General features: G+C 39.1%; 5 protein-coding genes and 2 non-coding genes across 8 annotated transcripts; 4 read left to right on the top strand and 3 right to left on the bottom strand.

The window, feature by feature from the left end:
* Nucleotides 1-23,724: 23,724 nt before the first annotated feature.
* On the bottom strand, nucleotides 23,725-89,209 carry LOC119791367 (CD209 antigen-like protein C). The gene is made up of 6 exons (XM_038297437.1): nucleotides 89,084-89,209; nucleotides 88,887-88,988; nucleotides 32,725-32,877; nucleotides 32,179-32,321; nucleotides 31,107-31,210; nucleotides 23,725-25,015 (listed from the first exon to the last, which is right to left on the bottom strand). The coding sequence occupies exons 1-6, from the start codon at nucleotides 89,151-89,153 to the stop codon at nucleotides 24,877-24,879; spliced, it is 711 nt and encodes a 236-aa protein (XP_038153365.1). The 5' UTR covers nucleotides 89,154-89,209; the 3' UTR covers nucleotides 23,725-24,876.
* Nucleotides 89,210-112,350: 23,141 nt separating this feature from the next.
* plekhm3 (pleckstrin homology domain containing, family M, member 3) lies at nucleotides 112,351-163,685 on the top strand. 2 transcript variants are annotated; one of them, XM_038297474.1, is made up of 8 exons: nucleotides 112,351-112,427; nucleotides 119,642-120,585; nucleotides 128,324-129,421; nucleotides 142,600-142,745; nucleotides 142,990-143,183; nucleotides 149,481-149,544; nucleotides 160,133-160,290; nucleotides 161,688-163,685. In XM_038297474.1, exons 2-8 carry the CDS (start codon nucleotides 120,060-120,062, stop codon nucleotides 161,848-161,850), a joined length of 2,349 nt encoding a protein of 782 aa, XP_038153402.1. In that variant the 5' UTR covers nucleotides 112,351-112,427; nucleotides 119,642-120,059; the 3' UTR covers nucleotides 161,851-163,685. The 2 variants fall into 2 exon arrangements, with proteins under 2 accessions (XP_038153402.1, XP_038153403.1); XM_038297475.1 differs by lacking the exon at nucleotides 112,351-112,427 and adding an exon at nucleotides 118,762-119,436.
* A 14,261-nt stretch (nucleotides 163,686-177,946) lies between these two features.
* On the top strand, nucleotides 177,947-180,941 carry fzd5 (frizzled class receptor 5). The gene has a single exon (XM_038297439.1). It carries the CDS (start codon nucleotides 178,611-178,613, stop codon nucleotides 180,342-180,344), a length of 1,734 nt encoding a protein of 577 aa, XP_038153367.1. The 5' UTR covers nucleotides 177,947-178,610; the 3' UTR covers nucleotides 180,345-180,941.
* A 3,501-nt stretch (nucleotides 180,942-184,442) lies between these two features.
* ccnyl1 (cyclin Y-like 1) lies at nucleotides 184,443-209,189 on the bottom strand. Its single transcript, XM_038297440.1, has 10 exons — nucleotides 208,215-209,189; nucleotides 205,395-205,469; nucleotides 201,751-201,794; nucleotides 198,563-198,663; nucleotides 198,202-198,237; nucleotides 198,070-198,121; nucleotides 192,639-192,758; nucleotides 192,071-192,237; nucleotides 189,510-189,672; nucleotides 184,443-185,921 (listed from the first exon to the last, which is right to left on the bottom strand). The coding sequence occupies exons 1-10, from the start codon at nucleotides 208,375-208,377 to the stop codon at nucleotides 185,805-185,807; spliced, it is 1,038 nt and encodes a 345-aa protein (XP_038153368.1). The 5' UTR covers nucleotides 208,378-209,189; the 3' UTR covers nucleotides 184,443-185,804.
* Nucleotides 209,190-212,241: 3,052 nt separating this feature from the next.
* creb1b (cAMP responsive element binding protein 1b) lies at nucleotides 212,242-221,567 on the bottom strand. The gene is made up of 8 exons (XM_038297453.1): nucleotides 221,403-221,567; nucleotides 217,581-217,693; nucleotides 217,308-217,454; nucleotides 217,113-217,213; nucleotides 216,734-216,888; nucleotides 216,126-216,314; nucleotides 215,848-216,001; nucleotides 212,242-215,104 (listed from the first exon to the last, which is right to left on the bottom strand). Exons 2-8 carry the CDS (start codon nucleotides 217,683-217,685, stop codon nucleotides 214,960-214,962), a joined length of 996 nt encoding a protein of 331 aa, XP_038153381.1. The 5' UTR covers nucleotides 217,686-217,693; nucleotides 221,403-221,567; the 3' UTR covers nucleotides 212,242-214,959.
* A 35,375-nt stretch (nucleotides 221,568-256,942) lies between these two features.
* On the top strand, nucleotides 256,943-257,025 carry trnal-cag. Its single transcript has one exon. It is a non-coding gene; the product is annotated as a tRNA-Leu (tRNA).
* Nucleotides 257,026-258,387: 1,362 nt separating this feature from the next.
* trnal-cag lies at nucleotides 258,388-258,470 on the top strand. Its single transcript has one exon. It is a non-coding gene; the product is annotated as a tRNA-Leu (tRNA).
* The last annotated feature ends 29,888 nt before the right edge of the window (nucleotides 258,471-288,358 follow it).

Genomic DNA, 288,358 nt, shown 5'->3' with positions numbered 1-288,358 from the left:
CTCGAGATGGAAAAATTTAAGTTTTGCTGCTGGACGCGCCGCATCAACCAATCAGAGAAGCTGATCTGGGAGCTGACAGCGAGACAGACACAGCTCTCTGATGACATATGATATTAACGCAAATGAAAAAGGCTGGATGGATGAGGAGATGATGAAAGCGTGGCTGAGGCAGGTGTATGTGAGGAGACCAGGTGCTTTTTTCACGCATCACCATCGCTGCGTGCCCATCTCACAGCCGATGTGAAAAAAAAGGTGAATCAAATGAACGCTGTGCTCGCCGTTATCCCGGGGGGTCTGACAAAGGAACTTCAACCGCTTGACATCGGTGTGAAGCGGCCGTTCAAAGTAAGGCTGCGAGCGGCGTGGGAGCGATGGATGACAGACGGAGACCACAGTTTCAGGATAAGTGGAAGGCAGCGCCGGGCAATTAACGCCACAGTTTGCGGATGGATTGTAGATGCTTGGACTAACGTGTCTGCTGGCTCTGTTGTTCAAGCTTTCGCAAAAGCCGGCATTATTTCTGAGGAGCCGCACGGCACGGAAAGTGACTCTGACAGCGAAGAAGGGGAAATTGGCATGTCTGATTTAGCGCAGCTGTTTAATTCAGAAACAGAGGATGATGACTTTGATGGGTTTAAATAATACTTTGTAATAAATACATGAATAAAGCACAATCATACTCAGTTTTGCTCCCGCTCTATTTTTCTACCTGAAAACTTAATTCAACAGCAGCCTCTGGGCGGGTCTCCTCTGGTTTCACCGCGGTGGCTGGCAGGTGTTTTTTCATCTAAATAATCTAAATCTTGCAGCTATATTTGCTGTGATCAGTGGGAATAAAGTAGTTTTAATATGTTTTTAAGTGAGAAAGGCCACCTGAAAACTTAATAATTGCAGTCAGTTCATCCAGATTATTATCGTGCCTATACTATTCCTGTCGGAGGCGCTCAGACCCCCACATACCAGCGGTGCACCGACAGTAGAAATCCCTTCAACAGCAGCCTCAACAGCAGCCTCACCGCGGCGGCTGGCAGGTGTTTTTCATCTAAATAATTTAAACTGCAGGCACCAGGATACCGGCAATAAAAGCGAACATATTCCGTCGGCAGGTTTCAGGATTTTCAGTTAATTTAGGAGTAATCACAGCGCTGTGTCATCTGCGATGTGTCTGTCTCATGGCCAGCTCCCAGGTTTGATTAATACTTTGTAATAAATACATGAATAAAGCACAGTCATACTCAGTTTTGCCCCCGCTGTATTTTTAAATACACAGTAGAGCTATTTAAAGGTAGTAGAGGACATGTACCTGTATATAAAAAACGCGCCCTGAAAGTCTGGTGCGCCTTATGTGTGTGTTAAATACAGAAATGGCACACATAACTGAGACTGCGCCTTTTAGTACGGTGCGCCTTATGGTCGTGAAAATACGGTACCAAAACGTTACAGTTTCACATTATCTTGAAAAATCTTTGCAAGAAACGAACAAGCAAGTGAATATGTACATTCCCTGAGTAAATATTCTGACAACAAACTATACATTTCTCACTAGAAATGTAATCAAAACTCATTTTAATGCAAAACAAACTCAAGTTATTAATCTTTCCACAAAAAAATGAGCGAATGTCGGCCATATATATAAATTTTTTTCTTCTCCCAGCTGGAATCTTGAAAGTCACGTGACTAGGACGTAAAACAATAGAAAGTGTATAGGCAGAAGAAATGTAACAGTACCACAAAAAAATGGCCATTAATGTACCTCCACTACGTTTTGCAGTGTGGACCAACGTAGTGGAGGTACATTTTCCCATGAGACTGGGTTGCGGAGACGGACACTCCAGTGCCAGAGTGTTTGCCAGTAATGGTTAGCAAAGCCTGAGCCAGCCTGCTTTTCTGAACCAAGATTTTGTGAACCTGTCTGATCCAGTCTTTTTTCTGTCTCTTAGATATTCCTGCCTGACAATCCGAAAACTTGGAGTGAAGACTCTTTCTGGAGTCCGCCTGTCTGTTCTCAGTAAAACCCTGGAGGGTTATTTCTGCCTGAAATCTGCCTGCCCGCTCTCAGAGAAAACTGAGAAGGAACTCTGTCATGAATCCGTATGCCTGCACTCAGTAAGCCTCCGCCCTCAGGCCTCTGCCTGCCGACTAGCCTCTGGACCCTCAAGGTTCCCCCCCTCTACTGCTCCGCTCAACTTCAGAACAGGTACTCCCTTGTACACCAGAAAAACCAGCAGTGCTTGGATCAATACTAACCTCTCTGTCCCCCCTCAGTGGTGAACCCCTGCGTGACCAGTCAACCTACCAAGGACCAGTTCATGATATATATTTTGCTTCTTGTAAATAAACCTTTGAACTTTTTCCCTGCCTCTTGAGTGATTTCTGCATGTGGGTTAGGAACCTTAAACCCATCATGACATGCTCGTGATTAAGTTATGTTTATTTTAATAGTGGCCACACTAACTCTTACGAATCAGCCATTCAAACAGACAGCTTACAAAATGAACTGCTAACTCATTAAGGGAGAGAATAGGTGTCATCCATGTGGATGGACTCAGAAATAAGGAATAGTTCAATCACAATCCATAATTGTCTCTAACTAGTCTGTGGGCCAGCGTTGAGTTATTTCATAATCCTTCCTCCATTAGAGATCAAATAGCAGAAATGAGATGACTTTAAGTTAATACTACAAAGGAATTTTTGAGTAAACTACATAGAACGGTCTTACATGTCAATAGCCCCATTTACACTACCCTTTTGAAACCATGCTGAGATAGGTCTAGGCTTGGTAACCGAGAAAACTGTTCAGTGTAAATGGCTGAACTGAACAGGAAGCGCCAGACACAACCAAACTGCGCTCACATGGTACTAGTTCAGCAGTAGGGCTAGGTGCGGTTCAGTTCTGGCTCGGTTCTTGGATAACAAAGAGCGCATAAGCAGACCCCATCATCTCCTTTCAGTCAGCATCCATAATCATGAAACTTCAGACATCATTAAAATAAAAAAACGTCCCTACCTTGCCACATGATTTCCAGTGATGATTCTGCTAAGCTGTGTGATAAACCTCAACTCCTGTCATTGTTTCCTGTGTCTGTAAGCTCTGTTTAGACTATCATTTGTCATATCTGCTTCTGAAAAGGAGACTGTCAAGTAAATTCACCAAAGCTGCCTTCTTCACCTGACTCTCCGCAAACTTCCTGAATATTACCGGCGCTCCCATGTTTGTTTGCTTGTTTCCCTCTAGAGAGCAGTAGTACCGTAGATCGTCACTAGAAGGCGAGGAACCATGCTAACATGGTGTGTAAATGGTCATAAGAAACCGAGCTCGGCACTGTTGACTGATCCAAGCTTGGCACGGATCGGTTTTCAGGGGGTAGTGTAAATGGGGCTGTTGTTTCTGGGCTGCATTAAAAGAAGGGGCAAGTATACCTAATTCTCCAGGGACCACTACATTACTGGCTAAAGCATTTATATTTAGAGGGGTGCCAATGATCCTTTCTTTACTAGAATAATTCAAGGGAGAGTGGATATTCCACAGAGCTATGGCTCTGAGTGAGTTTCGCAACCATATTGAAAAGAAATCTATGATTATTCTTATTCTCCTCTATTCCTGAAGAGAAATATGCTGGTCTTAAAGTAATCTTTACGGTTCCTAAAAGGTTGTTAGATAAGACAGGGTTGTGAGGAGATACTGTTATTTCTTCACAGTCAATGATCAATAGATTTCAGCACAAGGTCAAAGTATGAAGATAAGAAGGTTTGTGTCATGATGGGTTAACAAGTGAGATCCAGTTATGCAGAACACCACGGAGACGGAAACAGAAGTAAAAGGTTTAACAATGTTTATTGTTACAAGCACAGAGTTAACCACTGGTTCTGGTTCAGGCCTGGGGAACTGGTTCACTGGAGTCTGCGTGGGAGACAGTTCAGTTAGCGTTTGCTCAGAGGAGTTTGATTCAGACAGTTTCAGATTTGTACCTTGAGGGTTCTTGGTTAAAGCCTTGAGAGGGAAACTGTTGGGTCCGGAGATAGTTTGTTCAGCAGAGTCCGTTAGCTGCTTCAGCGTCTTACTTCTTGAGAATGAGCTGACCTTGGCTTTTGAGTTTCCAGCTCTTAGTCCAGAGCTGCATGGGTATCCAGAGAGAGACTTCAGGTTTGGCTCAGAGGGCAGGCTCGGCAGGTTAAGCTCTTCCTGAGCTTCACAGGAGAAAAACAGGTTTCCAACTGGATCAACACTGCGGCGTTGAGGCAAGGTCTGAAGACAGCTTAAATACTGTGGATCCTCTGATGATGGAATGAGCTCCAGCTGTGCAGGAGGCTCGACTCAGGAGGATGTACGGCGGACTCTGCTGGAGGAAGGTGGTACTACTCCAGCTCCCAACAGTACCCCCCCTCAACGACCGCCCCTTGGCGGTCCGGAAGAGGTCGATGGACAGGAACCCTCGTACTCCTCAATCAGGGACGGATCGAGGATGTAAGAGCCAGGAACCCACTGGCGATCCTCCGGGCCGTAGCCCTCCCAGTCGATGAGGTACTGCCAGCCGCGACCTCGCCGACGGGAGTCCACGATTCGACGGACGGTGAAGGCGGGATGACCATCGACTTCCAGGGCGGGTGGAGGGGAGTCGGATGGTGGGCACAGAGGACTTGAGACTACTGATTTCACTTGAGAGACGTGGAAAGTGGGATGAATACGCAGAGACGGGGGCAGTTGAAGGCGTATGGCTGATGGATTGATGACCTGGGAAATCTTATACGGACCAATGAATTTTGGAGAGAGTTTACGAGACATTCCCTTGAGGGGAATATCTCGAGTAGATAGCCATACCTCTTGGCCCACAGAGTACTCAGGGGCGGGACGTCTTCTGGAGTCGGCGAAACGCTTGGTAGTCTCGGAGGAACGATTGAGGGTTGTGATGGTTTCTCTCCAAATGCGTTGGCAGCGTCTGATGTGCTGGTTGACTGACTGGACCGAAATCTCTCTCTCGTCTGCGGGAAAAAGTGGAGGTTGGTAACCGAGACTGACCTGAAACGGTGACTGGCCGGTGGAAGCAGATTTGAGAGAATTATGTGCGTATTCTATGCAAGTTAGGTACTGGCTCCAGTCGATCCTCTCAGTTTGGCCGTTGGACTGTGGGTGATAACCGGATGTTAGAGAGGACTTACAGTCGAGAGCGGAACAGAATGCCTTCCAAACTTGGGATATGAACTGGGGGCCACGGTCTGAGAGGATCTTCTGGGGAATGCCATGAAGACGGAAGACGTGTTTCACCAGGAGCTGAGCGGTTTGAAAAGCCGTGGGAAGTTTCCTGAGAGGGATGAGATGACAGGATTTCGAGAATCGATCAACGATGGTGAAGATAGTGCACATACCTCGGGAGATAGGGAGACCAGTGACGAAGTCGATAGCTATGTTGGACCATGGACGCGAGGGAACTGGAAGAGGTTGTAACAGGCCTGAGGGAGGTTGGTGTGAGGCTTTATTTCTTGCACAGGTGGAACAGGCCAACACATATTCCTTGACATCTCTGTGAAGAGTTGGCCACCAGAAACGTCTTGAAATTAAAGCGACGGTTCTACTGACCCCTGGATGGGCGGAGAACTTAGCAGCATGCATCCACTGTATTAGGCAAGATCTGACAGATGATGGTACATAAGTTCGGTTAGCTGGACCGTTACCTGGGTCGGGTTCTGAAGCCAGGGCGGTGTTAATTAGGTCGGTGATCTCCCAGGTAACCACTCCAACAGTACATGATGCGGGGAGGACAGGTTCAGGCGTCTCGGGTTGATCAACGGAGTATAGACGAGAGAGAGAATCGGGTTTGACTTTCTTGGATCCGGGTCTGTAGGAGATAATGAGATTGAATCGTGAGAAGAAAATGGACCACCTAGATTGATGGGGATTCGCTTGTTTAGCTGACTGGATGTAAGCAAGGTTCTTGTGATCTGTCCAAACGAGAACCGGGTGCTCAGCTCCCTCCAGCCAGTGTCTCCATTCCTCCAGCGCCAACTTGATGGCCAGTAGCTCACGGTCTCCAACATCGTAGTTTTGCTCTGCGGAGGAAAGTCTTCGAGAGAAAAAGGCACAAGGATGAATCTTTTGATCAGTGTCAAGTCTCTGAGATAAGACAGCTCCAACACCAGAATCGGAAGCGTCCACTTCGAGGATGAATTGTTTGAATGGGTCAGGCTGGATTAACACGGGTGCTCTGGAAAACAAAAATTTCAGTTTCTGAAATGCGGTTTGTGCCTCAGGGGTCCATTGAAAGGTTCGTTTGACTGAGGATAAAGAGGTAAGGGGAAGAGCTGTCTGGCTATAGTTCCTGATGAATCGGCGATAAAAATTGGCGAAACCCAGGAATCTCTGCAGCTGCTTGCGGTTTTCAGGGACCGGCCATTCCAAAACAGCCTTTATTTTGTCCTCTGAAGGCTTAACCTGCCCGCCCTCGAGCACAAACCCCAAAAAGGTGACTGAAGGCTGATGAAACTCACATTTCTCGGCTTTGACAAACAGTTTGTTCTCCAGCAATCTTTGCAACACAAGGCGGACATGTTTCTTATGCTCTTAAAGATTCTTTGAGTAAATGAGTATGTCATCGATGTAGACGAACACGAACACATTTAAAAAGTCTCTGAGAACGTCATTCACAAGGGCTTGAAAACAGGCAGGAGCATTTGTTAAACCAAAGGGCATGACCAAATATTCAAACTGGCCCAAGGGGGTTTTAAAGGCAGTTTTCCAATCATCTCCATCACGGATCCTAAGAAGATGATAAGCGTTCCTCAAATCTAGTTTGGTGAAAACAGTTGCCCCTTGTACAGGTTCAAAAGCTGAGGCGAGTAGTGGAAGAGGGTACTTGTTTTTAATAGTTATTTGGTTCAGGCCTCTGTAATCAATACATGGTCTTAAAGAACCGTCCTTCTTGCCTACGAAAAAGAACCCTGCACCCAACGGAGAAGAAGATGGGCAAATTATCCCAGCAGCTAAAGACTCGTTTATGTATTTTTCCATGGTTTCTCGTTCTGGTTTGGAAATATTGTATAGTCGGCTGCTGGGTAGAGGTGCTCCAGGTAATAGCTCGATCGCACAGTCATATGTTCTGTGTGGTGGAAGGGACGTAGCACTGACCTTACTGAAGACAGGAGCTAAATCATGGTACTCAGAAGGGACAGAAGAAAGGTCAGGAGAGTCCATCTCCCCCCCACCTCTAGGAGGCCCCACCACAGGGGCTGCCGAATGGAGGCATGTTTCGTGACATAACATTGACCACGATTCCACATGACGATCAGTCCAATTAATATGTGGATTATGTTTCTCCAACCATTCGAATCCAAGCACCAGGGGAGAACATGCGGAGGGAAAAACAAAAAATGTTATGGTTTCAAGATGATTACCTGAGAGTAGTAGCTCGAGAGGTTGAGTTTGATGGGTAACCTGGTGGAGTTTTTTCCCATCAATAGCTGAGACACTAAGAGGCTGGGTCAGGGGAATAGTTTCGATTTGAAGCTGCTGGACAAGGTTTGAATCAATTAAATTTCGTTCACAGCCTGAATCGATGAAGGCAGAAAAAGAGAGGCTTTGATTAGAACAAAACAAAGTGGCAGGGAGCATCAGTCGAGGAGATTTTTTAGAGTTATCATGGCCCACCAGACTCCTCAGAACCTCTGGCGGGCCCAGGCTTTTGATTTAGCTGGGCAAGAAGCGATGAAGTGACCACTCTCACCACAGTAGGTGGATAGTTTGCTCAAAAAACGTCTTTGTCTTTCCTCTGGAGTGAGCCTGGTATGTCCCACCTGCATGGGTTCTGCATCCATTTCTCCGGAATGAGAGGCCTGAACCGGCAAAGGGAGAGACTGGGCTTTAGATCCCGGTTTAAACAACTGTTCTGTGGGAGCAGAAAAAATAGTCACATTATTAGACGCAGGGGCAGAGGAAAAAGAACCCAGACTTTTAGACCTGGAACTGTTTCTAGCTCGGATTCTGTTGTCCAACTTTATCGTCAGACGGATTAATTCTTCGAGTGTAGCAGGTTCGTCGAGGGTTGCTAGTTCATCCTTGATGCTTTCATTCAAAGCCATAAAATAAGCCCCCTTCAGAGCGCTTTGATTCCATCCGGAAGCTGCCGCTTTAACCCGGAAGTTGATGGAGAACTCCGCCACTGAGGAATTTCCCTGTTTAATGTTGAAAAGAGCACGAGAGTCAATGGTTTGATCAGTCTCTTGATTGAATACCTGAGAAAATTCGGAAATAAACTCAGAGTATCGGCAATCGAGGCTTTCGTCGGAGGCAAACCTTGCCTGAGCCCACTCCAGGGCTCTTCCTGTCAATTGGGAAAGAATGAAAGTTATCTTTTTATAATCCGTAGGAAAACTGCCAGGAGAGTTCTGAAAGATTAAACAGCATTGAAACAAAAATCCCTTGCAGTCTTTCATATTACCAGAGAATTTTTCAGGTAGACTTGGGCGGAACTCGGATGACGTCACTGCCGGTGACCTCGGAGGTGGAACTGGACCCGGAAATGGTTATGCTGCCGGCGTGGCATTAGCGCTGTTCATGTAGTTAGCATAGCCTTGGAGCACTTGGTTTTGCATTTCAATGTGGGTATTTAACTCACGAAGAGCCAGGGCGTGTCCATGGAGTTGGGCCTCCTGCTCTTCCAATCGACGAGTGAAGTGAATTGCTGGGCCTTGTGTTTGGCCGCAGTGTTCTGTCATGATGGGTTCACAAGTGAGACCCAGTTATGCAGAACACCACGGAGACGGAAACAGAAGTAAAAGGTTTAACAATGTTTATTGTTACAAGCACAGAGTTAACTACTGGTTCTGGTTCAGGCCTGGGGAACTGGTTCACTGGAGTCTGCGTGGGAGACAGTTCAGTTAGCGTTTGCTCAGAGCAGTTTGATTCAGACAGTTTCAGATTTGTACCTTGAGGGTTCTTGGTTAAAGCCTTGAGAGGGAAACTGTTGGGTCCGGAGATAGTTTGTTCAGCAGAGTCCGTTAGCTGCTTCAGCGTCTTAATTCTTGAGAATGAGCTGACCTTGGCTTTTGAGTTTCCAGCTCTTAGTCCAGAGCTGCATGGGTATCCAGAGAGAGACTTCAGGTTTGGCTCAGAGGGCAGGCTCGGCAGGTTAAGCTCTTCCTGAGCTTCACAGGAGAAAACAGGTTTCCAACTGGAGCAACACTGCGGCGTTGAGGCAAGGTCTGAAGACAGCTTAAATACTGTGGATCCTCTGATGATGGAATGAGCTCCAGCTGTGCAGGAGGCTCGACTCAGGAGGATCTACGGCGGACTCTGCTGGAGGAAGGTGGTACTTCTCCAGCTCCCAACAGTTTGGGATTATTTTGAATAAAGCCCCTTAAGTCTAAGCATTTAAGGCTGCATTTGTTGTATCATCCTCAATGTCAGGATGAATGTTAAATTCTTCCACTATAATAAACTTTTGAGTATTTAACACTACATCACATAGGAACAGAAAATTTACCTAAATGTTAAGAGCAAAGGTCTGGTGGACAATACAAAGTTACAAACAAAACAGGTTTTGTTGCTTTACAGTTTTGATGGTGAAAAACTAAAGGTAAATGTTAAAAAGAATTGTAATTATTAATTGGCTTTGGGGGCTGCTCAGTGGCGTATTGGGTAGCACTGCTGCCTTGCAGCAAGAATGTTCGATTGCCGGACCGGGATCTTTCTGCATGGAGTTTGCATGTTCTCCCTGAGCATGCGTGGGTTCTCCTTGGGTACCCCGGCTTCCTCCCACAGTCCAAAAGCATGACTGTTAGGTTAATTAGCTTCTCTAAATTCTCCTTAGGTGTGAGTGTGTGTGTGTGAATGGTTTGTCCTGTTTGTGTTGCCCTGCAAAGGATGAGCAACCTGTCCAGGGTGTACCCCGCCTCTCGTTGACAGCTGAAGATAGTCACCAGCACCACTTGCACTTGGGATAAAAGTGTGACGGAAACTGGATGGATGGAATTGGCTTTGGGCTAATCAAAAAAATAAGATTGCAAGATTGTTGCTAGGATTACCCCTCTTTACACAGGGTGCTTTTCTACAGTTTGTGAAAGAGTTAGGCCTAGTGTGTTTTCAAGGTTACAAGCGTTTGGCTGCTTGGTCTCTGACCATCCAACAGAACTTAATCATCGGTCTTCATGATCCTTTGGGGCTACCTTCAAGAATATTTTTACCAGTCCACCCCTCTTCCTTGTTTTATTTCACTTTATTTCCCCTTTATCAGCCTCAGCTAGATCCAGACTTCAAGAGCCTTCTTACAAAATTACACACAATTGCTTTCTGAAGAGATGTGTCTGGCCTCTTGGCTACCTTCCATTGTTTCTTTATTATTCATAGTTAAACAAGAATATAATTTAGTCAAACTTGTAAAGTTGTCAATTTGATCAGAAACTAGTCAATACAATTGTGCCTGTATTTGTATTTTCATTGTTTTGGTTTTGTGTGATAGACTATAAATAAGGTACATTAGAGGTAAACTATTGTGGATTATTGATGTTAAAATGAACACAGCACCTGTTCATCTTTATCGTTTATCACCACCAGATCTGCTCCTCTTGATATGCAATCCTGTCTTCCTTCATCCCACGAACCCTTATTTGTAGAGCAGAAGTAACAGGAGCAGCTGAAATATGTCCATCCTGTAGGACATCTTTTCCCTAAAAAAAATATATACATATATTTTACATTTTAAGTCATTGTTTCTCTTTTTTTAAGAAAATAATGGAATATTTAATACAGTTAGAAAACATTTTTATACAAAATGTATTCATCTATTTAAAAAGGGAGTTATGTTCATATTTTGTTCTTTATTCTGATTCTTCTATCCAAAACTAAATCTGGGGTTGCAGCACAACCATTTTTTTTACATATTTACATTTTCCTTTGAAAAAAAAAAAAAAAAAAGACACAGGAACTTAAGCTGACCTGCAACTCTTAAAATCTATGGATTTCATGGATCTTTTTCAGTATTTGTTGTCTTTTTTGACAAACCTCGAGGCCTGTTCAGCTTTTTCATCATTTCAGTGAGGTTAGCATGCAGCAGGTTTCGTTCTTCAGTCATGGAGTAAAGCTTGCTGTTGCTGTCCTGGAGACGGTCATTGATGTTAGAAAGACCTGCTTCCAAGTCCCAAGCTGAAATAAATCAATTATATGTTGTTGTTTTTTTTTAAATAACATGTATTTTCTTGTTACTAACTCAGGTCATCTTAATGTCTCAGAATTTAAAATGATTTCACAATGAAAAGGGAATCTATAAATATTTTTGATGGTGAGGACATTAATATGATTTCGATAATAAATAGTATGAAAGCTCCTTGAATTGTAACCAAGGAAGTATTGTTTCTCTTATCAAAAATATGCCAGACAGGCTTAGACCGAACATCAGTCAAATCATGCAACATACAGCATATTTAACTATGACCAACTTCTCCAAGACCCTGCAGACCCTCTTTGAGCCACAAAGATTTGTTCATTTATATCATGCAACCCGTGGCTCTTGGGTTCGTCTACAGTGGCTCTGTAGTGGCTGAAAATGAGCCAACTAGTCTTTTTAAATAGTTTATTAACAAATGCCATACTTTAGAAGTTTAGTAGGTTTTTAAAGAGCATTTGAATATTTTTTCTTATAATTATATAATTACATAAAAATCACCAAGATTTGTTCTTTTATACCCAGTCAGTCAGTTTGATTATAGAATGGGCTGTTGCCATTTATCTTACAGTGAAAGAGGCTTTACTCTTTTCATATCTAAGCCGACTAGAACAAGACTCACAGTGGAGACCAAGGACGATGAGTCCAACCAGCAGTAAAACACTCAGGATTCCCAGAAATATAATAACAACCAGGAAGGGCCTCTTCTTGGAGCTAATTGAACCTGAACAAACAAATAAATTAAATATTATCTGAATGCATTCTGTTCTAAAACGATCATAAAATGCATCATACATTTCTCTGTCCAATCATTCTTACCTTCGGTCTGAGACGTAGGAATTTGGCAAACAGGTTTCCCATGTTCCACATTGGCATACATTTCCTCCATCGCTTCACACCAATAATTGGCTGGCTCTTTTTATTACTAACATCAACATCTGCTGTGGTATTTATTCTCACCGAAACCTATGAGACAGACTTTTCTGGAGGTGTAAAAGAGGAAGCAAAACCTATTAAACATGAGAGTGAACAAAAGAACTGTCTATAGTTAATTTTAACTTGTTTTTCCTTGTCTTTTTTTATTTCATTTGCTTAATTTACATATATCACTACATTTTTTTCAGTGCTTATAGGAAAAATCTGGAAAGTCTTTTGACTATTATGTACAATTTATCTTCAGCTTCCTGAATAATTTTGCTTATGCAAGATGCTCCTTTTGTTGAAACTGTAAGACACTGCAAGCCTCTTCTTACATTAGAAAACAATCTTTTTTTTCTAAATGTTTTTCTCAACTACTTAGAGGTTTACAACAAAAAGTTTCCACATACGGCATGTTGTGTTTTGGTGTTATATATATCTTTGCAGGCCACTTTACTACAGTTGTTGCTTCATTGGTTTGGCTCATTTCTTGGAACGGAAATTACGTTCTAAAAATAGCATGGACAAACCTTCAAATCTCTTATCAAATAGTCACAACAGAATTGAACTGAACTGCATTGAATGGAGAAAGAATGTATAAATAAATAAATGTGGAAATGCATTCATATAGAAATAAATGTGGGAATAAATAAATAAAAGTACAATAAATAATTGTAGAAATAGATAAATATATCAATAAATAAATGAATGAAAACAAATGTTTACATACACAACCTGGAAAGAAATACACAAATAAATACAAAAATATAAGAAAAAAAAAACAAAGAAACAACCTCTTCCCAGACAAAAACATTTACTTATTTATTAATTTAATAATACTTTTTTATTTGTATGTATTTATTTCAATATTACTTTATCTATTCCTTTATATAATCGTATGTGTATCTCCTTATTTACACGTCTATTCATTCATTTTTACATTTATGTTTATGTCTTCTTTTCTATCCCTCATAAAAAGGTGGATAACAGGATTATAAAAAAAAAATTATATTTATTTTTTTTAATATTAGAAATCTTCAGTAAATAATAAATGGAATGAAACCTTGAACAGGTAGAGTATGAACTTGTTTAGGATCAATTGGGTTCTCTTCTGTTTTAAGTAACTGTTCATTTCTATATCTGTTCACTGTTCCGTGTGGGTCAGCCAAAATAGACGTTCTCATGCTGACATATGGTGGCATGAGTGGCTGCAGCATCACCTTATATGGTGATGTTTTAGGCTGTGTGAGAAGGTATCGATGTTGGATGTTTTGGTGCGACACTTCTTGGCTGACTTTCAGTGGGTTTTCCCCTGAATTAGTCGAGACACAAAAGTGAGACCACAGTTTGACAGCTCAGCTTTACAGCTTTTCTGAATTAGCGCTTCCTGGTGAATGGTACAACATTTGATTTTTTTACAGTTTGTAAGTATGACTGCTCTACCTTTTCTAAACTAACCTCTATTTAGTTAAAGAAATAGGAAAGAAAGAAAACCTCTGTCTCACTAAGCTGATCAATTTAACAAAAGACACATTTTATAGTTGATGTATCATAATTTTGACAATATATATATGTATAAAAAAATAAAGAGGACATAACCCTTGTGTCCTCAGTGGTAGTTATGGCCCTGGCCTCTGGCCAGTTGTGGCTGATGGCCGTTCAAACCTGGTTCTGCACAATGCTACCAATACTTCACTGTCTCTACATGCTTATGCAGAGGGAGTTAATTCTGCAAGGGCAATCACTCAATGTTATGTGCTGTGAGTCTTTTAGGACAATAGGTTGGACTAGAGATGAGACACCGAAACTGTCTACAGAATGGGACATAGCATCTTGTACTTCTCAAGATGCTTAAATCCTTAAGGTCTATTAGTCTGCTATGGAAAGTGAAATCTCTTCTGTTAATGTCCTTTGGGATAGCAGCATCAAAGCTAGTGACTCAAAAACAAACCAACAAGCTAAGAAAAAGGCTGACACTGCCCTGAGGACTCCCAGTTAAACAACTGAATAAGCACAAGTAGAAATACAAAAATACATCTGGGAATAAATAAATAAGAGTAAAAAAAAATGAATGTATCATAAATATATAAATAAATAAAAGTAGAAATAAATGAATGAATACATAAATTACGTTTAAATCCATAAAAAGGAAAGAAATACACAAATACATACAAAAAACTACAGAAATACAAGAAAAAATCTTTTCATGACAAAAAACATTTATTTATTTATTCATTTATTTTTATACATGTAATTTTTTATTCATTTACCTATTAATTTATGCAATCATATGTGCATTTTTGTATATATGTGTCGTGATTTTGTGTTCAATGCCCATCCAGGTAGGATGTCACATTAATGTTGAGATTTAATATTCCATTCTTTTCTCAGCCAGCTGGGAGTTTATATTTCTGATACTTTAAGATGTTTATTGCCCTCCCCGGTAGGGGTGGTAAAATATCTGTTAGGGTTCCAGTTTGTGTGGGTTGTTTTTCTGTGTTTTTCCTCTCCCCACCACCAGACGGTGCCCTGTTCTCGTTGGGTCTTCCTGCACACCTGCGGCTCGTTGGGTCATTACTAGAGGAGTTCTTGAGCTGCGGACTGTCACCCCCTCAACGCCAGAGTGTTTGCCAGATGCCCTCCTGATCCACTGGATAAGCCTGGTCTTTCTACCCCCCTTGGAAGGAATTATTTTAGTCACACTGAGCAAGGGGAAACCTTCACCAGATCTGTTCAAGCCCACTTCAGGAAAACCCGGTGACAGTCCATTCCATTGCTCTTCTGGACCCAACGCAAGTCTGCCTGTCCGGCCTCCAACGAGTTCATCCATCTCTGGATTAAACCCCCCCACAAACTGGACCCAAGGGAAACCAAGAATCTCCATAATGTGTGTCTTCTCCAGCTATTCACCAGTCTCAGTCATTTACCTTACAGACCTCGAGCTGATCTTTGTGATCTCTCCTAACAGTTTCCGGTTCCAGTTCACCAGACCACTGAAGTCCCACTGCGATAACCCTGCATATAATCTCTCTCTCTTTTTTTTTTGTCAACCTCTCAATAAACCTGTTAGCTTTTCCCCTGGCTCTCTGAGTGAATCTTTGCATGTGGGTGAGATCTTTAAAACCCATCATGACAATTTCATATTTAATCAGATATTATTTTGGTTGTTATATACTACACACGCCCTACAAGCTGTGTGTTAGAACAATAAATGAAAGAGTGATTTGAGCACTAATCATGGTTCATACAGCTAATTCTGCACATACATGGAATAAATTCACCACAACTTCTGGTCAAAATATAAGAGTTTATTAACAAAAATCATTCAGCTCCAAGTCAAACATGTTGTTGTTCCAGTTTGTGTGGTTGGTGTCATCTGGTTACTTCTGTCTTTTAGGGCTTGCCTACACATCTCAACCCACACCTGCAACAAAACTCTCATCACCTCAGAGGAGTATATGAGCAGCTGACTGTCATCACCTCTTTGCCAGAGTGTGTTCCTGTTTTGGGAAACCTTAAGTCCTTCCTCCCTGGAAGAAAGCCTCTCGAGAATCTGAGAGTCCCTCAACTTCCCTCATCTGAGCTTCAACCTCATCAAGATTTGAGTTTACAGTCTGCTCCTCTGCTCCTCTGTGCCCCCTTAAACGTACCTGTCCGCCCTCCAACGACTCATCCACCTTCCACCAGCCAAGGCCTCCACAAACTGGAACCTATGACCACCCTCCAACTCCCACCTAGTTCAAGTAAGAACAGTGCAGCAGTTTTCTGCATTTTTTCCTCACCAACTGTGAACTCACCTTATCACTCTCTCCTTATGTGCAGTCGCACCTGGATTCCTGGCCACAGGACCCACCAAGCCGAGATAACCCGGTTTCTGTTTTTTGTTCAAGTGAAAAAATAAACATTAAAACTATTATTACCTCCATGTGAGTGTTTCTGCATGTGGGCAAGAAGTATTAGACCCATGATGACAAAACATATTTCAGTTTAAAACACTCAACTAAGACTAGTGAAATTCAAATAAACTAAACTACAATGTACAAAGAGGAAGGGGAAACATGGTTGAAAACCATATTACAGTTTAAGATGGATTTTGTGTTCTAAAACCAAAGTTTGTCTGGAAGAATCGGGATAAGATCAAATTAGCTTTTCACTAATTTAGAGAAATTGTCATGTCGAATATATAAAGAAAGTGTGGAAGGACACTTTTTGTCGTATGTCGGTCCCGCCCTCTCCACTTAAAAAAAAAGACAAATGCACAGCCCTGTACCTGCTCCTGAGAGGAAACACCTTTTAAATGCGTGTGAGACCATGCACGGGCCCATTTCTCCTTGTGCAGGCTCTATTTAAAAGTTGCTGTTCTCATAGCTCATACAAGCTTATTGTGCCCAAATGTCCGCCATAACCTCTAAAGCACTACATAGAGTGGGGACTATATAGTGGACTTTATAGCGAACTCGGTTAACTTACCATTTGGGAAGATGATCACTACGTTTTGCTCCCCTTTGGGAATGTAGCTCCTCTTCCTCTGAGGGGTGCTTGCGCCATCTTTGTAGCCTAGTAAACTTGCCCCACCCACCAGCGGCCAAAATAATTTTTACCTCCGAGGTAGTCTAGCCTTGATCAATGCCCCAGGCCCTAAATCTGGCGGGCCAATCACAACACAGAGATGTGTTTTAAATTTCTCGATGCAAAGTGGGCGGGGTTTTGAGGGTGTGACGACAAATCTCCACGACACAGTAGCATGTACTGCGGCAGGAGCAGCTTCTAATGCAGCATTCCAATGAAAGTTACAAGTTCTCTTTCTGTTGCTGTTGTTCAATGAAAGTACGTTTTAAGATAATTTGAGGCGAGAATATTATACTTTAAAGCGTCACTATATGGTCCATTTACTGATTTAATGCGTAATAAAAAAAATAATTTCCGAAGTTGAGAGGAACGCAGCAACCAGTGGAGTTAGTGGAATAGTGACAGCCTAGAGCAGGGGTCACGGATCAGCGGACCCCGGTTCGAATCTGACCCACCTACTGGCTAATACGGACCAACTCTGATTTAAATCATTAATAAATTATTGCATGTTGTCCGACGACAGTGTCTAATTTTACTTGCGCCACTTCTCCTGTTTAAATGGTACATTGTTCGGCACATGGCTGCACGTGATACAAACTAGCCAATGAGCTTTGTCGGTTTGGGTCACTGCTGCAAGCCACTTTCAGACACAGCAGGCAAATCTTTTGCAAGCCGGGCAATGGGAAAGAAGAAGAAAATGGTGAGAAAAAGAAAGCAGAGAAATTATGGACTTTTGGAAGAACTGTGGTGAACTAGTGACAGTAAAGTGAAATGGTGTGCTCAAAGATGACCCTGCACATTTTGAGTACCGTATGTTTGGCTCAACCTGCTGCTGTGAAGCAGGATTCTCCACCATGAACAGAACCAAAAATAAATATGGATCCAGGCTCAAAATGAGCACCTTGATATGAGCTTGAGAATGGCTTTGTCGCCAATTAAACCCAGTTTTAAAAGCCTTGCAGGTCAGCATAAAGCCCACTGCTCTCATTAAGACAGAAAAAAGAAAAAAATAAGAAACGGTCAGTTCAGGTGTTTTATAAAATATGTGAATCAGGAACTTGTCTAAATACCAAACTGAACGATTGTTGTTCTCTACTTCAAAATTCAATGTATAATATGAATGCATAAAAACCTCATTTTATTTCAGTGATAATTTCTGTTTACAGTAAAAGATTATAATTTAAATTGTCTCCGGACCTTTACTGGTTGATGATTTTCTTTATTCGGACTCCAGTGATTTTTAATTGGTTACCCCTGGCCTATGGCAACAGCGGGCGGCTGTGAAAGCAAATCCCATAATGCTTTGTGAGGAGAGCTCTCCACGCAAAGCATTCTGGGATATATCTGCCTCCTCTGAATCCTTTCTTTTCATCTCGTACACTTTGTAGACACTTTTTCTCTCACAACCCTCTGCCATTTTCAACGAACCACGGTGAGAAAGGTGAACTTCAAATACTGGCTGAAACCGTAGCTCACCACACAGATACGCCTGAAAGTGTGCATGCATACAAAAAGATCGCTAAGGGATAGGATAGTTTTATGCGAACATACACTGGAAATAAGTACAAATGTGTTAAATTAAGTGTATTTACCCTAAATTTCAATAGGTAAATAAGATAGTAAGAATAAAAATATATAACTGCAGAAATAAATAAATATATCAATAAATACATAAATGAATGAATGAATAAACAAATGTTTAAATACACAAAGAGGAAAGAAAAACACTGATAAAAAAATACAACAAAAACATTAACTTATTTATTCATGTATTAAGACATTTTTATATATATGTATTTACAGTATTTTCATATTACAGTTGTTCTGCCAAGGTTATAGGTTGGAGGTATGTATTAATAATTTAGTTTGAGAAGAAGAACCTTTACAGTATTGTTTATCTGTATTTTATTTTGAAGGCGAATCTTGAGGAAGCATTGCATTGTGGGTAGCAGAGGCAGCGATAGTAAGGAAGTGGTGTTTGCACAGAGATAAAACCTGCCTATTACAGTACAAACTTCGCCTCCTGTGTTGTCAATCTTTTCCAAAACCTCAGAAAGCAATGGCTTTTCACTCAAAGCTTTCATCGAGCTTCCCACAAAATTGTACAAAATTGTAAGAAGACCGTAATAAAGGAGCAAGACGCTCAGCCTTCTGGCTCATGAAAATTGAGTTTGGCTTGCTGTTAATCTGCGTTAACATACACAGTGTATCCAACACATAGTGATAACAGTACAACAGTAATTTAGTATCTATTAATTTAGACAATCATATGTCTATTTCCTTAGTTATAGGTCTATTAATTCATTTTCATATTTAGGTTTTATTTTGTCATTTTCTGTCCCTCATAAAAAGGTGGATAACAGGATTTTAAAAACATTATTTTTTTGTCGTCTTTCTTTAGAAATCTTTAATAAACATAACTGGAATGAAACCTCAAATAGATGAAGTATGAATGCAGAGATCAACACTACAGTATATTCTGATTTCCAGGGATGTTAAAAGAACAGCAGAAACATTACAAAGAATAATTAATTAAATAACAAAAAAATTATTAATACCAATAATTAATTAATTAAATAACTAAAAATGGCAGGTTTATTCAAAAATAACATTTGAAGTCCTTTCTATACCAATTAAATAGAGGTTATATCTGCTTTGAAATATTTATTTCACCTTTTTTAGAACTACATTTTTGTGAGAGATTCTCCATCTTTTCTTGTGGAAAACAATGGAGACATCGTTTCTGGATTGAAAACTAATGAGAATGATCTCTGTTTAGCCTCTGCTGAGGTCGACAGCATTAAGAGCCAGAATCCTGGGTAGTTATGACGAGATGGGTGTCGTCCACACAGTGGTGTCAAAAGTATTATTGTTTATTACTCTAGTAGAAGTATAAAACCTACTGCTTTAAGAACAATTTTGTAGAAGTTAGAGTATCAGCTTAAGATTTTTACTCAAGTAAATGTAACATTTAGAAAACCATAATATATAAGAGTAAAAGTAATGCAGGAAAAAATTTAAGTGCGGATGCTTTAGTGCACTACCCTACAATTCCGGATGCCTTTTTCCTTATACTTAATTTTCTTAGTTTTATAACTAAGCGCAACAGCATGAAATTTAACTTTGCATCATCTTGAAAAACTATTAATTTTGGTATGTGCTAAATAACAAGATGGTGAGGTACCGAGTCCAATCACAAAGAAATAATTGTCTAGATGAAAAAAAACTATTTTGAAAGTTTTCTTTTTTTTATATATATCATTTTATACCAACAGGCCATAAAGAAAAATAGCTTAAATGAAACAAAACGAACAAGTTCATTTTTAAAATCTAAGGAGGAGAAGTAAAAAGTTGTCTAAAAAATTATTACTCCAGTAAAGTATAGATAGTTAAAATTTCTACTTAACTAAGGTAATGAGGTATTTGTACCTTTTTACTTGACACCTCTGCATCCACATAACACTGGAAATGAATGTTATATTTACCAAAAGCAGTAGAAAGAAAAGAAGAAGATAATTAAAAGAAAAGCTCCAGAGATAGAACCTTAAGATCAGAAGGTGGGTGGATGCGTTGTGAGAATTCTAATGTTTAAATTACATTCAATTCAATTTTAATTCAGTTTATTTATATAAAACTAAAATATCCAATTCACAACACATGTGATTCCAAGGCACATTACAGTTCACTAGATCATACAGTCAAAGTGGTTCAAAGTTTTCTGTCTAAGGACACCAATTGATTGCATCGACTCATTGACTTGAATGCAATCCCTCACACGAAGCATGCTTTTAGCCACAGTCGAGAGGAAAAACTCCCTTTTAACAGAAAGAACTTACAGTAGAACCAGGCTCATTGGGAGCGGCAATCTGTTTAGGCCGACTGGGGTTTAAAGAGACAGAAGCCGAGATACAAAAGTGAGCTGTAAAAGGCGGCCACGTCCAGGAAACACACAGCCAAGGCAGACAAACTCTGAGCCAGCTCCCATGTCAGAGGATGAAGAGAGCATGTCCAGCCAGTTACAGTCAGAGAAACAGGACTACACTGGAAAACTGGCTGATCTCCAACATCTATAAACAAAGGTGTTAATGGCTGTAGCACAGCTGATATTTATCTCCAGGATGATGTCACAGCCAAACAGGAAAAGATGAGGTGTAGCTACTATGAGAAAAGGCAGAGAACGCATAATGTTAGAGATTAAACTAACATTCTGCAGAGTGTAAGAATAGAGATAGAATGAAGCAAAATGATGAAATAGGGGTCCCTATGTCTTCCAGAAGTCTAAGCCTAAAGCAGCATAACTATAGATATAGCTCAGGATAACCTCAGGCCCAAGGTCAGTATATCCTAAGCGCATTAAAAAACCAAACCTGATGTAAATGTGTGACCCCATCCCCCAGACAAATTTATAAAAAAGTGCCACTAAAGTGGTTGGTACCAAGACACACTAAGGGACAGGGCTAAATGTGAGGATGAGCAATGTAGGTCAAGACGGGCTGTGGTCAGGACAAAGGAAGGTAGCAGTTAGCTGACCTTGTGACAGTGAAGCGTGAGAATTAGCAGAGGGAAACTAGTTGTTATGTCAAAACTAATTCTTTTTGAGGTGCAGGTGTTTTCACCTACCCTCCTCACCACAGGTTGATAGAGGCTTTGCGGATCCCAATGGACCAGACCTGCTGGCTTTAGGCACTTACTAAGTGATGTCCTAAGCCAGGGATATTTAGGCTGTGAAGGACAGCAAGCTACAGTAAATTACTCTCCTTCACTCTATGCCACAGTCATATTCTCATCCAGTCTCTGAATTCTAAACCGTATTCCTTTATAGATAAGTCAGTCACTTGAAATGAGCAGTTTCCCTTTTTTATTATTTGTTTAGATGATGCACTTCCAACTAAAAAGCAAACTAGTGAAGAATTATTCACTGCTGGCTAAATAAAATTTCAGTTGACTAAACATAACAAACAAAAAAACATTCTATTCAGCATAATCATAGTTGTAAAAGATTTTTGAAAATCATTAGTCAGACAGACAACATAAAGATCGAAATTTGTCGAATTTGTACTGATGGTTCAGCAGTGGACTATAGTAGACATGGCTGGACTGGGAGATTTTTTCAGGCATGATATGACTGATTTCTTAGGTAGTGAAATAAAATGGGGCTGGGATCTGTTTTTCTATATGAGGACCCAATTGAAAAATTAAACAAGCTTAACCAAGCAGAGGAACAGCATGGATGGTAGAGAACTGACTGGGATCTGCTGTTTTTCACAATGAGCTATCGGAGTTAAAGGAATAGTACACCCAAAACATGATTAGGCTTAATTTTCTACTCACCCCCATGCTGAACAACACTCTGGAGTACTTTTTTGATATCTCAAATGCATCTGGAGATCTGGGAGGCTTCTTGCTGTCTGCTGACATTCAAATAATGGAGGTCTATTGTGCCCGAGACAGAAAGGTCGATAAAAGTCCACAAAAACGTGTCAATATTCCTCCATACTGCTCGTCCAATGTATTCCAAGTTTCCTGAGTGGGTAGCATCCAGAATTTACTCGAAACGAAGTCATTTAGAATGTTTTTAGAGCATAAACAGTAGTGTATAGTATTTCCTGAAAGCGCGCGCCAGCGCGTTCACGAGCCTACGGCAGCCGGCAGACCAAACCAGCGCATTCAGCTCGGCAAAGAACTCATGCTCTTCCTCAACACTGAAGTCCTCAGACATTTTTCTTTCGTTGTTTCTTTCTTTGCACAGGTAAACAGCACATTTCTTCTTCTACGCTTGCATTATCGGCAGAGCAGACGCTGAATGCGCACTTTCATCTGGTTTGGTCTGCCGGCTTCCGTAGCGTCCTGAACGCGCTGGCGCGCGCTTTTAGGAAATACTATACACTACTGTTTATGCTCTAAAAACATTCTAAATGACTTCGTTTCGAGTAAATTCTGGATGCTACCCACTCAGGACACTTGGAATACATTGGACGAGCAGTATGGAGGAATATTGACACGTTTTTGTGGACTTTTATGGACCTTTCTGTCTCGGGCACCGTAGACCTCCATTATTTCAATGTCAGCAGACAGCAAGAAGCCTCCCAGATCTCCAGATGCATTTGAGATATCAAAAAAGTACTCCAGGGTGTTGTTCAGCATGGGGGTGAGTAGAAAATGAAGGCTAATCATGTTTTGGGTGTACTATTCCTTTAATCAAAGCAGCTCAGGTGTCTGGATGAAAACATAACTAATTAAGTCTGAAAATATTTTTTGTTCCCTATTCATCAAGTTTAAATGTGATTATAGTTCTGTTAAATTTTTATAAATCCAGGTTTAGATTATGATTTTATTTTGTATTTATTTCAATTCTTTACTGACTTCCAGGCACTAATTTATGTTGTTTTTTTATTTGAGAAGGAAAGCATGTTAGAAAATCTTCATGCTGATACTCTCTTTATTATCCTGTAATCCGATTTCTGAGACCAATATCCACATGGTGTCGGCTTCTATTCTTAGGGTTAACTGTATTAAACACTGAGCTGGTGAGACTCTTTTTACAATGTTAGTAGAAATAGTTTGCTGGGACTTGATTTCCTATACCCTTGGAATTGAATTGGTTTGCATTCTCTCTTTTTTTACATCTCAACCAACATTTGAGGGGAAATGGAGCAATCCTCAATTTCAAGGCTTTTGTTTAAAAAAATAGAATATTCTTTCATCTATTCATTTATACAATTTTATGAATATTGTTTTTATTTATATGTCTTTATTCATTTTCAAATTAATTTTTCTTTTGTCATTGTTTGTCCCTTATAGAAAAGTCAGCATGATTTAAAAAAACAATAGTAGTATAGTATAATAGTACAATATTTTTGTTTTTATAGAAATCTTCGATAAACAATAACTTGAAAGAAACCTTGAACAGAGGAAGTACTGTATAAACGCAGAGAGCAAAACTATATTTCGATATTAGCTTAAGGGTATAGCGATGCTGTTCTTTTTTCTGGGTGGATCATCAAAATAAGTGTCATGAAATGGGACACATGTATCCAGTATTCAAGGCCAGTTAGAACTGTGGGAAATTACAAAAACAGAACGCAGGCTGCCGTGGATCAGTTGACCAGCAACGGCTGTGATGGGGGCGGGGTACAAGCCATTACTGGCACTCTGGTGAAACAGTTCTTTAAATCCTCTCATGAAAGGCAGGATCAGCTGATGCTCTGCCAACGAGATGCGATGTTGAGCCATCCAGAGAGTTCCCTGTGCAGCAGCACCAGTGAGTGGGCAGAGGACTGATCCAGTTCAGGGAAACAGTTCAGAACAGGACTGTTCTGAGATCCAGGAGTCCGTAGTCCAACCAGGGGTACAGAAACAGACAGATCCAGGGTTCCAGGAATCTACCGAGCATTCAGGCAGGTTCAGAGTTCCAATGAGTCCTGCAGCGAGCTCAGATAGACACGCTCAGATATAGACAGGCAGGTTCATTGGTAGAAAGGAACTCAGACAAGACATGGTACCAGAATAACTGCCAAAATTTAAACTATACTCAACCTCTCAGCCAGGATTACAGGAAAAAACTGACCTCCCCCGCTTGCCGAGCCAAAACCCTAAGGGTTCAGCGGAGAAGAGCCGGGATACAATCAGAAGACACGAGACAAATAACAAACCATCTCAATCCACTGGCCTCCGGGGACGGGAACATGAACCGAGGACTAAACAAAACTTGAATAACACAAAAATCTAGGAACAATGATCTGGCCCCGATAGCTGGGCTGAACCATATATAAAGCAGGGGGAGCAGGTGAATAAGATGGATGATAATTAGAGCGCAGGGATGGAACAGTAGGTGAATGAAGTGAGTAATCAGACCAGCTACCAGGGCTGCAATCCTGATAAGTGGTCCTCCTAACTGTAAATCACTCTGGTGATATGTCTTTATGTAAAGCCATCCTACGTGCTCGTCCTCATTTTCACTTAAAGGTTGTGAGTCTGACATAGTGGAAAAATTGCTAATCTTCTTTTTGAACGTAAGTTTGTATGGGCAATGTAAACAGCAACTTTAAACAGTGTGCACTAGGAGAAATTATGGACTCATGCATGCTCTTGCACAGGTTTAGAGCGGTACAGGGTTGTGCATGTGCATTTTTTTTTTAAGTAAAGAGGCTGGGTCTTTTCAAATATTTGCGGAAATCCTCCACTATACCTATAATTCAGACAATTATAATGTTTCGATTACATTAACAGCAGATATTTTTCAGGCACTCCATGGCGGTAGTTTTTCACAGATCCATTTGAGAGATGCTGCACAGGGATAGTCATTCCACTGTTTGTTTATATATTGTCCACAGTCTTCATCACCATTCCAGTTATCAGGTTGATTGTCTCTCCAAAATCTGAAATATTTAAATAAAAGTGAGTCATTCCACAGTGTAAATATTATTACATAACAAGCATAATCAAATAGGATTTTTTATTTGCCCCTTATTGTAGGTTAATTTTAGAGCATTACAATTTACAAGAGACATAAAAATAAAGGTTCATGGTCAGGGTATCCTAAGTGCATTAACGTATAACTCAACCTGATGTAAATGTTTGACCCCACCACCCAGACAAATTTATAAAAAGTGTCACTAAAGTGGTTGGTACCAAGGCGTGAGGATGAGCAATGGAGGTTAAGATAGGATGTGGTCAGGACCAGTGGCGGCTGATGGAGTTTACTCCAGGGGGGGCTATAAATTCAAAATAGATGTATCCCAAAAACCAATCAAATGTATACTAAGTTATCACACCAGTGTATTTATATGAATGCCAACAAAAAAAAAAATTAAAAAAAATTTTAAAAACAAAAACATAATTTCATGAACAGGTTTACTTTTTGTACATAAATCTTGTGCTTCTGAGGCTTTGTGAAGGTAAATCTGTGTTTTGCATGGTCCAATATTGTGTCAAAAACCTAAAAAAAGTAATGAACCAGTTTGATAATGGAGAAGCTATTAGTACTTTTAGCTATTATTAGTTTTATATTTTGTATATAAAGTATTTATTTTCTGACAATGTGTTTATTTAAAAGCAACTATGCAAATTAAGAAACATCTAGAAAAGAGTACACTATATTATATTATTTTCATGTGAATCCCAGATTGTTCATGCTTCTTTGCCTTTAGTAAAAAGTGCTTTAAATGAGTCCTATCTGTATTTATCTATGCTGGTTCAGCTGGGGGGGGGGGGGGGGGGGGGGGATCTCTGTTCCCCTGCATAGAGATGTCTGTGGCATGCACTCACTTAAAATAGACCTACGCAATCCTACAATAACATGATATTTACAGTTGATTTATTAAAAATGCTTTTCAGTAAAAGTCAACAGCAATAGCTCCAATAACAAACAATAATTTCATTCAAAATGTATTAATTAAAAATGCTTAACAATTCCTGTAACGAATGAATAGCACAATGAAAGAAATAATCTCATCTAAACATCCCTCACTTAACAATAAAAGTTAACAATAACTCTCAACTCCCAATAACAGATGATACTCAGCCTCAGCAATAAACAAAATAATGTCTGTTCTGTAGGCTATTGGAAAAAATAAATAATAAAAGAGCTAATTAACAAAAAATACCTCTTGTGTAGCAAAACGTATTCAAAATGTACCAAAAACGAACAAACATATCAATAGGCTTTCTTTACTTTCGGAGTCCAGGTAGCTTTTCAGATCCCTTGCACCTCCATTGGACATGGAGACATATGTGCCTGCTTTGCACACTGTGCACAAGGCCTCCCATTTGTCTCGATCCGGTCTGAAAGCGGGGAAACTCTTTTGTAAATCGTCAGTAAACATACATTTGCGCTTTTGCATGTTGTTGGCGTACTGACAGCCACGCAATCTATATTCTGATTAAGAACAGGGCTGCCCGCACTGACGCGGCTCAGGGATTACGTCACAAGCAGCGTCGTGCACAGTGCCCTAGTGCCTGTAAATGTAATGGTCCAACTAAGGTAATTTAAAAAATCCGGACATTTCCTCACTTTCTGAAAAAAACCCAGGACGCCCGGGACAGGACATGAAATACGGATATGTCCCGGGAAATAGGGACGTTTGGTCACCCTAGTTCAGCATAAAGATTAAAGCATTAGCCTTGTTGCAGGCAGTTAGCCAAGCATTGTAGCTAAACCAGGTCCTGGAAAACGACCGCCTCTACCGTCTTCATCTGTCTTTAGACTGCTGATTAATTTTGACGTTTAGCTAATCAGGTCCAAACGGTTTATCCTCCAGCTTCCCTTGGTAAGTTTGCTTTAAGGGACTTCACTGAATTAAATTTTTCTTGCGCCATTTCTCACACTCTCCCTCTCTTTCTCTCTTGTATTGCTTCACCCTCAGGGACTTAACCTGTCAGTTAGCCGCACTACTACCGTGATGACAGTTCCTGTCTGCTCGGACTGCACCCCAAGCTCTCAAATCCTTTTGCATTGCAGAGGAGCTACTGCTCTTGTAGAACTTTTAACGAGAGTCTGTAGCTGAAGTTTTTTGCGCCCCAGGGCGAAAATACATTACCAATCCCACGATGAATGAAACAGCTTTACTTGTCATTAGAGAATTAATATTTATCTTGCACATCTAAAAAAATATATTAATATATTTCAAAATATTTAACATTTATAAATACGTTTTTATTTGTTTTTTTATGCCTTAATTAAGGTAATTGAGTCGGTAGGGCAGCGCCCTAACCCCCTCTATTGGCCAGCCACCACTAGCGAGGACAAAGGAAAGTAGTATCATGCTAAACTTGAAATAGTGAAGCATGAGTATAAGTGGAGTTAAATTGGTCCTTACATCATGGCTAAATCTTTTGAGGTGGAGGTGTTTTCATGTTTTCACTCAGGTTGATTAAGGCTTTGCGGATCCCAGTGGGCAAGAGCGGCTATCTTTAGGCACTGACTCAGTGATGTCCTAAGCGAGGGATGCTTAGGCAGTGAAGGGCAGCAAGGCAAATTGCTGTCCTTCATCCTATACCACAGACATATTCTCTGATTGGTTTTTGCAACACATTGTAACAGAAATTTTCAGATTCCTCAATTCTAGTGAAATTCACTTTACATTTATTGCAGGTGTGGCTTTGCTCTTACTTTGTTGTATTCGGTCTGAATGCACCACCTGCATAAGTTTGAAATTTCGCATTATTTCACCCTTGAAAGCAACTCTGCATGGGGATAATATGCAAGTGACATCCTTATATATATATATATATATATATATATATATATATATATATATATATATATATATATATATATATATATATATATATATATACACTATATTGCCAAAAGTATTTGCTCACCCATCCAAATTATTGGAATCAGGTGTTCCAATCACTTCCATGGCCACAGGTGTATAAATTCAAGCACCTAGGCATGCAGACTGTTTTTACAAACATTTGTGAAAGAATGGGTCGCTCTCAGGAGCTCAGTGAATTCCAGCGTGGAACTGTGATAGGATGCCACCTGTGCAACAAATCCAGTCGTGAAATTTCCTCGCTCCTAAATATTCCACAGTCAACTGTCAGCTGTATTATAAGAAAATGGAAGTGTTTGGGAACGACAGCAACTCAGCCACGAAGTGGTAGGCCACGTAAACTGACGGAGCGGGGTCAGCGGATGCTGACGCGCATAGTGCGAAGAGGTCGCCAACTTTCTGCAGAGTCAATCACTACAGACCTCCAAACTTCATGTGGCCTTCAGATTAGCTCAAGAACAGTGCGCAGAGAGCTTCATGGAATGGGTTTCCATGGTCGAGCAGCTGCATCCAAGCCATACATCACCAAGTGCAATGCAAAGCGTCGGATGCGGTGGTGTAAAGCACGCCGCCACTGGACTCTAGAGCAGTGGAGACGCGTTCTCTGGAGTGACGAATCGCGCTTCTCCATCTGGCAATCTGATGGACGGGTCTGGGTTTGGCGGTTGCCAGGAGAACGGTACTTGTCTGACTGCATTGTGCCAAGTGTAAAGTTTGGTGGAGGGGGGATTATGGTGTGAGGTTGTTTTTCAGGAGCTGGGCTTGGCCCCTTAGTTCCAGTGAAAGGAACTCTGAATGCTTCAGCATACCAAGACATTTTGGACAATTCCATGCTCCCAACTTTGTGGGAACAGTTTGGAGCTGGCCCCTTCCTCTTCCAACATGACTGTGCACCAGTGCACAAAGCAAGGTCCATAAAGACATGGATGACAGAGTCTGGTGTGGATGAACTTGACTGGCCTGCACAGAGTCCTGACCTCAACCCGATAGAACACCTTTGGGATGAATTAGAGCGGAGACTGAGAGCCAGGCCTTCTCGTCCAACATCAGTGTGCGACCTCACAAATGCGCTTCTGGAAGAATGGTCAAAAATTCCCATAAACACACTCCTAAACCTTGTGGACAGCCTTCCCAGAAGAGCTGAAGCTGTTCTAGCTGCAAAGGGTGGACCGACGTCATATTGAACCCTATGGATTAGGAACGGGATGTCACTTAAGCTCATATGTGAGTCAAGGCAGGTGAGCAAATACTTTTGGCAATATAGTGTATATATATACATTTTTTTTTTGTCTGAAATGTTGCCTTGGGAGCCAATGGTCTGACCGGGGAGACACACTGGTTCTCAGCTGAAACTATGTTATGTGGCTACCACCCCCCTTGGTGAACAGTCTGAACAAAGCCAGACTACATCCTGCCTACTGTTCAGAAAGACCTAAATATAGCGTTTTGTTTCCTGCTGTTCAAACCAAGATGAAGTGTTTTGTGAATCTGCCTGCTAAAGCAAATGAGAATCTACCCAGTCTCTGGTTACACTGGCGGTGCTCTATCCCTGGAAATCCAGTTCAACAGCAGCCTCTTCGCTTATTCTCAGTTTTCCGCTAATATTCGCGGAAGCTGGAGGGCGCTTTTCATGTATGTAATCCAAACTGCAGGCACCAGAATAATGAAATCGAACATATTTTGCTGGCAGGTTTCGACATTTTGACTTAATTTAGCTCGTCAGACGTGCTGCTCCTGCTGCTCAAAACGTGCTGCAGGACCTTTTGCTGCACCCTGATGTGTGTCAACCATTGACTTTGCATGTAAACTAACTGCTTCTGAGCATCTGCATTCAGTTCAGAAGTCTTACTTTAAAAACATCAGCAGTTAAACCAGAGAGCTTCTTTCAGATTAAACAAAGATAACATATGGAAGAATATATATTATACCTTTTGTCACCCAAGCAGAGTACTTATTAGGCATCAGATGAAAAAAGGGGGAAAAGGGGTTAACTATGTTGGCCCGGTGGAATGGGGGGGACCTGGCAGCGGAGGGTATTCGAGTTGCAGCGGCCCAGAACAGCTACCCAGGGGATGGTGGTTGGGCTAGTTTGTATTGGCACCTCAGTGAACAGCATGTGCTGTTACATGGGCACCAAATGCGGGTCAACGGCTCAGATAGCTAAATAATATTTGAATTCAGGGTTGTTATCTTGATTAACTGCCTGCACAGATGAGGTTTTCTGGTGGACCTTCTCGCTTAAAAATATGTATTTAAACTACTTTTTACCCACTTATCAAAGCAAATATAGCAAAGCTACTCTCTGCCGTTGAACACAGGAGCAGCAGAAGAATCAGACTAATCTGGACAGACTTTACTGTACACGCTTCAGGGGCATCAAAGCTGCTCTTGAAGCCCGTCTAACCTTAATGTGTACAAGCATCGATGCCGATACCATCTGTTTGAAATTGATGTCTGTGTGTAAATAATTGCAAAACTGCATACTACTTGGATATAAAATAATTGTCATTGTGGCTTTGTCAAGCTGCTGCCTACCTTTGTTAAGCAGGAAAAAGACTAATACAAAGTGAATCCAGTAGAACTTTGTATTGCCTACCTGGATCGGGTGACAATAGTTGAATACACTTTTGGCTCTCAAAATGGTTTCGGTGCTCTATTTGTTGGTACTCGCCGATACCACCAATTTACTGCAGTATTGGTATCGGTGCAACACTAATTATTAGCTAATAAAGGTAATAATGTTTCAACCCGTGGTCTCTTGTGGTTATTTATGTCGTGAACAATTAACAGCTGGTCCAGGAGTCCAACCTTGATCAATAGACTAAAGAACCTTGGTGAATAATTGGTTACCGTTATAATCCTTTAACTACTAATAATAATTGGGTTTACCCTTGATTTGAGTGGCCTATTAATCAGCTATAACCACCAGTTCTAGTTCTTTAATATATTACCTTCTGGTTAAAGTCCACAACAGTAAGTATGAATCGTCTTCTTTTCTAAACCAACCTCTATCTAGTTAAAGAAATTGGCACAAAAAAGAAAAACTATGTCTTACTAAGGTGATGCATTCAACAAAATACACCTTTTCCCATCATTTTCTCAGAAGTTTCATGACCCACTAACACGTTCACAGGAACTTCAATATTGTTGGTATCACTGTTGCTCATAACCTCAAAAAGTAAACACTTACGAAAGAGTCATAGAGGTCCCATCCACCCACTTCCAAGAACCTTCAGTTTCTTTGTCGATCAAACCAATCCAAGCTGCTTCATTAGCAAAACTGGAAATAAAGTCCTGTCAAATATCAGCATACAAAAGTTGTATTAGTGGGTAGTAGGTAGAAGATGGTCATACCATGTTAATGTGCATGAACCATACACTACTGAATATACAGATCACTGTATATCACTGTATTCTCTACTGCAGATCTATCTATCTAGTTGTGTACGTTCATGGTTTGCATCTGCATTTAAGCTGTGGGAGGAAGCTTAGAGTATCCAAAGAAATCTCTCACATCACTGTGGATTCAAACCCAAAAGAAGACTGAGACAATATGATTGTTTTACTACAAGATGGCTTGGGATCCACGCCACAATGCTAACAACTAGCATCTCGAATACTTAAGTCACTACTGCTGAGTAGCCTAAAGCTCCATGCACTACAGGCATAGTATCATCTGATCAGCAATCCCCTGCTTCACTCACTACTGAATACCCATTCAGGATCCCTGGATTATACATTATAATCACCTAAACACCTACTTGAGAGTTCATTGGCTCCCTCATCATCAAGTCAATCATTTATAATCCACAGCTTCTGTTTGTTGTCAAAATATCACATTTAAAGTCTCATGTCTTATCACCAAAATCATAGTGTTGGAAGCAAGAGCCAAAACTCTGCCTTAGGCCTCTGCACAAAAAGGCACAACTATAAGTCATCCACAGCATTCATCTGTTCCAGCAACAGACATCATGATGACCCATAAGGGTAAAGGGCGAATTATTCTTCTGCTTCTGATTATACTTCTGATTATACTTCCCTTCAGGATGCACCCTATATTCGTTCTTTATTAGTAAGAGTTGGCAAAGTAAGAAGTAAATTTAGTCAAACCTGTAAACTTGCCATTTTTATCAGGGATATCACAACAATTGTGCATATAGCCTATTTGTGTTTTCTATATTTAGGGTTAATGTGAAACATTTTTAATGAGGTACATAGTGGGAAATTATAGTGGATTTTTAATGTAAAAATGACCACATCACCTGTTCTTCTTTATCATTTACTACCACCAGATCTGCTCCTCTTGTTATGCAATCCTGCCTTCCTTCATCCCAGGAACCGCTCTTTGTAGAGACAAAGTAACAAGTGCAACTGAACTTAGTCCATCCTGTAGGACATGTTTTCGCTAAAGAAAAAAAGAAGGAAAAAAGTTTTTTATTTTTTTTTTTATTTTAACATGTTGCTCTTTTTTGCAAGAAAACAATGGAATATTTATCTTTTGAAATACCATTTTTTGGACTTTGATAAAAAATATATTAATCTATTTACAAAAGGAGCTATATTGAAATGTTCTGTCTTCAAAGGCTTCTATCTAAAACTTTGGAGGAAATAAACACAGAGATTGAAATGGGATTATGAAATTTAAGGGTGCAGCACAATGATTTGTCCTTTACATTTTGTTTCCAAAAAAACAAACAAATAATAATAAATAAAAAAAAACTGAAGAATTTAAGCTGATCAAAAACCCAAAATATCAATACATTTCATGCAGATTTTACATGATAATTTTTTGTCTTTTTTTAACAAACCTCGAGGCCTGTTCAGCTTTTTCATTATTTCAGTGAGGTTAGCATGCAGCATGTTTCGTTCTTCAGTCATAGAGTAAAGCTTGCTGTTGCTGTCCTGGAGACGGTCAGTAAGATTGTCATTGATGTTAGAGAGATCAGCTGCCAAGTCCCACGCTGAAATAAATCAATAACATGTTTGTTAAAAGACAATAAAAACATCATTATGTTAATGACTCAGGTCATCTTAATGTCTTATAATTTAAAATTAATTCACACTGAAAGAGAAAGTATAAATGCTTTAAGTAGTGAGGACATTATTACGATTTTATCTAAAAATGCTGGAAGGTACATTTGGATTGAAAATGAGGAAGTATTGTTTCTGTAATCTAAAAAAAATGCAAGACAGGCTTAGACTGAACATCAACAATGGAATATTTAGTTTTTTAAATACCATTGTTTGGACTTTGATAAAAAAAAATTTTTATTAATCTATTTACAAAAGGAGCTAAGTTTAAATGTTGTCCTGTCTTCAAAGGCTTCTATCTAAAACTTTGGAGGAAATAGACACGGAGATTAAAATGGGATTATGAAATTTAGGGTTGCAGCACAATGAGTTCTCCTTTACATTTTGTTTCAAATAAAAAAAAGTGAAGAATTTAAGCTGACCAACAACCCAAAATACCTATACATTTCATGCAGATTTTACATGATAAATTTTTGTTTGTTTCTTTAACAAACCTTGAGGCCTGTTGAGCTTTTTCATCATTTCAGTGAGATTAGCATACAGCAGGTTTCTTTCTTCAGTCATAGAGTAAAGCTTGCTGTTGCTGTCCTGGAGACGGTCAGTAAGATTTCCATTGATGTTAGAAAGACCTGCTGCCAAGTCCCAAGCTGAAATAAATCAATAACGTTTGTTAAAAGAAAATAGAAACATAATTATGTTAATGATTAAGGTCATCTTAATGTCTTATCATTTAAAATTAATTCACATTAAAAGAGAAAGTATAAATACTTAAAGTAGTGAGGATATCATTACAATTTTATCTAAAAATGCAGGAAAGTACATTTGGATTGAAAATGAGGAAGTATTGTTTCTTTAATCTAAAAAGAAATGCAAGACAGGCTTAGATTGAACATCAGTGAAAGTTATGTAGCATACAGTGTACTTTATGGCCAACTCCTTGAAGGCACTGCAAAACTTTGAATCACAAAATTCTGTTCTTCTATACCCAGTCAGGTTGTTTTAGAAGGAGCTTCTGCTATTTTTTTAGCAAAATATATTTTACTCTGTCCATATTTAAGCTGACTAGAACAAGACTTACAATGGAGACCAAGGACGATGAGGCCAACCAGCAGTAAAACATTTAGGATTCCCAAAAATATAATAGCAAGCAGGAAGGGCCTCTTCTTGGAGCTACTTGAACCTTAACAAACAAAATTAATATTATCTGAATTCATTCTGGTCTTAAATTATTGTAAAATACATCATACATTTCTCTATCTGATCATTCTTACCTTCGATCTGAGATGTAGTAATTTGGAAAACAGCTTTCCCGTGTTCCACATTGGTATAAATTTCCTCCATCACTTAATGCGGAAAATGCCTTGCTCTTTGAATACTGACAATAAAAATCTGCAGTAGTAGGTTATATAAGTGAAAGATGTGGGACAGCCCTTTCTTGGGCTGTGAAACGGGAAGCTCACATGTTAAAGATATCAATGAAAAAAAGGGATTCCTGTTTAACACAGTTGTGTTATGTTTTTTTTTTTTTGTTTTTTTTACCAATTACTGTGTTTAGTTAGCCTCAATCTGTTTATCTGTTTGTATTATGTTTTTAGGGAAAACTCAAAGGGGCAGAATTGATTTTCAAAGTTTTATTGGAAAACAATGAGGAATGTGAATTGGATCTACTGCTAATTAACCCAAGAACAGAGCTGTTACCGCAGGTGATTTTGAAAGGGGAAATGAGCTGTAATATTTGCTTATTTCCCTTTTTTCCTTGCTGTTGATGATGAAGCCTGCCTGGGGTGGGGGGACCAAAAGGATCCAATTTCCTGTTGCGGGTGGCCTGCAGCCGATTAAGACTAGACAGTACGTCAGCTTTAAGTTGGGAAGCTACGTTTAGTAGCAGCCAAATCCCTCTGGAGAGGTCTGTGGTTGTTGGACTGAGTCAGACTGCCTCTCCTTTAATTTTTCATTCTGAGACATAGTAATTTGGAAAGCAGGTTTTCCATGTTCCACATTGGTATAAATTTCTTCCATCGCTTAATGCAGAAATTGTCTGGATCTTTTGAATACTGACAAAAAAAATCTGCTGTAGTAGGTTATATAAGTGAAAGCTGGGGGACAGCCCTTTCTTGGGCTGTAAAACGGGAAGCTCACACGTTAAAGATATCAATGAAAACATTGGATACCTGTTTAACACAGTTGTGTTTTGCTTTTTTACCAATTACTGTATTCAGTTAGCCTCAATCTGTTTTCATTCTGTTTGCGCCATGTTTTTAGGGAAAACTTTAGGGGTGGTGGGAGATCAAAGATCAAATTTCCTGTTGCCGGTAGCCTGCAGCCGATTAAGACTAGATAGTACGCCAGCTTTAAGTTGAGAAGCTACGTTTAGTAGCAGCCAAATCCCTCTGGAGAGGTCTGTGGTTGCTGGACTGAGTCAGACTGCATCTCCTTTGATTGAGAAGGAGCTGATTGATTTTCATGCGATTCAACTCTAGTTGTACACAGTGTTTTGTGATCTCCAGTAAGAGAAAACTTTGCCCAATAAACATCAAAAGTTTGGACGAAACTGTCTAGCAGTATAGCTCATCTCCCTTTTGTCTTGATGTTTTACACACAGGTTTTATTAAAAAGATTTTTCCCTGTTTTAGACTCTGATTTGATTCAAATCATAAACACATCCCTCATGTAGGGTGTTTTTTCCCCAAGCCTTAAAAATAGTAATTATCAAACTATTGTTGAAGAAGAGAATGTTGGGAGCTGGAGAAATCCCATCTTTCTCCAGCAGAGTCCGCCGTGGATCCTCTGAGGGAGCCTCCTGCACAGCTGCAGCTCGTCAAAGATCATCAGAGGATCCACTATATAAGCTGTCTTCAGACCTTGCCTCAACGCCGCAGTGTTGTTCCAGTTGGTCAGCGCAAAAGCCTAGATCCTCAGTGTATCTCCATGACTTTGAATCCAGTCTGGATTCTAACTACTGTCTCTGTTTTCCAGGAAACCCGTGCCTCCTCTGTGAGATCTCTGGAAGAGCTAACCTGCCGAGCCGACCCTCTGAGCCAAACCCTGAAGATTCAAAGAGAACCCCCAAGCAGCTCAGGACTAGAGCTGGGAAATCTAAGCCAAGGTCTGTTCAAGCTAAGACGTGAGACACTGAAGCAGCAAACGGACTCTGCTGACAAACCCTTCTCCAGAACCAACAGTGACTCTCCCAAGGTTAACCTGAAGAACCCTCAAGGTACAATCAGTGAACCAGTGGAAATCAAACCCTGTCAGCAGTCACTAACTGTGCTGTCTCTCACGCAGACTCCGGTGAACCAGTTCCCAGGCCCGAACCAGAATCAGTACATTCTGTGTGTTCTGTGCTTTAATAAACTGTTCAACTTTTCATCCTTGTGTCCGTCAGTGGTGTTCTGCATAACTGGGTCTCCTTCAGTGAACCCATCATGACAGAACACTGCGGCCAAACTCAAGGCCCAGCAGAACATCTCCGTCAACTATTGGAGGAACGGGATGCCCAAATCCACAGACAAGTTCAAGCTCTGAGTGAGTTAAACTCCCGTATAGAATTCCAAGACCATGTTGTCCGAAACTTCACCAGTCGTTTAAACAATGCTAACGCTACACCAGTTCCACAACCATTTCCGGGTCCCATTCCACCTCCGAGGTCACCGGCAGTGACGTCATCTGAGTTCCGCCCTAGTCTTCCAGAAAGATTTTCTGGTAACATGAAAGAATGCAAAGGATTTTTATTTCAATGTCGGTTGATCTTTCAGAACTCCCCTGGCTGTTTTTCCACGGATCACAAGAAGATAACTTTCATTCTCTCTCAGTTAACAGGAAGAGCCTTGGAATGGGCTCAGGCAAGATGTGCCGCTGACGACAGTTTAAATTGCTATTACTCTGATTTCATTGCTGAATTTACCCAGGTCTTCAACCAAGAAACTGACCAAACAATTGATTCTAGAGCTCTTTTCAACCTTAAACAGGGAAATTCTTCGGTGGCTGAATTTTCAATTAACTTCCGGGTTAAGGCGGCAGCTTATGGAACCAAAAGCGCCTTGAAAGGAGCCTTTTTCATGGCATTGAACGAGCAGATTAAAGATGAACTCGCAACCCTCGATGAACCTGCCACCCTCGAAGATCTAATTCGCCTCTCCATCAGATTAGATAATAGAATTCGAGCCAGAAACAGTTCTAAGAAGCAGAATACATTTTCTTCTGCCTCACATAACGTGACTGTTTGTTCTCCCTCTACAGAGCAGTTGCCCACTCAGAGGTCTAAGCCCCAGTCTCTACCGTTGCCTGTTCAGGCCTCTCATTCGGGTGAAAGGGATGTCGAACCCATGCAGGTGGGACACACCAGGCTCACTCCAGAGGAGAGACAGAGGCGTTTTCTTAGCAAACTATGTATCTACTGTGGTGAGAGTGGACACTTCATCGCCTCCTGCCCGGCTAAATCAAAAGCCGGGGCCCGCCAGAGGATCTGAGGAGTCTGGCGGGCCAAATAAACACGAAGAAATCTCCTCGACTGTTACTGCCTGCCATGCTTTTTTGTGATAGTCAAAGCCTCTCCTTCTCTGCTTTCGTCGACTCAGGCTGTGAACGTAACCTAATCGACTCTAACCTCGTCCAGCAACTCCAGATTAAAACCATTCCTCTCTCTCAGCCTCTCTGTGTATCCGCTATTGACGGGAAAAGACTCCATCAAGTTACCCACCAAACCCAGCCCCTCGAGCTACTTCTGTCAGGTAACCATCGAGAGACAATAACATCTTTTGTTTTTCCCTCTGCATGTTCCCCGCTGGTTCTCGGGTTCGAATGGTTGGAGAAGCATAACCCTCACATTAACTGGACTAAACGTCATCTGGAATCATGGTCCACTACGTGCCACGAAACATGCCTTCGTTCTGCTGCCCCCGTGTTGGGGTCTCCTAGAGGTGGGGGGGAGATGGACTCTCCTGACCTTTCTTCAGTCCCCTCTGAGTACCATGACTTAGCCCCTGTCTTCAGTAAGGTCAGTGCGACGTCCCTACCTCCACACAGACCATACGATTGTGCCATAGAACTTTTACCTGGTGCTCCTCTTCCTAGCAGCAGACTGTATAACATTTCCAAGCCCGAAAGAGAAACTATGGAAAAATACATCAACGAATCATTAGCTGCTGGAATAATTCGTCCTTCATCCTCTCCATTGGGCGCCGGGTTCTTCTTCGTGGGGAAGAAGGATGGTTCCCTGAGGCCTTGTATAGACTATCGAGGTTTGAACCAGATTACAATCAAAAACAAATACCCACTTCCTCTTCTCGCCTCTGCCTTTGAACCAGTACAGGGTGCAACAGTGTTTTCCAAACTGGATTTACGAAACGCTTATCATCTCCTCAGGATCCGTGAGGGCGATGAATGGAAAACTGCCTTCAAGACACCCTTGGGCCAATTCGAATACCTAGTGATGCCCCATCGGCGTCGCCAGACCCCATTTACTGGGGCACGTGCCCCAGTATAAATGAGCTGTGCCCCAGTATAAATCTCATGAATATTTGCAACAGTGATACATTTTTTAATGCATCAATTTAGATAATTCCAACGGGAGGAGACGTATATTTCTACTCCAATTCGCAGCAAGTGTGTTTGTAACTCCAAATTGAGGATGTATTAGCGCCCCCACGTCAGCGCATGTCACTGCATGAATTGCAGGTAAACTAACGCGCTGCTCTCAACTGAGTTGGATGGGACACTGTGCGGCCGCGACGCATTTTTAGTTCTGGTAACGTTTCTTACCTGTCAATTTTATTATTTTCCCAGTTAACCACATGATTTATAGGCTACTAACTGAAAATTACGGCATTGGTTTGTAGATGGATATCAGGAAATTCCTCACACGAAGCAGAGACAGGGAAGCAGTAAAACAAGATGAGAGGGAGGGAGGTAAGGTACCGTAATGAATTAGTGATTTAAGCTAAGCAGTTACATTAGGGACGTTATAAGCAATATGATAGATATTTACATAATTATAAATTTACGTTTTTTGCTGTAGAGGATGAGAATGAAGGTGCTGGAGTAGGAAAGGGAGGAGGAGGCGAGACTGACAGGCAAGAGACAGGTGAGAGACGGGACCATGAAGGTGATGAGGGAGCAACAACCAGCGTCCACAAATAAGAAGGGGACATTAGTGATTTAGGGGGAAAGCATGATGGTCCTAAACAAGTGAAGTTGTCCCACTCTCCCCAGCACAAATTTGGAGTTAAAAAAACTTTCATTTAATTCAAAATGATTTGAAAGCTTTTGGTTGAAAAATAAAGCCTTGTCATCAAGGATATGCAGTGTGTTTTCAACTTGCTTGATAACACCATGTTCCCCACACTAACGCAAGTCATCCAGATCTCCCTCACAATCCCAGTCAAAAGCTGTAGTTATGAAAGGTCATTCAGTGTGTTGAGAAGGATCCACACTTGGCTGAGGTGCACAATGGGACAAGACAGGCTCCATCATCTTGCTATTTTATCAGTTGAAAAGGAAGAACTTTCTAAGCTGAGTCACAGTCAAGTGATTGACCGCTTTGCAAAAATGAAAAATAGGAGGTACACTTTAATGCTCAAAAAATAAAAGAAAAACTTAGTTCATGTTGAGTTAAACTTTCCCCTGAACTAAAACTCTGAAACCTATAGGAATTAATGATTACTTTGGAATGTGTATAAGAAAACGTTTTATTTTTTATAGCTGCAATGTTGAAAATGCTCATGTATGTTAAAACAAATATGCTCTTACACTCATTAATATCTCAACTGGTAATATTGGTAGGAATGTATCAGGGTGGGGCAGTGTGCTTGTCTGTATTTGTGTATGGCAGGAGGGGCATATGCGGTAGGGGGCCAGTGCCCCAGCTGCTTTGTGCCTAGCAACGCCCCTGTGATGCCCTTTGGTTTAACTAATGCTCCAGCCTGCTTCCAGGCTCTAGTAAATGATGTTCTCAGAGACTTTCTCAACGTGTTTGTTTTCGTGTACATTGATGACATTCTCATTTACTCCAAGAACCTCGATGAACACAAGAAACATGTCCGTCTTGTCTTACAGAGACTTCTGGAGAATAAGCTGTTCGTGAAAGCCGAGAAGTGCGAATTTCATCAACCTTCTGTCACCTTTTTGGGGTTTGTGCTAGAGGGCGGCCAGGTAAAACCTTCAGAGGACAAGATCAAGGCGGTCTTAGACTGGCCAGTTCCTGAGAACCGAAAACAACTTCAGAGGTTTTTAGGATTCGCAAACTTCTATCGTCGGTTCATTAGAAACTACAGCCAGACCGCCCTTCCTCTAACCTCCCTGACCTCTGTTAAACGCACATTTCAGTGGACTCCCGAGGCTCAAGCAGCATTTGAAAAATTAAAATCCTTGTTTTCCAGAGCACCTGTCCTTATTCAACCTGATCCTGCGAAGCAGTTTATCCTAGAGGTGGATGCTTCAGATTCCGGTGTTGGAGCTGTCCTATCCCAAAGGCTCGACTCAGACCAGAAAATACACCCTTGTGCTTTCTTCTCCCGTAGGCTCTCTTCCGCTGAACAAAACTATGATGTGGGTGACCGAGAGCTCCTGGCTATCAAACTGGCGTTGGAAGAATGGAGGCATTGGCTGGAGGGAGCTGAGCACCCGGTTCTTGTGTGGACCGACCATAAGAACCTGGCTTACATCCATTCAACAAAACAAGCTAATCCTCGCCAATCCAGGTGGTCAATCTTCTTCTCTCGTTTCAACCTAATCATCTCCTACAGACCCGGATCCAAGAACGTGAAGCCCGATTCTCTCTCTCGTCTCTTCTCCGATGATCATCCCGAGACTCCTGAACCTGTTCTTCCGGCTTCCTGTACCGTAGGGGTGGTCAACTGGGAAATAACTGACCTCATCAACTCAGCTCTGGCCACTGAACCTGATCCAGGTAACGGTCCCTCTAATCGTACCTATGTCCCATCTTCCGTCAGGTCCCGTCTCATCCAGTGGATGCATGCCGCCAAATTATCTGCTCATCCAGGAGTCAGTAGAACCATAGCTCTCATCTCCAGACGCTTCTGGTGGCCCACTCTCCACAGGGACGTAAAGGAGTATGTGTTGGCTTGCCCCTCATGTGCCCGTAACAAAGCCTCACACCAACCTCCTTCTGGCCTGCTTCAACCATTTCCTGTTCCCTGGCGTTCATGGTCCCATATCGCCATTGATTTTGTCACCGGTCTCCCTGTCTCCCGAGGTATGTCCACTATACTCACCATTGTTGAGCGCTTCTCGAAGTCCTGCCACCTTGTTCCCCTCAGAAAGCTTCACAAGGCCTTCCAGACTGCTCAACTTCTAATTAAACATGTTTTCCGGCTTCATGGCATCCCCCAAGAGATCCTCTCGGACAGAGGTCCTCAATTCATCTCCCAGGTTTGGAAGACTTTTTGCTCTGCTCTCGGCTGCAAACCCTCTCTAACCTCAGGTTACCACCCCCAATCGAATGGTCAGACAGAACGCATGAACCAACAGTTGGAATCCAACCTCCGCTGCCTCACGTCAAATAACCCCGTGGACTGGAGCCAATTTCTTCCATGGATTGAATATGCCCACAACTCCCTCCGTTCTGCATCCACTGGACAATCCCCATTCCAGGTCAGTCTCGGGTATCAACCGCCTCTTTTCCCCGCAGATGAGAGAGAGATATCGGTGCTGTCCGTCAATCATCACATCCGTCGTTGTCAGAGGATCTGGAGGGAAACCATCGCCACACTTAACCAGTCTTCAGCATCTGCAAAACGTTTCGCCGACGCCAAGAGACGTCCCGCCCCTGAGTACTCTGAGGGCCAGGAGGTATGGCTCTCCACTCGAGACATCCCCCTCAAGGGGAGTTATCAACCCCTCAGCTGTCCGTCTCCAGTTACCTCAGTCCCTCCGGATCCACCCCACTTTCCAAGTGTCCCAGATCAAGCCTATTTCCTCGAGCCCTCTGTGCCCACCGTCCAACTCCCCACCACCCGCCCTGGAGGTCGATGGCCATCCGGCCTTCACAGTGCGCCGCATTGTGGACTCCCGTCGACGTGGTCGCGGATGGCAGTACCTCGTCGACTGGGAGGGCTACGGACCGGAGGATCGCCAGTGGGTCCCAGGCTCGTACATCCTCGATCCTGCACTCATCGAGGAGTACGAGCGTTCCTGCCCATCTACCTCTTCCGGACCGCCAAGGGGCGGTCGTTGAGGGGGGGGTACTGTTGGGAGCTGGAGAAATCCCATCTTTCTCCAGCAGAGTCCGCCGTGGATCCTCTGAGGGAGCCTCCTGCACAGCTGCAGCTCGTCAAAGATCATCAGAGGATCCACTATATAAGCTGTCTTCAGACCTTGCCTCAACGCCGCAGTGTTGTTCCAGTTGGTCAGCGCAAAAGCCTAGATCCTCAGTGTATCTCCATGACTTTGAATCCAGTCTGGATTCTAACTACTGTCTCTGTTTTCCAGGAAACCCGTGCCTCCTCTGTGAGATCTCTGGAAGAGCTAACCTGCCGAGCCGACCCTCTGAGCCAAACCCTGAAGATTCACAGAGAACCCCCAAGCAGCTCAGGACTAGAGCTGGGAAATCTAAGCCAAGGTCTGTTCAAGCTAAGACGTGAGACGCTGAAGCAGCAAACGGACTCTGCTGACAAACCCTTCTCCAGAACCAACAGTGACTCTCCCAAGGTTAACCTGAAGAACCCTCAAGGTACAATCAGTGAACCAGTGGAAATCAAACCCTGTCAGCAGTCACTAACTGTGCTGTCTCTCACGCAGACTCCGGTGAACCAGTTCCCAGGCCCGAACCAGAATCAGTACATTCTGTGTGTTCTGTGCTTTAATAAACTGTTCAACTTTTCATCCTTGTGTCCGTCAGTGGTGTTCTGCATAACTGGGTCTCCTTCAGTGAACCCATCATGACAGAGAAGCCTGGACAAATTGGTCCTTCAGAACTACAGCCCCATCTCAAACATCCCACTCATGATTAAGATTATTGAAAATAGTTGGGCATGCCTTAATGGTTAGCGCACGCGATCCATGTATCGAGGCCTTAGTCCTCGACGTGAGAGACCTGGGTTCGAATCCAACCTGTAGCCTTTTCCCGCATGTCTCTTCCTCTCTCTCATGCCCCCTTTCCTGTCAGCCTACTGTCCATAAAAGCCAGCCACTAGTGCCATAAAAACTCACAAAACACACAAGAAAAATTCATTTAAAAATTTGTGTTTCAGCTAATACCTTCTTAACAATGACCAGCTGCTTGATGTCTTCCATTCAGGATTCTGTGCCAACAACAGAACAAGGACTGCACTGATTAAGGTGTAAGAACCACAGTGTTGGTATTATTGCACCTCAGTGCAGCGCTTGATACTGTTGATCACTGGATTTTATTAGAGCATGTGGAAAACTGGGTCGGCCTTTCTGGTACAACACTGCATTGGTTTAACTCCTACCTGAAGGACAGGGGCTTCTATATATCAGAAAAAGCACATGTGAGGTTGAACAAGCCTCTATTCTGAGGCCCCACCTATTCAACTTGTACATGCTCCCATTGGATTAGATTATAGCTAACAAGCAGATCAGTTACCATAACTATGCAGACGACACACATCTTTACATCACAATGTCATCAGGTGACTATGAACCAATTATGTTATAATATGTCATATTCAGGAGATCAGTAAGGACATTCATCGTGTAGCTACGCTACATGAAACATTAACAATGAGTGTGTTGTTGGATTTAATATGCTTTTGTTTCATTTTAGGTATGTGACACTGGGAAATACTGATGCTTATAACATGTGGGTGCAATATAATTTACTTCAGCTGAATAAAAACAAAACTGAGGTAATAATCTTTGGACCAAAGAAGGAGAGATCCAGATTTACCTCACAGCTTCAGCTAGTACAGATAGAAAGCACTGATTGCGGCTGAAATCTTGGTGTCATGATGGTTTCAGACCTGGACCCTCAGAGGCACATAAAGGCAGTTAATAAGTCAGCCTTTTATAACCTAAAGAACATCTCAAGGATTAAATGTCCAAGCATGATGTAGAAAAAGTCATTCATGCATTTATCTTTTGTAGAATTGACTACTGCAACAGTCTTCACAAATTTGCCAAAAAAGTCCATCAGACAGCTGCAGCTGGTCTAAAATGCTGCTGTCCATATTCTCACTATTCAATTTTCAATTCAATTCAGTTTATTTATATAGCGCCAAATTCACAACACATGTCATCTCAAGGCACTTTACAGTTCAACCAGCTCATACAGTCAAATTGATACAAAGTTTTCTATCTAAGGAAAACCAGTTGATTGCATCGACTCAAATACAATCCCTCACACTAAGCATGCTTGTAGCGACAGTGGAGAGGAAAAACTCCCTTTTAACAGGAAGAAACCTCCAGCAGAACCAGGCTCAGTGTGAGCGGCCATCTGCCGAGGCCGACTGGGGTTCAAGGAGACAGAAGCAGAGATACAAAAAGCAGCTGTAAAAGGCGGCCCCGTCCAGGAAACACACAGCCAGGCAGACGAGCTCCAAGGCAGCTCCCATGCCAGAGGACGAAGAGAGCACATCCATCCAGTCACGGTCAGAGAAACAGGACCACTCTGGAAAACAGGCCGATCTCCAACATCTATAAACAAGGGTGTTGATGGAAGCAGCACAGCTGATGTTTCTTTCCAGGATGACGTCACAGCCAAACAGGAACAGACGAGGCAAAGCTACTCTGAAGAAAAGCAGAGAGAGCAGAAGGTTAGAGATTGAACTAACAGATTCTGCAGAATAGGAGAACAGAGAGAGAATGAAGCAGAATGATGAAATGGGGGTCCCTATGTCCTCCAAAAGTCTAAGCCTATAGCAGCATAACTATAGAGATATCTCAGGATAACCTGAGCCACTCTAACTAGAAGCTTTATCAAAAAGGAAAGTTTTAAGCCTAGCCTTAAAAGTAGACAGGGTGTCTGCCTCACGGACTAAAACTGGTAGTTGGTTCCACAGGAGAGGAGCCTGATAACTAAAAGACCTGCCTCCCATTCTACTTTTAGAAATTCTAGGAACCACTAGTAAACCTGCAGATTGAGAGCGAAGTGCTCTGTTAGGAACATAAGGAACAATCAGATCTCTGATATAAGATGGAGCTTGGCCATTTAAGGCTTTATATGTGAGAAGGAGGATTTTAAATTCTATTCTTGATTTAACAGGAAGCCAATGAAGAGAAGCCAGGATAGGCGAGATATGATCTCTCTTTTTCATTTTCATTAGAACTCTGGCTGCAGCATTTTGGATCAGCTGAAGGCTTTTAACTACAGTTTGTGGACTTCCTGATAGTAAAGAATTACAATAGTCCAGCCTTGAAGTAACAAATGCATGGACTAGTTTCTCAGCATCACCCCTGGACAGGATATTTCTAATTTTTGCAATGTTCCTCAGATGAAAGAAGGAAATTCTAGAAACCTCTTTGATATGGGATTTAAATGACAAGTCCTGATCAAAAATAACACCAAGATTTTTTACTTTATTATCTGAAATCAGTTTAATCCCATCCAAATGAAGTGACTGGCTAATCAGTTTCTTTTTCAGAGACTCTGGTCCAAAGACTATAACTTCTGTTTTATCTGCATTCAGAAGCAGAAAGTTAAGAGTCATCCAGGTTTTTATGTCTTCAAGACATGCCTGTAATCTATGTAATGGGTTAGCTTCATCTGGATTTATAGCCAGATATAGCTGGGTATCATCAGCATAACAGTGGAAATTAATCCCATGCTGTCTAATAACTCTACCAATTGGGAGCATGTATAAAGTAAAGAGAATTGGTCCTAGCACTGATCCCTGTGGTACTCCACAGGTAACCTTTGAGCGTGTTGAAGATCTATCATTAACATGAACAAACTGAATTCGATCAGATAGATAAGATTTAAACCAGTCTAGTGCGGTCCTTTTAATTCCAACAAAATATTCAAGTCTTTCTAAAAGAATATTATGGTCAACTGTATCAAATGCAGCACTAAGATATAACTATAACTAAATACATAACAGATTTTTTGTCAGTGTATCAACCTGCCAGATAGGGCTGGCCCTAACCAATTTAGTGCCATAGGCAAGATTTTAGGTGGCGCCCCCTTGCCTCGCTGCACAGTATCTGCATTGTCTGCTAATGAACTTAAATTCACAAGAAACTAAATAGATTTATCTTGGACATGTTTTTTTTTTTTTTTCATAAAACAATATATTCAAAATACTTAGAACTACTAAAAAAAATACAAAAAAGAACTCAACATATGAAATTTAATATAGATAGCTTATATAAAGCATTACATTTAAATACTCCCCCCAAAAAAGCGTGAACAAGTGACATTAACTTTAATACAACATAGATATATGACTTCAAAGTAAGAAATCAAAGAAACGAGTAGGCGCAAAAATAAAAGCACGTATATAAAACAAAAAAAACATCAAAACATGATCTTATGATCAAACCCAAAGGCAGTTTAATGATATAATGGATTTTGCAGAAAAAGTCATACAGTATTGCTGTACTGTACAAAGGCAAAAGGATCCAATCTCCTGAGCAAAGACTGGGCTTCCACTCGCACCACAGGGTCTGTAGATCTCCCCCTCACCTCCAGAAGAGCCTCTCATAATTACTCAGCCTGGTACCTTACTGCCTCAACAATATTTATCCTGCTTTCCAATCTGGTCTCAGTCCATGATTTCAGAGTAATTTTCACATATTTTAAGAGGAAATCCCACCTTTGGCTGGAGCAGTGTTGTAGTACTCGAGATCGGTCTTGGTCTCGAGACCATTTTTTGATGGTCTCGGTCTCGTCTCGGACTTGACCGCATTTGGTCTCGGTCTTGTCTCGGTCTCGGGCGCTGAGGACTCTGCATTTTATTTCAAGACCGCTCAAGACCACAACTGTGGAAATAACGCTAATCATCCCGTAAAAATTCAATTGAATCACATTTGAATTGAGAAAGCTTCCTGGAGAGGTGGCGAAACGTCTTCAAATCTTGAAAACTTGAAACTTGAAACTTGAACTTGAAATCTTGAAAACTTGAAAACCAAGTCCAGTGGATATTTTTTGAATTTTTACGGAATGACTATGACCTGGATGACTGACAACCTTCATCAGCATAACGCTAATCATCTGAATATTATCAGTTTCTTTAAGATCCTTCTTTTTATTGAATGCTTGGATTCAAATCCAAGCAATAACCTGTCTCATTGGTAAATGCATGTTTTTTTGTTTTTTGTTTTTTACTGCTTTTTACCGCTAATCATCTGAATATTATCAGTTTCTTTAAGATCCTTCTTTTTATTGAATGCTTGGATTAAAATCCAAGCAATAACCTGTCTCATTGGTAAATGCATGTTTTTTTGTTTTTTGTTTTTTACCGCTGTCACGCCCACCCCCTTTCACCTGCGCGCGGGCTGCAGCACTTTGATTGAAAGTCACAAGTGGTTGTCTGAGAACGGCATAAGATGTCGGCCAAATCATCGGTTATAAAATTCGACTAATTAAATCACATAGAATATATTTGTAAAGCAACATTGAGAGAAAAGTATACAGCGCAATGTAAGTTCTGCAGTGCTTCACTATCAGAGACGGTAGGGACTACGTCCAACTTTTATCGACACCTTGAAAGAAAGCACAAAGAAAGGTAAGCTACGTACATATTTAAGTCATTATGTTGTGACAGTATGTTATGAAACCGACAAGCTGTGAAAATATTTAGCACTTCTGCCTTTTCTCCATGTTCCCAGTACTTACTAGAGAAATACATGGCTTGGTCAAAAACAAACCATCTGATTCAGCAACAGGGTCTTAGAACTGAAAAAAGTCAGTCAGGCTTTTGTGCACGTATTTCAGTGGGGTTTGTATTTCTGCAGATGTCAGTAGTAGCTCAGGGAGGAAGTGAAGGAGATCAATTAATTTTTTCAACAAATTATCTGTCTCATAACATATTTTTACAACTTGGTGACAGATATGGATTTATTTAAGAAAAGTTATATAATATAGCTTTAATCTGTACTGTATATGAGAAACAAGAGAAATGATTGCCATTTTTTCAGTTTTACACATTTGCATATTGTTTTGAAATAGCACATTTAAAAACAACATAAATGTATGTACTGTTCATGAAAGGCAGAGAAAATACTATTTTGATCGACTTTGATTAATTGTTTGAGATTCTGTGATTACGACACAGAAGTACTAAATAAAGATGTTTATGTTTATTCCAGTTCTGTGTGTTAAATATCTAGGTGTTTTTATGTGAATGTGGGTCTTTTACATCAATTTTAGTGATTTTGATCATGTTTCACATTTTATTGTCACATACTGGCGCTGGACTTGGTTTTGACTTGGTCTCTGACCCTAAAAGTCTTGGTCTTGACTTGGTCTCGGACCCTAAAAGTCTTGGTCTTGTCTTGGTCTCGGTACACTCTGGTCTTGGTCTTGTCTTGGTCTCAGGTTAGGTGGTCTTGACCACAACACTGGGCTGGAGGCTATCAGGTTCAAACACCTAAAACACTGTAAAACAAGGAAAGAAAGGTACAGAGTCAGAATTCTTTTTTACCCACGAGGAAAGTAGGAAGAGATCGTGCAGTTACAATCTCAAACCCACTCTGCTCGTCTCAGCTTTCTCCTCACAATTTAATAAAATCAGGGAGTTCCCTAGTTACATAGTTGCGTGCTGTACTAAAGGAAGGGATAACTGTCATGATTTAACTAAGGTCTGATCCCAAGATGCAGAAGACCAAACAGAGAGACCAGGGAAAAGTTTAAACAGGTTTATATAGTAATGATGTGATGAATCCAGTGCTGCTCTGAGCACTGATCAACAGGGACTGAAAGGTGAGGGGAAGACACTGCGGTTAATTCAGGCTCAGTGGGAAATTTAAATCTTAGGTTTAGAATTGGAGGAAAAGGTTGCAGACTCACTTCTCCAGGGAAAGGTGTCCTTTATGGAATCCAGACTGTGAGGGTTGTACCAGAGATTGTCTTGTTTGGTGATGGGTGGACTGGGTTATTCAGACTGCGGTTGTTCCCTGGTGAATGGAGAAGCTTACTGCCACTCAGATTTCCTGCAGTACTTGAAAGGGCTGCAGTGCTGAAGAAACCTTTGCTTGATGTGAAGCTCAAACGACCTCTTGGGGAAAGTGGGTCCAAACTTCCTGTTTTGAACCCCAGCTCAGATAGAAGCTCAGTTGAACCTTCCAGAGAGAGAAGGACCGAACAAATCCAGTTTGCAGGATGACTTCCTACCGAGAGGCAAAGACAAAAACAAAGTTAAGACTCAGGTTGACAAAAACTAAGTTTCACTCAGAAAGACTCAGCTTGACTAGAGAATCCAAAACTGGCAAACAAAAACTCAAGTTAGACTCTGCTAAACTAAGCATGGCTAGAGTGCTCAGTATTGGCAAAACAAAGCCTTAGGTTAGACTCTACTAAACTAAGCATGGCTAGAGTGCCCAGTATTGGCAAAACAAAGACTTAGGTTAGACTCTGCTAAACTAAACATGGCTAGAGTACCCTGTATTAGCGAACACTCTGGTGTCGAGGTAGTGGCAGTCAGCAGCTTAAGAACACTCCACAGGTAATGAGGCAATGAGCTGCAGGTGTGCAGGGAGACCCAATGAGGATGGGGCACTACCTGTTGGAGGAGGAAAGGAAACACAAAAACAGACCGCACAAACTGGATTCCTGACAGAAACAAGATAGACAATTCAATTTACAGCCTCAGTGAACAGGAGCATTTAAATGTCTTGTGGTAAAATGGTCCGAGAACGGCTGGTTTCGTTAAGCTTGAGCAATACTTCCTAAGAGTTAACCTATACTGCTTGTGCAACACCTTTCTGGAACAGTAATATGTCACACATTATACATCATAAGAACAAACATTTAGTATCTTATACATAATTATTCTGACAAGGCTTAGAAGAGCTTAAATAATTTTGTCAAATGGCCAAAGTTGTCATGATTTGCTCTGATAGCTGGCTTTAATTGCTCATTTCACTCACCTGCCTAGTTCTGCCCAGTTCCTGATCATCTCTGATCTCATCCATTTGTAGGTTCTGCTTTATATTTAGTCCAGCCCAGCTCTCAGGGCCAGATCATTGTTTGATTTTCGTTTGTTCTCTGTTTGCCTTCTTTTAGTGTCCTGTGCGTCAGTTTTAGATTTATTTCTAAGGTTCATGTCCCTGTTCCAGTGAGGAGTTTATTCTTAAGGCAGTGCCCTCAGGCGAGTTATTTCCCTAACCAGTGGTGAGAGTGTTTCAGCGTTTCCCTAGTGATTCTGTTTTCCTGATTCTGTTCCCTCTCACCCACTCGCCCTGTCTGTCCCTGCCCGATCTGTTCGCCTGAACCACGGTTGGACTCCTGCTGGATTCTGCCTCTCAGGTGCATTTCTGTCTGAACTGGTTGCTCGATGCACGGGACTCTAAACCTGCTATCATGCTTTGATGGATCCCTGGAGCCTGGATCTTTCCGTTCCTGAGTGGATCGGAACCCCTGAGTGGACTGTAGACTTCTGGATTCCAGTACTACTCAGTCCTGATCTAAATCCCTGTCCTGGATCGGATTCCTGCCTGCTCACTGGGGTCGTTGCACAGGGAGGCTCTGGATGGCTCAGGGCTTCCTCTTGTCTGCAGTGCATCGCCCTATCCTGCCTATGATTGAGAGGATGGACTGAACTGCTAAATCAGGTAAGTAACTCACTCTGATAATCATCTTCTGTTCAGAAGATCGTGATCATTTACCTGTGCTTTAATACTGAGATCCTGATCTCAATATTATGAGATCTTATCTCGTATTTACGAGATAAGATGTCCCTGGATCTAGGAATTTTAGGCAAAAAGCCCACTCTAATCTGACTTGCTGGAAGTCGCACTGTTCCTGCAGGAATAGTGTGACCATATTGTTGGCACAACAATATGATTGATGGGATGGTAATGTTTAAACTTTTGAGGAAGACTTGTTATAAGTAATGATATTCCTCTGGTACTGATGATAAATCATTTTGATTCATGTCTGGGGATGGTGTCATGGTTGGCCCTCGAGGAACAGCAGACTGTAGTTTTAAAGATGTCTGTGTCAGATGCCTGAAAAGGTGCTTGTTGCTTTTTAAACACTGTAATTGCAGGTTATTGGAACCTGGCACAGAATTCTTATTTTCATTCAGAGGTTTTAGTTGTAGGTGTTGCAAAAAACAAAGAACAAAAAAAATCATCAAAACATCTTCTATGCTATCTGTATTTTCCAACTACTTACAGATTTACACTAAAACTCTGCACAAACAGCATAGTGTGGTTCAGTGGAATATGATGTCTGTTCTACTTTGTTTTACTCATATCTGCAAAAAACAAATCTGTATAAAGACTACTTTTCAATCTGTGGTATGTTAAGGTCTATTTTTTTTTAAGGTAGAGGATTAGGGCCAGCGGTAAAACAAAGTTATGACTACTTGTAATATTCTTACTTTATCCTGTTTTTTCATGATCTTCATGAAGTTTTTTTTTTTGCATTTTACTGCAAGTATGTTGTTTCTGGTATCCCTTTGATTTGATTTAATTTTTTCTGCTTGTACTAGTTGTTGCTGTTCTGGTTCTGCTATCTGGTTCTGGTATTATGATTAGTTTAAAACAACAGCAAACCTTGATAATCCCAGTTATTGAAAGTTGAGAGTTCAATTTAAATAGTCAGACTTAGGCCTAGTTTCTGTCTGACCTGTACAATTAAGGTATCTCTAAAATAGTGCCTGTCTGGCAACATGAAGTAGAATAGAATAGAAAATAGCTTTATTGTCCCGCAATGGGGAAATTTTGGACTGAAACCTTATCTCAATTAATCCATTTACTGGTAAGCAACAACTGAACACATTTGAACTGTATAGAACATTTTAAACATAATTTGATAACACCTTGAAATCAGTAAAGGCGCTTTCATTAATAAAGATCCAGTAGTAATTGGGAAAACAATGGACAGTGGGAAGCTGTGTCATTTACCATTCAGATAAGAAAATAAATTATTTTGATGCATTTTGCAATTACTTTTCCCTTTCCATTCTCCTAAACTAACCTTCTTTTGGCTCAAATGCAAAAAACAAAAGAGGAATTAGAGAATCTTTTTTAGCAGCAGTATATGTGACATTCAGTTGTCATTTAGACATCAGGGATTTTTTTTATATCTGATGGGAAACCATATGAGTTAAGAACATGAAATAGAAAAGATGATGATGTAAGAAAAAAAAAGAGGAAATAAAACTTAAAGGGAAGAATATCCTCAATTGATTAAGCAAATTAAACATTTTATTTTCATCTATGATATAATTTTAAAAAAGTGTAAAATTTATGTAAAAATATATAAACAACTTTATGCAAAGCTATTTACTAACAACATGAATAACTTCCCGTTTCCCTTGTATGGCCAGCAGGGGGCCCTCAAGGATGAATAATAGGTTCTTATAGGTTTGTAAGTTAAATATGGAAGGAATATGAAGAAACAGGCAGATAGTCTCACTAATAGACTGTAATGAAATCTAAACAGTAATCTAGTCTCCGAAATTGACAAAGAGACTGCACTTCAGACTTATTGCAAATGCAAAGATATTACAATAACTGGCCTAAAGAACAATTATGCATTATTTTTAATCAAACACATAACTAAGCTATATAAATAAAACTGAGGCCTGTAACAGTTGTTTAGGCCAACTCTGACTTTTTCTTTTAATTATATTTTTGCTTCTTGTTTTGAAGTAAGCAGATCAGTCACTAACCCGTAATGGTTTTTAATCACATATATCCAAAAGTTAAAAAAAATGTATTATAAAAAAAACAACTTGTTTTACCAGCCTTTGAGAGACAAACTAAAATGCAGAGATGAACAATGTGAAAGTTTAGCAGATTTAATTTGAAATAAAAAGATATGCATGTATTTATGAATACAAAAAACTGCTCAGGTAATCTGTTCCTGTCCTGTTCAGTTGTTCAATTTTATTCTGATATATATACTTTGGATGATTACCACTTGTTTGTAGACATTTTCTCCTCTTGAGTTTTATCAAACACAAACATCTGTGTTGTCCAATGCATTTTGGATTTGTTTTTTACATTCATCCATATATGAAGGACTAATTTAACATTTGTAACATGAAATAGTGAATATGTGGAAATGTGTTTTTAAAGGCATTTTTGAAAATCATGTTGAAATCCCTATTGACCCTATACTGGATTTTTGTGTCCCCCTTCTAATATGTGAATATGCTTTGCAATGAACATCCATTTGTTGCTCTAACAGATTAGGGTCATTTGTGAGGTTGAAGGTTGAAGCCTCTAACAGATTTTCCTCCGTGTAGTTCCATTCATCACTGAGCAGAAGGCAAGGAAAACAACGAGGACACAACTTTTTGTTTTCAGTTTTGAGCCAGACTTATTTTTCAGAAAATGGGATGAAAAGCAGAATTTGAGCTGTTCAAGACTTGAAGTATTTTTAAGTGACTAATAATATAAGATTAGATTAAATTCAACATTATTGTGATTACACAGGTACAGGTAAAAGGCAATATAACCACTTTATCTTAAAAAATCTCTGTGCTGATGGATTCTTACTACTGTTCTCCAACGAAAATCTGAGGGCTTCATAGAACAGCTGTATTTACACTGCAGGTTAAAATATACGGAAGTGTTTTGCATTCGCCAAATAAAAAAAAAATTGGACAGCTTATCTCATGATTACGAGATCTTTATCTCATAGTTATGAGATACTGATCACGTAATTACAAGATCTTATTTCGTAATTATGAGATCCTATCTATATATTTGGTTATGCTTACTTGAGCCCATAATGTAGAATTTCTCACAAAACTGGTCTTCATGATTACTTATTAAAAATATCTGCATCTGTACCAAGGGCTAACATGATATGCGTTAGAGTTCCGCTCCTGTTTTTCACTTCATCTATAACCCTGGGATTACTACTTGTGGAGTAATGGTCATATCGCATATCCGTGAAAATCCATCAACAGCTCCATTAATACAGATTCTGTTTGATTTTAGTTTTTCATATGAATCGACTTGCTGCATGAAGTTCGGCACCATTGGCACTGATGGTTCCGTTTTTCCCTTTCCTCCTTGCTCCCCTGTCTAATTGGTCCTGCAGCTGATTAACCCCGATCATTTCCACCTGGTTATTCAGCTATTTATGTTGCATGCTTGCCTTCTGTCAGCGCCAGGTTATTCAAACAGTTTGGTGAGATTAACTAGCGATCTGTATCTTGTTCTGTTTTCCTGATTGTAACCTGTTTCTGCCCTTTGGATATGGAGTGATTTTTCTGCCATAAAAGCTTTGAACTTTCCCACTGCCTGTCTCGCCTCGAATTATGGATCCAACGTTCTGAGGTCATTACAGAAGTCTCAGCTCTCCTTGCGGATTTAGGATTTTGAGAAGGTATCGATGGAAAGTTCTATGTGACACCACCAAGCCAGCTTTAATGCTTTTCAGACGCATTCATTTACAACCATAAAGCAGCCCGTGCTGGTTTAATTGCTCCTACTGGAAAAGTGTGAAGTAAGAGTGGGCTTCTTCACCTAAACAAATTCTAAGGACTTACTTTACAATGATGACAAATTCAAATTATTTCAGTCCACATTAAGGAAACTCTGTATTTTCCAGTGTTGCATACCTAAAAGGAAATAAAAGCAGATTATATCTAACAACCCACTCATTGTTCACGTTTCATGTAGTGGAGAGATCAGCAATGACTGCCCTTCCAGATCTCCTAAATATGACATATTATCTCATAATATTGAGATCAGGATCTCATAATTATGACATAAAGATCTCGTAATTATGAGAAAAGATCCCATAATTACAAGATATTATCTCGTAATTATGAGATAAGCTGTCAGATTTTTTTTTCCTTCGGTGAATGCAAAATGCTTCCGTAAAAATATACAGGTTGACTGCGTCTACTAATTTTATTCCATTAATTATATATTTGATGAATACTTTATATAAACATATATATAGAAAATAAATCTATATATATATATATATATATACACTACCGTTCAAAAGTTTGGGGTCACATTGAAATGTCCTTATTTTTGAAGGAAAAGCACTGTACCTTTCAATGAAGATAACTTTAAACTAGTCTTAACTTTAAAGATATACACACTATACATTGCTAATGTGGTAAAAGACTATTCTAGCTGCAAATGTCTGGTTTTTGGTGCAATATCTACATAGGTATATAGAGGCCCATTTCCAGCAACTATCACTCCAGTGTTCTAATGGTACGATGTGTTTGCTCATTGGCTCAGAAGGCTAATTGATGATTAGAAAACCCTTGTGCAATCATGTTCACCCATCTGAAAACAGTTTAGCTTGTTACAGAAGCTACAAAACTGACCTTCCTTTGAGCAGATTGAGCTTCTGGAGCATCACATTTGTGGGGTCAATTAAACGCTCAAAATGGCCAGAAAAAGAGAACTTTCATCTGAAAATCGACAGTCTATTTTTGTTCTTAGAAATGAAGGCTATTCCATGCGAGAAATTGCTAAGAACAGGAAGATTTCCTACAACGGTGTGTAATACTACCTTCAGAGGACAGCACAAACAGGCTCTAACCAGAGTAGAAAAAGAAGTGGGAGGCCGCATTGCACAACTGAGCAAGAAGATAAGTACATTAGAGTCTCTAGTTTGAGAAACTGACGCCTCACAGGTCCCCAACCGGCATCTTCATTAAATAGTACCCGCAAAACACCAGTGTCAACATCTACAGTGAAGAGGCGGCGGCGGGATTCTGGGCTTCAGGGCAGAGTGGCAAAGAAAAAGCCATATCTGAGACTAGCCAATAAAAGAAAAAGATTAAGATGGGCAAAAGAACACAGACTTTGGACAGAGGAAGACTGGAAAAAAGTGTTGTGGACGGATGAAACCAAGTTTGAGGTCTTTGGATCACAAAGAAGAACGTTTGTGAGACGCAGAACAAATGAAAAGATGCTGGAAGAATGCCTGACGCCATCTGTTAAGCATGGTGGAAGTAATGTGATGGTCTGGGGTTGCTTTGGTGCTGGTAAGGTGGGAGATTTGTACAGGGTAAAAGGGAATCTGAATATAGAAGGCTATCACTCCATTTTGCAACGCCATGCCATACCCAGTGGACAGCACTTGATTGGAGATAATTTCATCCTACAACAGGACAATGACCCTAAACACACCTCCAAATTGTGCAAAAACTATTTAGAGCAGAAGCAGGCAGCTGGTATTCTATCGGTAATGGAGTGGCCAGCGCAGTCACCAGATCTGAACCCCATTGAGGTGTTGTGGGAGCAGCTTGACCGTATGGTACGCAAGAAGTGCCCATCCAACCAATCCAACTTGTTGGAGCTTCTTCTGGAAGCGTGGGGTGCAATTTCTCCAGATTACCTCAACAAATTAACAGCTAGAATGCCAAAGGTCTGCAATGCTGTAATTGCTGCAAATGGAGGATTCTTTGACGAAAGCAAAGTTTGATGTAAAAAAAAAAATCTTATTTCAAATACAAATCATTATTTCTAACCTTGTCAATGTCTTGACTGTATTTTCTATTCATTTCACAACGTATAGTGGTGAATAAGTGTGACTTTTAAGGAAAACACAAAATTGTTTGGATGACCCCAAACTTTTGAACGGTAGTGTATCTTATAGTTTTTCTCCGTTGATTTTGCACCTTTCTTGAAACAGAAATGACATTCCCAGACTAATATCGAAGGCAGCGAACATTAAAGATGTGAAAAAAAAAACTTTTATTTACAGGCCACTCACAAATATTGTTTTTTTTTTTCACAAGCAGCCTATGCTGTTGGAATTTCCTTTCATATTGGTTAAATAAAATGTGTTTCAATTTCCTTGGAATGTGTGATAAGTTGTCAAATCCTGCCTTTCACCCCTATAGATAAATTAACTAGTTTTTTATACTTATATGCTGTTGAATAGACAAAAGACATGAGAACAGTAACCATATCAACAGAGAACTGGGCTTAGATGAGGGAGCCAGACAGGAGGTCAGATATGAAAAGAGTAAATGTTATGGTTCTTATTTGTTGACTCTGAGTTTTCTGTTATCAGTTGTTTTGTTATTTTCCATGATCTTCAAGCATTCTTTAGTTACTCTCTGTTGCCCCCTTGTGATTGTTTTCTTTTCCCTTGGATTCCCTCTTGCCAGTTGCACCCACACCTGCTCCCCATTCGACTCGTTAGTCCATCCTTTGTTTGGTTGTCCTTAAATACTCCACCTCTGCAGTCACTCAGTGCTGGTTCCCTCTTGTTGCTGTGTTGTCTACTCTGCTTGTCTCTCCCCGGCTCCTCAGACTCGTCTTTACCCTGGTGTCTCCATGATTTTGGTTTGTTTCATATTTTGAGTTGGATTTCTGGATTTCTGCCTCTGCTGCTTTTTGGTCTACAATTAAACCTTTCAGAACACATCCCTGCTTCACTTGTCTCTGCATCTGGGTCCTCAAGCAACCTCACCACCCATTGTTGACAGAAGGAACCAGCCAACATGGACCCAGCAGAGTCAAACTTGGCAGGAAGCATGACACACTTCCTGGAGAACTGTCGGTTCACACTGGACAGGATTGCCACTCTCAGCCCTCCCTGGAGACGGGTATGTGCTGCAGCTGACCTAAAAAAGATTTTAACCCCCCAAACAACTCTCCTGTCATCCCTAGGGTTTCTGGACATTTTAGAAGAGGTGGAGTGGAACCACAAGGCGGCTTTAGCCCAGCTATTAAATAAACCTCCTCCACCTCAACCACAATCACCTGCAGCAGCTGCCTGTTCAACCTCTGTTTCTCCCCTGCCAACTGCTCCCTCCAGGCGTAAGCGTCGCCGGGGGAAGAAGTCCACTCCCTCTCCGGCGGGTCAGCCTGACGCCTCCACTCCCTCTCCGGGGGGTCAGCCTGACGCCTCCTCTCCCTCTCCGGCGGGTCAGCCTGACGCCTCCTCTCCCTCTCCGGCGGGTCAGCCTGACGCCTCCACTCCCTCTGCGGCGGGTCAGCCTGACGCCTCCACTCCCTCTGCTGCGGGTCAGCCTGACGCCTCTACTCCCTCTCCGGCGGGTCAGCCTGACGCCTCCACTCCCTCTCCGGTGGGTCAGCCTGACGCCTCCACTTCCTCTCCGGCGGGTCAGCCTGACGCCTCCACTCCCTTTGGTCAGCCAGCTGCTAGCCTTAGCTTCCCCTATAACCAGGTCAGTGTCTCCCATAGTCTCAGTCGTCACCTCTATGACAAACAGCTAGTCCCATCTTCTAAAAAAGTCAAACCAGGTCCACGTATTACACCCCCTGCAGTTAGAGCTCCCCATATTGAGGAGTCTCAGTTAAGGCACTACTTTTATGGGGAGAGGGAAGATCTTTTTCCTTTCCTGCCATCTCCATCAGCTCCTAGCCAGCCAGATCCCCTAGCTCCAGAACCCATTAGCGGTCCAGTTTTCCTAGCTCCAGAACCCATTAGTGGTCCGGTTTCCCTAGCTCCAGAACCCATTAGCGGTCCGGTTTCCCTAGCTCCAGAACCCATTAGCGGTCCAGTTTCCCTAGCTCCAGAACCCATTAGCGGTCCAGTTTCCCTAGCTCCAGAACCCATTAGCGGTCCTGTTTCCCTAACTCCAGTCCCCATTAGCGGTCCTGTCTCCCTAGCTCCAGTCCCCATTAGCGGTCCTGTCTCCCTAGCTCCAGTCCCCATTAGCGGTCCTGTTTCCCTAGCTCCAGTCCCCATTAGCGGTCCTGTTTCCCTAGCTCCAGTCCACATTAGCGGGTCAGCTTCCCCTGTGCCTGAGCCCATTAGCGGGGCAGCTTCCCCTGTGCCTGAGCCCATTAGCGGGACAGCTTCCCCTGTGCCTGAGCCCATTAGCGGGTTGTTTTGCTTAGCGCCAGAGACTCCTGAGCCCATTAGCGGGCCGTTTAGCCTAGCGCCAGAGACTCCTGAGCCCATTAGCGGTCCGTTTAGTCTAGCGCCAGAGACTCCTGAGCCCATTAGCGGGCCGTTTAGCCTAGCGCCAGAGACTCCTGAGCCCATTAGCGGGCCGTTTAGCCTAGCACCAGACACTCCTGAGCCCATTAGCGGGCCGTTTAGCCTAGCGCCTGGGACTCCTGAGCCCGCTCAGAGTCATCCTGATATCCCTGAGCACACTAGTAAAAGGCTCTCTAAAATAAGGCTCAGCGGGCGCTCCAAGCCTCCACGGCCCCTCAGCGGGCGCTCCAAGCCTCCTCTGAGGCTGTTCCAGTGCCGCAGTCGGCGGCCCCCTCTGAGGCTGTTCCAGTGTCGCAGTCGGCGGCCCCCTCTGAGGCTGTTCCAGTGCCGCAGTCGGCGGCCCCCTCTGAGGCTGTTCCTGTGCCACACTCGGCGGCCCCCTCTGAGGCTGTTCCTGTGCCGCACTCGGCGGCCCCCTCTGAGGCTGTTCCTGTGCCGCAGTCGGCGGCCCCCTCTGAGGCTGTTCCTGTGCCGCAGTCGGCGGCCCCCTCTGAGGCTGTTCCTGTGCCGCAGTCGGCGGCCCCCTCTGAGGCTGTTCCTGTGCCGCAGTCGGCGGCCCCCTCTGAGGCGGTTCCTGTGCCGCAGTCGGCGGCCCCCTCTGAGGCGGTTCCTGCAGCTGCGTCTGAGACGGCGTCCCCCAAGGTCCCTGCAGCTGCGTCTGAGACGGCGTCCCTCTCCAAAGGTTCCCCTTCTTCAGAGACAGCGTCCCTCTCCAAAGGTTCCCCTTCTTCAGAGACGGCGTCCCTCTCCAAAGGTTCCCCTTTTTCAGAGACGGCGTCCCTCTCCAATGGTTCCCCTTCTTCAGAGACGGCGTAGCCGGTGTCCTCCAGAGGCCCTCCTCCGTCCTCAGGAGGCCCTCCTCCGTCCACAAGAGGCCCTCCTCCGGCCCCACGGCCGTCCTCCAGAGGCCCACCTTCGTCCTCACCTCCGGCCCCACGGCCGTCCTCCAGAGACCCACCTTCGCCCTCACCTCCGGCCCCACGGCCGTCCTCCAGAGGCCCACCTTCGCCCTCGCCTCCGGCCCCACGGCCGTCCTCCAGAGGCCCACCTTCGTCCTCGCCTCCGGCCCCACGGCCGGCCTCCAGAGGCCCACCTTCGTCCTCGCCTCCGGCCCCATGGCCGGCCTCCAGAGACTCTGTCACCTCGCCTCCGGCCCCACGGCTGAATTCTAGAGACTTTAGGTTGCCCTCGCCCACCTTTTGTGGGTTGTTTTGTTTTTGGTTTCTTGCCCTCCTTCCTGGTTTCCCCCTCCGCCCACCCTGGGTGGGTTGTTTTGTGTTTGGGCTCCAAGAGCGTCTGGTATCCGCCCTTGAGGGGGGGGTACTGTTATGGTTCTTATTTGTTGACTCTGAGTTTTCTGTTATCAGTTGTTTTGTTATTTTCCATGATCTTCAAGCATTCTTTAGTTACTCTCTGTTGCCCCCTTGTGATTGTTTTCTTTTCCCTTGGATTCCCTCTTGCCAGTTCCACCCACACCTGCTCCCCATTCAGCTCGTTAGTCCATCCTTTGTTTGGTTGTCCTTAAATACTCCACCTCTGCAGTCACTCAGTGCTGGTTTCTTCTTGTTGCTGTGTTGTCTACTCTGCTCGTCTCTCCCCGGCTCCTCAGACTCGTCTTTACCCTGGTGTCTCCATGATTTTGGTTTGTTTTATATTTTGAGTTGGATTTCTGGATTTCTGCCTCTGCCGCTTTTTGGTCTACAATTAAACCTTTCAGAACACATCCCTGCTTCACTTGTCTGCATCTGGGTCGTCAAGCAACCTCACCACCCATTGTTGACAGTAAAGCAGTATGGCAGAATTAAAAATAACAAGGACACTGTCTGGAGGGACTAATCTCACATACATCTGGTCACTTTAACCACTCTGTTACTTTCTATTCTACAGTTTTGCATTGTTGGTTATTTCAGCTTGTAACTTAATGTTCTCCTGTTTTTTTCTCTTCATAGTAGCTAAACCTAGCCTGGTTCTCTGTTCGGCTGTGACATCGTCCTGAAAAGAGGCATCAGCTGGGCCATTGCTGTCAACAACTTTATGTTATGGATGATGGAGTAAGAAACTATGACGTCGGAGACCGGGAGCTGTTAGCCATAAAGCTCGCTTTGGAGGAGTGGCGTCACTGGCTAGAGGGGTCTGAGCAACCAGTTCTTATTTGGACCGACCATAAGAACTTGGCCTACATCCAGACAGCTAAGCGGCTAAACCCCCGGCAGGCCCCGGCAGGCCCGCTGGTCCCTCTTCTTCTCCCGGTTCAACCTGACAATCTCCTACCGCCCTGGTTCTAAGAACCTGAAGCCCGACGCCTTGTCCCGTTTCTACTCTCCCCCCGACTCCGTGAAGGAACCGGTCGCTATCCTGCCGCCCTCCTGTGTGCTCGGCGCTCTCCAGTGGGAGGTACAGGACCTCATTACCCAAGCACTCCCATCCGACCCTGACCCCGGAACCGGTCCTCCAAATCGCACCTATGTGCCCTCCTCAGTCAGATCCCGTGTTATCCAATGGGCTCATGCCGAGAAGTTTTCCGCACACCCTGGCATCCATCGCACCCGAACGCTCCTCGCCCGCAGTTTCTGGTGGCCCACTATGTCCCAGGACATCAAACAGTTTGTTCTCTCTTGTCCTGTTTGTGCTCAAAATAAACCCTCCAACAGACCACCATCTGGCCTCCTCCAGCCCCTGCCCATCCCTGAACGTCCCTGGTCCCATATAGCCCTGGATTTCATCACTGGTCTCCCTTCCTCACAAGGTATGACAGTAATCCTCACAGTTGTCGATCGGTTCTCCAAGGCCTGCCACCTCATTCCCCTCCGGAAACTCCCCTCTGCTTTCCTCACGGCCCAGCTCCTGGTGAAACATGTTTTCCGCCTCCATGGAATCCCACAAGAGATTCTGTCTGACCGTGGTCCCCAATTCATCTCGCGGGTGTGGAAGGAGTTTGCTGTGGCCCTTGGTGCCCGGTACACTCTGACCTCCGGCTACCACCCGCAGACCAACGGTCAGACAGAGCGGATGAACCAGGAGCTGGAGACCGCCCTCCGTTGCCTCACCTCCAAGAACCCCACGGACTGGAACAAGTACCTCCCCTGGATTGAGTATGCCCATAACAGTCACGTCTCCACTGCTACCGGTCACTCCCCCTTTGAGATCTCTCTGGGTTATCAGCCCCCACTTCTACCCGACAACAATAGGCTGATCGCTGTGCCTTCCGTCCAGGACCACATCAACCGTTGCAAACACTTTTGGACCCAGACCATACAAGCTCTCCAAGACACTGCTGAACAGAATCGCAGGTTCGCTGACCGGAGGCGGGTCCCAGCCCCCACTTACCTCCCCGGTCAGCGAGTCTGGTTATCCACCCGAGACCTTCCCTCCCAAGCTACCTCCCGCAAGTTGTCCCCACGTTTCACTGGCCCCTATGAAATTATCTCCATTGTCAGTCCCACCTCAGTCCGTCTTCGTCTCCCGTCTCACTCCCGTGTGCACCCCACCTTCCACGTGTCTCAGATTAAGCCTGTCTCCTCCAGTCCCTTGTGCCCCCCGGCCGACCCTCCTCCGCCCACCCTGGACCACCATGGACGCCAGATCCAACGTATCGTGGCCTCCCATCCACGAGGTAGGGGTTTCCAATACCTCGTGGATTGGGTTGGTCGCGGTCCCGAGGATCGGTCCTGGCTCCCTGGTTCCTCCATCCCTGACCAGTCCCTTATTGACTCTTTCCTCTCCTCCCGTCCCTCGACATCCTCCTTTGTGTCGCCTGGAGGCGACCCTTGAGGGGGGGGTGGTGTCAGGACTCTGCTGCCTCTGCCTTCTCCACAGGTGTTCCTGGTTGACTGATTGGTGCTCGCACACCAGCGGGTTGTTTCTGCAGCACTGGGGTGCTCTATAAGAACTGCGTTCAGACAGCAGAAGGACGCCTGAGTGCTACCGTAGTGGTATGCTAAAACTACCACGGTCTCTAGCCTTCTCAAGCTTTTTGTAACCTGTCTTACCTCTGTGTCTCCCAGGTGCCCCCTCGTGTTCTGATCCCTCTCATGGTGGACTCCTCTGAGTGGTTCCCCCGGTTCCTTCCGAGTCGGTTCCCCTCACTGGTCCCCCCACCCTCACGGACCTCCTTCAGGTTTCCCCCGCTGTTCTGGTTGCCTGGATCTCCCCGGTGCTGCTCGGACCCTCTCTGGCTTCAGCTCTCTGGTCACCTGGGCGATCGCCTTCTCCTCCACCTGGCCAGCTTTAAGTCCAACCCGCCTCCTCCCCGGTTCGGCTCTCCCCGCTCTGAGGTAAGCGTTCGTCCAGCTGAACATTCCTCTCTGTCCCGTCCCTGGTTAACCGCCCTTCTCATTCCCCTAGACGTTCCTTGGTTCCGGCTCCCTGTGCTGAGCTTCGGTCTGCGGTTGCAGAACCCCCTTTCGTTCTGTTTTTTCCAATAAAAACCCTCAAAGATCTGCCTGTTTCCGAGTGTGTTCAGCATGTGGGCCAAACACGTCAAGCCAAACATGACACACTTTAAGTTTGTTTTTGTTTTTTTCATTATGGTTTAAAATATTTTACTAATGGTTTATGTACAGTTATATTGATGTCGAAATAAACCTTTGGCTTATTTTCACTGTTTGACTGCTCATCTTTACAGCTACTCTGTATTAGCTGTTAATAAAATCTTGGTGAATGATAAGACTTTTTACATATATTTTTTTTTTTTGCTTAAAAGCCTGATTGCTATACTTGTTTCTAAACTGAACTAATACAAAAAACATTTCCATCAGTTTCAAAGAAGTAACCTTACACAGTAACACCCTAAAATATTGTTTGTGTCACTGTTGCGAGTAACATCAAAAAGTTAACACTTACGAAAGATTCATAGAGGTTCCATCCACCCACTTCCAAGAACCCTCGGTTTCTTTGTCATTCAGACCAATCCATGTTCTTTCCTTTGCAAAACTGGAAATAAAGTCCTGTTAAATATAAACAACGTTATTTTAGGTGGTAGTAGAAGTTGGTCATACCATGTTGATATACATGAACAGTGCAATACAGAATAAGCAGATCACTGGTATTCAATATTGCAGATCTCTCTATTTCCTACGACTTCTTTTGAAAACCTGAGCTGACACAGACAGTTGCCAAAGCAAAAGGAGGGCACAATGAGGAAGAGTGTCCCAGCAAAAATAATTATCAATATGTCCTGGGACCTTAGAATCCTGCAGCCAAATTGAAACCATAAATATGTAACTAGGAACCAAGGCAAAGCCTAATATGATGAATAAGTCCCTCAAGTACCCACTTATCAGTAGCCCAAAGCTCCATGCACAGAATCATGTGATCAGCAATCCCTTGCTTAACCCACTACTGAATGGATCCCTGGAGCTCCTTGGCACCTCAGCACAGAGTCAACCCATCCTTATGCTCCCACAGCTTCTGTTTATAGTAAAAATGTCAGAGTTAAAGACACTAGATCTACAGAGTTGTAAGCGGCCTTCTGCCAAGGCGTTGGGTTCAAGGAGATAGAAGACGTCATAAATAAGTAAGCTGATATGCTAGGGGTAGCTGTTGACCAGCTCCATGAAAGTTTTAACAAATTTGTTGCAATTGGTAAAGTTGTTCTTAGGTGTCAATTAGTAAGGGTGACATTACATCCAGACATGTTTATGAGCATAATAGGAAAATCCAGGAAAACGGAGACATCAAAAGGCAAGTATACCCAATTCTTCAGGAACCACTACATTACTGGCTAAAGCATTTATATTTAGAGGGATGCCAATGATCTTTTCTTTACTAGAATCAATCAAGGGAAAATGCATATTCCACAGAGCTATGGCTCTGAGTGAGTTTCTATATCTATGATTATTCTTATTCTCCTCTATTACTCTTAAAGTAATCTTAAAGGTTCATAAAAGGTTGTTAGATAAGACAGGGTTGTGAGGAGATACTTTTATTTCTTCACAGTCAATGCCATCTGTCAGCACAAGGTCAAAGTATGAAGATAAGAATGTTTGGGATAATTTTGAATAAAGCCCCCTAAGTCTAAGCATTTAAGGCTACATTTATTGCATTATCCTCAATGTCATGATGAATGTTAAAATCTCCCACTATAATAAACTTTTGAGTATTTAACACTACATCACACAGGAACAAAAAATGGACCTAAACATTCAGAGCAAAGATCTGGTGGAAAATACAAAGTTACAAAAAAAGAGGTTATTTGCTTTACAGTTTTGATGGTGGAAAACTAAAGGTCAACAGTGACGTGCGGTCAGGGGAGGCAGGTGAGGCAGTGCCTCACCAGCCATCATGGAAAGAAAGAAAATATATAATCATAAAGTAATTTAAATTGTTATATTCATCCGGTGGTTTGTACTAAAAAATATTCATTTTTCATGTAGCTTCACCAATTTCGATTTTTATTTGTTCAAAATCGCTGAATTTTCTTATTTTCCCATTCAAATGCTTGGAAGCGATGCCGGTGAGGCAGCAGCGAGCTCTGCCTCACCTTGGATTGTGCAACCCCTGGCTCTGCGCTGGCTGCAAAGCGGAGAGAGCATGTTGCTGTACGGCGTCAATAAAATAGTTTAAACAAATGTAATATGTGAACTTATTTCTAATAATTTGGCTTATGTATATAATGTACAGAGCTTTTTGTCACCAACTGTGTTTGTGTAACGTGTTTCGTGTAATGAGCGATTATAAACGGCAGAGAACAAGTTCGAGGTGAGGCAGGCAGTTCTCTTGCCTCATGGCAGGGGGTGCTCAAGAGACTGAAAACATAAGGCAGGAACAGGACGGATCAAGGAAGGCTTTCTTCCCTGGCAGTGATCTCCATTGAGACAGAGAGACTTTTAAAACTGAAGGAAGATAAGGAGGACTTCTATTCATTTATAAGTAAAGGTAAGACAGTAATAACATTTATTTTGTTTTGTTTTTTAAGGAAATGTGTGTTTTGTGAGCTACAGTTTGTATGTGTAAGGATGCAGAAGTGAAACATAACCTGTAAACTGCTGTCAATCTATGCATCTATTTGCAAATCTGATTCTGATGACGTCAGTGCCTCACCAGCTATGAACCTCACCGCACGTCACTGAAGGTCAATGTTCAAAAGAATTGGCTTTGAGGGCTGCTCAGTGGCAAATTGGGTAGCACTGCTGCCTGGCAGCAAGAATGTTCGATTGCCGGCCGGGGTCTTTATGCATAGAGTTTGCATATTCTCCCTGAGCATTCATGGGTTCACCCTGGGCACACCGGCTTCCTCCCACAGTCCAAAAGCATAACTGTTAGGGTAATTGGCTTCTCTAAATTCTCCTTAGGTTTGAGTGTGTGCCTGAATGGTTGTTTGTCCTGTTTGTCTCTTTTACCTCATCTACACTACCCTTGAAAAACCAATCCATGCCGAGACCGGTCCGAGCTCGGATCAGTTAACCAGGTCGAGCTCGGTTCTGACGACCGTTTACACATCACGCTATCTCGGTTCTTCGACTCCTCGTCTCCTAGTGACGATCTGCGGTATTACTGCAAGTATTGAAGGAGGAAATCAAGCAGTTGGTGGCAGTAATGCACCAAAAGTTGTTTGCCAACCGCCTTAAAACACAAGAGGAAGAAGGCGAAGAAGGAGGGAATCAAGCAAATCAAAATGGCAGCGCCCGTCACATTCAGAAAGTTATGCTTGATTATTATTGCTGTACTTCGGTGTTATTTTTTAAAATGTCATTATTTAAAATGTTGCGTGGAGAAGATCTTGAGTGTTGTTTTTATTTATAGTTGTTCTTCTTCTATTTTGTGTTGGTTGGCAAGCAACTTCCGGAAGGGCAGTACCGCCAACTACTGGAATGGAGTGTGAATTGGGATGTGCAGCCAGACGGAGATGACGCGTTCAGCTCATGCACTCTTGTTATCAGAGAACCAAGCCAGGGAAAAACCGAGCCGAGCCCACCTCTGGAACTGGCCTGCAGTTAGCTCGATTCTGTTGTGTCTAGCTCGGTTCAGTTCAGTTTGCTTTCCATTTAGACACAATAGGTTATGTCAGTTACTGAGCCCGGACCGGTCTCAGCACGGTTTTTCAAGGGTAGTGTAAATGGGGTATTTGTTGCCCTGCAATGAATGAGCAACCTTTCCAGGGTGTACCCCACCTCTCGTTGACAGCTGAAGATAGTCACCAGCACCCCTTGCACCTGGGATAAAAGTGTGATGGAAACTGGATGGATGGAATTGGCTTTGGACTAATCAAAAAATAAGATTGCAAGATTGTTGCTAGGAATACCTGCCCCTCTTTGCACAGGGTGCTTTTCTACGGTTTGTGAAAGAGTTAGGCCTAGTATGTTTTAAATTTTACAACCTTTTGGCTGCTGTTCTTTGCCAAAAATGGTCTCTGACCATCCAACAGAACTTAATCATCGGTCTTCATGATCCTTTGGGGCTACCTTCAAGAAAATTATTACCAGTCCACACCTCTCCCTTGATTTGTTTCACAGCCCCTTTATCAGCCTCAGCTAGATCCAGACTTAAAGAGCCTTCTTACAAAATTACACACAATTGCTTTCTGAAGAGATGTGTCCGGCCTCTTGGTTACCTTCCATTGTTTCTTTATTATTTATAGTTAAACAAGAATATAATTTAGTCAAACTTGTAAAGTTGTCAATTTCATTAGAAACAAGTCAATACAATGATGCCTGTATTTGTATTTTCATTATTTCAGTTTTGTGTGATAGACTATAAATAAGGTACATTAGAGGTAAACTATTGTGGATTATTGATGTTAAAATGAACACAGCACCTGTTCATCTTTATCGTTTATCACGACCAGATCTGCTCCTCTTGATATGTAATCCTGTCTTCCTTCATCCCACGAACCCTTAATTGTAGAGTGGAAGTAACAGGAGCAGCTGAAATATGTCCATCCTGTAGGACATCTTTTCCCTAAAAAAAAAATTATATATATATATATATATATATATATATATATATATATATATATATATATATATATATATATATATATATATATATATTACATTTTAATTGGTTGTTGCTCTTTTTTGTAAGAAAATAGTGTAATATTTAATACATTTTAATAAATTTTTTTATACAAAATTAATTTATCTATTTACAAAAGGAGTTATGTTAACATTTTGTTCTGTCTTCTAATGCTTCTACCCAGAACTTTGGAGGAAATAGTCACAAAGATTGATCTTAGATTATAAAACCTGGGATTGCAGCACAATGTTTTTTTGTTTTTTTTACATCTTTACATTTTCCTTTAAAAAAAAAAAAACAAGACACAGGAACTTAAGCTGACCTGAAACTCTAAATATCTATGGATTTCATGGATCTTTTTCAGTATTTGTTGCCTGTTTTGACAAACCTCGAGGCCTGTTCAGCTTTTTCAGCTCAGTGAGGTTAGCATGAAGCAGGTTTCGTTCTTCAGTCATGGAATAAAGCTTGCTGTTGCTGTCCTGGAGACGGTCAGTAAGATTGTCATTGATGTTAGAAAGTCCTGCTGCCAAGTCCCAAGCTGAAATAAATCAATTACATGTTTTTAAAAAGAAAAATATCATTTATTTTCATGTTACTAACTCAGGTCATCTTAATGTCTCAGAATTTAACATTATTTCACAAGAAAAAGAGAATATATAAATATTTTTGATGGTGAGGGAATTAATATGATTTTGACATAAATAGTGTGAAAGCTTTTTGAATTGTGAATTGTATTGGTTCTGTAATCTAAAACATGCCAGACAGGCTTAGGCCGAACATCAGTCAAATCATGCAACATACAGCATATTTAACTATGACCAATGTCTCCAAGACCCTGTGAATCTTTGAGCCACAAAGATTTGTTTATTTATACAATTTTTACCAGGGCTATGCAACCTGTGGCTTTTTGGGTCGTCTACAGTTTTAGCAGGTTTTTAAAGAACATATGAATAATTTTTCTTACAATTACATAATTACATAAAAAGATCTATATTATGCTTTTAGATCTATATTTCTTGTCATTAGCTTGGAAACCTTGTTTTATGTTTTGCATGTCAGTAAGATTGTCATTGATGTTAGAGAAATCTTAAGCAAAGTTCAAAGCTACAATTAATCAAAAAAATTTTTTTGATTTATTTGATGATTAGATGTTAAAGATAAAATTTTAGAATTTAAAATTATTTCACACTGAAAAGAGAATGTATATATACTGTGAATAGTGAGGACATTATTACGATTTTAATTAAAATGGTAGGAAAGTACAGTTTGCTTCAAAATGAGGAAGATTTGTTTCTGTGATCTAAAAAAATACCAAACAGGCTTAGAGTGAACATCGTACTTTATGACCAACTTCTTCAAAGCACAGCAAATCTTTGAATCACCAACATTTGTTCTTTTATACCCAGTCAGTCAGTTTGATTATAGAATGGGCTGTTGCCATTTATCTTACAGTGATAGAGGCTTTACTCTGTTCATATTTAAGCCGACTAGAACAAGACTCACAGTGGAGACCAAGGACGATGAGTCCAACCAGCAGTAAAACACTCAGGATTCCAAGAAATATAGTAACAACCAGGAAGGGCCTCTTCTCTCTCGAGCTGCTTGAACCTGAACAAACAAAATATATACAGGTGCTGGTCATAAAATTAGAATATCATGAAAAAGTAGATTGATTTCAGTAATTCCATTTAAAAAGTGAAACTTGTATATTATATTCATACATTACATACAAACTCATATATTTCAGATGTTTATTTTGTTTAATTTTGATGATTACAAATGACAACAAATGAAAATCTCAAATTCATCATATCAGAAAATTAGAATATTACTGAAGACCAATAAAAACAAAGGATTTATAGAAATGTTGGCCAACTGAAAAGTATGAACATGAAAAGTATGAGCATGTACAGCACTCAGTATTTAGTTGGGCCTCCTTTGGCCTGTATTACTGCAGCAATGCGGCGTGGCATGGAGTCGATCAGTCTGTGGCACTGCTCAGGTGTTTTGATAGCCCAGGTTGCTCTAATAGTGGCTTTTAGCTCTTCTGAATTGTTGGGTCTGGTGTATTGCATCTTCTTCTTCACAATACCCCATAGATTTTCTATGGGGTTAAGGTCAGGAGAGTTTGCTGGCCAATTAAGAACAGGGATACCATGGTCCTTCAACCAGGTACTGGTAGCTTTGGCACTGTGTGCAGGTGCCAAGTCCTGTTGGAAAATGAAATCTGCATCTCCAAAAAGTTGGTCAGCTGCAGGAAGCATGAAGTGCTCTAAAACTTCCTGGTATGTGGCTGCGTTGACCCTGGACCTCAGAAAACACAATGGACCAACACCAGCAGATGACATGGCACCCCAAACCATCACTGACTGTGGAAACTTTACACTGGACTTCAAGCAACGTGGATGAAGTGCCTCTCTTCTTTTCCTCCAGACTCTGGGACCTTGATTTCCAAAGGAAATGCAAAATTTACTTTCATCAGAGAACATGACTTTGGACCACTCACCAGCAGTCCAGTCCTGTTTCTCTTTAGCCCAGGCAAGACGCTTCTGACGCTGTCTGTGGTTCAAGAGTGGCTTGACACAAGGAATGCGACAGCAGAAACCCATGTCTTTCATACGTCTGTGTGTGGTGGTTCTTGAAGCACTCACTCCAGCTGCAGTCCACTCTTTGTGAATCTCCCCCACATTTTTGAATGGGTTTTGTTTCACAATCCTCTCCAGGGTGCGGTTATCTCTCTTGCTTGTACACTTTTTTCGACCACATCTTTTCCTTCCCTTCGCCTCTCTATTAATGTGCTTGGACACTGAGCTCTGTGAACAGCCAGCCTCTTTAGCGATGACCTTTTGTGTCTTGCCCTCCTTGTGCAAGGTGTCGATGGTCGTCTTTTGGACAACTGTCAAGTCAGCAGTCTTCCCCATGATTGTGTAGCCTATAGAACTCGACTGAAAGACCATTTAAAGGCTTTTGCAGGTGGTTTGAGTTAATTAGCTGATTAGAGTGTGGCACCAGGGGCCATCAATTTTGAACCTTTTCACAATATTCTAATTTTCTGATATGATGAATTTGAGATTTTCATTTGTTGTCATTTGTAATCATCAAAATTAAACAAAATAAACATCTGAAATATATGAGTTTGTATGTAATGTATGAATATAATATACAAGTTTCACTTTTTAAATGGAATTACTGAAATCAATCTACTTTTTCATGATATTCTAATTTTATGACCAGCACCTGTATTATCTGGATGAATTCTGTTCTAAAATCAGAGTGCGAAATATTGGGGGGTCCGGGGGGGCTCGACCCCCCTGATTAACCCATGAGACCACCTGAAAGCCTAAAAAGCAAAATTTAAAGGGGGTCTTAAATTGTGTCAAAAAAATTTTAAATAAAATATTTTTTGTCAGTATTGGGCACTTAATTGTTTTTAAGCTCAACATGTCCAGTATTTAACATTCAAAACATTTATTCACAAATATGTTCTGTTTTTTGCCAAGTGGAGCCAAACAGAAGAAAGACGTAACGTTGACAACAATTAATACTAAAAATGGGGGAGGCTGTGGAGCAGTTTCGAGACTGGAAACTACAGAGCACTGCACCGGGGAAAACTTTGGAAAGACTGTGCATAGCAAGTTGCTCGTATCTCCACACTTCAGCTGAGTGCGAATGAGGCTTTTACGCCGTTAAACACGGGCAACCAGACGTGGAACGTGGAGTGAAGAGAGCAGGTCTTCACTCCTGTTTGTGCACCTTAACGGACCTTCTCTGGACAAATTCAACCCAGTTTCATTCGAAACTGGATTAAAGCAGGACATCGCCTCTCTTCTTCCTGGAAACCAGGACGGCAACCACAAGAAGTCTAGCCAAGGCATCTTTGGTCGATTCTAATTTAACCCATTTAGGCCGGGAAAGCATTACCGCATTTCTACCATTCAAGCCGGGGGCGCTGTTGCGTAATTCTACCATTGACGCCTGGAGAGCATATAAGTCAAGCAAGAAGAAAGAAGTTTTTTTCAAGCAAACATGGAGGAGTTTGACAGAGAAGAGTTGTCGGAAGGCAGTGATTTTGAGGAGTGTGTCGGCTTTGATGACGGTATAGATGAAAATGATGACTTTGAACGCGCTGAACCAATCGAACTACCACCGCAATGCACGGAGTGTTTTCAACCGCACACCTGGAGTGAAAGTTGATTTGCCTGCAGACGCAACACCGCTGCAGGCATTTGAGCATATTTTTAATGAAGAACTTTGGATGCATCTTGTTGCCGAGACGAAGAGGTACAGTGACCAAACAAACCAAACTCCAACAAGAGCAAAGATGGCAAAGTGGTCACCCGTGACTGTGACGGAGATGAAGACATTTATTGGGCTGTGTATGGGCATGGGACTTCTTGTGTTGCCAGTACGAAGAGATTATTGGCGACAGAGTAAACCTCTCTTCAGGACGCAGTTCCCCCAAAATATGTCCCGGGACAGATTTGTGGCCATCTGGAGGTAAGTTGTATGCAATTTATAACACAGACATATGCATTATTATGCATAATAATACTGTTAATAAGTAATCATCAGATAGTTATTTATGTAATGTTTGTTCTTTATTTTAAAAACGTTTTATATTGCACATTCTCAATGAAGACATGATCACATATGGAAAAAATAAAAGGTTGAATTTTTTATTATTATTTTTTTTTTTATTACTGCTTTTCACTTTTTTTTTTTTTTTTGGAAGAATTTCAAAGATAAAATATATTTTGAGTTCTATCTGCTACAGAAGCTGAGATATCAATAATTTACTAGGCGTTGACACAGTTGCTGAATTTACAGAAAAACTTCAGGTTTTAGGGGTATTTTTTAAAATCGGCCATAGGTTTTTAGGTGTTTTTTCCAGGCGTTTTAGGCCTAAATGGGTTAAGGTAAGAGGCTATTTTATAAATTGTCCTGTATGTAGGCCTTGTGTTTGGTTGTGGTCTTAGTGAAGCAGCCTAGCCTTGGAGTTAGACAGTGATTGTTTATGTGCTGCATGCATGTGTGTGAAAGAGAGACAGGCAGAGAGACCCAGACAGACAGACAGTGTTTGTGCGTGTGTGTGTTTTCATAGACTGACTGTCTGTTCAGGCTGTTGCCCGCTCCACCAGATTCACAACAAGCTTCATCCACCAAGCTGTCAGGAAGCTGCACCCCCCCAAAAAATAAAAAAATCACTGGCTTTTATTTATTTATTTACTCTTTTTTGCAGGTTTATTGTTACAAATATTAATAATTTTTCTGTTGCCATTACCATCTGCCTTTTTGCACTAGCTAAGCATTGTATATTTTACATTATTGTACATTAAATATTTCATTGTGAAATTGAATGTTTAAATTTTAATATTAGGAACTGATCTTATCTGTTGTGCCTGTGCACTTTATCTGTTTCACTGTTGGTGAATGAGAAATGTCCACTCCAGTCCTTGTATGTCTGGTGGATCTGAAGAATTGACATTAAAGCTGACTTTGACATTTTAATGTTATAGGCCTACTGCATATTGAGAAAATTTTGATCGGTATTGCGCAAAAATCAGGAGATGGGGACCCCCCCAAATATTGACAGGTATTTCGCACACTGTCTAAAATAATCATAATATACATCATACATTTCTCTGTCCAATCATTCTTACCTTCGATCTGAGACATAGGAATTTGGCAAACAGGCTTCCCATATTTTACATTGGCATATATTTCCTCCATCGCTTAAAACTATTAATTGGCTGGCTCTTTTGAATACTAACATCAAAATCTGCTGTGGTATTTATTCTCACCGAAAGCTATGAGACTGCCTTTTCTTGAGGAGGAAAAAAAGGAAGCAACACAAATTTAACATGAACCTGAACAAAAGAACTGTCTATAGTTAATTTTAACTGGTTTTTCTTCTCTGTTTTTATTTTGTTTGCTTCATTTACATGTATTACTAGCATTTTTTTTTTCAGCGCTTACAAGCAAAACCTGGAAAGTCTTTTGAATATTATGTACAATTTATCTTTAGCTTCCTGAATAATTTTGCTTATGCAAGATGCTAGACACTGTAAGCCTCTTCTTACATTACAAAACAATCTTTTTTTCTAAATGTTTTTCTCAACTACTTACAGATTTACAACAAAAAGATTCCACATACGGCACATTGTGTTTTGGTGTTTTAGATATATATATATATATATATATATCTTTGCAGGCCAGTTTAACTTGGTTTTACTACAGCTGTTGCTTCATTGGTTTGGCTCATTCTTGGAACAGAAATTCCGTTCTAAAAATAGCATGGACAAACCTTCAAATCTCTTAACAAATAGTCACAACAGAATTGAACTGCTTTGAATGGAGAAAGAATGTAGAAAGAAATAAATGTGGAAATGCATTCATATAAAAATAAATGTAGGAATAAATAAATAAGAGAAAAAATAAATGATTGTAGAAATAAATAAATATATAGCAATAAATAAATGAATGAAAACAAATGTTTAATACACGAGTCCATACATACACAAATAAAAACAAAAATGTAAGAAAAACAGAAAGAATCAACCTCTTCCATGACAAAAACATTAACTTATTTATTCATTTATTAATACTTTTTTTATGTATGTATTTATTTCTCTATTAATTTATCCCTTTATATAATCGTATGTGTATCTCCTTCTTTACATGTCTATTCATTTATTTTCATATTAATATTTATTACTTGTTTTCTATCCCTCATAAAAAGGTGGACAACAGGATTATAAATATATATATATATATATATATATATATATATATATATATATATATATATATATATATATATATATATATATATATATATATATATATATATATATATATATATATATATATATACATACATATATACAGAGATGGCAAAAGTACTCACTTTCCGTACTTGAGTAAAAGTACAGATACTTGTGTTAAAAAATACTCTGGTAAAAGTGGAAGTACTGATTAAACTTCTTTACTCAAGTAAAAGTAACAAATTACAGGCTTGTAAATTTACTTAAAGTATAAAAGTAAAAGTAGAAACCACTTTTTTCATGCCGTTGCCTACATTTTAAATGGATGTCTGCCAATAGGACTAGATCTTCGTTGTGTTCATTTTCAATCATCTCGTCGTCCATACTACTATGCTAACGCAACCGCCACCAAGCTGCAAGGATTTGCCGGGAATGAATACCGCCGAATCTGTCGATTCATCTTGTAGTGGTGCGTCAAAAGCAACGCAGATTCCCATCCAATTAGATTGAATTTGGTATTGATGACGTGAAAAATAACGGTAACTCCATTGAAATGATTCAAAACTAAAGTAACGAGCCAATTTCTTAAAATGTAAGGAGTAGAAAGTACAGATATTTGTGTAAAAATGTAAGGAGTAGAAGTAAAAAGTCGCCATAAAAATAAGTAGTAAAGTAAAGTAAAAATATCAGAAAAATCTACTTGAGTACAGTAACGAAGTATTTGTACTTCATTACTTCCCATCTCTGCATATATATATATATATATATATATATATTTTCAAAATCCTCAATAAAAAATAACTGGAATGAAACCTCGAACAGGTAGAGTATGAACTTGTTGAAAATCATTTTCTTTTTCTCTTCTGTTTTAAATAACTTTTCATTTCTATATCTGTTTACTGTTCTTTGTGGTTCAGCCAAAATGGACGTTCTCATGCTGACATATGGTGGCCAGTGCAGCTGCAGCATCACCTTATATAGTAATGCTTTAGGCTGTGTGAGAAGGTATCGATGTTGGATGTTTTGGTGCGACACTTCTTGGCTGACCTTCAGTCGGTTTTCCCCTGAATTAGTCGAGACATAAAAGACTAATAGAAAGTGAGACCTTCCTCTGTAATTTGTGCTTGTATCAATGATGTTGTTAAACGTTACTGGAATAAATATGTTAATGCTTAAATATGTCTCCTCCTTTGTGTACACCATCTGAAAAACAATAAATCCACGGATCTGGACTGGGTAATAAAAGGGTCAAATAACAGCCTGATAATTTTTTACGTGCAGATTTAATAACATGGAAATTAACCTCAGGGTAATTGTCACAGTTTGACAGCTCAGCTTTATAGCTTTTCTGAATTAGTGCTTCCAGGTGAATGGTACAACATTTGATTTTTTTTTACAGTTTGTAAGCATGATTGTTTTACCTTTTCTAAACTAACCTCTATTTAGTTAAAAAATGGGGAAAGAAAGAAAACCTCTGCCTCACTAAGCTGATGAATTTATCAAAAGATACATTTTTTAGTTGATGTATCATAATTTTGACAAAATATATGTATAAAAAAATACAGAGGACATAACCCTTGTGTCCTCAGTGGTAGTTATGGCCCTGGCCAGTTGTGGCTGATGGCCGTTCAAACCTTGTTCTGCACAATGCTACCAATACTTCACTGTCTCTACATGCTTATGCAGAGGGAGTTAATTCTGCAAGGGCAATCACTCAGTGTTATGTGCTGTGAGTCTTTTAGGACAACAGGTTGGACTAGAGATGAGACACCGAAACTGTCTCCAGAATGGGACACAGCATCCTGTACTTCTCAAGAAGCTTAAGTCCTTAAGGTCTTTTAGTCTGCTATGGAAAGTGAAATCTCTTCTGCCAATGTCTGTTGGGATAGCAGCATCAAAGCTAGTGACTCAAAAAAAAACCAACAAACTAAGAAAAAAGGCTGACACTGCCCTAAGGTCTCCCAGTTAAACAACCATGCTATAGACAAATGTTAGAACCACCTACCTTATTAACATATGGAGACAGAAATGTAGAAAAAAATAAACGCAAAAGTAGAAATACAAAAATAAATCTGGGAATAAATAAATAAGAGTAAAAAAAATGAATGTATAAATAAATGTATAAATAAATAAAAGTAGAAATAAATGACTGAATACATAAATAACGTTTAAATCCATAAAAAGGAAAGAAATACACAAATACATACAAAAAACTACAAAAATACAAGAAAAAAATATTTTCATGATAAAGAATATTCACTCATTTATTTTTATACATGTATTTTTGTATTCATTTACCTATTGTCATGATTTTACTAAAGTTCAGACCCAAATGCTGAAGACCAAACAGAGAGACCAGGAGAAAAGGCTTAACAGGTTTTATTGAAGAGATAATGCAGAGAGAAGTGTTGCTCTGAACTGCTCAACCGGAACTGAAAAGTGAGGGGAAGACACAGCAATTAGTTCAGGCTCAGTGGAAAATTTGATTTGTGAAATTGGAGAAGAGGCTCCAGTCTGTATGCTGTTGTTCCAGTGTTTGTCTGATTCAGTGGAGGGCGGAACAGGGTTTACCCAGAATGCAGTTGTTTGTAGGTGAACGGAGAAGCTGACTGCCACTCAGATTTCCTGTGGTACTTGAACGGGTCGTAGTGGAGATGAATCCCTTTCTCAGTGTGAAGCTCAAACGATCTCTTGGGGAAAGTGGATCCAAACCTCCTGTTTGTAATCCCAGCTCAGCTTGAAGCTCTGTTGATCCTTCCAGGGAGAGAAGGTCAGAAAAAATTCAGTTTGCAGGAAGGCTTCCTGCCGAAGGGCAAAGAAAAAACAATGTTAAAACTCAGGTAGACAAGAACTCAGTTTGACTCAGCAAAGCTCAGCTTGGCTAGAGTACCCAAAACTAGCAAACACTCTGGCGTCGAGGGAGTGGCAATCAGCAGCTTAAGAACCCTCCATTAACGAGGAAACCATCAGCAGGTGTGTGAGGAGGCGGACCAGAACCAGGCGCCTCCTGGTGGAGGAAGGGAGACAAACACAGAACACAAACTGTCATGGTCCTGGTCTGATTGTTCCTGTTTTCCTTAGTTATCCATTTGTTGTCCTCTGCTGCCCTCTTGTGTCCTCCCTTCCTGTTTCTCTGTCCTGCCAAGCACCTGTTGCCAATTTCCTCGTCAGCTCTCTCTCTGTTTCTGTCCCCTTTAAAAACCCTCCCTGTTCAGTTCCTGTTTGCTGGATCCTCGTCAAACATCCCATCTAACTTCTGTCTGTGTACCTCGTCTCTCCCTGGCTTCTGGCTTGGTTATTCCCTGATGTCTCCTTGGTTCTGGTACGTTTGTAATTTTCAGTTGGACTTTGATTCCTACCTCTGGACCTGTGAACCTGAATAAACAGACTTTTATTCACCTCTGCCTACTGGTCTCTGCGTCTGGGTCCTCCACACAAACAGTGATTCATGACAGAAGGATCCAGCCACAACATGGACCCAGCAGAGAACCAGGCATGTGAACTCCTCAGCCCTCCCCATATACAGGAATCTGACCTTTGGAGCTTTTTTTATAAGGAGAGAGAAGATTTTTTTTTGTTCCTGCCACCGCCATCAGCTCCAAGAGTCCCTCAACGGGGGCTCCAAGCCTTCAAGGCCCCCTCCATAGTGGTTCCTGTGCCGCAGTGGGTAGCCCCTTCGGAGGCTGTTCCTGAGCCAAAGTGGGCGACCCCAGCCTCGTCTGAACCTGTTCCTGAGCCGCAGTGGGCGGCCCCGGCCTCGTCTGATCCTGTTCCAGAGCCGCAGTGGGCGGCCTCATCTGAACCTGTTCCTGAGCCGCAGTGGGCGGACTCGTCTGAACCTGTTCCTGAGCCGCAGTGGGCGGCCTCGTCTGATCCTGTTCCTGAGCCGCAGTGAGCGGCCTCGTCTGATCCTGTTCCTGAGCCCCAGTGGGCGGCCTCGTCTGATCCTGTTCCTGAGCCGCAGTGGGCGGCCTCGTCTGATCCTGTTCCTGAGCCCCAGTGGGCGGCCTCGTCTGATCCTGTTCCTGAGCCGCAGTGGGCGGCCCAGTCTGATCCTGTTCCTGAGCTGCAGTGGGCGGCCCAGTCTGATCCTGTTCCAGAGCCACAGTGGGCGGCCCAGTCTGATCCTGTTCCAGAGCCGCAGTGGGCGGCCTCGTCTGATCCTGTTCCTGAGCCGCACTGGGCGGCCCAATCTGATCCTGTTCCAGAGCCGCAGTCGACGGCCCCCTCCGAGCCTGTTCCAGAGCCGCAGTCGACGGCTCCCTCCGAGCCTGTTCCAGAGCCGCAGTCGACGGCTCCCTCCGAGCCTGTTCCAGAGCCGCAGTCGACGGCTCCCTCCGAGCCTGTTCCAGAGCCGCAGTCGACGGCTCCCTCCGAGCCTGTTCCAGAGCCGCAGTCGACAACTCCCTCTGAGGCTGTTCCAGAGCCGCAGTCGACGGCTCCCTCTGAGCCTGTTGCAGAGCAACAGAAGCGGAGGCGGCGTCCTCCTCGGCGCATCCTGCTGAAGCGGAGGCGGCGTCCTCCTCCTAGGTTCCTACTGAAGCGGAGGCAGCGTCCTCCTCCTAGGTTCCTGCAGCATTGGAGACGCCGGCCTCCAGAGCGTCTCTCTCAGCTCCGGCCCCACGGCCGGCCTCCAGAGCGTCTCTCTCAGCTCCGGCCCCACGGCTGGCCTCCAGAGCGTCTCTCTCAGTTCCGGCCCCACGGCCGGCCTCCAGAGACTTTTTGTTGCCCTCGCCCACCCTGGGTGGGCTGTTTTGATTTTCAGACTCTGTTCTGTTTTTGTGCCTGGTTCCCCCTCCGCCCACCCTGGGTGGGTTGTTTTCAGTTTCTGGACATTTTAGGATCCGCCCTTAAGTGGGGGGTACTGTCATGGTCCTGGTCTGATTGTTCCTGTTTTCCTTAGTTATCCATTTGTTGTCCTCTGCTGCCCTCTTGTGTCCTCCCTTCCTGTTTCTCTGTCCTGCCAAGCACCTGTTGCCAATTTCCTCGTCAGCTCTCTCTCTGTTTCTGTCCCCTTTAAAAGCCCTCCCTGTTCAGTTCCCGTTGGCTGGATCCTCGTCAAACATCCCATCTAACTTCTGTCTGTGTACCTCGCTCTCCCTGGCTTCTGGTTTGGTTAATCCCTGATGTCTCCTTGGTTCTGGTACGTTTGTAATTTTCAGTTGGACTCTGATTCCTGCCTCTGGACCTGTGAACCTGAATAAACAGACTTTTATTCACCTCTGCCTACTGTTTTCTGCGTCTGGGTCCTCCACACAAACAGTGATTCATGACACAAACACACAGACAGGAGTCCTGACACCTATTAATTTATGCAATTATATGTGCATTTATGTATATGTGTGTTATTATTTTGTGTTCAATGCCCATCTAGGTAGGATGTCACACTAATGTTGAGATTTAATATTCCATTCTTTTCCCAGACAGCTGGGAGTTTATATTTCTGATACTTTAAGATGTTTATTGCCCTCCCCAGGAGGGGTGGTTAAATATCTGTTAGGGTTCCAGTTTGTGTGGGATGTTTTCCTGTGTTTTTTTTCTCTCCCCACCACCAAACGGTGCCCTGTTCCCGTTGGGTCTCCCTGCACACCTGCAGCTCGTTGGGTCATTACCAGAGGAGTACTTAAGCTGCGGACTGTCACCCCCTCGACGCCAGAGTGTTTGCCAGATGCCCACCTGATCCACTGGATAAGCCTGGTCCTTCTACCTCCCTTGGAAGGAAGTATTTGAGTCACACTGAGCAAGGGGAAACCTTCACCAGATCTGTTCAAGCCCACTTCAGGAAAACCCGGTGACAGTCCGTTCTATTGCTCCTCTGGACCCAACGCAAGTCTGCCTGTCCGCCCTCCAGTTCATTCATCTCTGGATTAAACCCCCCACAAACTGCACCCAAGGGAAACCAAGAATCTCCTTAACATGAGTCTTCTCCAGCTATTCACCAGTCTCAGTCATTTTCCCTACAGACCTTAAACTGATCTTTGTGATCTCCCCTAACAGGTTCCGGCTCACCAGACCGCTGAAGTCCCACTGCGATAACCCTGCATATAATTTCTCTCTCTCTCTGTTTTTTGTCAACCTCTCAATAAACCTGTTAACTTGTCCCCTGGCTCTCTGAGTAAATCTCTGCATGTGGGTGAGATCTTTAAAACCCACCATGACAATATCACAGTCATATTTAATCAGATATTATTTGGGTTGTTATATACTACACACGCCCTACAAGCTGTGTGTAAGAACAATAAATGAAAGAGTGATTCGAGCACTAATCATCGTTCAAACAGTTAATTCTGCACATACATGGAAGAGTTTATTAACAAAAATCATTTAGCTCCAAGTCAAACATGTCGTTCAAGTTTGTGGGGTTGGTGCCATCTGGTTACTTCTGTCTTTGAGGGCTTGCCTACATGTCTCAACCCAAACCTGTAAAGAAACTCTCATCACATCAGAGGAGTATATGAGCAGCTGACTGTCATCACCTCTTTGCCAGAGTGTGTGCCTGTTTTGGGAAACCTTCAGATGTTCTGCGATTCAAGTCCTTCCAGCCCTGGAAGAAAGCCCCTCGAGAATCTGAGAGTCCCATAACTCCCCTCATCTGAGCTTCAACCTCATCAAGATTTGAGTTGACAGGCTGCTCTGCTTCTCCTCTGTGCCCCCTTAAACGTACCTGGCCGCCCTCCAATGACTCATCCATCTTCCACCAGCCAAGGCCTCCACAAACTGGAACCTCTGACCACCCTCGAACTCGCAGCTAGTTCAAGTAAGAACAGTGCAGCAGTCTTCTGCAATTTATTCCTCACCAAATCTGAACTCACCTTATCAGTCTCTCCTTATGTGCAGTCGCACCTGGATTCCTGGCCGCAGGACCCACCAAGCTAAGATAACCCAGTTTCTGTTTTTTGTTCAAGTGAAAAAAATAAACATTCAAACTATTATTACCTCTTTGTGAGTGTTTCTGCATGTGGGCAGGAAATATTAGACCCATCATGACAAAACATATTTCAGTTTAAAACTCTAAACTAAGACTAGTGAAATTCAAATAAACTAAACTACTATGTAAAAAGAGGAAGGGGAAGCATGGTTGAAAACCATATTACAGTTTTAGATGGATTTTGTGTTTGAAAACCAAAGTTTATCAGAAAGAATTTTGGATAAGATCAAATTAGCTTTTCACTAATTTAGAGAAATTGGAATGTTTTCAGACCACTTCACAATGCAAATCCATGAGGTGAATAAAACATTATTTGGTCAAATGTTTTATTAAATGATTTGCTTAATCAAGAAACAATAACCTTTAGTTAATGATTCTTTATTATTGTATACTTTGTCTATTCTTTGAAATAGCTAGCAGCAAATGGACATCAGGATTCTACTAAATGACTTGTTCATACTTGGTAATCAAAATCTAATGAGAGTATGAGTAAAACACACGAACGCTAATGTTATATCACTGTTTAGACTCTTTTTTGAAATAAAGCTTGAACAACAGTAGCATGCAGTGCATCCTGTTACCATTGTTCTTAATGTCATCAAAAGACATATTGCTTGTTCTGTCCCTATTCATTCCAGACCTGCAAACACTTTTGTCCATTTCCATTGGGAAGGTTGAGTTCCCATCCAGCTGGAGTCCACAGCAAGGCAGTCTCTCTCTTTGTCCCAGTGGCTCACAGCAGGGGTCCTCTTTGTCTCAGTGGCTGATCAAGGCATGCTTCTCATCCAGTCTGGCTCTATAAGTTCTGAAACTTAAGAGAAATGTTTTGCAAAAGGTCTGTTTTGCAGCAGTTTGGTTCTGAAAGGTCCATGATGACTTATCTTTGAGGACTCTTGGCCCCAGAAGGCCTGGATGTCCATTGTGCCGGAGACGGACACCCGCTTCATGGGCAAGGGAGAGGAAACACAAAAAGAGAAAATAATCTGGTTTTCTCTGTGATTTTGTCAGTCCTCACACAGAGGGGAGTGGTTGGTCACACTTCTGTGAGAGTTCCTGTGACTGGCCTTGGCTGAAAAACGGGGGGACGCAGAAATCCCCCAGCAGTTATTTACCAAAGCTGCGTGTTCTCCTTTGGTCATCATATCAAGATGAACTATGGACACTGGTTCACAATGTCCAAAAACCATGATCATAGCATATGGTACAACATGTGTATTTATTCATTTTAATATTTTTTTCATTTTTTGTCCTTTTTCATTCCTCATAGAAAAGTAGATTGCAGGACTTTTAAATAATAGTTTATTTTTGTTTGTTTTTTAGAAATCTTTAATCAGCAATAACGGAAAGGAAACCTTGAACAGGGGGAGTTTAAACACAGAGAGCAAAACTACATTCTGATTTCCAGGAATTTTAAAAGTACAGCAGAAGCAAATACAAAGATTCACATATGTGAATGGTTCTGAAAGCACATTTGCTTAATAAATAACACTTTAGCTTAAAAATTGCAGGTTTAGTTAGAAAAAATATTTGCCATCCATTTGAGTATACCAAATAAACAAAAGTTATGTCTGCTTAGAAACAACATTTCTTTCACCTTATTTAGAAAACATGTTTGTGAGGGATTGTCCACCTTTTCCTGTTGAAAACAATGGAGACATTGATTCTAGATTGGATACAAATTAGAGGGACCTCTGTTTAGCCTTTGTTGAGGTTGAGAGCGTTCAGAGCCAGGATCTTGGGTGGATATCAAGAGATGGGTGTCATCCATATAACACTGGAAACGAATGTTGTATTTACAAAAAGCAGTGGACAGAAAGGGGGGTAGGTAATTAACAGAAAAACTCCAAATATAGAACCTTAAAATACACCAGAGCAGAGGAGGGGTGGATCAGGCACTCCATGTTGGTAGTTTTTCACAGATCCATTGGCGCGATTTTGAACAGGAAATGTCGTTCCACTCTTTCTTTATATTTTGTACACAGTCTTCATCACCATTCCAATTATCAGGTTGACCGTCTATCCAGAACCTGGAGTATTTGAATAAAAGTCAGTCATTCCACAGTTTATCCAACATCAAACAGATAATTACATAACAAGCAGTCATAACCAAAACCTAAATAGGATTTTCTATTTGCCCCTAATTGTCAGTTCATAATAGAACTTTATAAAACACTGTTTCACAGAGTCTTTGAAAAAGAAGCTGATTAGTCAGTCATGTATTTGGATGGGCTTAAACTGATTTATAATAAAGTAAAAAATCTTGGTACTATTCTTGGTCAGGACCTGTCATTTAAATCCCATGTCAAAGAGGTTTCTAGAATTTCCTTCTTTCATCTGAGGAATATTGCAAAAATTAGAAATCTCCTGTCCAGGGGTGATACTGAGAAACTATAGTCCATGCATTTGTTACTTCAAGACTGGACTATTGTAATTCTTTACTATCAGGAAGTCCACAAACTGTAGTTAAAAAGCCTTCAGTTGATCCAATATGCTGCAGCCAGAGTTCTGATGAAAATTAAAAATTGAGATCATATCTCTCCTATCCTAGCTTCTCTTCATTGACTTCCTGTTAAATCAAGAATAGAATTTAAAATTCTCCTTCTCACATATAAAGCCTCAAATGGCCGAGCTCTGATATCAGAGATATGAACATTCCTTATGTTCCAAACAGAGCACTTCGCTCTAATTTTTGCAGGTTTACTAGTGGTTCCTAGAATTTCTAAAAGTAGAATGGGAGGCAGATCTTTTAGTTATCAGGTTCCTCTCCAGTTTTAGTCTGTGAGGCAGACACCCTGTCTACTTTTAAAGGTAGGCTTAAAACTTTCCTTTTTGATAAAGCTTACAGTTAGAGGGGCTCAGGATATTCTAAGCTATCTCTGTAGTTATGCTGCTATAGGCCTAGACTTCTGGAGGACAAAGGGACCCCTTTTTCATCATTCTGCTTCATTCTATCTCTATTCTCCCACTTTGCAGAATCTGTTAATTCAATCTCTAATTCTCTGTTCCTGTTTGGCTGTGACGCCATCCTGGAGAGAAATATCAGCTGTGCTGCTGCCCTCAACACCTTTGTTTACAGATGTTGGTGATCGGCCTGTTTTTCAGTATAGTCCTGTTTCTCTGACTGTGACTGGCTGGATGTGCTCCCTTCATCTTCTGAAATGGGAGTGGGCTCGGAGCTCGTCTGCCTGGCTGCGTGTTTCCTGGACGGGGCCACCTTTTACAGTTACCTTTTCTATCTCTGCTCCTGTCTCCCTGAACCCCAGTAGGCCTCTGGAGATGGCCACTCACACTGAGCCTGGTTCTGCTCAAAGTTTCTTCCTGTTAAAAGGGAGTTTTGCCTCTCCATTGTCGCTTCAAACATGCTTAGTGTGAGGGATTGCGAGTCAAAGAGTGCAATCCACTGGTTTTCCTTAGATAGAAAATTTTTAATCAGTTTGACTGTATGATCTGGTGAACTGTAAAGTGCCTTGACATGACCTGTGTTGTGAATTGGCGCTATATTAATAAACTGAATTTAATTGAATTGAACTGCGTAATGTAAAACACAGAGGTAAAAATAAAGGTTTATGATTAGGATATCCTAAGTGCATAAAAGTCTTTGTGGTTCCCAGTGGGCCAGAGCGGCTGGCTTTAGGTATTGACTCAGTTATGTTCACTTTGCATTCATTGCAGTGAATATGATAAATTGTTGTATTTGGTTGTATTGCACCACCCACATAAGTATGTCTTTCACATTGTTTCACTCTTAAAAGCTATGCTACATATAGCGTAAAATAAAACACACAGTAAAAGTAACATTAAAATAACACCCTTGGCCAAGTTCATATAGTTAATCTAAAAAAGGTTAAAAAATGTTAAGGACAGATGCTATAAACTTATACTGGTTAATAGTCTACTCTATTAAAGGAAGATTTACCTGCAAATCTAGATGATAACTTCCTTATACTTAATTTCCTTTGTTTTCTAACCAATGGCAGAAGTGTCAAATTTAACTTTGCTTCATCTTGAAAAACTATTTATTTTGGTATTTGGGGAACTACAAGTACCAAGTAACACTCATAAAAAAATGTGTTACTGTTGCTGGGGACAGCAAACAGTAAACACTTACGAAAGAGTCATAGAGGTCCCATCCACCCACTTCCAAGAACCTTCAGTTTCCTTGTCGTTCAAACCAATCCAAGGTTCTTGGTTTGCAAGACTGGAAATAAACTCCTGTCAAATATCAGCATACAAAAGTTGCATTAGTAGATAACTAAGTTGAAAATAGTTACCATGTTAATGTGCATGAACAGTACACTACTGAATATACAGATCACTGGTATTTTCTACTATCTGGTTGCATACATTCATGGATTTTCATCTGTATTTAAGCTGAGGGACGAAGCTGGAGTACCCAGAGAAATTCTGTGCATACATGGTGATTCCAACCCCAAAGAAGAAAGAAGATTGAGGCAAGAGGATTGTTTTACTGCAAGAAGGTTTGGGATCCACACCACAATGCTAACTACCAGCATCTCAAATGCTTAACTCCCTACTGATGAGTAGCCTAAAGCTCCATGCACTACAGGCATAGAATTATCTGATCAGCAATCCCCTGCTTAATTCACTACTGAATACCCATTCAGGATCCCTGGATTCTACATCACAATCACCAAAACAACTACTTGAGAGTTCATTGGCTCCCTCAGCATCAAGTCAATCATTTAAGGACCAGAGCTTCTGTTTGTAGTCAAGATGTAACAATTAAAGCCTCATGTCATATCACCAACATTACAGTGTTGGCAGCAGCAGTTAAACTCTGCCTTAGGCCTCCGCAGAAAAAGGCAAAACCATAAGTCATAAGTCCTCCACAGCTTTAATCTGTTCCAGCAACAGAGCCATAAGGGTAAGCCTGTGCCTTGTCTTGCTCATGTACTAAAGAGTTTGAATCTAGTTGGTGATGCTAGATCCAGACTCAAAGAGCCTTCTTACAAATGACACAAAATTGCTTTCTGAAGAGATGTGTCAGGCCGCTTGGCCAGCCTCCACTGTTTCTTTATTATTCATAGTTGAACAAATAAGAATACAATTTAGTCAAACTTGTAAAGTTGTCAATTTGATCAGGAACAAGTCAATATACTTGTGCCTGTATTTGTATTTTCATCATTTCCGGTTTTGTGGGATACACTATAAATAAAGGACATACAGTAAGAGGTAAATTATTGGGTATTATTAATGGAACAATGAACACAGCACCTGTTCATCTTTATCGTTTATCACCACCAGATCTGCTCCTCTTGATATGCAATCCTGTCTTCCTTCATCCCACAAGCCGCTCTTTGTAGAGACAAAGTAACAGGAGAAACTGAACTTTGTCCATCCTGTAGGACATGTTTTCTCTAAAGGAAAAATATATAGTTTTACATTTTAAGTACATTTAAATTTTAGATAACCTTTTTGTACCATATGTATATATGAATTTACAAAGGAGTTATGTTAACATTTTGTTCTGTGATCGGATCCTTCTACCTAAAACTTTGGAAGAATCAGAAACACAGATTGAACTGCGATTATAGAACCTGGGGTTGCAGCCCAATTATTTTTTTTTCCTAAAATCTTTACACATTTCCTTTAAAAAAAAAAAAAAAAAAACAAGACACAGGAAGTTGAGCTTACCAGCAACCCTAAATATCTATGAATTTCATGGACCTTTATCAGTATTTGTTGCATTTTTTGACAAACCTCGAGGCCTGTTCAGCTTTTTCATCATTTCAGTGAGGTTAGCATGCAGCAGGTTTCGTTCTTCAGTCATGGAGTAAAGCTTGCTGTTGCTGTCCTGGAGACGGTCAGTAAGATTGTCATTGATGTTAGAGAGACCTGCTCCCAACTCCCAAGCTGAAATAAATCAATTACATGTTTTTAAAAAGAAAAATAACATATATTTTCATGTTGCTAATTCAGGTCTCAGAATTTAAAAATTATTTCACAATGAAGGAGAATATATAAATATTTTTGAAAGTGAGGACATTAATACAATTTTGACGAAAACCGCAAGAAAGCTCCTTGAATTGTCAACAAAGAAGAATTGTTTCTGTAATGTAAAACATGCCAGACAGGCTTAGACCGAACATCAGCGAAATTATGCAACATACACCATATTTAACTATGACCAACATCTCCAAGACCTTGCAAATCTTGGAGCCACAAAGATTTGTTTATTTATACCATTTATACCAGGGCTATGCAACCTGTCGCTCTAGAACCGCAAGTGGCTCTTTTGATTGTGTACACTGTCTCATAATAGTGGCTGAAAATGAGCCAACAAATTGTTCTTATATAGTTTATTTACAAATACCATATGGTTAAAGTTTTTAAAAAAAGTCACTGGACTTGGTTTCCAAGATTTGAAGACGTTTCGCCACCTCTCTAGGAAGCTTTCTCAATTCAAATGTCTGGATCCACAGTGAGTTTGAGTTTATATATAGACAAGGCCTTGAATTGCTTGGAAACATGCAAATGGAAACCGATGAGTGGGTCGTTTGGTTCCATTGTTAGCCTGTAATATCTTAAACCTGTCTATGATTCTGAAGGTCGGTCCAGACATTTGAATTGAGAAAGCTTCCTGGAGAGGTGGCGAAATGTCTTCAAATCTTGGAAACCAAGTCCAGTGGATTTGTTTTTACTTTTACAGAATGACTATGACCTGGATGACTGGGAATCTTCATCAGTACAAATACCATACTTTAGAAGTTTAGCAGGTTTTTAAAGAACATTTCAACAATTTTTTCTTGTAACTGCATAAAAAAAGATCTAAATTATACTTTCAGATCTATATTTTTTGTCATTTGCCATCAGCTTGGAAACCATGTTTAATGTTTTGCATAAAACATGGAGATGGTCAGTAAGATTGTCACTGATGTTAGAGACATCGGCCGCTAAGTCCCAAGCTGAAATAAATCAATAAAGATGTCAAAGATAAAACATCTTAATATTTTAGAATTTTAAATAATTTCACACTGAACAGAGAATGTATAAATACTTTGAATAGTGAGGACATTCCGATTTTAACTAAAATGGTAGGAAAGTACAGTTTGCTTCAAAATGAGGGAGATTTGTTTCTGTAATATAAAAAAATGGCTTAGAGTGAACATCATACTTTATGACCAACTTCTTCAAGGCACTGCAAACCTTTGAATCACCAAGATTTGTTCTTTTATACCCAGTCAGTCAGTTTGATTATAGAATGGGCTGTTGCCATTTATCTTTCAGTGAAAGAGGCTTTACTCTGTTCCTAATTAAGCTGACAAGAACAAGACTCACAGTGGAGACCAAGGACGATGAGTCCAACCAGTAGTATAACATTCAGGATTCCCAGAAATATAATAACAATGAGGAAGGGCCTCTTCTTGGAGCTGCTTGAACCTTATCAAACAAATAAATTAAATATTATCTGAATGCATTCTGTTCTAAAACAATCATAAAATGCATCATACATTTCTCTGTCCAATCATTCTTACCTTCGGTCTGAGACGTAGGAATTTGGCAAACAGGTTTCACATGTTCCACATTGGCATAAATTTCCTCCATCGCTTAATGCTACAAATTGTCTGGCTCTTTGAATCCTAACATCAAAATCTGCTGTGGTATTTAATCTCACCAATAGCTATGAGACTGCCTTTTCTTGAGGTTTGAAACAGGAAGCAACACATATCAAACATAAGACTGAAAAAAGAACTGTCACCTCTTAGCTTTAACATGTTTGCTTAATTTACATAAATTAATAGCGTTTTTTTCAGTGCTTACTAGCAAAACCTGGAAACTCTTTTGACTATTATGTACAATTCATTTTCAGCTTCCTGAATAATTTTGCTTGTGCAGGATGCCCCTTGTTATCTCCGAACTAATTTTATCAGTGGTCTGTGTCAAATGCATGAAAAAGTAGATTTTCGTTGTGTAACTGCAGTTTAGTACAAAAAGGCACAGAATTACGATTATCTTCTGCTCTTGTTTCCTTTCTGAGGTTGTGGTTGCACTTTTTGCACTTTTTTTTTATGAATGTATTTTCCAACTACTTACAGATTTACAACAAAAAGGTTGCATATATGGCACTGTGTTTTTGTGTTACATATTGGGCCAGTTTAAAGATACGTATGTTGGAAGATTTTTGTGATTTTTTTTTTTTTAAAAGACCCACCCTCTCCACTTATAAAAAAAAGACAAATGCACAGCGCTGTACCTGCTCCCAGAGGAAACACCTATTAAATACATGTGAGAGCGTGAACGGGCCCATTTCTCCTTGTGCACGCTCTATTTAAAAGTTGCTGTTCTCATAGCTCATTCAAGCTTACTGTGTCCAAATGTCCGCTATAACCTCTAAAGCACTACATAGAGCGGGGACTATATAGTGGACTCCGTTAACTTACCGTTTGGAAAGATGATCACTACGTTTCGCTCCTCTTTGGGAACATAGCTCCTCTTCCACTGCGGGGTGCCTGCGCCATCTTTCTAGCCTAGTAAACTAGACCCACCCGCCAGCAGCCAAAATCATTTTTGCCTTTGAGTTGGTCTTGCCTCAATCAATGCCCCAGGCCCTAAATCTGTCGGACCAATCACAACACAAAGATGTGTTTTGAATGTCTGGACGCAAAGTGGGCTGGATTTTGAGGGCGTAACAACAAATCTCTATGACAAAGTAGCATGCACTGTGGCAGCAGTAGCTTTTAATGGAGCATTCCATTGAAAGTTACAAGTTTTCTTTCTGTTGCATTGTGACTCTAATAATTCCTTCCAAGGGGGGTAGAAGGACCAGGCTTATCCAGTGGATCAGGAGGGCATCCTACCGAAGAACAAAAGACAAAGGCAAGGCTTAGACTCAGAGAGACAAGGCAAAGGTTAGACTCTGCTAATCTCAGTATGGCTAGAGTACCCAATACTGGCAAACACTCTGGCGTCGAGGTGGTGACAGCCTGCTGCTCAAATACTCCTCTGGTAATGACCCAATGAGCCGCAGGTGTGCAGGGAGGCCCAACGAGGACAGGGCACCACCTGGTGGTGGAGAGAGGAAAACACAAAAAACAACCCACACAAACTTGAACCCTAACAACGGCTTGTTCTCAACGGCTTGTTCTCATCAACAATCTCATTTATCGGGGCCAGACTAAATATTCAATTCAATTCAATTCAATTCAGTTTATTTATATAGCGCCAAATTCACAACACATGTCATCTCAAGGCACTTTACAGTTCAACCAGATCATACAGTCAAATTGATACAAAGTTTTCTATCTAAGGAAAACCAGTTGATTGCATTGACTCATTGACTCAAATACAATCCCCCACACTAAGCATGCTTGTAGCGACAGTGGAGAGGAAAAACTCCCTTTTAACAGGAAGAAACCTCCAGCAGAACCAGGCTCAGTGTGAGCGGCCATCTGCCGAGGCCGACTGGGGTTCAAGGAGACAGAAGCAGAGATACAAAAAGCAGCTGTAAAAGGCGGCCCCGTCCAGGAAACACACAGCCAGGCAGACGAGCTCCAAGGCAGCTCCCATGCCAGAGGACGAAGAGAGCACATCCACTCAGTCACGGTCAGAGAAACAGGACCACACTGGAAAACAGGCCGATCTCCAACATCTATTAACAAGGGTGTTGATAGAAGCAGCACAGCTGATGTTTTTTCCAGGATGACGTCACAGCCAAACAGGAACAGACGAGGCAAAGCTACTCTGAGGAAAAGCAGAGAGAGCAGAAGGTTAGAGATTGAACTAACAGATTCTGCAGAATAGGAGAACAGAGAGAGAATGAAGCAGAATGATGAAATGGGGGGTCCCTATGTCCTCCAAAAGTCTAAGCCTATAGCAGCATAACTATAGAGATAGCTCAGGATAACCTGAGCCACCCTAACTATAAGCTTTATCAAAAATGAAAGTTTTAAGCCTAGCCTTAAAAGTAGACAGGGTGTCTGCCTCACGGACTAAAACTGGTAGTTGGTTCCACAGGAGAGGAGCCTGATAACTAAAAGATCTGCCTCCCATTCTACTTTTAGAAATTCTAGGAACCACTAGTAAACCTGCAGATTGAGAGCGAAGTGCTCTGTTAGGAACATAAGGAACAATCAGATCTCTGATATAAGATGGAGCTTGGCCATTTAAGGCTTTATATGTGAGAAGGAGGATTTTAAATTCTATTCTTGATTTAACAGGAAGCCAATGAAGAGAAGCCAGGATAGGAGAGATATGATCTCTCTTTTTCATTTTCATTAGAACTCTGGCTGCAGCATTTTGGATCAGCTGAAGGCTTTTAACTACAGTTTGTGGACTTCCTGATAGTAAAGAATTACAATAGTCCAGCCTTGAAGTAACAAATGCATGGACTAGTTTCTCAGCATCACCCCTGGACAGGATATTTCTAATTTTTGCAATGTTCCTCAGATGAAAGAAGGAAATTCTAGAAACCTCTTTGATATGGGATTTAAATGACAGGTCCTGATCAAAAATAACACCAAGATTTTTTACTTTATTATCTGAAATCAGTTTAATCCCATCCAAATGAAGTGACTGGCTAATCAGTTTCTTTTTCAGAGACTCTGGTCCAAAGACTATAACTTCTGTTTTGTCTGCATTCAGAAGCAGAAAATTAAGAGTCATCCAGGTTTTTATGTCTTCAAGACATGCCTGTAATCTATGTAATGGGTTAGCTTCATCTGGATTTATAGACAGATATAGCTGGGTATCATCAGCATAACAGTGGAAATTAATCCCATGCTGTCTAATAATTCTACCAATTGGGAGCATGTATAAAGTAAAGAGTGGTCCTAGCACTGATCCCTGTGGTACTCCACAGGTAACCTTTGAGCGTGTTGAAGATCTATCATTAACATGAACAAACTGAATTCGATCAGATAGATAAGATTTAAACCAGTCTAGTGCTGTTCCTTTAATTCCAACAAAATATTCAAGTCTTTCTAAAAGAATATTATGGTCAACTGTTTCAAATGCAGCACTAAGATCCAACAGGACGAGCACAGATACAAGTCCATTATCTGAGGCCATGAGAATATCATTAGTGACTTTCACCAGAGCTGTTTCAGTGCTATGATGAGCTCTAAAGCCAGACTGAAACTCTTCAAAAAGTTCATTATGGTGGAAGTGATCGCAAACTTGTTTGGCAACTACTTTCTCAAGAATTTTGGATAAGAAAGGAAGATTGGATATAGGTCTATAATTGACCAAGTCATCTGGGTCAAGAGACGGTTTCTTAAGCAGAGGTTTAATTACAGCAATCTTAAAAGCTTTAGGTACATATCCCTGTAACAGAGATAGATTAATCACATCTAAAATGGAGGAGGAGATCAAAGGGAATACCTCCTTAAATAACCTGGTTGGAACTGGATCTAACATACAAGTTGAAGGCTTAGATGAAGACAATAATTTTGCTAATTCAGAGAGTTCAACTGGATCAAAGCAGTCTAAACCCGGTTCAGATTCCATGACTACCTCAGGTACAATCGCGGATAGAGGAGTGCTTATGATCTTATTTTTAATAAGATCAATCTTATTTATAAAGAATCCCATAAAATCATTGCTGCTAAGAGCAGGTGGAATGGACGGTTCAACAGAGCTATGGCTCTGGGTGAGTTTGGCAACTGTATTAAAAAGAAATCTAGGATTATTCTTATTCTCCTCTATTAATGAGGAGAAGTATGCTGCTCTTGCTTTACAAAGGGTCCTCTTATACAGCAGTAAACCATTTTTCCAGACTAGGAAGGACTCTCGCAGGCCTGTGGAGCGATATTTTCTCTCCAGTTTCCTAGCATTTTGCTTCAAAGTACGCAGCTCTGCATTAAACCAAGGAGCAAGCTTTCTATTTTTAACGGTTTTCATTTTCAAAGGAGCTGCGTTGTCTAAGGCAATACGCAGAGAACTAGCAACCCCCTCAACAAAATCATCAACCTGTGAAGGGGAATAAGCTAAGCTTTTGCACTCTGCAGCACTGCTCAGTGACACAGAGCAGAGAGAAAGTGAAGCAGATTCTTTAAAATTTATAACTGCACTATCTGATAAAGATCTACTAAAATTGAACCTTCTTTTGGGGGAGGAGAACTCTGTTAAAGTAATCCTGAAGGTTATTAGAAAGTGGTCAGAGAGGACAGGGTTGTGAGGAAATACTGTTATTTCTTCACATTCTATGCCGTATGTCAGCACAAGATCCAAAGTATGAAGATGAGAATGCGTGGGACTATTCACATTTTGAACAAAGCCAATAGTGTCTAAGATAGCATTAAAGGCTGCTCTTAAGCTATCGCCTTCAATGTCAGCATGGATGTTAAAATCTCCCACTATGATGACCCTGTCAGTATTTAATACCAAATCAGAAAGGAACTCTGAAAACTCATCTAAAAATTCAGAGTAAGGACCTGGTGGACGATACAAAGTTACAAAAAGAAGAGGTTTTCTTGCCTTGAAATTTGGATCAGGGAAATTAAGGGTTAAATGTTCAAAAGAGTTGTAGGAATTAATTGTTTTGGGAGTAATCAGTAAGTCAGACTCGAAGATTGTTGCTACTCCTCCTCCTCGCCCAGAACTTCTGGGGATGTGAAAATTTAAATAGCTTGAAGGAGTTGCCTCATTTATGCTCACATAATCCTCTTGCTGCAGCCAGGTTTCTGTAAGGCAAAACAAGTCAATGTGATTATCACAAATCAAGTCATTAACTAGTAGACTTTTAGAGGAAAGCGATCTTATGTTAAACAGACCGCATTTAATTGTTTTAACTTTTTCCCCAATTGGAGTTATTTTGATTTTAATTAGATTATCATGATTTACTCCTTTGGGAATCTTTGCTAATTTATTAGATTTTGGTCGTGGGCAAGACACTGTCTGGATGGAGTAAAGAGTGGGTAACAGTAGAGAAGCTGCAGAGATGTGTGTTAAACTACAACTCTGCTTCCTGGTCTGCACCCTGGGTGGTCAGGGTTTTGGAGGACTAATAAATGTGGCCAGATTCCTAGAAAGAAGAGCTGCACCATCCAAAGTGGGATGGATGCCGTCTCTCCGAATCAGACCAGGCTTTCCCCAAAAGGATTGCCAATTATTAATGTAGCCCACGTTGTTTTCAGGGCACCACCTAGACAACCAGCGATTGAATGACGACATGCGGCTAAACATGTCATCACTGGTCAGATCAGGGAGGGGACCAGAGAAAATTACGGAGTCCGACATTTTTTTGGCAAACTTACACACCGAAGCAACACTAATTTTAGTGACCTCCGATCGGCGTAACCGGGTGTCATTACCACCAGCGTGAATAACAATCTTACTGTATTTAACCTTATCCTTAGCCAGTAGTTTCAGGTAGGATTTGATGTCGCCCGTTCTGGCCCCCGGCAAACATTTGACTATGGTCCCTGGTGTCTCTAATGCCACGTTTCTGACTATGGAGCTGCCAATCACCAGAGTGGGCTTCTCAGTGGGTGTGTCACTGAGTGGGGAAAACCGGTTAGAAACGTGAACGGGTTGGTGGTGACCAGTGGGCAGAGATCCACGACTACGCTTTCTGCGTACAGTTACCCAATCGCCTGGCTGCTCAGGCACTTTTGGAGGACAGCTACGTGGGGGGCCTACTTCAACAGCCTGAAGCCTGGATTCTAACTCTGACACCCTCGCCTCCAAAGCTACAAAAATACTACACTTATTACACATCCCATTATCACTAAAGGAGGCAGAGGAATAACTGAACATCTGACACAGAGAGCAGGAGAGAGGAGAGGAAGAAGGAAGAGTTGGAAAAGAGTCAAGGGAGGGAGAGAGAGAAGCCATAGCAATGCTAAGCTAGCGCTAGCCTAGGCTAGCTACTTCTTGCTATCAGAAATAAAACCGTGTGAAACTGACAAGTGCTCAGTAGAAAAGTGCAGCAGAAGGTGCTATGTTTTAAAGTAGTCAGTTAGAGTTACTTAGATACAGAGATATCACAGAGAAAATAACTTAACTTCAGATGGAGATCCTCTGAACAGCTGCACACTCAGTTGCACACTCAGTTAATCCAAACAGGAAGTGTCCATCCAAACAGGGATGTTCAACCAAATAACACCTTTCATCTCCCATTTAGTCTGGTTTACCAGGCTACCGTCTTTGTTATTATGCACTGCTGTTGGGTAAGGACAGCCTAGAGCAGAGGTCACAGATTAGCGGACCCCGGTCCAGATCTGACCCACCTGCTGGCTAATACGGACCAAACCTGATTTAAATTAGCATTAATAAATTATCGCATTTTGTCCGACGAGAGTGTCTAATTTTACTTGCGCCGCTTCTCCTGTTAATATGGTAAAGCCCTCCAGACTGTCCGGCACCAGGCTGCATGTGATACAAATTAGCCAATGAGCTGTGTCAGTGTGGGTCACTGCTGTGAGCCATTTTTAGACACAGCAGGCAAACCTGTTGCAAGGTGATCGGAAAGAAGGAGAAGACAGTGAGAAAAAGAAAGCAGAGAAAGTATGGACTGTTGGAAAAACTGTTATGAACTGGTGACAGAAAAGTGAAATGGCGTGCTCAAAGATGACACTGCACATTTTGAGTATGTTTGGCTCAACCTGCTGCTGTGAAGCAGTATTCTCCACCATGACCATATTCAAAAATAAAAGAAATAAAGAAAATAAAGAAATTCTAGGAACCACTAGTAAACCTGCAGATTGAGAGTGAAGTGGTCTGTTAGGGACATAAGGAACAATCAGATCTCGGATATGAGATGGAATTTGGCCATTTAAGGCTTTATATGTGAGAAGGAGGATTTTAAATTCTATTCTGGATTTAACAGGAGGCCAAAGAAGAGAAGCTAAGATAGGAGAGATATAATATGTGGCTGTAGCATATTGGATCAGTGGAAGACTTTTAACTACAGTTTGTGGACTTTCTGATAGTAAAGAATTACAATAGTCCAGCCTTGAAGTAACAGATGCATTGACTAGTTTCTCAGCATCACCCCTGGACAGGAGATTTCTATTTTTTGCAATATTCCGCAGATGAAGGAAGGAAATTCTAGAAACCTCTTTGATATGGGTTTTAAATGACAGGTCCTGATCAAAACGAATACCAAGATTTTTTTATGTTATTATCATGAAATCAGTTAATCCAATCCAAATGGAGTGACTGACTAATCAGCTTTTTTTTTTTTTACTTTTCGACTTTCACCAGAGCGGTTTCAGTGCTATGATGAGCTCTAAAGCCAAACTGAAACTCTTCAAAAAGTTCATTATGGTGTAAGTGATCGCAAACTTGTTTGGCAACTACTTTCTCAAAATTTTTAGATTAGAAAGGAAGACTGGATATAGGTTTATAATTGATCAAGTTGCCTGGATCAAGAGACAGTTTATTAAAAAAAGGTGTAATTACAGGAATCTTAAAAAACTTTGGTGCATATCCCTTTAACAGGGATAGATTAATCACATCTAAAATGGAGGAGGAGATCAAAGGGAATACCTCCCTAAATAACTTGGTTAGAACTGGATCTAACATACAAGTTGAAGGCTTAGATTAAGACAATAGTTTTGCTAACTTTGAAAGTTCAACTGGATCAAAGCATTCTCAACCCAGTTCAGATTCTATGGCAACCTCATGCTGCCTCACCTTTCAGAGATAAACTAATCGTAGATAGAGGAGTGCTAATTATCTTATTTAATAAGATCAATCTTATTTATAAAGAATCCCATATATTATTTTATGGGATTTGAACTGTCCAATGGGATATATTTTTTCAGGCACCCCATGGTGGTAGTTTTTCACAGATCCATTGGAGAGAAGCTGCACAGGAAATGTCTTTTTATTGTGTACACAGGCTTCATCACCCCACTTGAGGTCTCCAAGCCATCAGGCTGATCTTCTATCCAGATCTTGGAATATTTGAATGAAAGTGAGTTATTACTACATCTAACAAATCATTACATAACAAGCAGTCATAACCAAAACCTAAATAGGATTTTCTAAGCTGACCTTGAAATGGTGGGAATGAGATGAGTGAAACTGGTCGTTATGTCAAAGCTAATTCTTTTTGAGGAGGAGGTGTTTTCACCCACCCTCCTCACCATAGGTTGATTGAGGCTTTGCGGATCCCAATGAACCAGACCTGCTGGCTTTAGGCGCTAACTGAGTGATGTCATAAGCCAGGGATATTTAGGCTGTGAAGGACAGCAAGCCAAATGACTTACCTTTACCCTGTGCCACAGTCATATTCTCATCCAGTCTCTGATTGGTTGCTGCCTTCCATTTTAACAGAAAAGTTCAGGTTTTTCAATTCTAGTGATATTCACTTTGCATTTATTGCAGGTGTGGCTTCACTCTCACTTTGTTGTATTTGGTCTAATCACACTACCTGCATAAGTATGAAATTTTGTAATTTTTTTCAAATTTTGTCAATTTTGTCAATCATTATTTCACCCTTGAAAGAAACTCTACATGGGGATAAGATGTAATTCACATCGTTCGCGGTCAGTGCAAATACCCCTTAAGAGGGCAACATTAGAACGATATTGAGACATGCATTTCAGAATAAAATAATTTGAAAAAAAAGCAAAAGTAACATTAAAATATCACCCTTATTTATTTATACAGTTTATTTGAAAAAAGGCTAAATTTTGGGTTGAATTACACTGTAAGTTTTTTGTCAAATTTAATATAAAATGTTTTCATTATCATTGCAGTTCAAAATCTGCCGTTGCCTTGTTAAAGATCAATTTATTTTTGTTTTATTTTCTGTTTTAAATAACTGTTCATTTTTATATCTGTTCACTGTTCTGTGTGGGTCAGCCAAAATGGACGTTCTCATGCTGACATATACAGTAGGTGGCCAGAGCAGCTGCAGCATCACTTTATATGGTAATGCTTTAGGCTGTGCGAGAAGGTATTGATGTTGGATGTTTTGGTGCAACACTTTTTGAATGATTTTTAGATAAAATGGGAAAGCTGGCAGAGGCTCTCTGCCTTTCAGTGGTCAAGACGTAAGAGTCTAACAGAAAGTGAGATCTTCCTCTGTAATCTGTTCTTGTGTCAATGATGCTGTTAAACATGACTGGAATAAATGTTAATGCTGAAACATGTTTCCTCCTTTGTGTACACTATCTGAAAAACAATACCTACATGGATCTGGACCGGGTAATAATAGGGTCAAATAACAGCCCGATAAATTATCGGGCACTCACAGAGAGATGGTAAAAGTTAGAAAGATAGTTTTTCACTTAAACAAAACAGAAAGCGGGTTATCTCAGCTTGGTGGGTCCTGCGGCCAGGAATCCAGGTGCGACTGCACAAAAGGAGAGGAAAATGCTGAAGACAGATGCACTGTTTTTACTTGAACTAGCATCCTGAGTTGGAGGGTGGTCAGAGGCTCTAGGTTCTGGAGGCCCTGGCTGGTAGAAGGTGGATGAGACGTTGGAAGGCAGACAGGTAAGTTTAAGGTGACACAGAGGAGAAAGCCTTGGCTCCTACAGTATCTCTTAGGTTGGATGTACTTTATTCTACTTCTTTTAGCTGTTCCTGTTCAGTTCCTGTCTGTTTACACCAGTGTATTTCAACCCTGATTCTCAAGGCACACTGTCCTGCATGTCTTTGATGTTTCCAGGCTGTCACACACCTCATATCAATTGATAGCAGATTAACCCCTGGAACCCTACGGACCCACCGGTGGGTCCAGCTGCTACGTGACCTCGTAATTTTAACAAACCCCCAGTATTGATGTAGAAAACACATTTGGCACAGTTTGGTGACATTTTTGGATAAATGTGCCAAAATGGCCCCTCCGCCTAAGAAATTTCTCACTAATACCATTCTAAAATAAATATGATTCATCTGATTGAGTCCGAATTTGGTATATATTTACACAACATTTAGATTTAAAAGTCTGTACTACTTTTTTGTGCAATAAATAATATTTTGGTAGTGTTTTGCAATGTTTATTTCAAAGAAAATTTTGGCGAGGTTCAAAAAATGCAAAATATTTTGTATTTTGTCTCTAATATTTCAGGCAGGGTCAAAGCTACAATGGTGCTGACACCAGAAAACCATTCTATGACATCTTACCTTTACAGAGGTACCAAAAGTTTCTTCTTAAATCTAATAGCTGTGAGGCTATAAGTGATTTACTTTTGTGTGTTTTTGTCAGGCAGAAATTTATTTATACCCCCTTAGGGTGTAAGAGGTTAACAGGGTTCTTGTTTTAACTCCAATTATCTGAATCAGGGTTGTTGAAGCGGGGAAACGTCTAAAACATGCAGGGCAGTGTGCTGTGAGGACCAGGGTTAAAGAACACTGTTACACACAATGAGTCCTTTTTATAACCTCTCAAAACCCAGTTTTAAAGCATTTAAAAATAATCACTTAAAATGCGTGAAATGTATACTGGTAAAACGTTTACCAATATAGACATGTTAGATGTCGTTGGAAAGCTTAGATTCTCCACAATTCAACCACCTGTTCATTTTACGGACACAGCGAGCACCAAAGCACAATTAACACAGATATAGCAGCATGTCAAAATGTACCATGACAAAGCAGCCACAACAAGCATGTCTTTGTAACTGTTGTTCAAAAAAGACTTATTATTTTCGAATAATAATTGTTTGAACTGATGCAACTTGGGTGTTTTGCTCACCCAGTTTTCATGTATATATTCAGAAACTAAAGGTGTTAGCTTTCAAATAATGTATCACACATGTAATTTGGGCTTACAGTTCATAAGTTATTTTCTTTTCCATTTGGGTATGCTAAATAAAGTTGAGTTACATGTAAATAGCCACACACAAGCCTAAATTCTGTGGGATCTACAGTACAGGTATATTTAAAATAGAGCCTGTCCTGCTGCATGAAGTAGGCTGAAACCTTATCTTAATAAATCAATTTACAAATAAGTAACAACTGCTGACATTTAACAGCCTAGAAAATGTTAAGAATAATTTAGTAACACATTGAAATCAGTACAGGTACTTTTACTGATCTGCAAGACCTAATAAAGATTCTTCAAGAAAACTATGGACAGAGGGAAGCCGTGTTCACGCTTTAGTTACTGTGCACATAAGAGAAGAAAATCTTCAAATGCACAAGAAGATAAAAAAAATGTATTTTCAACCAAAAATAATTATAAAGTAACATGAAAAAGCATTTATATTAATCAAAAATACATAAACAAATTTATGCAAAGCCATTTATAGACGTATGGATAGAAACACCCTGTTTCAGTTCAGTTGGCCAGCAGGGGGCACTCAACAACGGATAATAATAATAATAAAGGTAAATACAAGGGAAATCTTTAATTGCCTTTCATTAATTATCATTTAGAAAACCTCATACAAGACCTAATTAGATCAAAACAATAATCAAATCTTCTGAGTCATTTTACTGATATAACCAAGATTGCACACCAGACTTTTTTTTAGGTGTTGACTAAAGGAGCCATTTAACACAGGATTAAGCTTGGCCAAATAAAAAAAAACAGATTTTTCACATCTCTAATTCCTTTCTTAAATGTCTGTGAAATATCAGTTTAGCTGGTTAATTTGCTGTCGACATAATGTTTGTTCATTTTTAAGACAGACTGCTTTCAAAGCTCAAAACAAATATATATATATATATATATATATATATATATATATATATATATATATATATATATATATATATATATATATATATATATATATATATATATATATATATATATATATATATATATATTTAGTTGGATATATATATACTGTATTCATGATATTCATGTCAATTTATTGTTACCCTAAAACTCTCAAATGCAATGTAACTTTCCTGTGGACCCCGTATCTGTTTAAGCAAGCTGAGACTATATATTTCTTTGAAGATCAATTACTAACCTGATTAATATTAACAGTTAAATTTTCAAGGTACCTTTTACATCCAAAGGTAAAACATTTTTAATATAATAATTGTTTTCACCAGCCTTTGAAAACTAAAATACAGAGCTGACTTTATCTGACCAGTTTAGCAGATTTAAGTTCTCTCCTTGGGGAAGCCTGAAGTGCTCCAGGGCCAGCTGAAAGACATAGTCCCTCCATGGTGTCCTGGGTCGTCCCCACCCTCCCGGTAGGACATGTCTGGAACACCTCCCATGGGAAGTGTCAAGGGGGCATCTGATGCCCACGGCACCTCAGCTGACTCCTCTTGATGTGGCGAAGCAGCTCTACTCTAAGCCTCTCCTGAATGACCGAGCTCCTCGCCCTCTCTAAAGGTGAGCCCAACCACCATGTGGAGAATGTTCTACTCGTCTTTTCATTCATCACCCAGATGTCATGACCATAACAATAACTTCCTTTCCCAATCCTCTCTACTGATGATCATCTAAAACTGTTCTATAACAAACATCTGAAGGCTTCATAGAATTGCTCATTATGCTTTAGGTTATAATATTCACTTTTTACTCTATTTACTAAACATACTTTTAAGACTTTTTAAAAATATATAGTTTTAAAGTCACAAATGTTTATAAAACAGCCTACTATCTTACTTTTCAGCACCTGTGTGCATAGAGTAGCATAGGGTTTTGTCGCTCTTTAAGTTTCTAAATAGAGATGATGTTGTCGCTATCATCTGGTTGCATCTTACATCAACAGATTAAATAATCTGTTATAGAACATAGATTAAAGAATCATATAGAACAATTGTGTAGGTGAGGCCGAAATTGTTTTGTTTCCTATTAGCAAAGGACAAACATTTACAAAATTTAAAAATAAAAAAACGTTTCCATGGGGACCAAGGGACCACTCTGCTGGTCAATTGTCTGTGAGTGAGTTGATGTAGACATCTATTGTCTAATGTGTGTGTGTAAGTGGGGGTTCAGGGAGCTGGGTTGAGGAGGGTTAGAGGGGAGCAGCACTGAACAACCCAGTAGACAGATGAAAGCACTGCATATCCTTAAATCTAATCATAATTTAGTCCTCAGCAGCAGAAGATGGTTTGATCAGAATAAAGAGGGAAACAGGCAAGACTGAGGCCAGAGAGAGGCTTGAATGCGCTAGTCAAGGGAAGGGAGATGTCAGATCGCTCTCAGATGGAGAATGACAGACCAGACAGCCTGATTCCTAACGCTGATGCTTATTTGTTGCATCGGTCTTGATTTCCAGGCGCAAGCATTTACCCTTTAAAGCATTTCTAAGGCTCAGACGGAGCACCACTTTACGGATGTCTGGACTTCATTCAGACGATGCAGACTTATAACAGATGACACGACAAAGGCTGAACAGAAACTGCAGGCCAAAAAAATTTGAGAGATTTAAAGTTTTCAACAATTTACAAAGCTGTATTTGGGGTCACAGAAAAAAGAAGTTAATGATGTGTGCATAAAAGACATTAATAAAAATAAGTTATTGTTTTTATTTTAATCATTGTTTTTAATAACAGAAAAGGGTATAAAAATGTGAGCTTGTGCTGCAGATAGTATTACATTTAGTGATATATAGATAAGTGAATGGACAGAGATGTACTGATGGATGGATGGATGGATGGATGGATGGATGGATGGATGGATGGATGGATGGATGGATGGATGGATGGATGGATGGATGGATGGATGGATGGATGGATGGATGGATAGATGGATAGATAGATAGATAGATAGATAGATAGATAGATAGATAGATAGATAGATAGATAGATAGATAGATAGATAGATAGATAGATAGATAGATAGATAGATAGATAGATAGATAGATAGATAGATAGATAGATAGATAGATAGATAGATAGATAGATAGATAGATAGATAGATAGATAGATAGATAGATAGATAGATACAGCATAACTGTACAATTTAGAGATAATTTCGGAAACAAACACTTTTTTTGCAAGTGACAGAAATGTGTTTTTGGTCAGATGAAGGTGCGTTTAATGGGTTGTTGAAAAAATGTCTGATCTGATCTAAAATATCTTTAGAGCTCAAGCTTGTGTTTGCCTGAGAATATCAAATGTTTGGAGAGCCCTCTTGTGGACAAATGATGAAAGTTGTCTAACCTTTTGGAAATCCATGATTCCTCTTTTTAACTACACAGTTAATTTTTTTAAACCCAGGCTGTTGTTGTTATATATGATATGCACTTTGTTGAAATGTGGATTTTTGATTACAATTTAGTGATTCCAAAGATGTTGTCGATCCACTTGTTGTCTGTTCAATTAATACATTTGTTCAATTTTATTACTACATTGATATCATTTTATCATATTCTACAAATTATTTTTAGGAAATGACAAATATTAAAATAAGTATAATGTTTGTGAAAGGAAGTTCACACAGTCAGTCTAAAAGTATTGTATTGTACTGTATTCCACTTCTCCACATCAGATTATTTGCATTTAGAGGTCAATGATTAATTATAGACCTAATTATAAATTATGATTAACATAGTAACAACTTTGCGACGTCCCTAAGAAGTAAAATTCCTGGATATTTAATAGATTCTACATCCCACTTCCACTTATAATGGTCTCTAACGGTTTGGGGATGGTCATCAAGGTTAATATTAGAGTTATATTTACTTTAATTGTGTAACCTGAAAGAGTGACAAAATCCTGAAATGTGTATATATCTTTTGTCAAATTTGAGTAGCTTTGGGTCAATAATCAGTGGATAAAACCAATTTCTCCATAAGAGTTACCACTGAAATATCAAAAACAAGTGCATCTAAATGGCCCCCTTTTCTCACTCTTTCTTCTAGTTCTCTGGGCTCAGTTTGGTCTCCATTAATGTTGTAATTCTTTTTCCAGTTGCTGAGTCTTTAATCCTGCAATTGCTTCAAATGTAGAATTATGAAAGCCAAATTTACTGAGCATTTTTAATATGAGGGACATTACTGTGTTAAATGCCTTTTCTGCATTTAAACTCATCACAAAGATCTCTTATTGCACTTCATGAAGCACTGATGGGTCTGTCTTTATTTAATGAATCCATTTTGGTCAGTCTGTATCACAGAAACTAAGACAATTTCAAATCTCCTTGAACTGATAGACGCAAACAGTCTGTATTCAAGACACCAACTGTAACTTCTAAATTCTTATCTGTTGTTTCCTTCCTCTGATATGACAGGAGTTATTGCTTCATTTCATAAAGGAGGGACTTTTATTATGCTTCACCCAGTTAAATGTTTCAGTTAGGTTGCAGTTAGGTAACCCTCCATTATCTTCCACCACATTTAGGGCCTAATCCAACTGTTCCTGCCATCTTTTGGTTTTTCACTTCCTTTATCGCCAGCTGGATTTCCTCTTTGGTCAGTCAATCTTTATGCTCTTCTATCAATGTTGGGACATCTAGTTGCCAAAAGCATTATTATCTTCATTATTATCTACTACGTTTTGGAAATAAAGCTTTGGATTGTAATTCTGAAGGCACAATTTAATTTGTTCTTATTTTATTTCACTTCTATTATTCAATGGGTTTCTATTTTTTTTCTTTTGACTGGTTTTTTCAGCCTGTTGTTTCTTTTAAGAGTTTTAAGGATATCCTGCCTTACTCATAATACTGTTGTTTAGCCACAATGTGCGTTTTTTTTTTAAACCTGCACTGTTGTAATGTCAGCTATTTTTTCAGTTGCTTTATTCAATCTTTTCATAAATATTTTCCAAACGTTCCTGTTGAAGTTTCAGCAGTTTTCATTTAATACTGACAATAATGTGATGATAGTTTTTCTTTTTTTTCTTTTGGTAAAAAGATTATAACTATATCAATTTATTAACTGCCTTATAAGCATCCCAAATTAGTCCTGGATGAATCTCTATTGTATAATAATCTATTGTTATAATTTAGTTTAAAATATTTCCCAAATGCCATGTCAACCTTTCTTTTTGAATAACTTGTAATTGTTTATCCTTGACTTCCAAGAGTAAATATTTTATTCTTTATGATGTAAACTTGAAAATGATCATTAACTTGGCAAGGCTCAATTTCATGTTTTGTTTTACACTGAAAAGTCATTTTTAGACATAAAAACATAATCTAAACAGGGGGTTTAAAAAAAAAGTATCTTCTCTTTTAGTTGGATAAATGTATCTAAACACATCAAAAACACTGCTCTAAGAAATTATCAATTTTGTTTCATATGCTTCTAGTTTCGCCTTTTCAATTCAAAGAATCAAATTTTGAGTTCAGTGTGATATCGAAATCCCTTGTCCTTAACTTTAATATGTATTTATAAAAGGGTTAGCAGCCTTCAATTGTTATTTATTGACCTTTTTCATCTTTATATTCCGACAGATGTTTGTAATTTAGTGCCCCAGTTATCAGAATTGCAACTGCCATACTCCACCCTGTATTGTGATAAGAATAAAATATCCTCTTAAAATTTTCAATGTTTTTCATCTGAGAGATGTGTTTCTTGCATCAGAGCAGTTAATGCATTAACTCCTTAGGTCTTTCCATCCGTTCAGATGTACTCATCTCCCTCCTTCTCTGTTTTCATTTATTTCAGCTTATCTTCATATTGTAATCTGGGTTAAATCAGAATTGTTCTGTTTATTTCAGGAACTCTCTCACAGCACAGCAAGTCATGATGATGGACCGACCTGATGTAAGCAACTCTTTATTTTAAAGCAAATACAGAACTCAGAAAGGATTTATTTAGGCGATTTCTTCATTCAGCATCCAGACAGTAATTAGACATGCGAGTAGTTGGTAAAGTTAGCATTAAATAAATGTTAAATATTATCCATCCATCCATCTTCCTCCGCTTATCCAGGGTTGGGTCGCGGGGGCAGCAGCTTAAAAAGGGAGGCCCAGACTTCCCTCTCCCCAGCCACTTCTTCTAGCCCCTCAGGAGGAACCCCAAGGCGTTCCCAGGCCAGCTGAGAAATATAGTCTCTCCAGCGTGTCCTGGGTCTTCCCCGGGGCCTCCCCCCTCTCCTTGGGCTGCCACCTTATCGTGGTGGAGAGCTTTGAGTGTCACAATGATCCTGGAAGCTATGCTGTCTGGGGCTTCATGCCCCTGGTAGGGTCACCCAAGGCAGACAGGTCCTAGGTGAGGAACCAGACAAAGCGCAGCCCGAAGCCCCTATGATGAGTACGACCTTTGGATTCGACAGATTCCCACTCTGGAGGGGGGGCAAGATGGCGGGCAAGATGGGGGCAAGATGGCGAGCGCCTGGTGGCCGGGCTTTTACCCATGGGGCCCAGCCGGGTTCAGGCCAAAGAGGAAACATGGGTCCCCCCTTACATAAGCCCACCACCCCTGAGAGGGGCCATAGGGGTCGGGTGCAATGTGTGTTGGGTGGCGGCCGAGGGAGGGGACCCTGGCGGGTGTGTGTGTGTGTGTGTGTGTGTGTAGAGTATATACAATTTTTTTTTTTTTTTTTTATTACAGATTTTCAGACAGTCAATGAACATTTCCATTTCATAAAGTGCAGCAGTGATTAAATGTAAACAGTGTGGGAGAAAAAATGGTGCAAAAAATGCATTGATAAGGAAGTTCAAAGCATTATGGTGCAAATATGCAGTATTAGATTGCATTACATAAAAGCTAAAAAAAAAAATAAAAAAAAACACAAATTCTGCAGGTATCCTTTTTATTTCACTGTGCATACACATAACATATTTTAGTGTCATCTCACTCAAGAATTTCAAATGATCATGTTGAATAAAGAAACTGTATTAAAATGTCTTAAATTGAATTAAGAAAATGACAATCTCATTTTTTTTAAACGACATGTCAACCAACAGCTTTTAAAAAAGCCTTTATGTAATATAACTGGTGCTTTTGTTGTTTTTCTTTCCTTATGCGCAGAAAAATATCAAATTACTCTAACTCTACATTCTACTACTAAGGAGAGGGGAAAAAAAGAAGAATCCAGTTAAAGAACTTTAATGTTTAATTGTACTTTTTTATTGGAGCATTGTCAGGATACAATGTCCGAACATGTCCGACTCACTGACACTTCAAATATTTCTAGCAATGGGAAGTACTTCATGTGTGCCTAAAATTGTTTCAGCCCTCATAAGCACACTGTTTGGAGGAGAATAATGTGTTCTATCACGTTAGACAGATACTTTGGGTGGCAGGTCAGCTTTAAGGAGCCCATTAGCAGAAACCCATTCTCAACCTCTGCTGTGCCCTCCTTTCTTCTGCTTTTTTCCCCCATTTTGGTCAGATTTGTCTGTGCAGACGTATTTCATGACCTTTCTTTGTGAGACAAAATAAATGTACTCTATCCTGCTGCTTTTCTTGGTATCGATCATGCTTTTTAGAGATTTTTATCCCATTTCATGGTAATGATAATAATGGAAATGCACCGTGTTTCAGAATTGGTTTTGATGCAAAACACATCAGAGTACAGTTCTTCAAAAATCTGAAAGGTTTATCAGATTTCTGTAGAAATATCTTTGATCCTTGCTCATAGAGTGCAGAATGGAAACAGGCAATAGTACCATTATATGTTCTTCTAATCATATTTTAACAGGAAAAAAATGCAATTAAGGCTTTAACTAATATTATTTAGAATGAAAAACTGTCTTAACAATGAAATAAAAATAAAACCACAAAGGGCCAGTAGAAAGGATGATGGGTGATTTTTCTTTCTGTTATTTCAGCAAAAATATTTAGCACATAAAGTACATCTAAGTATTCATTTTACTGTACATAAGAGTTATTTTTCCAAAAGGTAAATTGTTTTGTGTTTTTATTGTGTCTATAATAAAGTAAACCATATTTTTTTCCTCTATATAATAGAAGGACTGTGAGAAATGAATAGTTACCTATCCTCTTTGAATTTAATGTGCATTACATACATGCACTTTTATTTTTTTCTAGTTTATGACGGCTCTGTTTCTGTATTAAGCATCTTTTTCTGCACATAGTTTTTGTTAGAGTTTCTCTGAGCGCCTTACATGGCTCATTGTACCAGCTCTGTTGTATTGTTTCAAGTTATAGGTAGAAGAAAATAAAGATTCATCTAATCATATTTTATTGGGGGGGGTTTTTCTTCCTTCGATGCATTCTGCCTTTGTGTCCCTCATAGTGTACTTAATAAGCATATGATAACTTTTTAAGCTCTACATTTTTGTGTACATTAGCAAATACACTCACCGGCCACTTTATTAGGTACCCCATGCTAGTAACGGGTTGGACCCCCTTTTGCCTTCAGAACTGCCTCAATTCTTCGTCGCATAGATTCAACAAGGTGCTGGAAGCATTCCTCAGGGAGTTTGGTCCATATTGACATGATGGCATCACACAGTTGCCGCAGATTTGTTGGCTGCACATCCATGATGCGAATCTCCCGTTCCACCACATCCCAAAGATGCTCTATTGGATTGAGATCTGGTGACTGTGGAGGCCATTTGACTACAGTGAACTCATTGTCATGTTCAAGAAACCAGTCTGAGATGATTCCAGCTTTATGACATGGCGCATTATCCTGCTGAAAGTAGCCATCAGAAGTTGGGTACATTGTGGTCATAAAGGGATGGACATGATCAGCAACAATACTCAGGTAGGCTGTGGCGTTGCAACGATGCTCAATTGGTACCAAGGGGCCCAAAGAGTGCCAAGAAAATATTCCCCACACCATGACACCACCACCACCAGCCTGAACCGTTGATACAAGGCAGGATGGATCCATGCTTTCATGTTGTAGACGTCAAATTCTGACCCTACCATCCGAATGTCGCAGCAGAAATCGAGACTCATCAGACCAGGCAACGTTTTTCCAATCTTCTATTGTCCAATTTCGATGAGCTTGTGCAAATTGTAGCCTCAGTTTCCTATTCTTAGCTGAAAGGAGTGGCACCCGGTGTGGTCTTCTGCTGCTGTAGCCCATCTGCCTCAAAGTTCGACGTACTGATGCTCTTCTGCCCACCTTGGTTGTAACGGGTGGTTATTTGAGTCACTGTTGCCCTTCTATCAGCTTGAACCAGTCTGGCCATTCTCCTCTGTCCTCTGGCATCAACAAGGCATTTCCGCCCACAGAACTGCCGCTCACTGGATGTTTTTTCTTTTTCGGACCATTCTCTGTAAACCCTAGAGTTGGTTGTGCGTGAAAATCCCAGTAGATCAGCAGTTTCTGAAATACTCAGACCAGCCCTTCTGGCACCAACAATCATGCCACGTTCAAAGTCACTCAAATCACCTTTCTTCCCCATACTGATGCTCGGTTTGAACTGCAGGAGATTGTCTTGACCATGTCTACACGCCTAAATGCACTGAGTTGCCGCCATGTGATTGGCTGCTTAGAAATTAAGTGTTAACGAGCAGTTGGACAGGTGTACCTAATAAAGTGACCGGTGAGTGTACATTTTCATTTAACATTTGTTAAAAAAAAATACTAAAAAGAATTCAATTCAGGGATCTATGTGAAAATATGTTGTATTAACTAATCCTTATATTTGAAAAACTTTTCACATTTAACATCTAAGTGTTTAAGATTTTTTATTAAGTTGACCATTTCTGCAACTAAAATCTGTAAATTCTGGTCAGCAACATTTGAGCTTTCTTTACTCCAACAGCCCTAAATACAATATCCAAATGAAACCAAGAGTGTTCAGAGTTCCCTTTAGCAAGTAGAGTGCATCTCTGTGTAATTTGATCCTAGAATAAATCCATCTGTTCAGTCAAGGCCTCAGCAGTTTGTTAGAGAACATTAGTGTAGAAACAGCCCTGTGAAGACCAAGGAGCATAGCTGACAGGTAAGGGAAGAATTTTTTTGAGAAACATACAGTAGGGTTAAGGGTTAAAACAAGCTTTACAAGAACCTTACTGAGCATTTTCTAATCCATTATCCAAAAACAGGAAATAATCCACTAAGATTGACCGTCCACCTAAACTAAAACGGAATGGAAGCAGAGCATTGATCAGATAAGTGTACAATAATGACTTCTGGAGGTTTGTCAGAGTTTAGCTCTGGGGAGGATCACCATATTGTTAATATGAAAAATAGTTGATTTAATTTTATTTAGAAAAACCTGAGATGAAGCAATGATATCATACAACTATAGAATAACATTATTTGGGGAATATTAATGTTTATGTTTAATGTTTATGCATTTATCAGATGCTTTTATCAAAAGCAACTTACAACATAGACACAATTTTAGTTTTTAATATCAAAAGTTTCTTTTGATATTATGATACATTCAATAAATTATGATATTATAATATTACGAATCATTGTGTTTTTGCTGCTTGTTTTAATTTAAATACACATGTTGCGTCAACTGTTATTTGTAATATCTAATCCTGTTTTAGTTTCAACTGAGTTGAAATTTGTTATTTACTGCTAAATGTATATCTATATGAAATTTATAGAATTAAATTAAATTACCTATACTCCCTTTTTTGATGAACATTTAATTATTTTAAAAAATTATTGATGACTTTTAAAATATGGAGCACAAATGTATCCCCACTTCATTTGTTAAAATTATATCTTTCTTACTAGAACTAAGAAAGTAGAGGATATCAGCCCTGTTTATAAGTCCTTACACTGGCTCCCTGTAGCTAAGAGAATAGACTTTAAAATCCTTCTGTTAGTCTATAAATCACTGAATGGATCAGAACTTTAAAGGAAAAGTCCAGTCTTAATTAGAATTCAAACTTCTGAAAGTACTTTAAATATAAAAGCATTGCATACTGTTCAATAAATGATAGGTGTTTTAATTAAGAGTAGTTTTCATTTGAATGTGCTTTACTGGAGGCATCCATGTTTGTCAAAGAACACTACTGCCACCCACAGGTTTGTTATGTCACAGTGTGGTATCGGCTGTTGAGCAAGTCTTAATCCTGTATCTAGTGTTTGCCACAACGTGTTATTATCCAAGCCCTCTTGAAAACATTCTTCTTCGAAATGTTGGCTATGTTTTTTTTTTCTCTGCCAGAAGTTCAGTTGCAAATCCTCCCTCTGCAAGTTGGCAATCCAACAACGAACCTTCCGTTGTGGATCATGAATGGGAAAAGTAACATAATGATTTTTTTCACTTTTACCTGATGTATTACAACATCCAACTGCCATGCACATGGGCATTGTCACTTTAACCATAGACCTTGCACATTTCAATGGTGAAGTCATCTCGGAATCTAAAATAACTGTTGTTGATTGCAGGTGTATATAATAGTTGCCATAGATTTTGCTTGTAAAGCGGAGAGAATGGCCATAGGCTTAGGTATAGATAATGATCCATTGATTATTCATGCTGTCTGGACTTTTCCTTTAATAAATAACAGATTTGTTGTCAATGTGTCAACCTCACAGACCACACAGGTCTTCTAGTTCAAGTCTACTCAGTCCACCCAAAACTAGAACCATGATGCAGCATATAGTTTCTATGCTCAACTTATCTGAAACATACTTTAAAAAATTATGTATATGTCCTGAAAGCCTGAGCTATTAAATCCATTTTTTTAGAGCTGGCTTTGACTGATGAATTTAAATTTTAACTGAGGTACAATTAGTTTAAACTTGTGGCCCAGCAGTTTTATTTGTTGTACTTCCTTCTTCTATCATGTTTTTATCTTTACTTGCTTTTATTCTACAATTTGAATCGTTTTTGTTTTTGTTCTTAATTTTGCTATATACGGTACATAAACTTACCTCAAGTTCCCTCATATTTTCCTAATTAAAACCAGTAGTAAATAGAAATTCTAAAGATAAATAAATATATATACTTGGCACAATTTAATTTAAAACAGAAAGGTTCACAAAGTGAAATTCTAATCTGTATTTTTATTATTTTATTTCTGTGCATTTCATCTTTTTAATTTATTTGGGTTATGATTCGCATCAAAAATGTTAAACATCACTTGGAACCTTATTTTCCAGCCTGAGTTGCCCATCGGCGACTTTCAAGCCGACGGACTAGAATGACATAATGGTAAACAGAGTAAGGTGAGTCTGATATATCTTTACCGGTTGGAGCATGAAGACAGTTTTACTAGTAGACACTGCAGCAGCAGTACAGTAAAGCCTTTTGATTGTATTCCGAGTTACTAAAACATTTGATGCTAAAGCCACATCGATCTGTGATGGAGAGCGTTAGCCATTAGCGCCCATTAGCAAAGGATAAATGGGCCGAATTCTCCCAAGTTTTCCTATCAAATATGAAATTATAAAAACTATTTGTTTTGTTTACATAGAAACGCGTGTCTGTGGTACATTATAATTTACTAAAGCTGTACAGAAAGTCAAAGGGGGTTTCTATTCGGTTTCTGCAGAGATGCTGAATCCTGATGGATTCGGAAAATAACGGTGGGGTTGAAGTGGCTGGTTAAAGGGGCCGTTTAGTGATTTGTGACAGCTACTACTTCTTTGAACTGCTTTTTAAATTTTTTATTTCATTTCTTACGAAAACGTGATAATAAGCGCAAAGGAACAATCCAGTGTATTTTATATCAGATGTTCCTCTTTTTGGGATGTAATTTGGTTCACGTTCAATATGAATTCTTAGAATTACAATTGAAGAAAGTATTAACATAACAACTTTTACCTGTTATTACGTTTCGCTCGTGTTAGATGCAGGGGCGGAGCTAGATGGGGGGCCATGGCCACCCTTATCTAATCATTGGCCACCCCTAACATTTATTTCCCCTATAATACAGACGGTGGCAGTATTAATACTTTTAAGTGAAATATAAAAAAAAAAAAATGTTTTCAAATATTAACAATTACTTGACAACAAAAGCACTGTGGTTGATTATGCACATTATAATACTAACATTAAAGAGAATAATCCATGCTCTTTTCAGAACTAGATTTATGTGTTAAATGGGGTAAAGAGAAAATTATGCGTCTCTGAAAGCCATCTAGGAGTTTTCAGTGAAATCATAGATAAATAACTATTTTAATAAAAACTTGATAATTAATTTATGTAGATATTAGTATTTGTAAATATCAATTAATTAATTGTTGATAAAAGTAAGTAAATAATAACAAAGGAAGACATGTTTGCCCCAGAACTCAAAGCTGAAAGAATTTAATTCACTTTACCTTTTATCTAGAAAGCATGGAAGTTTTATATATATGCGTATATTTGATAGCATAGATTGTATGAAAGTATAATTTGCCTTTATTTAGAAAATGCAGCTGTTAATTTTAATGTGCTCGTTAATTTTCCTGTAGGAACAGTGTAGATTGACCCTGAGGTTCTGGCGCGTATCTACTTTCAGCCACCCCTCAGTGTACATTGGTCATTGCCTGGCCACCCTTATTAAATTTTTCTGGCTACGCCTCTGGTTAAGATGGTAAATTGTTCTAGTTAGAGGAATGAAAATGCAAGATCTACGTTATCAGAAAAGATAACTCACCTAATATATAATTTATTTTGTTGAGAATAAACAGTTTGCGGAGATATATATAATGCAGTACATATTTCAAGAGTATGAATGGTTCTGAGTTCTTACAAATATGTATGGTAAATTGAGCTTTATTCTGATCAAACAATATTTAAAGGAATAGTACACCCAAAACATGATTAGCCTTCATTTTCTACTCACCTCCATGCTGAACAACACTCTGGAGTACTTTTTTGATATCTCAAATGCATCTGGAGATCTGGGAGGCTTCTTGCTGTCTGCTGACATTCAAATAATGGAGGTCTATGGTGCCCGAGGCAGAAAGGTCCATAAAAGTCCACAAAAACGTGTCAATATTCCTCCATACTGCTCGTCCAATGTATTACAAGTGTCCTGAGTGGGTAGCATCCAGAATTTACTCGAAACGAAGTCATTTAGAATGTTTTTAGAGCATAAACAGTAGTGTATAGGATTTCCTGAAAGCGCGCACATGCGCGTTCACGACGCTACGGAAGCCGGCAGACCAAACCAGCGCATTCAGCTCGGCAAAGAACTCATGCTCTTCCTCAACACTGAAGTCCTCAGACATTTTTCTCTAGTTGTTTCTTTCTTTGCACAGGTAAACAGCACATTTGTTCTTCTACGCTTGCATTATCGGCAAAGCAGACGCTGAATGCGCACTTTCATCTGGTTTGGTCTGCCGGCTTCCATAGCGTCGTGAACGCGCATGTGCGCGCTTTCAGGAAATCCTATACACTACTGTTTATGCTCTAAAAACATTCTAAATGACTTCGTTTCGAGTAAATTATGGATGCTACCCACTCAGGACACTTGGAATACATTGGACGAGAAGTATGGAGGAATATTGAAACGTTTTTTGGTGACTTTTATGGACCTTTCTGTCTCGGGCGCTGGGCACCTCCATTATTTGAATGTCAGCAGACAGCAAGAAGCCTCCCAGATCTCCAGATGCATTTGAGATATCAAAAAAGTACTCCAGAGTGTTGTTCAGCATGGGGGTGAGTAGAAAATGAAGGCTAATCATGTTTTGGGTGTACTATTCCTTTAAAAACAAACAAGCAAAATGGTAAATGTATGTCTAATGTAGTGGTTCTGGTTAGGACCATATATTGGGATGTAATCACTGTAAAATCGATACTGCTCTAAAGAATGCCAAACTTGTTATTGTAAATTCGAGCCCCATTTGTCAATAATCCATTCTGCCTGTTGGACTCCAGTAGATGCCCTCATTTAAAACAGATTATAGTGTCCAAGATGCTGAAAGTCGGATGGGCTTTTAGTGTCTCAATGGCAGCTTAATTTATCAGATACCACAAGTAGAATAATATGGTCGTCTTTAATTTTTATGATGTTTTTTTATTATTCTATCAGCTCCTGCATTGGTTTACAGAATTTGTATGAAGCTGACATGAATTAGCAGGTTGATCCTGTAAGAATGAGCCCAGGGAATACCTGACGAAGGTTAAGATGCTGTGTAGAAAGTACCTTGCATAATCTGCTGAGTGTGCTTTCCATCACATTATGGATTCCAGCTGGAGGCTCGCATCCATGTGTAATAAACTTCCCTCCTATTGGTATTAAGACCTTGAATGTATTTGCAATATTTATCAGGAAGTGGAAAGCAGAATCCAGCCAATCTCATCAAATTGAATATTGACTGAATTGCACATAGCCCTGACCCCTCCAACTTAGCCCTAGTCGGGAGAGCTCCATCAGCAGTCTGTTTAAACTCATTTTTGTATGTTGGTCAGCATTCGCACTGCTGCTCTTCAAAGCCTAAACCTAGGACTGTACTGCAGGAATGACATCAAATTGAATGTGCAAAGTTTCGATTGCTTTGATGCAGTGAACCATGAAGGACTTTTTTTCATTTGCCTGACAACAGGCGGTCCCATAAACAATAAACGAGATTCCACCTTTATCTAATCGCTTATATTGTAGGACTTTACATACCAAGTAGATTTAGAAAAAAAAAGGTGTTGAAAAACCAGTGGGATGCAAACCATTTGTGTGCATAGAACAGAAATATTAAGGTAAACAGAGGTGGCTGGCAATGCTAAAGTTAGCAACTTACTTTTAGCTTCCTAAATGGACTAAAATAAAGGACTGTTTCACTTTTTTGTGGTTTTCTAAGGATTGCACACTCTATTTCACCACCTCCTTAAAAATCTTAAATACTTTGTTACTCCTGTAGCTGATAGTAACTGAACATAGATGCTTTAAATAGTTAGTTCTTGCAAAAGCAAACATTAATTTTAAATGCTTAGGTCATGTGCAGACCACTTTAAATTGAGGTAAACATGGTGCTATGTTGTCATGTGAAAGAACGACAGCACTCTGAGGCAGATTGTGGTTCTTTCTAACATATTTGAGCTATAGAGAGGAGTCTCTATTTCTGTGGATTATAAATAATCTACAGCAGTAGAGATTTAAGCCAACTGTCCTTGTTGATGTTTTGACCTGAAAGCAGACTGCATGATGCTAAAATACTGTAGGTATAATTCTACCAAATTCTTCTAACTGTTGATATCAAATCATGTGATTTTACAATCAGAAACAGACCAAACATGTTCTATTTTCTGGGGAGTCATGTAAATAGAAAGCATTTTATTATTCAGCAAGAATGTAGAAAAAAAACAGGACTTATGGAACAACCATCTTTGGAAAGATAAAGGTTTATTTCCCAACAGAAGAGCCTCATAGAAAGTTTGACAAAATAGAGATTGTGGTTTGTATTGGTTTATTTTCTGCAGTTTGTCAGTTATGAAACCTTCTATAAGAGGGGGAAAAAGTCGCCATGCTGGTTAAATGCTCTTTATATGTCCCCACATGACTCAAATCTTTGGTGACAAATGCTAACCCACTTGTGGGAATCTGTTTATCATTTTCATCAAAAGGTGCAACAAAAGACACAACTGCACCCTGGAGTAGTTTTGTCCAAACTTTGAATTTCTAACAATAAAGTACCTGGAAATAATCTATACATTCAGTAGGAGAGGTACTTATGTTATTGGTTTTCTCAGACGTGGTATTTTTCCATCTTCCCTGTTACAGTGAGTAGGCAGCATGGTTCTGGCTGCTCTTTGGGTTTCTTGTGATTCATCTAGAATTCAGAAAATAAGTCAGTGAGTAACTGATGGACTCAGAGCCCGTCTGCAGGGACGATGATGTCATTCTATAAAGGGTGGGTGTATGTGGTAAAATGTTAATTATTACAAACTGGACAATACTAATCTTTTGGTTCAAATTCAAAATCTTTTGGATTTAACAAATTTTACTCAAAAAAATAAAAAATTTGGGACATTTTTTGAAGAACTGGCCACCAAAAGAAGGGGTGTTGAAATTAAGCACCAACAATAAAAAAAAAAACTACACAATTATTTTAAAAACACTAACATATGTCACTCTTTTTGTGCTTCGAATCTAAAATGATTTACAGATCTCTCTTTTTTTCCAAATTACCCTAGTTTGTGTGTTGCATTTAAACATGACATTTTTTTTTATTTGTGAGGAGGATAAAATAAATATAATCTAAATGAAAAGGAAATTAGGTTTCAATTTTAGATTTTTTTTGTCCTCAGATAGGATGTTGCTTACCTAAAGAGATAAATAAATGAATGAATAATTCCCTAAGAAGCACTTAAATAATCATAGACACATTATTTCTCTCTTATGGGCAAGATTAAGGTAGTTTTTGACTCAATAAGTATGAAGACGCTGCTTTAAAACAAAAAAAAACTATGATAGGACTAATTTTCACAAATGGGCTAACTGGAGTTCTCTGTTGATTTTGTAGACATCAGTAGCTGTCAGGTGGGCCATGGTAGAAAGGGACATGGGCCAGATTACATGTTGGCATAGAAGAGCGAGACTTTTTATGCTTTCTTTGGTAGAAAGATAGTGATACTGACTGACAGCTTAACAAATATCTTATAAAATTCCACTTGTTTATATCATCTTTATCTTCAGACTGTGCCAACCGAACCTAACTTACCTATGGCGGCAGGATTCTGCAGAAACTCAACCATGAGCTCATACTATGTATAGCTATCTCCAGTCAGAAATTAGGGTGAAGTGTACTGATGTTTCATAAAGTTCCTTTATTTAAGGCCAACTGACCGTTCGGACAGCTGATCACTGCTTTTCGCTCTCCGTTGGTCATATAACTCCGCCTCCCCGCAGGATGCATGCTCCATCTTTGTTATTTTTCGTTGCTGTCACTACCCGACAGCAGGTAGCTGTCTCAGCAGATCCCATGATGCTGTATCTGCTCGTCTAGTGACCATGGATGATCTCTATTTTTCAAGGTGCATTGTGGGAGATTACAAGTTCACTACTTTTTCATCCATCATTTAAAATGCTGTATTCACTATATAGTGCCCTATGGTGATTTGGGCAGACATTCAGACATGGCCCAAGATTAAGAAAAAATATCCTGGTGAACCATAGTCGAGCAGTAAGCTAGTAGAAAATGTTAGCAAACTTCCTCTAAAGCCTTTCAAAATAAAGCAAAAAAAAAAGGAACTTTCCTATCCATCTGTTTACTTTATATTTGTGTTGGTTTGGATTTATGAGGTTAGTTACAATAGTTGATCATCGGTTTTACAATCAGTCTAAATATCAAGCCCTTAAAAACACAGTAAAGTTTTTACTTTGGGTTTGTTACACTATGATCCACAAGCGCATTCTCATTCACCACAAGCTTATATAATGCTAAACAAGCATATTTTACTAAACTTAGGTGAATATCTGCCGCATTGATGCTTATTATAAAAGGCTTGCAGATATTTCAGTATTAGTTAAGCAATTTATCTGTATATTTTCCATATTTGTAACCCTGTATCAACAGGATTTAAGGCTGGTTAGTTCCCTTTTATCTCCAGCTGATTCCCTTAAATTATTGTTATAACGTAATATTATATAATCATCAATTATACATGATGTCTGCATGTGTCAAATTTGTAATTTTGTTGGATTGTCTGTAATAAAGCTGGACATTCAAGACTCAAAGGTGCCCCAATGCTAAAAGCTGATTGGTCAGTCAGCTATCTGTGTCCATAAATACATTTGCAGAACTACATGTCCAGCAAACATAGGTTGTTGCAAGCAGCTCTTATTGAGTCTGTGGATGGAAGTTGTTTTATCTAAAACTGAGCAGAATTATGTGTTTGCCCCTTTTTGTGGCTATAGCTTGGGGGGGCTAAAATGATAGGGCTTTATATCATCGCATCTAAAGAAAACATTAAAAACTCCCTATTTGTAGTTCTGAGTAATATTCCTGACCATGTGCTCATATGGGAAGCACCAGATGTTACCTTCTAGTGATGTAATGTTCATTTAATAATTAATAGATGTAGAAGGAAGATCAATAGGAGCACAAATGACAAAGCGTATGTAACAATTGTATGGAGGGAGGAGGATGAAAAAGGATGAGCACGTCTGGCAGACTGATGGAAACCCCACCCAGACCTGATTCCTTGCCGCTCCGTCCGCTGATAAGCAGCTGATGAGGAAGTGGAGCAGTATTTCACAAGGACGTATAGGGCAGGATGATCAACTCTATTGAGCTAATCAAGATACTGTTGGTATGTTTGAAGCTGATTTCTCTTTTATTCTTATCTCATGTTTGCCTTGACAGAGTCTCTGTTTAAATAAGCAAAACCAACTTTGAAAACAAGCGCTTTTGTTCCTTTCTTTCCAGAAATTAGATTTCTCACTGCTAGTAATGTTTTTGTTCTTGTTGCGTTTGTACATGTTGTCTTGACTTCCTCTTTCTCTCTTTTGTTGCAGCTAAGACCCAGAGAGCCTCTGTCAGTTGACCTCATAAGAACCAAAAGAGCATTGATTTGTCCATGTCTGAGTCTGGCAACATATTATTTTTTCAAAGGACAGTAATCATGTGGGCCCCTGGTATTATTTTTACAAAAGCTCCTTTTCTAGTGGGAAACAAACCAGACTTTTAGAGCTGGAAAAGGGAAACTACAAGACTTAAAAAGTGGAAGACGCCTTCTGTTGGAAAATCTTTAGACAACCATTTTAAAAAAATTCAGACATCCTGAAAATGGTTCGCTTGACCAGAAAACTCAGATATGTTGGTGTAAATGCTAGTTTGGCTTTTTGGTCATGATTGCAAGAGTTCTGCATCGTTACTGGAAAACTGTCTTCTTGTCAGATCGTATCTCAGGGGTAAGTCTGTGATTTTAAAGCCATGGAGGGTCTTGAGCAACTTGATGTGGTGGGTGATATCAGCCCAGCCCTGGAGGCAACAGAGGACTTCATCCACTGCATGGATAGGAGGATCCAGAGTCAAGGCCCAAGCCTGGCTCAGACCAGCCACCATCAGCCTGCCAGGCAGCCTAAGCAGCTGCAGGATGTGTCCAGTGCTGCTCTGGGGAAGCTTAGTTCCAGCGGTGTGTGGAATCTTCTGGCCGGAGAGCAGCCCGAGGTTGGGCCCCTCGGCCTAGCCTGGGCCGACAACTTCAGCCTGCTGGGTCTGGGCATGGGTTTGAGGCATGGCAAGAGAAACCGAGCACGCTCCACCAATGACCTGGTGGCCCATATGCAGGAGTGCAACAACAGCACGGGAAGTTCCTCATCCAAGTCTGTTTTTAAGAAAGGACACAATCGGTCCAGGTCCGACGTCAACTATCGTCCGTCTGCGTACACGGACAATGGACTGCCCACAGTGGACTGCAACACTCTGAAGAACATGATCCTCAACCAGCAGCAGGACGGTGAGCGAACATTAATTTCTAGAAGAAAAGCGTGAAAAGATAGATTAGGCTTTGAATTCATGATGCTTCAAATAATTCCCTATTCTGTGATCTGTTTATATCTCAGAAATTGTGTACTAGATTTTATTGAGGCAGTTCTTTATCTAATTTCTCTTTGGACCCTAGCTTCTGGGAAGTGTCCATGGTCTGTACATGCTTTGTACTTTAACACCAATTGTACCAGGCAACTTGAAACCAACCAGAATCAAAATGTTTGATTTCACTGCTTACTGCACATATAAAAGTATTCCTTTAAAACTTCCTTATTTGTCAGAAATTGACATTAAAGTAAGCTCCACTTTAATTCAACGCTATCTCAGGCATTTATTAGCTAATATTTGTCCAGTCTTGGTCAAAGCACAACTCAAAGATCTGTTGTGTAAACAAAATATCTATTGACAAACGGATACGATTTGACCCAAAGAGAGAGAACTACAGAAGAAGAAGAAATCTTTCCATGGATGAAAAAGCAAGTAGTCAAATTTTTAGCCCATAAAAGCATTTTTAGTTCCTTTATTGTATTAATAGAAAGTCTTTTGTTCCTTGCAGGTGTTTTGTTTTAACTACTTTTGGTTCCACAATGACTCAAAGTTAACAACCTTCAGTTTTGTGTCATACTATGGTAGTGTACTAAAACTCTATCTCCATTCATCTTTTTTGTTTGTCGAGAAATACGATCATCTTCATGATGTCAGGGCTAAACAAAAAACAACTGACGAAGGGTTTAGCAGTTAAACTGTAATGTAAACTGGACCTCAGTAAAGCTGCATCACTGATCATTTTGACATACTCCATGACAAACTAAGGCTATGTTCACACTGCAGGCCTTGATGCTCAATTTCAATTTCAATTTTCAATATGGTTAAACATAAATACTGCTCTCCACATCATCATCTGCCATGGTTGTTGTTTTTCTTGATGCTTCTGTGTACAAGACGCATAATAGTGACATTTGTTGGGTATTAATGACGTTCAGGTCGGATGAATCCGACCTGGCCATTCAGACACAGGTCGCATTTGAAAAGATCGGATTTGTATTGGATTCAGGACCACATAGCCAAGTGGCCTGGGTCAGATTGGAAAAAATCGTATCTCTGTTTTTCAGACTGCCATGAAAAGATCAGATTCAGGTCGCATGTGGGCCAAAAAATCGGATTTGGGTCACTTCAGGATGCGGTGTGAACGTAGCCTTAGCGAACCTCTACCTCCCTCCTGTAATTTCATAAAATTCTTTGATAATCATTTTAGGTAAATAATCTAGATGTGGGGCCAAACTAACACCAAAGTTCAAGTCAAGGACATTTTGGTAATTTATTAGAATATTCAGAGAAGTGTTATACTTCTGTCCACCTATCCATTTGTATTTAAAACCAACATTATGTAGAAATCTGGCTTATTTGGAGTATTTCAAAGGGTGTCCACCTTGGAGTATCACATCTTTAGGCTGTGAGCGGGGTAGGGGGATCCAGGGGGATCCTCCCTTCTACTTTTTTCCTTATTATGGGAAGTATGTGTGCTTGACTAGAGGTGGGAATTTAATAAGGATGGCATTAGATAATTTTTAGGTACATTATTAAGTTTCATACCTTAATTCAAACAATCAAAGTGTAATGCTACGTTCACACCGCAATATGAGCTGCAAAAAAAGCCCTTAGTGCATAATTTTTTATGCTTGCACACAGGTCAGATGTGTACAGATGCATCTGATGCTTCTGCTGCTCTTGTGTTTAATGGCAGACAGTGGCTTTGCTATATTAACTGTGATCAGCGGGTAAAAGGTAGTTTTAAATATATTTTTATGCAAGAAAGTTCACCAGTCAGCTCATCAAGATTACAATCCTGCCATAAAATATTAACTCGCTGTCAGAGCAGCGCAGAAGACCCCAAGATACCTGTGGTGCGCTGACACTGAAAATCCCCAGCAGCAACTGCCTCAGACTTGATCTCCTCTTGGGGGATTTCCCCTACTGTTCATGGCATTCATGGAAGTATATGTTGGCGTTTTTTAAGGTATACGCTACAAACTGCAGCGAGCAGAATAATAAAAGCAAACATATTTTTCTGGCAGGTTTCAACATTTGAAGTTAATTTAGGCGTAAATAAACAGTTTTAGTGAAGTGAGCTCTGCCAGCTTGCAGATCAGCTTCTCTGATTGGTTGATGTGGTGCGTCGAGCAGCAAAAAAATAAAATTTTCAAGCTCCAGTATCTACTGCTTGTGAAGTTTAAAACATATATGTTTCCAGAGGGTAAATTAAGGCGTATCAAAGCCGTACATCCCGAAAACTTTTTTAGTAAAGGGCGTACAATGTACCTCTTTATGCATTGCTAGCTAAAAGCCTGGTAAGATCTGAAAGAGAACGGAGTGCAATAAACATTAATAAAACAGAGTTACCTTGGGTTTGATACCTTTCCTTTTGATTCCAAATAAACTTAACTAATATACGGTAATCCTTTTCCAGCTCCTGAACTGTGACCTGGCTGAGATTTATAAGGTAATCAGCATTACTTAGTCCATGTGTCTGTGCTTTCAGGGTTCGGCCCCCTGGTGTAATCTTTCTCATTTAGGTGAACTGGCCCTATAATGACATGGTATTTACCTAATTGGACATTTACGCTGCAAATTGTTGCTTTGCCTCTTTGAAGATGATGTCAAGCCCTCTGTTGACCAAATCATTGAACTTGAAGTATTCCTGATTCTCAGCAGACGGCTGCCCCTTACCTGAGAGAGGCATCCACACCGCCTCCCCCTCCTCCTTTCTGATCGGCAGTCCATTGAGTGAAAAGCTTTCTCATCTTTTGAGAGGCTTATGGAGGACAGAAGTCCCCGACTATTTGTGCTGCAGATCGGGGCGTGTGCCGTACTTAGGTTGAAGCATCCCCAGACAAAGCAATAATGATAGAAGATGATGATATCTTAAAATGACACAGCTGTGGCTTGACCGTCCATATTCAGGCTGAGAGCCCAACACACTCACACACACTCAGAGAGAGCCTATTTGTTTGTGTGTTTTGGCTATCCGAAGACCTAAGGAGATCCGAAGGGATCCTGGGGGATAATAGCCCGTAATCCTGTCAGCAAATGGACTCAAATGAGGCGAGAGAAGAGGCAATCCAATTACCAGGCTGCTGATACTGGCAGGATTATTTAGTATTAGCATATGTGTGAAAAGGTATCAGGCTGTTTGGACTGGCGAGATGTGAAGTGAAAGACGAGAAGTAGGAAAAAGACGGTAATAAGCAGAAAGCAAAGTGATTTAGCTGGGCCTCGCTGTGCCTCTTTATTCACATAAATAACAATAAGGAAGCCTGTTTTGTTGCCTTTCCATTAGTGACAGCTGGGGATGCTTAGACGCTAAATGGAAAGGATTAGCACAGTTTTATGGAAGCAGTATGTATACTTTATGTGTATTTGGATAAACAAAGCCAAAATAAAGCTTACTTTTGGTTCCTTTGTACTTTATTAGAGAAGTTCTTTCTCGGTTTACAAAATTAAGATAAAACACAACTGTTATTGCTTAGTTTATGAGTTATTTAACCAATGCCTGGTGAGACACAGGGAAGACGTCAGGTGCATAAGTCTTATTAAGAGAAAGGGTGCAACTCGCACTCGTTACTGCTTTTATTATAGTAAATGACAAATTAAATATGTCATTTAAATACTGCTGCTGAAAACTGTGATGATGGTTTTTTCCTCCTATCCGCTCACATATTATTTCTTTGCTATAACAAAGCAGCCCAGCCACACTACAGTATAAATTAGGTGTGGACTTTAAGGGTAGTTGCCATTAGCGCTAGGGGTGTGCAAAATAATCGTAATGATGATGCATCGTGATTCTAATTTTCGTGATCTACTGCATCGATTCTTGACGCCAACTATCGATTATTAATAAAAAAAAATAATAAATATAATTGCATGAATGTTTGGCGAACATCAGCCAAAAACAAGTGTAGTACAACTTCCAGTCCAGTAGATGTCGCTGCAGATGTGTTGACGCACACTGCCTTGTGTTACAAGCATTTCCGGCCGCGGGATACTGCGCCGAGTCATTAAAAACCAAAACATGGAGGAGAAAATATTGCAATGCATCGCAATAATTCAAGTATTGTGATACATCGTGATAGAATCGCATCGTGGCCTGTGAATCGTGATACGAATCGAATCGTGACTTCTTTGGCAATACCCACCCCTAATTAGCGCTGGGTAATTAATTGCAAAATAATTGCAATTTAATAAGATGCATATTCGAATCGCAGAGGCGCTTGATTTTCGTTGACCACATTTAACAAGAGAACAAGACATAACATTTCTCACTGCAGCGCTTCAGGGGGCAAAAATATATTTAAAGAGGGTTTCCTGCCACACAGAATAGAAAGATTTATCCAGCATGCAGATCCATGAAAGTAAATAAGCACTTTATCACATAAAGGTTACAATACAATCCTGCAACAATAGACCGAATGAGCAAGCTTTGAAGGCAATGTAAAAAACGGAAACCCTGAAATTAAACATTTACAAGTTTGTGATAAGTGCTAAGGAAAATCCAGATAAAATTGTAATCTCAATATTGGTGAAAAATAAACGCAATTTTGATTTTTGGCATAATCCTTCAGCCATATTCTACATTAAACCAATTGGCCATATTTTATCATCAATATGAAAAGTACATGAAAGTAGGACACTTAAAATATATCATCCTTTTGAAAATTCTATCCAAATTGCTTTGCGATTGCCATAATCCACACACTGATATTATGACAACATTCAGGATGTTGTGCCGTTTAACTATTTCATATCCGCCTTTTTTTTACTGCACTTAAGCCAGGGAGCTGAAGTTTTTTATTCACACGATGAAAGATGGGTGCCCTCAGTGGCCATATTTACTGCACAAGAACAGCTAAGATTACTTATCTTATTATATTATTACGTATCACATTTCCTATAATTATTATTGAATCTCATGCGACGCTATCCTATAAAGATGCTTTACTCACCTTGGCTTGAAAGTAAAACTTGGAGCATCAAATACTGTCTTGACTATTTCTTTAATTATCTGGCGGCAGTACTGACATTTATACCTTGGAGAAACAGCAGAACTCGAAATCCCCTTTATTTCCTTTCCGCTCCAGCGTTCATACCAAGATAATTAACAGTTTGACTGTAGCTTAACACTGGTGGCTCCACTTGATGTATGTTCTGATGGAAGCCTGTGTTAGCTCATTTATTACCAAAAAAATATGCAGTCACTTAAGCAAACGAGAAGACATTGATATAGAGAATAGATTGAAGTGATAACATGTAGCAGCCAGGATAGCCGTCTGACTGGAATTAGCTTGTTTAATAAATTATAGTTTCGCAGCATGATTGAGTGGAATACTGAAGAGTTATTTAGTGGTATTGAGTGTGACGTATGATTTATTATTGAGGATTTGTGTGTGTTTACGTTGGACTATTATTGTGTAATGTAAAACCCGAGCAGGTGGATGCGAAGGCTAATTTAATAAAGCAGTTTTCCTCTCCGCATTTCTTAATTCTCATCTTGACTCTCCCAAGCGTGAAGTCTGCCAATCAGTTTGGCCTGGTTTGAGTTGAACCTATTTGCATATTTATTTATTCCTCTTAGCAAAAGCTTTGTTAACATGCAAAGTCTGTGATCTAGAGCGACTCCATGTCTGCCGCTGGTTTGATAAGATTGATGAGAGCCTGCTCTCGCCGGCCGTAAGTTAACCAGGGCTGTGAATTATTTCCTTTTCAATGTTTTCTAGCTGAGTGACCCAGCGCATTAAAGAAACGAAATGTTTTTTTATTTATTTTTTTTGCCCATTAGGTTGAATTGTGCTACTCAATGAGATTGTCAGACTGGTTTAGAAGCGGACCGTAAGTGATTGCTGTTATTTAAATTATAAAACTCCACCTAATAGTACAATCAGATGGGAGTCTTCAAGGTCCTGCATGAGGTACTATATGGGGGTCGTGAAAGTTTTGGTTGATTAGACTTTTTTTTTTTTTTTTTCTTTTTTTATATCCCCCCCCCTGCAATTTTTTCAGCTAATTGAAATGTCTTTAAATCCACATCAACATGAATTCAACACACTGTAGTAAACAGATAAATGGAGGCAGTAGATGTCTTTCAGTCATCAATGCACACATTCAGAGACACACAGCAGCTCTTTGAAGCTGGGCACCGTTTCATTCACAACACCTGTCCCATCAACCAGGAATCAGAATCAGGAACAGAAATACTTCCGTTACATGACTCCATCTGTAATAGAGTATAGGACCAGTTTGATATAACACAATTTCATAGAATATATATAACCAGGGGGTCCCCGCTCTATCTCCCCATCAGTTTGGGGATCCTTGGCCTGGAAAATGTTGACATTTTTTCTTTCCTTAAAAAATCTTCTTTTTTGTTTAAAGCATCCTACTTTAGTATTTCTACTATATATATATCGGGAAATATTTACGGTAATTTTTAGGGATTTCCTTGTGTTGCATTTATAGAAGCATTCGATGCTATATTAAATTTCTCAAAACCAATGCTGTACGTACGGTGGACTACTTGATATTTCTAAAGTACCCTAATAAAACACTCCATATCTTTTTAGCCCTAATATACTGCTCCAACAGCAGTAAACGGCTCTAAAAGCAACATCACCTCAATCATGGATTGGTCAACATTTCTTTCGCAGTCGCCATCTGGCTAAAGTGCGGCATCTACTCGCACTACTGCCGTTCACTGTAGAGCTAGGCTAACACTAGCATGTATGCTCTCTGTTTTGATAAGTATTATTGATGATTTAGTTTGCAACAGATTTCAAACAAATCACAAAATTTGGGGAAAAAGTAGAACATTTGAATGTTTAATGACTTGTATTTCACTCTCCTGGGTTGCCGTTCAGCATAGAACCCAGAGCAGAACCCATGACATGGAGGCAGGAAAACCATGGCAACCAGTTATCCTTGTTTGATTGTCGACATTATGGTAAAGGGTGACAAAAGAATAGTTTGGGATACGCTGTCTAACAATAATATATTGTACATTTTTTAATAAAATTTTTTAAAGCAGGCAGGGATTTAAGAAAAAATCTTTTTATAATCATAATATATTTATAAAAAAATAGAATAAAGAAGCCTCATAGCTTTCATTTTGGTGTTATAAGGGCTGCTACGCTTTGCTCACTTCCGGGTCCAAAAAAATAATAGGAATAGATAAAAAAAAAAATGAACCATGGTGAAGTGTGTCTAATTTGCTTTCCTTATTTCAAGCATGTTTGTATAATTTTAGCCATTTTTGTGATTGTAGTAAGTCATTTATGACTATTCTGCAGGTGGTTCTCTCTGTTCCTCTTTTTACTGGGGAAATGGCTCTCATCCTTTTCTTGCATGAATTTATTAAATTTGCCATCTTATGCAACTGTATATTGAACAGAGTGAACATATCCTTTGTTTTCCACAGTGGTGAAATTCTGGATGTTTTATATCTTTTGTTTAAAGCTTTAAGCTTTTTTTGTCACATTAAAGTCCTTTTAAGACTAACTGATATATAAAAAAACAACTTTTTATGATTTGTGTGTCCACAGAAACACTAGCTGACTGATCAGCGAGTTGTTTTTATTATACTGTTGACTGAACTTATCCTGAACACAAAACTATGAGTCATTTAACAAGTTTCTCCTTTTTGTTCTATTTGTGTCCAGTTGACAAAAGCAGTAGTGGCAGTGTGGTGAAGCAGGGCGAGATGGAGCAGCGTGAGGGCCCAAGGAGCCGCTGGACACCCTGTTATGTTGAGCTGACTCCCTGTGAGCTGCGGCTCTACACTTTGGACAGCAGTGCCAATCGCCAACTAGGCACTGCCTTCTCCCTGTCACACTGCCAGAGTGTTGTCGCCCCGGCACCCTGCAGCCAGTCGAGTCAGATGAGCCAGCCTGGTGACAAGCGCACACTTCAGGCCTTGTTTTTCAACAGCACACGACTCCAGCTGAAGGCGGCCAACCAGTGGGAGGCAATGGAGTGGAGAAGGCTGATGTGGGAGAAGGTTCAGGCAGCTAGACCCATAAGGCAGGACAACCGCAAGCATAACAGTGGGCTGGATATTAAGCAGAGTGCTAAGTTTCCCGTACCGATGTCACCTTCCTCTTCGCCCTCTCCCTCTGCACTGGACACTCAACCTGATGGGGACTGCGACACTCCAACCTCATCAGAAGCATCGCTTTCTAATAATTCTGGAGTCCTGAGCAGACCATCCACCCTCCCTCTGTTTAACCAGCGCTTCCAGGATGTGCTGAAAGCTGGACTTCTTCATCTGCTGTTGGATCAGAACAACTGGCGGCCCTTCACCTTTGTCTTGACAAGATCTGCTCTCCAGGCTTTCCCTACAGAAGGGAGGGGCTCTGTGTCCCAACCAGTCCTCCAGTTCTCCCTAGCGTCCTGCTTGTCAGTACAGCAAGATCCTGTACCAGAGACTGGAGAGTCATGGTTGGATAAAGGGCGGTATTTCCAGGCTGTGTTCCCCAAAGAGCTCCTAAAACTCCAGGCAGATGATCATCTAAAAGCTCAGGAGTGGGTGGAAGCTCTACAGCAGGCATTGGATGCACACAAGTCCACACAAGAGGACAAGAGAGAACCAGGGGAAGGACCTGCTGGATTACAGGGAGTGTTGTTGAGATCCAAACCATCAAGGAAGCAGAGGGAGGCCCAGAGAGCCAAGCGGCAGTCAGTCACCACCAGTTTCCTCAGTATTCTCACCTGCCTGGCTGTGGAAAAGGGACTCACTGCTCAAAGCTTTAGGTGTGCTGGTAAGTACCGTGCAAAATGTCCAATCCATAGTCGAGATCTCTTTAAAGTAAGAAGTGTACATTTGTCCTCCTATAAATATTTAATATAAGAAGCCCTTTAATGTCTTCTTCTAAATCTTCATTGGAACTTTGAGCTCAAACTTTTGCCAAAAAACACACTTTTTTAGGCTTTTTTCAGGTTTTAAAAGATTGATGTTCCAAAACCAGTAAATACTTTTAATTGTAATTGGTTAAATGGAGCATAATAGTGAAGTGTTCCCACTATTCTATCTATTGCTTATGATGCTAGTCATCGCATTAAAGAATGACAACTTTAGCTTTTGTAAAATGATTTACCTCGGCAGTCATTGAGTGGAAGCTAAATGAGCTCAATCCATCGCTAACTTTAAAGCTGGAAGCTACAAGTTTAACTCCTCCCAGCCAGTAAGTGGAGCCCTCACATTCACCTAAGTCTACATCCGTATGGGTTCCCAGCCAGTAGCCAGATCTGCTAATCCTCCTCCTTGTACCTTCTGATCTCCTTATCTTCCTTACGTCAGCACCGGTGCTCAAAAGCCTAACCAGTCTACACACCCTCATTTTGTGTCATTTTTGAACAAGCTATTTCTTAGCTCTATCTTGGCAGCTCCAGCTCATATTACATCAACCTACTGTTCCTTTTGGACGTTGGCCTCATAAACAGAAGTAAATATTTATTTATTTTGAACCAGTCAAAATTGATAAAATAGTTATGTACAATATTTTGTTTTCTTCAGTAGAATTTATACTTTGGTTCTGCGTCACAAGACGTGGACATATTGTGATATTTGAAAACAAAAGAATTTTGATACAAAAGTTGTAGCTATGACCTTTAATTTGGGGCGAGCATTGGCAAGGGTGCTTCGATATGATGCATTATTATCACGATATTGAAATATGAAATATGTGGTACCGGGTTAATAATATCAAAATTAAATGTTGACATAAAAAAAAAAATGGCTGCATACGTTCATCAAAAGATATTGATTATCCAGTTATCTTGATAGCCATGTTGTTTGGGGTTTAAGTCAGTCTGCGTCCACCACTGCCTCTACTAGAGAAATGGCGCTGCCCCGCACAGCATATGGGCTCCTCGGCACCATCTACTGGAGCGGTGGTGCAAAAGTGGCCCATTTCCCCCCATTGTTTTTGGTAAAAACATTATTTTTATTTTTATCGATAATAGGAGCTGAAACATCATTATCACATTGTGTGACAGAAAACTGCAATATATCTCCAAATATTTTTTTTTTCCACAATGTAAAGGTGTTTTAAATCTGATGGTAAATAGTTTGTTTGATGGCCGACTGCAGGTTCAGCTACATGAGCTGATAGCCCATCTAATTATATCTACAGTAACATAATCTTTTAACAAATCTTTTTTGAAAAAGTATTAACATTATTATTATCAGCCTTTGGTATAGCTAAATTGTTGTTGTTTTTTTGTTTTAGAACAGCCCCAATGAGTACTGTATACATCTCTTTTTTTCATTAATGGTTAGTTCAGTATTTAAAGGTTCTAATTGCAGAGTAAAATGTGCAGCTTCATGTACTTAATTTAATCTATTCTAAAGCTTTTTACATATTAGCAATTCTCTATTGATATTCAGTTAGTCCTTACACTAGGTCCTTGGACAGCTCTACAAATGCCAGGCGGTGCTTTTACTCCCCCTGGGTGTGAAACGTGGGCTTCTTCTCACTCTCCCTATGGAGGGCTTTGAATAATCGCCGTTCACCTCCCTTTTTTATTTGTAACCACTGGCTTTATTAATGCAGAGCTGTCTGAAAGGACAGCTGAAACGGGAACAAGGATGGGGGGCCATCCGGGGCCAACTGATGATAATTGGCGGGCTTAAAGCACTGGTGGAGAGGGAAAAACGGATGAATGAATGAATCTGTGAGTGAATGAGAGCAAATGAAAGCTGCCTGGGGATGCTACAGTGGACAGCTGTGAGCGGAGCTGTTTGTTGGAGGGGTTTCAGGTCAGAGCTGGATGGACGGGACAGCTGGATACGTCTGTTTTCTATAGAGAACACACCTCGGCTCCTTCACTCCGTTTATTACTCCTTTTCATTCTGCTTGCTTTCACCAGTTCATTCATGTTCATAACCGTGTCCTGTTTTTGTCTCCATTTCTCCTGCTGTCCACCCATTGAAATGACAGTATCCCTTTCTTCCCTCCTACTGTGTTAATTAGCACAACCTGAAACTCCATTTAAGCATTTAGATAAAAAAGAAATCAAATTTACAAGATTTCTCCCTCCTTGTTCTTCCCTCTCTGCTTTTTTTCGTTCTGAATTCCTCTGCAAATCCTCTAATATATGCTAGAGTTTTAGGAACTATGAAGTTCTTCCACTTTAGAGGCTACATACTGTAAAACCCCTACCGCACTACAGTGAAAGTAAAAGTCTAAAATACAATTTCCTTATGCAGACGATTCATTTGTGACAGCACTAAGCGATGTTCACCGGAAAGATACCTGACACCAGGTATCACCTACTGTTTAGAGTTCAACAAAGAAAACAACATATATTAAAGCAACAGTATGTCATTTACAGCCACTAGAGGTGCTAGACCTGTATTTCCTAGCTTTAGCAAGCCTTAAAGCAACACTGCTGTAAAGTGGCGCTCTGGGTGACATGACTTAATAACTGACAGATCCAACCGTTTTAAAAAGGGTCAGCCTGTCAGAGCCTCACTACATGCAGTGTTAATTACCTGAAAGATCATTTTACATATATTTCAAATTAAGCTAATTGGGGCTGAAACAATCAGATTAATCGTGATTAATTGATTAATGAAATAATCCTCAACTAATTTAGTAAATGATTTATCGTTACCTGGAGTATAGAGACTATAAAGCATGCCTTTAGCTGACAGAGCGACCTACTGAGAGCATTAAATATATGAAAATTGTAAAAAAAAAAATGTCTGTCAAAATGCTCTATCAGAACTACTCAAGTAGAAATGTTTCACATGGTTTCAATTTGTAAGATTTTTTCTTTAAAAAACCTTTCGCTATCCAATTATTAATTGATTACTCAAAAAAAATACTCAACAGATTAATGGATTAGCAAAATAATCGTTAGTTGCAGCCTTAAAGCTGATACTTTGTCAAAACTTACGTAGTGTTTACTTTAACGGTGGATTAAATGCAATTTAGGTGCCTAAGATAAAAAGAACTTAAAGTACAGTTTTGTGAAGAAATAAAGGTATATTCAGGTGAACTATGTAAACATGCCACACACAATCTCTTTTACCCCTTTTTCATTGGCCGAAAAACCCGTTTAAACCCACGAACAATCAACTTTTAGTGGCATTGGGAACAGCTCACTGACCCATGTCGACCCGGGTCAAACGACTCAACAAATGACCCAGGTTAAAATCGCCTTAGAACGGGTCTGCTCCGATCGGCACACAGTGGGAACATCAGACGTCAACAACGGTGCAAGTCACGTCCAATCTAATAAGCCAAAACAAGTCTGATTACATTGAATAAACATGGCGCAGCAATGGGCAGAGGGATTTGGATGGACAAAAGCGCCAACCAATAAAGAATAAAACACCATTACTTTGTCCTGGCTCTCTACCATGTTGCTCTCCATTGTTCTTCCCTGATTACCTCCCTGATTTCTGTCGCACTGGTGAGATCATCAATGCTAACCCAGCTTGATGGCATCACCAGACACGCAGTGGTGGGGGGGGACAGAGGCCAAACAGTTTGCCATGGGGAGGTCAGTGGGAAGAGAGCCAAATGTTGATTGTTAGCGGGTCGACCTGTGTTTGACAAACCTGTGTTAACCTGCTGATTTCAGTGGGAAAAATACGATACATGCTTCCGTTTGTGTGCATGTAAACAGCTGCCACTCAAAGGTTAGCAGCGTAGCGTTGCGGCAAAATGGCAGATGGTGCATCCAGCAGACAGAAATGTTCACCGAAGGCAATCAGGGCTTATTACTGTCATAGAGAAAAAAAAACAATCTTTGACAAAGAAATTATTAGATTAGGTAAGGGACAAAACGAGGATCAACATTAGCCTTATGTTTCTGAGGTAGAGAGCGGCTTAAGAGCTAAACCAGCTAGCTAGCTAGCGTTTCTCCTCCTGGGGTGGTAACAACATGAAATCAAACGATTCTTGTTGATTGATTCAACATAATGCAGCAATTGTGAGATGTGAGATAACACTGTCTGTTTGACCAGCAATGAAACCGACATTACCGTTATAAGGCGTGCCTCGTGAGCTGCCTACTGTGATCCTCACCAACAATAAGAGCATTCTCTTTTTGAAAAAAAAAAATACAACATTGAAACGGGTTCACTTTGAACATGCTTTAGTCCACCCTTTGCATATGCATATGCTATTTCTATCCAGTGTAGTACATCAGTAGTTGTTTAGCATCAAAATCTATGCCGCTAATTACATATGGGATGTGCTGCTTTCCAGATTCCTTTTGAAGGAAGCGCTTTACTTTTTAAGACTGTGACTCCCCGTTGCCCCCTTAAAACCTCTCCCCACATGTGTGATTACGCACACACACCACAGGTCCTGCAGATTGGTGGCCCCTGATGTTTCGTTGGAGCACATTCTCAGGCCCCCTGGTTTACCTTACCAGTCCATTAGAGTTGGACTGGGGGGTGGGGCTGTTTCAAGCGAAGTGGGAATCGGTAAATTCAAGGGAACTGCGGAAGTTGGAGTTTTGCTTCAAAAGATTGACAGTCGCAGACACACAATCTTAGACTCTTCATTTGTTCACGTTTTCATTGGAGTGTTTGGTCACTGTGAATGAAGAACATCAAAGCTCGCGCCTCTGGTCTTTTCAGTTCTAATTCACTCATGTAAAGACCAAACACGCGCACACACACAGCAGTGTCCTGTCAGAGGTGTGGTGGTTTGAACCAGCAGCGGGCAGATGAAAAGCATGAGTCCTCTTCTTCTGATGTCATCTCTCTCTCTCTGCCTGTGTCCCTGTCTCTTTCTCCCAGTGCGAACAGGTCAAAGTGACCCTCTCTCACTACAGAGAGCGGCAGTACAATCGGTGGACCTTTGAGCTACGTTTGAATTCCCATTCATCTTCCCCTCGGTCCCTCTCCTCCTTCATCCCAGAAAAAACACATGAAAGATCGGAGATGAGCAAAACAATTCAGTTGGAACTGTTATTTTTTACACCTAATGTTTAAGAAAATAACAGCTTGCTGTTTTAGTGTAAAAATGGTGCACTTTACAATCTTAAAATTCCTTAAACCATTAAAGCATAAAAACTATAATTAATTAAGATCCTAGCTCCCCCTTTAGCCAGCAGATGTAATACCCAAGATGCCTCTCATTTTTGAGGAAACAAATATTCTTTAGATTCAAACAATTAAGCATTTATGTGGTAATAATTTTAGGAAAGGGGTTAACTTTGGCTTAAAGTCAATCTAATAGTAATTAAACGCTAAAGAAAAGTACCCGACTGGTCTGTGTTAATAACAAAACAAAAATATTCAATTCAGTTTTTTGTTTTTTTTATAGCGCCAATTCACAACACGTCATCTTAAGGCACTTTACAGTTCGCCAGATCATCCAGTCAAATTGATTCAAAGTTTTCTATCTAAGGAAAACCAGTTGATTGCAGTGACTCATTGACTCAAATGAAATCCCTCACACTAAGCATGCTTCTAGTGGAGAGGAAAAAGAGGAGAGGACAGACTCCCTTTTAACAGGAAGAAACCTCCAGCAGAACCAGGCTCGGTGAGAGCGGCCATCTGCTGAGGCCGACTTGGGTTCAAGGAGACAGAAGCAGACATGCTAAAAAAAGCGTGGATACAAAAGGCAACTGTAAAAGGCGACCCCTTCCAGGAAACACACAGCCAGGCAGATGAGCTCCGAGCCCACTCCCATGTCAGAGGAGCACATCCAGCTAGTCAAAATCAGAGAAACAGGACTACACTGAAAAACACGCTGATCTCAAACATCTATAGACAGATGTGTTGATTGCAGCAGCACAGCTGATACTTCTCTCCAGGATGGTGTCACAGCCAAACAGGAACAGACGAGGTAAAGCTACTATTAGAAAAAGCAAAGATCAAAGCGTTAGAGATTGAACTAACAGATTCTTTAGAGTGGGTGAATAGAGATAGAATGATGAAAAAGGGGTCCCTATGTCCTCCAAAAGTCTAAGCCTATAGCAGCATATCTATAGAGATAGCTCAGGATAACCTGAATCACTCTAACTATAAGCTTTATTGTCTGCCTCACGGACTAAAACTGGTAGTTGGTTCCACAGGAGAGGAAAGATCTGCCTCCCATTCTACTTTTGACTAGAAATTCTAAGAACTACTAGTAAACATGCAGATAGAGAGAGAAGTGCTCTATTAGGAACATATGGACTCTAAAGTCCTGTTTCACATATTGTTTTACTGTTCTAGGCCAAATCCACTGAGGTTATGTTGGACAGCAGCTGTGGGGATGTTTTTAGAATGAATATAATTTCAAGTATAGAGCATTAATGCCTCCTAACCGCTCTAATGTTTGCCTATTAGCCCCCATATTATATAAACTCCTTTAACAATTTGAATTATTTGGTTCTTATTCACATATAGTAGGACGCAAAGATCCAATTGTTGGGACAGACTTTTATGCCAGGCAGAAACGTTAATGCATTAATCTTTCCGCTTGTAACTAAAGCAAGCAGAAGCCATGTTGTTTTTAAACAGGATCTGAGAACTTAGGCCTTGAATTCAAGTCGAGGCGCTTTAACAGGCTGTTTCTATTAAGAAATCAGCCGTGTTTGAATAGTCCTATCAGTTTTTAGCATTTTAACTTACTCTTAGTGAGAAGGAGACAAATATTTTATATTTTCGCTAAGTAAAACCTGAAATAAAGTTGTGTTTTTTTGTTGTTTTTTTTTGTACTCATACAGCCGTCTTCCATAATAACAGCTTAGTCTTTCAATATTTAGTTCTTTTCTGGATTCTATAATAAAGCTATATTTCTGTCAGATTGATCTCTCTTGCAGAGACCTTATAGAGTTTGATGTGGTGGATGCACTTTTGGTGCCATGTGTTTGTTTGTGTGGGTGTGTTCTCCTCTTTTGCTCATGATATAGAATTTGAGGTTAAATTTTTAGGTTTGCCAAGGTTTTGGGCTTTTTTACGTGTGCATCTTTGTTCCTGCGGTCCCAGCAGAGGCAGACCAAGTTTGAGGCCACATATGGCCAGAAAACTGCTGCAGTGGTTTGCTGCTTCCTCGAAGTGACACAGTGTTTCCCTGGCTGTTAACCATGGCCTCGGCATGCTGCCTTCCAACCGGTGGACTGTGGTTTTCTGTTGGAGCATCCACCCCTAAACCAGCATGAGCTCACTGCTATAATTAGCATTACTTCTGAAAAGTTTAGAAAATATGTATTATGAAGGTCGCTGTTTTTTTGTTGTTGTTGTTTTTTTTATTTTATATCTCCCATAAATCACCCACAGGTGCATCACTATATACTGGCATATCAATCTTGAGGTTTCATTTGGCTTCAGTTTTCAAAACAGTATTTTTATCATAAATTTGCGTTTTTTTCCAGGGTTTGTTTCTGTGAATTTAAAAAGCTATAAAAGGAAAGTTATCCAGAAAAATATTGCACTATATAAGACTGTTTAATTTGTTTAATCCTCATTGATTTTACATCGATTTTTGCAGAAAGCTTTCTTTAAAAAACAAAAAAGTGCGATCTGTAGAGCAGTGCAGAGTTGGGGGGTGGGGGGGCATCAATTATCTATCTGCCAGTCAACATGTGACCGACGTGTTACTGAGTTACAGTCATGACTGTGAATCATTCACACCAGATGCTTACAAGACGCGGATCTTAACTGTAAGCGTAAAGACGTTTGCTCTCATACCAAAGCAAAATGGATTTTGCCGTTGCTAAATAGGTTTAATGCAGGGTTTCTTAATTCTGGTCCTCAGGGCCCACCGTCCTACCTGTTTAGGTGTTTCCCTGCCTCCACACACCTGGCCTGAATGAAAAGGTGATTACCAGGCTTTTACAGCATTTGATTGCTGCCAAAGAGGTAATGCAGTCATTTGAATCGAGTGTGCTTGAATAGAAACACATCGAAAACGTGAAGGACAGTGGGCCCTGAGGACTTTGGTTAAGAAACCGTGTTTAAATTAATAAACACTGTAGTGATGCATTGAAAGAGGCCATCCTGTTTCTGAAGGGGTGATTTCTATGCCAATAAAAATTATGAATCCGATTTATTTCGAACCTTAGTTTGAAATCTTGTTTTTTTGTTTTATGTTAAAACGAAAGAAAATTATGTTTCAGTTCATATCTTTGCAGTCGTTTTATTTTATAGGATTATTTATGCAGGTTTTGGGGGTTGATTTTCATTTAAAATCTGTAATCTATCCATCCATCCATCCATTATCTTACACGCTTGTCCCAATTGGGGTCGCGAGGGGTGCTGGTGCCTATCTCCAGCAGTCAATGGGCGAGAGGCGGGGTACACCCTGGACAGGTTGCCAGTCCATCGCAGTCTGTAATCTATTATAAGTTAAAAATTTTCCCTTCAAAGTACAGAAGTTGTAAATGATTTAATGTGAAGCTTAAAAGATAAATAGAAAAAGGGTGGATAAATTAAGCTTTGAGAGTTTTTGGGTAAAGGTGAAACTAAAAAAAAAAAAAAATGTCTCTACGCTCAAGTGTTGGTCTACATGAGTCAGATTGATCAGCTAAAAGGTAAACCAGCGCAACTTAGAGTAGTGATGTAAAAATTTGGTTGAGAAAACGGTTACACAACTAATGAAGATCTTTATGGAAAGTATGGATGAATGTGATTATATTATTATTAATTATACTTCAAAGATATAAATATATTAAACTTTTGTTTTAACTATTTCAACTATTCTATATTGATAAAAGCCTGCTAAAATAGTCTGACTAGCTGTTAGCCATTCTCCTCTTGCTGAGGTCAGAGTATTTTAAAAGACACTCAAAACAGTAAGACAGTATACTTATTAGATGTAAAGGTTCTGCTCTACTTTAGACTGCAGCTTCAAACTTCTCAGGTTCTAAAAGAAATAAAGTAGCCTGATAAACCAGACTAAATGTGAGATTAAATGTGTAATTTAGTCTGGCCCCGATGAATGAGACATCGGAAGATTGTTGATGAGAACAACCCGTTATCTTTCAAACCATGTCTGTGCCTATTGGCCAACGCTCTGATCAATGAGCACAACTGACTGTGACGTAGTAAACGCGAAAGAAAGCTGGTGAGGGAGTGTAAACAAACAGCCTGTCGGTAAAACGGTGAATACGTCCTTCTTAAAAATGTATGGGCGTAGAGCCTCTTCCTGCTCACGTTTCAACGAAAACCCCAAATCTAATCCTTTCAAAACTGATTCCAAAGCTGAGTAAACGAGAACTGTTCAATAGTTGTTGCCATCTTCCTTGTTGTGCTTTCTCCTGCATCACGCAGCTTTGTCGTCACGCCCTCAAACCCCCGCCCGCTTTGCACCCAGAAATTCAAAACACATCTCTGTGTTGTGATTGACCAGCTAGTTCTAGGGCCTGGGGCATCGTTTGAGGCTAGACCACTCGCAGGCAAAAATGATTTTGCCTGCTGGTGGGTGGGGTTACTTTACTAGGCTAGAAATAAAGCTTATTCTCAGAGGAAGTAACCCACAAACCAACAGCTTACGTGGCGGTTGTCAAATACCAGAGGATGCACGCTTGTGCTCTGAGAAGGTTACAAGCACCTGTTTCGATCGACACAGCCTGCACTCTGGGCCCATGTGCAAGGCCCTTAAACGGCTGGTTAAACTCCCGCAGCAGTCTGTAGCAGTGAGCTTGTTGCAGATATTTTTGATTTATGCCCAATTTTGAAGCGTGTTCTGCACTATGTTATTCCACGCCACAATGTAAGAGGGACAATCAGGAACTAGCTGTGGGTGTGGATACGGCCAAGGCGGTGAGGAAGTTGCCGAACATTGCCGAACAATGGCAGCCCACTGCTCCCCAAGGGGATGAGTTAAATGAGAGCTCATTTTGTTGCTCTGTACTTGTGACAGTGTAATGTCAATAAAAGCTGGAAAGAAAAAAAAATCTATCTCCAATCTGTGACCTTAAGGTGGTTTTAATGGTTTAATGCATAATTGGGTTCCTGTGGCATCAGATGATTCAGTCTATGTTGGAAAAATATAGTTTTGTGAAGAAATAAAGGTATCTTCAGGACAACTATGTAAACATGTCACTCATAATCTCTTTTAACCCTTTTTCACTAGCCGAAAAACCCCTTTTAACCCGCGAACAATCGACTTTTAGTGGCAGTGGAAACTTTTCAAACTTTAAAGTTTCAGTGCGTCTCTGTGAGTTAAGTTCTAACCTGAGAGTTTTTAGTTCTACATCAGATATAGAGCAAATTCATCTTTAAATGCTGATTTCGACATTGTTGATGCTGATCAGACGACAGGAGATAATAGGGAACTTCCTGCTCTGACCGCTCCCCTAATGTCTTCCTTCATCTCTCTTGATCTCTGTTCTTTTCTCTGTTTTTCTTTTCTGTTTTTCTTTTCTCTCATCTTTCAATAGCCTGTTCTTTCTTTTTATTCATCTTTTTTCCTCTGTCTTCATCTGGAGCACCATGGACATGCTGGTACATGTCCGGCCACTTCCTTCTTCTCTTTTAAAAGTAGGGTTCTGTTTTGTTTAAAAATAAGCGATAATAATCTCAAATTTCTTTTCTTCCGGAATCTTCTTTTGCTCTGATTTGCTGTTTTCATCCTGGTTTCATATCCTCTAAGATGGTGTGGATAAGGGACACCTGTTGTAGGCCTTCAATGCTCCTGGGTTTAGAGGCGCGTGATCACAGAGCAGGCCCGGGTGTTTGGATGAAGAGCAAACTTTAAAGGGTTGAGAAGACAAAGCAGACCAGAGAAACAATGGGGACAAATAGTAAAGAGGATCCGCTGGACTTGTTGGTGTGCAGAAATCTTTTATTTAAGGTGCTTGTCATGGCTGTAAAAAAAAAAAAAAAAGAGTCTTTTATCTGAAGCTGTAAGTTGAAACTTAAACAATCTGCTCCTTGTTTGGGTGTGGTTATGTTGGGATTACCACACCCAATTATTGAGGGATTCATGTCTTCAGTCTTGTAGCTAAAAAAAGCTCCTTTAAAAAAAACAAAATCCAAAAAATCTCTTTTTGTTTTGCTTTGAAGGAGGTGAAAGGAGAAATTTTAAATTGAGATCTCATTGAACACTAAAGTGGAAAAGTTGCTTCCTTTTAACCCACAGTTTTTCACAATTTAATCAAACTGATGTTTTATTCCTTCCGATCTGCTGAGTACAAGGAATTTCCACTTAAAGCTAATAAAAATAAGTTAGGATTATAATATTAAAATTAATATTTTAAACATAATATTTTAAACATAATCTTACCTGGGAATTGGGACACCCCTCGCTGCATAGTTGCCGTTCTGGTATGTAAACAACTGCATATTTATCAGGGCTGAAACAATTAATCAGATTAATCATGATTAATCGACTTTTTTTAATAATCCTAAACCAATTTAGTTATCGATGAATCATAAACTGGAGTGTTGAGACTCTAAAACATGCCTTTATCTGACAGAGCAACCCACTTAGAGCTGTAATTACACCAAGATTGTAAGAAAGAAAAAAAAACATTTCGTATTTAAGATAAATATGCTTTTTCCAGAACTCATCAAGCGGAAAAGGTTTTTGTTTAACCTAATTTATTTTCGTAAAAAGTCTTCCTCAAAGAATCGTTGTCTATCAGATTATTGGTCAATTACTCACCAGATTAATTGATTAGCAAAGTTATTGTTAGTTGCAGGCCTAGTATTTGTGTATGCACATATATAATATACACACCCCCGCCTTTCTAAGTCCAAGTCTCACACTCCCACAAACTGCTATTTTGGGTCCCTGAGCAAGACCCTTAACCCCAGACTGCTCCCCGGGCGCCGCACAGCAGCAGCCCACTGCTCCCCAAAGGGGACGGGTTAAATGTAGAGAGGGAATTTCCCCATTGCGGGACAATAAAAGAGATTTACATATAAAAGAGGAGACTTGGCTTTTTAATAAAATAAAACATTGAACAAGTGGATTACGTTGCGCTTGGTTAACTGTATCAGATATTGTTTTGTCTGTAAAGGTGTTGATTAAATACAGCTGACAAAATTCTAGTGCAATATATATGATAATTACAAAACAATAGGTAGAATTACACAGTTCCTGGTTGTCTTTTTTTTTTGAAGATGGAGAAAATAATGTTGACAAAGGATGCAGTGGACAAAAATTTTAAGAGGTCTTTAGGTGGCTTTTAAAAAAGTCGTTTTGGTTAACCCCTAGAAGGACTGTTTCGTCTCCTACCTCCACCGTCCAGCTCTTGTCTTTCTTTCTGTCCAGCAGGCTGTGCTAATCCTCCACTGCTCTCCTTACATCTCCAGCAGTTAGCCTAGAGGCTAGCTCCATCCAGCCGTAGCCCCTATTTGCTGCCTCCGTTCTCCGTTCTTTTGCGATGTTTCCCCGGGGAGCAAATCCGATCTCCTGCTGAGGGGAGCTCTAGAGAGGCTGGCAGCCTTCCGTTTTTTGGTGATATCTCTGCCGGTGTTCTCGTGCTGATTTCCTGATGCTCCTTTCTCAGCTCCAAAACAAAAAAAAAACTGCAAGTCGTTCCCCAAAATCCCCATTCAATGGATGGCAAATCAATCCATCTGTTCATTTTCTATCTGTTCATCTCTCTGTCCATCAATGAGGATCTACAATATTAGGATTTTAAATTTAATATTATTAGAAGTGTTGTGTTAAGATGCATTTGGCAAAAAACAGAACTTTATTAGTGTATAAAAACAACAATATATAATTTATTCTCTATCCTATTTACCTTAAAAGTAACATCCAGCTGTCAATTTTTCTTTTCACATCTCCATCCTCATTCTTAAAGCCGTAGTTACTTAATGACTGTAGTTTTTGCAATTTCCTTATAAAAACTCTGACCACTTACAAATTGACAGTGTTTTGTAATATTTATGTTAATAGGAGGATAAAAATGCTCGGTAACCAAGTCTGGAAATCTAAATCTGGAAAATCAAACGTATGTTGGAGCCCTGTGTAATAGCTGCATCCGCCCACAGGCTCAGTGAGTATTCTCTCTCTCTCTCTCTCCCCAGGTTGCCAGCGTCAGGTCGGCCTGTCCAGAGGAAAGGCAAAGGTTTGCTGCTACAGTGGCTGGTACTACTGCCAGAGCTGCCATCAGGATAACTCTTTCCTCATCCCTGCACGACTGCTGCACAACTGGGACACCAGTAAGCACAAGGTGGGAGACACACACAGCTAGCCTGGCCTTGTCCCGAAGTAAAGAAAAACTGAAGGCATGTCTAAACCAACATGCTGCATCCTGTCTTCGTGATCTTTACAAAGCTTAGTCTTTATGTTTGGCTTTTTAAAACCTACTTTATCCCATACATGCTTGGAAAGTACAGCTTGTGTGGGATTATGTTTAATGTATCCGCAGTGCTTGGAGCAAAGATCCAAATATAAACACTTGTGTGCTCCTGCAGGTGTCTAAACAGGCCAAGGAGTTCCTGGAGTTTGTGTATGAGGAGCCTTTGCTGGATATCCAGCAGCTCAACCCCTGCCTGTATGAACACTGTGAAGCTTTGAGCATGGTGCTGCGTCTCCGTCAGCAGCTCCAGTCGCTGAGGGCCTACCTGTTCAGCTGCAGGGCAACCATCGCTGAAGACCTCAGGCGAAGGTGGGTCGGTTTCCGTTTTTTTTTTTTTTCGTCAAAAGTTTAGAAATGATCACATCATCCTCTCCTTTCAAAAGCAGCTGTGGATAATAAGTGTTGTGTGCTTCAAACTAAATCGCCACCTGGTTTTAAGAAAACAAACAGGTAAGAAGGCTCCAGTTGGAAGAAACGTTGCATTGATTAATATGTGTCAGCTGGTAAAAGGCTACGTAATCCTGAATGATGCAGTGTGCAGCTGCTCTTTTCTTTAAACAACCTGAAATAAACATCCTGAGGCTGTGGAAGCAATATATATAAATGAGGCCTTTGGAACAATCTATGTCAAAGTAGTTTGAATATACATTAGAATATAGAAGACCTGACCTAAAGAAGAACAAATGATTGGGTCTATTTAGTCTGGGTTAAGAAGTGATGTAAATATGGAAGGACGAGTGTGAATAACTGTCATCTTAAATAAATTACCGTAATTTTCGGACTATAAGCCGTGACTTTTTCCCCATTTTTCGACCTTGCGGCTTATATAACAATGCGGCTTATCTATGGACTTTTACAACTAACGGCCACTAGCGTTATACCTAAATCTATGGATTTTACCATCCACCATGTTGACGTCACATTTGCTTCAACACACAAGTACGGTAGCAGCGCGCGGGGGAATCCGGAGGCCCCCGGAAGCAGACTTCTACCGCGAGTGGTACGAGACAGAACGACAGCGAGAAAGACGGACATTAAACATAAAAAAAACCTGCGGCTTATAGTCCGGTGCGGCTTGTATATGTACAAATCATGCAATTTAGCTTTTATGGCTTATATTCAGGTGCGGCTAATAGTCCGAAAATTATGGTACAGTTATAAATAGAGATGCACCAAAATGGTATCTGGATCGGATACCGATTTCAATATTGACTTAATTAGGTGGATCGGAAATCAGTGATTTGATATCAGATATTGGAAATCCAGTCCATTAAACTTTACATGAAGCTGCTGTTTCTTTCTTCTTGCTGGTTATTTGTTAATAAAATTATAAAAAAAAAAAGTATATTAATATTTGTGTTAATTTATTAACTTATTTTAATAATGTTTATTTCAAGGCTAAAGCTTTTACTCACAACAGCTGAATTGGATTGTATTGGCTGACACGCTCAGCCCAGGTATCGGAAGTTAGAAGTTATTATATTTTCTTTCTATGAGTTTAGATAGCTGAATTATGAAAACCTAAATAAAAGCTTTATTGATAAATTAATTTGGTGTGTAAAGTCCGAATATCTCTTTTCCAGGGTCAAGAGTATCTAGTCTGGAGAAGCGATCCATTATCCTTATAGCGGCTTTTGGTGGTGCCATGAGGATTAGAGATGAAGGTCGATCATAGACGCCACATTGGGCTCAAATAAACTAGTCAATCTATCTGTGGTTAACTAAATAAATTCAAACACTACAGTTAAATTCAACTAATTTTAACAGGTTGTTTTGGATAGAATAATGCTGTATCTGTTCATTTTAAATCCTGATTGTTTTCTTTGAGACAACATGAGCATATCTGCAAATAAAATATAAAAAAATTCCCTTAGGAAAAAATTTGTTGTTCATCTTATTTTTATTTACCACAAAAAAGTAATTGCTGAATAGATTGTTTTCTTTAGTATTTAGCAATTCCACTTTGACAAAATAAGAAGAGAAAGTAACAATAACACTAAATTTTAGTATTAATACTTTAAAACATGTTAGTGAATAAATAGCATGTTTGAGGTAAATTGTGTATGTTATAGTAGGATGGTGTAAGTATTTTAATATCTGTGCACTGTATAAGAGCATAGATTTATTATCAGAGAATGAATTGCAATGGCCCAATACTGTTAGTGCCTCATTTTAAACTTTCTTATACAACTTAGAGCATCAATGCCAACAAAATACAACTAACCATATGACTGAGAGATTGTTTTCCAGAAGCTTATGTTGTTTCTATGAGGTCCATATTCGCAAATTTTCTGTTCCAAATAGAATGCCTGCATGAAAATAACTTTGGAGGTCAAGTTTTGTGTGTTTTCCCAAATGATTTATAGATCCTTTTGCTAATTCACCCATAAAATGGTCTAGTCATAAGCAATGCTAAAGATGGTACAGATTTTCTCAAATCTCGTATCACAATACTTTTTATTTACTTGATATAAATAGAAAATAAATAAAGTTTGCCATAATTGTATGGCTCCTAACAATGGAATAATCTCAAATAAATTTAAGACAAGAAAAGTCATTTGTATAGCAGATAATTTAGAAGCAATTATTAACATAATTACCTTCATGATTAAAATTATCAATTAAATCTCTATTCAAAATATAATTTTTTTATAGAAAGCTTTTAAATCAAAAACAACACGTCCTATTACTTTATTTTTTTAACATATAAAGAGATCAGTGAACACATGACTACTTCGATTTTGGTTTAACTCTTTATTTATTGATTTATTTTTTTGTCAGAAAAAAAAAGGGTGAAATAATGGATTCATTTTTCACCCTGAGCTCTTCAACTTTAGGTTTGGTTTATTTGCTTTTTTTCTTACCGCTTCGGCTGAATTGGCGGCAATTCTTCAAAACGCTCCAGTTTTCATGATCTCGATATTTGAAATGACACACACATCTAATATCTCCTGAGAAGATCCGTGTGTTTCTGGGTTTGTATTTGTTTATATTGCCTTTTATCTTGACGCATTCCTGTGCAAGACGATTGGAGGCGGCGAATGACTGTTTATCCCATTGAGGTCCCTCACTGAAAGCCTCGTCTGCTCTCTGATGGATTCCTCTTGCCTCGAAGTGGGTCACTAATACACTCAGCTGATGGAGAATTTCTTAAACAGACAGCTTAAATTAATTAATGCTTTTACACACGTAGTGTTTGTTGGTTATTTATGGTAAAAACATTAAAACATATTGTCATGCTGTCGATTTTTGCAGCCATATTGAGAAAACATACAAAACTGTGCTTATCGGGAAAATTTTATAGCTGCAGAACATATAGAGGCAAAGTTGCTTTTACAATATCAAGATGTGCAACATTAAAACCGCAAAGAACAGCTTTGATGTATTTGGTTGGCTGTTAAATTGCCATGTTATTACCCTCCGTATGGCAGTAATGTATTCAACTGTTTGGATGGACTTCCTTTGATGCTCACCTCGTGTGTGATAGCCTACAGTCTTAGGAAGAGGTGGGGCTATTTGGATAATTGGGGGAAAAAGGTAATTTATATGTAGGTTAATCATAACTGTCATTACAATATTTAAATATTTAGGGGTAAGTTATACAAAATATGTAAAACTTTTAAGAGCTTTTTTGCTTTATATTAAGTGATTTTGACAATATTAACTGACTAAATAAACCAAAAATTGTACAGGTCTCTGATATTTAAACAATTTTCTGTTTTAATAAAATGTATTTTTGTTAAATACATTTTTTTTATGAAGGCTGCAGTGAAAATGGTGTAACATTACCACTCAAATCTCAGCAGTTTTTTCTGTTGCTGGTCTTGACCATGAGCTAGCAGCATATTCTAAGATCGCCTTAACAAAGCTTGATGCTGCTCAGAGAAGCGTCTGTGTTTACTTGTGTCGCATTAGTGATGCCGGCCAGCCGCCCACCACTTCCAAACATGCAGGATTGATGAGGTCCGTGGCGCTAAAACCTTCCTGATGTCATCAGTCTGCATCTGGAAAGAGAAATCTGTGGCATATCGGCTGAAGGGCTGAATAGAATGATGTCACACGTGCAGACACATGTATGATGCCGTTTGATGGAGGAGTGTTTGTTGGGTACCTATGCCGCAGTTTGACTCTTTTCACCAAACTGGTCTTTTTTTCTATATTTTTCCCTTTCCAATCTTTCAAGTTTTCTTTTAGAACAGACAAAACATCCACTTCCATCCATAGGGGGTGAACAGCAGCCAATCAAAATGCTGCGATCGGTGTGTTTAAAACTACAGCTTAAGTCTTTGATCACCTAAATCTAAAACATTGAACAGTGAAAGCACTGCTTTTAAACAACAATTAGATGTGAACTTAGTGACAGAACGTCATAATCTGTCTTTATCTTTCAGAAATTTATTTTGAAATAGCTTTTCTTAGATGCAGTCTGAGAGTTTTAACTCTGTTGGTCTTTTAATATCTCCAGGTAGTGTTAATAACGCTGGGTTTTCCACTTGCTTCTGCAGATCAGAAGTCCACAGGGTTTGGATTGTGACTCGTACACAAGCACTGCTTGTGTTAATAAATATAAGGTGCTGATATTTGGGAAACTGTAATGAAATTTATGAACTGTGTGGTTAAATTGACCCCATGCTCTGCAGTTGTTCTAAGAAATGCCAAAAGGTGGAAAAGTAGACGGTTCGCTTAACTAACCTGAGGTAGTGCAAACAGCTGCTTAAAAACAGGAATATCTCTGGAATAAAAATACTACCAAAGCTTTCTTTTGAGATAAAAAAACTTACTTCTTTTAGGTTTGGGTAGAATTATTGCTATGCATAAATTTAGATAAAAATAGATAAATCTGGTGTTGTCCCTTTGATATAATTTAGTATATTTTAAGATCTAAAATAAACGAGAAGACTCCCTCTTGTGAGTTTAAACCTCTATTTAAACTTCATTGTATCTTTTCACATTAAAACTGGAGGGTTTTGGTTTAGTGGGATTATATTTGCCCAATCAACTCAAAATATTGCATCAATTCGAATTTTAAGGAAAATGATGCATAGTTTCCTAAAACAAATTAAAATGCTGGTTGCATTCCCCTCCTAGAATCTTTATATGAAAAACCACATTTATAAAGAATTACCTCCACTCCAGATTATGGTTTTATTCCACTACTAAACAGTTTTCTATTGCTGACATCTTTCCCTGTGAGATGCCCATCTTCTCTCACTGTAGGGTAGAAAAACTCAGTTTTTTCTATTGTGCAGAGCACCTTTCTCCACCATGTTTCCTACAAGGCCTGCTGCAAACATGGGTGCTTATTGTTGGATTCACACTCTGAATCTGGAAGCTAATATAGAAACTGATTGCATAATAATCACTTTTAACTTCCGGTTTTTTTTTCTTGTGAATTCTGAATGAGGTTTTATTTATGCAACAAAAGATCCAATTGACTGTCGGAAATTCATCTAGGATTAGATCAGCTGTTGATAGGAAAACCTTGGTTTGCATAGGATTGGATTGTAGTGTCTTAGTGTGCCACTTGCACATTTCCAAAGCTCCACAGAGTCCACACACCTAGTCAGGTCAGACGTACCTTTGGTAAACAATCATAATCCTGTAGTGATAAAAGTCTCAATAAAAGGCGTGTCTCTTGTAGTGGAACAATCCTTCAGGATACTGCTGTATAATGTCGAGTTAAGGATTATAAGGTCTTACTAATACAAATATTGAAGTAGTTTCTATTTGTGTGCATTCCCAAATCTGTGTGAGCCCCTTCTAATCTAATCTGCTAATGTGTTAGCTCTCAAGTGTTTTCAAAGCAAGATCAACACACACAGCACACTCTCCGTTTTTGTGTCCATGTGTGCTTGTTGTCACGCATGCTGGTTCGGTAACCGTTGGTAACCTGCCAAACATTAGATTATCAGTGGTGTATATCACCAAGGCGCGTTTGGACCACACACACACACACACACACACGTCGGTGTGCCTTAGCGACACTCATCACAGCTTTAGATGGGATTTAACGCGGTGCCATCTGATTGGAGGAAGCCTTGGCATTCACATGCTGAAGAAGGACCAGCGGATTTTAGTTTAGTGTATTTCATCAGGGGTTAGTCTGATAAAGATGGCTGTAAATGCAGAGTACATTTTTAACTCCAAAGTATGTTTATAGATTTTCAAATGCAGAAAAATGACCCTCCTCCTCCATTCTGATCAGCTTCCCTGTCCGTTCTTTATAAACTAACCAAACTATAATGCTGCCTCCACCGTGTTTCATCCTGACTTTGGTTTCTTTTCGCATTTGGATAAAAATGTTTCTTTCGTTTTTTTACTGTAGCATCTTCTTTCACATGCTTTCTAAATCTTTTACATGGCTTTACTCCAAACTCTTTTATTTAAAGGTATCAAAGTAAAGGAAGCTTAAAACCAATGAAAAACTTGTACTGTTTCTTCCACCTTTTTTGCATAAAATCCCAATAAACTACTCTAAGGTGTACTGCTGTAAATAATTGTGCATGGTGCCACACTTTATTGGATTGATCATCTAATTACTACATGCTGACCAGATCACCTGCTGTGAGGAAAGTGATGCATTACATGTTTTTGTCTCTCCAACAGGATTTTTCCCAGGGAATATCTTCTACAGCACATTCACCTCTACTCTCTGGCTGACCTGCAGCAGGTACGCATAAACACACAGGAGCTGTAGCCTTACCAGACAATATATTTTATATTCAGGCACTGATTAAAGACGCATCTCTTTTTTTTATTTTTTTTTATCACTGACACTTTCAGTTTAGGATCTATTAGCATAACCAAATGTGTTTTTTTTTAAGCTACATAACATAGTATTAAGAGGGATAATCTTTTAGGGACTATTTAGTTAATTTCTTATAGTCAAAATCAACTTTGGCTGAGATTACTATTCCTTTAAAAAACCCAAATGAAGCGCTAATGACGTTAGAGTTAAGATTTCACAGTTCAGACCCTGTGCCCCTTTTTTTTTGATAAAAGGGAACGTTTTGTCGTCTCCTCTGTTCCACACCACAAGGGCTGGACTTGAAAACAGTTTCCAGCGTGGAAGGATTAAAAACAACCCAGATTCTGTTGTGGTTTTACAAAGGAAAAAATAAAATCTGGCTATAATGAAAAGTCCTGGCCCATACGTGGTATGGAGGCCATCAGTAGAAATGAAGGCAAGCAGCAAAACAGATGCTGACCACAGTGTTGGTTTTGTAATTCAAAGTTGGCTGAATATTTTAACCTGGTCTGTAAAACTTTCTAGTTCCTGCCATTTTAAGAGCTTAATCAGTGGGGGGGTTGTTTCCACGCATATGCATTTTGTTGAGTTTCAAAGAATATTCTGCATACTAGTGGCCTGGCAGGGATATTACACCGTCTTTATTGAGATCACTTTAAAGCAATGTCATTTTTAATTGATAGTTGTTTGCAAAGGACCTGAGAAAACAAAATCTTTGGATGTATTTAATTAAACTTCTCACTTTGGTAAGCTTTTTAATGCTCCTTATTTGGATTATTTCATTATTTTCTATTATTTTTACTCAGACAGCATAGCTCTAAAAATTAATTTGTAGCACATTCCCCTGCAGTTACAGCCAACCCCTGATCAGAGAGTCTCCCCTTACTCAGGAAACCACTGCTTTTGGGGGAAAATCATTCTGTTTTACATATGGATTGCTAAATGAATCACAATGAACTCCTTGGTTACAATATTTATATAGATACTACTTTTACAATGTTGTGCATTCATGGCATTGATATCAATAACAGATTATTCTGCCTTAAATGTGTCTGTCTTCTCTGAAGACATTCTCTTTTCCATCGATCGGGCCTAATTCATTGATGGACTCTTAATTCTACATTAACAAGTTATTAGAACATCCAAAAGCTGTTGCTTGGTGGTTGCTCTGAACCAATACTTTTGGTAATATGGTGAATATGGCCAGTTCGATGGACCTCGGTATAGAAAGTAGATGGAGATCTTCAGATAATCTTCTGTTGTAGTAGCATAATACCAATCTGAAGAAAAAAAGAAAAAAAATCCTGCTTAAGAAATGGTTTGTAAAAAGAGTTCATATCAAGCTTTTAGAAACTTCTCATGCTAACATTGCCTGATGTTTGTTGTCTTACCTGACAGCTCTTAATGTTTCTTTCTGCTCACATTTCTGCAATTAAACAGTTTATATCACTATTTAGTTTTTGTGTGTGTGTTATATGAAAGACTCACATTTGTGTAGCAAGAACGAAGAGAAAGAAAGCATGCCCCGGCTTCCCCGCAGTCCAGAATCGAGCCGTCAAACTGAGTCGGGGGTCTGAGGAAAGCAACCAGAAATGACTGAAAAGTCCTTTTGTTTGTCATTATGTTCATTATGTAGTGGCTCGCCCCTATTTTTTTTTTCCTCTTCTTTCATCCCACTCTGACTCAGAGATCAGCCTCAGACTCTCACGGTGAAAGAGATTGGACCCCCCCCTCCATCTCTTCCACTCCCACACTCTGTGTCTCTCTGCTCCACTAATTGGTCACATTCAGAATCAACAGGCAGAAAAATAAAGCGTGACATCCCTCCATTCTTACCAACATCCCCTCAACCTCACGCACGCTCGCAGCACATGTATGCATCCCTGTTAAAACTCCACAGCTCACTCGAAGGACGCACCCCCCCCCCCAAAAAAAGCAGACATTTGCTACTAATTCCAACAACAAGAGTCTTTGATAGAGCCTGCCCTCTCTTTCTCCGTCAGAGATTCTCGAGCACTCTGCCTCTTAATTGGTTTTCCATATTAACAAGCTTGTTTCTTTTGATTCTCCTCCTGAATAAAATGACGCACTTAATCAACGTGGCTTTTTTTGTTGCAGCTCAGGGGTCAGTAAAGGCTGCATTTCTCCGACCATAGCTTGGACCACATTAGTCTTTTCACCTCCACACAAACAGCCTCCACCCATACCCCCCCTGCTCATTCTCTAAAAGCCATATGTGTTTGTCTAAGGACACTCTGCGCTGTTCCTCTGCTGGCTTCAGGGCCGGTTTCTGTGGTTTTGAGCAAAGACTAAAGTAGCCTGAAAAATGTTTGTGTGTATGCATGCAGCTCGCTTCCCACAGTGACACCCTGGCATTCCCTGTATGCCTGGCATGCCTCTCCACTCACACTTGACCAGACACACAGAGGCCTCTTAAGTAAATGTTAGGTGTTCTCAGAAAGGTTTCCACGTTCTCTCGTGGGTTCAAGTGCAGGAGGAGCCCTTTAATCATAGATGGAAAAGGAGTTATCGGGGGTCTAATGTTTTACTGTCATTTTAAAAGCAATTAATTGTCATTTCATTTTAAGGAACAGCATAAAACAAAACATTTTTCTTTATATATTAGTCTGAAAAGTGATGAAATAGGTAAAAAAGCTAAATTTCCTACTTGAAGCTGAAAGTTGCAGATGTCAGATGGTTCTGCTGTTGGTCAATTTGCAGGACATTTATAGTTTTTAAAAAAAAAAAGTATTTGGAAATGGTGTGAGGATTTAGAAGGAGGTCTGAGAAACTTAAGAAATAAAGGGAAATTGGTAAATTGCTAATGTGATGAAAGCATTTTACCATTGCCCTGACTTCTGGCCAAGATGCACTGTCATGTTTTTAGCACATCAGCCATGTACCAATAAAGGCTTTTTTTTAACCTTTTTTTCTTGAGGGCCTCAGACCTTCTTCTAAGTGTTCTACTTGATTCCTTACTGAAGAACATCCTCTCACTCCCTAGAAGCACTCCGAGCCCAGCTTCCTTGATTTCAAACGATGGGAGGAGTCTGCAGTCTGTTTGACAAAAATTTCCATCCTAAACCCCAAAGACGAGCCTCTCTCCAAGTTAGTTGAGCTTAGTCATAAATCATTAATCAGGTCAGCGACATCCCACACACCTAAGGTATGAATTTGCCTGTTTTGACGGCGTTAAACCGCTTCAGTAGCAATAGGTTAGTTTGCTCTGGTTTCTGTCTGATCTGATCTGATTTGGATGAAATCTTGGAAACTCTGTGATGTTGAAAACTAAAATCTCTCCTTTAAACATTAGCTTTTTAGCACCTACAAAAAGATTCTGAGTTCAAAATGCATCTGGAAAATCTCCAGATGCAAAAAAGTTCCATCTTAAGAAAGGTAGGCCCAAATCATAATACTTCCACTGCCGTGTCTCACAGTCTTGAGTTCTCCTCCAGTGATCCAGTGTTGTTTTTAAACATAACATTCCTTTTGTAACTACGGCCCAAAATAAGTTTCTCTCTGTAATGCTATTAGTCTTTACCTTTAGAGGGTTTTCCACTTGAAGGAAAGTGTTTATTTTTGCTCTTACTTGCTGAGGAAGTCAGAAATGGTATGTTTGTAAAGCGGATTCTACATGAGTAGGTAAATTAATTGTTTTAATTTTGTTACTACATATTGAGAAGAATAGTTAAAAGGTTGAATGCACTTAAAGCACTTAAAAATGTCCAACTGGAGGCTGAGGGGCCTTTTCTATATTGTTATTAAATGACATATCTATGGATTTATTTTGGCAGCGGTAGGATTTTTTTTCCTGTATTTAATAAAATCAGTTTGCATGTTGTAATAACCTGATGCTGCAAAGCAATTGTCTTTTAAGAAAAGGTTGACAGATTTTTAGAAACTCCCAGGTTAAACAGAGGGACAGACTCCACGTTACACACGGCAACATTCATCATGTTTTGTGTATTTTCCCTTTAATGGAGGAGAGCGTGTTATCTAAACATAGTTCACCCTGGTTCTTCCCTGCCTCGTTATCCCAGCTGGCCGTCCGGTTTCTCAATGGAGCTGCAGTGTGTGTGTGTGTGTGTGTGTGTGTGTGTGTGTGTGTGTGTGTGTGTGTGAGGGAGGGAGGGAGGGAGGAGGCCACGCTAACGGCTGTTAAACAGCAGTAATGGAGGATTAGGAGGTTTTGGAGCACAAAGACTCTGCATGTAGCAGAGAAAGAGTTTGAACTGGAGGAGGAGGAGTCTGAAGTAGAAGAGCTGAGATTGAGTGTTTAAGAGTTTTTTTTAGAAAGGGGGAAAAGGTCAAATATATGAATCAAGGTCCAGAGATTTTAGTAGTCAAATCCGGTTAATTCAGTTAATGCAACGCTTTTTGTCTGTCTGAACATTGACATTAAAAGCTTTTGTTTTATTCCAGCTGCTATTATGTTTTTTATTTGAAGGAACATCTCTAGAAAACTTAAAGTTAGTAACTGCTGTATTGGCCATTAAAGTATCTATAGTTTCAAGGGCATGAACAACACAACAAAGGTTGTAGTCGTCCATGAATGTGCCCATTCGCAATGATTAAAAATAGTAAGACTTATTGATTCAAGATGAGGTTTTTTTATTGCAATAACTCTTTAAAATAAGCATAAGCGTGTTGATGTTTTACTCCGGGGTTTCAGTTTTTTCATGACCTTGAAAGGCTGGTTGTCCAGAGTTCAGTGTTGCAGGACTTTGTTGTTAAACTTGCACAAACAAGTTCTTACTTCTACTACGATGCATTAATATGGGTGCTAGCTGCAACTCTGTCTTCCCTTCTGTCCGATGGCATTTCCACTTTAATTTTATTACTGCTACCTAAATGGCTGGAAGGAGAATTTTTTTGTCTTGTCAAATGTATTGTGGTTAAACTTGTGAGCTGAAAGTTGCATTGTTCTATATTATATTATAATTATATTGCAAATGCAATTAATTGCCCAGCTGTACTTTCATAGAAACTGTAGGGATAATCTTCAAATAATTTCGGTTCAGTCATACGTCACGATGGAGGCCTTGTGCACCAGCCTTGATCAAAGTGTGACATATCTGCAAAAGGTTAGAACAGGGGTCTTTCAGCTATGTATATGTTAGTGTTTCTCTGTAGCAGTTTCTAAAAAAATAACACCTCTACAATTTGATGTCGGTGGCACAATAGGAACACGTCCCTCTGTGGGGGTTTTCAGAAAAAGCAAATTTCTTGCATTTCCCATCAGATAATCAACCTGATTCACTCCTTAATTGCTTCCTTTGCATTATCTTGGTAATCCATGCAGTAACGTATTTGTTTTTTGCATCATGCAATTTACCAACCCCATGTCTGTCCTTGACCTGGAGATCACGATGAAGGCAGACATAAGTTCGAAGGTCAGATGTCCATAAGGTTCCTAAATGTACGGTATTATTTCTCACATTCGATTTAATCAACATTATTCTGTAAAGACTTAAATATACATATTTCCATTTAGTTTAATAGTTTTCAAATTTTCAAACAGAAATCCACATTTCAACTGTAAAAAAAATTCACTGGGGTAATATAACAGCCCCCCCTACCCACCCACCAAACAAAAGTACAAAGGGACAAAGTGGTCAGTAAATCTATTTGTCCACAGCTTTCTGAGAAAAATCCCATGTCCATCTTCCTCCTGCAGAACCAGGATATCTAACTGGATGTTTAGCTTAACATGTAACAGAGGGTGTAATGGCGTTTACGTTAGATGCCATTCAGACTCAACATGACTTATGACACCTCACTCCAGAGCTTGTGTTGTCTGATCTCCTGAAGAAATACAATCCCATCGTCAAAAATCTAAAGATCTTTTCTTTTTTAACTCTGAAGAAAATGCGGTTGACGTGAACAGACGGTGTTATCCAGACCTCATTAATGTTTGAAAACCCAAACTACTCAGAGACTGTCTGAACTAAAACCTAATCACAATCAACCACTTAATTTAATTTCCTTGTTTAGTTCCTTAGAAAGGTAAAGCCAGGTTTTCTCTGCGCTGCTTTCTGCCAGGTTGGATTAAATCTATGATTTTAAGCTTTAATCTGGTTGTTTAGAAAGACAAACTAAAACAGATTCTATTTAACTCATTCAGGAACAACCTGCATGAAATATCAAGCAGGGCCTGAATTTGTCATAAAAATTAATGCTGTCTGATTATTGCTGTCACAGCAAAAGTCAGATTATAGTCATTTCTTTTCTATTTGAGTTCCTTAAACACCTGTTTGAGAATCTAACTAAAACCTGGTTTGAATTAATCATAAGACGGATATTTCTGTCAGAACTGTCTGACACAGTTATGCTGACAGAGAAGTAGTCAAGTGTGGCATCTTCAACCACAAGGTAACGAGTTGGTTTTCTGATACGAAGCTCACACTGTGTGACAAGTTAGAGTCCGGTGTAGTTTTCTAGAGATTTCAGTGTCAGTCTGATTGATGAATAAGAAAGCTAAAAGAAGTTGGCGTATATGGATGTTCAGACTGCATGCTAGGCCTTTTAATTTGTTAACAGTTATGTTATTTTCAGTATCAGTAAGTGATTTTGTTTTTGTTTTTTGTTTTTTTAAGAAAACTTTAAAAGAAAAGAAAGAAATGTGTTAGTCAGAAAAATCCCAGAGACACAGGAGCTAAAAACAGAAAACTTTTCTAAGAAACAAAGAAAACATTTCTTTTTATGACATTTCAATGTTGTCTCACAGTCCTTCAGCAGAAGAGAGTAGGACTTTCATCAGCTAACAGGAAGGTAAAAGGGAGAATTCTGTTAGACCTTTTATATTTTAATTTACAATCAATCTTCTTTTAGCGACCTTGATAATTGTTCTTTAAGAGAGATACGCTTCTACTGAAGTCTGCATCTGCAGGTTAAAGTTTTACAAGAATTGGAGATCACATATCGGTATATGATGGCTCTATCTGAGATTTTTCAAATGATAACATGGTGATGACGAATATGGGACTCCACAGTCTGTAGTAGTTAACTTTAAATCACAACCTGAGCACTGGCAGCTCTACTGTTGGCTCAGAACTAGTTACATTTTTTAATATGTTCATATTAAACTTCATAGTCTGAGTTACTATCCCGCTGTGATCGAACCGGCCAGCTTCACTGTAATGAAGCTAATAAAACAGTCAGTTATTATTTACTGCAGCTGGAGCAGTTGATATTTGAGCAATCAAGAGAAGTGAAAGCCAGTTTTGGCCATTGGGATAAACCAGGCCGGTAATGGCTTTATGAACTGAGTGTATCAATATGAAGCAAGCTGGATCTGATTGGCTTGTTTTTTGTTTATCACCTTTTTGCTTTTCCACATGTTTAGTTTAGTCACTCTCCATCAGGCCAGCCACCTTTGTGTCCCTTTGTCCCCCTCCAATCAGAGAGCAAGTCACCAGAGTGCTGCTGCATTTCGCTTGACTCTGCCCAGTCCAATTATAGGAGGCCTTAATTACCGAGCCTGTCAGCCTCCATCAGCGGAGCCATTCGTCATGTGGACTGTGCTGGACCGGACTGAGCGGGCCTGCTTTACTTTGGCTTGGTTTGGTTTGGGTGCAGGGGGACGCATGTTTCCTTCTGCCTCCCTCAGTATTTCAGTTTCATCTGGCTTACTTCCAGCCTTGACGCAAGTTACTATACTGATTTCTGAATGCGTATGAGGCTACCTTGAATAGTACGTTCTTTTTTCCAATCTTAAAAAAGTCTGTTATTGCATCCTATTTATACCCCAGGAGAATCCGTATTATCTCATTTCAAGTTCCAAGAGACTTTAAAAAACAAAGGTACAATTTCTGCAAAAGTGCTTCAATTACATTTCTGTTTAAGAAATTACCAAAATGTGTTTCACCTGTTTACATATTAGTGTCTGTATGTGAACATATCAGTTAGGTTTGCTACTGAAGGATCTCATTTTCGTTCTTTGTCCTGCTTTATCTGAATCAGAGCAAAACAGGAGGAGTATATCTTAGTGCTTTATGTTTCATCTGTGTGCGTGTGTGGTTTCTTCCTCCACTACCTACCTCGAGTCCTTCTCTTGTCCTCTCATCGCCTGAAAAACAGCATGAAGGAGGTTATAATTGGGAGGTCCAGAGCTCTGCCAGGTGGAACCACTTGTATCTGAATACAGGCTCTCGCTTCTCTCTCAAGACCTCTTGTTTATTATACCTCCAACACTCTCACCTACTTTTTCCGCTGTTTTTCTGCTACTTTCTCCTTCTCTGTTGAACATGCACGGATTTTATTATGCTCATGAATTTATCTGCCTTTCTAACCTGACATGATGAAGGTTTGGAAACACGTAGAGTATTTATGTTCTCTGTTCAGTCAACCATAGAAGATAAGCAACAATACAAATCCTCCCCCCTTCTGCTAGCCCACTTTTACCTCCTCCTTTAAGGAACTTGTTGTGTTTCCAAAAATTAGATGGTCGTTCTGTAAAGTGTCATCTCCTTTTTCTGCTCTTCCTCTCTGTTTAAAGCCCTTATCTAAAAATATCCTTGAAAAGGAGCACCTCGGTGCTTATGCAATCAAAAACTTGTGTGTTACGATACCGGGTGCAAAAGCGTTGACGGACTGCCCTATTTAAATTAGGATTGGGGGAGCATTTTGGCCATTCAAGTATTTCAAATCCATAGTGATGTAGGAAATAATACTTATAGTAAAAATAATAATATTCATGATAAATATTAAAAGAAAATGTATAATGCATTTCCAGGATAAGAATTTAAAAGCACTTCAAAACAGCAAAAGAGTTTAAGAGATCAAAATAATGATGTTAGAAGATAAAAAATCAATCCCCTCTTATGTTGCTTAAAGTTATAGGATCCCTGATAGTTTGTTTGCTCTGGTGGCTGCTAATTTCACTTTTATTTATGAACAAGCTACAATAATGAACTGTAGTTGTGGGGTTTTTCTGTCTTCGTTTGATTGCATAAAGTTTGTCTGCAATAGAGATTGACTTATATAAGTTGACTGCGATACCGATTTTGTTAATTTGGTCTTAAAAATGGGTGGGCAATTCCAGTTCCTGAGGGCCAGTATCCTGCAACATTTAGATTCGACCATTGTCCAACACAGCTAAATCAAATGGCTGAGTTATCTCCGCAGTATGCAGTCAGTTCCTCCAGAGTCCTCTCTATCATCTCATTACTTGATTCAGGTCTGTTGAACCAGAGGAACGTCTAAAAGTTGCAGTATACAGGCTCTCAGAAACTGGAATTGCCCACCCCTGGTCTAGACAATCCACACATGTGCGTCTGATATTTTGGTCCAAATCAATATTGCTTTTTCCTTCTCCATTAACATGATAAAAATGACCCAACGATAACAAATGTTACACACGTCTCACTTTAAACAAACAAAAAGAGAACTTTTTTGACAAATCAGATAAAACATCACAGCCTACCTCTAGTTTGGACCGCGCGGCACTGGAGTATATTTTTCCTCCATAGGTTGTGCAACATTGAGCGGAAAATCAGCACAATTTCCATCCAGTACAATCTCCTTATTGTGGTGTTTTGGTATACGTTGATGGTTGGGGAATTATGGTCCTACAGCTCCAAAATATAATTCTTTGATAGATACAGTATATTTCTGTTATTGTCATTTCTGACTGTCCATGTTTGAAATTTTTGGCCTGCTCCCGGATAAATCACATCGCAGTTGGTAATTACATTTGCCTGTCCTCCTCCCATTATTGAACATGTTCTGATGATCAGTATAAATATTCAAGAAGGCAGACAAAAACATTTTAGACATGCGTTTGATTTTTACCTTTGTGCACAATATAAATTTGCCTTTTTACTTTATACACACAAAACATTAGTCTAATATTATTTGGTTCTAATAGTACACCTTTCCTAACAGCTTTATTTCATATCAGCAATGTGAAGAACAATTACTTAAATGTATCACTGTCTCTAAAAGAAACTGGTTTAAAACATACCAAACACCTGATTTTTATTTATTTTTTTGGTACCACCCTTTTAGCTAAATTTTTCTGCCGTTGCATACAGCTTGCTGAATTTAGTGTTAAAAGCTTTTACTGTGACAGATTAGTGAGATTCGTTGCCACTGAATATTCTGGTGGAATGAATGATGGCCTGGTTTATTTTTCCAGCATAAAATCTAAACCTTCTCTCTTGAGGAACCTGGAGTATGATTTAAATTCTCTGCAGATCGTTTGGGTCTGATTAGTGATATGGTTTTTGTTTTGCTACTCCAGACCTTTTCACAGGCTCCTTATCTGAATGTTTTGTCTGCCTCATTGTACAAGAGCGATCATAGATTTTCATAAAGCATACTTCATTGTTCTCTCTCCCATTGTTCTTCAAAGGATTTTCTCAATCCTAACTTGTTGGCTTAAAGCCCAGGGCTGTTGTCATGATGATATATTGTTGATTTATCATTATGAGGCCTCACAGCGTGACTTCTAACATTTTATCAGCAGTACATATCCACCTTAACATTGTCTTCTCTATTCCTTCTGAAGGTGATTGATGGGAAACTGGCTCCCTTCCTGTCCAAGGTGATCAAGTTTGCCAGCTCCCATGTGTTAAGCTGCAGCCTGTGTCGGGAGAAGGGCTTCATCTGCGAGCTCTGCCAAAATGGACAGGTCATCTACCCTTTTCAGGAGAATGTCGCACGAAGGTACACATCCTCACGTTAGCTCTAGAAACCTTAACTCACCTGAAGCGGCCCATTGAGAACTGTATTGATATTTTTTAAACCTGATAAGGTTAGATTTAGATAATATATAAGATGATCTGCCTGCAGTTCTGATAGATCCCTGATAATTTAATCAGTATGCACAGTTACTGGAATAGTGTCATAAACTTCCTGTTTCACGGTTACATGTTTGAAAAATGTTATTTATTAAAATTAGTTGTTTTCTTTGGTTATTAATAATAAAATCCTTGTTATATAAAATGTTGAGGTAAGGTGATAATATGGACTTGTCTCTGAGCTTTCATTCTGCTTTTTGTTTGTAACCCCATCTGAATCAGAGGGAGAGGAGATTTTCTTCAACACAGTCTAGAATAGAGGTCATGGATTAGCGGACCAAGGTCTAGATCCAGACCCACCTGCTGAATAAACCAGACCCAACCTGATTTAAAACATTTATAAATGACAGCATGTAGTCCGATGGCAGTGTCTAACTTCACTTGCGCCGCTTCTCCTGTTAAGACGGTAAAGCCCTCCAGGGCGTCTGGGACCAGGCTGCATGTGATATAAATTAGCCAATGAGCTGCTGTCAGTCTGGGTCACTGCTGCTAAGCACTTTTAGACACAGCAGGCAAACCTGTGGCAAGCCGGGAAAGAAGGGGAAGATGATGAGAAAAAGACAGCAGAGAAAGTGTGGACTGCTGGAAGAACTGAGGTGAACTGGTGAAAGAAAAGTGAAATGGTGTGCTCAAAGATGACCCTGCACATTTTGAGTATGTTTGGCTCAACCTGCTGCTGTGAAACAAGATTCTCCACCATGAAGATAATCAAAAATAAATATGGATCCAAGCTCAAAATGAGCACCTTGATATGTGCTTTAGAATGGCTTAGTCTCCATTCAAACCCAGGTTTAAAGCCTTGCATACAGTTTCAATGGGGGGGTCAGATCCATCTTTTTCTGTCAATTTGAAAAGAGCCAAATGCCGACCGGTGTTTAGAAAACCTTCGTTAACCCGCTGATCCAGAGGCAGAGAGAGGCAGACAACAGGGAGATAAGAGCTGAACAGAAGCCATTCCTGGAAGACGCTGATCCGTGGTGTGGAACACACACATCCACAGGCACACCCAGCTGTTGAGCTGAGTGTTAAAGTGTGAGCAGATAACAGCTGGATCTGCTGTCCTGTAGACTCCGGCGGGCAGAACGGAGCAACAGCTCGGTGCAAATAGTCAATAAACCTGTTCAATGAAAAATCCTCCTGAAGTAGGGATCTGATATTTAATCCCAGGGTTTTGTATTTTGTCTACAAATATCTTTTAATGCTACATTATGAAGAGGGAATTTTGCTGTTTGAGTATTAACATCAGTTTTTGCTGGCTGACAGGTGTGACGGCTGCAGCGCTGTTTTCCACGCAGAGTGTCGACAGAAAGCACAGCCTTGTCCTCGCTGCGTCCGCAGAGAGCTCCACCACAAGAGGCCGTCATCCTTCTGGTCGCCTGACGATGACAGCCCTGGCTGCTTTCACATGCCTTACCAAGACACCTGAGGTCCGCCTCGTTAAGAGAGGCCGGGAGAGCCGAAGGGCCCGTCGAGAGGCCGCCACCCAGGACAAAGTGCCTGTGTTTCTAGTTTGTCTATCTGCAGGTTGGTGCTCGCTTCAGCTTTAACCACGGGACAGATGTAGCTGCAGAGCTCCCACCTGAGCTGAGCCTCCTTCGTCATACTCTAAAGAAGGGAAAAGAACCAACTGCTGCATAAGGCTTTAAAGGCCCAAGCCCTACTTACTTTTTAGTCACCTCTTCCCCTTTAAATGTTCTTATCCCTCTTTCATTTACCTTCTAATCCAGGATAAACACAGCAAATCAGAGCTGATAAGAGCAGAAAGTCGAACTGCACCAGCTTTGCTGCTTGTAACTTCTTACAGTTGAAATTATTACTCAGCATACGAAAAGCTGGAACAAAGCACAACACCTGCTGCTTTGCTGACATGACAAAACACAGATGCTTTTTGAACCAATTTCATACATTCATTGCAAAATATTGGGTAAAAAATGATTAATTGTGGATTGAAAAGAATATTTAATGTATATCTGCTCTTAAGTGCTATAAGCCTACCAAGAATATCACTGCACACTGTAGCCTCAAGTATACAGAATAAGTAAAAAAAAATGTTAATGGGTGAGTTATGTTTGCGTGTTTATCTTAAAAGCAATACTCTGGTGCTCCTAGGAATAATAAAGGTTGGCAGTAATCTTCCTCCTTTTTATACTCTGCATCAAACGGGTCAGAAGCAGTCCTGAAAAGGGTGAAAAAGATAGATTTTTACTTTACATTCTAGTTTAAATTAAACTTAATTTTGATTTGCCACATCAAAAGATCTGTTTTTGTCAACTTTTTTTATTTATTTTCTGTCAAAATTTCTGTCTGGGTCTGGTTTAAAAACCACACTAGACACTGGGATTTCTTTTTATGAATTTCTACTAAGAAAATAAAGGTTTCATGGATCCCGACTTATGTAGGAACTTAACGTTTTGTTATGGGGTTCATTTAGCTGTGCAAGATGCCACAAAAGCAGTGAAGTAGCCTTTAGCACCACCGCTAGTTACAGAAACCTAAATGGGTTTTTTGTGCTCAAGTATCCAGAATTTTCTTCTTTTTTTTTTTTTTCTCTTTCTATAATCCCCCAAATTTTGTGGCGAATTTCTGAGCTTCACTTTTCAGGTAACCTGGACTACTCATTCAGAATATTTATTCTAGCCTTCAATTAGCGTCTTTAGCTTAGCTAGCTTTACAATGAAAACAGTCGTGTCTGTGCCTATGTCATGGTAAATGTAGATCCTTAACTTGACTTCACGATTCCAACATTTTTAACAAATTGTTGCGTGACAAAAGGAGGAATTTTGTGGTGATATTTTCAGCCTTCCTGTTAACTGCTGAAAGTGTTCCTCTCTCTCACAGCCTGAATAAACAGCAGATGTGTATCGACGTGTTGTAGAAAGTACAGTTTCCTTCTAATAGCTTCTGCTCTGGGCTTGTTTTTTAAGCTTCTATTTAGAAGTTAAGGCTAATTGATCTGAAAATAAAGCAAAAACAAAAAACTGTGTCCAAAGACGACCCTAAAAGAATTTCTTCTGACTTGTGACCGAGTTAAAACTTCCCATTAATGACCAGTTTTTACATGAAGACCGATTACAGAAGGCTGGCAGAAAAGTTATTGCTCACTGTATTGAAAACATAAAAAGCTGCAAATGTACAGTTACTTGGAAAAAATATCAGGACAAAACCAGTACTGTATATAAAATTGTTGTCAAAAGTTATAATCAAACTCATTGAGTCAATGATTTGATTTTCCTATTAAAAGCTACTATATATGATGTTTATTAAAAAAAAACGTAATGTTAATAAATGCAAATGATTGCTGTGATTGCAAAAAAGCTACTGACTGATTAATCACGTCCATTTTAAATGAAATAAAACAATTTTCTTCACTTCGTACCAATGTTGAAATGCAATCAAACTTTAAAAGTTAGTCACTGGGCAAACTGTCCTGACTGGAAGATAAGAAGGGCAATAATTGACTGGAACTCCTCTCATTGCTGCCGCTCCTCTCCCGTGATTCTACTTCCTGTTGTGCTTTACTCGTGTATAGTCTATCAGACTTGATAGCGGCTTTAGCTTTTAGTATCTCTATGCAAACTAGATGGCCTTTTAATACCCCCCCTCCCCCCACCACCAATGCTCCATCTGTACAAAAGCACTGCAGCTATTTAATCCGTGCTGTTTTAAACCCGAATTTCGGGAAATTTTGAGTCACCTGATTGTTTTATTTTTAGTGAATGAAAACCACGATGATTGGAAAATATTAAAGTAATTGTTTGTCCTATTATTTTGAACACACCATACAGCTCCATTAAAAAAGGCAGGAACAACGTAATTTTTCTGCCGGAAAAAAATAATCCTAAAGATTGACAGCAAATTCCAGAGATGGATTACTGGACTGTTTTTGTTTTTACTAGTAGGCGATTAGCTGCTGATACCACTGCTACATAGTTTTTTGTTTGTTTGTTTGCAATGAATTGAAAATATAATGCTGCCAGACTGATTTATCCGCTCCTGCTTAGTTTGAGCCATAGAAAAATTTCAGCTTTGAAACTCACTAATTTGAAAATCACAGGGTCCTGTGCATTCTGCCATTTTGTCCTTTAAAGCCCCTTTCCCACTGAAATCAGCAGGTTAAAGCAGGTTTTTCAAACATGAGTTGATCTGTTAACAATTGTCATTTGGTTTCCTTCTCATTGACAAAAAAACTGGGTCCTACCCCTCGCTGGCTCGCCGCTGCGTGTTCGATGCCGTCACATTGGATAAGCTTTGATGATTTCCCCAGTCCAACAGACATCAGGGAAGTAAACAATGGAGAGAAACATATGAGGAAGCCGGGGCGTAATAATTGTTCTCTATTGTTTCACTCTTATATCTGTCCAAATCACTCTTACCGGAGCTGTGCCATGTTTATTGAATGTAAACAGATTTGATTTGGCTTCTTAGATCAGCCACCACCAGCGGCGTGTGTTGATGTTCGTACGTTGCGCTCAATGGTATCACATAAATTAGCGGGTTGATCCGGGTCTAATGTTCCATCAGTATGCTCATCAGAGCAGAGACATTTCAAGGCAATTTTTAACATGGCTCGCCTGCCGAGTCTTTTGACACGGGTCAGTGAGCCGTTCCCACTGCCACTAAAAGTCAATTGTTCCCAGATTTAAACGTTTTTAAAGGGTTTTTCGCCCAGTGGGAAAGAGGCATTAGATGTTATCTTTCGACCTGACTTCCTTCAATGTTTTATTAGTCAGTTGGTCTAAATGGAGATCAGAACATCACTAAATGAGATTGAAGGGTAATTGAAGTTTAAAAATAATCTTTTTTCTAAAATAAAAATCATACATCAAATTTACAAAATTCGCCTTAATTTATGAGAAGAATTACCTACCAGGATAAAGAAACTGCTATCCTATGAGTTTGGGACAGGATATGCTGTGGTGTGCCTCCAGGTGCAAGCGGAAGAAGTCGGGGTGGTAAAGCTGCAAAATGGCAGATATACTTGTTTTCCTTAACATTAATGTTTTTTTGTTTTTTCTCATTCGAATGAAACAAGCTACTGTTGAAATTAAAGTGTTTTTTTTGTTCATTGCTGAATTATTGTGCTGCTTTGGGTATGTTGCTTTGGGTTGCATTGTTCCATCAAATTGTATTATTTATTCGTGTTTTGGAGCCTGGAAGGGTTTTCATGCGACTGTATGTTTGTTTGCACTGATTGCATTCAGTGTTAAAAACTAAGCCATCAATACCCACCTCAGTTGGAAAGACAGAACTTTAGTTTTACTTCTGGTCTGAGCCCAAAACGCATATTAGTCATTTATAACAGTATGGTGTTAAAGTATTAGAATATTTCAATGAAGTGTGTTTAGGGAATGCTCATGATGCATTTAGAGGGAATAATCTGGCTCTAAATTTTGTCTTCATCCAAAATAAACAGGCTGTCTTTAGATGATCAGGAGGATCGTTGGTTTTTTTGTTTGTCTGTGTTTTGAATGATAGTTTGAGCTTATTTGTAAAAGTCGTCCTGTAAGTTTCCCAGTATTAAAGAACATAGGTTCCAGTACTCGTATATAATCCTGAAATACCTGCTGGGCTCCATATTTTGCAGCTAAAGATGCCAGAATTGTGCATCAGATCAGATGTTCTTTCATTTATTTCATTTTTATTTATAGAATTGTTTTTTTGTTTTAACAAAGTTGGTGATTTTTGTTGCTGTTGCACTATTTTTTAAGGGTACCCGATCATGTTATGTGTTTATTATGTTGGACTGTGAATTGTTTTATTTCAGTTATCATTCTGAGACAGAAAGGCTAAGATTTAGTAATATAATGGCTAAAAAACATAGTTTTTTCTTTCAGTTTTCTGGAGATTGTTGTTTACAAGTACATTTTACAGTATTTAAGGAGAGTAAATGGAATTCAGCTCTGTGCACTTTTTACGTGATTTTATGTCTGATTTGTTTGTTTGTTTGTTTGTTTTTTGCAGCCAAAGTCTTATGCAAAAACATGGAGAGGTTTTTGATCAAATCAGCTCATCCTCATGTCTGGTTCTGTTTGAACTGATCCACTGATGCCAATAAAAACAAACGTATAATAGCAAATTGGTGTTTTTTTTATGTTTTATTCTTGATTTGTCTCTTACGTATTCATTTTTTCACCCCTCATTACTGGGAAACATTATTTAATAAAAGAAAAAAATAGCAGATCTTACAGTGTTATGGTCAAGTAACCTTAATTTCTAGATTTTTTTCCCCCCTAAAGATGTTCCTTATTGTTTTCGCTTACTAGCCCTCTAAATGTTGATCAAATTGATCCAAAATTTTAAAAAATTAAAAAGCGAAAAAGATCACTTTGCTACATTTTTTTTAACCTTTATTTAACCAGAAAAAAAATCCCACCGAGATTAAAAACATCTTTTTCAAGGGAGGCCTGGCCAAGAGGCAGCAAAGTTACATAAAAAACATAGATACATTAGAATAAATGACAGGTACATCAAAAAAAGAAAAAAAAAAATGTATATCAAGTAAAACAATTACAGATCATTGAGGCTGCTTCAAATTCTTTTACTGAAGACAGATCTAGAGAATTTTTCACTAGAGTCAGGATGCATTTAAATTTTCAAAAGATTTGAAGCTGTTTTTGATTTTATAACAAAAAGCTGATCTACAGTCACATGATTTTATCAGTTGTAGTGAATAAGACATTAATTCTGTGTAAAACAATGAACTCAGGTTAACAAACATTTTCTGAATTAAACCATCTGCTTGACTTTGGGCAGAGTTTTTTTTACTAGAGCAGCTCACATTCTGGACTCCACTACTCCATCTATGAATGCATATTCTTTGTCAACTATTAGAGAAACATTAAGAAAATAGCTGTTTTATAGCAATGGAGAATTTATATTCAAGAAGTGATGTTTGAAAAAAATATCATTACAAATTTATTTTCTCTTTGTAACTTTAAATACAGATTGAAGTTGCTTACTGGTCATGATCTGAAATGGCAAAATCTGCTGCTTAACTTTGACACTTTGCTGTAATCTATCCAAATAGAACTAATTTTAGATGTATGCAGCTTAGGCAAACCTAAAAGATAGATGGTAAACAAGAGGAAAACCTGTGAGTAGTTGTGAAATATTTAGGATATGTCAGGATCACTTAGAGCAGGATAACGTACAGAAACGCATCCGTGGTCCCCAGGATGATGATGATGTTCTCATCCTGCTTTTGGAAGGTTTGCATCACCCAGAGACTTGATCTTTGCAATCAGCAAAGGAACAGTTTGATCATTCTTAAGAGGACATCAGCATGAAGAAATGCAGGTTAACAAGCTTTGAAAGACAAAAAAATCACCAAAAATAAAATGTTAGACTTCTTTTCAGGTTGGAGCACAATGGACCACAAACATTTGAGTAGAATTACATCTGAGATCATTAAAGCATGAATCTGACTGTATGATCTGGTTGAATTGTCTCTGTTCTATGCCTTCAGATTACATGTATTTTGAATTGGTGTTCTACAAATAAATTGAATATAAATATATATATATATATATATATATATATATATATATATATATATATATATATATATATATATATATATATATATATATATATATATATATATATATATATATATATATATATATATATATATATATATATATATATATATATATATATATATTGTACTTATAAAGCTCCTTTAACATTGGGTCATAAATCCACTCATGGATGCATATTTACACACTGCTCCAGGCAGCCACTGCTGTCCTGGGTCACACTAAGAGAAGACATGTTGTACACATGCATCACCTGTGTGGTGCCTGACCCCCATCAGTAGACAATGCAGGGGAAGTGTTTTGCTCAAGGATGCAACAACGGAAGCAGACAGAGCTGGTTTTCAAACCGGCAACCCTTCTGCATCCTTTGCCACTGTCCCTCTAATTTAGAAAGAGAAAGCTGTGAAGATTTATTTTACCTTGCTCTTCTCATTTTAAAGCATTTAATGCTTTAAAATGAATAATACTTTTTTCTGAAATAAGGACTTTAGTTCACTGAGCTGTACTTATTTTTCTATTTAGCAGAGGTAAGAAGTTTCTATCATCTCTGGTTCTTACCCCTGAGTGCATAGCCCACTGACCCAGACTGAGATTCTATTCAGGGGATCAGGTAGGATTTGCAGATAGATGCTTTAAATGCATTAGATGATATAGGCCAAGTTTGTTTATATAGTTCATTTCAGTACCATGACAAGTCAAAGTGTTGCACAACAGTGGCATAAAGGTAAGACAAATAAAGAAAAAAGGATGTGAAACCACAAAAATTATTTAAATTTTAAATTTTCTGAGACTTTTATTTCTGTATTATTAGTAAGCTATTCATAATAATAACAAATATATGCTTGAATTATGTAAATTGGTGCACTTCATCTATATATCAGTTTCCCTTTCTATGAGTGATGACATGCAGATCCTTAAAAATGTACTTTAACCCTTTAAAGACAATTGTATCGTATTTGATACATACATTTTTAAGACCTCTACATCATCAGTGTTATACTTTTATTCTTGAAAACCATGACTTACACAATAAGATGCATGTAGTGAACAGAAAACTTTTAAAGATTATAGAGAAATGCCTTATGTATCAAATTTGATGCAAATAAATGATCAAATTTAACTTCTACAAAATTACTTTTTTGATGTCATTTGTCAGAAAGTTTAATGAAAACTCTAATAAGAAAAGGATTAAGACAAGAACTCAAGTTTATTCTCATCTTTTCTCCGCTTCTCGACTTTTCTAATCATATAACAAAGAAACAGGGTGCAGCTAAAATGAGCATGTTTTACCACCACAGTTGACACTTTTAGGTTAAACTAATAAAGAATTACCTATACATTAAAAATACAATGAATATAACACATAATGTATGTTAATTAAGAGATTTCTTTGTGTTTTAAAGACAATCGGGTTGTTTTACACAGCTGCTTGCTTTTTAGTCGTATGTTTAATTTCTTTTTTTTTTTAAACAGAACGGACATAGTTTTATTTATAAGGCACCAAATTGACAGCATTTTATTTCAAGGCACGTTACTGAGTTCAATCAAATCATACAGACTGATTAAATGTTTTCCGTGGAAACCACATTTAAATAAAATATTCATATTAAATTCTTTAACATGATTAAAAGATATTCAGCTGTTAGGCACCTAATTTAAAGAGATGTTAAAGTCCTCATTTCCATCATCTGAAAAAATATATAAATTGCATTTACTTTATGTTCATTTATTCAGGGTAGAGAAATATTTTTCTTTCTGTAGAGTAAATATGATCTACTATGAGTCAATTTTTCCAAGCATTTGTAAAACAAGGTAACATGAGATCAGGTCAAGAAAAATCCCCCGAGGTAAGCTAGTCATACCTATAGTTAGGGAAATCCCTAAGAAAGGTTAAACAGCTGTAACTGCGAAAAAACAGGCAAGATGGTCACCCGAGATTATTCTTGCCTCCTCAAACAAAATTGAAATAAGTAAAATTAAAAATGTAAGAATTACTGTTTGAGAGATTTTGGGTGTACACTGGAGAAAATCAAAATCTAGATGTCATTTTTTTCTTAGAATAGGTGCATTTATTCTAGGATTGAGGAAGTAAAAGAGACATTTTGCCAATGGAACAAGACAATTTACATTTAAAATAAGAAAAGACAATTGCATTGTCTTTTTCGAGTGCATATTATCTAATTATCTTATTTTATGAGTAAAAATACTCATTCCATTGGCAAACTACCTCGTTTACCTACTCAAATTAAGGGAAAATACACTTGATTTAAGAAATGTTTAGTTAATTCTAGATCGTTTTTCCAGTGTACTGCCAGTAAAGCTAAAAAGATTTCTAAACTTTTTCCACACCTTTAACTGTAGTGTCATATAAAGACAGGCAGAAATAGAGGGGTCCTCAATTATTCTGTGTAGCAGAGGGAGCCGGGAGTTAATCTCTTATGCACATAATAATACTGAGACATCAGTTACAGGAAACGTCTTTAATGCTCTCAGATCATTTCAGTGAGAACTTTTCATTGTGCTTCATTTATGAGAGAAGCCAAGCTGAGTCCAGTTGCCACCCTTTGGAGAGCCCTAAATTTACATTAATCTGCACACAGCAGATAGGCATTACGTTATGACTGCTTGCAGGGGAATCACAAAGATTAGTTATCATTGTTGCACCTGTCTGAAGCCTGCAGACCCGGTTCATGGGTGTCTGAGGCCTGTTGATGTATGTGGGGAGTGGTGTGTATGCTGTTAACCTCAGGAACATGTAGCTCTGGGATGCAGTACAGGTGGAAGTGGTGTGATGGTTTGAGTCATTATCTGATGGAAAATACGGTAAGCCCTGTAATCCATGGGACACTGGGCATGTTAGAGCACTGGATCCCTCCTGTGCAGTACAGTACACTCAAGTAAAAGTTAATCAGTTATTTCACTTAAATACAAGGAAGGATAGCAGTGCAAAATGTTACTCAAATAAAAGTAAAAATGCCCATGGCAAAACTTTAAATAAAAGTTACTTTGTTACTTTTTTGTAAGCAGAAAAAGATCCTTCTGGTTCATTTCATTAAGGAAAAACTAAGACATTAACCCTAAACTGTTCATTAATAGTTACAAGTTGTGATAAATAAGAGGTGAAATTAAAATGTAAAAAAAAAAACATTGAACTAATTTTGCACCAACAAAGATTACATCTTTTGACACGCTTTATCCCAAGCGGGGTCAGGAGGGGTGCTGGTGCCTATCTCCAGCTGTCTATGGGCGAGAGGTACACCCTGGACATGTCACTAGTCCATCACAGGGCAACACAGAGACCAACAGGACAAACAACCATTCACACACAAGGAGGATTTGGAGAAGCCAATTAACCTAACAGTCATGTTTTGGACTGTGGGAGGAAGCCGGAGTACCCGGAGAGAACCCACGCATGCTCAGGGAGAACATGCAAACTCCATGCAGAAAGACCCCCCGGCTAGGAATCAGACCCGCAACCTTCTTGCTGCAAGGCAGCAGTGCTATCCACTGCTCCACTGAGCAGCCCCACCGACAAAGATTTAAATGATAAAATGTTCCGTGCTTATATAGCCCTTTATTTTCTTCCTGTTTTCAAGTTATTAATAAACACAATCACACGTTGATGCTTACATTGTGTTGTAGATTTCTATTTTTGTTGCATTGTTCAGAAATGTCTAAATGCATACCCAAATCTTATTCTGTTTTTGGCTAACTGACTTAAATAGGTATTCAGGGTTTGAGAACGATTTAGACGATTGAGAAACATTTATTTTTTATATTCTGTGGACCTCCCTGCATTGACTAGCATTAGGCATAGTGATGGACCCTTTGTTGGTGCTCTGGGAGCTGGATACATCCTGCCTTATGTGGCACAAGTATTCAGACAGTCCCTGGAGGATGACAGGAGTGAAACAGTTGACTGGCCTCCACACCAATCCAACTGGAATCCATGTTTGGGTCCATCCAACGCCACCAGGTTTCACCTCAGCGCTGCTCAGGTCAGGATCTAGAAGATTCCAACAGGACACCATCGTTCAACTCATTAGGCCCCAATATCAGGCATGTTAACAAGCACCTGGGGGCCATAAAACCTGACAGGTACCATTTTAAGTTGCTGAAGGGACATTTCTAACAAACTGAACCAGGCTGCTGCATCAGTTTTTCAGTTTCACTTGATTTCGGGTTAAGCCAGTCCTTAAAATCTGGTTTCATACTCTAGGTGGAATTCAACCGTTTATTTTAGGCCTGCATGGCTGAGGGCACATCTTCATGTTCAAAGTTTTCCCTTAATTTTTCAGCAGCGTCTGTACATGTGTGGATAAGAGGTGTGCGTTCACCTTTCCAAGCGAATCTGGACGGTTTATGAGAGAGCATAAGGCTCGGAGTCTGAACCGTTTGTCTTTTATGTACGTCGAGCTGCAGCCGCAAATTGAACCTGAGTGTCGACCGCGCTTAATTGTCATCGCCAATTAGTGCATTGTGAGACAGCCACAATGGATCAACTGTAGTGAGCAGAACGAAGTCCTTTGTGCTTCTCCAGTGGCCTGCGAGCCAGTCAAGACTGATTTGAGGGGCCTGGATGAAGATGGATCAGAAATGCCACCCTAAATGAAAACAAAAGACAGTTTAAGGAGGAAAAGCGGGATGAAGGGAGGCAAACGAGGAGGAGGTGGGGAGAGGGAGGATGTGGACAGCAGTTAGAGAGGAGGGAATAACCGCGTCGGCACGCACACACAAATTACCCCCTCACGTTATTTAGTGAGGTTCTACACAAAAGCTGGAAGGCAGTGTTCCCTCTGACCTGGTTATTCAGAGGCTTGATTGAAGCTTTCAGCAGGTTGCAGCCGAGCTGACTGCTTCTATGCTTTAATAACTATCAAATGTTTGCATCTATTTAACTACATTTACTTTAAAAACAAAGTTTTCTATGAAAAGTTTTGTAAAACCATTAACAAATATTTGAAGTTTGTTTTGTGTGCTGAGTTCAAACAAGCTCCAGGTCTCTGCATGTCCCTGACATGAACGTGGGAGAGGAAAACACGTCTAACGCAGCACATCGGAGCCTCGCGCTCTATTTCAGATCACTGCCGAATAAAAGGCCTAAAGGTTACCTCGGGTCAAAGATAAAGCCTAGTTGTAAATCAAAATCTGAAAAGTGTGGCTTGTGTTTGTTTTCAGCCTCCTGAAGTCTTTGACAAACTGACACTTTGTTGAACCGTATTTACTGTGACGACAGCTGCATGTCTCTCTGCCAGCTTCGCATAATACAGTTTTATTTTTTTCTACTTTTGCTCATTGCTCTTTGGAAATATAATAAGCATAACGGGAAAAAAGTTGATGTTTCTCAGGAGATTTTGATCTAAACCAGTTCATTGTAGCTGATGGTTGTTTTCCTGCCAGGAGGAGAATCTCTACATCTGCCCTATTAACAGATTCTACAGCTTTTCTTTCAGGATTTCCCCTCGTTAGATTCAATTCATCTTTGCAGTAACGTTCCTGTCTGCTGAAAAGCAGCGTCATTCGTATCATGATGCAGCCATCACCTTATTTTACAAAAAAAAAAGATGCAGTGTTAGTTTTCTGCCACACAGTGATTTGGATTTATGCATTTATGCTAAAATGTTACGTTTTGATCTCATTGGGCCCAGATGGTCACTGAGTTTATTTTACTGCTTCTGTCAAAAAAAAAAAGAAGTAATAGGCTTAGATCTTCATTACTCTCTTTCCATATATTCCATTATGGATTTGCAAGTTCTCCATGAAATGTGCAAAGTTTAGGATATTGTGTTAAAACTTAGTCATGCTCACAGCAACCTCTCTGATGTTCTCTTAATGATGATGTTTGTTCTTTAATTTTCTCTTAAAAAAGCAAACATCTGAGGCCTTCAAATAACAGCTGGATTTATACTGGGATTAACCCTTTATAGGGCAAGTTACCATTTTTAATCACTTGCATCCTCCTTACAAATGGAGTCGTCCCCCCGTCACTCAGTGAGGTCTAGAAGCACAAGATCTATATCCAGCCATTCAGCAAAGATCCTGCTACATGGATGTATATCTTATTTTGACATTTGACCAATAAGATGAGCCTTTGATATATTACCTACTGTAAATTAAGTTGAAAAAAAAAAGTGAATTTAAGGTAAAAAGGTAAAAAGCTTAAAAATAAAGTTAAAAAGTTAATAAGCCTAGTTAACAATTATATTCAGGTTTATAAACTAAAAGATGTAACTCTGAGTGCCTTCTTAAAGGTTAAATAACACACCAGTACACTCTTATATTTAGCTGTTTATTTTCTATTTTAAAAATCTTATAAGTAAGTTTTACTAAAAAAAAAAAAAAAAAAAAAAAACGAAAATAATTTTGCATAGCTAAGATGATTTACATCAAATTTAAATGAAGTTTCCCCATGTATGCAAAGTCCAGACGTGTGTGGATATAAGTTGTCTCTTTATGTGACCGTATGGTAACGCAGGTCACATCTCCCTCCTTGTGTTCCATCTCAAGTTTTAGTCAAACAAGCTTTGCACCTGAGAAAATCCCTACACTCAATCACATGTATGTTCGCACACAAACACACACTCTGCACGTGTATTCTTATGCACAAAAGACTAATTCCCTTTAGGCTTCAAACTCAAACTCACTGTTTACTTTCATCTGTCAGAGTGACCTGAGTGAAGGTAAATCAGAGCCTGGAGAGTCTCCTCCTGGCTGATATGCTGAGCACACACACCCTCGCTGCTCAAACACACCTTCGGAGACCTTTGTCCCCTGAGAGAGCGTTGTGACCTTTGTCCGACGTGAAAGGCTGAGTTAGATGTTAAGGGGAAAGGTTCAGTTACTGAGCAACACAGATTGGTTTGCCCTTAGTCTGTTCTTATAAAGCATTGCAGCTAAATTCCCTGTAATCTGTTTAACACATATGAATGATTGAATGAGAGCAGTTCAATCTGTGTTCTGCAAAAAAACAACACAGACTGTTATGTGTATAAAGGGTGTTTTTTTCGTAATTGTTGCTCTAAATTCTGTAAATTTGCAACTGCTTGTTATCTCCTTAATAAAGCTCGTTATAATAATATAAGATTTCAACCATGATTTGGTTTGATTGACATATAATCTGCTTTATGTTAAACCAATTTAACTTTTTAACATTTAATAGAAACATATAATGAAATATTAAACATCTTTCCAGGACCAATAAAATATGATCATCTACTTTTCTTTTCAATTTTTCTTTTTTGTTTTGTTAAATGAATTATTTAACAAAACGGCTTTAGCTTGATTTGGGAGCTGCAGTTACTAATTCTATTTTATACCATAAAAAACAAGTCATTGCAAGGATTTTCACTTTTGGAAGATTAATAAAAAGAAGCTGCCTTTATGTAAATAAAAAAGATGGTTGGGATAAAAAAATAAAACACTTTACTATGTATTAAATACTGTTTTCAAAACACAAGAAGTGATCACTGAAACTTATCCCGCTACAAATCATTTTAGGCTTTAGTTTATGTTGCAGTTTTAGTCTGACTAAAAATGACAAAAAAAAGAGATATTTCAGCTCATTTAAGAGGAAATATTTAGTTATAAAAGTACTAGTGGTAGCTCATCTCACACATATTTATGTCTTTTGAGCTTTCTTTTATATTTTGTTAAGCTGCAAACTTTAATGTATTTCCAGCATTTCATTATTTTCCAGGGTTTTATTGTCATTACACTGTCAAAAGTACAGAGGAATGAAATGAACTCTCTGCATTTAACCCATCCCCTTGGGGCTTAGCACTTGAGCTAGACAACCACTATGAGTTCAACTTTTCTATAAGTGAAAAACACAAAGTAATGGAACATTGGGAAGTTAGAGGAGTGGAAATCCATAAAGTCCATAAGGTTTGTTGGAGAACATTAAACAAAGACAAAAGAACTTAGCAAAAAACTCAGAAGGGAAATTTAAAGCTGCACTGGTCCATCCATCCTGTAACATATCCAAGATATGTTTGGAACAAAACTAACATGGCACATCACCCTGAAGCTCCATCCCCATTGGGAGATACAGTGATGGCAGCAGGGGCGGAGCTAGATGGGGGGCCATAGCCACCATTAGCCAATCATTGGCCACCCCTACCATTTTTTCCCCTCTAATGGCTGCAGTAATGCTCTCAAGTGGAATATTCTAACTTATTTAAAAAAAAAATAAAAAATCATATGTTAACAGTTACTTGACAACAAAAACACTGTGATTAATTATGTACATAGTTATATTAACATTAAAGATGTTAGATAGTGAATTCCTGCTCTTTTCAGAACTGGATTTTGTCTAATTGGGTAAAGAGAAAATTATGTCTCTGATTTCACTGAAGATTCATCGGTGACTTGCAGAGATAAATAATTACTTTAATAACAAATAATACATTTACTGTAGATATTAGTACATGTAAATATTAATTTTATGCAGAACGATTATTGATAAAAGTAGGTAAGAGAATGAATAAGATGTTCGACCAAGAACTCAAGCCTAGAGTCTTAATTAAGAAAGGATAGATGATAAAATATATGTGTCTATTTATTAGAAAAAGCTGTAGGAAATTATAGTTTGTCTTTATTTAGAATATATGGACGTTGTGGTTGTTCCTTTTCCTTTTGGAAAGGTGTGGGTTGACTGTGAGGTTCTGGCACCTATCTGCTTCCAGCCACCCCTCAGTGTATGTTGGTTATTGCCTGGACACCCTTATAAAAATGTTCTGGCTACGCCTCTGTGTGGCAGCCTCATGCTTTGGGGTTTATCTCTTCAGCAGCAGCCAGTCAGAGTTAAATACAGCGACTTCCCAGAAGAAACATTTTACAGGCTTCAGACTGGAAACTAAGCCTTAAATGAATCATATCAGTGGCTGATAGGTTCATAAATAGAAGCTAATTTACATCTTTATTTAGGGCTTATTTGTATGTTGGGTTAATCTGGAGGATATTAAATATAAAATAGTGCCCATTTTCTGCTAACTTCAAAGCAACTTGTTGATGCTGGAAACATAATAGGTGACAGGGTGAAGCTGGGTTGTATGTAACATAACTTTCCTGCAAATCCTACTTTATAACTTAGAAGATTTTGTTAATTACAGTGATTTTACAGGACAAATTTAGTAAAGCTCTGCACAGAATTTGAAAGAGTGCAAATGATTCCTTTCTTAAAACAATCCTCACACAGTCCTATATATTTGTAAACTCTAAACAGAAAATTATACAATTATTGCTGTGGTTATTGATGTATAAAATGTGTTTATATGGAATTATACAATAAAAAAGATCTATATGTATGTGTGTTAAGTCTATTGAAAGCATCTTCATCAGGTGCCTTTAAGGTCTCCTGGGAACTCTCAGATCCTCAATATGAAGCAAGTCACTGCTGTGTTCACGTGCTTAAATTGTATACGGAAAAAAGATTGATTTCCTACGTTTTGAGAAATATTTAATTTTAAAAAAGAGAGAGAGGGCACCAAAATGCTTCTACATCTATTCCAGTTTTTTTTTTTATCCAAAGTTGATTAAACAATTACTCTAGATACTTTCTTATTTTATGTAGGTTATTTATAAGGTTAATTGTGGTTTTATGTTGTTTTGCAAAGGGAAACCCATCACCATGTGTTTCTTTATAAAGGTCTAGTTCACATATTTCTTGTTAAATTCTATTAAGAATTGCTGATTAATCTGAATATTGTTTACTTATCTGACATTATGTAAAAAAAATAAAATAAAAAATTATGCTATATCAGACATTCAGATGCATAAAAAGTAGGCTATATCTTTGAATTTAAAAGAGAGTGTCCTCCACCACATTAAATTCGTCACTGGCACATAGAAAAAATGCTAAACCAACTCCACCAAAAATAAAAAGTGTGAAGTCCAGAGTTGTGAGTGCGCCTCTAGTAGAATGGTGACATTTCCGACGCCCCTGAACGCAGCAGAGCCAGTGTTTGATGAGAAGGCGCCGCAGCTCCAGACGGACTTCAGTTCGTCCTCGGGCGCAGTGGAAGCGTAGCAAGCCACGCGTGGCCTTTACCAACCTGCACGGGAGAAGTTTTCACGCTGAGGAACTTCTGTCTTTCTTCATTGCCGTTCTGACTTTTTTTTTCCCACTCGCAGACCTGAGAAAGATCACTTTTAAGAAGTTGCTCAAGTCGCAGATGGAATAAACGCACCGAGAAAAACGCATCAAGTGGATTTTACGCACCTGCTTTCTCGTGCCTCATTTAAAAAGGAATATTTTTGGCTCATATTTACCAGCTGGTTAAACCACCTATATTTGATTTCACCACATTTTTTGTGGTTAACCCTGCACAGCCCTGATGATGTGACTCTTTTAGGCATACATGAGGAAAAGCAGCTGGTAAAAATGTTACAAGGCCGTTAAATTTATTGGAACGTGACCGCCGGATATGGACTTTCTCCGTAATGATTGCTGGAGATCTGGTGAATGATTGACAGCACGCAGGACTCTGCCACAACTGGCTTTACCATCTGATATCAACTTTAACCTTCAACAGGCTGCTTAGAACTTATCTTGGAGAAGATAAAGTTTCAGATGAACTTGGGTTAATTCAGCCCTGGTTTGTTGTAACTGATGTAAAGACGTTACCCTGATAACAGACTCATTTCATCCATGGCACCAGCAGTGAGACTCACACCATACAGCTTGATGCTGTTCCTGCTTTTTGTGATCTGGTCTCCTGGTTTCACATCTGGAGCCTCCAAGGACCTTGTTTGTGAGCCTATAACGGTTCCCATGTGTAAAGGCATTGGTTACAATTTGACCTACATGCCAAATCAATTCAATCATGACACCCAGGAGGAGGTGGGACTAGAGGTGCACCAGTTCTGGCCCCTGGTCCGCATCCGCTGCTCTCCAGACCTGCTCTTCTTCCTGTGCAGCATGTACACTCCGATCTGCCTGCCTGACTATAGAAAGCCTCTCCCCCCCTGCCGCTCTGTGTGCGAGCGGGCCAAACGAGGCTGCTCCCCCCTCATGAGCCAGTATGGCTTTGAGTGGCCGGAGAGGATGAGCTGTGAGCAGCTGCCCCAACTAGGCGACGAGACTCTGTGCATGGATCAGAACAGCAGTGAGACTACCACTCTGGCTCCTCCGTTCCCAAAGTCCACCCCTAAAGTCAGAACCAGACCTCCAAGCCCTTCGCAGTGTGACAGGGAGTGCCGCTGCAGGGACCCCCTGGTCCCCATCAAGCGAGAGTCCCACCCTCTGTACGGCAGAGTCCAAACTGGCCCTTTGCCGAACTGCGCCCAGCCCTGCCACCTGCCCTACTTCTCAGCAGATGAACGAGCCTTCACCAGCTTCTGGGTGGGAATCTGGTCAGTGCTCTGCTTCATCTCCACATTCACCACCGTAGCCACTTTCCTCATTGACATGGAGCGCTTCAAGTACCCAGAGAGGCCCATGATATTTCTGGCCGCCTGCTACCTCTTCGTCTCCTTGGGTTACATCATCCGTCTGGTTGCGGGTCACGAGCGGGTGGCTTGTGGCTCCAGCGGCCTCGGTGGAAACCAGCTGCACATCCTCTACGACGCTTCCGGCCCTGCTCTCTGCACCCTCGTCTTCCTGCTGGTGTATTTCTTTGGGATGGCCAGCTCCATCTGGTGGGTGGTACTGTCATTCACCTGGTTTCTCGCGGCGGGGATGAAGTGGGGCAGCGAGGCCATTGCTGGATACTCGCAGTATTTCCACCTGGCTGCATGGCTCATCCCTAGCGTCAAATCTATCGTTGTCCTTGCTCTCAGTTCCGTGGATGGGGACCCTGTCGCTGGAATCTGCTACGTCGGGAACCAGAGTCTGGAGAATCTTAGGGGATTTGTGATAGCTCCTCTTGTGGTCTACCTCTTCACTGGCTCGCTTTTCCTGCTGGCTGGTTTTATCTCTCTGTTCCGCATCAGGAGCATCATCAAACAAGGTGGCACTAAGACGGACAAACTGGAGCGACTGATGATCCGCATTGGGTTGTTCACAGTCCTGTACACGGTCCCTGCCACTATTGTGGTGGCCTGCCTGGTCTACGAGCAGCACTATCGACCCGGTTGGGAGCGAGCTTTGGCCTGCTCCTGCCTGTCGGAACGCCAGCGCTCGGGCTTTGGCCCAGACTATGCTGTCTTCATGCTCAAGTACTTCATGTGCTTAGTGGTGGGCATCACATCCGGAGTCTGGATTTGGTCGGGAAAAACTCTGGAGTCCTGGAAGAGATTTGTGGCCAGATGCTGCCCCTGCTGGCCTCAGAAGGTTACTGCACCACCTTCCATGTACAGTGAAGCCAGTACAGCCTTAACTGGGCACACTCGAACTGGGTTAACATCAGGGATCTATCAGAAAGCCCCTCCTTCGCATATATGAAGTCTGTGGCACTACCCAACATTTTAGAGACACTAAATGTGATTGTGGACAAGAACCGGAACTCTCTGTTTGCGTCGTTTTGCCCCAAATATAAATTATAAACAATGTACTAAACAGAAAGATTCAAAGCACGCAGAATGGGTAATAACTGTTCAACGAAAAGTGAAAAGAATATGTTTGAGGCTCTGAATATTGAGAAAATCTCTATAAGTGAATTTTTTGCACTGCAGCTGAGACACTTGACCAAATCGACTCTCTGTGAACAAAACAAGGCGATACTCCCTGAGGCAGACAGATATTCAAGCACTGGAAAAATAAAATATATATATATATTTATTGATGTACATACTTCAAATATTTGTTGTAAAGAAAAAACATGAGTTCAGTTTCTGTTAAAAAAAAGTTGATGGCCAAGTTATGTAAAGGAGAAATTGTCCATAAATGTGACGTGTTGGCTCTGTTTGAGTTGTGGTGCTCTGAATATTGTTGGAGATTCATTACTGTGACTGGAAACTTCATTTGTTTTGTCTATATAGTGCGCTCTAACACATCCTCTTTAGTTCTGTGAACTCATTAAAGTGTCTTTGTGAAAGGAGAGTCAGTTTTGTCTGTGTTGTGTGAAGAAACAGGAATGATCAGTTTAAACAGGATTTGGTCTTTAGCCCCACCTACTGGTGTTCAAAGGAACTGCTCACTCTGTTCTCTGGTGCAGGAACACCTCACAGATAAACAAACCTTCAGACCAGCCACATTTACTGTTATTGCAAAAGCTGTTCAATTAAGCTCTGAAGTTTTCTTACACCTTTTAAATTCAGTTTGGCCAAGTAATTTAATCTCTTTTTTCCTGATGGGAAATAAGACACTGATCTCCTGATAGTAATAAAATAATGCATAAGGTGTTTCGTGCTCTTTTAAATAATCTGGAATTGTATGGAATTCCATTCCATTACTTTTCTACTCAAATGAAGGGAAATCATACTTAGAGAAAAATGACAAACTTCTACTTTTGCACCCTCCTTTAAATGTTGAACAGTTTAATTCATGTTTCCACTATGACCACCACTCACATTTGTCTTTTTTAAGTCATTGAGGCTAGAAAAAGACCTCCTTACCATCCCTGTAATATTTAAATCACTCCAGAAGAAAAAAAAAGAAAGGGGGATTTTTTTTGGGAAGCATACATAGCCTAATTATTATAGTCTATTGACCTAAAGCCAAATGCATGGTATGGTTGTTAGATGTCAGGTACGCCGGTCATAGATCTTGACCAAGTTAAGGACTAATGCAGAGGACACATTTCCCTCTGGGATCAGCTCCATAGTCATGGTATTTTGTCTTTGATTTTATTTATTTTGCTTAGGCTACTCGTAAGCCCACAGCCCTCCAAATGGTGAAAGGGTGATATTATTGCCATTACTGTTAATATATAGTAGACATTTTTATATTTATTTTCAATTTGACAGCATTAAAAACTTTAGAATATGGATAAACAATGTCTATATACTGCCAGTGAAAAACGTAGACCTTATTTAAAGGTTTACGGATAAAACCTCTGGGACATGTTCAAGAGGTGGTGACTTCATGAAGCTCACTGACAGAATGCAAGAGGTGTGCATTAAGCTGTAATCAATTAAAAGTGGGTCTATGTTAAATAGAATCTAAAATATTAAATGTTTTGATACATATGTGATGTTTTCTGTTTAATTCTGCAAACCTTTGATTTATATTTCTGATATTTCCATCGTTTTTCAATAGGGAGAAGCCATTCAATGACAAAGGTGTGTGCTAACCTTTAATTGGTAGTTTATAAATACACAATATGTTTATATGTTTCATCTAAAATCAATTAAAAATGACTAGTAATTTACATATTTAAATTATATAGCTACAGATCTGCTCAAGTGGGTGATGCCATTACTGTCGGTTGTGTTGAATGAACGCGACATGCTTGATGCTTGGTTCAGGTGGTTTAGTGTACCGCTTCAGTAATATTGACTGGATTGTTAAATTATGGACATACTGTAGATTTCCATTCACATTGTGAAATAAAAACAGATGCTTATAAATGTGCCATAATGAGTACTTTCCCATGAGATTCTCAAATTGACTGGAGGAGTATGTTTGCTCTCAGCAGCAGACAGTATTTCAAGGCAATGAATAGTAGTTTATATATGGAAACATTTTTAGGTCAATTATAGATTTAAATATAAATGAATAAAGAGTGATAAACTAACTTTAACACAAATATCTGCACAAATGGATTTCTAACTCAAATAACTTTGCATGTTGCTTTTGCAACTTTTTCTACTCCACTTCTTCCTTCCACTAATCTTTACTCAGGGCATCCAGTTCCTTTCCGTTTGGCAGGAAAGCAATTGTGTCAATGACTAATGACCAAACAAACCACACAAAGGTGCAACGGCAGTTATCCCTGTTGTTTTGAAAGTCCAAAACTTTGCTAGAATGCATCAGTCTGGATGTAAAACTTCTAAAAGGAGTAAATCTCCACCACAGCCCAAAGTAGGATTTTATTTTTTGTTTTAAAAATGTTAGCTTAGCTGCTGCTAGATGGCTTCTACCAGATATTAATCCCAGATCACATCTGTTTTTTTAGATGCAGCATAAAACCAACAGACCATACATTTGTCACATGATTAGTGTTTATTTAAAATACTCCATTTGCAAATTTGTCTTTTCATTACAAAGAAAAATTTCACAGCTAGTAGCCTACATAGTAAGCAAAAAGGAGAGGGTCGTCTGTCAGGCTTTTGTTCCCTCCGTTTCCACGTCATGTTGTCGAACAAAGGAGGCTTCTGAAGGTGGGGAGATCTGAAAGGGTTTAAAAACAAAGCTAGACGGGGGGGGGGGGGGGGGGGGGGGGGGGGGGGGTAGCATTTCATCATCCAAAATCAAAAGGTTCACGTGTATAGATGGCGTTCCAACTACCCAGCACTTGGCACTCCTGATTCCTGACACACAGCAGCTGACTGGAGTTACTGAGCTCTGTTACTTCCACAATCTCCTTTAGAGTATCACCAGTTACATAATCTGTTAGAAAACATCTTCAATTATAAAACAATAAAAAGAAATTCAAGTAAATTTGAAAGAAACTCAAATTTACTGCACTGTGCTAAAGTCTTGAGTTATCCTTCATTTCTCAGTCCTCTTTCCACCAAGGACAGATCTTTGAGAAAGATGGTAACGTGGTCTTGATCGCAGTTCATTGGTCCCAAAATGCTAACATGGCATCTTTGGACACTGGCTGCCTTTTTTTCCCACTTTTAAACAATTTTCAAAAAGATTTTATCCATTTTAAGAAAATTAGACCAAGCAGGCAAAGGCTGGCAACACTTTCTCACAGCTGGATAAAACTTTTATATTACAGGATTAGAAAGCGCCTAAACAGTCGTTTGCAACATGATCTAATTGTTTTAATTAAACACAAAACGGAAAATAATTATTTCCTGCCGCTGCTAAACTAACAGAGCTGCAGGTTATCTGAAACACCAGACTAATTTCTTTTTTAACCGTTTTACAAAGTCTTCACTTCAGTGAGCTTTAGGATCTTAGCCTCTACACATAGAAAAGTTGGTCTATACCACCAAATTATATAGCTGACCCTAATAGCCTAGCAGAAAGAGATCCGAGCAGTTCTTTGTGATTCTGACTTCACAAACACTTATAGTGTGACTATCATAGAACAGATGGTTTTATAGCATTGAAATAATGAGGCATATGCTGAGAGAAAGAGAAAATCTAAGCTCTTTTATGCAGATTTGCAAAAAATATCAAGGATTAAATGTCAACCAAGATAAATTTAAAGGCTTTTTTTTGTATTAGGACCTAGTCATTTATATGCATAATGGTGGAAGATTGAAGCAGAATATGGATACAGCTGGAGGCCTTTAGTTTGCCTCTCATGGCTGTAAAGACAGTTGACTGTGTGGTGAACCGACGCATTAAAGCGCAGGAGCATCATGATGGAACCTATGGAGACTCAGCAAAAGTCAACCTGGAAACACCTAAACGTTTCTTCAAATAGGTGCATTTACTACTAATTTGAGCAGGTAATTAAGATAATGGAGTTTTTTTTATTTATTTTAAATGCAAATCATGCCATTTCACCTGTAATTTGTCTGACCTGCTCTAATCAAATGAAAATACTTTAACTTCTTTCTTAAACTTGTCATAAAAAAGGTTCACATGGTTTTTTGATGCATGAAATACATTTCTCCAAAGAATGCTAAAATTATTATTAATATTATTAAATTATTAATTATTATTCCTGTCAGTCCCAGAATTAACCAATTTATCTCCATCTTTTTAGGATTTCATTATCTTATGTTGTCCGTATCTTATTTTATTGCCATGTATTTACTCACTTTAAATGATAAATTAAAACACTGTTATATCTGGGCTAATATAAAGAGGATTTAGGTCCGTTATGTTTTATCTCAAGGTTAAGGTTAGTGTTAAGTCATTCAAAGGAATAAAACCCTACCGCTCCTCCAGCGGAAGCATAAAGACAGCCAGGAGAACTTTTGATCATGACCACTGAACAATATCTTGACATAAACACACAAAACATGAAAGAACTGTGGATAATTCAACACTTTTTCCAAGAACGGTTTGATCCAAGAATAAATCTTTAGCTATTCCAATTAAAATGCTAATATGTCTGAAAAAAGCTAAAGCTGACATTCAAAAGCTTTTACATCGGATATCTTAATGCTCCACAGCTTTTTTCTTTTAAACGCTCATGCCTGAGGATCAATTATACGATAAATAATTAGTGAATATATTTGGATACAATTAACATAAATTTCACCTTTTCTGTGCTGTGTTCAGTAAAAAAAAATAGAAAAGAAAAAACAAAAACCCAATATTAATTTGATATGATTATGAAGACTGTATGGCTGTAAAAAAACAAAAAACAAAAACAGAACAAAGATAAAATATGGTGAGGAATGACCCCCCCTACCGCATTCAAATAAAAATTATAATATTACAGTTTTTGTTCTACAGACTTTCCTGTTAAAGCAAGTTTTCTTCTGGGCGCCGGGAACCAAAAGAGGAACATTCCTTCTAGAGTTTTCTTCAAAATCAAAACATTAAATCAACCCGAGCCTCATCTATCCAGACAGAAAACACTTAACTTTCACTACTGATGCTGTTTTTTTTTTTTTTGTGACTGTTAAAAATCCTTCACTTTTTAACACCATTTCTGGGGGGAAAAGGAAGAGTTAAAAAAAAGAAATAAATAACAGGCCTGGAAAAAGAATGGCTGACAATCATTTTAGTCAGAAGCCTTCATTTCAGCTTCGTTGACGATGCGACTGTAAAGCTGTAACAAACCACCAGCAGTGGGTCATGCTGCGCCGTTAGAAGGCAGAGCCCCCTTCAATCCGATTATGCAGGTTTTTTCCCGTGTCGGCCGTGGGTTCGCTGAGCGGTGGGGGCCTACGAGAGCACGGCGTTTGAATGTCGCACACCTATCAGGTTGTCTGCGCTGAGGGATCGTCTCATTGCTGCTTTACTCAGATCCTTGCACTTATCTTCACACAGTCTTGAAATGACCTGGAGAAACAATCACACAAACGGAGTCACAGCAGGTAAAGGTGTCATAGTGCAAAATGAAGGCTGAATGATTCCTTCAGAAAATCTATAAAAAAAGCTGTGAGACAATACTTCAATTCATTCAAAGGTATGTTTTCTGTTTATTTTTCACTCTTAAAGCGTAAAAAGATGAATACTTCTGCTACTTTTATGTACAGAATATAAATAAGATCATGTAGTAGGATGGTGCTTTTAAATGCAGGCATTTTTAAAAAAGCAAAAAATTAATAAAAAGAGTGTTTATATTCATACACAGTGTTAAATTTGTAAATATCCTGGCATTAACCTCTTGCACAAAGATTTCAATGAGCTGGAGGTCTGGGATTTAAGGAAGCCATTCCTGAAACAAGCTTTGAAGTGTGTTTGGGACGCCCTGTATAAGTCCAACCCCAACCTTCTGACCCAATCGTTCTCCTTCAGATAAAGGAAACTGGTCAGGATGTTACACAACAACCCAGGATCAATAACTGGGACGATGCTGGCGTACCAGCGCCCCTGACCACTCTGAGGCCAGCTCTCTTATAACTAATTCTTTGTCAGACAATGTTTTATTGGCAAATAAGAATAATAAAAAAAGATTGTGCAGTTTGAGATCAGCAATATTAGCATAGGTTTAGAAAAGACAAGCTTTAAAACACCTAAAATAGTCGGGTTACCATGAGCCATTTTCTATAATTATGCTGCTATAGGCTTAGGCTGCTGGAGGACAAAGGCACCACGTTTCATCTTTCCGCTTCTTTTCATCTCTCTTCTTCCATTCTGCAGTATTTGTTAGTTCTAACCATAAATTCGTTCTTTTTTGCCATAGTACGTCATCTGGTCTGTTCCTGTGTGGCTGTGACACCCTTCTGGAGAGTGTCATAGAAATATCAGCTAGGCTGCTGCTGTTAACATCGTAGCTTATAGAGGATATAGTAGGGCTGGGCGATATAGAAAAAAAGCTTATCGATAAAAAAAAAATGCATATTGATCGATATCGATAATTATTGAAAAGATTTGAAACCATATTTTATGTGCAGCTCTGCCTGGACTTTTTATAATATTGCTAAATTATTTAATTTTAATAAAAAACACAAACACAGACTTCGAATTAAATCTTTATTTAACCAACTTTTTTAACCATAACAGAATTGCTTTAAAGAAAAATAACTTAAGAGACCTGAGTTATGTTATTAAATACTGACAAAGAATAAACTAAAGTGACCAGAAAAGTGACCAAAATAAATATAACAAATAAATAAATTCCCCCCCACCGCCGCCGCCGCCCCCGTTTCCTGCTTTAACCTGAGTTATTACTTTGAAGTTTCTGGCCCCTCAGCATTTTTATCTCAATTGTTAGAACTACGTGGGAAACTGCCCAGAACTGAAAATATATATATATTTTCCGAAGATTCCTCGGAGGAGAGCCGCACCGGGGCCTACACACCTCGTACTCCTGCGGCTGTGAGCGGCTGAGATGATAAAAAAAAAAAAAAAGTTGGTTGCGTTATCAGACTTGGTTTTCACTGGTTCCCGACACATTTTCCAGATGACTGTGGTTTGTTTTTGGTCCGACTTGCCATGACCGAAATACTGCCAGACTGCCGAACTACAAAAACTCTTCGTTGAAACAATTTCCTACGCCTCTCCTTGCTGCACATCTTCATGTGCTCTGTGTTGTGGTTTGAGAGGGCGGCGCTTGGTGACGGCATGCCTGGGTCCGCGATTGTGATTGGTTGGGAGGAAGTAGTGACTAGCATAAACCTACATGCTAGGCTACAATGAGAAGGAAGGAAAACTGCGTTTCTTTTTTATCGAACTTTTATCGACCCTCTTTTTTTCTATTGCGCCACACGTCTATCGATCGATATATATCGTTATTGAATTATCGCCCAGCCCTAGGATATAGTTGGGCCTATTTTTCAGTGTAGTCCTATTTCTTTTACTGTGGCTAACTGTATGTGTCCTCTTTCACCCTTCGACGTGGGAACTGGCTCAGAGCTATGTTGTTCTTGGACAGGGCCACAAGTGGAGGTAGTTTACCATTACTGTATATCTGCTTGTTTTTATATGTCTTTCTGTCTCCTTGAATCCCAGTCGGTCTTGGCACAAGGCCGCTTACACCGAGCCTGGTACTGCTGGATGTTTCTTGCTGTTAAAAGGGAGTTTTTCCTCTCGACTGTTGCTGCATGCATGCTCCTCCTGAGAGACTTCGGAAGAGTCAATAAAGAAATGCAACCGAAAATCACCGGCGCGCACTCATCCAGGAAAAAGCATGTCCAAGCACTCGATGACTGGATGCAATCAGCTGTTTGTTTGTTTTTTTATAGAAACTTAAAAACCAATCTGACTGTATTGTCTGTAAAGTACCATGACATACCATGTGTTGTGGATTGGTGCTATATAAATGAACTGAATCAAACTGAAAACCTAAGAGCACTATACAAACACTTTATCATGGTGTTGGCAGCATAACGCTCCGGGTTCATTTCATGGCAAGTGGTACAGATGAATCACAAAGGGTGAACAATCCAAAGTTCTTTTGTCGGATAAAACCAGAACAATTCCTGCATGTGGCTGAGGTACATTAATATGGCTGCATGTAAATATTTACAATAGTGTTGCACAGATACCCGAAACCTGGCTGTGCAGTATCGGCCGATACTGATACCATTTGTTTGAAATTGATGTGTGTGTGTATATATGAAGAACTGCATACTACTCGGATGTAAAATAATTTCCATCATGGCTTTGTCAAGCTGCTGCCTACTTTTGTGAAGCAAGAAAAAGACTAAAGGTCTGATTATCCTTTCGCAGCAATGTGTCACAGTGAGCTTGACACAGAAATTTTTGATTTATGCTCAATTTTGAAGCGGTGTCTGGGCTATGTTACATTCCATGCTACAATACAAGAGGGACAATCACAAACTAGCTGTGGGTCTGGATACGGCCGAGGCGGTTAGGAAGTGGGGCGAGTTTGTCGGACAACGGACGGACATGAGGGCAAAAAAGAGCGGGGATGGAAAAAATGGTCCCAGCGTTCTCGCGCATCTCGCTCTTCTAGCTGGTCCAACTTCACCAGTAGTTTTCCGCAATTGCGGTTATACAAACAAAACAAGCCGGCAAGCGGATGTAGATTAGACCAATCAGAGGCCCCCTGTCTGCAGCACCGTCTGCAGTCACCTACAATTTGGGAGAGGTGCAGCAGATCATCTGCGGAGGGGGCGTTTTTTTGTTCACTGCGACACCTACGCAGACGACCTAGTTTAGAATTATAAATCAGCCTTTATACAACGTGAATCCAGTCAGTGACAATAGTTGAATAAACTTTTGGCTCAAAATGGTATCGGTGCCCTATTTGTCGGTACTCGCCGATACCGATACAACCATTTTAGGGCAGATATTGGGGCCCTGCCCCATTTTAGTGTAACACTAATTTAAACCTCTAGCTATAATGCATAATAAAACCTTTAAACCCAATTCTTATTTTCTTATTTTAAATCTGTACAGTTGTATGTTGTAACAGAAAAGGAACTGCTCAAGTGAATTAGTAAACTGTTTACAGGTCACCTCTAGTTTCTGAGCACGCTGGTTGTTGAGGGGTTCCAGCGGGAAGTTGAGGTTGTTGTCGTCAGCCAGCTGCCGCAGGTCAAAGTAATACTTGGCGTAAACACTGGCTGGCACATTGATGTTAAACTGGAGAAGTTCCAAAAACTGGCGCTCCATTTCGTTCCTGGAGGATAAAGATACACAATGAGAGCTGGAAACCATGTTTATTCATCTCATCTACAGATACATCATATCAGTCTGCTTAAAGTAGACTTAGTAGTGAATATCTCTATAGAGATGGGTCTCTCTGACTTCAGGTTCCACTGAGCTGCAGGTGATCAAAAATGTATTTCCACCCACTTTCCCGAAGTGAAACAGTCGCCTTTTTTCCCCCCAGACAACAACTCTCATGATCCCTCATCATCAGAGTCGCAAGTAAATCTAAGGGGAGGTGGTCTCCAAGGAGACAACATCCAGGATGCTTTGTTGGTCAGCAAAGGTGGTAAGAGGACATAGGAGTGAGTGTGTGTGTGATGTCTGGTTTCCCGGGGCAACTAATGGAGAGGACGAGAGCCGGGGCCATTATGTAGAAGCAGTGAGAGCACTTGAGACCCTCCCTTCCATTTTTCTCTGTTTCCCTCTCTCCTATTCTTCCCATCCCTCGGCCCAGACTCGAACCAGCTCACAAAGACACTTCAGTGGCAGCAATGAAAACAGAGCAGGGAGCGCGTGGGTCAGACGGACGGAGAGAGAGCGGCTCAGGAAAGGATGGGGGCACGGACGGCAAACACACACATGCAGGCAGCTTCTGTCCAAATCAGAAAAAACAAGCCAGCACTCTCAACCTCTTTTACACACAGACATGAGAAAAGCAATTGCAGGAAATAAAGCCGTGGTCCTCCAAGTGCAGCCCCTGGCCTCTTCAGCGGCTCACAGCCAGACGGCAGAGATGCTGCAGCTTCCATTTATTCCAGCACTTTTTCTGGCTGCTTTAAGTGCACCTTATTATATTGCTCTTATTAGAAGGACAAGCATGTTGTATCAGAGCCTTTTTGGAGCCTATGTGGCACCAAGACAGCAAAAAAATCTAATACTTATAAAAGGTGGATGTATTTGCTTTAATGTTCTGCATTTTTCTTCTTCTTGGATCAGTTTGAGTATTTTGGGGTTAGAAGGTGAAAAGGAAACTTCTGAATGTGTTCAGAAGTTTCCCTCTCACCTTTCCATCCTATTTAGCTGATGGAGTTTTTTGTGTCTATCAAAGGAGACACTTCTGAATGTTCCTTAAATAGATCAAAAATGTCCGTTTAGGCTTGTGGTTCATTTGTGTTTGTATTCTTAACAAAAAACAAACACAAAGCACTAAAAAAGCCCTAATTTTTAAACCCTATAATTGTTTTACCCTCATTAAAATAAAAATAAAAATAGAAAAAGAGACCACTGAATTTCATGGTTAATATACAGCCATAATGTTTGCGTTTTACCAGATTTACAGGCAAAAATGAAATAAATTAGAAAAACAGATCTACCTATCCAGCCATCCTTTTTTTTAACCAAGTACAAAATTATGTCTTAAATTAAGGACAAAATAAATATTTGACTAAATAGCAGGACTAATACTTCTTTACCTTAATCAGAAGTATCTCTTTTTGGGGGGCGTATTTAATTTTATTTTATTTTTTTTACAAATCTACTGATTTGTTAAAGTGGTCTAGCTTCAGTTTTATGATGTATTAATTTTTCTAATAACTATCTACTAAGTTCAACAGAAAAGAACATTTTAGCTCCTGAACGACACTAAATGCCCTTTATGAATATTAGGAATGTATCACCTTTCTGTCTGAAAATGAAAAGTGGTTTCTATTGCATGTTTTCCTGTGGTTTTAGAGTGTTTTTTACTCACACGTTTTAAATTTTCTTGTTAGTTTATTCAACAGATTAAACCTAAATAAACACACAGCCTGTTTTTTTTTTTTCTTTTCTGTTGTTTTTAAAAGAGAAAAGATGTCAGTGTAGTGGATACCGACAAAACAACCAGGAAGCAGTAGCTGATTCGCAACAAGCAACAGTTTCAGTCGATGCTACAAAATAATTAGAAAAATAAAGTTGTTGTATTAATAGTTGAATCCGTTAATGAAATGTTCCTTATTGCCCTTTTCATCCCACAAACTTTGGAGGAATAATTGAGCTGTAAAGTTATTTGAAATCAAATGTAAAAATGTGAAAAGTTGAAAATCATCAGATTAAGTGATGCGTCTGCTTCAGGAACTTCTTTCTGCGTTGTAATATTCCTGCTGTCTGCTAGATGGCGCTGTTGTTCATTCTTAAAAAGGAGCCTCAATGGTATTCTCAGGTTCCTGTTCTTTTATGTGATGAGTTTGTCCGGTTTAATGATGTGTAAGAAAACATTTTTCTTTGTTAATTCAACCACTAATTGTTAATATATAAAGGTTTACTTTGTGTGTGTATATATGTTATTTGACATCATCAGGGACTAGAGAAATTACTTCTTTCTTTAAAATTCTCCTTTGTTCAGGCTTTCAGGTGGAAAATGATGCCACCCATCTATGCACACCACTTACATGTCCTCCACAGTGATGTCTTTAAGGATCTGGCAGTAGTCCACGTTCCACACCGCCTGGTCATCCCAGACCTTGGAGGCTAACAGGATGGCTCCCAGGACGATCCGCTTCCAGTTGGCAGGACAAATGTCCAGCTCGGCGTAAGTCAGCAAACGTTCCAAGTAGACCTGGATGAATAATAAAAAGCATAATTATTTACAATAATTTAAACATCCATTTGGGTCTTTAGAATAGCATTGCATATTCTACCTTTAATACTTTAGTTAGCGGAATCAGCAGTCAGATAAAGTCAAAACTCATTTCCTAAAATGACTGAAAATATTTTCATGCATTCATCCTGCACTCAGATAAAAACACTTCATTCTAGAAAGATTCATTGGAGTTTATAGGATGCTACTGCCCTCTGGTGACCAAATAAGGAAACATCACAGCAGGATACAGCTGAAAAATTATCTTACTTGCAATTTTATGCAAAGACCACCTACGCGGCTCCTTCTCATTTGAAAAGCAATGAGACATAAAACACATTGATGTAATTATTTATTCTCCCACTATTATTTATACATACAAGTGTGACGATGGCACATTCTGCAGTGAGCTGTGCAGCGCTGAAGAGCGTTCTGACGAAGCGGTAGATCAGCTTGTGTTCTGGGTCGACGTATGCGTAGTCGTCTGGCACTGGCTCTTTCTGCGTGGGATGGAAAGATTCAGATATGACCGAGAGGAAGCAGGATGTGGAGATGGTTTACAGCCACAGCTGAAGAGTGGTTTGTGATGCAGTTAGCCAGAGAGGAGCGGCGCCTGCATTTCTCCTTGAATCTTGGGCCAAATAAAACCACAAACGGCACACTGATCAGCAATGCAAAACCTCCAAAAACACAGTTTCCCGTAATTTGTGACGTATAAGATGAGAGCTAAACATTTTCATTGATAACGGACCTTTTAGACAAACAAGCAGGATGTTTTTGAATGGAGTCCTTCTCAAAGATTTCAGGATAAACCCAGGATTAGAGGAAGGGAAGTTTTCAATCTTCATGAATAAAAAATAGTGGATCTTTGTTTTAGAAACAAAATCAGATATCATCTTTTAAAAAGTATAAAGATATGCAAAAAAAAAATAGAAATAGGAAAAAAACAACCTATAAATGCAGCCTAATTGGCTGCATAGAATACTTTTTCGAAATAAGTCCTTTATGAAATAATACAATTATATCTGCAGTTAATAACTGGTAACAGAATCTAAGGAGGCCCGAAAAATAATATCAATAAAACAAAATTTCCATAATAAATAGAACTTTTAACTACAGTATTACAACTAGAATATTAGATTTTAACTGACTTCAAATGTAATTATAATAGAATTTGTTTTCTAATCTTTTTGCTGCTGTAAACACCAGTTTCCCCATCGTGGGACAATAAAGGGATTTTCTATTCTATTCTATTCTATTCTATTCTTAATTAACTGACTAAACAAAATCAATAATATTTTATTGTTATAATTATGAAACCATAAAAATGTTTTTTACCAAGACTTGCAGCTTAGAAGTGTTATGGAAAGCTATTTAGCTTTCTCTGCCCAATTCCTTCCTGAGAAAAGATCACTCGGAAAAAACACTTTGAAAAACATTTTCCGATGCATGTCTTAAAGTCGTAGGGAAGCGGCTGTTCCAACCATTGCAAATAGAAATTTTCTACATTTTGGGACAATAAAGTCTGATAAGGAGTACATTTATATACATGTTTAAGCCAAAAGGATTTGGCATTTATATATGATTTCCCTACGACTTTAAATGACTGTAAGACATGATGACAGGTTTAACAGAATTTCAGGTTGAACAAGCAGTATACATGAATAAACAAATAACCCTGACAGAAGGCACAGGTGGAAACTAAAAACACCTGTAAACAAGAAGAAAAAATGAGCAGAAAAACACAACTAAAAAGAGCAACCTGTAGACCAGAAATAGTCAGCAGGGTTGTGTATTTGTGTCTGAGCTGCTGGTGTTCGCCAAGCGGAGCAGGACTCATCAAGCTAAACTTCATCAGCTTTACTGCATCCCTATCAGGTCCTTCTTGATTTAAAACGACCTCTCTTTCTCACGTCAGGAAACACGTGTTGAGGAAATAAACCTCCAGGCTGTTTGTCTCCCTGTCCTTCTCTGTTCTGTCACCATGGAAACACTGGCTCGTTGATTGTGTGACGCAGAAATAAGTCTACCTTACATTAGAAAACTATAGTTAGTTTCACTAACCAGAGAGAAAACTACCAGGGAAGATCCTACCTGCCCCCTTTTGGTGTATTCAAGGTAGAGCTGCAACTAAAGATTATTTTACAAATTGATTAATCTGTAGATTGGAAAGCAAAGGTTCATTAAAGAAGACTTTTTGCTAAATTAAATCAGGTGAAACTAAAACTTTTCCACTCGAGTTCTGGATAGAGCATATTGACAAGAAAATTTTTTTTTTTTACAATTTTGTCATAGTTGCTCTAAGTGGATTGCTCTGTCAGTTTTTAGGCGTGTTTTACAGTCTCTTTACTCCAGTTAGCTATTAATCGACTACTAAATCAGTTCACGATTATTTAAATAATCGATTAATCTGATTGTTTCCGCCCCAATTTAAGGTCACGACTACTTGTTAACATATTAATGAAAACCGGTTTTAAACTCTTAAGTTCATTTATTTTAATCTAGTTTCCGTTTCATCATTTTTAACAGTAAAAATAAATTCTAGTAGAGTTTGATTTATTCAGTTTACTTTACTTTTTAATGTTTACTACATTGCGGTAATTATATAAGAGAGCTCCACAACATACTACTCCTCCAAATTAGCAGTACCGTATCATCACACCATTTAAAATCACTAGCATGTAAAGCCAGAAAACAAATACGTCAAGTTTGGATTTAGGAAACCTGGATAGGTTATTCAGAGATAAAGATGAAAGGGATGTTCTGATCATGTCTACAGATCCAGTGAGATATAAAGAAATCAACAAATGCACTGCAAAAAAAAAAATCTAAATCTAGACAAGTCATTTTTTTTCTTAAAATAGGTGCATTTGTTCTTGGATTAAGGAGGTAAAAGAGACATTTTGCCAATGGAACAAGACAATTTACATTGAAAATAAGAAAACACAATTTGCCTTATTTTAAGTGTTTTCTAAGGATCTTGTTTTAAGAGTGAAAATACTCTATTGGCAAACTATCTCATTTACCTGCTCAAATTAAGGGTAAATATACTTAATTTAAGATATTTTTACTTATTTCTAGACAATTTTTCCAGTGTGAAAACTGATCCTTAAAAAATTATTTGGTGTCATCAATAACTACTTTTCTATGTCATCTGTTTTTAAAAATAAATAAGGGTTTCAATCTTAATATAAATATCTGCTCTAAGAAGATTGTAATTTTTAATCATTGAATGACTGGGAATGCAACTATGGGTTCTGTTAAGGACTGAAAATCCAGAATGTTTATTCTAATTTGACATATTACTCAAATTATCAAAAAAAATAATAATTTAAGAAAAAAACCTTTAACTTTTAGAAGTTTTGATTTTTCCCTTTTAGGAAATGGAATATTAGATGAACCCCTGAAACTGAAAGGATTTTATGCAAAAAAAGAAAAGAAAAAAAAAAACCTTTTCTTTCTTAAAAACTTAATACAACTTGGGAAAAAAAAAATCTAATTTAACCCTAATGTATCAATTAGAAATATAAAACCGGCAAAATGAATGGAGGACATATCAAAGGGACTGAAAAGAGGACTACAGAAGTAATTCCAAAATTAAACATACCGTATTTTCATGACTATAAGGCGCACTTAGTCTTTTTTTTCCCTCGAAATGTGCGGTGCGCCCTATGGTGCGGTGCGCCCTATGTGTGTTGTAACTGCGACTTTTGAGACCACCTCATTGAGGAGATGATGAAAGAGTGGCTGAATGTAAGGAGACCAGGTGTTTTTTTTCCACCCCTCACCATCGCTGTTAATATGTAACTCCATGCGTGCCCATCTCACAGCTGATGTGAAAAACATGGGGAAACAAATTAACGCTGCTCGACATCGGTGTGAACCGGACCCAGCAGGTGCAGCAGAAGCAGCGAGTTTACATGCAAAGTCAATGGTTGACGCGCATATAGGTGCAGCAAAAGGTCCCGCAGCGCGTTTTGGTGCAGCACGTCGGGAGCGTTTAAGCATCTGACGCACCGCCAACGCGCTGCTGCTGCTCAGATGGAAAAATTGAAGTTTTGCTGCTGGACGCGCCGCATCAACCAATCAGAGAAGCTGATCTGGGAGCTGACAGCGAGACAGACAGCGCTCTGATGACATATGATATTAACGCAAATGAAAAGGGCTGGATGGATGAGGAGATGATGAAAGGCAGGTGTATGTGAGGAGACCAGGTGCTTTTTTCCACGCATCACCATCGCTGCGTGCCCATCTCACAGCCGATGTGAAAAAAAGATGAATCAAATGAACGCTGTGCTCGCCGTTATCCCGGGGGTCTGACAAAGGAACTTCCACCGCTCGACATCGGTGTGAAGCGGCCCTTCAAAGTAAGGCTGCGAGCGGCGTGGGAGCGATGGATGACAGACTGAGACCACAGTTTCACGATAAGTGGAAGGCAGCGCCGTGCAAGTTACGCCACCGTTTGCGGATTGATTGTAGATGGACTGTGTCTGCTGGCTCTGTTGTTCAAGCTTTCGCAAAAGCCGGCACTATTTCTGAGGAGCTGCGCTGCACGGAAAGTGACTGACAGCGAAGAAGGAGAAACTGGCATGTCTGATTTAGCGCAGCTGTTTAATTCAGAGGAATGCTGAGGATAACAGAGGATGATGACTTTGATGGGTTTGATTAATACTTTGTAATAAATACATGAATAAAGCACAATCATACTCAGTTTTGCTCCCGCTCTATTTTTCTACCTGAAAACTTAATTCAACAGCAGCCTCTGGGCGCGTCTCCTCCTCTTCAGCGCGGTGGCTGGCAGGTGTTTTTCATCTAAATAATCTAAATCTTGCAGCTATATTTGCTGTGATCAGTTGGAATAAAGTAGTTTTAATATGTTTTTAAGTGAGAAAGTCCACCTGAAAACTTAATAATTGCAGTCAGTTCATCCAGATTATCTATTTCTGTCGGAGGCGCTCAGACCCCCACATACCAGCGGTGCGCCGACAGGAGAAATCCTTTCGTTCACCGCGGTGGCTGGCAGGTGTTTTTCATCTAAATAATCTAAATCTTGCAGCTATATTTGCTGTGATCAGTGGGAATAAAGTAGTTTTAATATGTTTTTAAGTGAGAAAGTCCACCTGAAAACTTAATAATTGCAGTCAGTTCATCCAGATTATCTATTTCTGTCGGAGGCGCTCGGACCCCCACATACCAGCGGTGCGCTGACAGCAGAAATCTCTTCATCAGCAGCCTGTAGGCTGGGCAGCCTGGGGTTCACCGCGGCTGCTGGCAGGTGTTTTTCATCTAAATAATTTTAGCTGCAGGCACCAGGATACCGGTAATAAAAGCGAACATATTCCGTCGGCAGGTTTCAGGATTTTAAGTTAATTTAGGAGTGACCACAGCGCTGTGTCATCTGCGATGTTGGTCTGTCTCACAGCCAGCTGCCAGGTTTGATTAATACTTTGTAATAAATACATGAATAAAGCACAGTCATACTCAGTTTTGCCCCCGCTGTATTTTTAAATACGCAGTAGAGGTATTTAAAGGTAGTAGAGGACATGTACCTGTATATAAAAAACGCGCCCTATAGTCCGGTGCGCCTTATGTGTGTGTTAAATACAGAAATGGGACACATAACTGAGAGTGCGCCTTTTAGTCCGGTGCGCCTTATGGTCGTGAAAATACGGTATCTGGCTATTCGAAGGTACACAAAATGAAACTGTTAAAATCACAGAGAGAGTGCAGCAAAGTTTTCTACATAAAGTTAAATACTATACAATAAAAAGAGAATTAAAAGTAAGACCTTAGAAACATGGAGACACTTACTGATAAAGGGTGCAACTTCTCATCAAAGATGTCCAGCGACCTGTCAGAGTCCCTAGAAGACGAGCAGAACATCCGTTTAAATGACTTTCCAAGCTCATTTATAAAAATGTAAGTTTAAAGATTCAAACCCACCTTTTTTTGATGTGGTAGTATATTGCTAAAGTGACACTGGAGAAAGAAAAAAATAAAAGTTTGTCTTTTTATTGTATTATTTCATTCACCCAAACAAACCATTAAATCATGGCCTGCCTGTGAGTTAGTGGTCAGCAAAGTCTTTGACATGTTAAGGATTTAGTAAAGTGACTGAATGGTGTTATAACATTGAAACGAGGTAAAATGAGGCAAGATGAGATCAACCATCTGTTGAGTTCAGCATCTGTCTGCTTGTCTTCAGAGGATTAAACTTAGTGTGATGTAACAGAAACCTCATGTGAAATCAGAGACATTTCAGCAGCGCCTCAATGAGCGTCTGTTGCCGGAAGAGACGTCTCACCATTTAATTGTGCTTTTGAGGTTTGGCTGGCTCACGGTGCTATCGTCTATGAAGATGGTAGAACAGGAGCTGTACTTCTTTAACGGAGGACCAGGAGAAACCTGGAGGGGAAAAAAAAGAAAAAGAGAATCACACAATGAACATGTGCTAATGTTCCAGGGACAGGAATGGAGGTTTTGAACCACAGGCGCCATCTGATTCATTAAGGTTTCCTTTTTTGCTTATATCGTGACGTGTGTAACATTTGCTTTCACTGTCTTTTTTATTATGTAAATGAAAGAAGCAAAAGCAATACTGGTTTTAAGATTCAACCCCTAAAAAAAGAAACTGCAGCACATATGAGGGATCACCTTAAAAAATAAAAACCCATAATCTGAGTGAAATTGATTGAAATATCAAGTAATGTTTCAATTTACTTTAGTTTTTCAAAACAAAAATCGTATACTCCTGCCTTTCTGGAAGGCTGACTTCTCTGCCAACCGACTCTGTTGCCGACTCATCAAGTTGTTGTTTTTTTTTTCTAGCGACAAATCTAGCAACTATTCTCTGTATTGTTGCCTACAACAGTGTTTTTCAACCTGGTCCTCGAGGCACCCTGCTCTGCATGTTTGGGATGTTTCTGAGCTTCAGCACACCTGATTCAGATGATTGCAGTTCGGCAAAGCCTAATAATCTGCTATTAATTGATAACAGTTGTGTGAAAGCTGGGAGGAAACATCTAAAACATGCAGGGCAGGGTGCCTTGAGGACCAGGATTGAAAAACACTGGCCTACAAAATGTCCACTGTCACTGTAAGCCCCTCCCACCTCCAAAGCACTGACGGGTGGTCGGACTCCTCAGCTCTTCATGCAGTAAACGGTGGCTGCAGTCAGAACAGAGGAGACCAACCCCAGATTGTTTCAAAGTTAACAATAAGTTCTACAGGAGCCCATTACAAAACAGGATTCAGCTGTAATGTATAATATGGTAATAGAGGAATATCTTACTTTTAGTGTATTTTTATTGTTTTTGTTTACCGTGTCTGAAGAAAAAGTTTTTTTTCTATTTGATCGATTTTTAATGGATTTATAGATAGATCTACTTTAATAATCCCATGCTGAGAAATTAAGGAACATATTAAAAGTATGTTTTTTGTTCTCTGAAGCTGTTACATTTAAATACATTACATCCTGCATTTCATTGATAGTATTTATACAGGACTGAGTAACTCTAATTGAATGCTTTTTAAGACTCTTTGGAATAATTCTAATGCCATCAACACTGCAGAATCCCTAATCATCTTTACTGTCGACAAGTTGCAGCCATGTCCAGAATTCCTCGTTTTCCAGCCACTTTAGTTGAATTTTGCATTTTTTCCCCATTCTCTAGCTTTTTCTCCGCCGCGAGCTTCTTTTCCGAACATACGGCTTTACGATCAAAAGCAAGCAGTTCCGTGCAAACACGCAGAACCAGTTATATCTGACGAAATAGTTATTATTATTATTTTTTTTATTAACGCATTTTAAATTCAACAATAATCACATTTAATTAATTATAATGCCAAATAAGACCTTAATTAAATTTTTTTATATCTTTTAATGATCTGCAGAAACCCTGATAGAGCTTTAGTCATTTATTTGCCTCTTCCAATGTGTTTCTCTGCTAATGGATTTAAAGAATTAACAATATTAACAGATGCAGTTTTGATTTAGATTAAGCATTAATGACTTGAAATACGCTTTTTGGAGTAGTTTAAACCATTTTTTGACTTGTCAATTTTGGTATTTCTCTCTCCTACAGGCTAAATCAAAGCATGAATGATTGCAGTCCAGTTAGAGGAAGAGAAAAGCTGAAAGAAGGGTACCTAAGGAAGGTTAAGATAAATGCATTTTTAATTCAAGCCTGTGAAAATGACCCTAAGTTTGAGATATATTGCATTTAAACAACAGTAACATTATTAATATAGTTTAGCCTCCATGTGTAATGTTTCTGATATATTATAAACAACGCGAAATAGCTTAATGTTGGATCATTTTTTATCTGGGTGCATTTATATCAAAATATTTTACGAAGAAAAGGAAGGTATTAGAAGAAGATGTTAAGGTAGCTCTATGTGGAGATGCTCAATGTTCACTATTGTGATATAGTTCATGTAAATTTGGAGGAAATGATTGTGATCTCTGCTCAATCTGGGTTTATGAGGAATCCCAGAAAAATAAATTACCCTCAGCCAGGCTCTACTAGAGCAGTGCTCTAATTTTGGTTGTCAGAGTAAATAAAGGTAATCAAGGTTTTTCAAAAATAAAAGAAAAACCCCCCAGAAACATTTAGATTAAAATGGTTATAACTAAAATCATGCAGTTATTGTGTCACTTGTGCTCCAAGACCCTGCATATTGATCATAATAAATAAAAATATTCAGTGACTGGACATAGATCATCAAAATCAATCATCAAACTGCTACTTCGGCTGTTGAGAAGTCAGAAAAAAAGTTGATAAACTAAAGATATCATCTAATCTTTGTTGATGTTTTCCGTCCTCTCATGTAACGAGAAGAACACTGAAAGCTCTCTTGAGTTCATTCTCTATATAATGTAATCATTGGATCCAGTTTATATAACCTTTCAGCCCTGACAGGGATGGGAGGGGGGTTCTGGTTGATAGGAGGCAGGTCACAGGTCAACCTCAGGGCTAGAAGCATAGCATGGAGGCAAACACTCAGATCTAAGGCCAACTTAAAGGGACCAACTAAATAACATACATGTTTTGGACTGATTGAGGAAACCAGGGGAGAACATACAAATCCCACACAGACAGGCTCCAACTCAGACCCTTTTATCTGCACCGCAATGAAACTAAAAACTGGTAATTTCCTTCAGGTTACAAATGTTACAAAGGGGTTTGGATAACTACAAAACAGTGTAATATAAATAACAGTAATAACAATCAAAAACAGGATTATGAACACACCAGCATTTTAAAATGTGTAATCTGATTGACAGTGGGAGGGAGAGCATTTGAGTTATATATTCAAAATGTGAGAATTTTTACGTCCCATCTGGAGAACCTTTCATTAGATGAAACAGATTCTAAAGAAGCCGAGCAAAAATAGATATGATCATACTTGATCCAAACTATTTATAGACCAAGCAGTCTGTGAAGCTGTAGCGAAGCTTCTTAAAAAAGAAGAAGAGGAGGAGGAACTTACATGGCTGATATGGTTTATGTGGTTGCTTTTTCTCTTGTCGCGCACTGCAAAGAAAGAAGTGTTTAAAAAACAGGAATCTCAGGGCGTTACCAAACACAAGGTTTTTCTTTACTTATAACCAAACATACACTATATTGCCAAAAGTATTTGCTCACCCATCCAAATTATTGGAATCAGGTGTTCCAATCACTTCCATGGCCACAGGTGTATAAATTCAAGCACCTAGGCATGCAGACTGTTTTTACAAACATTTGTGAAAGAATGGGTCGCTCTCAGGAGCTCAGTGAATTCCAGCGTGGAACTGTGATAGGATGCCACCTGTGCAACAAATCCAGTCGTGAAATTTCCTCGCTCCTAAATATTCCACAGTCAACTGTCAGCTGTATTATAAGAAAATGGAAGTGTTTGGGAACGACAGCAACTCAGCCACGAAGTGGTAGGCCACGTAAACTGACGGAGCGGGGTCAGCGGATGCTGACGCGCATAGTGCGAAGAGGTCGCCAACTTTCTGCAGAGTCAATCACTACAGACCTCCAAACTTCATGTGGCCTTCAGATTAGCTCAAGAACAGTGCGCAGAGAGCTTCATGGAATGGGTTTCCATGGTCGAGCAGCTGCATCCAAGCCATACATCACCAAGTGCAATGCAAAGCGTCGGATGCGGTGGTGTAAAGCACGCCGCCACTGGACTCTAGAGCAGTGGAGACGCGTTCTCTGGAGTGACGAATCGCGCTTCTCCATCTGGCAATCTGATGGACGGGTCTGGGTTTGGCGGTTGCCAGGAGAACGGTACTTGTCTGACTGCATTGTGCCAAGTGTAAAGTTTGGTGGAGGGGGGATTATGGTGTGGGGTTGTTTTTCAGGAGCTGGGCTTGGCCCCTTAGTTCCAGTGAAAGGAACTCTGAATGCTTCAGCATACCAAGACATTTTGGACAATTCCATGCTCCCAACTTTGTGGGAACAGTTTGGAGCTGGCCCCTTCCTCTTCCAACATGACTGTGCACCAGTGCACAAAGCAAGGTCCATAAAGACATGGATGACAGAGTCTGGTGTGGATGAACTTGACTGGCCTGCACAGAGTCCTGACCTCAACCCGATAGAACACCTTTGGGATGAATTAGAGCGGAGACTGTGAGCCAGGCCTTCTCGTCCAACATCAGTGTGCGACCTCACAAATGCGCTTCTGGAAGAATGGTCAAAAATTCCCATAAACACACTCCTAAACCTTGTGGACAGCCTTCCCAGAAGAGTTGAAGCTGTTCTAGCTGCAAAGGGTGGACCGACGTCATATTGAACCCTATGGATTAGGAACGGGATGTCACTTAAGCTCATATGTGAGTCAAGGCAGGTGAGCAAATACTTTTGGCAATATAGTGTATCATTAAAAAGAAAAAAAAACAGCTTTAATATGAGTTCATGTACATCTTGGGAGATTTATCTTCATAGAACTTATATTAAGGTTTTATAATGATGGAAAGCAGGAGATGAAAATAAACCCAGTTAAAGGCATAAAAAGATTATTTAAGAATACATTTTATACATGGTTAGCCATATTTAAATAGCTGCTCAAATAGTTTGCAGTTTCCAAACAAGTCTGTTTCCTGGTTAGCAGGACTTCAGAGAAGACGTTTGATCTTTTTAGAGTGATACCATGAAGCCATGACCGATATTAACCCCCTACCTGTTGCAGACAAATGATTATCGATATCAGAGGAGGTTTGGGAAAAGTTTTTTCCTTACCAGCATCAAACTCAGTGTGATTTTACACCCATTTACTACAGAGAAACAACTGCGGATGACAACTTTACAGCTCCTCTTTAATTACTTTAAACTTTCCCTTGTATTAAAGTTGCTCAGGATGAGTGGGATGAAGAGGAATATCACAGACTTTCATCTTGTGATATTTTAGGTTCTAGTAATTTGATTAATCATGATAGACATTAACTTCAAACTATATGTTCCTGTTGGATCTTAGCAACCAGTCTTAAGTGATTCTCATCTGAGGCATTTGCTTAGTTATAGCCCATCATTTGTATCTCTGAGCTGGTCTAAGATCTGTCAACATGCAGTTACTGTATACGTTAATTTTCTTTATCTATCTATTATGGGTGTGCTCATCAATCGGCCACTTATAGTAATGGCCAATTTTTTTTGAATAAGCATGTGATACAGTTGCCATTTGTATCTCTGATTCTTTCTTTATCTCTGCTTCTGTCTCCTTGAACCCCAGTCGGCCTTTGCAGATGGCCGCTCACACTGAGCCTGGTTCTGCTGGAGGTTTCTTCCTGTTTAAAGGGAGTTTTTTCTCTCCACTGTCGCTACAAGCACGCTTAGTGTGAGGGATTCCATTCGAGTCAATGCAATCAACTCGTTTTCCTTAGATAGAAAACTTTGAATCAATTTCACTGTATGATCTGGAGAACTATAAAGTGCCTTATTACCTGTTGTGAATTGGCACTATATAAATAAATTGAATTGAATCGATTTGGGATTACCATCTGTTGTTACCGATCACAGAAACTGATCCCCTGATCTTTTGCTTTGCAGTCTGCAGAGGCTCCGCCTGCAGCATGTCTCCCCCCTTCAGTCTCACTGCACAGAGCGGCAGCTGATCCTAAGCACGGTCATGTGGAACGTTTGTGCTTTGAGAGTAATATGAAGTTCGGGTCTAGCAATGGAAAAATTCCTCTGAGGCGTAAAGTGTCAAAATCCATCAATAAACTAAATACAACATGTAATTTAAAAGCAAGCCCTTGATGGATTGCAAGTTTTCAAGGCACACTGCAGGAAAAAAACAAAAAAAAACAGGCCGTAAATATTTCTGAGACATAGTGCAGTTCGAGCTTCACCACAGTGGAGTCTCACTCTCCTTAAAGCTGCAGGATGCATCTTAAAAAAAAAGATGTCCAAAACTGATAAGAACTAGGAAGAGGGTTTTAGCGCCTCACTCGATCTGTGACACGGTGCAGAAAGCAGAACAACTCAGTTTGCAAAACCATAAAACAATCAGCCAGGTTCTCAGGCAGTTTTCATTTAGTAACTTATGATTATACTTTTTGATTTTCTTTTTCCCGTACATTATTTCTTATAGCCGGTTTTGTGATATTTATATATGAAAAAAGTTATTTATGTGTGACTGTTTTCAACCTGTTAAATTAAACCTTTTAATACGTTTTTCATATGACTTCTTGACCGAATACTTACAATGGTATGCTTTTTTATATGGTTTGTCAAAACTAGGTGATTTTATGATGGCATTATTCCAGATCACAGTTGTAGCATTTACACCAAAATCTAAAAATGAACAGCCATCTGTGTAACGGGCCCTCTGGGTGATCGGTATCAAGATCGGTGGCAAAAATCCTGATTGGAGCATCCATACGGTCTATAAATGTGAGGTTTGTCAGATTCTGATTTGATTTATTTCATCTTTACTCAAACCTAAGGGTTAAACAAACCCATAAATAACCACAGCTGACGCTGCAGTTATCCAGAGTTCTGCTGCTGTCATGAAAACCAAACAGGCACAAAAAGAAAGTAAAAATGACATGATATGGACAGTAAACAGTTTCAGATATGTGCAAATTATCTCACATGGATAACACTCAATGGGACATTTCTGAGTGAAAAATCCAGACCACTGACCGTCTGTCTGAGACTTGCTGAGGAAGATGGTGCTTGCCCGGGCGTGGTCCGATGGATTAGATTCCAAGGCCAGCTCTGGGAAAACATTAAGTGTGCAAAGGCTTAAAAGCGGAGATGGGAGTGTCTGTTTGCTTCTCGTTTGTGGTCAGAGATGAGCAGAGAGCTAAAAACCATGAACAAACATACACCTGACAGAAGTCGGGTTCCTGCAAAACAATATTTGCAAGACTCAGCTGTCAGCTGCTGAAAGGCTGTTTGCATGAATCGTGGCTAAATCTCAAGATAACCGCCCAAAAATAAAAATGATTAGAACATGAAAGTCTTTCTTCAAATCCCTGCAGGAGAGACATTACATAAAAGACGAGGGATTAGATGTTTATGGGTATTTGTGAAAGCACGTCAGGGAGGAATGTGTGAAGGACTGCTGGATGGATTCTGATCCATGCCTGACCAACAGCTGGTGTCTCTGGGCCGTCCGCAGTGACAGGAATGCCATAAATACTTTACATAACCGGAAATCAATGCAAAGAGGGAAGACAAGTGCTGATAATACAAAAGGGAGCTTTGAAGGCAGCTACAGGAAAAAATGCTTGAGATGCCTTTATTAATCAGGGCTCTCTGAGGCGGGGGGGAATAATGTTTTGGAACATAATTTCGGAATTTCAACAAGATTAAACAATGAAATCAAGGAGCAGAGTTGGAATGCTATGTTAAGGGAAGAGAAAAGCTGCCGTGTTTCAGTGTTGAAAATCATTGGTTCTTCTCACACTAGAGCACCAGTTATGGCTTTCTGTCAAGGAGATCCTTCTTCTTGCCACCCTTTCATATATTCTATATTGATCCTAGCAGGGCTGTCAACAAATTCTCCAAACAAAGCTTTAGATCTCTGCAGCTCCTTCAGAGTTACTCATTTTCTAGTTACAAGCCATGTTCTGGGACTTTTTCGATTGTGTCATATCTTTCTGTTTTAGGTGATGATATAAGTTTAGGTTGATCCTACTCTTTAAATGTCTCCACAATGCTATGCTAAACCTGACCTGTCTGCTTTGTTTTCCGATTTTTAAGTTGCTGTACCATTTCCCATGCTCTTCACAAAAATGCACCTTAATTTTAAATAAGGTAAAGTTTGTAGTTGTAATATAGCAAAGGGATACTACGGTGGACAAAGGGTGCAATACATTCATTGTATTACAATACATTCAAAATGCCATGCAAAATCAAACATTAGACTAGCAAACCCCAAAATGAGACTAAAGTAGGGCTGCAACTAACAATTTTTTTTGCCAATCGATAATTTGTCAATCATTATTTTCAATTAATAATGGGATCGCAAAAGGTTCTTTAAAGAATGTTTTTTTTTTTTTTACAGTTTCTAATATAGTATTTTGACACATGAAAATGTTTACAGTATCTTAAAGCAAATTTTTATTTTTTATAACTGCTCCAACTGGGTTGCTGTCAGCTGAAGGCATCTTTTAGAGTCTCTACTAATTACTAATAACTAATTTAGTAATCGTTAATGCCTTTAACTGAAAGAGCAGCCCAGTTAGAGCAGTAAAAATATAATACGCTTTATTCTATTTATTAAGTTTGCAAAACCTTTTACATTTGCTCTAAAATCATGTATTTTCACTGAATTTGCAATCCTCAGCCACTTAGGGATAGCAATACTTTTGCGAAGCATGTCGAATGAAAGGTGTCATCTGATTAAAGGGAGTTTCATTTTTTATCTCTAATCTCTGACCCTGAATACTATCATTATTGTGGTGAGGCATGTAGATGGACTTGATTTAAATTTTAAAGCCCCTTTTTTTGCTCTTAGATGTACGGAAAAGGATTAGGGCTACTGAAAAAATTAAAAAAGTTAAATGATTTTAAATTTTATTTCAGTCTAATATGAATTCCTTAAAAGTTTAAAAACAATCCACTGGACTTGGTTTCCAAGGTTTGAAGACGTTTCGCTTCCCCTCCAGGAAGCTTTCTCAATTCAAATTCAAATTGAATTTGAATGACTATGACCTGGATGACTGAGAATTTTGATCAAAGTACAATATGAAAAAAAAAATTCTGACTTTTTTATTTTTCTCAGAATTCTGACTGAATTCTGACACCTAACAAACATGTTAGCATCAAGCCGTAGCCATGTCTGTTTTAGAGACTAAACTAGCTCTCTTGTTATAATTACCTTCTGCTCTTCCATTAATGCAGTAGCATCACCGCCACGTAAAAAGTCGCCTAATTCCATCATTTTCCACTAAAGTGTTATTGGCCCTCTCAAACAACTCACATCTTTGTCAGTGAATCTAAATGCTCCCACATCTATTCTTTCATGATGCCCATCTACATTAAGATCCAGAATTCTGAGATTAAAAGTAAGGAATTCTGAGATTAAATGTCAGGAATTCTGAGATTAAATGTCAGGAATTCTGAGATTAAAAGTCAGGAATTCTGAGATTAAAAGTCAGGAATTCTGAGATTAAAAGTCAGGAATTCTGAGATTAAAGTCAGATTTCTGAGATTAAAGTCGGGAATTCTGAGTTTAAAAGTCGGGAATTCTGAGTTGAAAAGTCGGGAATTCTGAGTTTTAAAGTTGGGTATTCTGAGATTAAAGTCAGAATTTTGAGATTAAAGTCAAAATTCTGACTTTTTTTTCCCATATTATGCTGTAATAAATTTTAAAAATCAGTTTTTTTTTGTTTTGTTTTTTTGATTAGCCCTAAACCTCATCGTATAAATGTAACAGATAGTGTTTAGTTGTGTCAAAATGCACACTGATTCCCAGACATTAAAGTGTGAGTGTAATAACGTGGTAGCGCCTACCGTCAGGAACCTCCCTGTCGCTGATGTGCTGCAGATAGGGCCCGGTGTTGTCGTCGCTGACTTCGGTGCTGGTGGGGAACTCCTCCAGCCGCTCTGCCGGTTGTCGAGAAGGGAGTTTGGGACTGGACTCCGGAGAAACGCAGCATGACACCGTGTTTCCCATTCCAAACTCTGGGCGTAAGCTTCACACTTATCGCTGCCAAGTCCAACTAGTGCATATATATGTGGAGCTAGCTGAAGCCGACCTCGCCCTTCCTAATAAACATTAGGAAACGACAGTTGAGTCTTTTGCCCACACAGCGCTGCTATCTCTGCCTGTTAAACTGCCGCTGCCCATCCACTCCCAAGCAAAGCATTCCTGTCCATTGGTGGAAAGCCAGTGTAACAGTCGAAAAACAGTTAGCCCAGAAGGTTGTCCTGAGTAGAGACAAATCAGTGGCGCATTGTTGGAAACCGTGACATAAACTGCCAGTAAGGAGTAAACATTTGTTTAGTTAATCCTGCTCGTTGCTTCATTCATTCATTCCAGAGCGTTGCTATGTAGCTAAAAAGTTAGCTTGTATCCTTAACTTAAATCTAAACCGCATTAATTTCACTTTTTTCGCGACGACGTGAACAGAGCAGACTTCAGAAAGAGCAACGGTTCAATACAGAACATCTTATCAAAAACATTTAAGGAGACATTCCGAGGAGAGGTATCCTTACGCTTGGTACCGTTGGTCGCCAAATCCAGTCCGAGGCTTCTGAGGCCTTCAGCCGAAATATATACTTAAATAAATTGAAATAGCAGCTATAAAGAGTGCATTTTGAGTAAAACGCGGATGGCTTGTATTTTCCCAGATCCAACATTGGAGATCAAGATTGTTGAAATAGGCCGGGTCCCTGCCATCAGATCATCCTCCGTGACAGATTTGATCCTCGACCAGCCGCTCCTGCCGTCGCCATCTGTTGCTGGAGCTCACTTTGGGCTGGGATACTGTGGCCCCGCCTAGTTCAGAATTCTCTTCCCTCTCATTGGCTAATGGTAAATCAAAACAATGACTTTTAAGAACTACTGATTGGTCAAATGAACTGTCAATAAAAGCTGATTGAAATTTGCATTTATAATGCTGTTATTTTTACAACGTCAAGGATATCTATGGAAGCCCGTTTCCGCCAAAAATAAAATAAATTATCTAATTAAAACGAGATAGTATCTCATTATAACGAGATACTATCTTGTTATAATTTGTTATTATCTTATTATAATGAGAAAGTAACTCAAAATAATGAGATAGTATCTCATTATAATGAAATTGTATCTCATTATAATGAGATAGTAACTCCTTAATTTGAGTTTCTATCTCATTATTCTGAGATTTTTGTACCCTTGTTTATAGATGCTGGAGATCAGCCTTTTTTCCAGTGTAGTCCTGTTTCTCTGATCATGACTGGCATGATGTGCTCTCTTCATCCTCTGGCATGGGAGCTGGCTCGGAGCTTGTCTGCCTGGCGTGTGTTTCCTGGATGGGGCCGCATTTTACAGTTGCTTTTTGTATCTCTGCTTCTGTCTTCTTGAACCCCAGTCTGCCTCGGCAGATGGCCGCTCACACTGAGCCTGGTTCTGCTGGAGGTTTCTTCCTGTTAAAAGGGAGTTTTTCCTCTCTACTGTCGCTACAAGCATGCTTAGTGTGAGGAATTGCATTTGAGGCAATGAGTCAATGTTATCAACTGGTTTTCCTTAGATAGAAAACTTTGAATCAATTTGACTGTATTATCTGGTTGAACTGTAAAGTGCCTTGAGATGACGTGTTGTGAATCAGCGCTATATAAATAAACTGAATTGAATTATAATGAGATAATATCTAATCATAATGAGTTAGTAACTCAAAGTAATGAGATAGTATTTCACAATGAGATACTATCTCATTATAATGTGTTACTATCTTATTATAATGGGATAGTAACACAAAATAATGAGATAGTATCTCATTATGAGATAGCATCTCATTATGTGATAGTATCTCATTATAATAAGATAGTATATCTTTATAATGAGATACTATGTCAATATTTAAAGATAATATCCCATTATTTTGAGATACTCATTATTAGGCTTCCATATCTGGGCAGCTAAAAAACAGCATTGAAACAAAAAACAATAGTAAATTCTCCTTGCTGCTTGGGCAATGACAAATGAAATATCAAACAGAATCAGTTATCAAAAACTTTTCATAAATTTATTCCCTTACCAAGCTTTTCCAAATTTATTTTCTGCGAAATAAATGTTAGTTCGGAAAACAAAAAAGTGGAGGTAGTCTTGAGAAATGTGCACTCATATGTTTTTTCTTTTTACTGAAGATTTTAATTGGCCCCTTATTGTTAAATTAACCCCCTTAAAATCTGCTCATCATTTCCATTAATGACTATCACTATAGTGATATTCAAAACCTTTTTGTGTACAGGGTTAACTGCAAAGGCCCAAGAACACAACCTTGAGGAACCCCAGCCCACAGCATGACAGAGTTGGAGATGTTTTTGAGTTTTTTCTCCAATTCTGATTTTTAGTAATAAATAGTTGTTCACTATCATGGATTTAAAGGTATAGCGGAGGATTTTGCGAATTTTTGAAAAGACCCGGCGTCTCCAATAAAAAAAAAAAATGAACATGGACAACCCTGTACCCTCTCCTGAGTGTGAACGCCTATTAAACGCGTGTGAGCGGGTGCACAAGCCCATTCCTGAACGCTCTGCTTAAAAGTTACTGTTTGCATCGTTCATACAAGTTTACTTTCCAAAAGACTTGCAATTTTTCCACTATTTGAGACTCAACACCGGTAAGTGAAAATGGGGACGAGCACATAGGACGACCTTACATAAAGATATCACCAGAATGATTTACAATTAGGAGGACCACTTATTTTGATGATCCACCTGGAAAAAGAACATCCTTCACTATACCTTTAATATATAAATAAAACAAAATTGCTATAGAGTATTTTAGAGGAGTTTATTAAGACATAAGTTATTTACCAAAAAAAGTGACATATTGCGTAAAAGCACATTCAAAATTTGGGCAGACAGAATGCATTAATGGAAATGTATTAAAACAAGTTATAAGTGATATGACATTTTATAAACTTGTCTTTAGGGGACACTATACATGTGAATTATGTTCAGACTTTACAAAAGTGACAATTATTACACCCTCACAAAAGTTATGCATTTTATATTTATATGGCAATTAGATACAAACATTTCTGGCACCCAGTGTCACAAAACGTACGTTTTTAAGTAAAAAATAACAAGTAATCATGCCAGAGGGTTTTATTTAGCACCAACAGTTGACAGTAATTTTCATTTCCCTTTGAAAATACATATGTTACGGTTGAATAGTTAGGGGAACTGAGCCCAACAGATATATTCTACTGATTCAGACCATGTGTATGAATTGTTAAAACTTGTATGTATAAAATTTACACTAGTCCAATAAATTAAAAATGATGCTGTTAGTTTTTTTGCCTTTTTATTTCTTCATTTAATCACACTGTAGTACAAATAAAAAGGAAGCTATATTACACGCTTTGATAAGCAAAGGAAAAGCTAGGGCTTTCACATGTGAAAAACTCAGATCAAAGAAAGGAACCAGTTTGTTTAACTAAAAAAAAGGATTTAGGCAAACAAATGAAAAAATATATCAGCATAAAGACGTTTAAGGAAAATTCTCCTGTTAAACATTTATTGTTATTATTTTATATCTCTTGTCACAGGACTGAGGTACCTTTGCCATGTAATTTCAATTCAACCTACATCATCAGATTACCTTGGATGGGATTAATCTAAAAACGATGAATTTTTAATAGTACACTCTTTTTTATATGTTAAAGACTATAGATTCTTATAAAGGTGATTCATAAATATGATCATAATAAAACTGAAAAGCTAAAAATGTATCTAGTTTGGAGTTAGTTTCTGAATTGAGTGATATTTATATATTTCTAAAGGCAGATTCCAAATCACTTTCCATGCTATGATAAAAAAAAAAAACTTCAATGCAGAGAAAAAACCCCATTGTGCTTTCATTTGACACCATTGTATTATATAAAAGGATTTGGTGTTGGAGCAGTTTACATTTCAAATATTAGAAAATATACATATAATAATCAAAACAGTCACATTCACAGATGAACAGAAGAAAAAAAAAGATCAAATTCACTTCTTTAGTGGCCCGACGTCTTTCAAGCGAATGAACTCTTTCTCTTAACACACTGCTGATCCAAAACAGATTGAAACATTCCAAAAATAAACCCCTCCAACACAGGCCCTTCCTCATTCACTAGCTGCCATAATGCTGGTTGGCCAGGAGGGACACAACAATGCACACACACACACACACAAAACATTGCTTAGAATTATACACTGATGTATATTACAAATATGCAAAGTCTTTTTTTCTTCAATACAAGTCATAAAAACATTTGTCAAACTGAAATATATGGTCTACACATGCTGTAGTCTATGTACAGTAATATAAAATATAGACAGCCACATACACATTTCTTCTCAATGCACACGCACACATACAAGTGATCTCATTCCAACAGGAGTGAATATACAACTTGTGTTATTTTCAAGAAATTGTAGCAAAATGTTTTGCTTTAGAACAGATTTGCTAGAAAATAAAACACAATTTCATACATTTAAATGGTTCATATAAACAAAAGTGAAATATTTCAAAGAATACCAAATGAAATGAAAAGGAATTCATTGAGCATCATTTTATACAAAGTTATATTAACTTTGACCCCCTTTTTTATTTTTAGGCTGTGCTCTTTTGCAATAAAATGTTTTATTCTACACAAGCTGTTGTATACGGGGGATGTAACAAGTGACATAAATGTCGATAAGAAGAAACATCCATTTCAATGCAGAAACTTAAAACGCCTTCAAAAAACAAAATAACTGCTGTGCAAGTAAAAGAAAGATGCAATCCAACTGGACTATTGCTATACGATTTTATAAAGATTGTTTTGGTCTCTTGCAAAAACACTGCTTACATTTTTTTTTCCAAATTATTACCTCATTATATGAGCTTTGACATATGTTATGATGATGGGGAAAAAAAAGCTAACACAATTATTCAGGGACGCCTTTGTTATCTTTACTGTTTGAGATTTTTTTAAGCTGCAATCCCAGCATGCCGTGTAACACTAATGTCTGAAAAACGCAATGCTGCTCTGCGACATGCTCGGATACCCATAGGCGTCCTAGAACAGGTGCACAGAGCGCAGCTGACGTACAGCGCATTGGTGAAATTGAACCAGATAATTTACTATCAGAACCAATAGGTTTCATCTGCAGCCTCATTAGCAAACTGCCCTGCAGGAAAACATCTACAGAAGGTGCAGGAGGGGAGTTTGTTGAAGATTCTGTATTAAAAAATGATAAAGCTATGCAAGCTTTACTATTAGAACATTATACTAGCTTTCCAAACCTAACTGACTGGTTGGGAGAGCATATTGAGGCTGTGCAGGCATTCCAGCTGGCAGAAATATAATAATAAAAAAAAGAAAATTCATTAGTTAAGATCCTGATTGCCTTTATTAAATCAAATTAATGCTACACAATCAATGTTCCTTAAGTCACGCTTATGAAATGTAGTTTTATTTTATTGAAAGCAGATGGAATTTTTTTCCCGAGTTTAGGATTATGTTGAAGTATTGCCAAATGCCTATTTTTAAATGACTTAGATCAGTTCTGCAAATGAAAAAAAAAATCTCATCTTTAGTTATTCTTAGTGTAGAGGTTAATAAATATACAACAAACAACAAATCAAATAAGTGCTTTGTTTATGTCACAACTCTCCTTTTTTTGAGTGATATTTTTGGGAGCGAGTTTCACTACTTTTCCATTAGTTGCACATCAAGGTTAGATTTACAGTATTTTTCAGTCTGACTCTGACACACCAAGTCCAGCTTACTAAGATTCTAACTATAGACATATTTAATAATAGGACCATTTAGTATATCGATATGATATAAAACATTGATATTTAACTAAAAAGGCAATATGTCTTAGGAGGCTTGTCATTGTCTGGCCTTTTTTTGTAGGCAATTACAACAGTGTTGTAAATCATAACACAGGGTAAACAGATGTACCTTGAAGACATTATTGCTTGCACAATTAAAGTGAAACTATCCTAGAGTTCAATGAGGCGGAACGATGTTTAAAAGCTGAGAAACAGCCATTAACATCTTCGGTATGTCTCAGAAACTGACCTTTGTCTTTGACCTAGCTATGCTAGTACAGAAAATCAAACAGGAGTCTGCAATTTGAAAACAAATCTAAAAGGTTAGATCTCCACAGCATCATCTGACTCAGGCACCTTTTCCACAAAACAAACAACAGAAATGCATAATTTACCAACTAAAGCAGGATATGCTGACTTGCTGCTTTCTACAGCATCCAGCACCAAACTAAATAATTGTAACAGGATCTGTTTATAGTACCAGCTTTAAGACGGCACTTTTCTCATGTTTTCCCTATTTATTCTTATGACAGTACGTTACTTATGTTAAAATGTGTGGTACTGTTGAAGGTTAAATGGGTATAGCTTAAAAAAAAGAAACCAATAAATAAAAAATTAAGAGGAAACCAAGAGGCCAGCCGTGAGCAGATTGGAAGGCCAGGCTGGCAGAATAAAACAGTCAAAGCATTTGAAAGAAACTGGAAACTACTTAGCCCAGCTCTGTGTTCAGGAGACAAGCTACTCGGATTTATGACAGTAAAGATCTTTAAGTGCTTTCAGTTCTTCGATTAATGTCTTGTTTTGGTTCTCCAGGACAGCGACTCTGTTCTCCAGACATTTAACATACTCCTTCTTCTTTCTGCGGCATTCCCGGGCTGCCTCTCTGTAAGAGGGAGGACAAACAATACAGTTTCATTTCTTGTGTTTGGTTTAAAAGAGACTTGATTGGATCACAGGATCAGTAAAGATTGCAACAATAGCCCCATTTACACTAGCCTTTTGAAACCGTGCAGAGAACGGTCCAAGACACCAGACACAACCGAACCGAATATGCTACTAGTTCAACAGGCTTGGCACGGTTCATCTGTGGCTCAGTTATTTGGTAACAAAGAGTGCATGAGCAGACCGCATCATATCCTATTTACAGTCAACTGACTAATTTAGCAGGTTTTCCAGCGTGTCCGGCTTTGTAATTCACAGATCTCTTCACCTGTTCACAACATGAACTTCTTCTAAGCCTATTAACCATAAATGGCATTAAAAGAGCATGGTGCGAGCTGGAATGATGCAGAGACAGAGGCTCTCATTGAAATTTGGGTGGAGGATGCAATCCAGGCACATAAGTACCTAAATGTTATGAGCGCCGACATTTTTGTTTGCGTAATTCCCGCATAGAAAGCTGTAGCATCGTGGACCACCATTAGGAGGCGAGGAACTGTGCTTAGCATGATGTGTAAATGGTTGTAAGGAACTAAGCTCGGCGAACTCAGCGAGGATTGTTTTCAGAGGGGTAGTGTCAATGGGGCATATTTTTAATCATTAATAAGACGAGACTTCCAGTTTGCCATTGTAAAAACAACGTATTTTTTTCATTAACGCATCACTACAACACAAAGCTAGCCTTACCTGTTCTTCATGAGGCGGACCTCCCTTTTTCTAGTGACTTCTTCTGTGGCTCCCTGTGTTGGGAGTGCAGGGGAGGAGGCCATGACGACACCAGGGGTGATGGTGCTGGCAGGGGCTGCTCGGATTTGATAAGCTTGGACATCACCTGAGGTGGCTGTAAGGCAAAGTCAGTAAAGAAAGTGTGTTTATTAGCAGCTAAAAATGGTAGCCTGTGTCTAACATTCAAAAATATAAAAGCTCTCTAAACAGAAACACAATTTTAAGATACAGGATCCCACCTTGGACCACAACCTGGTTACTGGGAACCAGTATCTGCTGGCCGTCGCTGGTCTGTGCATACTGCAGAATGGTGGTACCAGGCTGAGCGGCTGCTGCAGCGGCGTTGGTCATGGTCAGAGTCTGAAGGCCTTGAACTCCATCTGTGCCATTATTGGCCAGCTGAATGGCTCCGCCCTGCGTGATCGCAACTAAATGATACAAAGAAGAAGTGAGCAAAATGCCTAAAACCTTCTATAAAATTAAGATCTGTAGTTATTTAATGTCAATCTTCTAAAGAATTTATTTAATCAGAGTTTATATAAATAACATTAGCACATCAAAGCTTTGCAAAAAAGGAGACTAGATATATCCATAAAGCTTTACAGTTTTATTATTTAATCACCTATTTTATTTTTTCTACTTAAATAATTTTTTGAATGTTGGTTTCCAAGCTGTCTACCCAAATAACTTCCTGGTAATAGAGGCTTTTGACCATAGAGTAAGGCAATGAGGTGGTATGCTAGTTACATTCAACCTATGTTAATAAAAAAAAAAATAATTGCTTTTTTTTTTATTTTTCATAAAAAAAAAAAAAAGTCGTTGAAACATTGAGTCAGCTTCCACTTACTGTACTGTCCGCTGCTGGTCTGGTAGATGGGGGTCGGCACGGTAACGGTGGTGATGGCAGGTGTAGCTGCAGCGGCAGATGAGTCGTCCTCAGCCTTTTCCTCCTCGATCCGAGGAACCGCTGGTGCGTCGGATGAAAGGTCGTTCAGGATTTTCCTGTCCGGACAAAGAGTCACTCATTATTAGCCAGCTCTCATTTCCTAATGCAGATCTGATAAAAGAGATGAGTTATAGTTGTTCGGACTATTTGTATAACCACTGAAAGAAGTTAGAAACTGAATTCAAAGTAAACCTAGTGTTAAAGACATGAGTCCACTTATTTAAAGAAACGGTGTTTGGGTCTGGAAATGATCTAAGATTATGTTGCTGGTCCTAATTACCTGTATGACGGACGCCGTGACAGAATCTCTCTGCGCTTCTGGGAGTCCGTCACACTGTCGACTGATTCCTGCGAATCCTCACTTTCTGCTATAGTGGAGATCTTAAATCAAATAAGACATAAATTAAACACAATCTTGCCTTAAATGGTACTCTGTATTAATTTAATACTCTTACACCCTAAAAAGAAGTTTTACCTGCACAGCCTGGACCTGTGGGGACTGGATAACAGACGGCTGTGCAGCCTGAATGACTCCATGGACCTGAACCGTCTGACCATTGGGAAGCTGGACCAGCGTTACAGTGGGTCCTGTTGCCGAGGCGTGTCCTGTTGTCATGGACACCTTAAATGAAGAAGCGTGACAATTTTCTGTTCCATAGACCCATTGCAACATTTATAACTCTGTTTATCAGAACCTCTTATCCTTCCAGACTCAAACAGCAGGAACAGTTGGAGTGTGCCTCATTACCTGTGCTAAGGTGGCGATCTGGGCCGGGGTGATCTGCTGGTTCTCCGTCTCAGTCACAGCAGTGTCCGCCGCCTGCTGAGCCTCGGCTGCTGGCTCCATCTTCATTGGCAAAGATGGTGAATTCGCACCTTTTCAATATGATTCTGGTGTGCTGGAGGGCGGAGCATGGAAAGCCAAAACAGATTGATTAGAAGAGGGCTGAATGAGGCGGTTATTGGTACATGCTCTCTGTCTAGTCTAAGAGGAATAATCCTGTTCCAAGAGTTAAAAACTGTTCTGGAGGGCTCATTGCTAGTATTTTTTATTTGAAAATGTAGTATAATATGAACTCTTTATAGTAATTGTCATAGGTCAGAGTAAGTAGTTTATAAATACATAAGAGGTGGTGCACCCAATGGGAGATGCAATATTTTGTCGACATTTTTGATCACAGAAGCAGAAATCAGACAAACTTGTTGGCCTGATGTGTTGTCCCTGTATCTGGAAATGTGTCGTTGGTGGCCGAAGAGTTAAAAACAAGCAAAAAAACAACTGTAGGACATTCTATCTTGCAATGGAGGAAAATTTGTACTTTATGTCAAGTGAGAGGCAAAGGAAACAAATAAAAGGAAAAAGACAACAATGAGAAAACAACATTGGTGCAGATTTTCCCAATAGGAGACAATTTATAAGTTAGTGGACATAACTTGACGTTTATTTTTGCTCCTTTGTTAAAACAAGACAGAGAAGGCTATTTTGTTAGCCTACATTGGATGAGCTTGTAAGTAATGTATTAGCTGCTGTTAGGAGATGTCACTGCATGACTCCCTTAGTAGGTTCGAAATGCTTAAAGAAAATGCACCAGTCTGTCAGTTGTAATTAATTTAGTGCAACACTAGATGGCGATAAATCCTCCATACTGTCCCTTTAACTTTGAATAATCGCCAGACTATTTGATTCTCACTAAATCGGGTTGATTGATTCATTGTTCTTTGTTGTTCTCACAGTGGATAAATGTACTCGTTACATCAGCTCAAACAGTCAAAAAGAGAAGAAGGAGGAGGTGCCAAAGGAAGAAAAAGGTGGATGGGTTATATACAGTATATTTAGTGCGTCCACACGACAGCTTTTTAAAAAAAAATGTTATAGCAGGATCATTATACAGAGTTATTGCACAGGGTGTTTACATGTGTATATATATAGATGGATATTTATATATATAGCTATTGTATTGGGTGTCAAATATAAAGAAACAGGTTATTGGACATGGTATTATATAGTAATTGCACATCATACATTGCACAAGTTATTGCAGTTGTAGTGTCACATTGTAGAGTCTTGTTGCAGCAGGGATGAATGACCGGGGGTAGCGCTCCTTTTTACAAACAGGGTGTAAAAGTCTTTGACTAAAGGAGCTGCTCAGCTCCTCTACACTCTGGTGCAGGGGGTGAAAGGTTTTGTCCATGATGGATGTAAGCATGGACAGCAGGGCTCTACTAACAGACACCCCCAATTTCCTCCTGTCTGTTGTGGGCATGTCTGTGCATGTCTCCTCATCAGCTGCCTGCTTACTGATAGAACAGCAGATGAACTTAAAATCCATGATGGTATCAAGTGATGTTTTTGCAGTTCTGACAGGATCATTGGGAAATAGACCTTTTTGTGTCGGTCATATATTTTTACCCAATGGCATACTCTGTGAGGGGCCTACTTATGCCATCCCCGGTCTGGAATTTCTAGGGGCCCACAGCAGTTTCCCGCCAAAGCGCAAGGGGGAGACTATTCAAGAGCTTGCGAGAACTTCGGCATCGCCGGCGGGAGTGTTTATCTTCCAAAACAACGATGGCACGTTTGCAAGATATCACAGTCAAGGAGATGGATCTAGAGTTGCTAGACATCGAAGAGGATATATTTATTTATATAATTTGTCTGAGGCATCGTACAAGTGGTTGTCCTTCCGAACCTCCTCGCTTAAAGCATGACCCATGGCTCAATGACAATATGCCCGCGCAGCTCGGCGCAACTGTCTGAAGGCGGAGCGAAAGTGGCAGTAAGACCAGATTCATAAAGAGAGCTGGAAAAAGTAGCAGAGGGTGGTTAGGGTTGAAAGAAACGAGTATTTTTCTGATCTAATCTTAAATAATCTCAGCAAGCCCTGTATTATTTTTTAAAATGATTGACTCTGTTTTTAATCCTATTCCGTCCACTTCACTGGAAATGACAGGCGAAACTTGTAGTGAATTCCTTCAATTTTTTTATCAAAAAGGTGGATACTATCAGGGCGGATATATCAGCTTTTATTATGGGTCCCTCCGTGGTAAATTGCTGCTCATTTGTCTTTACGCAGTTTCAGCCTGTCTCTCCAGCTGTTTTAACAGAAATTGTTTTAGAGCTTTTTTATGGACATTTGGATCACCATTAGCCCCGTTGTTGGTGAGATAATAAACAGTAGTCTGTCTTCTGGAACTTTGCCTTCTTTCTGTAAAAAAAAACCGGCTGTTGAACCACTGATATAAAAACCTAGTTTGGATCCCATAAATCTATCAAATTATCGACCAATTTCCAAATTGTTTAAAAGATTTTAGAGAAATGTGTCTTGGCACAGGTGCAACCTTTTTTAGACAAAGCTGGCATTTTGGATCCTTTTCAGTCAGGGTACAGAAAATTTCACAGTACTGAATCCGCACTGTTAAAGGTTTTTGATGACTTGTTTTTAACCTAATATAAAATCATGCCAGTAGATAATATGAAAGGCGCACTTGCTTTTATGCTATTTTAAGCTATTTTCAGTTTTTAAGAGATTTTCAAAGACAAAAGTTGGGACTTTTCTTCAATGGCTTCCAGATCATTGTTTTACTACATTAGCCTGGTGAGGCACACTCATTTTTATACCATTTTAAGCCTTTAAAAACAATAACCCCCCCATAAAAAATGGTCCTCCTTTTCAGAAACCCTAATCTGGTCACCCTCATCTGCTGACCCCCTAATTAGTCTTTCTTCGTAATGCCTCTAAAAACTCTTTAACAAGCAGAGGCTGTGAAACAGAAGCAGGCTTTCAGTGTTGGTCTGCCTTTAGGGATCTGTAGGTGTGTTGAGGCGCTGCAGCCTCTGATGATCAGGAACGTGTTGTTCCCTGTTCTCAGTGATCTCACACTGTGCGTAGCGTCTCTCCGCTGCATGATTGGCTTTACACATTTCTCCCTCTGCTTTTCAAAAATCACTTGGATGCTCTTCGAGTGACAGCCGAGCCACATGGCCGGGCAACGCCCCCCTCAAGGCAAACGTTTACACCCGATAAACAAAAAAATATATAAATCAATAAAACGCACGAAAAAAGCTTTATTAGAAAATAAGATGAGGAGTATCTTCTGGAGCCCGTTTCAGTGTCTGTCAAACAGAAGGGCTTAAAACCTTGTGAGGAAAAAAATTCTATTCAAAAAAATTGGAAATGTAGTGGTGAAAATACTGTAGGGAAAAATAAATAACGGTTTTTAATGTGGGGAAACAAACATAAAATAAGGTGCTTTTATTGAGTGATTCGGGAAAACGGCGCAAATTTTTGCGCATGTATCCGTTTTACAGCCTTTGCAGTCCCGCGCAATAATATCGCAATATGACTTTATAGCGGGTTAACAGAAAAACTGCCCGTTTAGCTTCACTATCCAAACCGATTCAGTCCTACAGATTCTCCCAAACAGCCGCAGACTCCCCTCCCTCCATCCTGCTACAAACACACCGCGGCGCCATGATCTCTTTGTTTCCCGTCGGACCGAACCCGAACCAACAGACACTTTGAGCGGCCGCCTCCCGCCTCTCCGAAGCCCAGACATCCCTTCTCCTTACCGATAGAGACAGCCTTTCGTCACTCCCGGGTCTCCGGAGCTCCACTTTTATTCAGGCCGACACGTAAGAGCCCGCGTCAGGCTACACCTCCGCCGCGTCACCGGGAACAACAACACGGAGATTGGAGAAGGACGAGAAAGCAGATGGCGACGCTGACCGGAAATGAACGAAGCAAAGCCGAAGACGCCCGGAAACTACCGAGGGGGTCCGAATCATTACGAAATGAGCCTCATAGATGTAATGTCAAGAATAATAGAAGGTTAAGGAAGATTTTGTAAATTAGTCTGGCTTTTATTATGTTGCTAGATACATTTACATGCTAAAAATATATTTGCAAATTAATTTATTTCAGAAATTAGATTTCTTTGAACTAATCATAGTTTATAAAATGATTAAATCAAGATGAAGACATTTCAAGGTTCCAGTTTGGCTCATTTTGATTATTTCTATGTAAAGCCAGTTTTATATAAAATGACATAATTATTACCATCCTTAAACAAATGAACATGTTTTGAAATACAATCATTATATTATTTAATAGTTATATATATCTTCAGAGAAAATAATACACAAAAATAAAAAAAGTTACCGGTAACAGATTTTGACTTTAATCTCAGAATTCTGACTTTTCTAAGAATTCTGACTTTAATCTCAGAATTCTGACTTTTCTAAGAATTCTGACTTTAATCTCAGAATTCTGATTTTAATCTAAGAATTCTGAGTTTTTCTCACAATTCTGACTTATTCTCAAAATTTGACTTAATCTCAGAATTCTAACTTTTTCTCAGAATTCTAACTTTTTCTTAGAATTCTGACTATAATCTAAGAATTCTAACTTTTTCTCAGAATTCTGATTTATTCTCAGAATTCAGAATTTAATCTCAGAATTCTGACTTTTTCTCAGAATTCTGACTTATTCTCAGAATTCTGACTTTTTCTAAGAATTCTCACGTTAATCTCAAAATTTGACTTTATTCTCAGAATTCTAACTTTTTCTCAGAATTCAGAATTTAATCTCAGAATTCTGACTTTTTCTCAGAATTCTGACTTTTTCTAAGAATTCTCACTTTAATCTCAGAATTCTCACTTTAATCTCAAAATTTGACTTTATTCTCAGAATTCTAACCTTTTCTCAGAATTCAGAATTTAATCTCAGAATTCTGACTTTAATCTCAGAATTCTGACTTTTTCGCAGAATTCTGACTTTTTCTAAGAATTCTCACTTTAATCTCAGAATTCTCACTTTAATCTCAAAATTTGACTTTATTCTCAGAATTCTAACTTTTTCTCAGAATTCAGAATGTAATCTCAGAATTCTGACTTTAATCTCAGAATTCTGACTTTTTCGCAGAATTCTCACTTTAATCTCAGAATTCTCACTTTAACCTCAGAATTCTGACTTTAATGCAGAATTCTGACTTATTTTTTTAGAATTCTGACTTTAATCTCAGAATTCTGACTTATTTTCAGAATTCTGAATTTAATCTCAGAATTCTGACTTTAATCTCAGAATTCTGACTTATTCTCAGTATTCTGACTTTAATCTCAGAATTCTGACTTTTTGCTCAGAATTCTGACTGAATTCTGACAGCTTAAAAAAACATGTTAGTATCAAGCTGTAGTTTTAGAGACTAAACTAGCTCTCTTGTTTTAATCACCTTCCGCTCTTCCATTAATTATATAGTATCACAGGGACCCCTGTGGCATGTAAAAAGTCGCCTAATTCCATCATTCATCCTTCATGGCGCCCATCTACATTAAGATCCAAAATTCTGAGATTAAACTCAGAATTCTGGAGTCACATAAATTGGGGTTTCTGCATCATGGTATGAAATAAATAATCTACTTTTTGCTAAATTTATAATTTGAAAAAGGGCTGATGAATTCATGTCCTTAAAATGTTTGGGAAACCTAAGATCTGAATCAAATTTTCAGAGAAATGATTGAGCTACTGGATCCCTCTTAGCCTTTGGTCCAAACACCATCCCTCAGTTTTATCATTATTGGGTAAAAGAAAATAGTGAAATAAACTATACGCAAAAGCAAGCCGGTCAGATTTATTGAGATATTTATTAAGCTTTAACAGCCTTTTCTTTTACTTTAAATTTAAAAAAGGCAACATGCAATAGGTATGGCTTTAATATCATTAATTGTGCAAAGCATAGACCTTTGTGTGAGGAGGCACACATCCCTCCTCAGCAGCAATACTCATATTCAGCAGGTTGGCTTACGTCACTTCAAGCTCACAGTCATTATAAGCTTGGACTAACAGATGTTTGTGTTTTACAAAACGTGAGCATTTGCCTGCACTAAATGATACTGATTCAATGTTCTTCACACAAATGATGATCATCCATCCATCCTTCCCCTTTATTCCGTCAGTGTTGCGGTGGGGGAGGTGCTTATCCCCAGCAGAGTACACCCTGGACAGGTTTCTTGTCTGTCGCAGGGGATCACAGAGACATAAAACCATGTACTCACACACTCACACCTAAGAGGCCGATTAACCTAATCCTAGTCATGTTTCTGGACTTTGGGAGGAATCTGGAGTACCCAGAGAGAACCCTTGAGTTCACAAGGAGAAAAACTCTTGTCTGGAAACTGAACCCATAACCTTCTTGCTGCAAGGTAACAGTGCTATAAACTGCACCACTGTGCAGACCCAAATGAGGATCATCAATAAAAAAAAAAACACAACACTAAAGAACTGTACCTTTTAAAGAGATAGGGGGATAATGCATCTGGAGTCAGTAATTCAAGATCCCGAGGAACAGATTTATCCTCAAATTTGAATGCAGATTGTTCCTTTTGTTAATCCATAATACTGATACATGCACAATGCTCTCAGAAGATCAGAGGAAATGGTTACACATAACACATCAATTTATTTCAGTAATTAGATTTTTTTTTAAACTAATCATAGTTTATAAAATGAATGAATTAAGATTAAGTAATTTCAAGGTTTTAATTTGGCTGATTATCGATTATTACTATGCAAAGCCGGTTTTATATAAAATTACATAATTAATAGCATATTTTAAAGAAATTAACATGTTTTGAAATACAATCATTAAATAATTTAATAGTTCTATATCTTGAGAGAAAACAATAAACATTGTAAAGGATTAGGGCCACTAAAAAAAAGAAAAAAAGAAAACTGATTTTTTTTCCCAATTCAGTATATTATGAGAAAAAAGTCAGAATTTGACTTTAATCCCAGAATTCTGACTTTTTTCACACAATTCTGACTTTAATCTCAGAATTCAAATTAGATAGCAGCAGATGCCATAAGAAACCACATCAGTTTACACTTTTACAATCTCGCTGTTCCTCTTTCAAATATGAAATTGTGGATTCTGACATAATAGATGTGGTAACAGCAGCTTTTATTTTGGGTGGGCTGTGAGTTTAGCAGCTCTTTCTTTCATCACTTCCATATGTACCAGCTTAAACCACAGTACTACAATGTGATTAGCCAACCAGTTTTGGTCTTGAATGGTTTAATCTGGAATGCTACAAGATCGATTCTTATCAGCAGAAGGCATGTTAGTTGATTTTGTTGCTTAAGATGTTTTGAATGGAATGAGGGGGCATAAAGTGGCAAATGTAAATGTCTTTATTGTGAGAATGGGGAAATCACCTTCTGCATTTGACCTATCTCCTTAGAGAGCAGAGAGGGGGGATTTGCAACCTCCTCAGAACACAAGCGCACTGCCCTAACCACTAGGCCAACACTCCCCCCAAAATGGGTGACACCATAACAACCTTGAAGGTATAGGGGAAGTTTGATGTGGTAACGATGTGATGGGAACAAAGTGCCAGATATGGAGCATAAAACAGCTTGCATTTATTTGATTTTTTTTCCTTCTGATTTTAACCTATGAGCCTGTCAAATATCTCCCACAAATGCTCTTTAATGCCACCAACCTGTGAAAATCTACTTTTTCGCAAAGTGTTGATTTTTGGATCCCACATTAAGCAAGGCAAGGTTTCAGAACAAGGCTAATCTGACCAGTGACATTTGCTTACCTTGTTTTTTTTTTTTTTAAACACTTGAAGCAGTTGGATCAAATCGACACAGGAGCTTCCCCTTAACCTGATAAATAGAGTACGGTACCATTAGTATCTAATGGCGAGCATGTGATGCTTCGATAAGCATGTAGCATCTAATATGATAACGGATCTTCCCAAGTTTGGTCCAGATCAGGTAAGTACCTTTGCAGTTCTAATATTTAATTATTTTTAAGGTCGAGGGGCCAGGAGACCCCAAGATAATTCTTTCTTCTCATTGCAACACCCCCTACATCATATCCAGGTCAGCTCTATAAGACAAGTTCTTTGCACAACCAAGCTGTATAAAGGTAATAGAGAAATGTGCTTTTACACCCTTGTAGAGGCTTGAACAAATGCAACTCAAATTAGCAAATTTGAGATGCACTTTAAATGCCACACATTTAGTTTGGATGAAGCATCATCTGAAGAATTATGAAATGTATGAATTTAGGGTACCCTCTCCATCTACTATTACTCCAACTTATCCTCATGTTCCTACTTCTAAAACTGATAATAATACTAATTTACTGATTTGTCCATCAGACTGTAAGGTATGATGCCTTGAGTTATAACTTTCCTTTTCTTTTGTGTCACATCAACGTCATGACCACTAGATGGCAGCATAAGATCTCCTGCAGGCCTGCATTTCAACCATCAGCTGTTTTCTCTGAAATGGAAAACAATGTCCTACAAAAATCAATCGAATTCTTGAACACCTCAATATATCAGAACATCATGAAAAAGCTAATTTATCACAAAAAGGGAAATGACACACATTTTATTGTCTTGATCAGAGTACAAACAAAAAGAAAATAAATAAAATAAAGTACAAATACTTTGTTACCTTACTTAAGCAGAAATTTTGACTATCTATACTTTATTGGAGTAATTATTTTTTAAGGCAACTTTTTACTTCGACTCTTTACATTTTTATTTTTTGCAATTATCTATTCTTTCTACTCCTTATATTTTAAAAATAGACTAATTTGTTCTGTTTTATTTAAACTCATTTTCATTAAGGAGTGTTGATACTGGTACTACAGCAACTTTTTCTCAACGTACAAAAATAAAGAGCTTTTCAAGATGATGCAAAGTTTAATTTGAGAGTTGCCAATAGTTATCAAACTAAGTAAATTAAGTATAAGGAAGTTTTCATCCAGAATTGTAGAAAAATGTTCCTTTAATAGTGTAGTGCAGTAACCAGTATGAGGTTTAAAGCATCTGCCCTTAAAAATTTTTTCCTGCCAAAAAAAGAAAATTAAAAACAATCCACTGGACTTTGTTTCCAAGTTTGAAGATGTTTCGCTTCACATCCAGGAAGTTTTTCCAATTCGAAAAAATAAATAAATAAATACATTTAATTGAAGAATAATAATAATTTAATTCATGGATGGACGCGAAACATCTTCAAACTTGGAAACAAAGTCCAGTGGATTGTTTTTAAATTCTTTTTTGTGGAATGACTTTGACCTGGATTACTGAGAATCTTCACCAACACATTTTTTCCTGCATTATTTTACTTTTATATTTTAAGTAATTTTAAAAATAATATTTTTAAACTTTTTTTTTTACTTACTTTTTAACTTTTAAACTTTTTTAAACAGTATGAGTTATACTTCTACTTGAGTAAAAAACATTAATACTTTATCTGGTCTTGTTTTTTTCTCTAAGTATAGATGAGAGTTAAAAGAAAAACAAAATGATATAAAATAAATTCAGACATTCAAAATAGCAAGCTCTATAGAAAAAAAAAAAATCAAATCTTAAATAAACTCTTTTTTGTGTGTGTAAACCCATTCAGTGAATGCCCACTCAGCTGTCTGATAGAAACTGATCAAGCCTGTTTGGTAGAGGGGGCCTTAATAAAGGCCACAATACTGCCTGTCTGGAATTTTCCAAAAGGTCCTTGACGGAAAACGGGTTATTTGGTCCGACTAGCAAAGCGCAAGCTCTTTGGTTAATGCCTGATGTCATCACCAGGGCATTGCCACCCTACAGGGAAGCATGGGAATTAGGTGAAGCAGCCTAAAGAAGGTATATGTACCTTGGGGCATTATAATCTTACAGACAAGATTATAAATCTTGCCAAAGGTGGATCAACAAAGTATGTGAACAGGTATTTTTCAAAAAAAAAATGCAACAATTAAATGTTTTAAACATTGTCATAAAGGGTGATTGTGTGTAGAATTAAAGGGGAGTGTTGGCCTAGTGGACACTCTGGGTCTCTGAGCAAGACCCTTAACCACCACACTGCTCCCCAGGCGCCCCACAGTGGCAGCCCTCTGCTCCCCAATGGTATGGATCAAATGCAAAAAGTGAATTTATCCATTTTGAGTTCAATTTATTTATTTTTAATCTATTAAATATACTTTTTGACATTCTGAAGTGGAAATTAATACTTCACTATCCTGATATCTTTTACTCTATGTGAACATCTATTATGCAAAAATACTAATAATTAACTTAAACGTATACCTTTTGTCCCTCAAGACATTTTTTGCTGTTCAAAAACCTCATATAATTCACCTAATATAATTACAATATAATGTTTTATTTAGGTATGTTTCCTTTCCAGCATCCATCCTAGCTCTGTAAGGTTCAAGCAGTTTGCCTGGTTCTCCACATTTGCTCACATGGTGGCGCTGTAGAGTTGCGTTAACTGTCTCGGCTGTGCTCAGCAGTCCTTGCAATCCCCCTCCTCCATCCCTGGCCATGAAGACAAGAGCTGCTGGTGAGCCATCTCACAGATATGTGGAGTTTATCAAGGCAATTCTTTTTATAATCCTCCTGATGCTCGTTGCAGGTGTTTTATCTGTTTAATAGCATTTTACTGCTACACGCCGTAAAAAACACCCTTTTTATGGTGGCACCAAACACATTGTTTGGGGAATTGACCCTGCCTCTGTAATGACCAGCAGTAAATTTGCAGTCAGTTATAAAAGAAGAAGAAGAAGAAGAAGAAGAAAAAAGGAAACATGTGGTGTATGATGGGGTGGGTGTTAGTGGAGGAGGGGATGATTTTAGTCTGAGAAGGAGAGGCTAAATGTGTGAGAGAGAGGAAGGATGAAAGCTCTTTGATTAGAGCTATTTTACACTTTAGATTTGTAATTGTATTTGCTACTTGGAAATGCAAAACACGAATGAACTTAAATATACTTCTGAATTTTTCAAAAGCATTATCTCAACTCTAGACTTTTAATGCATCTTTTTTATCTTGATGCCTTTTATTTAGGTATATTATACATGAAGGAAAACATCTGTTGGATATAAAATCAGACCAGATTGTTCCTGTTTTAGGTCTGCAAATATTGCTGATTTCATTTGAAAGATATGTATTAGATGCCACAATAATATAATTCATTTTAGTTTCTTTCTGGTATGATTATTTTCCATCATATGTTTTGGTTATCCTTTCACATGTCTCTCAAAACAGTTGGGTTGAATTTTGGTCCAATCCTCTGACAAGAATGAGCATAAGTGAGGTTTGTAGGAAGGTTTACTCACTCAGACCTTTTCAGCTCAGCCCATAAATCTCTCTGGGACTGAAATAAGTGATGGTTCCTTGTAAATATTGTGCCATTGACTTAAAGAGGTGAAACACTCTGTACTAGATGGAAAAAAACCACAACCCCATGCATGATGCTGCTCCTCATTCTTTTGGATGTTAAAATAATCATCATGGAAAAACACTTTTAACTTTATCAGACCACGGGATGATAACCAAGGTCTTTGTAGACCTTTGAGTGGCCTTTCAGCCCTTTTCAGTACAGGATTAATTCCAATATAAATAATAACTCTCTCAGCCAACAAAACATATTAATTCAAGGAACAGAAACCAGTCTCCTTACTCATAGTTATGACCATTACACATTTCCATAATGATCAAACTTGATGCAAAAAAAAACAGTTTGAACAGATGAACGTGACACCTTTAGGCATTGGTCATTGTGACAATCAACCAGACCTATGGAGTTCCTTCACTTTCTTATTATTTTTCCATAATATCATTTAAGGACGCAACTTATTTGAGGTATTGGCTTAAAATACATCCGTTAGTGCGCTGTTATCTAATAGGATGATGTGAATAACCTTTCAGGAGCTTGTGAAGCTTCTCTTCTGTTAATTTGACATTTCTGTAGCCTGGTCAGCCAGACTGGCTTATGCCTCATGTAAGGCATTTCTTCTCAAAACTTGCTAGTGCTGGTCATGGTACGTCTAAAAGTAACTAGTTAGAGTTACTTATTTTAGGAAAGTAACTAGTTATTAGACAAATGAACTATTTAGTAACTTATTTCATGAGTTTTAATGTCAATAAATTTGGTTAGCTTTCCTATTTTTGGAATTAAATTAAATAATCTAATCAAAATGTTTTATATTGACTAGTTAATTATCTAAATGAACTACCTAACTGCAAACATTTTATAATCTACACAGTTTGTTGTTTCTGTAGTGGAACAGTTTAAAGGGATAGTTCGGTATTTTTGACATGAATCTGTATGGCATCCCGATCACCAGCGGCATGCAATCACACTGACTTACCCCTGGCAGCGTCCTGTGAGCAGAGTTATCGTCCAGTTTTGGTCAAGCCGAAAGTAGTCCTGCAGGTTTTTAGGTACAGCGAAATAAAACGTTTCTCTTCCCAAAACATTATGTGTCCAAAAGAGTGATATTTTCGCATCCCAAAAACATTGTAGTGGAAAAAGTCACACGTCGTTATCAATTGGTCCTATTTTCTCTCTGTTTGTATCAGTGCGCGCCGTCATTCAGACAGCGAGCCCAACAACAGCCATGTCTCCTTCCGCGGCGGCGGATTGCCTTGTGCAATCAACCAGTTAGGCCGTCACCAGTGGGTTGTTGTACCGGTCTCCCTGCCGAAAATCAAGGATATTCATTACAAACCGCCTCAATAAATGTTTTGAACAAGCTCCATGTCTGGCCGAAACTTTGGTTCTCAGAGGTCTTTACAAGCTAAAACTGGCTTTGGAACACGTATGATCTTGAAAAAATAATGTCTTTCATAATAAGCCATAAGCGATAAGCCATAAAATAAAATGCACATTAAGGCAAAATTAAACCAGGGTCATTATTTATATGTAAGCAGCAGTGGTGTCAAAAGTACACACATTTGTTACTTAAGTAGAAGTATAGATAATGCAGCTTAAAAACACTCTGGTAAAAGTTGAAGTATTAACTTGACCTCTTTAATCAAGTAAAGGTGAAAAAGTTTGTGCTCCAAAAACTACTTAAAGTACAAAAGTATAAAGTAACCTTTAAAAAGACAGGCGGATACCACTATATGAACTGAAAGCTAAATGTTTCCACTATTTAAAAAAATTCTTTGACATAGGGCCAAGGATGAGGGAGGCCTTGTTGGTCTCCGTCTCCCAATACGCTCTCGCCTGTGTCCGACCTTTCAGACATTTCAACATCTTTTTCTGAATCCCACATTGTAGCATGGCATAGATAATTCACGTTTACAGTTTGAAGAACACCTGCTTGCTTCTGATGATTTCCTTTAGCTAACCAATGAGTGTTTGCGTTATATGACTCATCCAATTACACTAGTTTCCACTAGATGTGGATGGCGCCAATGATCTGCATTGGATGGAGCACATGACGTGAAATAAATATTTATAAACATTAAAGAATAACGTTTGCTTTAAAAATGTAAGGAATAGAGAGTACCAATACTTGTGTGAAAATGTAATGAGTAGAAGTCAGAAGTAGGAAGAAAAATAATAAATGGAGTAAAGTATAGATACCTAAAAAGTGTACTTAAGTGCAGTAACGAAGTATTTGTATTTCGTTACTTGACACTTCTGGAAAGTAGTAACAGTAAATCATGCAAGTTAATGTGGTAAAACTGAAGAAGAAAAGTCAAAACTAAATCAGCCAGTTATAAGTCATTGTTCCCAGACCAGTGACCAAGTCACCAAAACATTTAGCTTTTCATTTTAGCGAGGGAAAAATTGTGTCTATGCTTCCAGTTTAGCACCATCATTGTTGATTCTACGATGCTCCTCCGTCATTTCCTTTCAGGCTGTGATTAATTAATGCATACTGAAGACATGCACAGATTACAGCTCCTCAGCCAATTGGCATCACGTATGCCAAAGTCCCCTCCTCTTTTTCTGCAAAAGCACCAGAGAGCCGTTATCTCCCGCAGCAGAGAAGCTGCGCTTTTGAAAACTCGCTTTATTTATCGAGTTGTAGTAACGTTTTGAATTTCCAATATAAAAAAAAAGAAATTAATTATATTCCAGAGTTTATAAAAAAGAGACACAGTTAATAAGATTAACTGTTATTATCTAATGATGTTACTTGGGTACAACTGATATTAATTTCCCAAATGGAGGAAAGAACGACTTAATGCACAACAGTAAGAAAAAACAACAATCTTTGTGGTAGAGTTGTTTGGTGTCCACTGGTCCTCCTCTGGTTTCCTCTTGAGTTCAGTTCTAGCCCTCTTCCTCTTTTCTTTGCACATCTTGGCTGTACTGTTCCCTCTTCTACTGTCAGCATATGCTTATCCGTGGTGTTATGAATGTGCACTTCCAAAGGTGAAGATGACTGTGCATGCTTTGCTGGTACATCCTGTGGCTCAGGGTCTGAATTTGCCCTCTGTGCAGCACGCCTTGCAGTAAGGGATTAATGAAACCAAACGAGCTGGAGTTTAAGCCTCCACTTTCCCTCTTTTAGCCCTCAGAGAAACTTCAAACTTGAGTCTTCACAAATGTGATCGTATGGACATATAAGAAGATAGAACCAGTGAGTTTATATTACATTTTCTATGTCAATACAAACAAACCCCATTCAGTAATATTGAAATTTTGCGAAGCAAGAAATGTATGAAAAAATGAAAGGAAGGTGATTCATCATTTTAGATTTTTTCCATTTAAGCTTGTAAAATAGGGAAAGAGAGCCTTATTCAGAACAGTAGCTAAGAGGCCCATTTTAACTTAGGAGGAGCTGCAGATTTTACGGCTCATGTGGGAAAATATTCTTCCAGGACAACTTTTTCTGAACACTTTGCTTCACAAAAACTCATATTTATGTGAAGAATTGCAAAAAGAAGGTAATTGTTGGAAGATATACAGGACGCTTTTTGAAAGAAAACAAATGTGGAGCAAAATATATACGGCAACCATCCTAACCAGCTAACCAGAACTAAGTCTCAAGTTGTAATTGTTGTCCCCGTCAGCCTGGAGTATTGTGTTCCTTTTAGCATGTTTTATTTATATTCTTCCCCTGAATCATAGTTTTCCATCAAGTTTTCCATTTTTACTACCTTTTATAAATATAAAGAGCACATTAGTGTTGATCTTTTTTCTCTGTTCAGTTTTTTTAAAACCGGAAAGACTGGGCATACCTTTCTTGTATGGAATCGGTATTTGAAAGCTGCTGGAAATATACCCAAAGCATTTTCAGCTGTGATTGCAGTTATAGATGGTTCTATAAAGTATTGATTAAGTGGTGGTGTAAAAAATGCACATCATTTAGTTTGGGTGTAAGCTCAGTCACATTAAAACCCAATTGAACTACACTGAGGTGTTTAGCTGAAATGCAAAAATGTAAAGGTCATAATGTTTCAATGACTTTGTATGCTTTATTTTTATGATTGAAAGCTGAGTAACACCAGGAAAAAACTTGAAGGATGATAGATTTTCAGGTATAGCTTTGGTCATGTTTTATTAGTCGAGAAAACCTTTCTGGGTGGTTTGATTCTTTTGGGAAATAAAACAGCAATGCTGGTACTTACATCATGTCCGTGTTTGACATTTTCCGGGAGCATTTTCTCTTTTCGTTTGTATTGTACCATGTTTCAATTTTCACTCACTCCAAAGCCCTGCTGCTCAGTTTTTTTTAACAACACAACAGGTTTGGTGACACTTTCAAAGGAAGCAAGACAAGCAACAAGCTTTCCTGTCTAACAGGACTTTCAATTTGGGTTTTTGGGTTTTCTATTCAGAATTCATTTTTTATATATTTAAAAGTGAATTGAAAAGAAGATTTCAGACAATTTATGTGACTGTCTTTAAGATTTTTTTTTATTAGCATTTTTGAGTTTGTAGCTACAGTATGTGAAGAGGAATTCTTGGAAAGGATTTTTCAGAAGGACAAAATACAAGAAATAAAAGTTCAATACCTCCAAGAGCCCAGTTCTCAAAGTTTGACAGTGTAACCTTTACCCAGACATTCTGGGGTTTGAGCTGTTTTTATAAGCGCTTTAAAATTGGTACAGTTCTTGCACAATAAGAGCTGTAATCCAGAGTTTGCTTATATTCAACAGCAGCCAAAATAATAATATCACATGGATTTTAACCCAAAGCCCTTTAAGTTAGTATCTAGTTGATTAAATGTATAGTTAAAGCAAACATACAGTTCCAAACTTTCTTTATAACTTTCAAAATAAAAGCCTAAAACCCTTTCATAAAAACTGAATAATAATTGAATCTGTCTGCTACTAAATCAGAGTAAACCCTTCCTGATTTAGTCATTAGTTAGTCATTGGTAACAATTATTTTTCATTTGCCAGTGTACCTCTGCAAGTTCAAATGTGAAAAGGGAAATGATGGGAAGATTGATCTCTAACTGTTATATCCTGAGTAATAAACAATGTTTTATATTAGGTTTAAATTCAAAAGTTTACACATACTATCAAGAATTCAATTGAAAACACTTGATTAAACCCAAAGGGAACTAAAACATTGTTTTAAATTATATGGGAGGGGTTGGAATTTACTTTCCCTTTCAAATACTTGGAAAAAACCCAGATGTTGACTCATGGTTTTCTAAACTTTTAATTGGTTAAATCCACTGGAGTTAATTGGAGCCACACTTGTGGATGTACTTAAAATCCTTTGCCTCCTTGTGTCAAATACAATAAATAAATAAATAAATAAATAAATCAGACTATGAAGAGGAAGGCTGTAAATCTCCCAAAGTGTGGTTCATCGTTGGGAAAAGTCGCCGTGGAAATGTCCAGCCAACAATCCATTCAGGGAGGGGAAAGTTTTCTTACCTAAAGATGAATTTGTTTTGGTAAGAAATGCATCCATCAAGCACCTGCAGGTTGTGCTAAATGCTGCAGTGTGACTTTAACTGGAACAAAAACGTCTGACCATGATACCCCATTCTTGATTCTCTTCTTTGGCTGCCTGCAGATTTTTGGATCCGTTTTAAAGTTTTCTTTTTCATGTTTTAAATCTCTGAATGTGGTTTGCCCTCCCCCTTCACCTTTCTGAGCTGTCGCAGTCCCATACACCTGCCTGCTCCCTTAGGTCTGCCAACCAGCAGCTCCTTATTGTTCCTAAATCCAAGCCGAAACTAAAAGGAGTTGATGCATTTGCACTGCATTGCACATCAGACAGGCCTAATCTCTTTTAGAGTTTAATAACTCTTCTTAAAGTTAATCTATTTGCAGACACCGTTTGCACATAACTATTTCATTCTATGTACTTTTAATTAATTTCAAGAGTTTCTGGCTTTGTTTAGGTTTTCTGTGATTTACTTATTTATATTAATTTATTGTATTTTTATTGTCGGTTGTATATGTACAGCATTTTGTTAACCTTCATTATAATAAAATGCTTTATAGATAAAGGTGGTATTGTGTGATATTATTAAAGAAATAAGTCCAGTTCTGACACGAGTTTAAGGACTACTTGGAGAATAGGAAAATATCTCTAAAACAGCAGGAAAAGTTTCAGTATGTTTTGCAAATGCACACAGAGACAAAAGTAAAACTTTTGGAGATATGTCCAACGAGAACTGGTCACTCTGATTGCCCTTAGGTGTTACTGTGTGCATGTTTGTTTGTCCTCTATGCCCTAATTTAACCTGTGACTGACAGTTAGGCTAACTATTCCGAATAGGCATCCATTGGATGGATGTCAGTAAATCTGATACAAACAATTGATAAATGCTCTGTGCTTGAGTAGAAGCAAAACTGAAGTATTTCGCCATAGTGATCATCTGTACATTTGAAAGAAAGATTTGGAAGGCTGCAAGCGTCAGTAAGCCAGCTAAAGTGTGCTGCACAGGGGAGGCTTCATTATAATGTGGGGGTTGATTTCTGTAGAAAATACCGATTCACTGTTTTTATACTTGGTATTTAAATTGTAGTATTTAGCTTTTTATAATTAACCTTTAAAAATATGTTTAAAGTGATTTAAAATGGCTTACATTTTACACAACATGTTTTAATGTTCTGTGTTTGGTGTTTAATCCAAACAGAAAAGGGGCTGGTGTGAAATTTCTTAATCCATAAAACCTGTATTATATGTTAATTTTACTGCTATTCCTCAATTATTTCCCCTTATGATAATGATGACAGCCATGATGATAATTACAGTAAAGTCAGCCTCTAATGTCACTTTTAGCATATTTTTCTTCTATCACATTTGAGTAAAAAAATGCTAACTCTGATGATTTTGCAATTAATACTAGGAATGCCAAAACCTTGATATTGTTGCAGCTCTAAGTTGGCAGCGTTCAACCACATTCATACTTCAAGGTAAGCAAGGAAAAGCGTTCCTCACGAAGAAATCATAAGAGCTGATTTCACATGCACACGCAGATGCAGAGAGACACAGAAAGAGAAAGAATCAATAGAGGCATTTGGTCTATTATCATAAACACACACACAATGTGTGCTTATGTACGTGTGTCTATGTGTGTATGGGAGGAATGTTTTTTATCTCCAGATGGTTGACTCAGACTTGGCTGCTTGGTACACAGAGTCAGAAAGAAAAAGGCAGGCAGAAGGCGTCTTTTCTACTTGAGCTCCACTATGTGTGTGTGTGTGTGTGTGTGCGTACTGGTGTGTACCATGTCTGCCAGAACTGCTTGCCTCTGTGTGTGTGTGTGTCTGACCTTGAAGAAGGAGGCTCAGTTGGGGGAGAGAGGGATGAGGAGCCCATCTCCCCCCTACAGCCCCTCCATCCCCCGCTGTGCCTCCCCCTGGGTAAAGAATGACTGGTTTCTCATCCTCCTCCTGTCCTCTCTCTTTTCTTTCTCCCTTTCCCCATCCATAGCTTTTCTTCCCCCTCTTTCTTATCTTGTATGTACTCTTCTCACTTTTCACAGGCACGTTTCTGTTTTTTTTCCCCCCATCCTCTACTTTTATGTTCTTCTTCCTGAACTCATCTCCTTCTTCTCCCCGCTATCCCATCACCTTGTTTCCTCAGATTCTTCAGTTCAGTTCCACACCACAGGTCCTTTTTCTTTCTTTCTTTCTTTCTTTCTTTCTTTCTTTCTTTCTTTCTTTCTTTCTTTCTTTCTTTCTTTCTTTCTTTCTTTCTTTCTTTCTTTCTTTCTTTCTTTCTTTCTTTCTTTCTTTCTTTCTTTCTTTCTTTCTTTCTTTCTTTCTTTCTTTCTTATTTTATGTCCTGTTTTGTGTTTTTTTATTTTACCATAATTCTTCTTTGTTGTTTATTTTCCTTTTCTCTTACCTTCTTCTTTCTCCTCTTATCTCAGCCATTCTTCCTCGCTACTGTTTCTTTCATCTTCTCTTTTTGTCCCTTTCCATCTCCTCCCTCTACCTTGACTCTCCCCAGCTCCTCATGTCTGCTTGTTTCGTTTTCATTGCATGTCCTCTCCTCTCCATGTCATCCGCCTTCACATTCAATAACCGCGGAGCCCTCCAACACTCCCTTTCAGTGGCCAAGGTGCTCTGCATGAAAGAGAAGAAAAGAAGAAAAAAAAGGAGAGAAAAAAACACCCAGACACATTCAGGGGAAAAGAAAAAAGGAGAGCAGAATCAAATGCCAAACTAAAAGCTTTATCAAAAGCTTTAGAGACAGCAGGGGACTGGGATGGGGTGGGGGGGAGGTTAGTTTAAAGAAACCTGTCATAAAAAAACAGTCACAGAATGTCTGCGATATGCTTCATATTCAAAAAGCCTTGGGAAACAGCACTTTGATTCCCCTGCAACACTTGTATCAGCACGTTTCAGCTAATTTCGTCTCATGCGGTTTGATTTTGTTCTGTCATCCTTTCAAATAACACCATATGTCCAATTCTTATGTTCTCTGCTTTAAGCTTTCTGTTTAGCCTCAGAAGAAAGAAACCCCATTGTGCACACTTTATTTCAATCATTGCACTATCGTCCTGCCTCAATAACCCTGCCGGTAAAAAGATACATGACCGCCGAACTGCTGATGAATGATGCATAAATCACTCCTAAACAAGACTAATATTCAACACAATATATGGACAGAGTATATTACTGCAACCTCGATAATTCAGCACTGATGAACCCAGAGTCACTGTGTGATTGAGGTGTGCAGCATCCAGAGGGATTCAGAGAGAGGCAGTCAAGCCTTGATCTGTTTTAACATGATCCACCGAATCTGTTACGTCATCAGAGGTCCCCGACCACTGAAACATGTGTGGATCGTGAAACGCATTTGAAATTTGTCTGGCGCATCAGGTAATACTTGCAAAAATACCACCTGACACACAAATACACAAACACTAGCATTCCCCTGATCATGCAACTCATGGAAACAAATCCATTTCAGACACCAAAAAGTATTGCATTCTCATTGGCATGAGAAATATGGCTGCCATGGACGTTATGATTAAAAGTCACCTACCGAGCATTTATCTTTCTTTGATTCCGATGTTCAAGCACACAGAAATTTATTTCCATTTGCAATCATTACATTAGTGATTACTTAAAACATATGGAATCATTGAACTCATTCCTGCTCTAAATATTTCCAAAAGGTCTCTCAGGAGCTTTAGAACAGTTTGGAGCAGTATGGCAGTCCGTTTTTTAATTTTATTAGCTTGACTGAATAAGTAATCTTGATGTCTCAAATGCATTTCTTCCTAGTCAAAATGAAAATTTCAGATATCTAAAAAAACATTCTTCCTATCTAAAATATACATTTCAGATATCTGAAATGAAATTATTACTAGAACAAATGACGTCACATTTCCCATTCATGCTTGAATGCTTGACTGAATACTTAATCTAGATGTTTGTATCTGACAAATTTGTAAAGATTTCTAGGTATTATAAAGTTTATTCTTACTACTATAACTATATTTTTGGCAGCCTGAAGTGTAATTAATGCTGGCAAAAATGTAATTTAGGATATCTATATGTACATTTCTGGCTAGTAGGAACAATTGCGTAAATATCAGTAAGCAGAGACTGCAGTTGCTTAGGGGCCGTCTCTTTGCAGATGTAAAGGTACACCCACCTGATATTAGCTTGTCTGACCGGACCTTTTTTATACCCCAACACATGCCAGATGGGGTGTTGCACTTCATATGGGGCCCACACAGGTAATGTTGCTTATTGTTGTGTTTTTACGCCATTGAGTAGGAATGTAGTTTTGACTAGGAAAAATCTTATTTTAGAGATCAAAAAATGGAACAATAGAGAGGAAAGCTCTTCTAATGAATGTCTAAAACAGCCTGCCACAGAGGCAGCCAACGCAGCAGGCATACATCCATGGCTGTTGGTGTCTGGTGCTGTGAGGTGGAGCAGCAGATCTTTCTGCTGAAGCTTCCCCAGGAGGTTCACAGGCAGCAGCTGTACTTCCCTAAACTTTATTTCATGGTGTTTCATTGTTGGTGCAACTTTAAAGCTTATGGCTGGCTGCTTTTTTTTACATTGCATAACACAATCAGCCGATACATCTTTAGATAGAAAAACAAACTGCTTTCTTCTGAAGAATTAGGGTTATCTATTGAACATATACATTTTATTTATATATTTTACATTTTTTACATGTGTGATTATCAGAAATAGTATTGACACAAATGAGAATAGATAGAGCAATTTTTGTTTGAGAAAAGCAGGAAGACTGGCATTACATGTTGCTGCCTTGGCCCCCGTTTGGCCCTGTTGTTTTAACAATAAATAATATGTTAATCTTCTAATTTTTGGAAATCCATGTTTTCAACAATATCTGGAAAGGATGGCTTAAGTATATAAAGCAACATATAACAGAATTTAAGGGCTTGTTGTCAAGGCTGGATGTTAATTTAAGGTAGGAGGCACAAGAATGAGGAAAGGACATTTACAATATAAGGAATGTCATTAATGTCAGTTATTTATATCGCATTCCGGTTTAAAGCTAGCCTGGGTGCCAGTCTGAACTTAGTCCCGCCCACAAGGTTTGAGTTCGGGGAAGTTCGGTCTGGCTCTGCTCCATAGTAGCGTGAGTATTAAAGCCCACTGTCAGGCGATCCAATCAAATTGTCAGGGCGGGCTTTATACGATGATGGACAGATGATCAAGATTAACGTTATCAACCACGTGACCAATGCGCGCTTGGGTGACAACAATAATGGCTGCCGCTGGAGAGTTTGGGTGAGTAGATTCTGCTATTAGGTCTATTCTAGAAGATATCCACAGCAAATTAATTTTAAAAGAGGAACAGAGAAACGCGATCAAGTCTCATCTTCTTATTCTAGGCGTGAAACTGCACGCTTTGATTTTTGTGGACAACAACTATGCCTCGCTTAAGATACGTCACGCACTCCGTTGCTCTTATTGGTTGTAGGTCTATCCAATTGAGTGCAGAGGCATTTTTTTTCCTGGTTCGTTCAAAACACGCCCCATAATCACAGCTCTATGGAGCAGTATCAGACTCATATTCTGACTAGAATTGAGTCGGACTACGTCAGGCTAGTTTAAAGCTACAATTTTACTTAAATCATTTTATTTTCTATTTGTTTTGTTTACTTTTTTATATTCAGAACCTAAGGTGTTATTATAGGGACACCCAAAGAAAGCCTGTTGTTGCAATCTTAATATATTGGCCCTGCATTGAATGTAAATTATTCAATTAGAAACATTGTTTATGTCTGAAATCACATCTCTGAGCTCTAATCCATCATTATTGTTGCATTCCTGTTATGATATTAAATGTTATCTCAGCTTTCTCGAGGGAAGTTGAATCCGGTTCTTTTCTCTCTCTTCGTGTCCTCGTTTGTACATTTAATGACTTAAAGGAGAGCTCCTCGTTTCCCATGAGCTCAGACTGAGTGCATGTAGAGGAGGAGTGGGAGGCTCGAGGAAGCGAGCAGAAGAGGCCTTTGCAGGGCTATTTTTGTGAGACGCACAATAAAGATATGGAGATGAAGTATCTATGTGTTACCTGAGCGCCTTCCCTCTATCCCGGCCCGGCCTGACAAACCTTCTATCTTGTTTCTCCTCGCTGGTTCCTGTGGAGGATAGAGAAAGAGAGCAGGCTGAGATGAATGAGACTAATAATCCAACTGTCAGGAGAAAAAGCAGTGGGGAGGGTCATGATGGTGTAAACACCAGAGTGAAAGCTTGCAGGTCTACGGTTCTATTTTTACGACGGCACAGTGTGGAGCAGGAGGGGGAGGAGAAAACGGGATGCGAAGTGGCACGAAAATGGGATATCTGCATTATTCATGGACCCAGTGGAGGAGGATGGACAGTGGCTGCGACATGTTTCTCTGCCTCCACATGGATGTTTGTTCTTAATATGAAGTACATCATTCTACCATTACGATACAGGAACTTTAATAAAGAAAAATCAAACATTTTACACTTGAAATATCTACTAATCATGTTCAAATCGTCCAAGGGTATTTCCCAAGTGTACTATTTCTTAAATAGATAAATGTACGCTAGTTCAAAGATATAGTTCACCAGAATAGTGTTTCAATAAAAAGTGTCCAGTTCTAGAATGTCAGCCGACAAGTAGCTTTCAAGCTGATTTGTTCAGGGCAGAAAAAGCAGTTTGAAAACCTATTTCAACATGAGTTTGAACCATTTTCTGACAAAAGTCTCATCGTTTATCCATTTTCTAGAAACAAGAGCTTATAAACTGACTTGTAATTAATCCACCGGTTTTAAAAATGGCTCATATGAAAGCTAAACTCATCACCAAAAAAGTTCAGTTGCCTACAGAGAGTAGTATGAAAACGGAACAAAGATTTAGTCAATTACAAAATAATAGTAGCGGTGTGGTACGATCCATATGTAATATCTAGAATGACTTCCATGAGCTTGAAGGAATGCATCCATATGATTTGTCAATGACTCATACAATTTATTTATGAAGTCATTAGGAATAGAAAAGAAAGCAATCTTACATGCCTTTCAGAGTTCAAGAGTCTTTGGTTTTGTCTTCCATGTTTCCACTTTCATTCTAGCCCACACACGCTCAACGTTGTTTATGTCTGGTGACTGGGCTGGCCAGTCCTGGTACACCTGAATTGGCGCTTTATAAATAAACTGAATTGAATTGAACTGATCTGGCAGGGAGACAGAGACAGCATTGCTAAAGCAGATTGCTATTATCACTCCCCTGAAACAGTTTATTAACACCTAAATTAACTTAAAATGTTGACACCTGCTTGCAAAATATGTTTGATTTTATATACATGAAAACTATTAACATCTTCCAGCTGCCACAAACAGTAGCAGAAACCCCCCAAGGAGGCGACCGGGCCTCAGGCAGCTGCTGCTGGGGATTCCCAGTGACAGCGCACCACTGGTATGTGCGAAAGCAAAATAATATTTTAAGACAGGATCGTAATCTTGATGAACTGACTGCACAGACGATGTTTTTTTAAGGTGGACTTTCTCGCATAAAAATATATTAAAACTTATTTTTACCCACTTATCAAAGCAAATGTAGCAAAGCTGCACCTTTGAACACAGGAGCAGCACAAGTATTAGATGCATCTGTACACACTTTACTGAAAGCATTTCAGGAGCATCCAAAATGTACTTGAGGCGCGTCTTGATTTAATATGGAAATGCATAAAAAGTAGCAGCAGATGCTCCTTTGCTGCTGAAATCGCATTAGGTATGAACATAGCGATAGGCTTAGCGCTAGAGGTCAAGCTGCAGTTGGTGTGAAGGTCTGGTGTGCTAGGTTATTTTTATACACACCAACTGATTGATTGATTAATTATTGATCACAGGTGAGACTGTAATCTTTGATTGGGTGCATCATATGACCAGGCAACAGAACCTTTGTTTTACCAAAATCAGACCGATCTGTGTACATTAAATTATTCTTCAGTTAAGCAAATTAATTTAGGTCAATTTAATATAATTTGGGAGAACTTTAGCTTAATTACACTTTTTCAAGAAAATGGAAAAGTGACAAGACTGTTTTACTGAGAAGCTAAATCAAATTATCCTCACCTAGGTTAGATGCTGACATCTGTTAAAAATCCTCTTTAACCATTTTTAAATTGTAATGCTTGCAGTTCCATTTCCTCCTTTAAAACACCATTTGCTGCTAATGTTGCCTGACATGTTACCACAGATGAAATATAAATCCACTTCTATATTGTGAACTTAATTTAATAACTTTAGCACAACTCTAAATTTACGTTAAAGACAAAAATACTGTTTTAGATGATATTTCTAATGTGGCCATAGGTAAACTACAGCCATGAAAATGTTAATTGAGAATATTTTCCCCACTGTATAAAGTTTAGATATCCTCTAAAGTTACTTGTTAGATTAATCATTTTTGAAGTTCTTAAAAAGTTGTATCTATATATATATATATATATATATATTACAACTTGATTTAATTGAAGTGTTTACAACATTTATAAAGGTCATAGTTAATCTTTTTCATCTGTACAGCAGTTAGCTCATTTATTATAATTGCACAGTAGGTAAGAAAAATAATGTAAAATCTGGTAATCTGATGTCTAAATCTTAAGATAAAATTAAAAACGAAGAAGGTAGATGTGTGTTCTTGCAGCTCCTATCTGCTCCCTCAGCAATACATTAGCAGTAGCTGTCAGATCAGCATCAGGACGTGCCTGTCAGATTAGGGTTGTTATAGCAGCAGTAGCCTGTCCAGCAGCCGAACTGCGGCAGATAGATTACACTCTGCTTCTGTTTATCTCTCCTCTGTCTCCTCTTCAGTCTTAACCTCTCCGTCTTTTGTGTCTCTCCTGTTCTATCAGTGTACATCCCAGGTGGAATGCAGTTGAACTGAGCTGAGTAGAGGTTGTGGCACGATGCCACGGCTTTACCGAAAAAAATAATCAGTAAGCGTGGGAGAGGCAGTGTTACAGAGTAAAACATTATGAAGAGGAATTTGGCTAATTTAAAATGTACATTATCCTTGTTTATTACCACTCTTAAAATAAGAAACTGCCTCATTAAGTTAGAGATTAATCACCCACTTACCCTCTGCCAGGTGCACTGATGGCTCCGTATTCCACGTGCATCAGTCCAGACCCACAGGACAGGAGATAATGCCATAAATCATCAACAACTAAGAGTCCCAGTTTTGTTCTATTCCATAAAGCTAATACAGCTCATTCAATGAACACAGTTATGTTTTCCCTTTATTTTTTTTTATATTATTTTTTCCATGAGGATGTTTTTTTTTTCATATTGGCCACAGAACGAGAGTAAGACTCAGCTGGGCCACTTAAACTGGATTCTTCAAGAGAAGAGGTCAGTTAATGAGCTGCAGACCAAATGGAGGTCAGGACAAGGAGGTAATGGTGGATGTGGATCATCCGATCACGTAGAGCCAGTGAAATGGAAAAAGGCCAAACTCCCTTCCAGCTGAAGTGGTGGTTACTGGGGCCTTAAAAAAAAAGGGAAAAAAAAGGAAATATGTATATATAAAACCAGCAGCAAGAAAAACAACTAAATGAAAAAGCCTTTTAGAGCCTGCCTATGAAAACACTCACAAATAAAGATTGATGATGGAAGTCTACGATACAGTTTGTTCCCTTGTTTTAGATTATCCTCTGCTTGAACAAACCTGATTAAGAACTCTTAATGGTTATTTTGTCCTTTTACAACCAAAGAATGAGCTATAAGTGGATTATCAGCACAGTCAAGATTTTTTAAATGCAGACTGGACTTCTGTTGTTTGTCTCTAATCCTGTTGAGTGTTCATGCCGTCATCACGTTCAGTCATTGAATGGAGAGATTTTGGCTTAGGGACCTCCGAGGCTCATTTTTGTCTTTTGCAGATGATGTGATTTTCTTTGCATCTTCAATTATGACCTTCTGGAGCTGAGCATGAAGTAGCAGGAGGCTAAACTCCTCTAGTTTTGCATTTTATTGGCTTCCTGTGATGCAACAGCATAGAGAAGATGTATAGCAAGGACAAGTGAAAGACTAGGAGAATTTAACACATGTTGATGTATTTTCTAGACACCTTAGAGGGCGTAGTGATACATAAATGAGCCACTAAATGCAACAAAAAAAAAAGAAAAGCAGAATATGCCTTGGCAACTCAATATAATATTCTTTGTCATTTGTCGAAATATTTATCATTTGAGAAAAAGCAACACTAAAAGAAAGAAAAGTTAGAACACCAAATGTTAAGGCAACAAACTTTTAAGTTTGGGGCTTGAACTTTTGAGTTTTGCTTTAAGTTTAGTAAACTTTAAATTGTTAGTGTTGCTTGACATTTTTTCTCTCCAACTTTTATAAAAGTAGTGGTGTCTTAGAAAAAGTTAATGATTTAACAACAAATCTCAACTTTCTTACCTAAAAAGCATGCATTTAATTTAGTGCTTATTGCAGCTTAGTGGGGAAGTTTTTCATGTACATTTTAACCTAATCTTTTAGGAACAGTAACGGTCTGAGTTTTGAAGCTTTAACCTTTACCGTCATTCCAAGTAGCTAATGTTGCAAAAATTAACTACTCATCCACTTCGCGTTGGTTGCAAATCGTGCTTACTAGTAACTTAACTACAGGTCAGCTTTAAACTTCAATTTCAAATAAAGCTTTATTGTCATTGTATAGAACATGCCATGTTATTTTTCTCGCCAGCATCCCTTTAGTATACATTTATTTAGTTGAAATTGAACATTAAAAGAAAATTGAGTCTCTAAATCAAAAACCAAGTCAAAGAGTTGTTTTTTTCCACTTTCACAACAAAAACATGAAAGTTAGCTGAATTTTCATCATTTGACATGACCAACAACTCAGAGTTATATGTGCTGACAACTCATTTGATAAAGCTAAACATTGCATCTAACTTGGTTTTCTGAAATTACTTATTGTCCCGAAGTTTTCTGACATGATCCTGGGATCGACTCATGAGAAGACACAATCACAGTCAGAATAAGGTAAGTCGTTTCAAAGTTTTATTTACAGAGGAATCACAGAGCTTGGTAATCCTAGAAATGGGTGCACCATGGAGGCTCTGACTGGATCGTTCTAGGGAAAGAGACTCAGTGAATAATGTGGCTTCAAGAGGAATATTTGGAGTTCAGAAAGGTTGTTGAGTCCTTACAGTTTTCTCATGCGGCGATAGGTCCGGGAGGGGGTAATCTGAGCCGTTCGGACTGAGTGGGAATCCAACCAGGAGTCAGTGACTCACTTCTCTTTCTCGGGTGGGAGGACAGGCAGGTGAGCTCCTCGAATGGATCCAGGAAGCAGAGAGAGAGATGAACTCGGAACCAGCTCGACTGGAAAGGAGGAGGACAAGGAAGGTAAGGAGACTTCAAAATTTTAAGATTGAGAGGAGCTTGCAGGTAAGTTGCCACATCCTAGGAAATCTGCTCCTCTAAATACTGCCTCCTGATTGCAGCGAAGTGGAATCAGCTTCGAGGTCATCCTGCCGAAGACACCCTGAGAATAAAAGGTTAGAGACAAGCACCCAACACAGAGAGGCAACATTTTCAGGTTTACGCAAAAAAGAAAAAAAAAAGCTGTTCAGCTCAAAAAGAGCTTTTTTTTGTTAATCATTTAAGAGAGAACATTAGCTGGCAGTTTTTTTATTTTTATTATTTTTATCGTATTTCATTACTGATTATAAGACTAAATAAAGCAATAACTAAAAAACTGACTGGAAAGCATAGGTGTTAGCCAGGGCACAACAGATTTTATTTTTCTTTTTTTTGCAAAAGCGGCTCTGTGTCAATGTTTGATCAGAGGATAATAGGATGCAATTGTGGCACTAAAAATATATACCCTCAGCATGTTTACTTTAAATTGATTTATGGTGCTTTCAGCACTGAATGGAGGAAGAGCAGAATGGAGGACCATTCCTACCATAATTAAAAATAGACACAGAAATCATATAAATAAAGGCTTAGTGCTTTCATGTGTTTTCTGGTTGTTTGTTGATGATAACAAAAAACTCTGCAACAAAACCTTTCTGCACATTTCCAACAAAACTAATAAAATGACAAAGAATTTATATTTCTTTATGCTAAAAAAAATGCATTGTTTTGACATCCATTCCATTATTTTCCCCATTTTTCAAAATCCAGTTAAAAATGAATAAAATAAGACATTTGATTTGAATTTATTTGTTCCGTTTCTGTATAGTGGTATGGTGAAAATAGTAAGAAGGAGAAAACTATAATTTCATTTTAGGTATGCTAGTACTATATTAACTCAATCATGCATTTTTTGCACTAAAAATCCACAAGGCTGAGTCCATATGAGCAACACAATGGTCTAAAAGGCGTCTATGTTCCAACATGTGTCCATGTTAGACACACCTGTCAGAAAATTACTTCAACTCCAACTTAGACACTGGTAACATATAAATAAATACTTTGAATACTTTTAATCAATTCTTACATATTTTATTTTTATAGGAGACATTTTAAGATTTTTGAAACAGTTTAAAGGACCAGAAATAAGGTAAACAGATTCTTGTCCCCAGAGTTTTACAAGTAGACAGGCAGACACTCTCAGACACCCCTGGGACTTCCTCTTTTGTGGGAGGAGCATGCATTCATACCAAGGAGGAAGAAAAATGACACAAAAGGGATTTATTTTAATATATTTTCTTACAGGCACCTTCAGTTCTCAACCTTTAGGGCTCCACCGGGAGCAGTATATAAACTGAATCACAACAGTTTGATGTCAAGGTGACACGTACAGTTGAGTGTCTAACAGCTGCTTAGCACCAGCTCTTCTGTGAGGGTGATACTGGTGTAAAAAGATGCAGTGGCGCTGATCATCAAATACTGAAGTTCTTCTTTTGGTTATCATGTTTATCACTATGCTGACCTTAGTTAAACAAGACTGACTTTACCAGGCTTACTAAATGCAAACAAAGCAGGAAGTGACAAGACAGACAAAATAAAACGCCTTTTCTAAAATGAATCACATTTTTTTTTTTTTTTACATTTAGTTTTTATTGTGGGACCCCAAAAAACAACGTGTAACATTTATTTTTACTGCTATGATTCCACAATCTATAAACCATTAAAAATGACATATAAACAGAAAGGAGAGCCTAACAACCCTCAGATCCTAGTTCTGTACTGAGTTTGTGCATCTGTGTATCTTTATATGTGTAACTGAAATAGCAGGTGACTTGTTTTGGTGCTGAGCCCCATATGTGCCACATAGAAGGGTCTACATACAAGTGTGTGTTTGTCTAGCTAATCATGTGTGGCTGAATGCACTCAAAAACAACAACACCCCATCACCAGACAGACAGGCTGGCCGGCAGGGACCCCTGTCCACCATCTGTGGGTGTGTGTGTGTATGATGTGTTGGTGTGTGTGACTCAGGAAAGCACACGGAGACTGGTAGTAGCGGTGGTCTGGTCTCCACCTGTCCCCCTGTCATTACCCAGGAGGTGATGGAGGGGAAAAAATAATCAGAGAGAAAGACGAGGAAGATGTATGAGGAGGGAGGAGGTGGTAGCAGTGGGGGGATGGGGGGAGTAAATGTGGGGTTAAAGGAAGAGTCAGAATCATTTGTGGTGGAAAAACAGAAGTAGGGGTTCTGACACAACACAGAGCTCATATGATGTAACTGTGACATGACGAGAATATGCAGATGAGCATAAATTAAGAGGGAGGGAACTGATTAAAGAACAAATAAGAAAAGCGAACCATGAAACTGAAAACCTTGCAAAACTCAAAAACTGAAGGCTCTCAAAGTCCAATGTTTGGACAGAGTGAGGAGTCAAAACTAAAATGTTAATATGCAAACAATTCTTTTGGGAAAATGCAAATAAAACAACCCTCAAATGTCTGGATCCTTCTCAGGCAATGGTGGTACCAAGAATAGGCCAGTGCAGGACCAACTGGGAAGAGAACCAGGATGTATGTATGCATTTATGCATTGATCAGATGAGTTGTTGAATGTAATAGAGAGCATGTAAATCTGCGAGCAAAACAGGAAATGCAGGTCAGTGTCAGGAAGCAGTTCCATGTTCGGTATACTTGCAGAATCCAGCAAGAGTCTGAAGACAGGTCAGGTAAACAGATCAGATGGGAACATGCAGGCTCAGAAGTCCAAAGGCAGAATGGTTCAGCATCAGGCAGTCACAATAATACTCACTGGAAGACTCCCACCAAGGGCTTGAATAATCGGGTGCTGATGACTGGAAGAAGGCAGGTTGAATAGAAGGTGGAGCAGGTGAAACAGATGAGCGATAATGAGAAACTGGGCGGGGCTAGGCAGGCGAATGGAATGAGCAATCAAGCCAGTCATCAGCGCCAACTATGAGTATGAAGGTTTTTGCTGTTTTAGTAAATGTTTAATATGGTTTATGTGACACAGAATAATTTCCCTAATCATTTTGCTCTTCTGTGTTAACACTCATGGAGAACAAACACATTGATCATGTTCAGAAATGAAACCAACAAGTATTTTGCAGACCATACACTTTAATTAGGGTGGATAAGTTAGTCAAAAAGGTGAAATGAAAAAAGATATTTTTCGAAATAAGTAAACTCAGTTTTGTCCCTGTCCCTTAAGAAAAACAGAACCACATGCATGATCCTACCACCACATTGTTAAACAGTAGAAATGGTGACATGAAGAGTTCATTTTCCAGTCCACACAGTCTTTTGGTTGAAGACCAAAACTTTAACTTTTAGTCTCATGTGTTTCTTTCATTTTTCTTACAATCAATTTATTCATGTAGGAATAAAACAACCAAAACTAAAATCTAAGAAATAACATAGATTCACTCTTTTTCTCTCAAACAAGAATCAAAATGAAAGAACAGAAGATAATCTTTGTATATCTGCTCTGAATACGTATATCATAACCCACCCCGAGTGATAATGATATGAACAATTATTAGTCTTAAGTGTTTTCCTGGAAATGAACAATGTCACACCCCAAGTCCCCCCAACATCTTTGCAGTAAGAAAAACATTGCAGCAGTGAATATGGTTCTTAGATATTAGTGCGATGAAGCAGTTCATTGCCCATCTGTCTTCCTTTTAACTCCCTCCATCTGGTGTAGCTATGTGCGTACAGCACAGCTAATTCACTATTTCCCTTTACTTAATGTTGCCTCCCATCTTCATATTTACACAAATATGTAATAAGCAATCATTTTCGCTATATCTCTTCTATTCTTAGTTTTAGGGTATTGATTTTAACATTTGGGTCGCACTGGATCAAGATCCAGGGAACATCTGAACACATTTTAATGTGATCAGCTTTGGCATTGGATAGTTTTCAGGCTTAAAAAAACACAGACACACATGTACAGACATGCAGAGACTATAATTTTCTAAGAATCCTCCCATCCCTCCAGCGAACCCACATGATATCAGATATAGCATGTGTGTTCTCCCCGGATCAAAAGGAGGTCATGTTAATTAGCCAATTTCACAGTCTTCTGGCAGCACGTGCACCTAACACACAAACACACAACATGCACTGTCACACAGATATGTTAATTAAAGACTTTGCGCCCCTCATACACCAAGGCTACGTTTAGAATGAGCAGTGGCCTCGTTGCCTTGTCTCCTCACATCTGCTGTATCTCGAGAAAGAAGAGCGCTTTAATGCAAAAAGACCTTGGGTGTATGAGCTACACCTGCGCAACTGGATTTGAAGTCAAATATGGCAGTACTGTGTCAATTATATATAGCAACAAAAAGAATGATTTCATTTTAGTTTTTTAGGCCATTATTGTTGAGATTTGTGCTTGAAATGATTCATTACTTTATAATATTTGGTCTGTCATTTCACTTCTTCAAATGCTAAATTGCTTCTCTTATGGCCCATTGATATGTCATTTATGCCCATAAATTAGCACTATCATCCTGCTTTTAATCAGTGGAAAAAGTTGTTAGCAAATTTAGCCACTAGAATTTTCAGCTAGAAAAACATGGAAACAGTAAAGGGAATTTAAAATAGGTATATTGCCAAAAGATGACGTTGGTAGACAAGTGTATGCAGCCATTAAATGACTGACTCTACTTGAATGTGGAACTGCCACCGCTTAAGTCATCGTCTTCTTTTTTATTCCTTTCATTGATTGCTGGAGAGCTATACTGAAACACACTACTCCCGGCATTACTAATGATATTACTCGTTTAGTATGTTGTACAACATATTCATAATTTCCCTGAGGAATAAAATACACTTAAAATAACCACAGAAGACAGACGGAAGACCCCGCCTGCTTTGGCTGCATTAATGGGCCTGTAAAAGTCAATAAGGTTGGTTTTACTGATAGAACAACTCAGCATGAATTCCCACAGTTGAACTGCCTGAGATATATATATATATTTTTTTTTCATAATATCCAAAGATGCTCTTAAATCGAAGAAAAAAGCAGACACTGGCAGATAGAACAGACAGTCCCAAGTGCTGACTGTCAGATAGGACTGAAAGGAATCTCAATGATCAAAGCAGTGAAAGGACACTTTATCCATGCAGGGAGCCTTGTGCCTTTCTCCAGCAGTACTTTGGGCACAAGACAAGATACACTCTGGATGGCTTGCCTGTCAATCATAGGGTAAAGAGACAGTCCCACATGCTAATGCTCACACCTAAGGAGAATTTAGAGTTGTCAGCTAGCCTAACATACAGACTCCTGGACTGTAGGATGAAGTCGTAGCAGGGGAGAAATACTAACACATACACAGTGAGAACAAACATTGTTTAGGAAAATACAAAGGATCTCATTTCTGAATATTTCCACAATTCTCTGATTATGTGGGCTGCTTTTGTGGTTTGTGTCATTTCAAGTTATGTCTGTTGCATTTGTCTCCCTGAAATTTGTCAGGTTCTTACCTTTAACAGTATGTTTAGTTTGTTACAGAGGACCCACCCCCCAAAAATATAAAGCTATATTTTGGTGGTCTGACTTAAGTTGGTCTTTCTACCTAATAATAGCGACAACTGGAAAATTAAAAGAACAAAAAAATAAATAAATAAATAAACATGACAATTGATTTTCTTCAAGTTTGCCCAAATGTCTTCAACCGTTCCTACCTTCAGTCATTAAATGCATGGGTTGTTAGGATCATCCAAAAAGTCATTTAGAATATTAAACACTTCTGTGAAAAAAAAATAAAATTTCTTTTACAAGATTTCAAATCTTTAATAAACTCACAGGAGAGAAAATAAAGAAATTTGTTGGATCACAAAAGAGAACTTCTTAGCAGACAAGACTTCCCCTGTTTAAAATATTCAACCACCAATATACACTCACCGGCCACTTTATTAGGTACACCTGTTCAACTGCTCGTTAACACTTAATTTCGAAGCAGCCAATTACATGGCGGCAACTCAGTGCATTTAGGCATGTAGAGATGGTCAAGACAATCTCCTGCAGTTCAAAGCGAGCATCAGTAAGGGGAAGAAAGGTGATTTGAGTGACTTTGAACGTGGCATGATTGTTGGTGCCAGAAGGGCTGGTCTGAGTATTTCAGAAACTGCTGATCTACTGGGATTTTCACGCACAACCATCTCTAGGGTTTACAGAGAATGGTCCGAAAAAGAAAAAACATCAAGTGAGTGGCAGTTCTGTGGGCGGAAATGCCTTGTTGATGCAAGATGTCAGAGGAGAATGGCCAGACTGGTTTGAGCTGATAGAAGGGCAACAGTGACTCAAATAACCACCCGTTACAACCAAGGTGGGCAGAAGAGCATCTCTGAATGCACAGTACGTCGAACTTTGAGGCAGATGGGCTACAGCAGCAGAAGACCACACCGGGTGCCACTCCTTTCAGCTAAGAACAGGAAACTGAGGCTACAATTTACACAAGCTCATCGAAATTGGACAATAGAAGATTGGAAAAACGTTGCCTGGTCTGATGAGTCTCGATTTCTGCTGCGACATTCGGATGGTAGGGTCAGAATTTGGCATCTACAACATGAAAGCATGGATCCATCCTGCCTTGTATCAACGGTTCAGGCTGGTGGTGGTGGTGTCATGGTGTGGGGAATATTTTCTTGGCACTCTTTGGGCCCCTTGGTACCAATTGAGCATTGTTGCAACGCCACAGCCTACCTGAGTATTGTTGCTGACCATATCCATCCCTTTATGACCACAATGTACCCAACTTCTGATGGCTACTTTCAGCAGGATAATGCGCCATGTCATAAAGCTGGAATCATCTCAGACTGGTTTCTTGAAGATGACAATGAGTTCACTGTACTCAAATGGCCTCCACAGTCACCAGATCTCAATCCAATAGAGCATCTTTGGGATGTGGTGGAACGGGAGATTCGCATCATGGATGTGCAGCCGACAAATCTGCGGCGACTGTGTGATGCCATCATGTCAATATGGACCAAACTCCCTGAGGAATGCTTCCAGCACCTTGTTGAATCTATGCCACGAAGAATTGAGGCAGTTCTGAAGGCAAAAGGGGGTCCAACCCGTTACTAGCATGGGGTACCTAATAAAGTGGCCGGTGAGTGTAGCTCTCAGTGTTGTGCATGAACGTCTTCAATGAACGGCGTTGACTGAATACATTCATATTTTTCAGTGAATAATAAGCGACAGACACAGCTCACGTTTGCATTCAATTGATAACGACAGTTTTAATTGAGTAAGATTTTATGGCACTTATTACGGCAAACAGCCGGACCGACCAGCATGTCTACTGCTAGTATTAGTCTGTGCATTTCAGACTCGTCTACTGGTATTTCTGGTAAGCCAATTTTGCAGAGTGCTTGGCAGAGTATTATGAACTAACAAAGGAAGAATTGGACAGAAAAAAACTAAAGTTTTTGTGCAAACTGTACCAACCAAGAATTATCAAACAAGTCTGTTCGTCGGCCAGATTCACTTCAAATTTAAAGCGACACTATACTGAATGGGAAACGTAAGAAATCATTTTTGATACAGATCTTTTCAGCAGAGCCTAAATGCACCTATTTTTTTCTTAAGTTCTGTGTAATCTGGCTAAATAAAGGCTTCACTTCACATACATCAAACATTTAAAGGGTGAAATATAAGGTTATATTGTGTAGAATTGTGGCTTAATTTACCAAATGAACTTGAACTAGTACATTTATGGGTTTGTGAACTTAGTTAATTTTTTTTTTAAAGTTAACTGTGAACATGAACTAGTTAATATCCCCATGTGTGACCTGAACTTTGAGCTTATTCTTTTTAACTATGAACTTGCACAACATTGATAACTGTGTTAAAGCTAGAATTTTAGGATCTACTGACTAAAGCAATACATCTCCCACTTCTTTCTAAGGGTGTATTCACACCTGCCCTGTTTAAGTCCGCTTTAATCAAACTGTAGTTTTGTATGGCCAGAAAGTTTGGTTCCTTTAGGGAGGGATGAATGTGCAATGAAACTCTGATATGGACCAAAAAAAGCGAACTTGGGTCTGCCTCAAAACCCTGGTCTCGGCTCGTTGAAGTAAACTATCAGACTGGAGACTCCAAAAGCTGTAATTGTACTGTAATAGCGTAATAATACAAATTAAGTTTGTCATATGTTAAAAATAACTTGCTGCACATTTGTGCAGTCTTCACATCAATTTTGTGAAGTTGAATGTAATGCTTCTTACACATTGCTGCCTCATTTAGAGCCTTATGTTTAAAAAAAAAACTGTCTCTGCAGCCATTTGCCTTCATTCTGAGCCCATTGTTGAAAGATACTTATCTGGCATTTTTAGCCAAAAGACAGTATGGCGATAACACTGCCGAAATCTGTTGCCCTTCCTTGATGTTTCCAAGGAAGTAGGGTAACTATCTTTCTCCACTGGTTCTCGGTGCAGCGCCACCCTAGGCAAGGAGGTAAACAGGTGAGTCAAAAGGTGTGTTTCGGTTTGACAAAGTGCCTTGTGAATCCAAACCTCACAAGATTTTTGCAATTTTTGTTACCAATCGATTAGAGTCTACCGAAATATCAGTTGTGAAATCAACCTAATACTACATCCACACACAGTCGAAGAAGCTATGAAACTTCAAACGTATCCGCTCTGGGACCGTGTTTTAAATATTCTCAATTTCCAGGCCGTTTCCTCATTCTCAGGAGCTGTAACTGATGAAGAAGCTTGCCGAATACACTCAAACTCAGCTTCCACGCCTACAATTTCTTCTTGAAATGAAATATTTGCTTCTATTGCTTTCTAAATTCATCATGGCGTCTCTTTTGCACAAAGCTTTACTTTCAAATTTTTTTTTTGATAGCTAAAAAAAATTACTGAGAGTGAATTGGAGCTATATAAATAAACTGAATTGAATTGAATTGTTTTTAACGTTACCACTTTGTAACATGTTCAACATTTGGCTGATTTGATGCATTAGTCAGGAAAATGTTATGTAAATAAGCATGAATGCAATAATAAAGGTGAAGGTGTGTCAAATCTATACCTGTTCAAAGTTTCGGCTATATTGGGTTTATGAAAGATATGAAAAATATAAAGGGTGAAATACATGTAGAAATTATACAAAATTGACACCTGAAAGAGGATTGTATGTTCTAAAAATGCATTTTCTTTGAAACTCTACTACAACTGATGTATAGCTTTTTGAATCAGAGTTCAAACTGTGATGAACTGCAGTATATTTGATTAAATTTGAGAGTTTTTCATTCCTCATTACTTATATTACCTGACTTTCTACATTCCTAAACAAGGAGAGAAAGAGAACAGACGTAAAATCACGTCAGCAATTTACCTTCAACCACACAAACATCAAACCATGACCTTGTGCACAATAACATGAATTCTTTTAATTCATTCTTATCGCTCTTGTTTAGAGCTTCAGTTGAAATATTTTGCACTCCTTCCCTTTCAAGAGATCCCGTCTCATCAATTACCTTGGAAATGTTGGCCTTGCCTTTCAATGTAGCCTGGGCAACACATTTTAGAATCTCTCTTTGGAAATCATACAAAAGAATTCATTGTCAAATGATGTCAAAGTGGTAAGGAAAGAGTAGAAAAGGAACCGGGTTTCAAATTCTAATAAAAGCAAACGCTGTTGATCAAAAACCTTACTAGTTTGTAAAAAGCCATCAAGATTTCTGTCCTCAAAAGGAACATACTGTCACGCCCCTAATAAATTAAAAATGATCAAAAATGTAATGTTAATCTCAGATATTGAATTCAAAAGCTAAAACTGTCTTCTGTTGTGGCTTACAGGCAATAAAACCCAATATGAGTTGAGAGGAAAATCACAATAGCTATCAGATAAGACAAATAAGTTATAGGATTTTTGATAGCAAAATGTTACTTTTGCTCATGTTATGCTGTCAATGATCAGCAGAGAGATTGCTAAATTTTAAGATGACCTTCAGACTAGATCTTATCCCTCCATCTATGCAAAAAAAGGTTGTTCAAGGAGTGCTGCATTCAAAAATTTAACATAAATACTAAGTGGAATCAATCATGTAGTAGAAAAATTTACAAAAAGCAACAAGGTGAAACGTGTCCTTAAGGATTTGAATTTGAATGGATTTGAATGACATGCTGATGATTGAATGAAGTCATTTGATTGAGAAGTTGCAGCATGGTTTGCCTTGAGGAGTGGACTTGGGCAACCCCAGAATTGTCATAGCTTTGATCCATCAAACTATTCATCTTCTCTCAAATTATCTGTCAGAGTCCAAGTGGGGCTGGTGACTATGTCCAACGGTTTATAAATGAAAGGTGGGCTACAGCCCAGACAGGTCGCCAGTCAAACAAACGGCAACGCAGTGACCCACAACCTTGCATTCACACCTCAGCAATATTTGGAGATACAAATGGACATAACAGTCATGATTTTGGACTGTGGGAGGAAGGAAAAGTACCTGAAGAGAACCCACACTTGCACAGGGAGAACATGCAAACGCAAAGAAAAAGTTCTACAAACTGCACCACCATTCAGCCCCTTAGCTGTGCTGAGAAAGGAGTAAACACTTGAATTATCACAGTGTTCCAAATTCTTCTTTTAAGTTTACATTTTCCATTCTTGACCCCAGTTGATCCCCTGCTGCTTCCTGGATGACCATAGAGGACTTTTGAAGAGTTGTTTCTGTGTTTTAGCAGCCGTTCCTGGGAAAGGGTGTCGTTGTAGGCCTCCATTAACACACAGGGGTTTCATTTTCCTGAGTAATTATTCTTCAGTAAAGTATGTACAGCCTTCAATTTGTTTGCTTTTTCAGGCTCCAAAGCCAGTTTCCAGACTTAGTTGTGGGTATCTGGGTCTCTTTGAGCTCCCAAGGTGGATTTATCTTGACCTGTGGTAGTTGTGATGCAGGGTGGGAGCTCTGACAGTCTTGGACAAAGCCCTCATCTTGCTAACCTGCGCTCTAAGGTCATCTAAATTTTTTCGAAATCATGCTCTGAAATATGACAGTAAGTCAGGATGGCCGAGCGGTCCAAGGCGCTGCGTTCAGGTCGCAGTCTCCGATGGAGGCGTGGGTTCGAATCCCACTTCTGACATTGTCTTTTCTGCTTACTTGGATTTCTCTTCCTGAAAAGGTTGCCATTTGTTTGCTAGAAAGAAGTTGCCCATTAAAGTGTAGATTCAAATAGTAATGTGGTGAAGCACTAGCAAACATAACAATGCACTGCTATTCAAGCCATACAGATAGAACCCAATTAGTCAGATGGTTAAAGATTCCACTTATTGTAGCTCATCACTGGTAGTACAGGTAAATTCTGATCCGGACTCCCAGCAAAGCAAATCAAAGATTTCCAAAACTAAAATGATTCAATTGCACTTGCAATTATTTACATATACAAACTATACCTCAACACACACTCAACGTCGATGTTTTGGAACATAATCCTCTCTTTCACCAGAATTAAGTTGCTCTGTAAAAAGATAAATGATTGTTCTTTTTGCTGCCATTCAATATCAAACGTCTCGGGTAATCCATGTACTTCATTGGGTAAGCTCTGAGCATACCAGGGCTCAAAACTTCCAATCTTCCCTAGATCCTCTACCATAATTTCCAGGCTTAACTGTGGGTACAAGGGTGCAATGGAAGCTGATAGTACCCTGGGAATGAAGGTACACATCCTTAACTCCGAATACCCCAGGGTCCACTTTAAGGATCTTTTCTCGTTATGAGCCAAAGTTTTATCTAACTGGGCTTTTTGACTAGATGTGTATCTTTTTGGGGTTCCATAGCTTGAGTATGCAGGGTGCAACGACCCCTATTACCTGAAAAACCAATTTCCATTTTATAGACCCTTTATCCTTATGATACAGGAAAGGTTCTCATGAAGAATTTTTACAAGATTAATCAATTGTTAAGCACCTCTACATGTATAATCATGTGCATCTTCCCCTCCCACAGCAGCTCAAGTTTACATTTTCCATTCTTGACCCCAGTTGATTGCCTGCTGCTTCCTGGATGACCGTAGAGGACTTTTGAAGAGTTGTTTCTGTGTTTAATGAGCCGTTCCTTGGAAAGGGTGTCGTTGTAGGCCTCCATTAACACACAGGGGTTTATGACAAACTGTTTCAATTTCCTGAGTAGCTATTCTTAAGTAACGTATGTACAGCCTTCAATTTCTTTGCTTTTTCAGGCTCCAAAGCCAGTTTCCAGACTTAGCTGTGGGTATCTGGGTCTCAGAGGATAGAGGTGTAAACTTGGGAATCAAGCTGCAACCTCCTCTTCTCTTTGAGCTCCCAGGGTGGATTTATCTTGATCTGTGATAGTTGTGATGCAGGGTGGGTGCTCATAGGCATGCTGTGGGAACTCTGACAGTCTTGGACAAAACCCTAATCATGCTTACCTGCGCTCTCAGGTCATCTAAATTTTTTCGAAATCATGCTCTGAAATATGACAGGAAGTCAGGATGGCCGAGCGGTCCAAGGCGCTGCGTTCAGGTCGCAGTCTCCAATGGAGGCGTGGGTTCGAATCCCACTTCTGACATTGTCTTTTCTGCTTACTTGGATTTCTCTTCCTGAAAAGGTTGCCATTTGTTAGCTAGAAAGTAGTTGCCCATTAAAGTGTGGATTCAAATAGTAATGTAGTGAAGCACTAGTAAACATATCAATGCATTGTTATTCAAGCCATACAGATAGAACCCAATTAGTCAGATGGTTAAAGATTCCACTTATTGTAGCTCATCACTGGTAGTACAGGTAAATTCTGATCTGGACTCCCAGCAAAGCAAATCAAAGATTTCCAAAACTAAAATGATTCAATTGCACTTGCAATTATTTACAAATACAAACTATACCTCAACACACACCTAATGTCGATGTTTTTGAACATAATCCTCTCTTTAACCAGAATTAAGTTGCTCTGTTAAAAGATAAATGATTGTTCTTTTTGCTGCCATTTAATATCAAACGTCTCGGGTAATCCATGTACTTCATTGGGTAAGCTCTGAGCATACCAGGGCTCAAAACTTCCAATCTTCCCTAGATCCCCTACCAAACTTTCCAGGCTTAACTGTGGGTACATGGGTCCAATGGAAGCTGATAGTACCCTGGGAATGAAGGTACACATCCTTAACTCCGAATACCCCAGGGTCCACTTTAAGGATCTTTTCTCGTTATGAGTCAAAGTTTTATCTAATTGGGCTTTTTGACTAGATGCGTGTCTTTTTGGGGTTCCAGAGCTTGAGTATGCAGGGTGCAACGACCCCTATCACCTGAAAAACCAATTTCCATTTTATAGACCCTTCATCCTTATGATACAGGAAAGGTTCTCACGAAGAAATTTTACAAGATTAATCAATTGTTAAGATTAAAGTATATTTTGCACATCTTTAAAAAATCAAGTTACAAGAGTAGAACAAAAGTTTGAGGGGCACAGAGTCCTGGAAAATCAGGGTGAAGCTTTCGAAGCAAGTGATTATTTGAAGAGCCATTAAATAGGATAACCCTTCCATTCTAAAGCCATTTTTGCATTAGGTTTCAACTCCATTAAGTACTTTCAACCCTAGATTAAACTAATTGTTGATGTTCAAAAACGGTGCCCATGTAGGAAGGTAATTATAATCCTAGAACCGACTTAATTAGAGAAAACAAAAACAACAAATTGTGAAATGAAAGACCTGAAAGCTGAATGACCTAACAGGAAAGAACCATTTAAATGTTGCCGCTTCATGTTTAAAAAGAAATAAAACTTAAAACTAACAGTTGGGCAGACCAACATTCTTTAGGTGATAGTAGCAATTTGCATCAGTCGAATTCAAATGCACCAGTTTTTAGTTAAACTTTTTACTTAACCTTTTTTTTCTTCCTCTGCAGCTGATTACACAGCTCTGTTTACCCTTAAAACAGCAGTATTCACCATCAGTGTGAGGTAGGGAGTCAGAATACACTACAAGGTTACCGAGATGCATGAGCATCAATGTGGTAATAATGCTAACACAAATGCACGCCCGCACACACCCACATATACACACTCAGACATCTGCAGGCAACTGGTGCCATGGCAGCTAGCAGCTAATTGGATCACTGTCTGTAAAGGAGGGAGGAGTAACGAGGGATGAGAGAGGAAAAAAAAGAGAGGAAAGCAGGCAGGAGGGAGAAAATTTGATTAATGAGAGCAAAAGCTCTCAGAAGACTGCTGGACAAGGTGAAACTCAGCAGGGAGAAGTGCTGTAAATTCATGGATATTCTAACAGTCATGCAACATTGATTCATGTACACTGAAACCATGAGCAAAACTTGTTTTTCGCTATGGAATCTAGAAAGCTGCCAAATACAGCAAATAATAATAAAAATGCAAAATAAAAGCACTGAATCTGACTGATTTTGTTCTTTAAATCAATCGCCTTCTAGTATTGCTCTACTTACTTTGTATTTTGGACCATTACTGTTCTCTTCAGAGTGTTGCACTCTAAAAAGAGAAAATCCAACTTTTATTAACTGCTACAACTGATACCTAACAATCATTTCATCCAGATTAATTTCTTCATAATAGTAAAACCTGACAACTTAAAAACAAAAAAAAACAAAAAATGTTATGCTTTTAACCAGTTGAAGTACATTATTTCCGTTGGAGCAGAATTCTACTTTGATGGCCTGTTTAATTTCATATCATAAAAACTGCAAATGCTCAGCCAGAGATGCAATAAATGCCCCACATGATTCTATACCAGAGTATATACCTCAAGCTTTTTATTATTTTTACAAGCAAAACATGATATTCAATTGGGGTTTTAAAATATGATGGGCCAACATAAAATGGCACACAAATTTAATATATAAAGAATTCTGTTTCATTTTCTAATCTAAATTACTATGATGAACAATGTGTTGCAGACCTGCTTTCAGTTAAACTTCTAGTTGCCTTATAGGTACAGGTAAATCTAAGTCAGTCTGGATGGTCAGTGTCTCTGTACATAGGTTTCCACATTCTGAGCTGGCTCTTAGTTTGGACTCTGATTTTTCTTCTAAAGCATTAGCATGTTTTGATCTCCTGCTGTATGTTAAGGGTTGCTGTCCTGCTGGAAGTCGAACCTTTATCCCAGGTCAGAGGACCCAGAATTCAGACAGACAGACAGACTGATATTTCAAAAGTGGCTTATTAAAAAACGATGTATGGGCAGCGAGGGAACCTCAGCAGGAAGACATTAATCTGGCGGAGGAGGATTATGAACGTGTTAGTCACTAACCTGGTCTTAAAGTTCAGTCCGTGCCCAGAGAAAAACCGGTCGGCTGCCAACACCACGAGGCAAATTCTGCCCAGAGATTTCCAGCCTTGAAGCCTTGAAGACTGCAGAACTGGCATGGGATCAGATCCAAGCAGACAGAAGAAGGCTGGACAATCCAAAGATCTGAAGAGATACCGAAGGGAGGTTGGTGTCAAGAAGCAGTTCTTGGTTCGGAGAAGAGGCAGAATCCATCAGGAGAACAGGCAGGCTCACAGGTCCACAGGCAGAATGGGTAAGGGTCAGGCAATCAGAGACAATAATATCTCCTACAAAACTCACAGAGGGCTTGAATAATCCAGAACTGATGAACAGAAGAGCGATAATGAGAAACTGTGTGGAGCTAGGCATTAAAAGAATGGAATGAGCAATCAAGCCAGTCATCAGCTCCAAGTTCATGACACAAATCTTCAGAGCCCTTCCACAGTTTCTCTTCCAGAATATCCCTATATTTTCTGCAGTTTATATATCAGACCAGATTCTCCATCCTCGTTAAAGAAGCACCCCCACAGCACCATGCTGCAGCTATCATTTTTCCCCATAAAGAGAGGTTGAGGTTGTGTTGACAATCATTTGCAGTGTTATGCTGCACCTATCCATTTTTCATAGGGCAAGAAGTTTGATTTTGGTCTCTTGACTGCAGTGCTGCCTTCCCCTTGTTTCCAAGTCTTGCAAAAACACTACTGCATATGGTTTTCTTTCAGAAATAGGTTTCACTATGTCACTCTTCATAAGTGCATGACTCTTCATTATCCTGTTTATTCACTAAATTTCTCTAACAAACCTCTGAAGCTTTCACAGAATAGCTGCATATGTATAAAGGGCAGATTATACTTCTGCAACCGCACACATCAAATGTCGCTTGGGTCTGGTCGCGAACCAGTTTTGCAGGTATGCTTCTGCACCGTCGGTCTAGAATTTCTAGGAAAGCACAGCAGTTTCCCGCCAAAGCACAAAGGGGAGCCTATTCGGTAACTCACGAGAAATTCAGCGGCACCGGTGGGGGTGTTTATCTTCCTGAAAAAACAATGGCACGTCCGCAAGATATCACCGTCACGGAGGTGGATCTGGAGTTTCTAGACATCGAAGAGGATCAGCTTCTTTTAATGGAGTCTGATTAACCTTTCGTCGTAGTTGTCCATTGTAGTTGTTCCTCGGTTTTTAAAATGGCGCGCCCCAGCACCGTATCGAGAAGGACGACCCCACAGAGAGCTGGAAAGGCATACCAAGGAACAATCACAGCTGCTTTTTGTCTGCGCACTTCCGCTTGAGGTCTGCGCTGGTTTGCGACCGTCCGACGCGTAGTCAGGATTTTTTTTAGGTGACAGAGACAGATTTGACGGTTGCAAAGGGGTATGCGTCAGAAGCATAAATTGCCCTTAAGAATACATAACCAACAGGTGGACTAATGATTATTTAAGTGACTATTAGTGACTTTATTAAGGAGTATTATAATAAGGGGGTGAATATAAATCTCCATACAATTTTGCAAAGAAATCCCTCGAACAATTTCTCATTTAGCTTCCATTTTACTTTAATGCACTTTGTCATGTCTCCATTACATGAAATTTTTACAAAATAGATAGATTTTTATGTTGTAGTAACAGTAAAGGTCAAGGTATGTGAATAGTATCGATGCAATATACAAATAATATCTATCCTATTTTCATCTTATTCTGCAGGATTTTGTAATAAAAGTATACACAAACAACATTTATTAATTTTATTGTGTCAATATCTGATATTGCAAGGTGGAAGCAACCATTATCTTAACCAGACAGGAGGTTCTCAACAGTAGCAGCAGTTTGCCATGCTGAATTTGTAACAGGCTTTAATTTATTAATCTTTTCCTTCAGTGGTCATGCATGGCTGACTTGATCTGGGGTAGCTCGCAGTTTTATCTTGGGGGTATTCAGGAACTGACCAATCAGTATGTTCCTGTATAACTTAGTCAGACACGGTATTATGTGCAGATGTGAGAAATGAGAAGGCAGAATCTAAGGAAATTGAACTGGTCATCTGTACAGAAATCTGAGGAAATTTTTTATCTAAGTATAAAAAAACAGGAATAAAAAATGGTCGCAACATAGCTATTTAAAGGTCATGGTACATTCTATTTACCTTTTTTTCCAGGAAGAAATCACTGAAATTGTAAACTGGTTAAGCAATAGTATTATTTTTTTTCAATACATGCATTTCTAAAATTTGTTAAGGATTTCCTTTCCATGGTTAGTTACGTTAGACAGTCGTTTTTACTGCATTTCTGCTTCTTACTGTACAGTATTTGTACTTTTATTTTTAGCCCTCTTCCACTTTATTCTGTTATTTTTTTCATTTTATATATATATATATATATATATATATATATATATATATATATATATATATATATATATATATATATACTATTTGATGTATGTATGTGTGTGACCCTTTTATATTGCCTATCGCTTTGCTGCTAAATTTCCCCAGTGTGGGACAAGAAAGGGATTTTCTATTCTATTCTATTCTATTCTATTCTATTCTATTCTATTCTATTCTATTCTATTCCTGTTAATAAATCTGTGTATTGGTCCACAGCTGTTTAGTTCTGACTCATGTATGTAATCAGATCATATTAGTGCATTAAGTCATTTTATCTTAAAATAAGTGTATTTGTTCTTGAATTGAGGAGGAAAGTGTAAAACGTTTCCAATTGAACAAGACAATTCACATTTAATATACGAAAAAACAATAGCATTGTCTTACCTCATACTCATTCCACTGGCACTCAAATTAAGGGTAAATACACTTAATTTAAGTTGACTTATTTATAGATCATTTTTGCTGTGTGTTTTCAGAGTCTGTCCATGATCATCTCATTACTCAGTGCTTTTAGTTTTTTTTTTCTGTGCATTTTGGTTCAGACTCTTATGTTTGTATTAGTCCTGAGGTTTGGTGACTTCAATAGTCTGTTTCTATTGCGTCCATATTCAACCTTTTCCCAGGTCTTTGCTTAGATACCAATGTGAGTTTTTCTTCATTTTGTTAATTGAACTCACCTGGTTTCATGTTACTGATCACATCTCCACAGTTCCGTATTTAATCCTAAATTTCTGCTGGATTTTTCTGCTGTCTTGTCAGTCCCTGTGTATTTTCTTCTGCGTTGAAAGTTTCACCCATTATTATAACCTTCTTTCCATACTCCATTTTAAATCTGCTGCTGTTCTGTCAGGTTGCATTTAGGACCTCAACAAACTTGACAATCTGACATTCCAAAACAGCATTTTTATGTTGAACCTGTTTGTCAAACCCATTCCTCTCGTTTTTCCAACTAATATTTACATTCAGTTTCTGTATATCAAAAATGTACTGACTACTCAGTCTCACTTCATGTGTGTAGTAGGTCTGTCTGTGACTGGGAAAGGTTTTATTTGGCTACAAGCAGTGTAATACAAAATGCTTATTATTCATAAAAGCTTTTCATTGTCATGGTTGCGGATTAAGTGTATGTAATTAGACAGATTTTACACAGCCTTCCTCTCCACTCTGCTGCTCCATCCCGTGATACAGAAATGATACGGCAGGTGTCACCTAATGAAAACACTTTAAGTTGCTGGTACACTGAGGTTTGATTGGGTTTCACCAACAGACAGCTCGCTCTCTGTGCCTTTGCTTTGAAGGTGCTTACAGACTCAGTGGTTTCTGTCAGAGTTGTGTTGTTTCTTTAGGACAGGTCCAGTAGATTTGGTTCAGAGCAGTTTTTTAAGGCACTTTTCTGCATGCTTTAAGTATTTCCCTGTCTTATGGTAATGCAATAATTTGATGCATCTAAAACATGCAGATTAGTGGGTCCTGAGGACTAATTTCGAATTCCACTGCTGCTAATTTGCTCAGGCATGTCAACAGCAACACCTGCAGGATCAAGGCTGAAGATCCAGCTGTAAAATCTTAACTGCTATAGAAATATTTTGACTATAATGTTTTAAACTCAAATCTAAATGTGTCATAGAAGAAGAAGTCTAAAAAAATGAACTATTGCAACTGGAGCAAGTATTGAAAGACATAGGCCTCATAAATTCAATAAGGTTTGAAAAATATTAAAAAGTTACAATAGTTTTTTATTCCAAAAACTAAGATTTTTCATGTGGGTTGAAATGAATGCTGTTAATGAATCTATCATTATCATATCTGTTTAATTTTGACTCAGTTTCATCAGATAGTTGACCAAGTACTGACTCATCATAGCTCAGCGAGTGACTGTAAAGATTTGTTTTGTTTGTTTTACACCAGATGTAGCAGGACATATGCTTCCAAAAATGAACCCCCTTTGTAGCTAAATAGTTTCTAGGGTAATGAAGATGTTTTGTGGCAGATATGTAACGGGTCCCTGTGTTTGTTTTAGTCAGCAGTATTTTTACCTCGGATTTGTTTGATGTGTTTACACATTTTTGTGTTCTTCCCATAAATTTCTCTTACTTTTTCTCCTACCATTTGTACAACAGACACGTCTACTGTACATCCCCAGACCATATCTTCCCTCTGTTTATCACCTTCTTTAATATATAAACACTAAAATGTTAACAGCGAAACTCTAATTTCATTAATTCAAACAGACCCAAACCAAAATATTCCACATTTAGTGCTTTAATGCTTTCCTATTGCTGAGAACACAAAGGAACCAAAATTAACTGATATTTATATTAGTTAGACATTGATGTCGTTAGACATCAATATATATATATATATATATATAAAAGGATGAATAACAGCCAATTGCGATGCCAAACAAACAAAAAAAGAAAAATGTGGATGGATTGATGAATTTTTTCCCTTTCAGCTACTTATCCTCCTTCAAAAGCAACAAAATGAAATTTAGAAATTTGTCCCACATATTGCCCAAATTCTATCTATTGAAATAATTGGTAGGGACCGTTCCCACCAGGTCAAAGTTGGTGTGGACTGTCCACACCAGTCCTTCAGAAAGTTACGCCTGTGCCTGGTACCAGCATACCAGCTGCAGGTGTAGTGACCAAAAGTTTAGTCATCACCAAAAATAAAAATCTAACTTATATTTGCAGAGTTGCGTAATACAGTACATAATGATGCAGCCTAATAGAATTGTAAAACAAATATAATAATTTAGTGAAAAACTGGGTTTAGATAACAGCTGACAGATTGGGCAAAATTCCTACGTCAAGTCTGGAGCAGCCGTTCCTTCCTGAGAGAAAATTGGGAATTGGAGAAAAACTATGAATGCTACATTTTCTCCTAAATATTTTGTACAAATAAGAACAAAAAAAGAACAAACTTCTTCATACGAACCCTTCTTGCATGAGGCTCAATGTCCATAAGTGAGGTGTGCAGCTACCTACACATCATTTAATTATTTGTTTCATAAAGGTAACCTCCAAATGATTAATTGAAGTGCTCTTGGATTCATATTGCTAATTTTTCTCTATCAACCAAAAGGGATTCCCCCTGTGGATCGCTGGAGTCCTGAAGTCTTCAATATTAATTTCCAGCCATTTTAAAGCTAATATATGTTAAGATATATATTTACTTTAATACATTTGTTCTGTTTAAATTATCATAATTCTACAGTTTTTGGAATTGTTCTGGATCATAAAATAAAACTTAACTGTTGTAAATGATAGTTTAAGTCAACATTTAACAGGGGGTGGATTCTATTTTCACATGATGGTCTAGATAGCTTTTTTTTTCTTTAATTATCAAACCATTTTTTTTTTTTATGTGAAGCTGGGAGATTCATTCCAGCAGAAAGGCTGGGAAAGTTTAAATGGGTGTGCTGGGATAAATGAGGTGTGACTATTTAGATCAAGAGGAAGCAGTTTAATTGTCTTTTAATGCAGAAATAAAATGGAAACTGCATTCTAGAAAGGATTTCTAAAAGCATCCAGTGCAGTGGAACTGTAGCACTGAGTCTGCAGTGAATGAAGAAAAGGAAAAATTACTTTGACCCATAGCTGGAAAGAAAAGGCCACATTAGGTTGTCTGTGTTTGTTTTACTGTAGGGAAGGAACGACTCATATGGATAGTCTAGTGAGACAATGAGGACCGCTGGAGGATATTGCTCTATGTGCGTGGAGCATGTGTGTGTTACTGAGTGCTGACTGAGGGAATGTAACAGAGCAGCGAGGAGGAACCAGGCCAACTGCCACCAGAGTGCTGGCGGTAAATTTGGACGGACTGTCACAGCAGCTAGACTCATGTCCATGTCGCTTCCTTCCCCCTGTTGCTCCCCAAGCACAAACAGTCTGGATGATCAGTGTGTAAGCGTCTGTACGCGCGTGTGTGAGTATTTGTGTGTGTTCAGTGGCCTGTCTGTGACATCAGAATAGCCTTATAGCCAGATGGTAATAATGCCCCAATGCCCTCCATGTGGAACAGAAACACTGACATGTTGTGAGTGCTGTGGATGTGAAGCAACAATGACCGGTGACAGGACCAAAGCTTCCGCTGTCACCGCTGGACACGCCACAGACAGGCTGACACCCTCAACCTCAGTCCTTTTCCACACTTAACCAAGACTCTTTTGTGATTACTGGTATCCTGTTAGTTGATGTTTCAAGACAATCGATGAATTAACTCCCCTTGCTACTATGAGGCTGCCTCCGAGTCTTTTCTATTCAACTCACGTCGCATCTTCAGTGCTCATGAGTCAGTTTTGTGTCTTTCAAGTCATTGAATCCTGACCTTTAAGCTGAAATGTTATTCAACCGTTTTCCATTTAAAAGCTTAGCCACTGGTGTTCCTTCCTCTGAGGTTTTACCAGGTCAAAGACATAAATATTTCTTCTTTGGTGTCAGACACTTTGTGCTAACTTGATGTGCTCATGTTCAAGGCATGGCTCTACCCACGAAACAGAGCCGTCGCTTTGGTAAAGTATGGACAATTTAAATGTACCACATATGGTGATCTGAAATCTTAGCCTATGTTGTTTAATACTAACCATGATCAAATACAGTGTGGTAAACATTTTTTAAAATATTAATATGGTCTTTTTTAAATGATGAATGAAATTATTAAAGGTGAAAGGTCAACCAAGCTAATCCGCTCCTATGATGAAATGTGAATGCCTCCTACTCAAAGGAACTAGCTATATGACTTGTGGATGCAATGCCTGTAATCAAGCGGGATTTTCAATTTTGGCTCCCTCTTTGAGTTGTTTTAATTCAGCCCTGTTAGAAGGTCTTTAAGTATGAAGGTTTTGTTTAAGCTAACGCTTTACCGCCTCAGTTAGATTAAGTCCATCTTTGACTAAAATGTTCCAAAACTTGTTGATTTCTTTCTTTCAGCGAGCTTGAATCGCTGTTCTGCTAAATAGAAAAAGCATTTGGCTTCAGCTGAAAGTGAATAATCAAGTTTTAAGAACCGTCAAAGGAGATTTTTTGTCAATTAACAGAAACAAAAGAAAACCACATTATTTAACGTAGTGTGAGTATTAGATATATGGACTTTGATGTCATTGTCAGTATTGAATGTGAAAAGGAGATTTATTTTTCCATCAAATTTAAATTTTAGTCAAACAACAGTATCTATAAAAAAATAACTAATGTAGTGTTGCTTTTAGATGTATAGAGTCAGAAGGCCAAGCAGTTTTGGAGGTGGGACCCAAACCGGTTAAAAGAAGAGCATGCTCCAAAGAGTTTTCAGCTAACAAGTCTTTAACTCTTTTGTGGTGCAGCATAAACCACAGCAAAAACCAAGATGGCAGGCATGTTTCTGATATAGAGGTGGAACTAAATTGGAAGAAACAATTTTTAAATCACAGATGCAGCGACTTCAGTTTATCCAGAATGCAGCGGCTCGGCTTCTTACTGGAACCAGGAAGCGTGACCATATAAGCCCCATACTGGCCTCTTTGCATTGGCTGCCTGTCTTTTACTGAATAGATTTTAAGATTCTTTTATTAACCTATAAAGTCTTAAATGGATAAGCTCCTCCTTATCTTAGAGACTTTTTAAAATTCCAGTCTGTGTCGAGAAGTCTACGCTCAAATAATCAACTATTACTGACAGTTCCTCAGACTCGACTTAAAAGGAAAGGAGATCGGGCTTTCTCTGTTGTTGCTCCAATTCTGTGGAACCATCTACCTCTTCAAATTAAATCCGCCCACAGCCTGGATCATTTTAAATTGCTTCTTAAAACTTATTTTTATTCTTCGGCTTTCAATTGAAGCAGCGTTTCACATTCTGTTTTGTTAATTGGTGTTTTCCTGTCTTTCATGTAAAGCACTTTGGTGCAGTTTTGTACCTGTTTTTAAAGTGCAATATAAATAAATTTGACATTTGACATTGACATTAAAGGAATGTGCAGCTGCAAAATAACAAGAAAAATCCATGAGCAGCTAATTAAGAAATACTTTTACCAATGAATACAAAAATCAAATATTTCGATTCAACCCAAAGAAATACTCAAAACCGAATATATAGAAAACACCATACATGGGATCAACCTCCCCCCTTCAGTTCTCCAATGGTGCTGTCCTGTGGACACCTGCTTGAAGAGTGAAACAGCAGAGGTACCGGTAAGTATTTAACGATGAGTTTTGATATTTTAACTCTTCAATCCATGCGCTTCCCTTTTAGGAACAGAAGCAAAAATAAAATATTGTAAAGTGAAATCAGTTTACATTTTTACAAAAATGAAAACAAGATGTAGCCAACCAAAGAACCACACCCAAACAAATCCACTGCACCCAAAACAACAAAAATAAACAAATCTACAAAACCAGATGCAGTGTTTAACTGTTATTTTAGCCAATATACAGGTAACAATGGCTCATTGTTACAAGAGTCATTGACATTTTTCTGTTTAACAGACATAAAAAAATATTATTAGTAATACATGCAAGCTGAAATTACATCACACATCTATCAATACTCAGATTGAGACACATTGCGTATTTCTGCTGGAACAGGATCATTTTAAGATCTGAGTCATTTCCTACTTCGCAGTTCCAGTCTTGAACCTACAAAGTAAGTCTTCCACTGAACCATTTACAGGTATGAAAAGGAACCAACTATACGTTTTTTATTGATCTTAACTGGTTTTCATTCTTTCTTGGGGGTATAATAATCTTTAGATTTGTGAATTATTGATTTTAACATTTTTTTTACTGCTAATTTGTTTTCTTCTTTGAGATAACACACTACTACAAGCAACGTAGATGATAAAACCTAAAGAGGTAAGAAGTAAGAGGGAAATTTACTGATCAGTATACTACTTTTTCATAAAGGGAAATACTTTAAACTCTTCATAGAATAAAAAATAAAACCATTAAAAGCATTAAGTTGACGAACAAAAGTAAATATAATGGATTTTTGGTTGTGTACAAGTTTTTACTTTTGAATTTCAGTAAACCTTTGATTTTTCTGTGTTCTAGTCATTAAATTATATATTATAATATAAAATAAAATATAAAATATAATGTAAGTTCTATTCTAGTTGCAGTTTTTTTCTGAATGCTTAAATCATAACTGGGATTTTTACAGCACAAAAAAGTATTAATATTTATTGCAAAACCCATTACTGAATTTGCAAAACTAAAAACATAAACACTGCTTTGCAATCAGTTTGCAATTTTGTGACACACTTTTTTCATAACTGTAGGTTCAATCGACCGCACAGCACTGTTTTTGCAGAACTGTAAACACAACTTATTGCTTTACACACAATTTGCAAATGATAAACACACTCCTAGCAAGACTATACATATATATGGCTATTATTTACACTATTTTGTACAAAGGAGGGGGAAAGAAGAGTAAGAATTAGAGGAGGGCAGAGGAAGAGGACGTGGAGGTGAAGAAGTAGGAGGTAGATGAAGAGGAGACCAGATATGTCATCGTATGCGTCAATGTTAGTTTTCATAGGGATGCTTTAGTCCGCAACTGGTTTACAGATCAGCCACTCTTCACTCAACCCCCCAGTGTGTATTTGGCACTTTGAGTGCTTATCAGTATAATTTCTTGTGTTAAATTTTTGATACAGAAATATGATTTTTTACAAAGGTACGAAGAGTTAAGCAAGATTTATTCGCTTTAGCAAGAGAACTACAATGTTTACTACAAGGTTTTCTTATTTGTGTGTAGAGTTTAGCAAAAATAGCCAGTAGTTACAAAAATTGCGCTTGAACTATCAGGAAAAAACTAATATTTAAGCACTGTTGTATCACTTGGTTGCTCTCTGTTGCCCCCTTGTGCCAGTGTCCTTTCTTCTTAACTCCCTTCCAGTTATTTCTGTCCACACCTGCTCCCAATCAGTTGATTTTTCAGTTTATTGTTCTGTTTGCCATATACCCCTCTTCTGGATTCTCTTCTTTCCCTCCTGAAGCCCTGTGCTGCCCTTTTTCCTGGTTTTCGTGTTCCCTAGTTCATTATTTCTGGATTTATGCTTCTGTTGCCACCAGTCTAAGGATTGAATCTAAAATAAACCACCTCAGCCTCCATCTCTGAATTTGGATCTTCTACAAACCTCCACTCAACTTGACACTGTGGATAAGAAATAGGGGTAAGAAATTGGAAAACGGGTTTACTGAATACAGCCCAGCAGATCTACTACAGATCTATTGGCTCCAGATTGGCTTGTCAAAATTTGCTGGCTTAGCTTGTGTTTTTTTTTTTTTAAAGCCAACCATTAGCTCTTATAAAATTTGTCTTTTTTAAGATTTACTTCAGAACTCTGGATTGTAGAGAAGGAGACACAAACAACTCTGTTTATTTAAGCTTTTCCATTTCACATTTCACTCCTGATGTGCCTTTAATGACATTGGCATTACATCTGTTTGGAAATATTTGGGTCCGGCTGTGAAATGTAATTTTACATCATATTAATAGAAAAACATACACAGTAATAACAGGAATGTTTTTTTGTGTCTGCAATATGTTGTCTTTTGTTACTTTTTGGTCCAGGACTATCCAGGCAAATGCTTCAGGAACAACAGAAGACCTTGACATGAAAGAAAAGGATTTGTAATGAGAATGTGTGTTGTGTATCAATGTGACTGCATGCCTTCCTGTCTTTTCTTCTCAAAAATGTGCAGCTGCAGAATGCATCAGATGCTGAAAACCCATAAAAACAGAATACATTCTATTGTTTTTTTTTTCATACTTCTAATAAAATCTTATGTGAAATCAAATTATTTGCTATGCTGATTGCCTTTCATATGCATTTCTGATGGATAAATTTGAATAAGTTGGGTTTGCAAATCAGCTCCATCATGTGATTTGACGTTTTGCTACTGCTAAATAAAAATAAAGCCTCCATGCACCAATTTGTCTGTTTCTAGTGGACAAAACCTCTACAAGATTGCAGTGATAGGAAAAGAGGAAAGGTTTATTTTGGTTAACACTGAACTGATGTGCAGTGAGACAGAAGTAGGGGAAAAAGAGGTTGCTGTCTAAGACAATATCTCTCCTCTCCCTTAGGTTGTGTTTTCCTTTCAATCTATCTGAGGCTCTAAATAATTTAAGGCTGTACAGTACAGCTGGTGATAAAGTCAACCCAACAGCACAAGCTCTGTAGAGACAGAAGGAGATGAAGGTAGAAACTCTTATGACTAATATCTGACTGTGATTTAAAAAAAAACAAACAAAACAGAAAAAAAAAAAAACTGTTCTCCTATCACAAGATAAAAAAATAAGTAAAGGTTAAATAGTAATTAATTGCCAGCTCTGCATTTTATGGTTTTTTGTAAAAGCTCCTCTTTACATCAACATTGTATTTAAACTTGTCATGATTAAAAAAAGACAAAGTCTAATAATGTTGCATTTGATAGAAACTGACAATATAGTGGAGTGTGTGACTTTTCCTGCTGAGAGTGTTTTTCCTCACTGCTGGTTCCATCATGGCATCAATGAAGATCAATACACAGTGGCTCTAAGAACAAAATCTACAAAAACATGCAATAACCTAGTGGTATAAATGTGCACAGCCTTTATGTTATACAGAAAATCCAAAGAGTTTGAAGTAAAGTCTATGTGTCTTTATATAATTTTATTGAGGCTTGCTCATATACATCCTGCAGCTGAGGTCAATTTTGCAAAGAGCAGAGAGTTTACTATTGCTTTTTAACCCCCAGGTTCCACATCTTCTGTCATGCCTCTGCCCCGCTCACCTAGGCCGTGCGGACCACTGGCGCTGTCATGTTAATCAATAAAAACTGTTTCATTTTCACTGTTACTCACCGTCAAAATACTAAGCCAAGGTATTGTTGCTCTGCTCCAGTCCGTTTGAAGCTGGCCAGGGCAAGAGCCGCAATTGCAATCGCTCTAAACAGGAAAAAGAACATCGAGAAGATCTAGTTTGTCAGAGTAAAATATGGTAATGACAGATCGGTAACTACAAATTAGAGCATACTTTTATATATTTCCAAAGAAGACTTGAATGTTAATTATTGGTACTTCAAAATACAAGGAAGCAGCTTTGTCATTTTGATCAAAAATGTTTTATGCTGAAAGGCTTAAAAAATCATCAAATTCAGTCACAACAACTTCCAAGAGTGCATCTCACAACTTAAAAAGAAGCTTCTTATAGCAGGCATGGACAAAGAGATGCTGAGTTTGGAACTAAAGAGCGAAGTAGAGAACAAAACAATTTTGTATGATCCTAGTTATCAATATTACAAAAACCCACAATCAGAAGCAAATGTTTGGTCAGAAACTGCATGTGTGATGGATGCTGATGGTTAGTTTTAATTAAGACATATTAAATTGTGTTCATTACCTCATGTTTTGCTCCTATGAATGAATATAATATCCAACATGATCTAGAGCTCAAAGGGACTCAGAGTGGAGCAAGACTGGTGGAACCGCAGAGGTTGTAGGCGTCAATTTGCACACAAATGGAGTGGAACAGGGTGGAGGGGATATGGAGGATGTGGGATTTTGGGGTAAGTTAGTCAGGAAAAAAATAAAACATATACATTGTAGTTCTATCATGACAGGCACCAATAATGGGATAAAGCTCAGAGACATAAGAACTTGAAATTTTTCCAACACTACTGAGGCCCAAACTGGAACTGCTTAAAAAAGGCTGCTAGGGGGGTGACGGCACCACAGAAGGGATGGTGATCTTAAAGTAACATCCATTTTATTCATATCTAGAAAAAAAAGAATCAATAAAAGAAAAAGGTTTTAATAAAGCTATAAGCTGCAGTAGGACGCTTGGTCACCGTTGACCAGGCACATTGTTGACCAATGAACACTTTATGACAAGTTCTCTCTGGAGCTAAAATACATGCTAAAGTGCCCTCTTGAGATCCAGATATGTGCTAAAGTGGCCTCTCGGGAGCCAAATTATGCTACAGTGCAATTTCGGGGGCCAAAGTATGCTATAATGTCCTCTTGGGATCTAAAAATGTGCTAAAGTTGCCTCTCTGGAGCCAAAGTGTGCTAAAGTGCCCCTATCTGGAGCAAAAGTATGTCAAAGTGCTTTCTTGGGGCCAAAGTGTGCTAAAGTGCCCTCTCCGGAGCCAAAGTATACTAAAGTGCCCTCTCCGGAGCCAAAGTATACTAAAGTGCCCTCTTTGGGGCCAAAGTGTGCTAAGGTGCCCTCTCAGGATCCAAACATGTGCTAAAGTGCCCTCTCGGGAGCCAAAGTATTCTAAAGTGCCCTCTCTGGAGCCCAAGTGTGCTAAAGTGCCCTCTCGGGAGCCAAAGTATACTAAAGTGCCCTCTTTGGGGCCAAAGTGTGCTAAGGTGCCCTCTCAGGATCCAAATGTGTGCTAAAGTGCCCTCTCGGGAGCCAAAGTATTCTAAAGTGCCCTCTCGGGAGACCAAGTGTGTTGAAGTGCCCTCTCTGGAGCCAAAGTATTTTAAAGTGCCCTCGCTGGAGCCCAAGTGTGATAAAGTGCCCTCTCTGGAGCCAAAGTATTCTAAAGTGCCCTCTCGGGAGCCAAAGTATTCTAACTTGCCCTCTATGGAGTGAAACGTGTCCTAAAGTGCCCTCTCGTGAGCCAAACTGGTGGCCCTCTGCAGTGGTGATGATGTGAAATATGTGCCCTTTTTCTCTCTTTCTGCCCCAGACCTTCAAAAGTCTGTACATGCCACTGTTTAACATGATAGCAAGTGAGTTTGCAGTACTGGAATTATGCTGGAAAATTTGCTGGGATCAGTGTGAGCTCGCCATAGCATTTTCAGACCAGAGTGAAATCCAGAGTGAGACTAGAATAAAGACAACAACCTGCATAACAGAGGTTTCAAATGAATGTCTCGTCATGGTGTGTTATGTTCATATGGCGACAGGTAGGCGAATCCTGGACAGGTCACTGTCCTCTAAGTCCTCCAATGGAAGACAGCTAGAATACTTGGAGAAGAACCCATGCATGCAGAAGGAGAAGATGCAGATTACATGAAGGAGCCAGGGTGGTATTCAAACCACGGATGTTCCTTTCGTATACGAATATTGAAAGTAATTCATTTCCCTACAAATTTTACAGTGTATTGGGAGCAACTCAAGCGATACCCATATTTTTCAAATAAAAGCTTTATGCTTTCTGTGCACGTTTGAGTAAGCTCAGGCCAGAGCTGCTAAAGTAAGGTGTGAGGTAAGAGGGACTGACAGGCAGACGGAGATTAAGTCTGATAGAAGGCTAACATGTGTTTGACCTCCTCTGTGGCTGTAAGCAGCAGATAAGCTAAATACTTGATTGTCCGTTGGCTTCTGCAGACTCTTGTAATTAGTTTATTTATCAGAACATGTAAAGATAGACTTTACACAAGCCACTTCTCTTTGCTTTAGTGACCCCACAGGAGTGCTGACTCTTGACCAGTAATCTCTCAACACTTATCTAGAGCCAGCTGTCAAATTTATCTCCATTAGCTGAACCCCCACGTTGTCATACATGTATTAACAAAAAAAAACCTTTTGAATGAATAAAATAAAAAGCAGGAGACAAGCAGTTAAATGCCAATGTTAAGCGTCGATACTGACACAATGCTTGAAGCTCGTGTTTGAAACTCAGAAAGACAGAGTCACAGCTAATCAAGGTTCCCACCTTCAGCAGCTGGCAGGAGCTGTATTGAGTTTGGCAGCCTGAAACGAAGCAGAGCACCAGGAAGCCAGTGGAAGAGAAACAGAGCAGCCCAAGAGCAACTCAGTGGGAGCTCTTGGTTCATTTATATCCTGCAAACACATCAAAAAAGGGCCCCACACTCCTCTGTAGGCTTCGCATAGACTCAGATTGTTCACTGCGTTAATGAGGATAAAAAAACGCACAAAGAACCTTTCTTTTTAGCCAGAATTTAAACACTATATCACATTCAGAGTTGCTTTATTGATCTCTGGGTTGTTTTCACTCTGAACTCAAAGAAGGTAGTCTGACTTTTGCTGCTGCAGTTGACAGTGTGCGCTGTGCAATTTATTTATTGTGTCATCCCTTGTGATGTTATCAGAGCAGAATGCATGATGTATTCCTCGAGATATTGAAACCCAAAGTTTCTAGTATTTTTCCATCAAAGCAAAGTATTGAGAAAAGTGATTCTAGTTCCTGACTTAGTTTAAGCTATAATGAGCCTAGCAAGTTAGGGTGGAAGTTTAAGCTTTTACTCTTTTTAGCAACTGATTAGACTTTTAATTCAGTGTCAGACAGGAAGTGGATCCTGTGTTTTTGTTGTTTTTCCCTTTGAATTTTTCGATTCGCTCACCCATCTTGCATTAAAGTGAAAAGCAGATTGGAGGGTTGAAATCAGCCTACAAACAATAATAAAATTATTTCTACTTTTCTTTATTTTGTGGCAAAATGTTTGTGTGATAGGTGATAAATCTGAACAGGATTGACTGGAAGAAAGTGTGTAACATAAATATACAGAGTTAATGATGTTCTTGTTCCTGTCACCTTGAGAAAACAAAAAGATTTCTTGTTTTTTTCAGAGTATTTAAGTCCTGAAGGGTGAAATTGGGATATAAAATGAAAGTGAGCAAAGCAGCAGAGTCCATATGTGGAAGGATGGCAGACAGCAAAATATCTTTCACTGTCTGTCTGATCAGGGTCTGATTCAGATAGGGATGGGAATCAAAAACTGGTTCCTGTTCAGAACATGTTCTGACGGGTAGCCTGGCTGGCTCAGAGGCTGGCAGCTCCCGTTCACTGCCTTCTGTTTTCACCAAAGCAGGCAGAAATAGAATGTCCCAGGCGAAGGTAGACGAATTACACAGTGCACTTACCAAGTTCATTGCTTCACAGAATCGATAAGGAAATCGGAATCATGAAAATCTTATCAATTCCCGACCTAGATTAAAAAAACTCTCTTTTTTCTTAAAGCACTAAATGTGTTATGACAACTTATATGAAGATTGCAACACAAAGCTCAACCAGGCCTAGGAGAAATTACTTTTATTTCTAAGATGTCACTCTACTCCTTTAGATTGACACGATATTTGTTTCTGTTTTGAAATATTTTTACCTTCTGCATGCTGGTAGACTCTTTTCTATTTGTGCTTATTTCAGCTTATCTACCTGATTTGAACCAAATAAAAATGGTATTTAATCATTTAATCATCAAGTCCAACAACCCATATGTACATTAAGAAAAGGACAAGGCTGTTAAAACTAAAACATTTAAAGATTTAATTAATGAAATTAAATATCTCATATAAGGATTGTGTTATGAAAATATATATTTGATTGAATCCCACTTTAAGTGTTTAATGTCAGATCTTTATTTTAAACCATACTGCTGGCAAAGTAAAGGGTTTTGCTCAGTCAGTGAAATTAATTGGTTTTATGACTTTTCCTGCTTTGTTCATTGAAAGCTTTGAGGTTTTTATTAGATTTGATACTGATCTAGCTAAGATTAAACTTTGCCTTTTTCTTTTTCTTCAGGTATAACATTATATTTTTAGTAACCTGTACATGGAGCTAGAAAATCTGAAGCCATATTTTGAAGATACAAAAGAAATGTTCACCTTTTCTGACACCAAAAAATTCTTACCACGCTGATCATAAAATCTTTATTATTAGTTGATATGTTTTATATTTTACTCACATTCTCCTTTTTATACCACAATGTGGAGACCATGAAAATGTTTATTAGGTTTTCTTTTTTCAAGACATTTTTAGTGTCTTCATTTTAAGCCATAAACTTGAGAAATCCTTAAAGGGAACCCAAATAAGTTAGATTTAATATCTTATCAGCAGAAGATATTTATTATAATTACTGTTGCTTTTTTTTCGTTTAAGAAATTGTAAAGTCTATCAGTTTCAAGTCAGAAAAAAAGGGAATCCTGCATAGGCAAATTAAAACTGATGAGATGCATCTTACCACCCACGTTACCTGTCAACACGCCCACTCTGCATAATTTCACACCCAGCTGAAACTTGTAGTGATCGGATATGTGAGACTAAAAGATATGAAACTGCACTGCTAGAATGATATTTAAGTAGACAAGTAGGTAATGAGGTATGGAAACATGACCGCTGTCCTCTGGGACATGCCTACTGCTAGAGTACAACGGGAAGAAGAAAGTGTGAGGAAGACAGTTGAGGATTTTTTTATTTTTAGATCGTTATAGTTGGTAAAAATCCCAGAGGACAGCTCGGTGTACTTAGAGAACAAAAAATCAAACAGTTGACATTAAGAATGAACAAAATGTCTCCCCTAGATAAAAAATAACCCCATAGGCATCAACAAAATCGGAAAATGAGAATTCATTTTAATGCCTAACATTATATTTATTAACAGGTAAAATAGAGCACAGAAACCAGAGGTATTTTCAGTATATCTCAAGATAAGTGTTCTTTTATTTCAGTATTTCTGAAATACTTTAACATAAGATATTTGCTTACTTTCAATTGAAAAAAAATTTCTTTGTCTTGATAAGTGTAATGTAGTGTGAAATTTTGATGACACAAAATAGTACTTATTTTTTATCAGAGATTAGTATAATTTATGCAAAAAGACTGATTAAGGTGGAGAACCATCCATCCATTCCATCCATTTTCCTTATCCGGGAATTGAACCCGGAACCTTCCTTCCAATGTGCAGCCCTAAGGGGGAGAACATCAAACAAAATTCATTTTTACAAATCCTAGGAAATGTATTGCTTGCACTTGGATTTGATAACATCTTGTCACATTAAAAAAACAAACAAACTACATTTGTAGCAAGTTATTGTGATAGACCCCCCCCAAAAAAACTATAGTGGCTGAGAGGTGCAAATGTACTGCAGATGCATAAACGAGACGCAAATATAAAAAGTACTTGCAAACAGAAAAATGAGACTAATGCGCAAACAAACGAAACACAAACAAAGGAAAACTGCTGCCAAAGTAAAATGCTGTAGTCAGAGAAAAAAAAAAGCAGACAGATAAAAAATGCCCTGCCAGCACGAATGCATAAACAAAACATCCATCCATCTTTTGCAGCTTATCTGTCATACTCACATGGGTTGGGGCCTATCTCCAGCAGTCTATGGGTGAAAGGTCAGGCACACTCTACACCTGTCAGTAGTCCATCACAGGGCAGCACATAGACATAAAACCATGCACACACACTAACGTCTAAGGGCAATTGAACCAATTAATGCAACAGCGATGTTTTTGGACTGTGGAAGGAATCCCAAGTACCTGAAGAGAACCCTGGCATAGATGGAAAGAACATGCAAACTCCATGCAGAAAGACTCCTGGCGGGCAGTTGAGTCCAGGACCCTCTTAGTGCAAGATAACAGTGCTAAAAACTGCATCACAAGCAATGTGAGCTGGTTCCACATGAGATGGTGAACTTCTCCAACTAGTGGTGTGAAACATGTTCATGACAAGGAGCCAGTGCCCTTTTTATTTTTCTAACTTGCTTTTTTTTTTTTTTATTCGTGCTGCATTTTTCCTTGTCATGTTTTTTTTGTATGTTTGCAGCAGGTTGCTCTCTTGCTGCCCTTTATTTTCCTTGACTGAAGCATTTCTCCTTTGGATCATTGTTGACTAGCAACGTTTTTTGGGGGTTTTGTGATACTCCAAGTTTATTTTTGTTACTCTATTTTTTTATTTTTTTTGGCACATTTATATATCCGAGACCTTGCTGCCATAAAAGGCGCTGCCCTTATAGAAAAAAAAAAAAGAAAAAAAAAAAAGAAAGGGATCACTATAGGTCAGGGGAGGATACTTTATCCTTAGCAGGATACAGTTTGGGACTGGAAAAAAGCCCAGTATATAAGCCAACACAAATCCATCATGACATCTTACAGTGGTATGAACGGTCAAGAAGGATAAAAGGTGCGTGAACCATATCTGAGCATCAGTGTGTGTCCAAAGTAAGTTCATGAAGCCCTGTTCACACGGCCAATGTCCTTGATAGCAATTCGTCAGCCAACCAACAATACGTACATACAAACATTTCTTTTTACCACAAGTCTCTTTGGTTTGAGATTTTCTGGTGAAATAAATCCTTTCCAGTCTGTCTTTCAATGATAAGCATTGTTTTAATAGCTTTGGAGCTCTGGATTAAATTTTTTATTTGAACTGAACAAAAAAATAAAGATGTTCCATATCCTAACTGTTTTATACTTCTCCTAACTATTATTCCTCACTTTTCATAACACTGTACTTTCAATAAAGTGCCCAAATTAAAAATACTCCTCACTTTGTAATTTTATGAGGGAGGAATTTTACGTTACATTTTGCTTTCTCATTTCTCATTTCTCTTATGTACTTCTCTTAGACAGATGGCAAGGAATGCATTAGCAGGCAACTGAATTTGTTATAGCAGATGATGCATGTTGGTAAAACAATAAAAACTGAAAATTTATTTACTTCACACAATAATCATCTCAAATTACACTAAACAAACAAGGTTGTAGTAAAGTTAAGATAATGCTTGGCATAATTTAGTATTATCACAACCTAAAAAGAAAAGATTTCTTCATTTATTGACATAAAAACTAGATGTGCTATACTGAGACAAAAGGCCTAAAAGTTCAAGAAATTATTTAAAAATTGACAACTGAAGACTCAGTTTCCTGCTTTAGAAGGATTACTTTCCAAAGTGTAAAAAGAACATTTTGATCTGGATATTTGAACTCAGTGAACCTTAAATGAAATATGAGCTTTCTTTATAAATACATAACAGGAGCATGACAAAGCACTGCATCCCATTTTATTTGAGGCCAAATTTGCAAGATCAGCTGGACTCTGCAGCTTTTTCTCTGCAACCATCAACAATTTTAGAGCTCCTTCTACTTTTCAAACAGATGTCGGGATAGTTTTCATTTTCAGTTCACAATAAGATTATGCAGACCACATTTCACAGCTGAACTGACGAGGTCCTACGTGGAGATAAGCGCACAATATTATAGGTGGGGGGGACTTTCACCACGTCTCTGTTTGCCGAGCTGTTGAAGAGAGCTGATAGCTGCTGTTTCTGTTAGACACTCACCAACACGACACAGACTAATGCTGCTGAATAAGATTTTAAAGAGCTCACTCAACCTCCTTCTGCCTCTTGACGAGAAGTAAATAAGTGTGCAAAACCTCCACGATGGTGCTCTAACCAGCTTTGTGAACTCTTGTTGCCAAGCCAGTGCAATCCTCTGTGCTAGCTGTGCTAATATCCCTTCCTTTTAAGTGCACTGTAAGCAAAGAAAACATTAGCCCATGTAAAAACTGCTAAGTTAGTGTTTCGGACAAACTTAAAAGCCTGCTTAGGTGATTTAAATCAGAGGAATGAGTTTCGGTTCTGTTAATATAGATGAATAATGTCCTCCTTTTTTAATTAATCAATTAGCTTTTTTATATTAGAACAAACCTACATGCTATAAACTGTATATGAGCTCTCATCATCTGCTTAATTGATCCCCAATTAACCAACAGTTATTTGATTATCTCATTTAGTCGGCATGACATTGGTTTGAGTGTCAACTCACTGAATGACAAGTAAGCACTAATTAAAGACTGTGAAGCCATTTAGAGGGAGGGGGAGCTATATATATTCATGAGGTTGGATTAATTTGTAATAAAGACATAATTTACCACCAGTATTGAGAATATGACCTGTTCTGGTGTGAAGCTGCTTGTTCCTACAGTGCGCGGCTGCTCTTGCCTTCCGGTGGGCAGAATGCGTCCATCTGCCTTAAACGGCCTGGGCGAGGGAGCCATCCGATCCCACCAAACTCATTATTACCTCTGGATGGTCACACAACGGTGATTTCAGACGTTTTTCCAGAAGGTTTTTTTTTCTGGTTTAAAGTGGAGGGGCAGAGCTTTAAAAAATGTCAAAGATGGCATCTGCACATCTGAACCAGATCTCTGACCAAGGACATCAGGCATTTTAAAGAAGCTCCGATAGAAATCTAAAATGCTTTGCAGAGGAAAAGCAGATTATAAAGGGGACGTAAAACATCCAAAACATGCACTCAAAAAGTCTAATTGGATTTTAGGAAAGTAATGGGTTTTTCTTTTTCTGTTCAAATCCAATTTTAAATTGTTTAAGACTGTGACTGTTTAGAAAGCACACTGAGATAAACAAAGAGGAATCCCATCTCCGAGGACATTGTGCGTGTCTGATTTATTTAGAGGCTTTAATTGCTGCTTGTTCAACGACTTCAGCAGCATAATGTTTAGGTACCTTTATGGGAAACTCTGATGATAAGAAAGTTATTTTGTGGAATATTAAGGTTTTTGTTAATTGAGGTTAATTAAACCAATACCACACCCAGTGCTGTGAGCCTCTTTATTGAACCCTGCTTTTTTTTTTTTACCTCTATGTGGCATAATTACAAAAAACAAACAATACAAAAAGCAGTTTTAGAATTATATTTTCATTTATAAAAGGTAAGAAAGGCTTTCAAAACTTAATGAAAAATAAGGTATTTACATCTTCCTATCTGGCCGACTCTTCTGCTGAGGATTGTTTAAGTTTAGCTTCATTTAAGGGTTTTCATGTACCTCAAGCTTAAAGGTATTGTGGAGGATTTTTGGCAATTTTTTTATAAGACCAGCCCTCTCCACTTTAAAAAAAAAAAAAAAAAGCACTTGCACAACCCTGTAGCTGCTCCTGAGAGGGAGGGGTGATTAAACATGTGTGAGAGCGTGCACGAGTCAATTTCTCCTCGTGCACTCTGTTTAATGAAGTAATTTCCCTCTGGGATTATTAAAGTATTTCTGATTCTGATTTATAAGTTGCAGTTCTCATAGCTCATACAAGCTTACTGTGGCGGCCCTAACCCCTAAATCCCTCAATCACTGTATAGAGCGGGGTCTATATAGTGGACTTCATAGCAAACTTAGTTAACTGAGCGTTAGGACAGATGATCACTGCTTTTTGCTCCGTTGGTCACGTAACTTGTCCTCCACTGCACGTGATTGCGCCATCTTTAAATAGTAGCTGCTGTCGGGTAGCGACAGCAGGTCGCTGTGAAAGCAATTCCCACAATGCTTTGCGAGGAGAGCTCAACATGCAAAGCATTCTGGGATATATCTGCCTCTTCTGAGGTCTTCCTTTTCTTTTCTAACACTTCGTAGACACTATTTTTGTCTAACGACCCTCGGCCAACTGCAGTGAGAAAAGTGAGCTTCAAAGACTGCCCATAGCTCACCACACATACACACCTGAAAGTGCGCATGCACAGAAAAAGATAGATAGCGAGACGAGCACACAGGACGGCCTTACTTGAACATATCACCAGAATGACTGACAATGAGGACGACCACTTATTTAGATGATCCACCCGGAAATAAAAGATTGTCCTCTATACCTTTAAATAACAGACACCTCCAATATTGAGAAGATCATTCCAAAAAATAGCTTCTTTTGTGCCATTTAGAAATGGACTTGTAGGTTTGATTTGAAGTCAGGTTGGGTTTAAGATAACAGTTTGATGTTCAGACATGTTCCTTTTGGATTTTCCTGCAGACAACATCATTCCTGGTTTTCTGTGTAAATAATCAATTATCCAGATCATGAAAAACTGATTTAAATCAGATTCTAACAGGACTTTCGCACAGTTTTTATTGAAAACCTTTCCACACTTAACCAGGAGACTATGACTGAAGAAATTAAAAATACTACTGGACACATTTTAAAGCTTAATTTGCCTAATATTTAAGCCCTGTTTCCATTAATATTTAGGATAAAACAGAAAGGAGGAAGGCGTTTAAAAAAACAGTCATTGCCAGAACAAAGGTATTTGTAGTCTAAACACGTTTAGGATTTTTTAAATTCATTATCGTCTCTCCACAGGCTTAATCTGCTCTCCATCAGCCCCCATTATTCTGACTGGTCCATGAAGAGGATGACATCATCAACCAGCTAATAGAGGGGCTTGCTTACTTCATTTGGACCTGGTTATACTAGAATTTTGATCCGGCTGTGGCTTAAAAGTATGATATGCCTTATTCGGTCAGTTTACAAGCGAAATAAACATTACCTCTCTAAAGAACCTGTGGTGATTTTACAAACAAAATAGTAAATGAGTATTCATAAAACTATGTTTTCCTAACCATTGTGAGACAGATTATGTTTTTCTTTAAATGTATTGGTAGTAATATTGACCAGTCTGCAGTTACAAGGCAGCATATTCCTCACAATTTCACTCCCAGTTTAACTGTAGTATACTGAACTAGTGAGATTAGGAGAAATACTTCTAGCAAAAAAAGCCTTTAACAATGTTCTTCTCTGTATTTAATTAATTCAGTAGCAAAGGATCATGGTGAAAATAGATGTATTACAGTATTATGCATGTGACTGATGAAACACAATATAAGCTGGTATTGTATTGGACTTTAAATTAATTTAGTTTGGAGACATCAGACTTTTTAAACTGCGATTAAGGTTTTAAGAGATTGATCTTCCAAACCTGCAAATCGGTATAAAGCACAAACAGAAAACAGTGCTTCATTATGAAACAAAGAAAACACCGGGAGTCATAAACAGAGTCTACCATTTATTACACATATTACATTCTTAAATAAAAATGCTCCACTTAACAGTTCTTGCATAGATATCTTACAATACCAATTTAGAAAAGAATTATGAAACAGACCGGTAACAAAAATAAATTTTCTTCTTCCTTAATAAAGAACATTACCATACTAACATCATATAATACAAATCAAATTTTAAACACTTTGTTACAGCAAAATATTGCAAGTTCAACTAAAAGAAATAAAAACAAATAAGATAAACTGAACAGAGGTGGTGGTGAAAGGAGAGACGAAGAGTAGGATGTAGGGTGAAGTTTACGATTATGATGTTGATATGAACCATATAAGAGTCAAGGAGCCCCTGTTGGTCAGCTTAAAGAAAAATTAATTTGATCCCTTAATTGATCAAAAATAAAAACCCTCATTGAAAAACAACTTGAACTGTTTTGCTCATGACTCCTATTTATTGCAAGTTTAAAATCCCTTTGTTCTTATAGCAGAAGGAATACTTTGATTAGTCTGAGAGACGATCAGAAACATCTTTTGAACTAAATGATATTTAGACAACCAGATTTTACTGTTTTTATCAGTTGATCACTTTGAAGTTTAGAGTATTTTTAAAAACCCCAAACTTATTCTAACAATATTTGAAAGATAAGTTGTATAAATGTCTATTTTTTGAGAAAAGGTTTGAAGGTTTGTCCACAGGTGACAACAGGATTAAGATCAGAACTGTTTTGGGGGATTCTTTGGTTTCCTGCATGTCATCCCTGTTTTTAGCCACAGTCTTAGACTTTAACATAATTAATACACAGAATAGTGAGTTTGTTGTATTTATCCCTTTGATGTGTCTTTTGTTTTGTTGTTAATTATATACTTTTGAGTATTAAACTGATCTGAATTATTGACATTATATAAAAAAAAAAGTTTCCAAATGATCGTTTGAATTATGAAGGGAAAAAAAGGGAAAAAGTTATGCCACCCATGTTTTTTTGGAGGTCAAACTAACAATATTTAAGGCAAGAGGAAAATCAATTCATTAGATTTATTAGTCTGAAAGAAAAAAAAAAGCTGAAGGGGTTAGAAATGGCTTTGGGACTACAAACCATGAGTCCACAAAATGGAGAAAACATTTCCAACAGAAATTACTGTGCACTGCAAAAAAAGTAAATCTAAGTTAGTTTATTTTTCTTAAAATAAGTGCATTTTTCTTGAATTAAGCAGGAAAGTGAGACACTTTGCCAATGGAATAAGACAATTTACATTTGAAATAAGAAAAAAAACAACTGCACTGTCTTATTTCATAATATCTAATTACCCTATTTAAGATTTAAAATACTAATCCCATTGGCAAATAATCTTATTTATCTACTCAAATTAAGGGTGAATACACAAATTTTAAGAAATCTCTACTTATTTTAAGTTTTTTAGTGTAGTGGTCTAAGGTGGTCCAGGTTTCTTTGCTGCTTTAGGATCATTTCAGGGTAATTTGCTGTTTTGATTTTACTATTAGTTTGCACTCTAGCAAAACATCCAGAAGAAACAGAACCTATGCAGCAAATCCAAAGTTAGACATCCTCTGACTGAAAATCTGATTGAGGTGTTTTGACATGACATTAAAAATGCAATGCAAAATTCAGGATATTTACAGTTATGATAAATGCTTGATGACAACAGTGGCAAAACCAGTTTAAACAGACAGGCTGGTTAGGGAAGCTTTTTATCCTTTGATAATTATAATCATCATTACAAAAAAGTGTATCTGGTGTTCAAATTGGCAGGGGAAAAAATGCTTTCCACAGCATAGATAGAAAAAAAAAAAAAAAAACTGTTTAACTTAGACATTTATAAAAGCAATTACATCCAAAAGACATTTTCGCCCATTTCAAAAAAAGAGATTGAACTGAAATTTCAAACACTGTAATATTCAATCAGATGTGTTAGAAACATAAGACAGACACGTTTGATACCAATTCCATTTCCATGTATTACGATGCAGAGCAACAGCCCAGGATGTAACACAAGCAGATGCTGGGTGAGAAAACTAGAGAAAAAGCACCTACAGGGATAAACGGTTGAATTTTGAAGGTTTGTTGTTGATTCAGAAAACCTTCTATGGTCTCACCAAAGAGCTTCAAAGCTCAAGAGGAAACTCCTCTGAGCAGCTGGATACATAAACATGCTGGGCCACAGAGGCTCTGATTGTTGAGGTTTGGGTGAAAAGGGTTTAAGGTTGGTAAAGTGAAATATACAGACAAGGTGGTTTAAATGTGTGAATCTCTTATATAAGGACACATGAAACATGGACAAACACAGAAGTTACAGAAGGAGTCACTTAGGGATGGCACAGATACCAAGAAAAATCAACCAAGTCACAGCAGGACTGTAAGTTTGGGTGGTTCAATGGACTCCCCCAGCGCAACAGCGAGGCGATTCACTGGAAGGCTAAATGGATACATCAGTCGAAACTGTTTAGACTAGACCGGCAGAAAAAGTTGGTGGCAAAGTGCATCCTCGCTGTGAATTAAATGTTAAGTGGATATTTGACATAGTGCTCAGACTATGCTAGCAGTGCGCGCACATGTCGAGTGCAAGAGCTAAGTATGACCACGTAGTGCAATGGTTGCAAGAACTAAAGCAGATCTAGGAAAATGTCTCAGAAGGTGCTGCGTCACGACATCAATAACTGCACGCAGAGAAGTCTGCGTGTTAGATCTTAGGCTATTTACAAAAATGCTGCCAGGAGTAATAATTCTCTTTAGGACAATGTGGTGAAATGCTGTGGAACAAAAAAAGCTGTTTCTCAGAGGAATATTTTACCTGGACCCAGAAAGGATGATTAAGGTCATTTTCTCAGAGTTTTAAACACGAGTCTAAACAGACATGAAGGTCTGATCCTAAACATCTGGTCTCTAATTATTTTGTTAGAGCATTTTACAGGCTGATTAAAACCTTAAGCCAAATTGCAGTTCTTCTCAGATTAGTAACGCTGGAGGGCAATTCATGAAGCAGTTCTGTTACACAAAGATACATTTATGTTTTCAGGAATACATTTGGATTTTTTAGTTCCCCATATCACAGTTATTTTGTGATTTTTGATCAATTATCATCTAAAACAAATTCATAGATATTTATTTAATTAAGAAGAGATAGGTTTATTGATAATACAAGATCAAATGCTTTGAAATAACTTTGAAAATGTGAAAGCCAAACTTCCTGTGGAAAATCTATAATCAAGAGCTTTCAGATAACTCTTTAAATCTGCTTTTATTTGAATTTCAGAATCTGAATAA

The sequence above is a fragment of the Cyprinodon tularosa genome, unplaced genomic scaffold, assembly GCF_016077235.1.
Source record: "Cyprinodon tularosa strain WSP-4 unplaced genomic scaffold, ASM1607723v1 ctg388, whole genome shotgun sequence".
In the NCBI taxonomy this organism is placed as follows: Eukaryota; Metazoa; Chordata; class Actinopteri; order Cyprinodontiformes; family Cyprinodontidae; genus Cyprinodon; species Cyprinodon tularosa.
This window is presented reverse-complemented; position numbering and strand designations above follow the sequence as displayed.

What these genes read in the sequence shown, in the direction of transcription:
- creb1b (XM_038297453.1), bottom strand. Translation starts at nt 217,685, where the DNA reads ATGAAGATGGAGCCAGCAGCCGAGGCTCAGCAGGCGGCGGACACTGCT. An exon ending in TCACGGCGTCCGTCATACAG is followed by an intron (nt 216,889 to 217,112) that starts GTAATTAGGACC and finishes TTGTCCGGACAG; the next exon opens with GAAAATCCTGAACGACCTTT. An exon ending in GTCCGCCTCATGAAGAACAG is followed by an intron (nt 215,105 to 215,847) that starts GTAAGGCTAGCT and finishes TCCCTCTTACAG; the next exon opens with AGAGGCAGCCCGGGAATGCC.
- plekhm3 (XM_038297474.1), top strand. Translation starts at nt 120,060, where the DNA reads ATGGAGGGTCTTGAGCAACTTGATGTGGTGGGTGATATCAGCCCAGCC. An exon ending in GGGACACCAGTAAGCACAAG is followed by an intron (nt 142,746 to 142,989) that starts GTGGGAGACACA and finishes GTGCTCCTGCAG; the next exon opens with GTGTCTAAACAGGCCAAGGA. An exon ending in GCTGAAGACCTCAGGCGAAG is followed by an intron (nt 143,184 to 149,480) that starts GTGGGTCGGTTT and finishes TCTCTCCAACAG; the next exon opens with GATTTTTCCCAGGGAATATC.
- LOC119791367 (XM_038297437.1), bottom strand. Translation starts at nt 89,153, where the DNA reads ATGGAGGAAATTTATGCCAATGTGGAACATGTGAAACCTGTTTGCCAA. An exon ending in TAAATGATAAAGAAGAACAG is followed by an intron (nt 31,211 to 32,178) that starts GTGATGTGGTCA and finishes GATATTTGACAG; the next exon opens with GACTTTATTTCCAGTTTTGC. An exon ending in GGGACCTCTATGACTCTTTC is followed by an intron (nt 25,016 to 31,106) that starts GTAAGTGTTTAC and finishes TAAATATTTCAG; the next exon opens with ATTTTGGAGAGACAATCAAC.
- fzd5 (XM_038297439.1), top strand. Translation starts at nt 178,611, where the DNA reads ATGGCACCAGCAGTGAGACTCACACCATACAGCTTGATGCTGTTCCTG.
- ccnyl1 (XM_038297440.1), bottom strand. Translation starts at nt 208,377, where the DNA reads ATGGGAAACACGGTGTCATGCTGCGTTTCTCCGGAGTCCAGTCCCAAA. An exon ending in CTCAAAAGCACAATTAAATG is followed by an intron (nt 198,238 to 198,562) that starts GTGAGACGTCTC and finishes TTCTTTCTCCAG; the next exon opens with TGTCACTTTAGCAATATACT. An exon ending in AATGTGCCATCGTCACACTT is followed by an intron (nt 192,238 to 192,638) that starts GTATGTATAAAT and finishes TTATTCATCCAG; the next exon opens with GTCTACTTGGAACGTTTGCT.